The sequence below is a fragment of the Xylocopa sonorina genome, chromosome 8 (genome assembly GCF_050948175.1).
Source record: "Xylocopa sonorina isolate GNS202 chromosome 8, iyXylSono1_principal, whole genome shotgun sequence".
In the NCBI taxonomy this organism is placed as follows: domain Eukaryota; kingdom Metazoa; phylum Arthropoda; class Insecta; order Hymenoptera; family Apidae; genus Xylocopa; species Xylocopa sonorina.
In genome coordinates, this window is record NC_135200.1 from 10,750,936 (window position 1) to 11,030,038 (window position 279,103).

The window sequence follows — 279,103 nt, forward strand, 5'->3', positions numbered from 1 at the left end:
TATACGTGCCTTACGGAGACTTTCGCGCACGGTGAGTCGAGCGCGAGGGAGATTGGTTCCAGGCGTTGAGCTCTCTTAGAGTTCGCGCGTCGACCGACTCTACGTGGAGCGTCTACGTAGCTCTGGAGCCGCGGTGGGAGTGCGGAGCCGGAGCAGGTAAGAGCGATCGGTGGTACCCAGGTGAAAGACGGAAAGGAACGGAATAACGTGGAGGTGAGGACAGGGGGAGGGGCGAGGGAAAGGGTAAAAGAAGGAGGATGAAGGAGGTGCGAGAGAGGCGCGAGACGTGTTCGTAGAAGGAAAAGGAGAGTAGGGAGGCTCGTGAAAAGAGAGAGGCCAGCCGAGCAAAGAGAAGGACCGTCGGCCAATGAGACACCAGGCCGGCGATGACGTCGTCGTTGTCTCACGTCGAAGGCTCACCAAAAGTCTTCACCAGCCACCAGTTCGTCCGCGGTCTCCCGGCTGGACGAAGAGTTCGTCCATTTCACGAACTATATCACCGACAGGTGGTCGAATCTATTTATTTATTTATTTTTTTATTTTATTTTTTTTTTTATTTCGTATCGTGTGAATCGACCAGTGAAACCGAGCAACATTGGACTACGGATAGACGGAGGAATCGTGGCTGAAGGAGGCTGCTGTCAGCCATGGGGACGGGTAAGTTGCTGGACACACGGTGGTCCACCGGGCGGTACACCGTCTGCTTCGAGGATTCGAGGCCTCAGCCTGGCTGCCCACGATGCCGTTGCTCGATTTTAACGATTCCACCTGGATTACCTGGTCGTTCTTGTTTCCCCTCCACCATTAGCCAGCTACTACACTCACGGATCGCGATCGTTCTCTTGTTTTCCTTCTCTTTCTCGATCCGGTGAACGCAGACAGGCAACCAGGACATTATCGATATCCGGCCGATGGTTTCTCCTTTTCTCTCGCCGAGCCCTTTCGCGGTATCCTTCTCGCAGGATCATGCGAACTTACCGCGAAGCTAACGGAAGAAACTAATGTTAGTTGATAAAGTAGGGACCAGCTAAATAAAACAGCGCAAATAGATGCGGTCATTGGACACGACGCTAGACGGCTTTGGCCTCTTCTAGAGTCAAGGTCACCGCGACTGATCGCGATCGAATATTCGCGAGTGTCTATCCGGACAGTTCGGATTGCTCGAAAGTCGTGTATCGTTCAAGGATACCCCGAAACGCGAGATAATTGGTGCGATCGCAGTAGAAGGACCTTGCGGTTCTCCAAAATGGACGTCCTTTCCCCCTCGAAGCACTTCGCCGATCGTTTCAATTACGATATCACTTCACGAACACCATTTCTCGCTTACCTTTCCCCGTGCTGTTACTGCTTTCTTTATTTGCCCTTAAAATAATCGCGAGTCCTTGACGAGGACGTCGAAAGCGTGCTGCATCTTCCGCAAAGTACTAGCGCTCTTGCCGACGCTGCATCACTTTCATCTCGCGTTCCTTCGACCGAGAACTGGATACGTTTGCCCGGTGAAATCATCTGGACGATCACTTTTCGTTTTCGCTCGCTGTTATGCGCGCGCGTATTATTATATTAATATAAAGATCAAATACACCGATAAAGTTGGTCGGTGGAAACGCTTCTGTCCGTTCTATCGGACACACCGTGGCGCGGTCGTTACGTGCGCTGGAACTGACGATAGTTTCGACCTTTAGCACATCCTTTAGGCAGATGGTGTCAAGGATGTGGCGCGCGTACACCTCGCGCCGCTCGATCAGAAATTATGCGGCTACCTGGGCGTAACGCGAACACGGTTACTGTTTTTCCTCCGTTCGCTGAAACGGACCGCGTAGTTTTCGTTCGCCGGCCACGTTTTCGGGCCTCGTTCGTTGCACTTTCATCGATCGATCGCGGCCGCGCGTTCGCCGATCGCGTCTTCGCGATACTGTTTCGTACGTACCAGCGACCGCTTCCGGTTTCGTCAGTGGCCCGCGTTGTAACGGCTTTAGAAAGTGCGCGCGGGTAAAAGTCGGCGGAACGCGGTCGGAAAAAGAGGGCCCCCGAACTTTTGCGGTCGTCGCAAATTCTGGCCCCCGTTCTCCAATTATGTGGGCGCGATGCCCGCGCTCACGGCCCGCCCGGTTCCCCTTCGCCGAAAGGATCGAGCCGACGGTAGGCCGGATCGACTTGGGAATTGAATTCGTCCGAGTCGAATCGTCCCGTGGTTGCTATTATCTAAACCGCTGAAAGCGTCCGACTGTTAACCTTGAATCCCGCCGGTATTTCTCGAGGGGCCGGGCGAATGGCTAAATAAAGTATCCGGCGACGTGGATGAATTCAATGTCGATTTAGGTGCCTCCTTTTAAGTCACTCGCATGCAAATACCCAGGACGCTCCACGTTTGCGCAACGGAGAAGGTAAACAGGGGATAGAAACTGTTTACATTCCAAATATCCGTAGGGAGGCTCGAAATTATCGGGGGGACGTTTCGTATGGAGTAGGACTCCATTTGTTCGAACTTGTCGTTGGATAAGACGGTTTACGGTCTAACTAGATAACTGAATCGTTCGAACAATAGGAGTCCATTAATTCTCCTTTTCGCTAGTCGCTCGCTCGTGTAATAAGAACAGATCGTTTCGCATAAACTGCTCGTACGCATTCGCGTGCATCTTTCGCGTCGACGCTAGGGATGCTGGGCGAAGATACACGGTTGCTACATAAGTGGTTCGTACTCGAATAAAAAGGTCCCGACAGCAGTGAGAATATCAGTTCGGATGAAGGGAGTTTTACCGGAGTGGCGTACGAGACGTGTATCTTGGAGGTATCGGGATCGACGATCGATCGATCCGCGGCGGCTTCGAGTACGCTCGAGCGTGCGTGATATCCGAGGTGCAGTGAATTCGAGCGGACACTTTCTGTGACAAGTATATATAAGCGGCAGAGAAGTTCGCCGGCTCGGATCCGGTTCTGCGGCGCGAGTGCTTTCACGGAGGACTTCGAAACCGACGAGATGTGCAAAAAGGATCCTAGGATGACGATGATTAAGCGGCGAAAACGGGTCGCGAGTGCGGCGGGAAGATGTGAGTGAGTGAGCAGTTTCGAAAGATGCGTCGCGAGGAAAGAAATAAAGGGAGAAAAAAGTAAGGGAAAGAAAAAAAGAGACAGAGAAGGGGGGAAAAAAACGGACACGGCGGGACAGTGACGGACGAAGTGCGGATCCTTTGGTGGCGTTCCTCGTGGACCTCGGACGCGGCGTCATCGCCTCTGGATGTAACGCAACTACCTATTTTTACCAACCAAGTGATTACCTGCCTGCGACATTGCGTAAGTCCTAATGGGAATGTAAAAATACGCATGATTAAGGGGATCGAGATCGTTAAATCATCGGAGGCTAAGTACTGTTAAGCGTTAAGGTAGCGTCACCGTGATTCCAATTTGGTAGATAGTAAGACAAAAGGAGATACCTCGGTAGCTCTTGCTCGGTGGGTTTTTATTCTTGTTCGTCAAGTAGCGCGGACTTGCAGATTCTAGAAGCGCTTCTTTAGGAGCCGTACGAGATGTTTAAAAATAGACGTACCTTTTATGAGTTATTGTAGAAGAAACAGTGGAATAGGGAAAATCAGTGATCCTTCGTGCGGCGATAATCGTAGGTCGTGAAACGTGGTACCACTCCCTAAATCTGACTAGGATACGATATCTAATATCGTCACCCCGTTTTCTATAAAACACCATCGACAGGATTAGAAATGATGCAGCCTCGGAAACAGTAGATATATTTAGTTACACGATGTGACACATATTTGCATAGCTCGGCCAAATAAAATACCAGAGAGAATCAAGCGACTTCATTCCGCTACGTGGAAACAAAAATAAACTCGTATCACTTTTTCTTTCGTCGGACACGACGCGCAAAAACGGTCGAAACAACTTTCCCCGCGTCGCCTCGGAAAATTGTTAATTTAAGCGTTACCTGAAGCGTCACTCCGTACAAATAGAGGCGCGATGATGCGCGAGTTTGAATTCTGTCGCGGGGCGAACCGCTGTGCCGGCGATTGGCCAAGCTGTTCGCCCGCGAAATTCCGTGGAATCCACCGTTCCCGCGTCGCTTTATAGACACGTCCAGAACGCGGGAGCCCATTTTCACGAACGACGCCTACCGACCCCCGACGTCTGAGAACGCTGCTGGCAGGAGGAGGCGCCATTATCTTGCAAATGCATTCCGAATACATTACGCGATCGTTTGCTCCTGGCCCGTGCCTCTTCCAACACGCTCCGCGGCACCGCTTAAAATCGATTACACCCCGTGTTCGCTTTTCCTGGAATTCCTGGGACCGTTCCTGGCTCGATCAGCATTCGAAAAGGGAGACGCACAATGAAGCTATACCCGCCGTGGAGATACCGGTATTTTAGCGCTCCGCGAGTCGTATCGCGGCCATTAAAACCGTGACCGTGCAGGCGTTAGCAACGTTTTGCTCGTTCATCATATTATCTTGGTTAAGAAGAAGAAGAGAGAAAGAGGCGAAAAGAAAAGAGGAAAATGAAAAGAAGCGAGTCGGATAGAATTTTCGAAAGTGAGAGTTCGACTCGCGGGATGATTTACGCGGTTCTTTACTCTTATCGAGCCTGTGCGCAGATATTACGTGATTAGAATCCGTTATCGTGAAACTCTGTGCGTTACGACGCGATATTCGTTTGAATTTCCTGTTTGTTTCGAATGCTATCACAATTATTTCTGTTCCACCTGGATGGATTTCCGTAAGAGAATGAGGGAAAGAAAAATTCACTGCGGTTAGAAGGGTTATGACCAGTTTTTATCAAGTATCTTAGAGACAACTGTGTCGATAAAAAGCGACAGTGTCGTTTATCCTGTTTGTTAGTTGTTTGATTATGGTTGGTGGTCGCATATTGATCGAGGTCAATATAATATATTTGTTAGCTTTGACAAGTGGAAATTGAAAATGAAAGTGAACACGGAAACTGAATTAACACGGCTTTCTCTGCTTTCAATTTTGAACAGAAATCAATAGCGTACTTTCGCTCCGAGTGCCTCTTCAGGAACGTCGATGAGCGAGTCGCGCTCCGACTGCTCGGTTACCTTTCTACAGCGATGGCAGAGTTTCGGTAAGCGATCCCATCCAACAAGCGTTGCACAGTTAAGACGATATTACATGGTTCACATTGCTGTTGCTGCAACGCGGGTGATTCAACAAGATTGAAAGCAAATTAAACAGTGTAGAGGTAGAAGTTACACGGTACAGGTTGATTGAAGAACGCAGTTCATCCAACAAAACCGAAAGTAAATTGCACAGTGCAAATTGCCATTTAATCGAACATTGTTCCCTTTCTTTTCAATTCCATCGAATCAACCACGCTATTTATAAGAAGACTGAACCCTGTATAAATTCGCCTTGGTTTATAAATATTTAGGCAAATAATTTACAGTGCTCGCTTTGTCGATCCAAGTGAATCGTGTAGCCCTAACGAAGCACATTTTTCCCACGAAAGAACATATGGATAAGGGCCAACCGACAGAGAGTGCACGTTAAAAGTCATGCTCGTTACAGACACTCACACATTTACGCAATTACACTTTCCAACGCCGACCGTTTTCTTATGTCACCGATCGAAGTGGCGCGCCACGTCCGATCGACGGCGAAAGGCATTGTCGAGGTCACGGTGCACGGGTCCGTCATTTCCCCGGTCGAAACCATGGAAATCGACCCAAATGCGTAGGTACAGACGTAGGTTGATCGCGTTACCCAATCCTCGCGACGTTAACGACGGGTGCTCTAAATAAGAACGTACAAATAGGCGAGGATGTGCCATTTACATTGTTTGATCGAGCTATTAATTCGCTCCAGATGTTGCTTTCAAGGTGCACAACGGCGGTCCCGATTACGAGCGACTGCATCGCTCGAGATCTTTGACGAACAAGTTTAATTAAACGTCGTTGATCCGCGGAGATTGCGGACCGTAGGAAGAGCGAGCCGGGTGGCGTTCAACGTTTCCATTTCTAAGATTCTTACACTCGATAGGACTCGTTAAAAGAATCGTCGGAACTCGGAGATTCTCTCACTTGAAATTACAAGCTCGTATTGTTCGAAACGATGGGAATGGTTAAATGAATCCTTGGAATAGCGCGCGTCTTGCGCGTGATCTCGTTCCTGAGACGGGTGGAAGAATGATCAACTCGAGCATCTCGAGTCCGCGGATACGTGCTGCGAAACACGTGAATGAAATGTGCCGAGCGATGCGGTTCGCCGTATTTATCCGCGAAACTCTCTCATCTAACCGGAATTGAACTGAAAAGGTCAGTGAAACTTGCAGACGCGGACTTTCTTTCGAAATTACGTTCGCGCAAGAGTTAATCGCAACCGAAAATTATTCGGATTCACGTTCAGGTTACCGCGTGCGACAGGAAAATGGAGAAAAATACGCGGTATTCTTCGTCCATCGACTGTGACCTCGTTTGAACTCCGCGTTGACAGGTAGCCACAGTTGCGCAATCGAGAATGTGTATCGCACGCGAAACGCCGCGCTTCGGACGCAGCTATGCCTGTGCCGTATCCGCCCTGTGTCTCTGCTGGAAATAATAAGCTCCACGCTGGGGAGTCATCCTTGGCAGCGTTTAATTATTCGTCTGTCTGCACACTGGCTTGGGAATATTCGCTTCGCGGCGAGATAGCATCGTTTTCGTCGCGAGCAAATTCGTCTGGGACACGCCGCGAGTCGAAACATCGGCCTCGAACAACCGGATGGAACGACGAAACGAGCATTAAACGAAGCTGATGAACGATCAGTCCCGATTTATTTAGCGTCGTTAGCAGAGGCAATCGAGGACAGTGCGTTCGGTTCTCACGTTTAGGATTCTCGTTGGAAACAACAGACGGGAGGATAGGAAGTGCGCAGGCTATAGGGAAATCTAGATGTTCCACGTTCGTGTTGTAATACGTTCATGTGAAAATTTCTCGATAATTAAGGAAGTGCAATTAAGCCGTCTTCATTGGTACTCGGTCTTGCTTCAGCTGGTAATTTTCTGTCGCACGACAGCGCGTCGTTATTGTACCCGGAATCGTTTTAGCCTAATGTCTTTCTTCTTTTCGTTCGCCGTTGCGCGACTGCGTAACAAGAAATCTAAGCCTCGGCGACCACGAAAACAGCAGCAGTTCACTTGGTTCCCGCGACTATTTCTTTACAGTAGCTGCACACATTCTGTACCGGGGTTAATCCTTTGACGATCGTCTGAATTTCAGGGTCTTGGAACAACATCGCGGTTTGATTCAAGACTTAGACATTTAATTGATAGGCATTACCGAGTTTCAACTGTCTGACGCAGATCTGATTTTTATTATAATGGACACGCGTTCAACTGTAATCGTTTTGAAGGCATTACCGTGCAAAATCGTAAACCATCGTCATTTATTCGTCGTTTTCGCTAAGAATCGGTTAAGTCCATAGCGGGGATATTAAAGTTTCCACGGTTTCTTTTTTTGCAATTGGCACGGAAAATGAAATTGATTCGTACGGTCTCGTAGTCGCGCCAGTGGTACCAGAAAAAAATGAAGCTTCTCGCTGGCTGTAACGCGGCGAAGCTCGAACGCTAGCGATGCGTAACTAAAACGGGAGGTGGCTTTTTTGCCAGCGTGCCTTCGAAGATGAAAAGTCATGAAAACCGGCGGTGCACGGGGGCTCCTCTATAATCTCTCCATATTTATGAGTTTCGCAAGTAATATTTAACTTGGAGTTCATTCAATTATGCGGCCCCGCGGCGGTTTCCTCGGCCCAATTGCATCTTCGCCGCGCTTCTCTATTACGAATGCGAGGGCACGCCCGAGATCGCCGATCGCTACGATCGTCTGCGCCCAGCTTCTGGAAGTAAAGTCGATCTTTCTTGCGCAACAGTAAGATTCCATCCTTCTTAGAATTTTCTCGAACGCGGGGCCATTTATTTCACTTTTCTTCTTCATTGCATTACGGTAAAGCTGTCGCAATTAATAACCGGAATACTCATCCCCCTCGCGTCTAACAACGACGATGATTTATATCATCCGTCGTTACTTCCGGGCAGTTTAAAAGAAAGTTATCGAGAACCGACGAGCCGAATGTTTATGTTCCGTTGGAAGTATTTATTGGTTCAAAGACGGCCATTAGGTTAATTAAATTACGGCCGTTTAGGGGCCGGTACCTGGGCCCACACGAAATCACTGGCCGGCTACCGTATAATAAATACACGAGCATGCGTGCGAACGATAGAACGCCGTAGTGAAACGATGATTAACCGCCCGATTGGTTAGACCGGTATCCACGTCAAGCAACGCGAAAGTGGCGAGGCGCGGTCCCGTCCATTGCCGATTATAGGCATCCTCCGTTTCTGAGACGCCACTCGTTCCTTCTCCCTTTTTCTTCCTCTAAACTCGTCTACGAGAGAGAAAGGACTGGAGAGTGTCGTGTATCTGTTACACCAAGTGGCTGAACGGAGCGCAAGCTCGCGTGTTGGTATGCGAATTCGTATATAATAAGTTATACAAGACAAGAGTTGGTCGCGTCCTGATTTCTACTCGTCCCCTCCTGTCCCGTTTACGTTCCTTCTTTCGAGGATTTTACTGGCCACGAAGTGAGTACGCGTCGCGACCTTCTGCATAATACGCCCGCAGGTATCATTCCGTAACGCAAGGGGAAGGTGTAGAGATGGCGAGGAACGTCCGTGTACATTAGACCGCATACACCGGATCGAATCGTTAATTTTCAAAGGATTCACCTTGTAATTTATGGCGTCTTCTACGCCGGACCACTCGCGGATACTCTTGTGAGAAATTTATAAATGGCCCCTTCGGGCGAGCTCGCGAATGGAGGAGGGAAGATTAGGATCCTTTTCGGTACGACGTTCATCTTTTTCGCCGCAGACACCGGTATCGGCTCGTGTTTCGAATTCCGAATTAAGCTCAAAGGACTCTGAGGTTAGCCAAAGTTTGCACGAAATTCTAGGCCACCATAATTCCACGATAAAATGTACAATATAATTCTCCAAAATTGGGAACATCTAAAGTTGATCAGGCTTTGCACAAAATTAGGGGGCGTAGGATTCTTAAATTTCAAGAGAACCATGGAGTATTCCGATAAATATCTACGGTAAATTAAAGGAAACGCGAAGTACCGACAGTTATGCAGAAATACAGATAATTCCCTCAACCGCTTAATTAGTCATATTAGCAAAGAAAGCCGTGGAAGATGAAGAGAAACAACTCGTATATACCTCTTCAGCTGGATAAATTTTCCTCGCCGCTTTTCCTCTCTCTCTCTCGCTCCTTTCCTTGCTCGCTCTTTACCTCTTTACCTTTCTTTTTCTTTCCCCTGCCCTCGATGCAAGCCGCGCATTCTGCTGGTCCGTGTACCACGCTCCTCGGAAGCAGAATATTCTTCGACCTTTCGCGGCCACCGCGTGTAGGTGGCATTACTCGCCTGCGGATCCCCCTTCTCTCTTCCACTTGAATCTCTTCTTCTTCTTCTTCTTCTTCTTCCTCCCCCTTTCGTTCGTCCTCTACCTACCTCTACTTCTTCTTCTTCTTCGTCGTTTTCTTCTTCTACTACTACTACTTCTACAACTACTCGCGCCGCTTCTCCTTCTTCTTCTTCTTCTTATCTTGTCCGTCTCTACGAGTCAAGGACCGTTCTCAAGGAGGTCGCTCCTTTTAACCGGGCGTGTAGCTACACGTTTTCCTTTGTCTCCGGGAATCGCTTTCGTATCGCGGCTGGTTACGTCGCCAGACGTTTCCCTCGACTCGCTGCTTTCGCTCTAGGGGGCTTTTTCTTCGGGCCACGTACGCGCGTACGCTCCAGAGGAAGAAATATGGAACGGAAGAGGCCTCGAGTTGACTTTCGATGTGTTCCATCGACCTAACAAGGGAAAATGGCACCGTTAACTTGCATGCTTGAAGAGATGAAAAGAACGGTGAACAAGTACACATCCATTCTATGGTCTCGGATGTCATCTCTTAATGTATATTGAAATCGAATAAATTTCGAGGATCACGATAGGATTGATTATCCTCGGCGCTTCTATTATTTAACAAACTTTGTTGCATTGCTTCAAAAACGCTACTCGCGCAGAAAACTGTCGAAGTATGCGTGACACACACGAACGACTTCGTCTCTGTTTTCGAGTTTCACTCCCCCTTGTGTTCCGTACTCGTATACCAATTTTAGTAAATTATCGTAATATCCAGTTCATTCGGCCTTTTACCGGTCCGTCATTATTTCCCCAGAAAGGGAAGCAACAACGTCGGATAATATTTAACGATCGATTTTCGCTGGCTCGCGAAATTTTTTTTTTCTTGCCACCGACGGTAATCGATCCCCGCTGACAACGAGCAACCCCGCGGGTCAGGATGTCACGGTCATTCGTTTCGCAGGAGGGAGATATCATCGGGTCATACAATATATACCTTCGAGCAAAGTGGGCTCGTAATCGCGGAACACCTGTAAAAGGAACGATACATAAGGCCAAGTTAATAGCCCGGGTAAATTTAATCATATCGACTGGTCGAGCGTCCCTTCCTCGTTCCTGCCCACTCGAAAAGCCGGTGTGAATCGCGCGGTCACGGATCCCAATGGTTCCCCGGTAACGATTACGCGGAACGCACGCCTCGAAGTGTCACTTTTGCTTTTCTCAGTGGGCCTGGAAACTAGTTTTGCCGCATTTCTTTCGTACGTCGCGAAGCAACCCGTCGATCTGGATTACTGCAATCGCCTCTTTCCAGCAGGATCATTCCGACTCGATCTTTCCTCTTGCAGCTGCTCTTCTCGAAAACCGTAAATGTATTTATAGGTCCTCGCGTACGAATGGACCAGATAAGAGCTCCCGATTTATCGGTTCACTTAGAGATCGAACCAATCGATCGGAAATAACTTGCGGAAGCTACTTGCTTGATATTCGTAGAACTGGTTAATTAAGAAATTTGGTATTTCGTATAGCTATCGGTGCTCCGCGCAAGACGAACAAGATGAACGTGATGGATGAACATATATTAGGATGGGGAATACGGTTCTTTAATTACGTTTGCACTGCGTTAAAACGAAACCCCCGATGATGCCAGCGCGGTTTTAAATATATGCGGCTGATTTGCATACAAATAATAGGTTTCTGCAGACCGGGCACCTACCCGGCGCGCGACTAATTTCTAGCTTGTGGATGTTTGCTTAACTGTAAAACCGTGTCCGGTCTGTTTGCGAATTCGCGGACAACCTGTTATCCGTGGCCTCGTCCTGTCGGACTTGCAAATAAGACGGGGTCTAAGGTTTCGCGTAGGCCTTCCCTCTCCCTGCGGATGGAAATCGACGAGCGCCGCCCGAAGGACGGGATTACGCGAGCGATTAGGTATTACCGGTCTATGCAAATCGCGGATCGATCTGTACCGTTCGGACGATGACGTCGCGACGGTTCAGTGATAAAATTACGATGGATTACGTAAAGGACAGCCCGGGGGAGCGGACGGACGTGTTACGTAAATTATGTTGACGGTGTAAACGCGGAGGTACGTACGTGCATAAACGGGTACTAGGTTTCCCGTACGGTAAATAGAGTCCCTCTTTGACGGTGGCCAGGGAGAAAAAAATTTGTTGGCACGCAGGAGTATTGGCATGAAAACTAATGGGGCATGAGCACGGTCGAGCATTAATTGCTCTCGCGGAGTCTAGCCTTAATGAACTTGCGCGTGACTCGGCTGAGAATAAATCGAAGGACAAAAATTATGCATAGTTGGGAGGACTGTGCATTCGCGCAGAAAAAATCAAATTGAATAATAGGCGCACGGCTAAAGATAACTCTATAGCGGTCTCTAATAATCAGTCATCGCGCATCAGGATCATCGCTCAACGTCGTGGACAAGAAATTAACTGTGAAAGATTAAAGCTCGTACATCGTAGAAGCTGTTACCCGTTCGAAACGTAAAGTTTTAGGGTCGTCTCGGTCCCAAAGATATTAATGAGAGGCTCGTTTATCGCCACGGTAGGTATTAAAGCTTCTCGGTCTCTGAGAATGTCCATTTATTATTATAGCGACTGATTTGTTTGAGATAAACAGCGGCTGATGAATATCGTCGACGAAAGTCGACGCGTAGAGCTGTCCGGCCAGTCAGATCAGCCGCGATACTCGCTGATATTAATTCACGCACGTCATCTACGTGCCGTTCGCGATCGCGAACTATGTCGAATCGACCTTCCACCCCTTAACGGTTACGATGCAATTATTTGTGCTTCGAGATGGCGATGTCAGCGGGTCACGGTGCAAATTACTTTTCGTGCCTCTTTCGCGATTCCGTTACGCGAAGCGCACCGATGTACGCGTACGTACGCGCGCGCACGATCATCCAGCCAGGATGATTTTATTATTTTCATTGATCGCGCACGCGGTGACTCCGATAATGAGAGTCATTACGCGATGTTTCCTTTCGTCGTGCTCTCCCGCGCGCCACTTCAGGAAATCCCTGCCTCGTATTGATTTCTCGGTTGACCTTGCGGCTCCCTCGACGGCATCATTTTTCCGTCATCCGGATGGAATCCGAATAACGGGAATTTAAAATTGCGCGCAAGACGTAAACAGAAGAAGATTTTCTACGACATTGCGTTTCGATTCCGGTTTTGCGTTCGATTTCCCTAATAAATTGCTATTGTCGCAAACGCCGTTTCGTACCGGTTGCTTGAAACGAGTCGAAGGTGCGACCAAGGCCAGGTAGACGCATTGTAAAGTATCTGAAACTGTTATTAAAGGATATTTTCTATTGATTCCTGACTTGGAATTGAGAAAGGTTATGTTCGTAGAGATTGCTGCAGGCTTTTTCCAATTTAATTTCAACTCGGAGAACCAAGAACTGTGAAACAGAAGAGGGTGAAGTGGTGTTGAAATTTTTTGCAAAATCTACCGTGGGCAAACAATGCACAATGCACTAGAACCAGCGAACGTTCGAGCAAACGTTTCACGCGTTACGAGCTGATACATTCATTGAAAAATGTACCCCGATTGAATGCTAAAAGCTCGTTCTCCCAGAATACAGGTGGAAGGGAACCGATCGAAGATAGCCAGTGGATAATTGCCGTTTATCCGGTAATCCATTTCCCGTTTCGACGAGGCGCGATTTTACTACGAAAAAAATAGCCAGCGGCGCGAGAAACGTTAGAACGGTGAATTTTCGCAACGATCAATTTGTCCGGTTTAACAATCGGCAACACGTGTTAGACGGCGATCAGGAAAATTGCTGTAATTTTACCGTTTTGCAGTAGTCATCCAGGCGTGCGTACGCGGTACGTCCAAACCGATAATAACGCCGCCGTTTTCTGCGCGAGTCCCGCGCCTTAAGTGGTCCATCGTGCTACGATGCGAGTTATTATCCACCGCTTCGCGTTTCGTCTCCGTCGTTGCTCGCGCGTACCCCTCGCGAGTAAATTCCGATTCGCGATTCATTCTCGCCACGCTGTTCGCCTTTTTTTTCTACCAGGAACCGTTTACGAGCCACGCAGACGAAAGCTATTCCTAGAACGATAATCGCTGGTCGATATTTGCCCTTCGTTGAACGACTCTCTTCTTCGTTCATCGAAAAAGTACGAGTGAAATCGAGGAGCGACGAGCGAGGAATGGAAATGATACGAGAACAAAAAAAGTAACAGGATTGCGTTCGGGAATTCGCTTTCGAGGAAACGATTTTAGAAATTCGTCAAGTACAGGTGCACTAAATGTGCCGTAAAGGTGATGGAACGCGTGACGAAAATCCTTAAACGCGATTCTCGATTTTCGTTCTATTTCGCGTTCGAAGAATACTTCTTAAGATTCCTCCCGTGTCGAGCATCCTGTGTAACAGCCAGTAAAAGCAGCGGAGAGGATTTTATTCCACCGTGTCGCGAGCAGACACCACTATCGAATTACGCGGCAATGAAACGCGCCGCGTGTGTTATGCGAATAACCGGTGACGCGTTCGCGTAACGTGCGCCTTAAGTGGACGCGGCCACGGAGAGTTCAATGCTTGCAACAGACAGCTCGCGCCTAGTAAGTGAGTAGCGCGGCTACGCTCGATTACAATCGTGTCGCCAGTCTTCCCATATTTAGGGAAAGCATCCGTTAAGTTATTGCGTCGCGTGGAAATTATTGGCCAAGTGAAACGAAGGCTAAACGAGGCTTCTGTTACCGGGGTGCTATGGTATCCTCGTTCTCGTTAACGCGTGTCGGAGAAGCGCTCGAATCATCTTCCATGGAGATTAATCGACCATCGAACCTACATGTTTATCAGTTTTTACCCGGCGGATTCTCACGGGTCGAACAACCAGAACGACTTACCGTTACCGCGATACTCGCGCGTGGGAAAAAATCGCGAGGCTCACGCGAGAGGGTCGTGTTCTTCTAATACGGCGATGGCGTACGATTATCGTCGATCGTTTCGAGTAACGCGCTGATTAAAATAAGCGAGGGATTAGAGAGGGAGAGAGGGAAGGGTGGTTTTTTTTTACTGTATAACTCGACTGTCAGCTGCGATGTCTCCATCGTGGACGAGGACTTCTATCACGATGAAGCTTAAGATTGCTTACAATGTTCATAAGTGGCGTTTTACGCCACGTTGGTAATTAGCGTTCCTTTCGGCTAAGTGTCGTTAAACAGCTTTCATGGTTGATAAGTTCGAGGATTACGACCCCGATGGGTGCCGTCCAGTCCCTCTGGATTCTCGATGCGGTTGCGGTTGGGGACGAGCGTTCGAAATAGCTTCGCTTGCGCGCGTTATTATTCCCACCGTGTTACGAATCGCGTAAGGTGTGTACGATGAACGAATCAGCAGAGTAAGTTAGAAAATTGCTACTTCTCGCCATTACTAGCGGTTCGATACGCATCTAGCTGGTCTAAGAGGAATCAGAGTGTGAAGCTCTTCTATTTTCATGAATTAACATTCTATTTAAATGAAACAGAGACTGCAACGGTGTTATCCCGTAGAATCCTCCGCTACTACCAGATCATTATGCAATAAAAACACAAGCGCCCGATTCTTCAAGGATGCTTCAGCTATTTGGAGTTCAGTGGTTGCACCACAAGATCACTTATTCGCACCAAATTACAGGTTCAGAAATGATGATCTCGGTAGGAAATCTCGCAACAGAGTATTTCCATACCGATATGCTCTACTAAACAGCATTCATTTAAAAACGAATCGCTTGGGATATTACTTTAAACACGTGTCACATCTATATTTTATTAGAATTGAAATTTTAACTCTTCACATATGCAAATTAAAAGAATCTTCATTCTTAATTATATATTTGTACGTATAAAGATTGAAAATTACATCTATCGAAAGGGGTTAGCAATAATTTCCCACTGATTCGATTCGAACGAGACGATTTCTGATCTCGACCAGCTACCATTTACTCGAGACGATTCCGAAGAGGAATCGAGGCCAAAGAGGCGAACCTTGGCTCCCATACGCGCGCGTCTTCGCGCGACGGGCATACCGTCTGGGTTTCCCTCGCTTTCCTCACAACCTACGCGTCGCGTTCACCCGCGTTCCTTTTAATCGACGCACACTAATTCATCACGCGTCATCGCCTTGCCTCTTCCAAAGATGGTAACCCGCTCGACGCGAACGTGACGCGTTGCGTTATCCTCTCGTTCACTTCTGTTCTTTCCCTTTTTTTTTCTCTCGCTGCCTTCGTGACGCAATCGTAGCGATCGATTCGTAGAGAAGGCGGACCCCTCGGACAACGAGCTTTGCGGGTTCCCGCGTAATTGTTTGGCGCAGGTTGAACGCACCTGGGAGAATTTCGATCGCGCCGCGGGATACTCGGACGCGCGGGAGTTGCGCGCGGAACCGTTCGCCAAGACTGAAAGATGCCCGCGTTACGACGGACCTTTACTGTTAGACATCGGACTTTACGACGCCTTCGCGTCTCTTTCAGCGGATCCGCGGCACGAAATCCGCAGAAAACGTAACGGTATCGAAAGAAAGCATACGATTTGCCGCTCGACGCCTCTCTGCCAGGCCTTAACGCCATTTTATCGTTCTCCACCGAACTGTGGCGCGTTGATTACCATTTCATTTCGAATGGCACGCAATAACCGCCGTACGCTTGCGCGTGGTTTCCAATTATTCAGCTAAAAAATAAAGGATCAAGATTGTTTCGCGTAATTCAATGTCTAGGCATGTACAAAACGACGTGGGTAAGTTAGTATTATATTACCCGGAGGAAGGTACGGTTCACGCATTAGGGGAAATGATGAAAATTATTTCAAATGTAATTACGACACTTCGATTTCCATGCGTCAGTTGTATGATTGAGTAATTCGGATACTGAATGTGAAATGTAATTGAATTATTTTCAAAAAATTGATGGAACATTCGTTCCACTTTCAGGCTATAAATGTTCGATCACTTCAATACAATTCCACATGATCCCAGATACTTGATACTTTAGAAATAAAACGCAGTTCTTGCTTGACTAATTCTTTACTAGAAGAAAGAAAGAAACGCAAATACGTGCCACTAGTTTCAACGGTCATTGCGTCTCGAATGATTTCTTGGTAACTCCGTTCCTTGGCTTCGATCGGTGCGCGTTTCGAGCGTTAGAAATCCGTGGAAAAAGACGCGTGGAGTACACACGATTCCATTAGATCGCGATTTAAAGACAGCCGGTAGACGCGTGTAATTGCGCGGTTCTTGCGCGTTTTGGGTGAGAAAACACCGGACGGCGGGCGTCCTCCGCGTTCAAGGTTGCCCGTGGCGGATTAACTCGCTGGAAACAACAGTGAGATAAACGTTCAATTAGCATTCGAGCGATGACGCAAGCTCCGGTTAGACAATGGTCGCGCGAGTTTCAGTTCGCGGCCGCTTTCCACGTTCCGCTGGCGAGCTTTCGCGGATGGCGAAAACGGGCACGCGTTCCGGCGTTTCCTCCGCTCGCTTCGTCCCCCGGCTGCTGGACGGAATCGTTCGTTGCCGCTGCCACTTCCTGAGTCCTCCGTTCGCATACGAATGAGCGGTGTTCCGCAGCGGCTCTCGGCGGTGTAGACGAAACGAGAGAAAAAAAAGACGAGAAAAAAAAACGGTATGATTGATCGGTCGTTTCCTTTGTGCAACGTGCAATTTTCAGCGAGAGCTGCGCAAAATACAGTCACCGGGTAAATTTAGCGGCTGAAAGGCTCGTAAATGAAGGGCGGTTGTTTAAAAATCGACGACAGGAACGTAGTAAATTGCGGCAAGTATAACAGGACTTTCAGAAATAGAATCTGATATTACACCCGAGATCTGCTGTTATCGCCCGTTCATCTGCGGCGTTAACGTATCCGAGGATCGACTTGAGATATCGATCGTTAATAACAGATATATATTTTATGCCCGGTTTTTTAATATTTGCGAGAAATACGGGCTTAATGGTACAATCCTAGACGGATAATAATGAATTCGGAAACAGGTAATAAAGGAAACTATTAGTTACGACATATTACGCACGGCAGACGTATGTGCAGCGTGAAGAAACAGCCAAGGAGGTATGTAGGATATAGAAGCAGGATACAGAAACAAAAAGCAGATACGGCATGTACGTTCCAAATGAACGATGTCTCATTTCATTCCTCGAAAAAAAAGCTAAACGTGGCTGGGCATGATGTATGATAATGCACTCTTTAAAACGATCGCTTCGATTGAAACCTTTAATGAACTTCTTATCGTAATCGTATTTTCATGGTGATTTCCAACGAGATCTCCAAGTGTACGCCGCGTTGCGAAAGAATCATAAGAAGTGTCAGGTTAATTAGCAGCAATAATGAAGCGATCGAAGACGCGGACAGCGCGGTGGGATCTTCCTCGCGGGCCCCGCACCGGAGGTGGACAAAAACAAGCCGGAATTAATTCGGCGGGCAAGCATGGGCGACGCGGGGGCCCACGCGTTACACTCGTTTCGTTTGTACGTACACTGGCAGCAACACCGAGGAACTTTCACTTCGCAACGGAATAATTCTGTCTCGGCTGGTTCGGCCGCTCTCTCGCGGCTCGCTCGCCGCAGTGGGCGTAAGTTTTAGGCCCGAATCGCTCTTACGCCGTGTTGATTCACGCCGGATGTTGCCACAGGCGGGCACGATGGACGCACGGATCGTGTCCGGAATGGGAATTTCTTAACGCGCTGCAACCGATGCTGGCTCGACTCGGCTCGCACGCGCGTCGCGAGGGGCTGCTTCTTCCTTCTCCTCCTCTTAAAATAGCAATCTTGATCGACGTCCGTTTCGTTTGCAAAACGGCGTTTAAACGCGCCGTTACTGCCGAATACGGCAAACGACGCGGCGGGCGATTTAATCGATGTACGCTACGGGTAGTACGTCGCCGTGGGTAAACGCGCGAACACTTTGCCCTCGCTCGTGCCAAGTGAGTAATAGCGCTGTGAATCTTATTGAAATCCGTAAATTGAATGATAAATTGGTGAATCACCTCGATATTCGTCACCTTTCTATATATCCGTGAATCGCGAGTTTAATTAATATATATTGAGAGGCTCGTTAATGCATCTGATTCGCCAATACATCTGATAAATTGAAACATTATTAGTCATCAATTTGTCCGAGTAGTAACATAGAGAATGAACGACTTGAATCCGAGTATATCGCATACCGGTTTTTACAATAACAATCAATTTTATTGCATCACAGCATCCTGTTACAAGTAACTATGATAATAAAGAGTAGTGATGTTACAAAGCTGCTCTTATTCGCCATTCTATAGAGATATTACTTCCTCCCAAAAGTGATTAAATGAGCGCATGCTTTCGCTCAGCAGTCTGCCTATTTGAAACGTCTAAAGTAATGTCGGACACGTTTTTGTACGATCGTGTAGCGAAGCTTGATTAGGGAATGCTAATGAAGCCGTAGCTCCGGTTTTCAGATACAATCCGACGATATTTCAATAGCGCTAATCGATTGGGATGCTTGTTCGCGAGGAGGAAGCGCTAATGGCCGGTATGTAATTGATCATCGGGCACAAGGCGTTCGCCCAAAGCCAGGATGTTGACCTAAGCTTCCTCCCTGTTCGAGGGTCGTTACGAAACAGCATTAATTAGCGTACCGCTGGTAACGTACCACGGGGAATGGAAGTAATTCGCGACAAGATAGGCGCACGGCAAATTACGCGAATTATCACCGACGATTGTTTCAAAGGTAGAGGGAAGTCAGGGTCATTGCTTCGAGGCGATTATTACGCAGAGCGGTGCGTTCAAGTCGAGGAAATCGCAGGAAATTCGTATTCCAGCCGATCGACGGGCAAAAATGAAACGGCGTGCAACTTTCTTCCGCGTGTCGATGGAAAGGTTTCTCCTGATTTGCAAGATTTACCATTTCACGGGACAGGGTACTCTCGATTCGACGACTAGGATTCCAGGCTCGACGGGGACCGTTACTTCATATCGTTGCTCTCGAGATTCGTATCATCGAGGAGGCGACCGAAGGTTTCGATTTCGCTCGCATTTCTCCCGTTCTCCAGCGGACGCGTCGTCTAAGGATCGTGTCCGTTTTGCAACTGATACGCCTGGCCAAGGCGAGAGAGAGTCCCTCGGCGCGACACTTTTACCGTTAAATGGCACACGGTTAATAAATATTCATTTTCCCTCGTGCAGTTTTGCGCGTAGCTCATCGCTTAGGCAGCGAAAACGCGAACGGCGTAAAATAATTAAGGCCGCGTTTCAAGCTTGACGTCTCTCGTTAAGCATCTAACTGTACCCCCCTCGAGGCGTTCTTCGACAACTTATTGTTAAATGTAATGCCACCTAGAAAAAGTCGGTCGTCGAATAGACTCTGTTGCATTGAACGTGGCTTCTCGTGGAAGGACGAGGGGAGTTTTGAAGTTACGGTGGAATAATTTATTGAAATTTATTTCAGCTTGTACTTTTTATAAGTAGGTGCGTTATTTATTGGCAGCACACGCACAGATTGCTTGCTCGGCTCGGATTTTAATAAAACATTCGCGTTACATGTACGGAATAAGAAATCGAGAGGTTATTTCTTTTGGAATTTGCACCGGTATAACGCATCACTATGCAGAGGCTGGACAGTGATCTCGTTGCGAGATCATCTCGGTCGCTGTAATGTAGCACAAAAAGCTGATCTCACGATGATACTACCGTCCTCAAAAGGGATAATAAGGTATGAAACATGTATCAAGATTGAAATCTCCATCATTAGAAACATAGACTGAATAAATACACCATTTCGATTAGCCGCGATTCATGTCGAACAAGCATGAATACTTTAACAGATACTTGCGATATCCGTTCAAAGGGAGAAACTTTTTTTCTGCCACGTGTTAATCCCGATCCGTTCGCGAGTGGCATGATCTCTGACATAACATAAGAGTAAAAAAAAAAACTAGTACAGGTAAGCTGTTTGAATAATATGTGGCACATCGCTCTTAAACACTTTCACGGCGCCAAGGAAACAAGCTTCCATGAAAAGAGAACGAGACGTGGGCGACGGCGATTGAGAAAAAATTCACGACATTATACTAACTTTATTAAACAAGCAGAATTATTATCCTTGGGGGCGTCTGACGGGCGCGTGATAATTAAATCTATCGATTAAGTCGCCGATCAAAGTCTACGAACACGTACTACGATTGGAGTGTCGAAATCGCCGTCTGTTCGAATGGTTCCGCGATAAATATGGAGAGAAATTGAGGCTAGGAAAGATCGCGAGCCGTGAATTCGCGAGCTCTCGAGGTCCTCTCGACAAGATCGCGTTGTATTTAATACCTTAGATGGATCGAAGGGCGATTGGAAGTAGGCCACGGGGGAAAGGACGCCGATGGATTTTGCGTTAACTCGTTCTTTCTCGTGAACGGGTGTCGCAACGCACCTGTGCGTGGGAGTTTTGCGTTATTGGCACGAGAGATACATATGTGCACAGCCGCGCGTGTCTCACCGCGGGCCGGCGTGTGTGCGTAGCCGACTAATTGATAGGTTTTGTCATCGTTTCCTTCTGTCTGCCTACCGGATGATATCATTGACACGGTAACACATTTCACGGCGATACCCTTACCGAGCGCCGCGACAATATTGCGAGCCGTTATTTGCATAAAGTGAACGCCGGTGAGAGTGTTACATTTAGTATTCCTCTGCGCGTCGGCTTGCATTTTTCTTTTTTAAACAGAAGGATCGTCTCTTTGTGCTCGAATGAAAGCTTAAAGAGGCCTCAGTTTCTCGCTCCGCCTTCGACTTCCAATTGGGAAATAAATGTCATCCGTCAAAGTTTGAAAGTAGAGTCTGGGAACTTTCGAGAAACTGTTACGTGGACACCCCCAGTTGCAGTACAGTATTTGATGCTTCAACAAAAACCATACTCGATTAAGTTACAATGAACTCTCTGCGAATAATACCACAGGGATTGGATTCCACAGTATGCAAATGGCGAATTGCGAGGTGAATGGTGTCACAGTAATTGCAAACTACTTCCGCGAGAGTGGTAGTACTCGCACGGAATAACGGAAGCGGCCCAGTAATCGGCGCATTTGAAATTCGTGGCTGGTGCGAGGGGTGGCCAATTTCCGTGACGAAAATTGAGCAGGAGGGGCTGACTGGTCTAGCCGGCGGTTCGCCAGCTGTAGCCATTCGTTGTCGAGGAGTTAAGAGTACAAGAAGGCACCGACGCCCGGTGCAGGAGAGGCAGGATGGCCACAGGTGCATCGCACTCGCACGCCCTCCTTTATTACGTTCCTCCGCGTCGTTCCTTCTCTCTTCCGTCCCTCTTGCTCGCACTTGGAACCTCCAGCTCGTTAGTAACGGGTTCAAGATGCACCAGAGTACCTACCGCGACGCGTTATCCTAAATTCTCGATCGTGCAGGTACTTCCATGCGTGGCGTGAGAGCAAGCCTTCCTGAGCGCGAAACGCTTTGTCAATGATAGTACCCGCACGATGAGATCCTAGCTGGTATCGTCAGTTTTAAAAATAATCGACGTAAATTCCAACCGCGGAGGAAACCGGAAATAGGCGTCGCTCTTCGATAATGACGGAATTGCTTAGTTCATCGACTGAACGAAATTGAAAAGGAGATGAACGGCTACCGGAAACGGGTATGATTCTCCGATATTCGCGGAATTACCTGGCTATCGATGCAACGAAATTGGAAATAAGGTGAACAATGTGAAATACAATCTGATCGAACGGTTATTTTGGTTCCAACGGATGTTTATTTTGTCTTCGATTTGGTCGCATCGACCACGTCAAAGTGAATCGTATAAACTTCGTCTTAAACGTAGTTTCCTTTTTAAGACACTTTTTCATCCGATCCCTCTCAAGATCGGGAATAAATCTTTATGGCACAAAAGACGATTCCGAGGACGAAGAATCAAATGCCTATGCCTACATTGCTAGCTCTGCTCTTTCCTTCTCCCACCTGCTTCGTTCTGTCTCTTTTCACTAGTTTCTTGTCCCTTCGCGGACTCTCCGTTTCCCTCGCGGTCTTCCTCCTTTTTCCTGCCATCCTCTCCGCCGGCTCCCTCTTCCTGTTCGTTTTTCCCGACCACCTTTCCGCGTCTCTTCCCGCCCGCCCCCCTAATTGTCCCTCTCCTTTTGCCCGTCGACTCGTTCCGTCGAGCTGTTCCCTCGTGCGCGTTCCCGATCGTCCCTCTCCCAGCCTTCATCCCCTTTGCCACGTTCGTTCGGATCCGCCTCCCCGCGCGTATAGTCGTTAACATTTCGCCGCGCGGTTGATCGCCGGCTCCGACTTATTGCTCGAGCTACGTGCTCGCGCGCAATGCGTCCGCTACCGTGGCGTTCACCATAAGGCCGCGACGCGCGTAAAGGGCGGCTTCCGCGAATCGCGTGCGTCGCTGCGCCCCCTGAAAACTCCGCTTCCGGCGTGCCAGGCCAGGAAATCTTCGACGCCGTTCCACGGTCGTCAAGCGTCGCGAACGTTTTCAGAATTTCTGAGACGCCTATGAATGATTCAACGACGCTCGCGTCGATGAAAATTACGTTCCGAGGCAGGGCTTTCAATCGCGCCGTTTTCTGGATACGAAGACGTGAACCTCGTAGCGGTGTTTAACGTTTAAATTCGATGCCAATCGGAATTAAAGACGAGGGACCTATTTACAAGGAGTTCGGTTCTCTTCGCGTGTCTATAATTATACATGCAGCGAGACCTGACGATCTTCAGTCACGAAGAAAACCAATTAACCTACCATTATCTGCTCTGCCTGCTCTTGCCCTGCTCTCGATGCGCTGCTCGATTATGTTAGAAAAAATTAGTACAGGCTATTAGGCAATCTTTCTTACGATTCCTTCGCACACCATCCGCGTATTAAAATCTAGGAATGATTCTCGATACTTAAATAAAATGGACCAATGATGGTATCATTTAATTATCTTTATACTATATTTAAATATCTAATGCTCGTGTAATTGGCCAGTATACTACAGCTTTTAATTTTCTTTTCCAAAAACATCTCTAATCGCGCATTACTCGTTGCGTTATGTCATGTTTCACGATAGTATCGCGAGAAACCGGGCAGAAGAAGCTTCTTAAATTTCAAAACATGGTGTAACCAGGAAATTAGGTTTTCAGGGCCAGGGCTAACGTAAGCTGAGACAGTCAGGTTCGGGTTTATTCGTGAGGGGGCCCGCGAATGTCGGCACATGGCTCGAACAGGTGTTCTTGCGTCGGTTCACCCGTGTCACGGGCAAAAACGACCGGGTAGTTTCTTCCTGTCCCGCCTCGGGGCTGGATTTTTCGTCGGTTCGCCGTAAAAAAAGGTTGACATCTTCCGTCGTTCGATTTTTTTCCCAGCGGTCGTGCACGAGTGAGCCCGAAAATCTTCATCGCGCGCGTCGTCGTCGACGAAGGGCGATCGCTCGAGCGGAACCGATGTCGGTGGATGATGTAATTGAACGAGCGTAATCCAGGAAATCGGTCGAAAAAGCTCGCGGGTGTAGCTGAGCATCGAATGAACGCGGCAATGACGGTCGAGTTCCGGCGCGGAGTATTATTGCCCGGAGGAAATTAGTGTATCGGGTTTTTTGTTTGTTCCAGCCAAGATGAAACATCTTTGGCCGTTGGTGCCGTGGATACTTTTATTCCTATGTCCGGTGAGTGCTATAACATGAAATGATTCGTATTGTTCTGTTGATTTAACATTATCTGTGCAACGCAACATTAACTTTGCAGGTCGAATCACTGAAAGGGATTGGCCGAGGACTAAGGAGGGAAGTGTTCTTCCTGAACCTCGAAGATGGCTACTTCGGTTGTCAGATGAACGCGTCGAAGGACGTCTTGCAGCTTCTCGAGTTATCCAAGCTATGCGACAACCATGTCGACTGTTACGAGGGTACAGACGAGCATCGCGAGAGGCTAAAGTGCACAGGTAACCGTGCTTAAAACAGACTCTGCGCATCCCCCTGCGATCAGATACGCTTGGTCTCTTCTATATCCGTTTCGCGGCTTCCGTGTATGTATTTATTCATACGTGTTATCTTTGAAATGAAAAAAATCTCGCTAATAAGAAAAAAATACACGGTTGGTATCGAAGCAAGGTGCATTGAAGTTGTGCCAAGGCTTCAATTCAGCATTGAGCTAGGGAAAGATAAGTATCAGTATCTCGGAGTGTGTGAATTTTTCTGTTAATCGACGAGCGTACGCGTACCCACGATATTTTTTCACCTTCGAGAGTAGTTTTGATAAGAGAAGCAAGGCTTCTGTCGCGAGGCGATGTTTACATACTCGAGGAAAGCAACGCGGAAAAATAGACGGGCGCTCGTCTAACCAGACTCTGACAGGAAAAGGAGAGGGATCCGTCTGTTCCACGACACGGTCGCGCTACCGTTACAATCACCACCGCTCCTTTACGTCATTCTGTTGTTCTCGACGCCGATTACGGCAGCCAGGCGAGCGATTCGCGCGCGAAAACCGCGGGCACGCTCACGCGAACGCGCAACGCGTCGCCTCGTCACGGTAATTACTGGAAGTCGCGTACCTGTCGTCACGTTTCTCCTCGGCATCGAACCGCTCTTCCGCCGCCGTTTAATCGCTGGCATTGATTTTTTCTCATTATCCCGCAAACGCGTTCGCACGCGCGTAGAACGCTGTTTCGTCCCGACGAGCACGACGTTGATGAGCACGGTTTACGTAAGACGGCTCGAGGAACGAATTACTCACCGTAATCGTCATTTCCAACGCGGCGTTGTTGTTTTCTCAGCTGATGACTAAGGGATTGTGTTGCGCCGCTCGAGTCTTACCCAGGACGAATCGTTGATTAAGCTTTCCTCTCTTTGTTTTCGACAGATGATTGCACGAAAGAGGACGGGACCAGGTGTCTGAACGGCGTCTGCCTCGACTCCGTCTGCCACTGCAACGACGGTTTCGGTGGTTGCAATTGTCAGGTACCAGGTGAGTGAACTCGCCGCAGACTGGATGGTTTCTTAAACTTTCTTGCGTGGACCAGATCTGTTTGCAATTTTTAAACTTTCCTTCGTCAATCATTAATAGCAGAAATACTCCATTTACTTTATATAAAATTGGACCGATTAAACGAAACGTAGCCTCCTTGTACCACGAATAAAGGAGAAACATCACGCTCTAACTATCTGAAATAACTCTCAGCAAGTATATACGCGCCTGATTAGTTTTAATGAATTCAGGTATGCGCGCGTGTATCGAGTGCGAGGGTTACGTAAAAATGACATCGGACGGCAACGCACGTTGCTCGTGTTTCACGCGAACGTTTCACACATTTCAGACGAGAACGAGTGCAAGTATCGGCCCTGTGATATATTCGCGCATTGCACGAATACCCTCGGTAGCTTCCAATGTTCCTGTTTCCCCGGCTACCAAGGCGACGGCTTCCATTGCGAAGGTATGCGCGCGCGATCATTCTTATCCAACAGTCCATTTGTCGAGCGCGCCGTTCCGTTTTACCTCACACCGCGCGTCGCGCCTGTCTGCAGACATCAACGAGTGCGATAACCCGGTCCTCGCTGCGAGATGCGTCGAGAACGCGGAGTGCTGCAACTTGCCGTCGAACTTCCTATGCAAATGCAAGCCCGGCTACATCGGGGACGGCGAGGTGCGCTGCGAGGACGTGGACGAGTGCACGATCGAAGGCGCCTGCGGGGACAATACGGTCTGCCACAATGTGCCGGGTAATTACAGCTGCGCCTGTCAAGACGGATTCACGGGAGACCCATACGAAACTGTGAGAATTCTTACAAATACTTGAATACACGCGGTGACAATGGAATAACGTAATCATAAAATTGCATGCTCGCGATGAAATTATTATAGAGACGATGAAGAAGATTTGACACCCCTTCGTAAGGGGTTGTAGTTTTATAAGTTTTCCAATTAAGCGGTGATTTAAGGGGTTAAATTGAAATGATCGCGAAGGAATTTTGAATGTTGTTTAGTGTATCGACATCAACGAATGCGATTACGCGGGTGCTTGCGGAAGGGGTGCGCTCTGCGTAAATCTGCCGGGTAGCCACAGATGCGAGTGTCCCGAGGGCTATAACGGCAATCCTGAGGAGGAATGCGTGGACATCGACGAATGCTCGCGCAGCCCTTGCGGTCGTTCAGCTCAGTGCACAAACGTGCACGGCAGTTTCCGCTGCTCTTGCCCGGAAGGAATGAGCGGCGATCCTTGGATAGGCTGTCACGGTGGGTAGCTCGATTCTCTAATTATCCGAAACATTTATCCTCGACGAGTCACGATTCGTACTTTTACTATCCAAACTCGTTCGCTAGAATTTCGAGAATGGTAAGTGACGAGAGACACGATACAATTAGACGCCGGTAAAAGAGAACATCGTCGAAGGCAGTTTGCATTAGTAATTATGTACCGCATTAATTGAAGTAACAGTATCCAGGCTTCTCGTATGTTAATAGCCCCGTACTTAATAGCGTTAACAAGTAAAGACTTAACATTCGCTACGCGCGATAACGCGATTAATGTACCAGGAATTAATCGAGAACAGCGTAGTAAAGAGCACTAACCATCGCACTAACAGATATAAACGAGTGCGAGGAGGGCGCAACGTGCGGCACGGACGCCGATTGCGTGAACACAGAGGGTAGCTTCGAGTGCAGATGTCGGGCTGGCTATCAGATGGATCCAACGCACGGTTGCATCGACGTGAACGAGTGCAGTCGGTCGGATGCATGCGCGGAGAACGCAAGATGCATCAACGTGCCCGGATCGTACAAATGCATCTGCCCCCAGGGTTTCATCGGTCAAGGACTAACACTGTGCGAAAGTCAGTCACCTCCTAACTCTTCTTTATTCAGAGTCATTCCATAGTCTTTCTCTCTTTCTCTCTCTCTCTCTCTCTCTCTCTCTCTCTCTCTCTTCCTCTGCTCTTACAGACTCACTTCTTTAATTTCTTAATAGTCCGATCGCAAGTAACAAACGGTAGAAATTAATGCTCACCGTCCGATTAACCGTATTGATTAACAGACGTGAACGAATGCGAGGCAAACCCTTGCGGCGAGAACGCTGAATGCAGTGACACGATCGGCAGCTTCGTATGCAGTTGTAAGGCGGACTACACTGGAGACCCGTTTAAGGGATGCAGCGGTTAGCAACTGAGATTACAGTTCTTTGTTCTCCTTCATCGAGTCGGAAAGAATGTCTGAACGTTTTGGAATGTTTGCAGCTCGCTGTCTTAATGATCGTCCATACTCGATTACCCGAATTTAGACTGTAGATGTTTGCTCATTTGCAATTAAATTATAAGACAGCGAGATAATAATTTCCTTCTCTAATATTCTACGCGTTAGCATTGACTTCCTTGATTTTCGTTAGTTTCGAGCGTTTTCTTTTCCTGTTCCTTAGACATAGACGAGTGTACAGCATTGGAGAACCCTTGCGGAAAGTACGCGACATGCAAGAACACGGAGCCTGGTTACAATTGCGTTTGTCCACCAGGATACAGTGCCAATCCAAATCCGACAATCGCTTGTGAACAGGTAATTTTCTAATTTTCACTCGCTTTACCAATCCATTGTTCATCAAATAATAATCTGTGGGATATAAAACTGTTCAGACCGACGTAACAACCCTTTGCAAATCGAACTTCGACTGCGTGAACAACGCCGAGTGCATCGAGGGGCAGTGCTTCTGCAAGAACGGGTTCAAGGCCGTTGGAGCGGAGTGCGTGGACCTCGACGAGTGTCTCTCGAACCCCTGCGGACCTGCCTCGATCTGCAGCAACACCAGGGGTAGTTACCATTGCGAATGCGAGTCTGGTTTCGTTGGAACTCCGCCCCACATACCCTGCAAAGGTAACCACGTTAAGAATTGATTCCAATTGAGGAACGATATCGGTTTTGGAGAGATCGCCGTGAGTCTGGTCTTATTTTTTGCAGCACCCTGCGACGAAGTGACTTGCGGAGACCACGCGTATTGTAAAGCGGACGGTCACGAAGCTTATTGCATATGCGAAGACGGCTGGACTTTCAATCCGAACGATATCGCGGCTGGATGCGTGGGTAAGTGTTTCGCAATCAACTTTTTCAATTACGAAACACGGAATAAATGTTCGATTGATAAGTTGTGAGTAATGTATGCGTTGTTCGATTAGATATAAACGAATGCGACGCGGTAAACGGACCATCGGGACGCTGTGGGAAAAACGCGATCTGCACGAATACTTTAGGAGGTTTCAGTTGCCAATGTAAACCTGGATTTTCTGGGAACGCCTTTAAACAGTGCTTGGGTATATCAAAATTCAGTTCACCATAGTTGAACGATTACGAAACCATTTCTAAATTGAAAATATTAATATTTTCGATGTGCTATCTTCAAATACAGACGTAGATGAATGTACCAGATTGGACGCCTGTGGACACGGCGCCACATGCACAAATAACGAGGGTTCTTACTCGTGTGCTTGTCCAGAAGGCACCATACCGGATCCTGATCCTTACATCAAGTGTGTCGGTATAGTTACCTGCGAAGTCGACGGCGACTGTCCCGGAAATGCCATTTGCGATCCACAGAAACGCTGTCTGTGTCCTGAACCCAATGTTGGAAACGATTGTAGACGTACGTATTCGTTTAAACAAGATTAAAAATGCGAATTCAGGGAACTTTCATAATTATATCTCTATTTTGTGAAATCAGATCCTTGCGAAGATCTATCCTGCGGACCAAACGCCCACTGCATGTTATCCAACGACGTGGCGACGTGTCTTTGTCGCAGTGGTTACACAGGGAAGCCAGGAGTGAAGGGTGGTTGCAGAGACATCGACGAGTGCGCGATCAATCCTTGTCCTCAGGGTGCAATCTGTAATAACGAGCCAGGATCCTTTTCGTGTCAGTGTCCCAGTGGTACCACGGGAGATCCTTACAGCGGTGGTTGCCAGGAGTCGAAGGCTCCTCACGTTTGCGGACCAAGCACCCCATGTCCTGCTGGAGAACAGTGCATTAAGGATGAATTCGTGGGCAGCAGCGTCTGTATTTGTCAGAGGGGATACACCAGGGACCACGAGAGTGGTAAATGCAGGGATATCAATGAGTGCATGGAGCTTAGGGATAAACCTGCTTGCGGTGTTAACGCCATTTGTAAAAACTTGCCTGGAAGCTACGAGTGCCAGTGTCCGCCTGGATTCAATGGGAATCCTTTCTCCCTTTGCGAAGGTGAAACATTTTTATTAAACTTATGTTGCTGTTCAATTAGTTCCATAAGTTTTTAATTTTACATTTAACGTATGATAATTGCAGAATGTAATAGTATCGAGTGCCAATGCCAGCCTCCGTATAAGATCGTTAATGGAAAATGCATGTTAGCCGGATGTTCCAAGGGAGAAAAGTGTCCTAATGGTGCGGAGTGTATTACCATTGCTGGCGGAGTCAGCTACTGTGCTTGTCCCAAGGGATACACCACCAAGGTTGATGGTTCTTGCGAAGGTTTATATCAAAATTTTCTTCTTTCCTCAATTATCAATTTATAATTTCCTCATGGTATTCAATTGATATCGATTTACAGATATAAACGAGTGCATCGTTGGACACCAAGTGTGTGGCTACGGGGCAGAGTGCATAAACCTTCCAGGATCCCATCAATGTGTCTGTCCACACGGCTATGGCGGAGACCCTTACAATGGCCTCTGTTCTCCAGCTCAGAAACGGTGCACCAGCGACAGCGAGTGCAAAGCTAACGAAAAGTGCGTGCAACCCGGCGAATGCGTTTGCCCACCTCCATTCTACACAGACCCTCTCGATGGAAACCTTTGCAAGAGTAAGTATAAAACGTCAATTCTCTCGACTCAAGGATGTTTCTTGAAACGAGCCTGTTTCTCTTTCTTCCAGATCCTTGCGACCGGTTTCCATGTGGTATAAACGCGAAATGTACACCAAGCGATCCACCAAGATGCATGTGCGAGGCAGGCTACGAAGGAGACCCTCAACACGGCTGCATAGACGTGAACGAGTGCGCAAACAACCCCTGCGGACACGGCGCCTACTGTATCAACACCAAGGGCGACCACATCTGCGAGTGTCCAAAGGGAACAGTGGGCGATCCTTACGGGGCTGGTTGCACTGGAGTCGCAGTACCAAAGACTGAGTGCTCCTCTAACGACGATTGCGATAACATCTTCGCCTGTGTCAGTGGAAGATGTGTGAATCCTTGTGACAATATACCTTGCGGACCGAACGCTTACTGCGAGCCTGACAAGCATGCTGCCTGGTGCAGATGCGTGATTGGATTCGTTGAGGGCAAGAACAACGAATGCGTCTCACGTGAGTACTGTTACGTAACTCTTACACGGCTTCGAAATTGTTTATGCAAATGTTTGGGCATCTTGTTTAGCGGTCACCAGTTAATTGGTTGGTCCGCGGTTCATTATCCGGGTAAAATAAGGTTAAAAAAGAGGATGAGTAGTCTAAACATAGCACCTGTAGTATTCATACTTGGTAAAAATTTTTCCACTAATTTGCGATATTTCCTTTCCGTAAGATACCCTAAAAAAGATATTTTCAATAAACGCCAAAAGTTCATAGCGTGCGAATACTTTTTTGGATGTAATACGTTTCGTTTCACGTCAGCGCTAAGTAATCCTAATATTTCACACGGTCGTTCCAACGTAATGAAAGAGAAATCTGTCGTAATTGCGCAGAGTGCGATGGCTTCGTCTGTGGATCCGGAGCACAGTGCATCGTGAGTTACGATGGACCAACCTGCAAGTGTATCGAAGGTTTCATGGGCAACCCATTCCCTGGCGGTCAGTGCCAACCGGATGTCTGTTCTCCGGAAGTCCCCTGCGTAGAGCCAAGCGTGTGTATAAGCGGAAGATGCAAGCGACGTTGCGAAGGCATCGTTTGTGGGGTTGGTGCCTCTTGTGACCCAGCAACCAACAAGTGTGTGTGCAATCCGTATTTCATTGGAAATCCAGATCTTCTTTGCATGCCACGTAAGTATCAGACTGGACGTATGTGAAGAATTCGTGGACTTGTCACTCAATCGATGCTACCTTATTTCACAGCCATTCATCCAGCTGTTTGCGATCCTGGTTGTGGATCCAACGCTCACTGCGAGTATACTCTACAGGAATCGAAGTGTGTCTGCAATCCTGGTACCACCGGAAACCCGTACCACGGCTGTGGTGTACAACAGAAGTCTGATTGTTCTACTGCGCTCTGTGGCAAGGATGCACATTGCAACGCTGGACCAAACGCTGTCGAGTGTCTGTGTCCACCTGGATATGCTGGGAACCCTTACATTCAGTGTCATGGTTCGTACGAAAAGTTGTTTAATCTGTGAATAAGTATCGATAATTGTGTGTGAGTCACGAAAGCTCATAATCTTTCACGAAAACTTTATTTCTTTTCCAGACATCAACGAGTGCAATGGAAACGCTTGTGGAAATAACGCTGTATGCATCAACACAATTGGCAGCTACGACTGCCGCTGCATAGAAGGCTTCTTTGGTAATCCCTTCATTGGCTGCCAACAAGTTCAAGTCGGTCCCTGCACCGATCCTTCCACCTGCATCTGCAGCGACTCGGTTCCCTGTCCGTTGGACTACAGTTGCGTGTCCGGCAAGTGCATAAATCGTTGCAGCGACGTGAAATGCGGTCCCAGATCAGTCTGCCAGGACGGAGCTTGCGTCTGTCCACCTGGATACAGCGGCAATCCCAATGATTTGGCTAAAGGATGTTATCTACACGGTCATTGCTCCAACGATCTCGATTGCGAGCCTCAGCAGATCTGTTTCCAAGTTGGAAAAGGTGTTCGCAAGTGCGTGGATGCGTGCAGCAAGCTACAGTGCGGCCCAAACGCGTTGTGCGTCACTCAGAACCACGTGTCTTCGTGTTTGTGTATTGACGGATACCAGGGCAATCCTAGCAATCTGATAGAGGGCTGTCAACCGTCGAAATCGGTGGTAAAACCTGGATGCACCCGCGATTCGGACTGTGCGGATGGAGCTTTCTGTATCCTTCTGGACGGTGGTGTTCGCGATTGCGTTAACCCTTGCAGCAAAGTCGTTTGTGGCGCCCATCAGAAGTGCGAGCCAGATATAATCCCTGGCCACGCTACCTGCAAGTGTCAAGACGGTTACGAATGGAATCCTATATTATCATCCTGCGAGAAGCCATCGGTTCCTGATTGCATCTCCGACGATGATTGTCACACCGTGGAAGCTTGCAGACCCGACGCCCTTGGTGTGCTAAAGTGCGTCCCTGTATGTCGAAGCTTCACCTGCGCGGTCAACTCTCAGTGCGTGGCGGAGAGGCATCGTGGTCGTTGCGAGTGTCTACCCGGTTTCGTTGGAAATCCAAACGATCGTCAGGGATGCCAAACTCCTAGGAAGGATCAGTGTTCCACCGACAGTGAGTGTCCTGAGGATCAGACCTGTAGAAGTACCAAGGATGGTCTTCTGACTTGTCAACCAGTCTGTAACTTTGTCTCCTGCGGTCCAAACGCTCTGTGCGTGGTCCATAATCACGTTGCCAACTGTGAATGTCCACCTGGCCTCTACGCTGGCGATCCTAACGACGTCGTCAAGGGATGTAAGGCTGTTCCTTGCGTCTACAACATCGATTGCCCACCTACTCAGCTTTGTAACAGACTGACGCACACTTGTTACGACGCTTGCGACGAGAATGCTTGCGGCGTGAACGCAGTCTGCATCGCGGATGACCACAGAGCGATCTGCCAATGTCCTCCGGGGCTGAGGCCTAATCCTGTCGCAGACGTGGAGTGCGTTGCCATCGAAGCTTGCCATCCGAATCCTTGCCACGAGACGGCCCTCTGCGTCCCGGGACCATCGAATAATCCTGTCTGCCAATGTCCATCTAACACGGTCGGGGATCCTTACGTGAAAGGCTGCCAACTGGAGGGTTATTGCGCCAGCGCTAAGGACTGTCCAGTGCACTCCATCTGCCACAATCATCGTTGCGCGAATCCCTGCGAAAATGCCTGTGGATCGAACTCGATCTGCGAAATTATTAATGGACAGCCTGTCTGCAAGTGTATTCACAAGTTTATCCCGTCCTCGAAGGGACCACAGGATGGATGCGTTCGTGCCATGAATTATTGCAGCGTCGATGCTGATTGCGAGGAGAGCGTCTGCCTCGAAGGACAGTGCATTGCTGTTTGTCGAGCAGCTACTGATTGTTCTTCCGATGAAAAGTGTGTGAATAACAAGTGCATGGTGCCTTGCGTCACCCACACGCAGTGTCAAAACGATCAGGCTTGCGTGAATGGACTTTGCGTCCTCGGATGTCGAAGCAATAAGAACTGTCCTTCCTCAGAGTCCTGTATCCAGAACAAGTGTCAAGGTATTTCTTCAGAATACTTTTACCAAGTATTTCAGGGTAGTTCATTCTACAGTCGTGTATAAACGAAATGTATTTTAATTCTTCTTCCAGATCCATGCAAGAGAACAGACGTCTGTGGTCCAAACGCAGTTTGCAGCTCCACCAATCATGCGACAACCTGCACCTGTCCCCTAGGCTTTCACGGGAATCCTACGCCTCAGCAAGGCTGCGTTAGAGTGCCAAGCATTTGCGAGGGTCCCCAGGACTGTCCTAGTCAGCACATGTGCGTTTCTGGGTTCTGCCAATGTCAGTGCAGCGAGCAGAACAACTGTGCGGCAGGAGAGCGCTGCAAGAATGGAATATGCGTGAAAGTGTGTTACAGCGATAGCAATTGCTTGCCTGGCGAGTTGTGCATCGATGGAACGTGCGAAGTGGGTTGTACGTCTGACGCCGGCTGTAACGATAACGAAGTGTGCATCAACAACAAGTGCAAGTACGTACCACGATCGAGGCATCGGATAATTTTTGTCTCGAACACTTTATAACCATTTTTTGTTCCTCAGATGTAGTTACGGGTTCATCGCTGGACCGGAGCATTGCTTAGACATAAACGAATGCGACGATCATCCATGCCATCCCAGTGCAGAGTGCGTCAATCTTCGTGGATCCTATCGCTGCGTTTGTCCTCAAGGCACAGCTGGCGATCCTTTGGGAGCAGGCTGTGTTATTCCTCACCAGTGCACCCTACACACGGATTGTCCCGATTCACAGGCTTGCATCCAGCACAACTGCACCGACCCTTGCTCTTTGGTCGACTGCGGATTGAATACCGTTTGCTCCGTTTTGGATCACACAGCTGCGTGCCAATGCCAGCCTGGTTACATTGGTGACTCCTCAGGATGTTTCAAAGTGGAATGTCTCTCTAACAACGACTGCCCCACGGACAAGTATTGTAATCAGGATACCAACAAATGCAGCAGTGAGTGGAGAATTATGTTCAGAATTATATATCTCTCTCCAAATTACTGATTAGATGCAATATGATATGAATTAATTTTGTTAATAATTCAGGTCCTTGTAATCAAGTCAATTGCGGATACGGCAACTGCATAGCTTCCGATCATACTGGAATATGCAAATGTTACCCTGGTTTCGAATTAGTCGGTGACATTTGCGTGGATGTGAACGAGTGTTTGAGAAATCCTTGTCACTCTACTGCAAAGTAAGTGATTATAATATTTCCACGTGCTGTCACATCAAATTCGAATTGATTTCGCAGTAATACAATATTTATTACAGCTGCCAGAACACAGAAGGCTCCTACGCTTGCGTGTGTCCTCACGGTCTGGTCGGAGATCCCTTCAAATCCGGTTGCAAACAGCCAGGAGATTGTTTCACGGACTTCGATTGTCCAAATTCTGCCGCTTGCATCGACAACAAATGCACGAACCCCTGCGACGTCTCAGCTGTCTGCGGGAGGAACGCGGAATGCTTCGTTCGGGACCACGTTCCACTTTGCAAGTGTCCTGGTCAGACCACTGGCAATCCAGCAGTAAGTGTGAAATTAATCCAAGACTAACTAATCTAATTTTTTTTTATAATTATTACTATTTCCTTTCTTTCAATTTCAGTCTGAGTGTGTTCATCTGGAATGCAACTACCACAGCGACTGCAGTCCTTCTGACGCATGTTTCAATCACAAATGCGTCGATCCTTGCTCCCTGTCGAACGTCTGTGGTCAAGGGGCGGACTGTTCTGCTCTAAATCATAGTGCAGTCTGTACGTGTCAACCTGGTGGCACAGGTGATCCTAATTTAGGGTGTACACCTGTTCAATACTGTAAATCGGACTCTCAGTGCGCCACAGGATCAGCTTGCAATGGAGGAATATGTACAGGTATAAAAATACATCAAAAATTTACTTAAATTTTTAGTTGAAATCTTGTTATTATGAATCTTTTACATTTGCACGATTGTTACAGCACTCTGTGGCAGCACGAGAGATTGCATAGGCGATCAGCTTTGTATTAACGGCCTCTGCCAGCCCACCTGCAAGAGTAACTCCAGCTGTCCCGAATATCAGTACTGCCACAACAACATCTGTGTGCAAGAATTGCGTTGTACATCGAACGACGATTGTTCCTACGACGAGAGATGCATCAAGAATAATATTGGACAAGCGGAATGTCAGAAGGCCTGCGATTTGGTCCTCTGCGGACGAAACGCGGAGTGCAAGGCGGATAAGCACAAGGCAGTCTGTTCTTGCAAGTCTGGATTCTACGGGAATCCAAAGGACGATAAGATTGGCTGTCAACCTATCGAGTGTGAAACCCACGACGATTGCACTGGAGAAAAGATCTGTGATATGCACAAATGTAGAATCGCTTGTTTGGCCCACAATCCTTGTGGTGTTAATGCTATTTGTACAGCGGAGAGACACGTGCAGGTAGGTTTTTATTTAGAGAATTATTTGAAGATTGAATTTCTCGTCGAGGAGTAACGACTCCTAACGACTCGTAATTGGTATTAATTCGAATAGGTTTGCACTTGTCAACCGGGTTACACTGGAGAACCAACTCACGGATGCCAACTGATCGATTACTGTCTGAACGAACCCTGCGCTCCAGGCGCTGTTTGCGAAAACTCCAGAGGCTCCTTCAAATGCCACTGTCAACAGGGTATGGTTGGGGATCCTTACAATAGCGGCTGTCAACCACCAGTGGAATGTTTGCAAGACGAAGATTGCCCGTTGACTGCCAAGTGCATAGACGTTAACAACATACCTAAATGCTTTGGTACGTAACAAACTTTTAACTTAGTCTATCTTAATGCAAATGAACATTTTGCATTCGATTGTATTTCTTGTTTCTGTTTAATGTTGCGTAAAATATGTTGCAAAATGTATATATTGAAAATTGATCTGTCTTGACGACTCTGATTCGTATATTTCAGATGTTTGCTCACGTACACAGTGCGGACCTAACTCAGACTGCGTTGCCATTAATCACGCGGCAGCCTGTCAGTGTCGATCCGATTACGAGGGTGATCCGAACAATCTAAGTATAGGCTGTAGACCTAAACCGGTTATTTGTTCGTCAGCGGTCGACTGCTCGCCCAATACCTACTGTTACGAGGGTATCTGTCGACGTAAGTATTGTCTAACGTACCGCAGGGATCGTCCGTCGTGATCGCGATCGCGGTTCGATAGCTACGTAATTTGAAATTCTTCCAGCGTCCTGTCAATCGGACGAGGAATGCAACCTGTCGGACGTGTGCCTGAATGGACAATGCCTGGATCCTTGCAACGTGAGAGCCGCGTGCGGAATAAACGCGGATTGCGACGTGAGGAGTCACATTAAGCAGTGTAGCTGTCCACCTGGCTTCACTGGCAACTCGGAAGTAGAATGCGTTAGACGTGAGTTCCACGTTTCTTTAAATTTCCGCTCCGATACTTCCACAGACATTTCCATAGACAGTCGAAACGATTTGAATGCTATAAAATATTTTTATTTCCCAATATTGAATGTTTCCAGTGCCAGTATCCTGCAGAGACACGAACGACTGCAGCGTTGGCAACACCTGTCGCGACAACGTCTGCCTGCCGATCTGTATCACCGACAACGAATGCGCGTTCAACGAGAAATGCATCCGTGGCAACTGTCTGCTCACCTGCAGACTCGACAACGATTGCTTCCTGGGCCATATCTGTCTGCACAACATGTGCACGTTTGGTTGTCGCGCGGACGAGGACTGTAACGCAAATGAAGCGTGCATCACAAACAAATGCACTAACCCGTGCGAGGCAACACCCTGCGGACCAAACGCCAAGTGCACCGTTTTCAATCAACGAGCCACTTGTTCGTGCCCCGCGGGTTTCATACCGAATCCAACCGCGAAAGTGGCCTGCTTGAGATCACCAGGATCAGCCTGTCAAGCGAACAGAGATTGCGGAACAGGAACAGCCTGCATAGGAGGCGTCTGCACGCCTGTGTGCTCCACGGACTCGAACTGTCTGAGTAACGAACGCTGCGATCCTTCTGGTATCTGCAAATCACTGTGCAGAAGGGACGAGGACTGCAGGAGCGGAGAGATCTGCGAGGGACTGGTTTGCGTGATTGGATGTCGAGCTGACGTCGAGTGCCAGGAGAATTTCGCGTGCATAAATAACCAGTGTCAAGGTAGGAAATTTTACAGCCGTAGTAATTATCGTTAATATGTTTGATTTATTTGTTACATATTTCGAGTGCACTCCCTCTTTATCTCTGCGGTTCGCAGATCCTTGTTCGTTGCGCGATGCCTGCGGTGTGAACGCCAAGTGCACGGTCGTGAATCATCAGAAATCGTGCGCCTGTCCCGCGCCATTAGTCGGGGAGCCTCTAATTGGCTGCAAACAGGCGTTCCTGCCTTGCACCGCGGAACTGGAATGCGCGACCGGTCAGACTTGTTACGGGAGATCCTGTTATGCCACGTGTAGGAGGTGAGGCGATTAAGCATTCGCGGTACGCGACGCGAACTTCTTGTTGCTCCTCGCGAGTCGATCTCTCGGTACGTAAATCATTTTGCAGCGACGCTAATTGCCTGGGCGACGAGCGCTGCGACGGTGGTATTTGCAAGGCCATCTGCAACAGCGACGATCACTGCGCGGCTAATCAGATTTGCCAGAACAGATTATGCGACATCGGATGTCGCAGCGATAACACCTGCCCCAACGACGAGTCTTGCGTGAATAACGAGTGCAGAAGTGGGTAGACATGATAATAGCGACGTTAAACGTTGTCGGAGATGTTGCGTTTCTTGTTCAACTTCCGCCTCTCGTTTTTATTTCGCAGACCCGTGCGAGGGTGGAAAAGCTTGCGGAGAATGCGCCGGATGTCGCGTGGCAAATCACGTGGCTCAATGCAGTTGTCCAGCGAATTACTACGGAAACGCGTTGGTCAGTTGCGCGAAGTCCATGATCCCTTGTGACAGCACCTGCGAATGCGACGAGATTGGTTTCTGCACGAAGAGCTGTTCTGGTCAGGATCAGTGTTCCTGTGGCGAGGTCTGTCATTCGGGAAAATGTCGCATCAAGTGTGACGTGAACAATTACTGTCCAAAGGTACTAATAAAACCCTACAAAATCCTTAATATGAAAATCTACAACTTCTTTTTCATCGCAAATATATTTTCTCACTCGCGACAGGGTTACGTTTGCGACGGAGGGCTGTGCCTGATAGGTTGCCGCACTCACTCGGACTGTCCTTCATCTTTATCCTGCGTGAGCGGTCAATGCGAGGATCCATGCTCTGCCAACGGGTCACCCTGCGGGATCAACGCTCTGTGTCGCGTCTCGAACCACAGAGCTGTGTGTCTTTGTCCAGAGGGATTCCAGGGAGAGCCTAGTCAAGAATGCTACCAACTGGAGTGCCATCGGGACGACGATTGCGAGGCGAACAAACGCTGCAGCGAGGATGGCGTCTGCACGAATCCTTGCCTGCAACACGGTGTCTGTGGCTTCAACGCGCAGTGCAGAGTGGTCAACAGAAAGGCGCAGTGCTCTTGTCCACCTGGACATTACGGAAATCCCAAGATCAATTGCAAGAAAGGTAACGAAAGTTCCATTCTTCTTGAAGTTCAAATATAGTCTTGTTATAGCCGGATGATTGATAATAATGTTTGAAATTGCTGTTCCAGGAGGAGACGAGTGCTTAAGGAGACCTTGCGGAGTGAACGCGAAGTGCAGAGAGACTTTGAACGGATTCGAGTGCACCTGCGATCCTGGATGCCACGGAGATCCTCACCAGGTTTGCATCTGCGACGGTGGAGAGCTGTGCAGGGACATACGTTGCGGAGTGAATGCTGTCTGCAGGATCTACAAGAACCAACCGCAGTGCTACTGTCCACCGAACTATCCATCCGGTGATCCAATGCAAGCCTGTGAGTACACGCGTTTAACCAAACCTACATATCATAATACTGATTTTCAACCCTCAAGTACAGAGCTTCCTTCTTACGTTTCATTTACAAAAGTGTTTCAATTACAATGAAATCTATCTCCTTTTGAGTCGAGAAGGAAAAGAGAAGAAATCCAGCCACTCGAATTTCTTTTTATCTTCGATGCGAATGTTCACGCCTATTTAAATTTTTGATTGTGAGGACAGGTACCGTGGAGAAGAGCTTGAGCGACTGTCGCACGATCGGTTGCGGCAAGGGTGCTGAATGCATACGGGACGGTGCGATATTCGTGTGCAGGTGTCCACCCGGTACCAGTGGATCGCCGGATATCGAGTGCACCACAGGTAAGAGACGGCCTACTAACTGTTTAACCAGGCGGATCGATTAATTCCATGTACAGCATTTGTGACTAGCGAGCAATACTGACGAAACAGAGGAACATGGTCCGTAGAATAACCATGTATTGATCGTCTTTAGTAGGACTTGAAGTAATACCATTAGAATGTATTAATCCAGTGAATCGTTTAACAATCGAGAGAGACAGATGTGATTGGACCAGTTTTGTTTGTTTGTTTCTTTTTTTTTTTAGACGATTCTATATATATACATATTGTACAAAATACGGTACAGAATTACGACACTGGATTTTACCCACAATTGGTCGCGGAGATACATATATATCTGTACATACTATATCTATACAGTTAGGCAATACTGTACATAATGTGTCCAGGAAAGGAGGAACACGTTTCACACATGTCTCACACATAACTACTCATATGTAGAATGTTTATTTCAGTATCCAATCTGTCTTGTGGAAATCGTCTTGTATCGAGAAAAAAAAGCAAAAAAAAAAAGCGTAACGAAACCGAAAAAAGAATGATAAAAGTAACTGAAATAGTAGAGACAGAGAGAGAAAGAGAGAGACGGCAAATGCATTTCGATTACAACGGCGTAGAAAGAAAGAGGTACACGTTTTACAGAGAATGAACACCGATGATCCGTTTTCTTTTTCTAGACATAGGACTAATATGATACAGATTGGGAACTGCGAAAGGGACATTCTCATATACCCATGCTTGTTATTTTTTTGCTGGATTTGTCCACTGTTTTACATTATTTTTCCCTCTTATTTTCTTTTGAATTCTGTGGGGGCTTGTGTTGTAAATATCGCTGCTTGCCAATTTATACGTATTAAGTACATGTATACATACACCAGTATGTATCGATTCGTTTCTCTGGACAACGAGAGGGGATCCTGTCTCCCATTGTCCCGGAAAATAGTTGTAAAAGTTCGGTTCTCTATTTTTACTTCTTCACAAAAGCTACCCTACTTATTTCCGTATTACGAATACAAAGCATGTGGTTTATGTTATTTGTGAGAAAGTTTCTTTTCACAGTTCTTATAAATGCTTTTTTCTTTTTTTTTCCTGTCGTCCCACCGCCACCACCGCCACCACCACCCGTTCTCCACCGACTCTACACCGTAACACTACAATTCTAAAAAAAAAAAAAAAAAAAAAAAAATACGACATATATATTACAACAAAAAAAAAAAAAAAAATTCGTGGGTTTCTCGGTGATTTAGAGCGCGAATGCACCAGCGATCTAGAGTGCCCCAATGAAAAAGCCTGCATAAACCTGCAATGCGTGGACCCGTGCGGTCTCCGCGGTGCCTGTGGGATCAACGCCCTGTGCCGTGTGGTTCTGCACAAGCCGCGCTGCTCCTGTCCGCAGTGTTATATCGGTATGCCCCACACGGCCTGTCATCCAGATCCCAAATGCGACGCGTTGAATCCCAGACCTACGCCTAACATCGGTTGCTCGTCCGATCGCGACTGTCCGGAGAGCCTCTCCTGTAACACCCGAAACGGGGAGTGCCGCGACCCGTGTTTGACACCCCAGTACACGTGCGAGGTGAACAAGAGATGCCAGGTGCGGAACCACAGGCCCATGTGCGTCTGCAAGTACGGTTTCGTCGTGAACGAGGTCGGGGAGCTGACGTGCGCCCCCGACACGTTGACGTGCGCCAGGGACTTCGACTGTCCGTCGAACGCAGCGTGCGTCAACGGGAAATGCCAGAATCCGTGTAACGTCAGAAAGAAAAAGCCCTGCCCGGCTGATAAAACCTGCGACGTCCTGGACCACCGTCCCGTCTGCATATGCACACAAAACTGCAATCCCTCCCTCTCCATTTGCCTGCGAGACAGTGGCTGCTCTCCAGACTTGGCGTGCCGCAACTATCGCTGCGTGGACCCATGCAGAAACTCCACCTGTCCGGCTGATGCCCCCTGTTACGTGGAGGAGCACAAGCCTATCTGCAAGTTCTGTCCCCCCGGCTTTGTGCCAGATACTAAATACGGATGCATGAAAGGTAAACACCATTTCTCACCACCTATCTCTCTCATCTATTACTCGCTCACGCTCTCTTTACGACTCTTACTTTATTTCTATATTCTCTACAATACTCGTAGAACTCTTCTCACGCTCTCCAACTTTGATATATTATATAGAGATATCTATACTTATATATATATATATACAGATTTTTCCCGACACCAAATAATGTTCACCAGAATATCTATCTCGTTCACTATTCTGTATACTACTACGCCTCACACCGAACAATACCAGTTGCTACTTTTCAGGTTTCAAAACCATTCAGACAGCGGAACCCCCTCGACGCGTAATTCGTGTTAAACAGCGAACGCTTTCAGCGGCTTGTGCACCGCGACCAATCGTAACACGTACACACAGAGTGTATTCCCTTGTCTGGATGGGAGGAAAAAAATGAACGTTTCAGGTTCCAAAATGCCACAGATACAACTGTTCACTCCAAGATACCTATACTCTCCCGCCTCTACTCTGTCGACGTCCTCACTGTTCAACGATATTTTTTTTTTTTTCTCCGTTACATCTGTCTCTGTAAAGACCTAATCGATTATACATACTTCTGACCGTTAGCTTGTCTATTTATCGCGCGAGCATGCTTAACTTAATCTGAATTAATTCGTAGAGCTCTTACTTGGAGTAAGCGAGTACGATGACCGGTAGTGTTAGTCTAATCGAGAAAGAGTGACGCTTGAAACGTTTCAGCTGCCTTCTTCACTTCAGCTACCCGACTTCTATCGGCTCGTTCGGCGTGTTCATTGTTCTATTGTATCCGCAGCAGTCCTCGACCACACGACCGAACATATCTGCGTGTCCGATGACGAGTGCAGCGACACAGAAGCCTGTGTCGATGGGTCCTGCGTTGATCCTTGCGTCGACCAGTGTCGATCGGCAGTTCGATGTCGGGTTAAAGCACACAGGCCAGTTTGCGGCTGCGACGAGCACGATCATACTTGCACAGACACCACCACCATGCAAACGACCACTACTGCGTTCAATTATTCGACACAAGAGACTTATGAAACGACTGCAATTCCGACCAGTACGCAATTTAACGCTGGTACTACAGAGTATCCTTCTTCTACGATCTACGAGAAAAGTACCGAATTCTCGACTGAAATGGTCACTGAGGCTACTAACTTTCCTATTGTCGAAGAAACTACTTTCGTGTCCGAGAGAAACGAATCGACTATACCTACGACGATAGCAGTTGAGGTTTTTAATACTACTACGATGTTAACGACAAGTACTGAGATTGTAGAGAGTAGTACGATAGGTGAGAGAGGTACTACTATCGGTATTATAGAGGTTCCCACTGTTAAAGATATTTCTCATGAAATTACGGAAGCTGTTCCTACCGAAGGATTGTTCGAGACAACCACTGTGTCTTATATTAATCAAACACAAGTTCCCACTACTACTGAAGTAACGTATCCTACAGGATGGTCAACTACACAGGAAACAACTATGAGTAGCAAAGCAACTGAATCGAGTAAAGTTCAAATAGTTACGCCAATATATGTGCATCCCTCAGAAAAGCCTGCAACTTCTGGAGAAGTCGTCACGGTAACTGCGGTATCTGTGGGCGAATATACTACAGAAGTATCGGAAGTTACCGAGATTACAGAAATATCTAGCGAAAGAAGTTTTGTGGAAACTGTTACGCACGAAGAAGGTTCTAGTAAAATGCCATTGACTACGGAAAATTTAAATTTAGGAACGACGGAGAGTGTGACATTGGTTACTGTGACGGCACAATATCCTTTGGAAGAAAATAGAACCGAACAGTTTGCGGAGACGACTCAAACAACAGAGCAGTATTCCACAGAACCATTTTCTACGACTGAACAATACTCACCTGAGACATCGAAAACGACCACAAAGTATTTTACAGAACAGTCAGTCACAACTGCAGAATACTCAACAGAAAGGCCTTCGACGACTGAACAATATTTTACGGAAGAACCAGCAACGGAAGAAGGTTTGACAACTGAACAATATTCTACGGAACAACCATTAGAGTCTACACAGTACTCAACAGAGAAATTTCCAACAACTTTGTACTCCACAGAACAACCTTCCACAACTCAACAATATTCTACGGTACAACCATTAGCGACTACACAGTACTCAACAGAAAAAATTCCAAAAACTTTATATTCCACAGAAAAACCTCCCACAACTGAACAATATTCTACTGAACAACCACCAGCAACTACAAAATACTCAATAGAGCAATCTTCGACAACTATATTTTCAACAGAACAAACTCCATCAACCGAGGAACATTTTACGGAAGAACCATTAAAAACTACACAGTACTCAACAGAGCAATCTCCAACATCTGTATATCATACAGAACAAACGTCAAAAACTGAAGAATATTCTACGGAAGAGATTGCAACGACACAATACTCAGTCCCTGCATATTCCACAGAAAAAAGTCTAACAACCGAGGAATATTTTACGGAAGAACCATTAACAACTACCCAATACTCAACAGAGCAATCATCAACAACATTATATTACACAGAACAACCTTCCGCTACTGAACAATATTCTACTGAGCAACCGTTGGCAACTACACAATACTTAATAGAGCAACCTTCGACAACTATATTTTCGACAGAAAGAGCTCCAACAACTAAGCAATATTCTACGGAACAACCATTAGAAACTACACAGTACTCAACACAACAATCACCAATAACTGTATATCCTACAGAAAAAACTTCCAGAACTGAACAATATTCTACTGAGCAACCGTTGGCAACTACACAATACTTAACAGAGCAACCTTCGACAACTACACAATACTTAACAGAGCAACCTTCGACAACTATATTTTCCACAGAAAGAGCTCCAACAACTAAGCAATATTCTACGGAACAACCATTAGAAACTACACAGTACTCAACACAACAATCACCAATAACTGTATATCCTACAGAAAAAACTTCCAGAACTGAACAATATTCTACTGAGCAACCGTTGGCAACTACACAATACTTAACAGAGCAACCTTCGACAACTATATTTACCACAGAAAGAACTCCAACAACTAAGCAATATTCTACGGAACAACCATTAGAAACTACACAGTACTCAACCGAGAAATTTCCAACAACTTTATATTCCATAGAACAATCTTCCACAACTAAACAATATCCTACGGAAAAATCATTAATAACTACGCAGTACTCAATAGAGCAATCACCATCAACCGTACATTCTACAGAACAAACTTCGACCATTGAACAATATTCTACGGAAGAGGTTCCAATTACGACACAATACTCAGCTCCTGTATATTCCACAGAACAAAGTCCAACAACCGAGGAATATTTTACGGAACGACCATTAACAACTACAAAGTACTCAACAGAGCAATTACCAACAACTGTACATGCTACAGAACAAACTTCGACAATTGAACAATATTCCACGGAAAAGGCTCCAACAACGACACAATACTCAGCTCCTACCAATTCCACAGAACAAACTCCAACAACTGAGCAATATTCTACGGAACAATCACTAGAAACTACACAGTACCCAACAGAGCAATCTTCGACAACTATATTTTTCACAGAAAAGACTCCAACAATTAAGCAATATTCTACGAAGCAACCACTAGCAACTACACAGTACTCAACAGAGCAATCACCAACAACTGTACATCCTACAGAGCAAACTTCGACAATTGAACAGTATTCTACGGAACAGCCACTAGCAACTACACAGTACTCAACAGAGCAATCTCCGACAACTATATTTTCTACAGAAAAAACTCCAACAACTAAGCAATATTCTACGGAACAACCACTAGCAACTACACAGTACTCAACAGAGCAATCTTCGACAACTATATTTTCCACAGAAAAGACTCCAACAACTAAGCAATATTCTACGGAGCAACCACTAGCAACTACACAGTACTCAACAGAGCAATCACCAACAACTGTACATCCTACAGAGCAAACTTCGACAATTGAACAGTATTCTACGGAACAGCCTATAGTATCTACACAGTACTCAACAGAACAATCCCCAGTAACTGAATACTTCACAGAACAACCATTCTCAACAACCGAACAATACTTCACTGGTCAACCATCAACCACTATGCAATATACCACGGAACAATATTCAACAACCGAATGGTACTCAACAGAGCTAACATCCGAACAAACTTCCACCGAATTACACACAACTTTAACAACCCCTACTACTACTGCAGGATACACGACATGCGATACGACCACCAATGGTTCCGATTGTAATATCTGTTTTAACGGTACATGTCGGCCCGTGTGCTTCAACCTAACAGTGAACCAGAGTACACCTAATTGTAGCATACTCCCAGGTAAAAGATTTCTCTTGTCGGGAGTTTTTTAAATGTGTTGTTCTCGTGTTCATCAGTCTATATATGTTTCGGTAAATATTCTCCAGTGTGACACATCATACGGTATCCAGATGAAAATTGGAGGCAACCAATTCTGGAGGGTTACCTTATGCTCCATGATCGGCAGATCATGCTTAACTTGATGATCACGATACGTGGTGATTGAACGAATGTCCTTGGGAAAATTACGATAAATCGGACATGTGACAAATATACATAGATATAGTTACAGTACACTGCTGCAAATCTGTGCAGCTATGGACCTGCTGCATTAGCGCTCTTTTGCATGCTGTACATTATTGTGTTGCGTCTCTGCACGTCCTCTTCTCGCTTATTTATATGTAGTGATTAATTGTAATTCCTTTGTGGAGTCCACTCGTAAAAGAAATTCTCTAGCAATCGCTTTTTCAGTTAATACAAAAGCGATCATTTGAATGAGTCGAGCGAAACGTTTCTTTTATGAGTGGTAAAACTAACTAACGACCGTTTCTGGGCGCGCTTCACACATGTAACACAAGAACCATTATGTGTCTTAGATATTAGATGATTGTGCATACCATTTTCTATGTTTATCATTGTGCATTGTTTGATTAGTTTTCTTTGTTTAGATATATGTGTATATTATTTTACGTACATTTGTTCAGAGAATTTTTTATTTATACAAACTGTTGAATGAATCATAGTCATTAAATAGAGTGTGATAGCTTCTTTTTTAATAATTTTTCGAATATTCAGTTTCAATTTGAAAAACACTCATGGTCGTGTTATTTTGAGCTTCTAATACCGATTCGTTTCGTCAGATATCAAATGCAAAACGCACGACGACTGTCTCTCTCAATTGGCCTGCATAAACCAACAGTGCTTGAACCCGTGCACCCTCAACAATCCGTGCGACTTCGTGGAAATTTGTCACGTCCAAGATCACAGACCGGTCTGCGTGAAAGGTAGAACATTCAAGTCAAAATTTTAACGTTTACGCAAGGGATCACGTTGAGTACTTTGTGTAATAACAAATCTTTATTTTCTCAGACGTAACCGATGAGCCTGGCTGTCCCTACTGTCCAGCTGGTACAGAGTGCGACCCCGCGACGCATACATGCGTGAAAGGTTTGTACAAGAGCGACCATCTCACTTCGATCTTCCATTCGTTTACCTCTTTTTACAGTGTACATTCGACTCGTTCTGTAAATATGTATGTATTGTACATATACATGTTGTACGTATCAAGGCGTGCAATTCAAACTCTACTTTCGATCTCACGTTCCACGATTCTCAATTCTGGAACTCTGTCTGTACATTTTCGTCGTCTTCGATATACACACTCTGAGATTCTCGATCTTGAAATAAGATCGTTCAACGTCACGATTGTTTAAGTACCAGTCTCGATCTACAAGCACTCATACACAGACACAGCGTACACAGGATGTTTTATACATATACGAGCTGATCGCCTGAGCAGTACACTTTTACACGAGCCTACCACCTTCATTTTTTACTCGTGCACTCTCTGTCTCGGGGCTATACGGGCTTTTTCTCACTCTTTCCGTAGCGGGTTGCACTAGCCACAAAGATTGCCCGCTGACAGAGGCGTGCATTGCCGGCAATTGCCAGGAACCGTGCCTGGTGCGGAATCCCTGCGTTAGCAACGCGATTTGCGTTAACACCAATCACAAGGCGGACTGCAGCTGCGACGACGGTTTCCACGGGAATGGATTCTCTTACTGCGAGCCAGGTAATTGTCCTTTATCCAATAGAAATCTAACAAACGTGATAATAACTGAATTACTTTTCTAATTTTTTTTTTGAAAGAATGTGATAATATATTAGGTAGTTTTTATTGCATTAATAAATGTAAGCGTTTGCGGGTGGTTCGTGACGTTTGTTCCAGAAGAAGAAGGCAGGAACGTGTGTCAATACAACGAAGACTGTTCGCCATCTAAGTACTGCGACCGCCTGAACCGGAAGTGCATCGACCCTTGCCTGGAGACTGACTGCGGCGCGAACGCGAACTGTTATCCGGAGAACCATCAAGCGCGATGCAAGTGTTTCCCTGGATTCGAAGGGAATCCTCTTATTGGTTGCACGCAGACCACCACGGATCCGTGCGTGCCGAATCCTTGCGGTTTGGACGCGATGTGCGAGAACGACAACGGCAATCCCGTCTGCTTCTGTCCCAAAGGACTAACTGGAAACCCGTTCGAGCAATGCAGTAAGCGACGATTACAATTTTTACAAAATTAAAACAAATTCAATCTTCCTTTTCTGATCGAGAATGAATTTTTCTAACGCAGTACCAGAGGGCGATCAATGCCTAGGTAATCCTTGTGGCGTGAATTCTGGCTGTCGAGTGCTGTCGGGACAAGTGAAATGCTTCTGTCTGCCCGGATATGAAGGGGACCCACCTTATACTCCTTGTTCGCTGCCTAGCAACCCTTGCGATCCTTCTCCTTGTGGACCAAACACCCAGTGCACTGTGCTGAGCAACGGTCTCTCCAAGTGTACTTGTCTACCAGGCTATATCGAAAGTCCCAACACAATCAGGGGATGCGTGCCCAAGTCTGACCAGTGCGTGCCTAATCCCTGTGGACTTGGAGCCACTTGTGACGCGGATAGAGTACCTCCTTGTTACTGTCCAGAGCATACCTTTGGCAATCCTTATCAGAGCTGTGCAGGTAAATATAATTAAAATTAAAGAAATAAGGTAGTATAATAGAGTTTGTGAATAAAGAAGATTTATTCCAATTATTTTGTCCTCAGCGCCTCCATCCGACATGCACGATCATTGCCTGATGGTTCCTTGTGGAAAGAATGCAGTCTGCATTGTGGAGGATGGATCACCAAGATGCAAGTGTGTCCCGCCATTCATTGGAAATCCGTACATAGACGGTTGCGAGGCAGAGTGTATCATGAACCGAGATTGCGACAGTCACTTAGCGTGCTTCAATCAGCACTGTAGAGATCCTTGTCCTGGTGTTTGCGGCGCTAACGCGAAATGTGAGGTGGCTGATCATATCCCGGTTTGTTCTTGCCTGCCTGGCTACACTGGGGATCCGTTCAGCTCTTGCAAAGTCGAGAAACCTCGTGAGTTGTCGCGATTATCACATCAAAGTTTGTTATTGACACTTTTCCAGAGATTAATTATCGAGTCTCGATTGATTTCTTTCAGCCCTTCCACCACAGAATCCTTGCATGCCGTCACCCTGCGGGCCACACAGCATCTGTCGCGTGATGAATGACCGTGCAGTTTGCTCGTGCAGCCCAGGGTATCATGGAACACCGCCATCTTGCCGTCCAGAATGTCTAGTCAGCTCAGAATGCCCCGCACACTTAGCCTGTGTAGGACAAAAGTGCGGAGACCCTTGTCCCGGTCTTTGTGGACAGAATGCTCTCTGTCAGGTGAACAATCATAATCCGATTTGCAGTTGCCCTCCGGAATATGTTGGTGATCCCTTCACACAATGCGTCAAAGAAGGTAATCCTCTTATCTGTTTGAATAGAAACGAGTAAATTGATTTCAATCTAATGCTCTTCCTATGTTTTTTTTATTTATTAGATATACCACTGCCACGGCCAAAGAATCCCTGTTTGCCATCACCCTGCGGTCCTAACGCGGAGTGCCGCGTGCAGGAGGACCATCCCGTATGCACGTGCATCAGCGGAATGTTTGGTGCCCCGCCAAATTGTAGACCAGAGTGTCTGATTCATCAAGACTGTCCGAATTACCTTTCTTGTGTTCAGAAGAAATGCGTGGATCCTTGCGCGGGATCTTGCGGGTTCAATACCAATTGTACCGTGCAGAATCATCGTCCTATGTGCCAATGTTACGATGGCTACGAGGGGGATCCTTTCTCAGGATGTAGCAAAGGTAGAAATTGTTCCATTCTTGGGTACATGTAAAACAATTTTCCATAAGAGATGTGGAATGTTAATTACTTCTGTGGTTACGTTTATGATTATTATTGTTCTTCTTTTCAGCTACTTTCCCAGTGACACTGCCATGCGACCCATCTCCGTGTGGCGCGAACGCGATCTGCAAAGAGCGGAACGGAGCTGGTTCGTGTACTTGCTTGCCAGATTACACTGGGGACCCCTACGAAGGGTGTAGACCAGAATGTGTTCAGAATTCCGACTGTGTTCATACGAAGGCTTGCATAAACAATAAGTGCAAGGATCCATGCGTGGGTGCTTGTGGCATAAACGCTCAGTGTCAAGTGATCAATCATCAACCCTCGTGCAGCTGCTTGTCCGGCTACACTGGGGATCCTTTGAAATCCTGCCACATATCACCTGGTAAATTCATGGCTCACAGAAGCAAACAGTTCAGATCTTTATTCTGCCGTTTGTTTATACAAATTTTCTTTATTCTTTTATCGTTTCAGTAACGCCACTGCCAGGAGATCCATGTCAACCATCGCCTTGCGGCCCATACAGTAATTGCAGAGTGATCGACAACCACGCAGTTTGTTCCTGTCAAACAAACTATATTGGCAGTCCTCCACAGTGTCGACCAGAGTGTGTTGTCAGTACAGATTGCACGCAGAACACGGCTTGCATCGATCAGAAATGCAGAGATCCATGTCCAGGCACTTGCGGCCAGAACGCTGATTGCCAGGTCATCAATCACAATCCAGTATGCAGTTGCACGTCTGGATACACTGGTGATCCATTCTTTGGATGCGTTAAAGAATGTAAGACTATCAATTCCTTTCATTTAATACATGTACGTATATTCTGTGGGGAGAGATGAAGATGTTTCAATGGTTTTTAAAGTCACTGGGAAGCTACCGGGACCAGAGCCAAGTGGAAATCCATGCATTCCATCGCCTTGCGGACCAAACTCTCAGTGTCGCGTGATAGACGGTTTCCCAGCGTGTTCTTGCCTACCGAATTACGTGGGCAGAGCTCCAAACTGTCGTCCAGAGTGCGTCATCAATGAAGGATGTCCTGGAAATCTCGCCTGCCAGAATGAACAGTGCGTGGATCCTTGTCCAGGATCCTGCGGAGTGAACACCTATTGTAACGTCGTGAAACATAATCCAGTTTGTATTTGCAATGCTGGATTCACTGGAGATCCATTCACTGAATGCGTGCCCATATTAGAAGGTACATTGAAAATATTTCTATCGTCGAGTTCCTCAAGTTTCGAAATTCCAAAGTTTTATACTTTCAAATTTCCTAATCTATCGAATTAAAAACGACAAATTTTCAGAGCCTACAACAACAGAGCAGCCTCGCACTCCATGCAACCCGTCCCCATGCGGAGCGAACGCGATTTGCAACGAACGAAACGGTGTCGGATCCTGCACTTGTCTGCCAGAGTACATCGGCGATCCTTACACAGGCTGCAGACCAGAATGTGTCACGAATACCGACTGTGACCGCAGCAAAGCCTGTCTGAACAACAAATGCGTGAATCCTTGTCCTGACACTTGCGGACAGGGAGCGACTTGTCGCGTGATCAACCACGCTCCATCCTGCTCCTGCTTACCCGGTTATACAGGCGATCCGTTCAACGCCTGTACAGGAATCGAAGTGACACCAGAACCGCTACCGATCAACCCTTGCGAGCCATCGCCGTGCGGACCCAACAGCAACTGTCGCGTTCATAATGGACACGCGGTGTGTCTCTGCCAAGCAGGATTCGTGGGAGTCCCTCCAACCTGTCGTCCAGAGTGTCTAGTCAGCTCCGAGTGTCCTCAGAACAAGGCTTGCATCGAGAACAAATGCGCGGATCCTTGTCCAGGTTCTTGCGGAGTGAACACGAAATGTCTGACGGTGAACCACAATCCCATTTGCACCTGCACGACTGGATACGTCGGTGATCCTCTGGTGCAGTGCACGAGACAGAACATGACTGGACCACCGTTCAAAGATGTTGGAAATCCGTGCTCTCCCAATCCATGCGGACCCAATTCTCAGTGCAGAGTGATCGGCTCTCAGCCTGCCTGTTCCTGTCTGTTGAATTTCATTGGACGCCCTCCGAATTGCAGACCAGAATGCGTTGGTAATTCCGATTGCTTCCATTCGGCGGCTTGTATAAATCAACGATGCAAGAATCCTTGCGTTGGAACCTGCGGAGAGTTAGCCAGGTGTTCGGTTCAGAATCACATTCCTATTTGCACTTGTCCTGAGGGATACGAGGGTGACGCCACTGTTCGTTGCGTCTTGGCACCTCCTCCGAGTAAGACTCGTTCTACTCTTAATATTATATTATTCGTTCTTATTTTGTGTATAATATGTATTTAATTTTCTTTATTCTTTTTTCGTTTAGCAACGGATGTAAGTGTCACGAATCCTTGTTCACCGAATCCTTGCGGTCCAAACGCACAGTGCCGCGAAAGAAACGGGGCAGGAGCCTGTGCATGCCCTCCAGACCTTATCGGGGATCCTTACGACAACGAGAAAGGGTGTCACAGAGAGTGCGAAGCGAACAACGACTGTGCTCCACAGCTTGCCTGCGTTGGTTTCAAGTGTTCCGATCCTTGTCCAAGCACCTGTGGTACTTTATCTATATGCAACGTTCAGCAACACGTTCCAGTGTGTACCTGTCCGCCAGGCTACACTGGGGACCCGTACTTCGCTTGCGAAATTAAAGAAATGACGAGTGAGTTTTCCATTAATTTTGTGAGATACAATTTGAAGACGCGGATGGTCATTGCTACAAATTCGGTGTTCAGGAGTGCCACCGTTGGATCCATGCTCACCATCGCCCTGTGGACCCAACAGCAAGTGTCGCCAGGCGAACGGTCAGGCAGTCTGCACGTGTCTTCCGGAATACAGAGGAATTCCACCTAACTGTAGACCAGAGTGCGTCGTAAACGCTGAATGCCCGCCCCATTTGGCTTGTGTGAACAAGAAATGCGCGGATCCTTGTCCAAACACTTGCGGACTAAGAGCTCAGTGTACCACTAAGAACCATAATCCTATTTGCACTTGTCCCGTAGGGTTTACGGGAGATCCATTCACTCAGTGTTCTCTTGGTAAATATAATTTTATTTAATTTTATAATGCGCTCTGTGAGAGCTTGAATAGTTGAATACGTTATTTCATTCGACAGTTATGGATATTCCATCGACAACGGAACGGCCACCGTCGTGCACACCATCACCATGCGGTCCAAACTCTCTATGTCAGATCATATCCGGAAACCCAGCGTGCTCCTGTCTGCCAAATTACATTGGCGTTCCTCCAGAGTGCAGGCCAGAGTGTATTCTGAGCTCAGAATGCAAGAGTCACTTTGCATGCGTGAACCAGAAGTGTCAAGATCCTTGCCCAGGATCCTGCGGCGTTAACGCTCAGTGTCACGTGTTGAACCACATCCCTGTCTGCACCTGTATGGATGGATTCACTGGCGATCCGTTCACGCAATGCACAGTGATTCCACCGAGTAAGAAAATACTTGATTCTTATTTTATTTAAACAGTCAACGATCTGGGATTTTAATATTTTTTTTATATTATGTTTTTTCCAGCTACCGTACCACCTGTCAGCGACCCATGCAGTCCATCGCCTTGCGGACCAAACGCTATATGCAAGAATGGCGACTGCGAATGCCCACCAGAGTATATTGGCAACCCTTACGAAGCCTGTCGACCAGAGTGTATTCTAAATTCAGAGTGTCCACGCGATAAGACCTGTCTGAAGAACAAATGCAAGGATCCTTGCCCTGGAACTTGTGGACAGAACGCAGTCTGTGACATAGTGAATCATATTCCTGTTTGCTCTTGCCTACCTGGATACGTTGGAGATCCTTTCGTCAGCTGTCGTATTCAGCCTCAAAGTAAATACCTTTCACAGAAAACAGTTGAATATTCTCTTGCGATGTATTCTATAATATTACACTTATGAATTACATCTGTGCTGTAGTTCCACAAGCTTCGAAGGACCCGTGTTCTCCTGTTTCACCCTGTGGACCAAACAGCCAATGCCGCAATGTCGAGGACCACGCTGTGTGCTCTTGTCTCCAAGGATACCTCGGTTCGCCACCATCCTGCAGACCAGAGTGCGTGGTCAGTTCAGAGTGTCCACCGACTCGTGCCTGCGTGAACAAGAAGTGCACGGATCCTTGCTTGGGCTCGTGTGGTTTGAACGCCAGATGCGAGGTCATCAATCACTCGCCTATCTGCAGTTGCCTTTCTGGACAAACTGGAGATCCGTTCAAGAGCTGCTACGACATCCCAGGTATGAAACTTTCGATTTATAAAATAGAGAATTCTCTGGTGAAAGCGAAGATAGAAGAATTTTTCATTCTTATCGTGTGTTGCTTTTTCTAGTTAAACCTGAAGTCAAAGACACGGGAGATCCTTGCAACCCATCACCCTGCGGACCGAACGCGCAATGCCAAAACGCGAACGGCTATCCATCCTGTTCTTGTCTGCCAAATTACATTGGTACTCCACCGTCCTGTCGCCCAGAGTGTCTGATAAATCCTGATTGCCCGACAGACAAGGCTTGCATAAACTCAAAGTGCACCGACCCTTGTCCAGGATCCTGTGCGGAGAACGCCAAGTGCCTCGTTGTCAACCACGCAGTTACTTGCTCGTGTTCATCCGGTTACACAGGAAATCCATTCGTCCAGTGCATCGTATTAGACGGTTCGTTCATATAAATATCACAATTGTTCACGGTTTGAAATGTAAAATTACATTTTCACATTTAAAATCGCAGAGGAAGCCATCAATCCGTGCGAGCCATCGCCGTGCGGTCCAAACGCTATCTGCCAACAACGTGACAACGTTGGTGCTTGTATATGCATAGAAGACTATCACGGAAATCCCTACGAAGGCTGTCAACCAGAGTGCATCCTCAGCTCGGACTGTCCAACCAACAAAGCCTGTGTGCGCAACAAGTGCGAGGATCCTTGTCCAGGAATATGCGGCATCCAAGCTCAGTGCTCGGTCATCAATCACATTCCAACATGTACCTGTCAACCAGGTTACATTGGCGATCCCTTCACCAGTTGCACTCTACCGATCTACCAGGAAACGGAACCCACAGTGGTCGATCCTTGCAGCCCGTCCCCTTGTGGGCCCAACAGTTTGTGCAGGGCAGTGAACAACCAAGCAGTGTGCACTTGTCAGGAATCCTTCGTCGGTTCGCCACCTAACTGCAAGCCTGAGTGCGTCGTCAATTCGGAGTGTCCTCAGAATAGGGCTTGTTATAAGTACAAGTGCAGCGATCCTTGTCCTGGAACGTGTGGAGTGGGAGCCAATTGTCGGGTGATTAATCACAATCCACTGTGCAGCTGTCCACAGGGCACTACGGGAGATCCTTTCTCCAGGTGCTTCCCACAGATGAGTGAGTATTTCAAATACATACGTAGTATTCTCGTGATGCCAGTAATTTTGTGAGAACAGTAAATGTAATATTGAGAATTGTGTTTCTTTTGTGTACAGTTACACCAGTGCCACCAGTGGGCGATCCTTGCAGTCCAAGTCCATGCGGTCTGTACGCAGAATGCAGAACAATTGGCGATCAAGCCGCTTGCTCTTGCCTGAAGAATTACATAGGGCTACCACCTAACTGTCGTCCAGAATGTGTCGTGAACACGGATTGTCCATCTAATCAAGCTTGCATTTCCGAGAAATGTCGAGACCCTTGCGTGGGATCTTGTGGACAAAACGCAGACTGCAGGGTGCAGAATCACATTCCAGTTTGCTTGTGCCAAGCTGGATACACTGGTGATGCCTTCAGCTTGTGCTCGCAGATAATAGGTATTTATTCGATTCTGTTCGTTGAGTTTTCATTTCATTTTTAGATGGATTAACTTCACATGGTGTATATACTGTTTCTTTCGCAGAACCACAACCAAAACCTTCAGAGGACCCCTGCAACCCATCACCTTGCGGGCCAAACGCAGTATGCAACGAAGGTATTTGCGCGTGTCTTCCAAACTACTTCGGCGATCCTTACGCGTACTGCCGTCCAGAGTGCACTATGAACTCGGACTGCTCTCGAACGAAGGCGTGCGTCAATAGTAACTGCGTGGATCCTTGCGTGGGAACGTGTGGAACCAGCGCGAAGTGCGACGTGGTCAACCACATTCCCATGTGCAGTTGCTCTGCTGGTACTACTGGAGATCCGTTCACATTGTGTCGGCCACAATTACCTGAAGGTGAGTCCAGTTTCTTTATTTTCGCTCATTGTATCTCATAAAAATGTATTTCATATGGCTACGATTTTGTTCAATGTTAATTTTCCAGAACCAAGGAAACAGCCATGCACGCCGTCTCCTTGTGGACCAAACAGCATCTGCAAGGAGATCAACGACCACGCGGTTTGTACTTGTCAGGCAGGATTCATTGGCAGTCCTCCTGGCTGCAGACCAGAGTGCGTCGTTAGTGCAGAGTGTCCTTTGACTCAGGCGTGTCTCAATAATAAGTGCCAGGATCCTTGTCCTGGTACTTGCGGTCAAAATTCTAAGTGCCAAGTTGTCAATCACAATCCGATATGCAGCTGCTACGAGGGTCACACTGGAGATCCGTTCACCAGATGCTACCTGCTGCCCAGTAAGTTTTCATCTGACTGTTTTTTTTTTTTTTTTTTTACTTTGAAATATTAAAGATAACACGAATTTTTTTGCAAGACTGCACGAATATAATTGAATTTTCAGAGACACCACCAACGCCAACCAACCCGTGCCAACCATCCCCGTGCGGACCGAACGCAGAGTGTCAAGTGCGCGGTGACAGTCCAGCGTGTTCGTGTATCGAGAATTACATCGGTGTTCCGCCGAATTGTAGACCCGAGTGTACGATCAATCCGGAGTGTCCGCCACATCTCGCTTGTATGCAACAAAAGTGTCGCGATCCGTGTGTCGGTTTGTGCGGTTCGAATGCTCAGTGCTCGGTGGTGAATCACCACGCCGCGTGTGCTTGTGTCGAAGGTTACACCGGGAATCCGTTCAGCGTGTGTGAGCCTATCGCCAAGGGTAAGTACACCGAGAGCAAAAAATATTTCATCTTTTACCTTTCTCTCTTTCCGCTGCAAATCTCGCCGTTTGCACGCAGGCGAGCCACAGGTAAGTGCTTCTTCTCACCTTTCATAACGCGATCGTCGCGTTCTCTAACAAGTATCGCGCGATTTCGTCGACGATAGGCGACGAACTAATGGTAGGCCCTAACGAACTCGGTGACGAAGCGTCACGATCGTTGCCAGAATCACGAGAATCATCATCCGCACTCATCTTAGAACGGGAATCGATAATTGCGTAGATATCCCTGCGATTAACGAGTCCATCGTGATGAGCACGCCTACGAAATCCTCATGCGTACGATCTAAGAATGTAATCACGAATGAAATAACCGTGTTATGAGATCGAATGGTGGCGGGGCCTATGGAGTATATAGGCTCTAATCGCACTCACCCCTGAATTGTACCCGATAACCAGTTCACCCCCAAGAATAGAAACAACATTGCACGCATTGACCCTATCCAAATGTATCGCTTAAATACTGATAACTAGAAGAATAGCCTGATGTGTAATGCCCTGCATCGATGTTACGAAAATGGTTGGAACACTTGATCCCCTGAATGAGGCACCCCCGTTACCCTGGACACGTGACAATTAACCCGTAAAAAAAAAACGGTGCGAGCTTCTATCCCTGACTAAAGATCGAAACTGACCCTGGAGACACGCTTTTATTAGAAAAACTACAATATATAATAGTAACGAAGATTTCGTACCCATATTAATAAAACTCACTGTTAATAAGTGTTTAGAAGAGAGTAGCCCCAGAAAACACGCATTTCACAAGCCATAAACACCTTAACACCCCATGCCAAAGCGAAAACACCGACCATTGAAACCAGCCGCTAAAGGATCAACCATGCGCAAGCCTTCGATCGCTTGCTGTTCAACGAAGCTTCCGCTTGTCCCTCGATCATTCATTCGCAAATTCGTCGTAGCATTCGAACGAGGAAACTTCCACGCCGTCGCACAAGCTTTGACCGACCCACAAGTTGCATGCCCCATGAAATATAAGCGAAAAACTATTGTTCTCTTTCCGACCAGATGTACCCATAGACGTTAGGAGACCATGCGAGCCTTCCCCGTGCGGCACCAACGCCGTTTGTCGCGAGAACAATGGCGTTGGCTCTTGTTCCTGTCTGACAGACTACATAGGTGACCCGTACCAAGGATGCAGGCCCGAATGCACCCAAAATTCCGATTGCTCCAAGACAATGACCTGCGTGAGGCTCAAGTGCAAGGACCCCTGTCCAGGAACCTGCGGATTGCAGGCCCGATGCGAAACGATCAATCACGTGCCAGTCTGTTCTTGTAACCCCGGATACACTGGCAACCCGTTCACCTATTGCTCCCCAGTTCCGATTGCTCGTAAGATCTCACTTCGTACGATGTACTTTTGCATTATCCAGAGGTTTTATTATTGTTAGATCGAGTTAGGCACGTCGCGCGAGTAGTTGAACGAGCACCTAGCTTGACGTAGATGGAAATTTGCATATCTAGGCACTGTTTGATTCTGCAGTCCTGACATGGATGAAATAGTAGGAAAGTTAATCCGATTTTCCCCCATACAGCGAACCTTCTACAAACAGACCCCTGTATTCCAACCCCATGTGGACCGAATAGTCAATGTCGAAACGTGAACGACCACGCTGTGTGCACCTGTCTGCCGAGTTTCATCGGAACCCCGCCAAGCTGTCGACCCGAGTGCGTGGTGAACGGCGAGTGCACGCGGGAACTCGCGTGCATCAATCAAAAGTGCGCGTCCCCGTGCGTGAACTCGTGCGGTATCAACACGCAATGCAAGGTGATCAACCACAGCCCCATATGCATCTGCAATATCGGATACACCGGTGACCCGTTCACCAAATGTTTCCCCGCTCCACGTAAGGATACTTCTCTATTGGCAGTTCGATCATCCATCATCGATCACTTGATACTTTAACCCCTCATTTCGATTAAACTTCAGGATTAACCGACGAGTCCTCTCTCGCGAGGCTCACACGCCATCATCAGAAATCGCTCACGAGCTAGATTTCAATAATTAGCAGCTTCCACGATTTGCTTTGATTCTCATCAAACTCGTTGCTCTCACAAGATACGCTTCATAAAACAATTTCATCATCGAAGCAGCCCATCTCAGCTTATATTATGTTATACAATGCGCTTGCTAGGCTTCATGAAGTTCTCACAGAGTGGGAAATCAGTTCGCTCCGTATGAATGGCTTCGCTCAAACTTCGTTAGTCGTAATATTAAAACTGAATTGTAGAACCACCCCAGAACGACTTTGCCCTGGTCCCCAAAGACCCGTGCGTGCCAACCCCTTGCGGCATGTACGCGGAATGCAGGAACATCGGTGGCACACCCTCTTGTTCCTGTCTGCCAAGGTACATCGGATCCCCGCCGACCTGTCGACCAGAATGTCGCGTAAACTCCGACTGCCCCATGAACTTCGCCTGCTCCAACGAGAAGTGCAGAGATCCTTGTCAAGGATCCTGCGGTGTCACGTCCCTCTGCACAGTTTACAATCACGTGCCCGTGTGCACGTGTCCCGAAGGATACACCGGAGACCCTTTCAGCAATTGTTACCCTGCCCCTGTCGCATCAAGTAAGAAAAACCTATCGAATCGAAAGCGGGAAGTCGCAGAGGATTTAATTAAACTGGAGCACCAACGTCACGTTTATTCCTTCCATAGCCGAGCCAACAGTTACCGACCCGTGTGCGTCTTCACCCTGTGGCTCCAACGCACGATGCGATAATGGGATTTGCATGTGTTTACCCGAGTATCTGGGTGATCCCTATGTGGGTTGTCGACCAGAGTGCGTCTTGAATACAGATTGCCCGCAGAACAGAGCCTGCGTGGGGAACAAGTGCGTTGATCCTTGTCCTGGTACCTGTGGTCGAAACGCGCAGTGTCTCGTGTATAACCATGTACCCATGTGCAGTTGTCCTGTTGGAATGGTTGGGAACGCGTTCGTTCAATGCTCTGTCGCACAAGGTAGAATTCGAGGAATTTGTTCCCCATATATTAACAAAAAGAATTTTGTTTCGGGATTTATTTTAAATTGCCGACGACGTTATGACGATCATAGATACTACGAAGAGGAATCCCTGTTCGCCGTCACCTTGCGGACCAAATAGCGTCTGTCGAGAGGTGAATGATCAACCTGTCTGCTCCTGCGTCGCAGGATTCTTGGGTATACCGCCTGCTTGTAGACCAGAGTGCACAGTCAGCTCTGATTGTTCTCTGACAGAAGCTTGTAGCAATCAGAAGTGTATAAACCCTTGTCCTGGTACTTGTGGATTCAGAGCTGTTTGCAACGTTGTCAATCATAATCCGATATGCAGCTGTTTGCCTGAACATACTGGCGATCCATTCGTTCAGTGTATTCCACGACGTAAGATCTGTTCCTTCCAGATTCCATAATTCTTCGAAGAGTTGTAGTTGATACGCGGAAGTAATCGATGGGATATACTTTTAGCGCCTCAGCCTGTGTTGATACATAACCCATGCGAACTCTCGCCGTGTGGACCAAACGCTCAATGTAGAGTCATCAACGATGCGCCCTCTTGCTCCTGTTCACCGGAATTTATAGGAACCCCTCCGAATTGTAGGCCAGAATGCGTCAGTAATAGCGAATGTCCCAGTCAGTTTGCTTGTATCAATCAGAAGTGCAGAGATCCTTGTCCTGGGTCCTGTGGAGCTAACGCCGAGTGTCGCGTGGTCAGTCATACTCCCATGTGCGTCTGTCCTAGCGAGTACACCGGGGATCCTTTCACTCAATGTACCCTTCGACCACGTAAGAATCAAGAGACACTTTTCACAGTATTTTCTAGTCGTCGTCAAAGATTTTGCTACCTTGACTGTATTAAGAACACCATAATATCCATTTGCTACTATCGTTACTTTACAACGAAGCGATCCTGAGCAGTCGAAACCTTTGACTCTGACAATGAGTACCCGAAAAGTTCTTCGTTTCGACGATTTCTTTAATTACCCCAAAACTTTTTAGCCGTCCCGATCAATCTTTCTCCATGCACTCCATCACCGTGCGGTTTCAACGCCATATGCAAAGAACAGAATGGCGTAGGCTCTTGTTCCTGTTTACCGGATTACATTGGCAACCCCTACGAAGGGTGCCGACCCGAGTGTGTCGTCGACACGGACTGTTCGTCCATGTTGAGCTGCATGCGCTCGAAATGTCAAGACCCCTGTCCGGGCACTTGTGGCACGAATGCTGAGTGCAAGGTCATCAATCATCGTCCTGCCTGCACGTGCATTGAAGGTTACAGTGGGAATCCGTTCCAATACTGCACCTTGATGCGTGAGATAGGTACAACCGGAATATTCTTTGTTTCCTCTCCAATCGATATATTAAAATTTTCGAGGATGATCATTATGGAGTTAAAATCTTGTAGAGGATGAAACGAAGTACAAGGATCCGTGCAACCCATCGCCCTGCGGACCAAACAGTCAGTGTCGCGTGATAAACGGTCAAGGAGTCTGCTCCTGTCTCCCAGAATACACAGGCACACCTCCAATGTGTCGTCCCGAGTGTGTTCTGAACTCGGAGTGTCCTCAGGACCGCGCGTGTGTTAACCAGAAGTGCGTGAACCCCTGTCCAGCCTCCTGTGGCACGTTCGCCACCTGCGTGGTCAGGAACCACAGTCCAATCTGCGCTTGCAGAGAGTCTTACACCGGAGATCCTTTCACTAGATGCTTCCCAGTTCAACGTAAGACGTTTGAAGTCACTTCACAGCAATTCAAACTGTTTCAATATCGAACAGAAACGTCATTTAGCTGATCACTCTTTTAGAATCTGTACCACCTGGAGCAATCGAGCCTTCGCGACCCTGTTTACCTTCCCCCTGTGGCCCATACTCCGAATGTCGAGTGGTTAACGGCGGTCCATCCTGTCAATGTCTGTCTGCCTACATTGGCAGTCCTCCAAACTGCAGACCAGAGTGCACAGTCAACTCTGACTGTCCTAGTAACAGAGCTTGCATTAGGCAGAAGTGCGTGGACCCCTGTCCAGGATCTTGTGGAGTGGGAACTCAATGTAGCGTGATCAATCATGTGCCTATGTGCACGTGTATGCAGGGATACACAGGAGATCCATTCAGTAATTGCTACCCAACACCACCGCAATGTAAGGCTTAATCTTCCTTCGATTATTCCCTCGATTTTGAAATCGATCGGGTACTGTGATTCCTATGTTTAAAACATTCTTGCAGTACCACCCCCCGAATCAGACCCTTGCAATCCATCGCCATGCGGACCAAACGCTCAATGTAACGCAGGAGTATGCACTTGTTTGCCGGATTATCAAGGCGATCCTTACACCAGCTGTCGCCCAGAGTGTGTTCTCAATAACGACTGCCCTCAAAACAGAGCTTGCGTACGCAACAAGTGCGTGGACCCTTGTCCAGGCACCTGTGGCAGAAACGCGATCTGCAACGTTCTGAATCACGTACCCATGTGCAGCTGTCCACCAGAAATGGCTGGCAATGCGTTTATATCTTGCGATAGGATCGAAGGTACGACGATCGATAAGTAATCAAAGATCATTTTGCGGGAGGAATCAGAGATCGAAGAATGACGTTGACACATTTCAATTTAGAACCACTTCAGACGAATCCCTGCAACCCGTCACCTTGCGGACCCAATAGTCAGTGCAGAGCCATAAATGGGCAGGCAGTGTGCTCCTGCGTGCCAGGATACCTTGGCAGTCCACCCAGCTGTAGACCAGAGTGCGTTGTCAGTTCCGACTGTCCCAGAAATCAAGCTTGCAACAACCAGAAGTGCATCAATCCTTGCTCTGGCACTTGCGGATTGAGGGCACTGTGCCAGGTTGTCAATCACAACCCTGTGTGCAGTTGTCCTTCCGGTTTCACGGGAGATCCCTTCACTAGATGCGAATTTATCAGTAAGAATCTACCTCTTTGCTTTTGTACACCTTATTCCTGAAGAATCGTTTGGAGAAAGATGCACCGTGACTGGTTTGTGCTCGTAGCTGTGAGCCCACCTCAGGAAGATACTTGCGCGTCCTGCCAGTGCGGCCCCAATTCCGTGTTCCAAACGATCAACGACAAACCATCGTGCGCCTGTTTGCCCGATTTCATCGGTTCTCCGCCGAACTGTAGGCCAGAGTGCGTGAGCAATAGCGAGTGCTCGAGCAATTTGGCCTGCGTCAATCGAAAATGTCGAGACCCATGTCCAGGCTCGTGTGGTTCGAACGCGGAGTGCAGAGTGGTCAGTCATACCCCGATGTGCGCCTGTCTGGCCGGATTCACAGGCGATCCCTTCACGCAGTGCTCTCCGAGACGACGTAAGATTTGTGTTTTACAAAAGAACAGCAATATTTGTAAGTGCCCATGGTCAAAGCTTCTAAAGAAAAGTCTATATTCGGAGGAGAATTAAATTATGCAAATTACACAGAAATTTACACGAACACAAGAACAAAAGGAAACAGAAACACTCCCTAACGACTAAACCCTTTGGATTGTTTTAACACCCCTTTGGAGTTAGTATTTATATTTGTGTGTTAATCTTATTAACAAAAGGAATAACTCACGGATTTAACGCCTCATAGAAAGATACGTAACAAACGTTAAGCTTGCCCTGTGGCCCATTTTTAGCCGAGATCGTATCCACGCCGCAGTCTCCCTGCACCCCGTCGCCCTGCGGCCCTAACGCCGTTTGCAAAGAGCAAAACGGTGCAGGCTCGTGCACCTGCGCCCCGGATTACATAGGGAACCCGTACGAAGGATGTCGACCCGAGTGCACCCTGAATTCCGACTGCCCCTCGAACCTGGCCTGCATCAGGTCCAAGTGCCAGGACCCGTGCCCCGGCACGTGCGGCCAGAACGCCGATTGCGCGGTGATCAATCACCTGCCCAGCTGCACTTGCCGTGCTGGCTTCACGGGGGATCCCTTCGTGAACTGTAACCTCCAGCCAACGACTACCCGTAAGTCTAAACGTGACGCCACTGATCATCCTCACCGCCATCGTCACGCTTAGAGAAACAAACGTCTAACGTTAGAAACGCTTCCTCATTCGTTCATCAACGACGTGCGATTCGTCTGCAATTAACCGACTAATCCGGAAAGAATGACATGGCATCGAGAGTGGGTTGAGAGTCCTCGAAAGTGATTGGGACGAGCGATTCTGAGAGAATTCTTCACCAATTGCAGCCCTCCCAGAAGGAAACCCCTGTAGCCCCTCGCCATGCGGACCCAACAGCTTGTGCCGTGTGAACAACGGTCAAGCTGTTTGTTCTTGCCTCCCTGACTACGTTGGCAGTCCCCCTGGATGTCGACCGGAGTGCGTAGTCAGCTCGGAGTGTCCCTTGAACAAAGCTTGCGTTAATCAGAAGTGCACAGAGCCCTGCGCTGGTCGCTGCGGCGCTAATACGGATTGCAGAGTCGTGAATCATAGTCCGATCTGTGCTTGCAAGCTGGACTTCACCGGAGACCCCTTCGTCAGATGCTTCCCAACGCCAAGTAAGAATTCGAACGTTCCCTGGAGAAAAGGGTTTCTTTAAAACGAAGAATAGTTTAGAAAATAATCCACTAAATGGAAAGATTAGTATGTTTATGAATCACTCTAATAGTAAATTATCGCTTGAACGATTAATCTTACCCTATCCCCGACGAAAATGATGTAACCTTATTAAAACCACCCCAAATTAATCGCTCATATAGAAAGATCTAATACCCCTAACCTGGAATGAGAGAACTACCACGTTAAGAGCTTTTTAAGGAAACATAAGAAAACTTCTTTTCAGAACCACTGCCAACCCCCGTCGAAAACACCTGTATACCATCCCCTTGTGGGCCAAACGCGGAGTGCCGTGAAATCGGAGGCTCCCCGTCCTGTTCCTGTTTACCAAATTACATGGGAAGCCCACCCAACTGTAGGCCAGAGTGCACCATAAACCCAGACTGTCCCAGTAATCGAGCCTGTATGAACCAAAAGTGCAGAGACCCGTGTCCTGGTTCTTGCGGAGTCGGCGCCATTTGCAACGTGATCCATCACACCCCCGCGTGTTCTTGCCCCGAGGGTCTCACGGGAGATCCATTCACTAGTTGCCAACCAGTACCACCTCGGCGTAAGACCTCTCATTCACAATCTGTGATTCTTGATAGTTCGAGTAGTATATCGTTTAATTACATTTTCCTTTCTAATGATGAGTTCGAAGATTTAGTAAGCACAGATATTGGAGTATATACCAACCAGTCATATATAATAATTTTACAGCACCGGAAATTCCGATAGACCTCTGCAACCCCTCACCCTGCGGCCCAAATGCAGAATGCAATAACGGCGTTTGCACTTGTCTCCCCGAATACCGTGGAAACCCGTACGAAATCTGTCGACCTGAATGCGTTCTCAACGATGATTGCTCCCAGAATACAGCTTGCGTTCGCAACAAATGCGTAGATCCTTGCATAGGAACTTGTGGTCAGAACGCCATTTGCAACGTGTACAATCACGTGCCTATGTGCAGCTGTCCGGCTGGGATGTCTGGAAACGCGTTCGTCCTTTGCACCGTCCTGAGAGGTGCATATCTTACAACCAATTCTATTTCAGTCTCGCACAGTTACTTTTCTCTGGCTTGTGCAATATAAAGCTTCTCTTTAGAACCGATACCAGTTGGACCAGCAGACCCCTGCAGACCATCCCCGTGTGGCCCCAACAGCCAGTGTCGAGTAACGAACGAGCAAGCGGTCTGCTCTTGCGTTCAAGGATACCTAGGAACCCCGCCTTCCTGCAGACCGGAGTGCGTGGTTAGCTCAGACTGTCCACGAAATCTGGCCTGCAGCAATCAGAAATGCATAGATCCTTGCTTGGGTACCTGTGGTTTGAGGACACAGTGCCAAGTGGTGAATCATAATCCTATTTGCAGCTGCCTTCCAAGGCACTCTGGGGACCCCTTTACCAGATGCGATCCTATAAGTAAGAAATATTGCGAATTTACCGAATCAACCCTTGAATTGCGTGTTTTTAATCACGAATCTGATCTCTTAGTGGATACACCAGTTGCACCTGTGAACCCTTGCCAACCGTCCCCCTGCGGACCAAACTCCCAGTGTCGCGTGGTGAACGACTCGCCCTCTTGCTCGTGTCTGACCGAATTTATCGGAACACCGCCTAATTGTAGGCCAGAGTGTGTCAGTAATAGCGAGTGTGCTTCTCATCTCGCCTGCGTGAACCAGAAATGTCGAGATCCTTGTCCAGGCGCCTGTGGATCGAACACAGAGTGTCGCGTGGTCAGTCACACGCCTATGTGTGTCTGCTTGGGCGGGTACACCGGGGATCCTTTCACCCAGTGTGTTGTCCAATCACGTAAGACAGTTGAATACTTTGGTTAATATCGTTTGATTAAATTAGAGTCGATTGCAACTCGGTGCATCTTATTGTAGCAACGATAGTTGAGAACGTGTCACCCTGTACGCCGTCACCCTGTGGAGCGAACGCAGTGTGCAAAGAGCAAAACGGAGCCGGATCTTGCACCTGTTCACAAGATTACATCGGAAATCCTTATGAAGGCTGTCGTCCAGAGTGTACACTGAACTCTGATTGCGTGTCGAATATGGCTTGCATACGTTCCAAGTGTCAGGATCCTTGTCCGGGAATCTGCGGTCTGAACGCGATTTGCCAAGTGATCAACCACTCGCCAGCTTGCACTTGCATGCCTGGACTCACTGGCGATCCTTTCAGATACTGCAATCCCATTGTACAAGCCGGTAATTACAAATTTTCTTTCAGAAACTCATTAACTATAATATACGGAAAATTGGAAATTAAATCGGACACTCGTCCTGACGTAAATTATTTCAAAATTAGAACCGCTTCCAAGCGAGCCCTGCAACCCGTCTCCCTGCGGACCAAACAGTCAATGTCGAGCAGTGAACAATCAACCAGTCTGCACGTGTCTCCCAGAATACATCGGAAGTCCCCCTGGATGTCGACCAGAGTGCGTAATAAGCTCTGAGTGCCCACCAAACAGAGCTTGCGTGAGGAACAAGTGCGTCAATCCTTGCCCTCAGCCTTGCGGCTCGAATACCAACTGCATGGTCCTCAATCACAGCCCCATTTGTAGTTGCAAACAGGGATTCACCGGAGATCCTTTCAGTAGATGCTTTTCCACGCCAAGTAAGATCGACCAGACCCTGAAACTGTTACCAAAACGCGTTTCAATTTCTATAAAAGGATTCTTTTAGCACCCACACCCGGCCCAGTTGTTCAGAATCCTTGCGTACCATCGCCATGTGGACCGTACGCGGAATGTCGCGATATTGGCGGCGCGCCCTCTTGCTCTTGCCTCAGATCATATATCGGTAGCCCACCGAACTGTAGACCCGAGTGTACCATCAATTCTGACTGTCCCAGTAGTCAAGCTTGCATAAACGAAAGGTGCAGAGACCCATGTCCGGGTTCCTGTGGGTTATCAGCTACCTGTAACGTAATAAATCATACACCCTCTTGCACCTGTCCGGATGGTTTCACGGGAGATCCTTTCACCAACTGTTACTTCAAGCGTAAGCAATCTTCTCAAGAGAATTCAGAGAGTTCTAATCAATACTTCTTGCTAATTCGATTTATTTAAATTCTATGGAATTGCTTTCTTTTAAACTAATCCAGCGGTAGAAGAACCAGTAAGACCTGCAGACCCTTGCAACCCGTCTCCTTGCGGTCCAAACGCAATCTGCACGGAAGGTAGCTGCTCTTGTCTTTCAGAGTATCAGGGAGATCCCTACACAGGTTGTCGTCCGGAGTGCGTTCTGAACAACGATTGTCCGCTGACGCAAGCTTGCATTCGCAACAAATGCGTGGACCCATGCCCTGGAACTTGCGGTCAGAACGCTCAATGCAACGTCTACAATCACGTACCCATGTGCAGTTGTCTGCCTGGCATGACAGGAAACGCTTTCATTTCCTGTCGTCCCAGTAGAGGTACGTGTCACTCAAACCGTGTATCACCTGTCAAAATATTCATTACGAGCGATAGCGTAGGTCGCGAGAAACAGGAACGAGTTTTACAGAGTTCCTAAAATAGCCAACTCAATTAAAACGTCACAGCATCTTTAACCTCGCCCATTCTAGGCCCCGAAGACCCCTGCAACCCGTCGCCTTGCGGGCCCAACAGCGTCTGTCGCGTGATAAACGAGCAACCAGTCTGCTCCTGCGTGTCCAGTTTCATAGGAACGCCTCCGTCGTGCAGGCCCGAGTGCACCGTCAGCTCGGACTGTCCGCGGGACCAAGCGTGCAGCAATCAGAAGTGCGTGAACCCCTGCGCGGGCTCCTGCGGCGTGAGGGCGCAGTGTCAAGTGATCAATCACAATCCCGTGTGCAGCTGTCCAGCTGGCTTCACGGGCGATCCGTTCGTGCGATGCGAGCCTAAACGTGAGCCACGATTTATTAACCGATCACTCGACCGGATAATAGGTGTTGAACGGTGCTGTTAACGGGACCGTGGTTCGTCTTTTCAGTCGAGGAGCCGGTCACGCCTATCAATCCCTGTCAGCCGTCGCCGTGCGGGCCCAACGCGGTCTGCCAGGTGGCGAACGACTCGCCCTCTTGCTCCTGCATGCCCGAATTCGTTGGAGCGCCGCCCAATTGTAGACCAGAGTGTATCAGTAACAGCGAGTGCGCTGGTAACCTTGCGTGCATCAATAACAAATGCAGAGACCCTTGTCCTGGATCGTGTGGAGCTAACGCTGAGTGTCGCGTGGTCAGCCATACCGCTATGTGCGTGTGTCTGGCTGGTTACCAGGGTGATCCGTTCACCCAGTGCACCTTAACGCAAAGTAAGATAGTCTGTGAACCTGTCGAAATTGAAAATGACCTTAGTTTTGGATGATGGAGATCATTCGTGGATTTCGTATTTTAGCGCAAATGCAACCACTTCCTTCGAGCCCGTGCACACCATCACCCTGCGGTTCGAACGCTGTTTGCAAAGAGCAAGCTAACGTGGGTTCTTGTTCCTGTCTACCCGACTACATAGGCAATCCTTACGAAGGCTGTCGTCCAGAGTGTATCATAAATTCCGATTGCCCTTCCACTCGCGCTTGCATTCGTTCCAAATGCCAGGATCCTTGTCCTGGCGCTTGTGGCACGAACGCCGAGTGCCAGGTGGTCAATCATTTGCCAAACTGTAACTGCTTCCCTGGTTACACTGGCCAACCCTACCAGTTCTGTCAGTTGATCACAACGCCACTTGGTAAAAAGAATCTTCAATTCAAACGTCCGCTTAATTTATACGTCGCCACGAAAGATTTACGATCCCACTTTTCCTGACCATAGTCGAGGATAAGAGAGACCCATGCTCACCGTCACCTTGTGGACCAAACAGTAGATGCCAAGTCGTTAACGACCAGGCTGTTTGCACCTGTCTACCAGAGTTCACTGGCTCACCCCCAGGATGTCGACCAGAGTGCGTGGTCAGCGCAGAGTGTCCCACGAATTTAGCTTGCGTCAATCAGAAGTGCAAGAATCCTTGCCCAGGACATTGTGGCCTAAACGCTGAGTGCAACGTTATCCACCATAGTCCCATTTGTGCTTGTAGACAAAAGTATACCGGTGATCCATTTACTCGTTGCTTTTCTATGCCAGGTGAGAAACGCTTCCTACATCTAAATTCTTTAAGAAACTGCAAGCTATAATTCTAGTTCCTGTGTGACAATTTCGTGAACCATTTGTAGAACCTCCGACAGCACTGGTGCCATTCAATCCATGCGTTCCGTCGCCCTGCGGTGCAAACGCAGAGTGTCGCAACGCCAATGGTATACCTTCCTGTTCCTGTTTGCAAAACTACATAGGCAGTCCACCGAACTGTCGTCCAGAGTGCACCATCAACTCTGACTGTTCTCCTAGTCAAGCTTGCATGAGAGAAAAATGCAGAGACCCTTGTCCTGGCTCCTGCGGCGTTTCTGCTCAGTGTACCGTCATGAATCACGTGCCAATTTGTAGCTGTCTCGAGGGCTACACTGGCGACCCCTTCAGCAATTGTTATCCAAAACCACCGCGTAAGACATCCACCCTTGTCTCCTAACTTCTACCTATGTTTAGTTCGAAAATCGTCATTATTATTGTATCGATTTTTAGAGCCAATAGTTCCCGACGATCCTTGCAATCCGTCACCCTGCGGACCGAACGCAGAATGCAACAACGGAATCTGTACTTGTTTACCCGAGTACAGAGGAGACCCCAATGTAGGATGTCGACCAGAGTGCGTTCTCAATACCGATTGCCCTCAAAACAGAGCTTGCGTACGCAACAAGTGCAACGATCCTTGTGTCGGCACCTGCGGACAGAATGCAGTTTGCGATGTTTTCAATCACATCCCCATGTGCAGTTGTCCGTTTGGCATGAATGGCAATGCATTTGTTCTCTGTTCCCCTGTTCAAGGTACTCCTATTTTTCTCTTTCTCTCTATACTAAATGATAGAAGATCAATACATAATCGGATATATGCAAAATCCGCGGTCTAATCATTATTTTGACCGCCAACGATGCTCATATCTTGACGTCCCCTTAGAAGTGACCCCGGAAACGCCATGCAACCCATCCCCATGCGGTCAGAACAGTCAGTGTCGACCAGTTAATGGCCAAGCAGTTTGTTCCTGCGTGCCTGGCTACGTAGGTAGTCCTCCGTCTTGTAGACCAGAGTGTGTAGTCAGCTCGGAGTGTGCCAGGAGCGAGGCGTGCAGCAACTTGAAGTGTGTGAATCCTTGCGTGGGAAGCTGCGGCATCCGCGCGCAGTGTCAGGTCATCAATCACAACCCCGTGTGCAGTTGCCCCGCGGGATTATCGGGAGACCCGTTCGTCAGATGCGATGCCATCAGTAAGAGAACCTCCAACTCCCAAGAAAATACTTTTTCGATTATCCGATATTAATTTGATCGATCGAACGACACAATTTATTTAAGAGAAAATTTTTTTAACCAGTGGAAGTCAAGCCAGAGATCATAAACGTATGCAAGCCGTCGCCGTGTGGTCCTAACGCGTTGTGTCAAGTGGTGAACGATACTCCATCGTGCACCTGCATGCCAGGATTCGTCAACTCCCCGCCCAACTGTCGCCCCGAGTGCGTCAGCAATAGCGAATGCTTGGCTCATCAAGCTTGCATAAACCAAAAATGTAGGGATCCTTGTCCTGGATCCTGTGGCGCGAACGCTGAGTGTCGCGTGGTCAGCCATACGCCCATGTGCGCTTGCTCCAATGGGTACACGGGTGACCCGTTCACGCAATGCGTTCGATTCGAAGAATGTAAGGAATTTGAATATCTACGTAAATTAATTAACGCGTCGCGATAAACATCGGTTCATTTGAAGACTGTATCCTGTTTTATCGTTTAGCGAGACCAACTTCTCCCTGCACGCCATCACCCTGCGGTTCGAATGCTATTTGCAAAGAGCAAAATGGGGTGGGATCGTGCGCTTGTTTGCCTGAGTATATCGGTAATCCGTACGAGGGATGTCGACCAGAGTGTACGGTTAGCTCCGACTGTCCATCGAACCTGGCTTGTATGAGGAACAAATGTCAGAACCCTTGCCCCGGAACTTGCGGACAGAACGCCGTTTGTCAAGTTATTAACCACTCGCCCACGTGCTCTTGTGTTCCTGGTTTCACGGGTGATCCGTTCAGATATTGCCAACTTACGAGAGTGCCCGGTAAAGTATATGAAATTAGAAAATGAGAACACTTTATAGAGAGCGCACAATTTTATAACACCACTGAAGTTAATAACAGCAGAGTTCATCAGTCGCACATTTACAATTCTTCAGACAAAGTCGAGGATCAGACAGACCCGTGCATTCCATCGCCCTGCGGACCAAACAGTCAATGCCGCGTGGTTTCCGGTAACGCGGTGTGCTCTTGCCTGCCAGAGTACACCGGAAGCCCTCCCTCGTGCCGACCAGAGTGCGTCGTGAGCTCAGACTGCCCCTCGAACCGTGCTTGCGTTAATCAGAAGTGCGTGAACCCTTGTCCACGACCCTGTGGACAGAACACTAACTGTCTGGTAGTGAACCACAGTCCTATTTGTACCTGCAAAGAAGGAAACACTGGGAATCCGTTCACCAGGTGTTTCCCTCAACAAAGTGAGTCTCTCTTCTCGACTTGCAAAAAGGAAACATTCCGTTCGTGTTGAAATTAATCGTTTAATAATCGTACGAATCCTTTCTTTTAATAGCTCAACTTGCAATACCTGATCTACCTCCAAACCCCTGTGTACCATCCCCTTGCGGTCCTTATTCAGAGTGTCGAGACATTGGAGGTGCCCCGTCTTGTTCCTGTTTAACCAATTACTTTGGCAGCCCGCCAAACTGCCGGCCAGAATGCACGGTAAATTCGGATTGTCCTAGTAACACAGCATGCATCAGACAAAGATGCACCGATCCTTGTCCTGGATCTTGTGGCTTATCTGCGCGATGCACGGTTTTCAATCACGTCCCGGTTTGTACTTGTATGGAGGGATTCACTGGTGATCCTTTCACCAATTGTTCTCCAGCTCCACGTAAGATCGATGTTTGAAAATAGACGATACAGCCAGCCCTCTTGTAATGCGCTTAAAAAGGTTGTTTAATCGTCGCAATTCTTGCTGTTAGTTTTACATTGAAACTGAGTATTTTCAGAGCACTGCGTTACAGGAGGGTTGACTGTATTTCATTCAGAATATTCCTTATTCTATTGGATAATTGATAATTATAAAATTATAGCCATTCCTACGGTTCCGGAAGACCCATGTAACCCCTCGCCCTGTGGTCCAAACGCGCAGTGTAACGACGGTGTTTGCACCTGTCTGACGGAGTATCAGGGCGATCCTTACGTGGGTTGTCGACCAGAGTGCGTTCTGAACACAGATTGTCCCCAGAACAGAGCTTGTCTGCGCAACAAATGCGTGGATCCCTGCGTTGGCACCTGCGGCCAGAGCGCAGTGTGCAATGTGTACAATCACGTGCCAATGTGCAGTTGCCCTGCTGGAACGTCGGGCAACGCGTTCATATCTTGCAGTCCATTCAGAGGTACAATAGTTGAAAGTTAATTGAGAGTTCAAAAGATAGAATTTTCGGGGAATTAATTAATTTTTGTGATAATTAGACCCTGTCGTGAGCAATCCGTGCAACCCATCACCCTGCGGACCGAACAGTCAATGTAGAGAAGTGAACGAGCAAGCCGTGTGCACTTGCATTCCTGGTTTTATCGGTATACCGCCGACTTGTAGACCGGAATGCGTGGTGAGCACGGACTGCGGACCTACCGAGGCCTGTATCAATCAGAAATGTAGTAATCCTTGCATTGGTTCTTGTGGAATCAGAGCAACGTGCCAAGTGGTCAATCATAATCCGATCTGTAGCTGCTCTGCCAGTATGACTGGTGATCCGTTCGTCAGATGTACCGAGAAACGTAAGGATATTAAAAAAAGAACACCGAAATCAGATCATCCGAGTCGCGTTTCGACAATCTATTGTTTGAGCTGGATTTTATTTTAGCATTGGAAGCACCACCGCAACAAAACCCTTGCGAGCCATCACCCTGTGGTCCAAACGCGCAATGCCAAGTGGTCAATGACTCTCCGTCTTGCTCTTGCTTACCAGAATTCACTGGTTCACCCCCTAACTGTAGACCAGAGTGCATCAGCAACAGCGAATGTCCCAGCAACTTCGCGTGTATCAATCAAAAGTGTAGAGATCCTTGTCCAGGTTCCTGCGGCACGAACGCTATTTGCAATACCGTGTCGCACACACCAATGTGCACTTGTTCCACCGGGTACACTGGAGATCCGTTCACTCAGTGTGTTCAACAACAACGTAAGATTATCCTAGACCATCTCCTGTCTACGGTTTCGGTTACATTTGGATAAAAAAGAATTTATCAATCTTTTAGTTATACCGATGTACGTCCCAGAACCCTGCGTACCGTCTCCCTGCGGAGCGAACGCGCTCTGCAAAGAACGAAACGGTGCAGGCTCGTGTTCTTGCTTGCCAGGCTACATAGGCAACCCCTACGAAGGCTGTCGACCAGAATGCGTCATAAATTCCGACTGTGTACCAAGCAAAAGCTGCGTTCGATTCAAGTGCGAGGACCCTTGTCCTGGTACATGCGGTCAGAACGCAATTTGCCAGGTGATCAATCATCTAGCCACCTGTAATTGCTTGCCTAGGTACACCGGAGATCCCTTCAGATATTGTAGAGAGGAAGAGATAGGTACGTGAAAGGCAGTTGCCTCTGGTGGATCATAAACAATCCTCTTTTCTACGTCGATTGCTTTATTTGAAACAGTCACTACGCCAAGCGTGAGAGATCCCTGTCAACCATCACCCTGCGGGCCAAATAGCATTTGTAGGGAGAACAACGGACAAGCAGTGTGCTCCTGTCTACCAGAATTCCGCGGCTCTCCCCCGGGATGCAGGCCAGAGTGCGTTTCAAGCGCGGAATGCGCCTCAGATCGCGTCTGCGTTAATCAGAAGTGCACTGACCCTTGTCCTGACCCATGCGGAAGAAACGCAGTCTGCAGGATCATCAATCATAGTCCCATTTGCTCTTGCCAGCAAGGCTTCACCGGAGACGCTTTCACGATCTGTTTCCCCGCGCCACGTTCGTACTTTTTGCACGATTATTTAAACAGCGAAACAGAGAACTCTTTGCAAATAGGATACCTTATGTTGATTCTTTAAATCGCATTCTACAGGTCCACCACCGGAGCCCCTACCACCTGTTCAACGAGATCCTTGCTCGCCATCTCCTTGCGGACCGTATTCTGAGTGTAGGAATATAGGTGGAAATCCTTCTTGCTCGTGTTCATTCTCTTATATCGGCGTTCCGCCGAATTGTAGACCAGAGTGCACGATTAATTCAGAATGCTCGAGCGCACTCGCTTGCGTTCGCGAGAAATGCTCGGATCCTTGTCCAGGATCCTGCGGTTTTGGAGCACGTTGCACCGTGTTGAATCATGTCCCGATATGCTCTTGCCCCGAGGGATACACCGGAGATCCGTTCAGCAACTGTGTACCCAAACCAATTATATGTAAGAATCTTTTCCTTTTTATTTGGAATGTTCGATTTAAAAAGTTTAGTTTCCGTGGTTCCACTTTGGGATCGCTCAGAATTATTTTTATCGTTCGAAATGAACTTCTCTTCGAGAAACGTAGTTATTAACGATCCAAAATTTGTACATAGCGGAGGAACCAGTGTCAGATCCTTGCAACCCTTCACCGTGCGGTGCAAACACAGTTTGCCGCGACGGAACTTGCACTTGTCTCCCAGAATTCCAAGGCGATCCATACAGTGGATGTCGTCCTGAATGCGTCATGAACAACGACTGCTCCCGCGACAGAGCGTGTTTGAGAAACAAATGCGTGGATCCATGTGTGGGAACTTGCGGGCAGAACGCAGAGTGTCAGACGATTAATCATATTCCAATGTGCAGTTGTCCTGCTGGCATGTCCGGGAATGCTTTCGTTTCGTGTTCTCCAGTTCAGGGTATAATATCAAAAATTTTATTCTATTTATTTTAAAGAATCTGATGGTATTCATTGCAAGTGTTTCGATCGTTTCTCGATCAGATGTCGTAGTACGGAATCCTTGCTCCCCATCGCCTTGTGGACCCAATAGTCATTGCCAGGAAGTGAACGGAATCGCGGTTTGCAAATGTGTAGAGGGTTTCATGGGCAATCCTCCCACTTGTCGACCGGAGTGTGTAATTAGCACGGATTGCGACTTGTCGAAGGCTTGTATCAATCAGAAATGCAGAGATCCTTGTCCTGGGACTTGTGGTTTGAGGGCAGAGTGCTCTGTGGTCAACCACAACCCCATTTGCAGGTGTCCTCAGAGTTTGACTGGTGATCCTTTCACTAGTTGCACTTTCATTGGTGAGATATTACCGTGAGATACATTCTTCAAACCAGTAACACTAATTTATACAAGGTTTTTAATTATCTTTATCAAATTTGCATCCTATACAGTCGAAACTGATGTAGAACCGATTAATCCATGCAATCCATCACCCTGTGGGCCGAACGCTCAATGTCGAGTCGTGAATCAAGCACCGTCTTGCTCGTGTTTGCCAGAATTCACGGGTTCTCCACCGAATTGTAGACCAGAATGCGTCAGTAACAGCGAGTGTACGATTCGTCAAGCTTGCGTGACTCAGAAATGCACCGATCCTTGTCCAGGTTTATGCGGTAATAACGCAGAGTGCAGTGTGTTCAGTCACACCCCAATTTGCTCTTGTCGTACAGGATTTACCGGGGATCCTTTCCTTCAGTGTACTCCCGTTCAAAGTAAGTTCGTCCCCTGTATTCTAATTATCGTCTGTAATTTGCTTTTTCGATTCGATTAATCTTCATTCCACATAATCCTTTATAGTTGCCGAAGAAAGACCTTCGCCCTGCACCCCGACACCCTGTGGCGCTAACGCTGTGTGCAAGGTGTCAGGGAACGCAGGCGCTTGCTCCTGTTTGTCTGATTACATTGGCAATCCCTACGAGGGTTGCAGACCGGAATGCGTCCTGAATTCGGACTGTCCAGCGAATCTCGCGTGCGTCAGATCGAAATGTCAGGATCCTTGTCCGGGTGCCTGTGGTCAGAATGCCTTGTGCAACGCCGTGAACCATCTGCCAATGTGCAGTTGCATACAAGGATACACGGGAGATCCATTTGTATACTGTGACTTAAGCCCAATGATCCGTAAGGGTTGATTTTATTCTTTCAAAGCAAAGTCCAAGTGTCGTAGATCTTAGAAAAGTGTTTTTAAACACTTCTCTCCATGTTTTTAAAATTTAAAGGAAACGTGACAATAATTAGACTTAGAAATCACCTAAGGATCTATGGCATTTGGCACTACTTCAGCCAAGAATCGTCTCAAAACTATCATTTCCCATCGAATTTTAGCGGAAGATGTGGTAAAAGATCCTTGCAACCCTTCACCCTGCGGGCCAAACAGCGAATGCCGCGTGAACAACAACCAAGCAGTCTGCTCCTGCCTCACGAACTATCTTGGCAGTCCACCAAATTGCAGACCGGAATGCGTAACCAGCGTTGAGTGTCCCTTAACTCGAGCTTGCGTGGTTCGACAATGCGTGGATCCCTGCCCCAACGTGTGTGGCGTGAACGCCAATTGCAGGGTCATAAATCACAGTCCGATTTGCTTCTGTAACAGCGACTACACGGGTGATCCGTTCACCAGCTGTTTCCGTCTTCCTGGTAGGATATAAAGAACATTTTCAGGAACCCAATGGATAGAGACATCCTTCGTTATATTCATTAGCAACTTTCTACGAAAGCTCCTCCAGATACGACATCACTGGTGCCAAGAGACCCGTGTTCGCCATCGCCGTGTGGTCCCAATGCGATTTGCCAGAGCGTGGGTCAGACTCCAGCTTGCACTTGCGTACCAAACTATCGTGGCAGTCCGCCAAACTGCAGACCAGAGTGTACGATTAATTCCGAGTGTCCTGGTAACCAAGCGTGTATTCGAGAAAGGTGCAAGGACCCTTGTCCAGGCTCTTGCGGCTTCAATGCTCAATGTTCCGTGTACAATCACGTCCCCGTTTGTTCGTGTATCGAAGGATACACCGGAGATCCTTTCAGTCAATGTAATCAACAGATGAAACCTCGTGAGTAACATTCTCTCAGAGATATTTTTAGTTCAGGTATTATTAATTGGATTTTTGAGGCTGATTTAAAATTCTTGATGTATTAGCTGAACCGACGGAAACATTCTTGTGTGGTTCATCGCCCTGTGAATCGAACGCTGTTTATCCTAGCGGTACCACCGGTTTCGAACCAGAGTGTGTACTTAACAATGATTGCCCTCGAGACAGAGCTTGCGTTAGGAACAAGTGCGAGGATCCTTGCATTGGCACGTGTGCAAGTAACGCAGTGTGCAACGTGATTAATCACGTGCCAATGTGCAGTTGCCCGCCTGGTTTCGAAGGAAACGCATTCGCGTTCTGTCGACCTGCGATAGGTATTGTTATAAATTTTTACTCTTCAGCCTTCAATTTCATTAGAGAAGTCAATTCAACCGAGTAAATAATGTTTCGACAGCCGAGCTTCCGTCTAATCCGTGCAGTCCATCACCTTGCGGACCCAACAGCCAATGTCGATCAAATAACGGTCAAGCAATCTGTAGTTGCGTGCCAGGTTACTTAGGAAATCCACCAAACTGTCGTCCAGAGTGCATAGTCAGCTCTGAATGTTCTCCCAACGAAAGTTGCACGAACCAGAAGTGCAGGAATCCTTGTATCGGCACGTGTGGCTTAGGTGCTCGTTGCACAGTCGTTAATCGTAATCCCATTTGTCACTGCCCTCAAGGATTTACGGGAGATCCTTTCGTCAGATGCCTTCCTCTTCGTAAGTTCCTCCTTTCAATTACCATATACACTCAAATACCCTCTCGAACAGTGTAGCTTCAAGGTTCAAATTAAATTTTTAGCACCAGTCCCGGTAGAACCTATAAATGTTTGCCAGCCGTCGCCCTGCGGGCCCAATGCTCAGTGTCAAATATCAGGAACTTCACCCTCCTGCACGTGTCTACCCGATTTTATTGGTTCACCACCGAATTGCAGACCGGAATGCGTCAGCAACAGCGAGTGTCTCAGCCATCAGGCGTGTGTGAACCAAAAGTGTAGAGATCCTTGCGTCGGTTCCTGTGGGGCGAACGCACAGTGTCGCACTGTCAGCCACACGCCTATGTGTTACTGCGAGAATGGCTACACTGGTGATCCGTTCACGCAGTGCTTCGTCAGACCCAGTAAGATTTCAAAACACCTAAAAAATTAATTATCACAAATTATTTAAGAACGTCATTGAAAGTATTACTGGCGGAGGATAGTAAGTACATTTCTGAAATATCTAGAGTTTCAGTAATACTTTCAAAGATTGAAATGCAATAATGACTCTTGATCTTTCGATTCCTTCGAATCAATCGCTAACACCTCGTGCAATTTTAGTCGAAAACATCCCAATGCAAGTGAATCCTTGCTTACCCTCCCCTTGCGGGCCCAACGCAAGGTGCACCGAAAGAAACAACGCGGGCTCCTGCGCGTGTCTCCCCGGTTACATAGGAAACCCTTACGAAGGATGCAGACCAGAATGCATCCTAGACTCAGACTGTTCGCCCATCCGTGCTTGCATCAATTCCAAATGCGTCGATCCGTGTCCAGGAACGTGTGGTACCAACGCGGAGTGTCGCGTTATCAATCACAGAGCCTCTTGCTCTTGTTTCACCGGGTACACCGGCGATCCTTATCAGTATTGTTCCATCCAACCGATTGGTAAGTCAATGTTAGCCTCGACCATTGATCCTTTAGCAATTACATCACGCAGAGGAATTATTTAACAAAATATCCTCCAGTTTCCGACGTCCCTGCGAAAGACCCCTGCGGAAATGCCCAATGCGGTCCAAACAGTCAGTGCAGAGTGATCAATGAGGTGGCTGTGTGCTCTTGCATGCCAAATTACATGGGTACACCACCTGGTTGTAGACCAGAGTGCGTTACCAGCTCGGAATGCGCCGTTGATAAGGCGTGCGTGGGACAGAAGTGCGTGAACCCCTGTCCCACATCTTGCGGACAGAACACTGACTGTAGAGTGATCAATCACGCTCCGCTTTGCAATTGTATGAGAGGGTACACTGGTGATCCGTTCACCGTGTGCTTCCCTGTTCCGTGTAAGTACCGCTGACCCTTTTCAATTTCTTTTTATTTGAGATAGGAGACAATGAGGATTCCAAGGAGTATAAATTATTCTATTTCGCGATCATCTACTTATAATTCCAATTTTAGGAAGAGATTGATTTAATGTGTATGTATTATGGTACTTTTAGTGACACCACCTATTGAGAATCTCCTTCCAAAAGACCCCTGCATTCCCTCCCCCTGTGGAGCTAATTCGGAGTGTCGAGATATTGGCGGAGTACCATCCTGTTCATGTCTAGCTACGTACACCGGAAGCCCTCCGAATTGTCGTCCAGAGTGCACGATTAATTCAGACTGCCCTCCAAATCAGGCTTGCACGCAGCAAAGGTGCAGAGACCCTTGTCCTGGATCCTGCGCCTCTCAAGCTCAGTGCACCGTTATCAATCATATCCCTACTTGTTCTTGTCTACCGGGTTTCACGGGAGATCCGTTCACCAACTGTTTCGTCGAGCCACGTAAGAACCCCACGAACGAATACCAAATTTTATACACACCTTCGAAAATGCATTGCACCCTCCGTGTTAACGGCACGATATTACAGCGCGACCTGTAGAAACCGACCCGTGCACGCCTTCCCCCTGTGGATCGAACGCCTTGTGTGAAAATGGCGCGTGCAGTTGTCTACCAGAATACTCTGGAGACCCGTACACCGGTTGCAGACCAGAGTGCGTTCTGAGCAACGAATGTCCAACCAACAGAGCGTGCGTTCGAAACAAATGCGTGGATCCTTGCGTTGGTATCTGCGGACAGAACGCAATGTGCAATGTGTTCAACCACATTCCTATGTGCAGCTGTCCTGCAGGCATGGCTGGAAATGCGTTTGTACTTTGCTCACCTGTTCAAGGTATGCTAGACGTTTCAACAGATTTTATTTAGATCGTTAATTCGATAAGAAAGTAATTACGATGGAAATCTTGAAACAATTTTAGTAACCACGGTCAGTGACCCTTGCAATCCATCACCATGCGGTCCCAACAGTCAGTGTAGGCAAAATAACATGCAAGCGGTGTGCTCTTGTATAAGTGGATACATGGGCGCGCCACCCACTTGTAGGCCAGAGTGTATAGTTAGCTCTGATTGTCCGTTGAACGAGGCTTGCTCCAATCAGAGATGCAGAGATCCTTGCCCTGGTAGCTGTGGCCTCAACGCAGTCTGCAACGTTGTCAATCATAATCCCGTGTGCATCTGTAGGGACAGAATGACTGGCGATCCCTTCGTCAGATGTTATCCAATGCGTAAGGATCTTTTAGAAAGCAATTCGAGCCTTCTGCTCTCAATAATATTCGAGAGATCGAAGCTGACGAAGTCTGTCTATCTATCTTGAAGCTGAGAAGCCTCCAGTTCCAACCAACCCCTGTCAACCGTCTCCCTGTGGACCGAACGCGGAATGCCAAGTAGTGAACGACCAACCATCCTGCTCCTGCGCCAGGGAATTCATAGGCTCACCCCCTAATTGTCGTCCAGAGTGCGTCAGCAACAGCGAGTGTCCCAATCAGTTCGCGTGCATCAATCAAAAGTGCAGAGATCCTTGTCCAGGTTCTTGTGGCGTTAATGCGATCTGTAACGTGGTCAGCCACACCCCAATGTGCGCTTGCACTGACGGTTACACCGGGGATCCGTTCACACAGTGCGCACCGCAACAATGTAAGAATAGAATACCAATTCGAACGCGATCTCTACGGGTAAATTAATTTCGAAGTCCCATAAACGAGACCACTGTTTAATCTTTTAGTCGACGTGGAAGTTAGCAGACCAGACCCTTGCACGCCATCGCCTTGCGGTGCGAACGCAGTCTGTAGGATACAACAAAATTCAGCGTCCTGTTCCTGCCAGAACGATTACATTGGAAACCCTTACGAGGGATGCAGACCAGAGTGTACCCTCAGCTCAGACTGTCCCTCTAATCAGGCTTGTATCAGATCCAAGTGCAGGGATCCTTGTCCTGGTACTTGTGGTCAGAATGCACAGTGCTACGCTGTCAATCACGCGGCCACTTGTAGCTGCTTCGAACGGTACACTGGTGATCCATTCGTTTACTGTAGCCCAGTCACGGAACGTAAGACAGCTTTAAAAAATCTAATCCGTATGAGAAAGTGTTTTCAATGCCAGAGATAGATGACAGATGATTCTCCTCTTGCAGAACCTGAACCTAATCTCGTTAACCCTTGCGAACCATCACCCTGCGGACCGTACAGCCAATGCAGAGAGAGCAATGGCCAAGCTACGTGCTCTTGTTTGCCAAGTTACATGGGAACGCCTCCTAATTGTCGTCCAGAGTGCACAGTCAGTTCCGATTGCCCGTTAAACCTCGCTTGCAGGAATAATAAATGCGTCGATCCGTGTCCCGACTCGTGCGGACAACAGAGCACTTGTAGAGTCGTGAACCACAGCCCCATTTGCAGTTGCAAGCCTGGTTTTACTGGCGATCCGTTCACGTACTGTTTCTTCAGTCCACGTAAGCGTATTGATGATTTACGATGTATCTATTTAGCGTTCCTACACTCAGAGCTTTGAGGTAATCGAAGTGAACGTGAAATTTTAGCCCAACCTGTCATCACAACACCGGTAGATCCTTGTATGAACTCACCCTGCGGACCCAACTCTCAGTGTCGCAATATTAACGGCTCTCCTTCGTGCTCCTGTTCGATCAATTACATCGGTGCTCCTCCTAACTGCCGTCCAGAGTGCGTGATCAACGCCGATTGTCCTAGAAATCAGGCCTGTATTCGCGAGAAGTGCCAGGATCCTTGTCCAGGATCCTGCGGAATTAATAGCGCCTGCGCTGTTCATAATCACGTCCCCGTTTGCACCTGTTTGGAGGGATACATGGGTGATCCTTTCACCAGTTGTCAACCAAAGCCAATGAGTAAGTTATTTGGGATGTAATACTGATAAAAACTAAGTAATAACGAGAGACAATCTCATTGATGAATCTGGGGTATTGAAACAGAAGCAGAAGAGCCCGTAACAGACCCCTGCAGAATGTCTCCCTGTGGTCCTAATGCCCAATGCGACAATGGCGAGTGTACCTGTCTCCCAGAGTACTCTGGAAACCCATACATCGGTTGTCGACCAGAGTGCGTGCTGAGTACAGACTGTCCAAATAACAGAGCTTGCATTCGCAACAAATGCGTGGATCCTTGTCCTGGAGCGTGTGGTCAGGGCGCTCAGTGCAACGTCATCAATCATATACCCATGTGCAGTTGTCCCCCTAGAACTAGTGGGAACGCTTTGATCGTGTGTTCACCTGTGCAAGGTACACATTGTTTTCTCTTTTCCCGTTTGTCCGTTATCCATCAATGAAACGTTCTAACTGGTATCAATTATCGAACCGTAGTTCCGACGACGACGAGACCTTGCAACCCGTCCCCGTGCGGTCCAAACAGTATATGTAGAGAAGTGAACGATCAAGCGGTGTGCACCTGCGCCCCAGATTACCTTGGAACCCCGCCTCTGTGTAGACCTGAATGCGTGATTAGTTCAGACTGTCGCAAGGATCAGGCTTGCGTGAACCAGAAGTGTAGAAACCCGTGTCCAGGGACGTGTGGCGTTCAAGCGACCTGTCTAGTCGTGAACCACAACCCCGTCTGCTCTTGTCCGGAGCGGTTCACGGGAGATCCGTTCATCAGATGCGAGATGATCAGTAAGGAGACCTTTAAATACCCTGCAATTCTATGTACAGTCTAACTCTTGCCCAGTGATCCTGAGGGATCCTCGATTATACCAAACTGTACATAAAATTTTTAAAGTAATTGCATATCAGTACAGTATTTAAGCGATACGAGTTAATGATACATGATCATTGACAAATTGTAGAAGATGTAATAGTGCCCACGAACCCCTGTCAACCGACACCCTGCGGCCCGTACTCCCAGTGCCAAGTGACCAACGACACCCCGTCCTGTAGCTGCCTGCCTGAATACACAGGCGCCCCGCCCAACTGCAAACCCGAGTGCATATCGAACTCCGAGTGCCCCAGCCACCAAACGTGCGTGCGACAAAAGTGCAGGGACCCTTGTCCAGGTCTCTGCGGAGAAAGTGCAGACTGCCACGTGACCTATCACGTGCCCAACTGCGTTTGCCCGACCGGGTTCACCGGAGACCCATATACTCGTTGCGCGTTCATAAGTAAGACACAGAAACGATAATCAGAAGAAATCTGTGCGCGTACCATCGTGTGGACCATTTAATCATGCCTTTTCACTGTTCTAGCTCGCGAACCGGAAACCTCGCCCTGCGCGGAGGGCACTTGCGGGACGAACGCGTTGTGTCGAGAACGAGACGGCACTGGCGTTTGCTATTGCCCCCCTGAATACGTTGGCAACCCCTACGTAGGCTGTAGACCCGAGTGCGTGATTAACCCCGATTGCCCGTCGAACAAAATGTGCGTGCGAAACAAGTGCCAAGATCCCTGCCCCGGAACCTGCGGTCAGAACGCTGAGTGCTCGGTCGTTAATCATCAACCATTCTGCAATTGCCGGGCAGGCTTCACTGGCAACCCGTTTGTCGTGTGCACCATGGATAGTAAGTAGAACGACCCTTCCATTAACTCCTGTCGCGGTTTTGTTCAAAGTTCTGTGCATGTTTTATTCTTTGTTAGAAGTGTAAAGAAATTTGATGACGATCGAATTAATGAAATGCAACTTGTTTTCCCAGTAATAGTCCCGAAAGAGAACGCGTGTAGCCCATCACCCTGCGGACCCAACAGTCAGTGCAAAGAGGTATCCGGCCAGGCCGTGTGCTCGTGTCTGTCGACCTATGTGGGCACACCTCCTGGATGTAGACCCGAGTGCGTAGCTAGTTCCGAGTGTCCCACTCAGCTCGCGTGCAAGGATTACAAGTGCGTGAACCCCTGTCCGAGTCCTTGCGGCCTGAACACGAAATGTGTGGTCGTGAACCACAGTCCCATCTGTAGTTGTATGCCTGGATACAGCGGAGACCCGTTCACCACTTGCACGCCAATTCCACGTAAGAGTAACGCCCTACGGTTTTCCATTTCAGTGGCTCGAATCGCGATCGTGTTCGTCTTCCTTGAATCCTACCAACACGAAGAATGATCAAGACATTAATTGCCACTTTTAGCCGCCATGATCCCTGGCCCAACGGAAAGAGACCCCTGCGTACCATCCCCGTGCGGTACTTTCGCGCAGTGCAGAAACGTTCGCGGTTCTGCTGCCTGTAGCTGTCTAGAAGGCTACACTGGCCAACCACCAAACTGCAGACCCGAGTGCACGATCAATTCCGAGTGCCAGAGCAACATGGCCTGCATCAACATGAAGTGCAGGGACCCCTGTCCCGGTTCCTGCGGCTCTGCCGCGACCTGCGCAGTGGTTAACCACATTCCCATCTGCAATTGCCCCGAAGGTTTCACCGGAAATCCATTCACTATGTGTCAATTACTGCCAGCCACTCGTAAGATATTTATCCTTGCTCAGCCTCGAATTGTTTGCATCCGTTTGGTATCTTTTAGTCTGTTATTTCAACTCCTTCAACTTTACAGCTGTCCCACAGACACCAGTGGAAGACGAATGTGCCCTGTCACCGTGTGGCCCCAACGCAGAGTGCGCGAATGGCGTTTGCACGTGCTTGCCCGAATTCCAAGGAAACCCATATTTAGGATGTCGACCCGAGTGTGTACTAAACACAGACTGCCCTCGAGAGAGAGCCTGTTTGCGTAACAAATGCACGGACCCCTGTCCTGGAACTTGTGGCGTGAACGCTGTTTGCATGGTCATCAATCACGTGCCCATGTGCAGCTGTCCTGGAAACATGACCGGCAATGCGTTCAGTCAGTGCACCCCTATGCAAGGTAGTCAGACTCCCAAAAGAAAACCTATGATATTTTATGAAATTTTCCGTTCCTTCGACAAACAAGAATTTTTTGAGTAATTGTTTGTGTTTGCGTTAGACGTGATACCCATCAACCCCTGTAGCCCGGCACCCTGCGGACCCAATAGCGAATGCAGAGTCGTGAATGGTCAGGCGGTTTGCTCCTGCGTCAGAGGATACTTGGGAAGCCCACCCACCTGTAGACCCGAGTGCATAGTGAGCACGGATTGTCCTCAGAACGAAGCCTGCAGCAACCAAAAGTGCATGAACCCCTGTTTAGGAACCTGTGGTATCGGAGCCAAGTGTAGCGTTGTCAACCATAACCCAATATGCAGCTGTCCGTTGCGTTACACGGGCGATCCGTTTGTGCAATGCGTGCCTTTCTGTAAGAATCCCTTCCACCTATGATTCATCAATTCTTAGACGCGATTATGTAGCACGAACCTGTTCCACGGAAATCTAAATTTTCTATTTTAGCGGAGGAACCGGTAGTACCGGTAGATCCTTGCCAGCCATCACCCTGCGGTCCCAACTCTCAGTGCCAGGTGGTCAACGACTCACCCTCGTGTTCCTGTTTGCCAGAATTCTCTGGCAGTCCACCCAACTGTCGCCCAGAATGCGTCAGCAATAGCGAGTGTCCTGGTCAGCTAGCTTGCATCAATCAGAAGTGCAAAGATCCTTGCGTTGGGTCTTGCGGAGCCAGTGCCAACTGCCACGTAGTCAGTCACACCCCCATGTGCACTTGTTTGCCCGATCACACTGGCGATCCCTTCACTCAATGCGTTTTCAAAGAACGTAAGGCTCGTTTCTCGAAGCAAAGATTTCGGTTCCAACCATCTATTGTCGCGGTGTATTCGTTAAGATACTTGGTCCCGTTTTACAGCGGCAGTTGTACCCGTGCCTGTCAACCCCTGCAATCCATCCCCTTGCGGTTCGAACGCCGTTTGCAAAGAACTGAACGGCGCAGGCTCGTGCGCTTGCATCGCTAATTACATTGGTAATCCGTATGAAGGATGTCGACCAGAGTGCCTTTTGAATTCCGATTGTCCTGCCAATCAAGCTTGCATGAACAACAGGTGCAGAGATCCCTGTCCAGGAACCTGTGGTCGCAACGCAGAATGTTACGTTCTCAATCATTTACCAGTGTGCGAGTGCTATCCTAGACACACTGGCAATGCCTTTGTTCTTTGCACACCTATGCAACTAGGTACGTTTTGTAGAAATATAACCCTGTACTCTCTATCGTGTATTTAGTTGGTTCTGTGCAATGTAAGGGTTGTGTGCCTATTGATTGTTCCCTCGCAGAAGTCGATCAAACGACCAGCCACCCCTGCAACCCATCACCCTGCGGACCCAACAGTCAGTGCAGACCAATCAACGGGCAGTCAGTCTGTTCGTGTTTACCTGAATTCATAGGCAGCCCACCAACTTGTAGACCAGAGTGCACGCTTAGTACTGAGTGCGCCTCGAATCTGGACTGTATCAACCAAAAGTGTAGGGACCCCTGTCCTGGATCCTGCGGATCGAACAGCAGATGCGAGACCATCAATCACAGACCGATTTGCTCCTGTCAACTTGGCTTCACTGGCGATCCATTCGTCGCCTGTTTCGATTTGTCAAGTAAGTCCCTCGTTATCTCCAACGGAGGTACATCTCATTAGAAACTACCCTTGTAAATTGTTTGATATCTAAATATCTATCGTAGCTGAAAAACCTGCACCAAGTCCACCATCAATAAACCCATGCGTACCATCACCGTGTGGGCCCTACTCTGAATGTCGCAACGTGAATGGCCAGGCTTCGTGTGCCTGTTTGGCAGAGTACATGGGAACACCACCAAATTGTAGACCAGAGTGTATAAGAAATTCAGAGTGTCCCAATAATCAGGCTTGTATTCAGAGAAAGTGTCGTTACCCGTGCGATGGAGTTTGTGGTTTAGGCGCTCAGTGTTCCGTGGTTAACCATATACCTATGTGCACGTGTCCTGAAGGATTCTCTGGGGATCCTTTCGATAGATGCTTAGTTGTTACAGGTATAGAACACTCGTTTCACATATGCAAACGATTCGACCTATAATTCTCTTGTACTGTGTCAATTTTAATATCAATTTTATCCAAACAGTGGAAATGGCTAAACCCGAAGACGCCTGCGCAAATTGTGGTTCAAACACACAGTGCGTTGGCGGAGTTTGCACTTGTTTGCCAGAATATCAGGGAGACCCTTACTTGGGCTGTCGCCCAGAGTGCGTCCTGAACTCAGATTGTCCTAGAGACAGAGCCTGTATTAAGAGCAAGTGCAACGATCCTTGCGCTGGCACCTGCGGCCAGAATGCCTTGTGTTCCGTAGTAAATCATATCCCAGTTTGCACTTGCCCATCAGGAACTTCAGGAAACGCGTTCGTAGTCTGCTCCACCATTCAAGGTACAATGGCAGAACTAACCTTTACTGTTCTATCCTTTTCAAACGATAGACTGTTTAATTCACGATCATTTCGATTGACAAATAGTTCAAACACCGAAAGACCCGTGCAACCCGTCACCCTGCGGACCCAACAGCCAGTGCAGAAAGATAAACGACCAAGCAGTCTGCTCTTGCATCCCTGGTTACCTGGACGCGCCACCCAATTGTAGACCCGAATGTATCCTTAGCTCAGACTGTCCATCAAACATGGCTTGTAATAATCAGAAATGCGTAGATCCTTGTCCAGGAACTTGCGGAATAAGCGCTGAGTGCGTGATCGTAAATCATAATCCGATCTGTAGCTGCCCATCCGACCTGGTAGGCGATCCTTTCTCGATGTGCATTAGGAAACGTGAGTACTGAAACATGGTCATAAAAATCATTTACATATTTTTTTACCAGTAAACAGACAAGTCATTGTTTTCTATCTTCTTTGATAGCCGAAGAACCACCCATTCAGAACCCATGCGTGCCATCACCCTGCGGTCCCAACAGTAGGTGCCAAGTCGTAAACGATTCGCCTTCCTGTTCCTGTCTACCCGAATTCCTCGGATCCCCACCGAATTGCAAACCAGAGTGCATAAGCAACAGCGAGTGCTCCACCCATTTGGCCTGCATCAATCAAAAGTGTCGCGATCCTTGTCCCGGTTCCTGTGGCTCCAACGCAGAGTGCAGAGTGATCAGTCACACGCCCATGTGCGTCTGCTCTTATGGTTTCGTTGGTGATCCGTTTGTGCAATGTGTTCCAAAACAAGGTAATTGAATTTTCACGCCATCGATCATATTATGTATCAAAATCGATCGCTCTTGAAGCAAGGAGTATAAAAACGATGGTTTTGTAGAAGTCCAGTACACCCCAGACAGACTTACCCCTTGCGTACCATCCCCTTGTGGCTCAAACGCGATCTGCAATGAACTGAACGGCGCAGCTTCCTGTAAATGCTTCCCTGATTACATTGGCAACCCCTACGAAGGCTGTCGACCAGAGTGTATCATCAATTCCGACTGCACAGCCGATCAGGCTTGCGTTCGATCGAAATGTCAGAACCCTTGTCCAGGATTCTGTGGATACAACGCTGTCTGTCAAGTTGTCAATCACGCGCCGCTATGCACCTGTCAAAATGGATACACTGGCGATCCATTCGTTCAGTGTAACGTTATTCTAGCACCACGTGAGTGATCAGCACGAATTACGAATACGATACAAACGATAGGATGGACGACGATCAAAATGGTCTTTAAACGAGAATATTTTTATAGCAAAACCAGCTGATCCTTGCAATCCATCTCCCTGCGGTCTGAACAGTCAGTGCCGCGTGTCCAATGGACAAGCGATTTGCTCTTGCTCGGCTACGTTTATGGGAGCTCCACCGATGTGCAGACCAGAGTGCACAGTCAGCTCTGACTGCGCCACGAATCGCGCCTGCAAGAACCGCAAATGCGTGGACCCCTGTCCTGGTATCTGCGGTATCAACGCTAGATGCGAGGCGATCAATCACAGTCCTATTTGCAGCTGCAACATGGAATACACTGGCGATCCGTTCGTCAGATGTTTCAAGGTTCCAAGTGAGTAACTTGGTCACAGAACAAAACATCTTCCAAGAACTCTTCTGATCGAATCGATAACGTCTTCCTGCAGCCGTTCCCGAGCCAGTGAACCCCTGCGTTCCCTCGCCCTGCGGTCCGTTCTCCGTGTGTCGCGTCCTGGGTAACGCAGAGCTGCCAAGCTGCTCCTGCATGGACAATTACATGGGCACCCCACCAAATTGTCGACCAGAGTGCACCATCGATTCAGAATGCGCCAGTAACAAAGCTTGTCTCAGACAGAAATGCACGGATCCTTGTCCAGGTTCCTGTGGCACGGGAGCACAGTGTTTGGTGGTGAACCATATGGCCGTGTGTACTTGCCCCAAGGGCTACACCGGCGATCCATTCGTCAGATGCTTCCTAGAATCTCCTCGTAAGCATCCACGATCAATTCCTCGTTTTATAAAGAAGAGAAGAATGTTGAAATTTAATGGAACTCTTTTTGATAGCCCCAGCGCCAGTACCCCAAGACGCTTGCAATCCTTCGCCATGCGGATCGAACGCGGTGTGTCGCGACGGTGCCTGTACTTGTCTGCAAGAATATCGTGGCGATCCTTACTATGGATGTCGTCCAGAGTGCGTTCAAAACCCAGACTGTCCCCTGGACAAAGCTTGCAACCGCAACAAGTGTTTCGATCCTTGCGTCGGTGTCTGCGGTCAGAACGCTGAATGCGTGGTCATAAATCACACTCCAATGTGCAGTTGTCCCGACGGCATGTCAGGAAACGCGTTCACCAATTGTTACCCGGTGAAAGGTGAATCATCGTTTCATCTTTAAAGGGACCATCTTTTAGATTTGATTTAAAGTATCCTTTACGCCATCGTTGCAGACCCAGTGGTAGTAGAACCGTGCAACCCGTCACCTTGCGGTCCCAATAGTAGATGCCAAGACTTCAGTGGACAGGCAGTCTGCTCTTGCGCCCCTGGTTACATCGGGAACCCTCCAGCCTGTCGACCAGAGTGTATCGTTAACAGCGATTGTCCATTGAACGAGGCCTGCGTGAACCTGAAGTGTAGCGACCCTTGTCCTGGCTCCTGTGGAGTGTCAGCTCGCTGCCAAGTGATCAATCATAATCCTATTTGCAGTTGCCCTCCAGTTTTCACCGGGGATCCTTTCGTTCGTTGTATATCCAGACGTAGGTGTTTCCCATTTTTGTTCAATCGAAAAATCTTGACGGAAATTGAAACGGAAATTGAATTATCTTAAAGCTGAAGAACCAGTTCAACCGACGAATCCTTGCCAACCATCACCGTGCGGCCCTAACGCAGTCTGTCAAGTGACAAACAATTCTCCATCGTGCTCGTGTATGCCAGAGTTCACGGGAACACCTCCAAACTGTAGACCAGAGTGTATAAGCAACAGCGAATGCGGCAGTCACCTGGCGTGCATCAATCGCAAGTGCAGGGATCCTTGTCCAGGCTCCTGCGGCTCCAACGCGGAGTGCCACGTGGTGAATCATGTTCCCGCGTGCACTTGCGCGAAGGACTACACGGGAGATCCTTTCGTTCAGTGCGTTGTCAAGCAACGTGAGTGTCTTGGCGATTTTTCGATCAAAATTCGATTTAGGTTTGCAAATGTTGGTTCCTTGAATTCATCGCGTTGTTCCTTTTAGCGGAGCCGACGGTTCCGACTCGACCCTGTCAACCATCTCCGTGCGGAGCTAACGCAATTTGCAGGGAACAGAATGGCCTCAGCTCTTGCAGCTGTTTAGCAGAGTACATTGGCAATCCTTACGAGGGTTGTCGTCCAGAATGCACGCGTTCGTCGGATTGTCCTTCTCACTTAGCTTGCATCAGATCCAAATGTCAGAATCCTTGCCCCGGTTCTTGCGGTGCGAATACCAACTGCCAAGTAGTGAACAACTTACCGGTGTGCACTTGTATCCAACAGTACACTGGCGATCCGTATGTGAACTGCGTGTACAAGATTCCCACAAGTGAGTAGTCTGCACGTGTTGGATACGTCATTTTTATTCCAGTCTGGAGAGATAGATCAACTAGAATACTTTACAGCGGAAGGAGAAGAAGAGGAAGACGCGTGTCAGCCGTCTCCTTGCGGTCCTAACAGTCGATGTCAGAAAGTGAATGGACAAGCAGTGTGCTCTTGTCTTCCCCAATACGTAGGAACCCCGCCAAACTGTAGGCCAGAATGCGTAGTAAACTCAGAATGCAATTCGAACCTTGCTTGCGTCAATCAGAAGTGCAAGGATCCTTGTCCCGGCATCTGTGGTCAGAACGCCCAGTGTAAGGTCGTCCATCACAGTCCCATTTGCAGTTGTGGAAGCGGTTTAACCGGAGATCCGTTCGTTTATTGCTTCCCCATGACGAGTAAGCTAGTAGAAGGATTTCTTTGACCAATTTCATTGAGAAGCCTTCGTGCGATCACCTCGCGATTTAATTATCTTCTCACAGCATCAAAACCAGAAGACCAGTACCCGAAGGACCCGTGCATCCCATCTCCATGCGGTCCAAACGCGATGTGTAAGCCTCTTGGTGATACACCAGCCTGCACTTGCGTGAACAACTACATCGGAGTGCCGCCCAACTGTCGACCAGAGTGTTCCATCAATTCCGATTGCACAGCTGACAAGGCTTGCATTCAGGATAAATGTAGGGACCCTTGTCCAGGATCCTGCGGTGTGAACGCGCGTTGTACGGTCGTGAACCATACTCCAGCGTGCACTTGTCCCGAAAGCTACACTGGCGATCCGTTCACCAGCTGTTCGCCAGTCTCTGTGCCGCCTAGTAAGAATTCGAATGATTTCACCAAAAATCTCGTGACGCTCGAGAAAATGTGTACATTGACCCGCTTGTTCCAGTCACGGAAGCCCCGACAGACCTGTGCAATCCGTCACCGTGCGGACCAAACGCGCGATGCGACAATGGCGTGTGCACTTGTATGCCTGGTTACCTGGGCGACCCGTACACGATCTGCCGCCCCGAGTGCGTTATCAATTCGGACTGTTCGCGAAATGAAGCTTGCTTGTTGCACAAATGCAGAAACCCGTGCGCAGGCACTTGTGGAACAAATGCGGAGTGCAACGTAGTTAATCATTTGCCTATGTGCAGTTGCCCCAGAAATACCACGGGCAATGCTTTCGTTTCGTGTAACCCTATTCAAGGTTTGTCTAGTAGTTCTGGTCGTCTTCTTGAAATTTAAAGAAAGAAGATTAATCAGTAACTGGGTTAACAGGAGATAGTATATTGATTACTTTTGCGATAGAAACTACCATCGTTGACCCGTGCAATCCATCCCCTTGCGGCCCGAACAGCCACTGTCGCGCCTCCAATGGTCAAGCCGTGTGCAGCTGTGTCACTGGATTTAGAGGAACGCCGCCATCATGTAGACCAGAATGCGTTGTTAGCACCGACTGTCCACGTAACAGAGCTTGTAGTAATCAGAAGTGTATCGATCCTTGTCTCGGTGCTTGTGGACTGTCTGCACAGTGTTCTGTCATCAATCACAATCCAGTGTGCAGCTGCTTCGAGCAGTACACTGGGGATCCGTTCGTTCAATGTATCCCGCACAGTAAGATTCATCTGTGTTTCATTCATTTTTCGTATTCCTTCCATGGTGTTTTCAAGGTTTTGTAAAAACTGAAATTTCCTTTTAGCCAAAGAGCCAGAAGTCCCAATAGATCCTTGCCAGCCGTCACCCTGCGGTCCAAACGCTCAATGTCAAGTGACGAACAACGCGCCCTCTTGCTCTTGCCTCCCTGAATTCTTAGGAACTCCACCCAACTGTAAACCTGAGTGCGTGAGCAACGCGGAGTGTCCAACGCAGCAGGCTTGCATCAATCAGAAGTGCAGAGACCCTTGTCCCGGTTCCTGCGGCAGAAACACCGAGTGTAGAACCATCAGTCACACGCCCATGTGCACTTGTGCCAACAATTTCACCGGAAACCCGTTCGTGCAATGCTTACCCAGACCACGTAAGATTTTTCCCCTTCTGATCATCAATGATTAGCGCGATGTACCGTTTGTTTAAAGAAAATTGCGTGATTTCAATTTTGTTTCGCTTGTAGCTGAAAATATTCCTCAAAAAACGAACCCCTGTCAACCGTCACCCTGCGGTCCGAACGCCATTTGCCGCGAATCTTATGGCTCTGCTCAGTGTACCTGTTTACCCGACTTCTACGGCAACCCATACGAAAATTGTCGACCAGAGTGTCTTATCAGCTCCGATTGTCCGTTTAACCGTGCCTGTATAAGGAACAGGTGCCACGATCCCTGTCCAGGAACCTGTGGCTTCAACGCCGAGTGCCAAGTGGTCAATCATATCCCAGCTTGCAGTTGTAGAACAGGATACACTGGTGATCCGTTTAGATCTTGCAGCGTGTCCAAACTGCCTCGTAAGTCCTCCCTGGAATCATATAGAATATTCAGTCACGCAAATTTGGATAGTCAATGGTTTAAACGTAAACGTGTCCCAATAGTTTTACCAAGCTCTTCGAATCCGTGCGAACCATCGCCCTGCGGACCAAACAGTCAGTGTCGCAACGTGAATGGTCAGGCCTCGTGCTCCTGCCTCCCTAGTTTCAAGGGCACCCCTCCAAGATGCAGGCCAGACTGTGTCGTCAGCTCGGAGTGTCCCAGTAATAGAGCTTGCGTGAATCAGAAGTGCGTCGATCCTTGTCCTGGAGTATGTGGAATTGGTGCACGATGCGAGACCTTCCATCACAGCCCCATTTGTACCTGTGCCACTCATCAAACGGGAGATCCGTTCGTTAAATGCTTCGACATCTCTAGTAAGTGTACGACCCAAACGAAGAGAGATACTCGTTTGGTATCACGTTTCTTGGATCGATTCCTGACTTGACGCCGTTTCTAGCACCTCTGCCACCTGTACCTGAGAACCCATGCGTACCATCGCCCTGCGGCCCGTTCTCGCAATGCCAAGACATAGGAGGCGTTCCATCCTGTTCCTGTTTGCCAAATTACGTTGGCTCGGCCCCGAATTGTCGCCCAGAGTGTTCCATCAACACGGATTGCACCAGCGATAAGGCTTGCATCAGGGAGAAGTGTAGGGACCCGTGTCCTGGATCCTGCGGAACGAACGCGTTCTGCAATGTCATTAATCATACACCTGTTTGCACTTGTCCAAGGGATTACACAGGAGATCCCTTCACCAGCTGTCGCGTTATGCCACCGCCACGTAAGATCGTCTACGATTCAATTGAAGTGATTGGATCCCCACAGAGTGACGGTGTTTAATCGGTTCCTTTTTGTCGATATTAAAATACAGCTGTCATCCCACCACCCTCAGACCCGTGCAACCCGTCACCTTGCGGACCCAACGCTCTGTGCCAAAACGGAGTGTGCAGCTGCGTAAACGAGTACCGCGGCGATCCCTATCAGGGTTGTCGACCAGAGTGCGTTCAGAACTCAGACTGCACCTACGACAGAGCTTGCTCCAACAACAAATGCGTGGACCCATGCACTGGAATCTGTGGCCAGAATGCTGAGTGCGTCGTGGTCAATCATATCCCCACTTGTAGCTGCGCGCAGAACCACGAAGGTGATCCGTTCACCCTCTGTAAACCTGTTCGAAGTGAGTTCTATTGTTCTTGGATAATTTTGAAGAAGAGTTGAAAGTTCAAAGCGATCACGATATTAATTAATGTGCAATAGAACGCGTGAAACCCTGCGAACCCTCGCCCTGCGGACCCAACAGTATTTGCCGCGAGTTCGGCGAGCAAGCCTCCTGTTCCTGTCTCCCTGGATACTTCGGAACTCCGCCCAGCTGTAGACCCGAGTGTCTGGTGAACTCTGACTGCGAGCAGAGCAGGGCCTGCGTGAACGAACGCTGCCAGAACCCCTGCGAGAACGCTTGTGGTCAGGGAGCGTTGTGCACCGTGCGCAATCACAACCCTATTTGCAGTTGCCCCGTTCAATATTCCGGTGACCCGTTCGTCAGCTGTTTCCCTATCCGTAAGTAGCCCAGAAATGTCGATTATCATCGGTGCTGTCTGTAATGTTCTTCGTCACCATCTTTTCCCTCGCATGTACCGCAACCATCTGCCCCAACCCTTCCACGAAACACCCTTCGAAGAACAGCCATGCCCCAGAATTTACCTCGAACAGCACCGATTCACGTGTTTGCATATCCAGCCAGTGTTAACCAACGAAAAACCTTTGTCAACAAGCAGAAATACCGCACGAACAGCCCAGCGAGGACCCCTGCAAACCCTCGCCGTGTGGACCGAACTCCCAATGCACTGTGTCGCCAGATAATAAAGCCTCCTGCGGCTGTCTACCCGAGTTCACAGGCTCTCCTCCCAACTGTAGACCAGAATGCCTCGCGAACAGCGAATGTCCTGGCAATCAGGCCTGCGTTAAGCAGAAGTGCGTCGACCCGTGCGCAGGACTGTGCGGCCCCAACGCGCTCTGCCAAGTTACCCAGCACTACATCCGTTGCGTGTGTCCCGAGGGATACACCGGGGACCCGTTCACCCTCTGTTCCGTCGCCAAGAGTAAGGAATAAATCCCGCGCGAATAACTCGAGCCAACAGTCAGACGAATTTCTGTTTCAGATCTGTCGTTCGTTCATTTTTCCTTTTTTGAGATGTGTCATTTTCAGAGTTTCTTTAAGCGTTTGTATATAATGTATATAGAGATTGTATGATATAGAAAGAGTCGCATGATGATCATAGTTCTTCTATCTATCACAGTTCTATCTCAATGTCTCGATGTTGATGTTCATACACGTTCTCTCTTGTACCTTTCACCGTCTCCGTCGATTCGTTCGCGTATCTGCTCGCGTTCTTGTGCAATATCGCATTTTCTTTGTTCTTGTAAATTAACTCTTTTCATGGCCATGCCGTTCCTTTTTGTAAACTAATCACTGTTATAGTTTTCGATGTTGCGAGTGAGAGGTGTTAACTTGTTGGACTTGAATTTTATTGTAGCTCCCGAAGAACCACCAACGCCGCCAAGACCTTGCAGCCCTTCGCCCTGCGGAGTCAACGCCTACTGTCGAGAGAGATATAACAACGCGTATTGCGAGTGTCTGCCGGATTTCAGAGGAAATCCGTACGAAGGTTGCCAGCCGGAGTGTTTGGTGAACAGCGACTGTCCCAAGTCGCAAGCCTGCATCAAAACCAAGTGTCAGGATCCTTGTCCTGGCACTTGTGGAATTGGCGCGATCTGCACCGTGTCCAATCACATTCCTATCTGCTCTTGCCCTCTGCCAACCGTTGGCGACGCGTTCAGAATTTGTCATGCTGCTCCTGAAGGTATTTCACACGGTTTCTATTCACAAAGCGTTAGATTGCGAAAGTTTCCTCATTTTCTGGCATCACTCAAAATCGTTTTGCACTCGCGTCTTGAAGTTTAATGTTTATTTAATTCTTTGGATAATAATTTATGCTTTTCTTGTTTGTATTAGTACCCAAAGAAAGGGACCCCTGTTCACCGTCTCCATGCGGACCCAACACCATCTGCGAGAAAGTCGGCGACACAGCCGTCTGCAAGTGTCTCCCAGATCTCCAAGGAATCCCTTCGAGCGTCACAGGCTGTCATCCCGAATGCGTCATCAGTTCAGACTGTCCTGGAGACAAGGCCTGCATCAACAACAAGTGCATTAACCCTTGCACGCAAAACGTGTGCGGTATCAAGGCTACTTGTCAAGTGATCAATCACAGTCCTCTCTGCACTTGTCCATCTCCACTAATTGGCAATCCGTTCGAAGAATGTTATACGAAAATTGGTAATTACAAGATGCTCTATATATATAGTTGAACTTAATTTCTTGCGAAGTTTTGTAGTGGAAGAATTAAATGTGTATTTATTTATTGCTTTCTCTTCAGAAACCGACCCCTGTAACCCGTCTCCGTGCAGCTACAATGGCGAATGCAGAATCAAAAACGGCATCGCAGTGTGCATCTACCCAGAGTGCGTTATCAACTCCGATTGTCCTCGAGATAAAGCCTGCTTCGGTCAAAAGTGCAGAGATCCTTGCATCGGTGCTTGTGGTGTCAATTCACTCTGTCAGACGGTGAACCATAAGCCTGTCTGCTCGTGTCCAGCTGGATTCACCGGGAACGCTCGAATACAGTGCACCGTGTCAGCAGTCGAAGGTAATTTTCAACTCCAAGACGCTCGTTTCTCAGAAATAATATTTCTTATTGATTCTTGAAATTATAATACTAACTCTTTGCACTCCCATAGTACCAGTTCCAGAATGCACTCAGAACTCCGAATGCCCGAACGACAAGTCCTGTTACAACCGAAAATGCGTCGATCCTTGCACGCTCGACTCCTGCGGTTTCAACAGCCGCTGCCACGTGCAAATGCATCGCGCTGTGTGCGTCTGCAACGAAGGTTTCACTGGCCACCCTCAACAATACTGTCGTGCGAGTACGTTCTCCGCGATTTATTTCTTTTTCGCAAAAATACCAGCACTAGATAATCGGATGATTTCTTGCAGTTGGTTGTCGAGGCGACAGTGACTGTCCATTGACTCAATCCTGCGTGAACAACGAATGCGTGGACGCGTGTTCTGTGACACAGTGCGGCGTGAACGCGTTCTGCAGGTCCGACGGTTATCACAGACCGAGGTGTTACTGTCCAGATGGCTATTCAGGAAATCCGTATCAAGCCTGCGAGAGAACGGAATGCACCACTGATAACGACTGTCCAACTTCTTTAATGTGTCGCGACTCGAAGTGCGTGAATCCTTGTCCAAACGACTGTCCACTTTCCGCTCAGTGTCTCGCGATTAACCATCGTGCAGTTTGTCGGTGTCCTCCTGGTTACGTGGGCGATCCCTACACCTCCTGCGCGATAGGTAATTACGTTTTTCTTCTTCTACCTTTCGTTTCTTTAAACCAACTCGAGAGACCAATCTCAGAGACGAATGAAAACCGATTTCTCGGATTTTCCAGAACCGTACGAGCCACAATCGCAGTGTCAAGTAGACGGAGACTGTGCGAGCAAACTGGGCTGTTTCAATGGCGTTTGCAAGGATCCGTGCGTAGAAACGAAACCTTGCATCACTGGGGCGAAGTGCTCTGTTGTCGACACGCTGCCAATGAGAACCATGGTCTGCGAGTGCTTGCCAAACTTCGCTGGGGATGCAACCGTTGCTTGTATCCCAGGTAAGTGTCAATTAAGTGAGACAATTTTTAATCAAAGAGAATCGCGATTACGAAGTACGAATTTGATTGTTTCCAGTGGACAAACAGATCGAGGCTGTCTGTAAATCCGACTCTCAGTGCTCTCCGAACATGGCTTGCTTGAACGAACGGTGCATCAATCCGTGCACCATCAATCCTTGCGTGTCGAACGCAGAGTGCTCTGTTCAGAATCATTATCGTCAGTGTCACTGCTCTCGCGGAACAGCTGGAGATCCATTCGTCAATTGTTACAGAGGTATCTTTTGTGGGAACTTTTTTCATTTGCAGGATGAGTAATAAAAGTGCTGAACGTGGTACGTTTGTTGTAGACACTGACAGTTTCCCAGAGTGCACGTCGAACGTCGACTGCGCTACCAATCAGGCTTGCATCAATCAACTGTGTCAGAATCCGTGTGTGAGCACCCAGTGCGGTTTGAACGCTGAGTGTATCACTGTCAATCATCATCCGACGTGTCACTGTCTGCAGAACTTCGCTGGTGATCCTCAAATGCAATGTTTCAAACGTAAGTCTTCAATAATAATCGATTTCTCAATTTATTTTTGAACATCTCAGAAGATGTGTACGTTCTGTAGAAGGAACTGTTTAAAAAGTCGAAATATTGATTCTGTTTAGCCGAGTGTAAAACAGACAACGACTGTCCTTACGACAAGACCTGTCACAACAACAACTGCATCACTCCCTGTCTGGTTGGAGACATTGCCTGTGGTCGTGGCGCAGAGTGCATCGCAGCCTCGCACAGAGCGCAATGCATCTGTCCACGAGGCACTCAAGGTGATCCACGAATCGCGTGTATCTCCACGGTATGCCATTACAACGAAGACTGCGCCGATCACGAAGCTTGCGACAGGTTGAACAGAGTCTGTCGACCTGTTTGCGAGGAGGACACTTGCGCGGAGACTGCCCACTGCATCGCCAGAGACCATCAGCCGAAATGCTCTTGTCCTTCGGGAACCACTGGAAATCCTTACATCGAGTGCACTGGTAAGGGCGACAATTCATTTGTTTTTCATACTTTTTCTTTTCACACTTTCCCTATGTATATTTTGTTAAGTGTTGGGATTATTATAAAAATAATTATTCATGTTTTTCTGTTTCCCAAGGGGTAGCTATCGAGGCAGAATGTAAAGCAGACAGCGAATGTCCACCTTATTTCGCTTGCATCAACGCGAGATGTCAAGATCCTTGTCTCTCCTCGAATATGTGCTCCGGAGATCAAGAGTGCAAAGTATTGAACACAGTGCCTCTGCGAACTATGATTTGCATCTGTCCGCCGAACACCATTACGGATGTAAACGGATTGTGCAAGAAGATTGGTAAATATTCTTTCTAAAAATCTCTACCAATGTGGAATTCTATTTTTTAAAGGCACTGTAAATGTATTAAATTTTTTGCTACAGTATTCGAAGAGGTGCAGTGTCGCCAGGACCAAGATTGCAGGGATTCCGACAAATGCGTGGATGGAACTTGCATCGAGGCTTGTCTCACCACCCAGTGCGGACTGAATGCTCAATGCAAGGCGAAGTCTCACACAGGAATCTGTCAGTGTGCACCAGACTTTACTGGCAACGCCTACATCGAATGTATCAGAAGTAAGCTTCCAATATTTCAGCATAAGATATTTTCTACTTACTATTTCGCAGCTAAACAAGTATAATCTGAACAAATTTTCTCTCCCATCGAATATGCAAACGATACGACTAAAAGAATGGTACAAATTAAAGTTTAGCTTAAAAATACATACAGAAATACTGCAAATGATTCTGACAAAACCAGTTCAGAAGATAGCGGCAAGTGTCTACTTTAAAACGCGCTTCGTTTCATTTCGACACGACGATTAGTTCCCGAGATATAACGCTTTGAAGCTCGTCAGGCGCGGGACGCGTAAAGTTATGAATGGGCGGGTCGATTCCAGGAAATTCCGTGACCCAGTTTAGTTCTTGGAAATGCGTACGCACGTAGTAAAAGTAGTAAAACGACGGGGCCATTGACCTGCGCGCACGTGGCACGGTTGAGGTAGGTCGCGGCACGAGAGACAGAGCGAGAGTTCCGAGCGTGCGAGCGGGACAGACATAGTTAAAGGACCAAAAATTAAGGTTCGCTTTGAACGGCGATATCTTGGGAACGGATGGTCGGATTTGAATGAAACAAAAACCATTTTAAAGGGGAAGATTTTATGCTTACGATAGCCTTGGTTTTAATACCGCGCGATCATTTGCTGCTGAATTATAGGACAGAGAAGAAACGGTATTTTAATAGTGTTTTATACGATATGAAATAATTGTATAAATTTTGATATTCCAGCTCCTCTGACACCGCTACCACCAATTCGACCAGAATGCTACGCTAGTAACGAGTGCTCTAACGACAAGCAGTGCATTAATTCTCTATGCGTGAATCCTTGCGTGGTCGATGATCCATGCGGCAGAAATGCACTGTGCTATGTGAACGATCATAATCCGTTCTGCAGGTGTCCTGTCAATTACGTCGGTGATCCAAGAGTTAATTGTATACCACGTAAGTGTTCGATGCAAAAAAGTGATGCCTTTAAATATCGACATTACGATGCGCTTTATCTTTTACAAATAGTTTACATTGCAATGTTTCTTTTTCTAGCGGAAATCGTGGCTGGATGTACGTCCAACAGCGATTGCGCGGGTAACGCTGCATGTGTGAACAATGTATGCATCAATCCGTGCAATTGCGGTCCGAATGCTAAGTGCAACGTCGTGGACCACTATCCATCTTGCGTCTGTCCAGCTGGGTACTCTGGCAATCCTCAACTTGGTTGCATCAAAGGTAAGTCGCTCTTTCTCCCATTTTTCTCAATTTCACTCAAAAGCAAAGGGACTAGCGTCATCTTCGACGATTCTATTCGAATTAATTTTGCAAAAAAAAAAACCACCTATTTCAGTGGACTGCGAATCGGACAGCGAGTGCAACGAGGCAGCCACCTGCTACAACGGACAATGCGTGAATCCTTGCATCCTCGAGAATAAATGCGCGATAAACGCGGAGTGCTACGGGCAGAATCATCGTGCCAGTTGTCGTTGCGGTCCAGGTTACCTGGGCAATCCGGAAGTGCACTGCGAGAGAGTGGAGTGCAGCGCTGACCACGATTGTCCGCGAAATCTAGCCTGCAACAGCGGACGGTGCGTGAATCCTTGCGTGGAGGATCCACCGTGCGCCCAGAACGCCATTTGCTACGTCCAAGATCACGTGGCCAACTGTCGTTGCCCGGAGAACATTCCTGCTGGAAATCCATATTCCTATTGCACGCAAGTTTTGGGGACTGAATTAGACACACCAGAGTGCAGAATCGACGTCGACTGTGCTGATAAATTGGTGTGCATCAAGAACAAATGCATCGATCCTTGTCCCGTTATCAGACCATGCTTGGAGAACGCGCGGTGCAACGTTTTGAACACCGTTCCGGTGAGGACCATGACGTGTACTTGCCCAGAAGGATGGACCACTGACGTCGACGACGTCTGTAGACCTAGTAAGTAATCTTGGAAATTTAGATTTAGATAGAATGACACGTTCGGTTGTGTGAAACCGTCTTCTCTTTCAGTCCAAATAGCAGCGATCGGCACCTGCGCGACAAACGACGAGTGCAGCGACACAGAGGCCTGCATCAACAGACAATGCAGGAACCCGTGCAACTGCGGCACCAACACCGCTTGCTACGTACGAAACCACAAACCGATCTGCTCCTGCGAAGCTGGCTACCAAGGCAATCCAGACATCGCCTGCTACTCCGTAGAGTGCACGCGAGACAGCGAATGCTCCCTGGACAAGAGTTGCGTGAACAACAACTGCGTGAATCCTTGCCTGGTATCCGACAGCTGTGGCGTAAACGCTGAATGCCATCCCAAGAACCATGAGGTTGATTGCAGATGTCGAAAGGGCTACCACGGAAACGCTTTGGACCGTTGCAAAGTGATCGGCTGCTACAGCAACGGAGACTGTCCAGGGGATCACTCTTGCATCAACATGCAGTGCATCAATCCGTGCGTTCACAGCAATCCTTGCTCGCCTCTAGCCGAGTGCAGAGTCTTCAACCATCTGGCCATCTGTCGCTGTCCAGCGCGGCACACGGGCAATCCTTACATCAATTGCAAACCAGAGGAGAGGCCAGAGTGCAAGGAAGACAGCGACTGTCCGAATTTGTTGGCCTGCTTCGACAACAAGTGCCAGAATCCTTGCACGGTGGTGCATCCTTGCAGCGAACCGTCGGAGTGCAGGGTTCTTCCGACCTCCCCGGTTCGTTCGATGGTCTGCGTGTGTCCTAGCGGCTACGTGAGCAGCGGCAGCGGAACTTGTCGGCCCACGAAACCCATTTTGGAGATCGAGTGCACCAGGGATAGCGATTGTCCGTCGGATAGGTCCTGCGTGAATGCCATCTGCAAGAATCCTTGCGCGTGCGGTCCAAACGCGGATTGCAGCGTCGCGAACCATAAACCGATCTGCTCCTGCGTTCTTGGATACGATGGGAATCCTGACGTACTGTGTACTAAAGGTGAGTGAGAAAATTATTCTTGCTGGAAGTTTCTTTTTCATAATCTCCTGTCTTCTTTTCGTATTCCTTTTAAATGATCGCTGAGTTTTTATTTTGAATTTTCAGTTGCCGGATGCCGCACAGATGGTGACTGCAGCGGATCGCACGCTTGTGTACAGCACAACTGCGTCCCAGTTTGTTCGCCGTCGTTGTCCACCTGCGGAAAGGATGCTGAGTGTCATGGTATCAATCACAAAGCCATCTGCGAGTGCCCGCCAGGGTACGGTGGTAATCCTAGAGTCTCCTGCGTCCTCCTGGGTTGCAAGAGTAACTCTGACTGCCCCACGAACAAGGCTTGCGTGAACAACCGCTGTGAGAACCCATGTACGGAGAATCCTTGCACCGGGAATATGGATTGCAACGTCTACAATCACGTAGTGGAGTGCGCTTGTCCTCCTGGTTACGTTGGGGACACCAAAGAGGGATGCACTAAACGTACGAACGATTCATTTTTCTTATACTTGACGTGGCGCTCGTGCTTGTACGCATTACTTTAAATTGTCACAATTTTTCTTCAGTGGTAGAGAAATGCAAGGCAGACAACGAGTGTCCGTCGCAGACCGCTTGTTTCAACGGCGAGTGCTTGAGTCCTTGCGTGAAGATCGAGCCGTGCGGAGTGAACGCCGACTGCAAGGTACTCGACACGTCTCCAGTGAGGACTATGATCTGCGAGTGTATCCCTGGGTATAGAGGAAACGCTGTCGTCCGTTGTGAGAAAAGTAATTACTGCTATTCCATCGAATATGGTGATTTATATTTATTTATAAAAGAGATGATTCTATGAACGTATTTCCTCTTGTTTTCAGCGAACGTCTGTCCAGTAGAAAAGGGTGAAGTCCTCGACGAATACGGAAACTGCGTCTGTCCACCTGGATGGGCCAGAGACGAGACGGAAATATGCGTGCCATGTCGCAAACAGTCTGGAATGATCATCAACAACGAGGGTTACTGTGTGTGCGCTTTGGAGAACGGTATGATCATCGACGAGTACGGACGCTGCGTGTGTCCCACTCAGCATGGATACAGACTGGATGCGAACGGATATTGTAAATTACGTAAGTGAAGATGATTATTCTATTCGTTTCTCTTCGCTGGTGTGAATGCTTCCGAATTTAATGGCACGTGTACTTTACAGTCGACATAATCGAGTGCAAACACGACGACGACTGCGCTGACAACAGATATTGCGACAAGACCAGCCAGACTTGCGAGGATCCTTGCTTGACACAATCGTGTGGCCTCTATGCACTTTGCAACGCTACTCGTCATCAAGCTATCTGCATATGCATTAATGGTTACGTTGGAAATGCTTATACCCAATGTTGTAAGTTGTTGTCGCGCGATGGAAGGGCTTTTATCGCTGTTTAAACGTGTGGCAAATCGGTTTATGGGTTTCTTTTCTGATAGACGACAAGAACAGGTGGCGTACTGATTTCCCGAGGCCAGAGATGGTTGTTAGTTGTCTGTCCGATGGAGTTCAGGTCGAAATACATCTTCACGACCAGGAATTCGACGGTGTCCTTTACGTCAAGGGCCACAGCAAGGACGAGCAGTGTAGAAGGGTTGTTTCTATACCTGCAGAAACTATGCAGAAGACGGAGATATTCAAGGTGGCTTTCGGAAACTGCGGACTAATACACGTGAACGTAAGTCTTTCTTTCTTGTGACACGAATTTCGTCATTTTCGAGCGCCATATTGAAGCAAAATGTACGCCACTTTCAGGGACAAGCCAGCTTCGTGTTGGTCATACAAAAGCACCCGAAACTGATGACATACAAGACCCAAGCTTATCACATAAAATGTATATATCAAACCGGAGAACAGAACGTCACACTTGGTTTCAATGTCTCGATGTTAACTACTGCCGGAACCATCGCCAATACCGGTCCACCGCCAGTCTGTCTGATGAAGATCGTCGCGCAGAACGGAAACGAGATCAATTCCGCTGAAATTGGAGACAACCTGATGTTGCAAGTTGAAGTTCAGCCCTCCAGTGAGTACAAAACTTTTGGTCTCGTGAGTCATCGTTTTTGTAATCGTATTTACCATGTATTAATGGGTTACTGTCGTTCTTCCAGCTATCTATGGTGGATTCGCTCGCAACTGCGTGGCCAAAACGTACGAAGATAACATGGAGAACGAGTATATCGTTACAGATGAGAACGGCTGCGCGACAGATCCGACGATATTTGGAGAATGGGAACAGAATCCCGAGACTCAGACTCTGATGGCCAGCTTTAACGCGTTCAAATTCCCCAGCAGCGACAATATTCGATTCCAGTGCAATATCCGTGTGTGCTTCGGACGATGTCAACCCGTGAGTATATATTATTATTGTGCGGCTCTAGAAACATTAGTTTCGACGTCTGATAAAGCTGGCCCTAGTGCTTTCGTTGAAGTAAGTCTTCCATGAGGAGAATATCGATGCATAATTCTGATGCGCTTCAGGTGAATTGCCGAGGATACAATGCGTTCGGCCGTCGCCGTCGAGACGTGGGTTCCGAGGTAAATGACACGTCCTTAAGTGTCACGGACGGCTACGAAGGACAGTTAAGAGAAGAAATCACGATCCAGTCGAATCTACTAATCGCTCTGGAGAGGAGAGAAGAGAGGCTCACAGCAGATCCAGCTGAAAGTAAGAAGAGCTTCTTCTATTTCTCTTCTTCCTCGTTGCAATGATAGTTTCGATCATCGTGCAATTGTTTCCCTGTTTCAGTCGCTTCAGCTCAAAGAGTGGAAGACATTTGCGTCTCAATGGTCGGCTTTGTGATAGCACTAGTAATTACAGCACTCCTGGCACTGGTCGCTGTAGCTATTGCTGTATCGTGCTGGCTAATGGCGTATCGTCGCCAGCCAAAGACTGCTGGACCACTGCCACACCCACCAGAGTTCCCAAATCCGTTGTTCACTACCGAGTCAGTAGCTGAACCGTCTCCTGACTATCACCAATCATAAGTGCTCTAGGATAATTATTACTTTTTAACGTAATTTTATGATTCTCGATGGAATGCAGCACAGACCACGCAGTCTCTTTGCTTGGCCGGTCTTGTATTTCTATGCGGCGACTCCTCCAGCGACTTCAGTCTTCCGTACTTTTCTCTCTCTCTCTCTCTCTCGAGGGTTCCACGACGAACGTGTCGTACGTTCAATTGTTACATACGAGTACACTGGATCACGATATATATAGATAAATAGAGAGCGCGAGAGAACGAAACGTTTACTATTTATGGTGATGGTTTGCTTCCATTATCTACACTCGAGAGAATTCCGTCTTCCGGCTGTTTACCTTCCCTTGTACCTTTACTTTCTCCCCTACCCTTTAGTCACTGGAGGATTTGTTAAGCGTAACACAGCGAATTTAATTCCCGTGTAAAGTCGAACGAATTAGTCTAATATAGCTTTCTTACTTCGAGCGTAGGTAACTGTACATTTTATCTAATAAAACGCTAATGTAATATTTTTAAGACAGCCTCGATCAGTCTCAATTATTTTATTATATATATATCGGTATTTATTCCTTGTAAGGAAGAAAAATATTTCGTACACGTATCATGGGTAATCGTAACTCGTAAATATATCGAGTCGTTTGCAAGTATCGTTGCGTACATGCATATTATAAATTAATTATCCGTTCCTCCTACATTTACAAAATTTACAAAAGATAAACGATACCTAATACTTTTTATACAAAATCTGATCATATGTTCTTTCATAAATACACGAGATTATACAATTCTGATGCTTAAATAATCTTCGTAACTGCAAAAAATAATAATTCATTCGTAATGTAATTAAGATTCAAAAATAAATCCTGGCTATATTTAAATAATTATCCTTTAATAACCGCGATCGGCCTTAATTTTATACACTTCCGCGAAATGCCCGCAGCGTGACACGTATTTACAACGTCTGTCACGTTTTTATAGGATTCTGGCGCTTCCTCCATTACTAATTTTGGCGAAGCAACTCTGATAGATATCCCCTGTCGCTCTAGTTTTTCTAATACATCCGTGTAATCGAGATTTCTACGCGACTTCGCTCTAGACAAAGCTCGACCCTGAAAAGAACGTATGGTAAATTTGGAGGTCATTTTATATATACTTCTGATAATTAAAAAATCTTGGAGAACTTACTGCCCCGTGACACGTAGACCCAAACGTTTCCTTCATACCCTGTTCCGTTCCAGTAAGAACGTAGCTGCAAGTTCCCATTGTACCACCGATTAAAACTGGTTGGCCCGTTAATTGATAGTCTACGGGAATCAAGGGATGATGAGGCGGGAACGCTCTTGTGGATCCCTAAAACAGAGATATTAGCTATATTGTGATTACCGTCGTAATCAATCATTATCTGTTCTTCATTACTTTTCATCTACCTTTCTGTGAACTAAAAGAGTTTTCTGCTTTCCTTCGACCATATGTTCCTCTATCTTTGCAATATTGTGAGAGACGTCATATATAACATGCATATCCAAATCATCCGGAGATAATCGGAACTGTTTCGCAAATGCCTGTCGACTGAGGAATGTCATAGAACTCCTGTTAACCCATGCGAAGTTTGCGGCCGCTGCCATTGCCTTCAAGTAATCTTGTCCTTCCTGAGATTTGATGTGAGCACAAGCTAATTGCCTATCGTTGGTTTCGATATTGTCACGCTTCATGGCTTTCTCCATTTGTACTAATGCATCTATAAAGCACGATAAGTTTTACAGAATCTATTTTCTGAGAAATAAGTTTATCATGTATCTACTACCTGTTGCAACTTGATGTCCGAATCCTCTGCTACCAGAATGAATCATCACGCATATTTGACCTTTCTCTTCGATACCCATTTTACTCGCAGCCCACTTATCGTAAATTTCGTCCACCACTTGGATCTCAGCATAGTGATTTCCTGCACCTAAAGTTCCTAACTACAAAACAGCTGTTTTAATGAGCTAGAAGTTTTTAGCATTTATATTTGCAATAGAAATAAATTTCTGAGATTTTACCTGCGGAAGACCACGTTTTTTAGCTCTCATGGATACCTTTGAAGAATCTGCATTAAGCATTCTACCATATTCTTCGCAATGTTCTTTATCCTCTGCCCAGATATATCCTGAAACATGAAAGTAAACTTGTTATCAATAGAAAACAATGAAATCTATTTAATATGTGCGTACCTTCTCTAAGTGACCAGTCTATTCCCATTTCTAAGGCTTCTTCTAAATCTCGTGCATTCATAGGTATGATTCCTTTCGAACCAACACCGACAGGAATGTGGTCGAACATGCTCTGAGCAAGTTGCTCCTGAATATAGTTAAAAAAATATTTATTGCTGTAAAAAATATCACTGTATTCCAAAAGGTTTGACAACAAAATGAATTGCAAGATACTACCTTTACAGGAGAAACGTCCTCTTCGAACAAGTTAGTTCTTAACAGGCGTACACCACAGTTTATATCAAACCCTACTCCACCAGGCGACACTATGGATTTTGGATCATCCATATCGAATGCTGCCATGTTACCAATGGCAAAACCATATCCAGAATGCACATCAGGCAATCCAACGGATCTCCATACAATTCCAGGAAGAGCAGCCACATTGGCTATTTGTTTCATGCCTGGAAGAAAACCTCCAATCGCTCCAGGTCTACACGAGTTTCTTAGCTCTTCGAACATTAAACGTTCCAATGCATTATTTACATAAAAGACACCTTCAACCTAAAAGCAAAGAACCGTTAACTGAACGTGAAAAGATATAATGCAATAACGAGCAACATACCTTCATGTTAGGTTGAAACCCCTTTTTTATTTTCCAACATGTTTCATTCATTTTCTCCAAATATTTTAACTCTTCCTGATACTGCCTGACTACCATTTTTGATTTTAATAAATCCCCTTATTCTTTTAAATATATGTTAACATACACTGCGACTGCAGAGAAGACGTAGTACTTGGATTATATTCTAATTGAATATATAGTTCTTCTTGCACAAATTGCTTTTAATCAATGCAACAAAGAATGAAAACTGAAATTCGATACAATTACGTTTTTACATCTATTACTGAAATAATAATATAAACAATGAAGCTTAATACTGACAGAATGATGCTACCGGCTAGAATAGTTACACCATACGTTCAGATTCTAATTATACGATATCAGTGTTGCAAACATATGAAACTACGATTGTCATAGTACCTTTTGGAGAACGATTCTGTTACTAAACCTCTTTATTTTCGACGAGACAGCCCAGACAACACAGCAAATCACATAACACTTCAAAGAGCACCAACGTATCACAGTCGCGACTCCAAATTCTATAACGCCACAACAGTATCACCAGGATTACAGAGGTAAGAGAGAGAAAGATATATAATAAAGCTATAAGAAAGAGTGAGACAGATGCTACAGACCATACTGAAGAACCCCTGGCGCCATCTCTGTGAAAAGTGCTCAAACTGGTCGCTCAGCGTTATCGACAGCGAAGTGAACTACTGAAACACTAGCGCCATCTCTTGGAGGAGTGCTGAAACTGCTCGGACATTAGTTCCAGTATTCTCCGCAGAGATGGCGCTAGTGTTTTAGTAGTTCACTTCGCTGTCGATAACGCTGTGCGACCAGTTTGAGCACTTTTCACAGAGATGGCGCCACGGGTTCTCGAGTAGGGTGGGTAGCATCTCTCTCACTCTTTCTTATAGCTTTCTTATACATCTTTCTCTCTCTGACCCCTAAAGCGGGCAATACAAGTGGCTATGGAAGGGATGTCACGCGGCGCTAGTAACATCAGTGCTTTTACTGTGAAAAAATTGTGTTACGGGGAAGTTTAATGCATACGTAATTAAACTTTTATCTTCTTACTTCTATACGTAACGTGTACAGTTTCCAATACAGTTACGTAATAGAAAATAATAATATGAAGTGAGAATCGAGTATACGAAGAAGTATTGTTATTGGTAAGTGGAAGGTACTACTTTGGCATTCTTATCGTATCTTATCTCTTTTCGTAATTGTAGAATAATTTAGTGATTTTTTTTTCTTTACATACAGAATTTAGTGTTACAGTGGTGTGCAGTCCGAGTGAAAAATATAGTATCCAGTGCGCAAAGCAGAAATGGCTTCTCCTGTAAAGAAAGGTCTGGTACAAGCGAAACCAATTTTATCAGTAACTCATGGAGAAGCTCGCAGGAGAGTGATTAAATTGTACAAATCGTGGTATCGACAAATTCCATTCATCCGTAGGTATTTTAAATCATCTTATATCTGTTATTTATAGACATTCACTAGGACATATTTAGGTTACTTAACCTAACAGTGTCAAAAATAATTTATTCGCATGTGTGTGTTGAGGATCTACCAACTTATCTAAGTTGAAATATCTATGTATAATTATTGTGTAGTTATGAATTATGCTCTTCCAAAAAATGAGCAGGATTGTAAGGCAAAGTTGAGGCAAGAATTTATGAAGAATGCTCACGTACGTGATGTGAGAGTTATCGATGCACTACTTATTAAGGTAAGGTTAATATACATCTTGTCAATTTTGTATATAACGTAGTAGATATGAAACTTTTTAATTAACATGCGTTATACTAGGGTCAAATGGAACTTCAAGAAGTTCTTAATCAATGGAAACCAGCTGCAACACTGTTGAATTATTGGAATGATACTCGTCCACCAAAACCAACTGATTTTATGTCCAAATTCCTTAGGGGACACGAATAAAATATGCAACTGTAGAATAGTAAAGTCATAATTTGTAGAATTCATTATTTATAAGCTATGTAAGAAGGAATCCGTGTGTATACTGTTCACCTGAAAGATAAATTTGTAAAGGGAAAAAGCCTCTGTCTATTTATTAAAGAAAAAAAAAAACAAAAAATCATGTTATACAACATTTCAAAAGACGAATCTTTAATCGGCTCTTACAGAAGATAATATTTCTTTTTAATTTACATTTCCATCTTTACATCTATATATTATTATTCACTTATATACATTTGACAAGATGATATATTACTAAGCACCTTAGGTACAATCTAGTTCACTTTTCACAGCCATACGGATAATTTGCTTTCCTTCAGTGAACAAGTATCGAAATTATATATACATACATGTATATATACATACATACATACTAATATTCTAAAACGGGTGTATTCGAATTTGCGTGAATGTACATTTGCAACTCTATATGCACGTCCCTGTTCCTTTTTTTTCTTCATATTACAACGGGAATCATTTGTGCTACGCATCTTGAGATAAACATCTTTACATGATTTCTGTGTACTTGTGTATATATATATATACTTTGGTTAGAATCATTTTTATAAAAGTCATTCTAGCTTTATTACAACTCTCGGATTAAAAAATTTTAACAAATAGATCTCGCGCTATGTAAAAAAAAAATCATGTCTGCCGCCAATATAAAGCGTACTTCAATACAAGTCATAAAATATCTAGGTATTAAAAATATACACGATCGGTAACTTTCTCATACCCATCCATTCCACATATCTATACGCTAAAAAATGGCAACAATACATCATGCTTATGACTCGTAAATGTAACAATGTCTTTGTGCACTAATACGTTTCATAGCAGATTTCGTTTGAACTCCTTTTCCCTTTTTTTTTTTTCTCTTCTCGGCTAAAGAAGAGAACCCTTGCGTCAAACTATGCTCTCGCGTTCCGATTGTACGTCGTAACCTGCTATCACACCCCTTCTCAAGGAAACGTCGCTGTTGCGCAACCCGTTGCCGCTGAATAGATTTACCAGCCAGCTTTTAATAGAATTTCTCGCGGAAGACTTTTTGTCCGGCACGCTGTCTGTACTAGGAACGGATACCACTTGATCGAGGGAACGCCAACGCTTGACAGGCACGATTTCCCCCATACAGCCGCTCTCGTCGCCCAGCAACGGCGTCTCCGCCTCGTTCGGCGACTCATCGGTGTGAGGCACTATTATCACATTACCATTCGGATAGTTGTTATTCAACACTTTCTCGGAGAGGTTCGTCTTCGATTTAGTCCGCGTGCACTTGTCACAATTCTCCAACGATCGGAAACTCTTCTTCGGCTCCTTCCAAGAGAAATTGGGCGACTCGAACCTCTTGCTGTACAACTCTATCGGGAACGGATCCAACGAGCGGGACTCGCGTATTATGGTTTGGAACGGGTAGTCGCTCGTCGAGGATGACGAGGCGATAGTCGACAGAACCCTCGCGTTTTTTCGAAATTTCGGCCCCGCGTCTAGGAAGAAATCGTCGAGCGCCCTTTTGATATTAGCCACGCGATTCTCGACGTCCTCTTGCAGCACGATGTTCTCCAGCGTCGTTTTCGACACGCTATCGGTCAGGCATAACGGTGACCGTTCGAATTTTCGAGAGTTCAGAGATTTTGGCACTGGACTGGATCCTCCGCATTGGGACGAAGAATCGTCCGGCGTTGGCCTTGGGACGCTCGACTGCCTGCGACTGCCTGCACCTAAACCACCTAACAACGAAGCCTGTCGGGAATCCGAATTCAATTTTGGACTTCTCCTCGGTCTACAAAAGAGTGGCGCAAGATCACCAACGTCGACCTGATAACATAATAATGAAAATAAAATAAAAGAAATGTTTGTACAGCGTCGTAGCAACTTCTTCGTATACACACGTCTCTTTTCTGAATGGCTTTCTCGGTTGCTCCCGTGAGCCAGTAAGTTTTAACTTCGCCCTTTCCCTTCATGTGAACCAATCCACGTTCCTCGATAATGTAGCCGCCAATTTTATCCAAGGCATCCTTGCACTGTTCGCTTATGTGAATACGCAATGGTTCCCCGTTCGATTCCATGCGCGATGCTGTGTTCACGGTGTCTCCGAACAGACAGTATCTGGGCATCGTTAGGCCAACAACACCTGCTACCACAGGCCCTGCAATATTTGTTACAGTTACGTTTATTAAATGAGAAACTCTCGTTTACTTCATTTTTTATTTCTTCTCCGTGTGCGATGGATTCACCTGTATGGATTCCAATGCGCAGCTTAAGAGTATCTTGAGGCCTGTGAGCTATGGTGTGGTGTTTCACAGCGTTAAGCAGGTCTAGGGACATCGACGCTATCTCCCCAGCGTGTCTGTTCCCATTTTTTATTGGCAAACCAGAGACCTGGAAGAGGTGTTGTGTACATCGTCGTGAAATTGTTACGTTCGTAGAGTAAGACGCGCAGGAAATAAGAAAAATTTACTCACCACCATGTACGCGTCGCCTATCGTTTCCACCTTATATACATCGTATCCTTTGATTATGCGGTCGAACAAAGTGTACAAGTCGTTCAAGAAGTTCACCACCTTCAAAATAAACGGAATCACGTTGATTTCATTCGACGCGGGGTCACGTTTTTTGTTTACTCGATTATTAACTCGGCAAGAATGTACCTGGAAAGGTGTGCTTTCTGCTGACATCGCAGTGAAGCCAACGATATCGCTGAAGTATATAGTAACCAAGTCGAAAGCTTCGGGTTCCACGCCGATTCCATTTGTCAGGCAATTAGCAACGGGTCTATTGGAAATAACAGATACGCGTAATAACATTTTCTTGAAATACTTCTTTCCTCAATCGTTCGCGAGAATAATATGAGTGCAGTAATAATGTTAGTAACAAGTAGTTAATCGACTTACTCAGGCAACATCCTATGAAGTAAGTCCTCGGTTTTTTGCTTTTCCTCGAAAAGGAGGCGTGTGCGTTCACTGACTAGATCCTCGAGGTTGTTCGCATACTTCTCCATCATGTCCATCATTTGGTCCATGATATTACGGTGCCTTCCCGCTTTCATTTTCTTTAATCGCGTCCTGATCATTTTGAAGTCAGGCCTAAGCTCAGGACTTTCCGCCCAACAGTCGGTAATCGTACTAACTATATACTCGGCACAGTCCGCTTCAGACTCAGACAGTATCTCTATGTTAGGTCTAAACGGCGGTTCACCATCTTCTGGGAACCTTTTCACTCGGTCTATGATTTCTGTCAATTTGTTAACGTTCATATTTATATTTGTCTGCCGGCTATACCTTTTGGCAAATGCCGATTAACGAATGACAATCGCCTAACGGTTAAACGTGGATAATCGTACCGCCAAACGTAGAACGGATATTTACCTTTGGGTTCTAAATTCACGCCACCGTACGGCCCCTTCCGTCCTATTATCTCGAACAATATAATCGCGAACGAGTAAATATCTCCCTCTTGGGTCCCTCTGATCGGCGCATTGGGATTCCTTAATAATTCAGGTGCCTTCCAGAATAAGTCTACACGTGAAAAGACAACGCGACGTGATCATTATCAATTACCGATTACGAGAAGATAAAAAAGAAAAAAGAATAAACGTTTATAAGACTCTTCCGTTCCCCGTACTTCGATAATACTGATGTTCACCAATGCTGTCGGATTCGGCGCAGTGTCGCATATCGTGCAGCCCAAAATCAGAGACTTGGAGTACCCATCGCGAGGTAACCACGCAATTGGAAGACTTCAGATTACCATGACAGACTAGCACAGATGACTCATGAATGTACAGCATACCCTACGTACGGGAGCGAATGTATTTTTATCGATTTCATAAACCGATACACCTTTGCTGTCTCGCTTTCGAAACGTGGACGTATCAACTACACGCTTACCTTAATGAGATCGTGAACTAATGACGCGATGAACATATCATCCAACTTGATATCTTCGTTCTCGATGATATCCTGAAACACGCACGCAATAGACGGTCATTCGATGAAAAGGCCAGAGCAGACCGGATTATACACGGTCATCGCGGTGTGTATTAAGGTGACGTACATAAAGACTTCCTTTGGCGCAATAGTCCGTAATTAACAATATCCTCATTGGCTCGACGCACGCCCCGATGAAAGAGTTCAGGTTGCCGTGTCTGATCTCGCGAAGGATACGCATCTCCTTCATCACGTCCCTCGAGATGTCCTTCTTCTTCGAGAACTTCAACTCCTTTATCCTGACCACTACACCGTGGTAATGCCCGGTTTGCGCGAACACCTGGCCCCCGCATCTTGACTCGTAGGACATTGCACTAACTAAACTTAACTGTAACGAGAATTATTGCACGACTTTAAAATAAAAATCTTATCTTGATCGGAACGATGTTTGTTAACTTGAACATCGTACCAATGCGAATGACGCGGACGTACACGTCATGGGTACGTCCAGTTCTATGGTGGGATGACGTGTACTTAGACTCGTGGATCCCGTTAAAAAAAATGCGATAGATGAAAAAGGATCCTTCGCGTGCAACTACACATACGTATACGACTCCAATAAAAGTTTTATTACCAGTACGTAGAAACGACGCGGGATTTCCCATGTCTTAAACATTCCTGCACAGCTGCCTCTCATTTTGTAGAAAAGTATACGTACCTACCTGCGTTGTCTTGTTTCTCTCATTGATACTCGGCCTCGCATTGAACTTGTTAAAAGACAAGGTACCTTGTACCGGAAGCGCGTGTACCTACGTAGATCTAGCAAATGAACCAGGAAATGGCGAACGTTGTTGCTCACCTTACTAGGGGAGGACATCATGTTGTCAAGATGAGGATAGCCGTGTATCTCGCTCGGATTGATCTTCCACAGCAACCCCTCGATCTCCTGCTCTATCTTCCACCTCCTGTATATGCTCATAGTGATAACCGCGGCGCAGAACAGCAAAACAGCGAGGACACCGGCGGCGACGATGCTCCGCAGGTGTGTGTCGTCTTTGGGACAGTGCTCGTTGCGGAAGCCGCAGCCTGGTTCCGCTTCCGGTTTATTCTTAGCCGGCCAGTCCATTGCCTCCGACGGCCTGTATACCTGGAGGCGATCGACAGAATCGTCCTTTAACGCTTCTCCTCCACTCTCTGTACACGCGGTTCTCGTTTAATACGACGATCGCAACGAGCAGTCGATGGAACCGTGAATGGAAATGAGCTGCACGAATGCTGTAAACAACTCACTCACTAGAGTTTCACCCTGCTGAAATTGGCCCACGGGCTTCATCTGATAGTCGCAGGAGAAGTTGTTGCGACGAAACGGGTCCTTCTTCAGGGCCAGCACCGAGAAGTTACCTTCCGAGTCACCGTACTTGTCGAACTTGATCGTCGCACCGCTAACGCCTGTTCTCAGAAACGTAATCGTTATTATTTCTTTCAGAGCTGTCCGCGATTGTACGATATCAATCCATCGAGTTTTATTTAGAAAAAAAAATCAGCCGTTTATCTTTTCGCTCGATTGATTTTATTATATCGTGTTTTAAAAAATTTACACGATAAAGGAATCCCATCCAATCGTTCGATGGACGAAATGCCTTCGTTTACGAATGATCATTCCTCCCGCTGGTATATTACTAGAATCGAACGTGACTTTAATAACACAGTTTATCGCCGATTTATAATCTTCAAGTGTCTCTAAAGTCCCATAATTGTGCGAGGTGAATCTATGTAAACAATTCGCGGCCGATTTCACCCACTCGCGCAATCAGATCTGGCCTTATCGACGGATCGACGGGACGCCACTTAAGGCTCGATCGAGCAATCCGCACCGCGCAAGCCTACTCACTCTGATACGTGTGATTCCTGATAATCGTCTCGATGATCTGTGTGCCATTGCTCGCGATTTCCACGAGCGAGTGCTCCGGCTGGTCCTTCAGGAGCTGGTCCAGGGCCCTCGCGTACAACTTCACGGAGTCATAAAGATACGCGGCGTGGATCGACACGTACTGAAACGAGAGGATCACCAAAATTGTACGACTAATAATCCCTTTCGGAAGAACGATCTCGTTCCAGAAGAAAGGCTACCTTTTCGTACTTCTTCAGCAAATCGGGTATTATGAAGTTGAACGGCTCCTTGCTGCTGTAGTCCCTGACCTTCTTCGTGAACTCCTCGTAATTCTGCGTGGGTGGCGTCGACACCACCACCATCAACGACCGCGCTCTCTTCAGGAAGTCCTTCGGTTCCATGCAGTTCCTCAGGTTGTCGAAGTGTTCCGGTTCTGGAAGCGATCGATCGCGTGCCAGGCGAAATCAGAATGGAGCCCGTTGCCGGTTTCGCGCGCGTTGGGAAAACGGAAATGTCTGTCTCGCGTGCGGTGCGAGAACGCGGACCGAGCGTCCATTAAAATCGGCTCACGTGCTGGAAACCGGGTCACGAGCGAGCCAAGCGTGACCCCGTGTGGCGTTCGGTTAATCTCGGATTAGATGCGGGACGACGATGAGGTAATCGTCGAGGAAGGAGGAGCGCGGTTTCGCAAAGGAACGCGAGGATCGGCTACTTACTCCATAAGTACTTTTGCGCCTCGCGCGGCGAGTACGTCATCATGTCCACGTGGATCACCATGTACTCTCCGTTGTCCAGCAGCCGTTGGTTCTGCATCGAGTTCATCATGTCGATCAGCGACATAGGCGTTCCCAGGAATATGTAAACTGCCGACAGATTTACGGCTTCCGTTAGACGCCACCAGCATCCGACTCCGGTGGAACACGTCACCGATTCAGACGACGGCCGACCGATTTCCGCGACGGAACCGCGACTTTCACGCTTCGTGGTTCGAGAACGGGACGGAAACGCGTCGACAATGCCCGACGGGTCGTGACGCGCGAAATTCGTCCATCTGTCTAATCGACATCGCCTAAATTTTTTTTCCATTTTACCTCAAACCGTGGCGACAAAAACCGCCAGCTAACCATGAACGCGTAAAGATAGAACCGCGATACTTGCACACCGCACGCAGGTGGTCGTGTAATGGAAATGTCGTGTGAACGATACATTGACAACTACACATAATCGTTCTTTTATCTTAATCTTTAGCTACACGTGTCGTGGACGGTAACGTAGGTATAACGCTGTAAACTGTTCCGGAATAAATGCTCGTGCCTGTCGCGGTAATGTTCGTCAGACGAAGGCTAAAGCAGAGGGAATTATTTTTCCAGAAAATTATGGAAAACGATACTTTGTTCAGCGCAAAAGTAATTCTTTGCTTAAAACAAATGGCGCGTTCACTCCGATATATCTTTAACGTGTGCAGTCGAAGGTTGTTAGCGTTAACGGTTTCGCTCGTCGAACTCGTAGATCCTATGGACACGTCGAGAGGTATCAAAAATTCGTTTCGAAATGTAATCAATTTTTTTCAGCTTTACGCGCCGCGGAAGGAAGCACGAGAAATAAGGATTTTTATCGCGGTATAGCGCGTTCTGAAGCAACAGCGAAAGGACTCGAGAAGCATTGTCAGGTTTATTTCTGATGCTGCTCGGTTCCATTCGAACGCGTTAAAGATCAATTTGTATGCTTTCGTTGACGGGGTCAATTCCAGTATCTGGGACACTAAAATCCCGATTCATCCGATGGAGTCGTTCCGGCGAACCGGGAGCGTATCTCTCACTCTATTTCCATCGGCGGGGGGGAAGGCGAGTCCCGCGCGTTACAACCCGCTAAAATCGTAACATCGTATCCAAAACGACGAGAGTGGCCCGTTCAAAGAGAAACATAAACGGAAACGAGGCTCCCGAAAGGCAATAAACAGATCCGAAAGGGACAGAAGCATCGTTTCGGCCGTCTCGATGACGCGTCCCGTGAGGTGTAGTACTGGAAATATTTATAGCATCACTCGTTTACATGTTACGCATTTTTATAGCGGTACGATTGATAAAACGATCGCTGTTACACTTATCTCGGCATCGAGAACACCGATTCCTTCGAAATCGGAACAAAAATTGGCGGACAGTATTTATTGTTATTACAGGTAATCCTGGGTGCAACACGGGTGATTATACGCAATTTGGAAAGACTTTACAGAAAACCTTTAGTTTCATAACTATCGAAAATACTTCTACTTGTTAACGATCTCGATAAGTGATTAATCGTGTAACGCGTTGATGGTTAAGGCCAAACGCAATCCATCTCGGGTACGAGTGGATTTTTATCGAATAGCCGAATAGACACCTAATAGAATTTCTTCAATTCTCTTATCATCTTGGCGTGAATACGTGTTGTAACGATGCCACGATAGGATCGCCTGTGCCAATAACGAGAGAGACGGACATACGTTGAGACCGCGACTCTTAGCGTTCGAGTGATGCGATAAATGCATGCTTTCAGTACTGCGCGATACGTGATAGAAAAGTTTGGACTGACTCCTAGTCATATTTTTGGTGTCCTGTATAAGTTGGAACCATACGCCTTGACAGCACGGCAGCCGGTCCACGCAGCACGTGTGCCGATCCTCGAGCGTGATGTGATGGTTCACGGTGAGATTGTTCTTGGTGGCCTGCTCCTCCAGCGAGCGTGCCACCGTCGACCAGGCGCTCTCCGCGACGATCGTGAATTTGTTCCAACTGTAATGGAGCAGCAACGCGATCACGGACTTGGTCACCTGCGTGTCCGGCGGCTCTGTCCTCGCGAACGTTGTCACCTTCGACGCTTTGTAGTCCGAGCATTTCTGTAACACACAAACGATACGTACCCCGTTCGTCTTTAGTATTTCGATACTTCGTTACGAATCGTCCCTGTGAACGATAAGTACAGGTGAACATGGAATCGAGCGCCTATCGAGGCGCCACGTGTCTGCGCCGCCCAGATATCTTCGATAACCTGGATCGCGAACGTGAGGAAACAGCTTTCGAAATTTCGACAAAGCGATCGATCAAAAGGCATCGAAAACGGAAAATCGATCTCCAAAAAGAATTGAAATGAAGGGGAGTGGAAATGATGGGAATCGTCGAAATCGATGTCAGACGGAGACCCAGAATGTCGAAGGACCGACGAAGGTGATAGACGCGAAAGCGGAACGAAGAGGAGGGATCGCGTCTCCGATAGAGATCGGAAAGCGCGAGGAAACGAAGGAAAGGAGAAGAAGTAGGTGGAAGAGGCGAGCGGAGAGAGTAGAGGAGATCGAAAGAGAGTAGAAGGTAGGAGGAATAACGCGGCAAAGTGGGCTGCGCCGGGTGCCATGGTGTGTGGCGCGCGGTTAAATATAAACCTGTGGCAGACGGCACGAAGGAGGGCAGGAGGAGAGTGGAATGAACGGGGCAGCCGCTCTTCTCTTCTCTTCTCTTCTCTTCTCTTGAGCGGGCTCGCGCGGCGGAGAAGTGCACGGGGCGGTTGCTCCGTACCGTTGAAATGTGACATGCGCTCATTAACATATAAATTAAACGTGACAACTGGGGGTCAGTTCTACTTTAACCGTGGCGACCACCGCCAGGCCACGATCCACTTTCCGTTGTTTTTTCCACCACTACCACCTCCTCCTCCTCCTACTCCTCCTCCTTCGACTCTGCCTTCTTTTTCTTCTTCCTTTTCCTCTCTTTCCCTCGACGCTTTTTGCTGCGGCGATCGACTCCTTCCCTTTTTACACCGCGAGATCGAACGACCAGTCCTCTCTGCCCGACAACCGGAGACCACGAAATTCATGCACCGAACGAGCCGCGATCGAACCACCGCCGTGTGGCTCGATCGCCACTTTTCCCTCGTTACCCTCGCCTCGTCCGTGGGATTTGCGGTTACGGGGAGCATTGCTCCGCGAGCTTCGTTGCACACCGTCACGTGTGGGTTTTAAGGAACGAACAAAAGGGAAGTCTCCTTTCGGATTACCAATGCCTCTTTCCCTTTTACGCTGATTAAAACTTGATCGACGATTAATTGATTCCATTGCAACGATATCGCGTGCTGAGACAGAATATTCTACCCGCAAAAAAAGGTACGCGATTCAGGTGCGAAATTTCCCCGGGAAACATTGAGTTGAACAGCGTCGATGGAAACGCGAAGCGCAGAAGGAACGTTCCCCGTTCGAGGGCCGGAAGTCGGGCGTCTCGCACGATAGACGGTTGCAAATTCACCGGAGGGAAGTTCGCTGCGCGTCGCGTATGATAGCGACATTTGTTGTAATCATCGCGTAAAAGAAAACGAAATTGATCCGGCCAAGGCGGGAGGAAGTCGCCCGGGCCGCATCGGAATGACAAGATTATGATTGTCCGACGTGCGTGCCTCCGTGTTTGATTAAAAGGAAGCTGTCTCGCCGCGAGTCGACTTCATCGGCTGCTCTGTCGGCTGGTAACCTTGGAGGAATTAGGGGATCTCAATCGGCGATGATACGGTCCGTCAGACCGATCCGTAATTACTTGGACGCGCGACAGTGAGTAATCTGTCATTCATCTACGAAAGTATACCTCTAATCGTCTAATACATTTAGTTTCTCTCGCATAATTTGCTTGACACGTATACCTTGTAATTTATAAACTCATTGATCCACGCTATTACCGAGGGAAACGATTAATCCCGCGACAAAAGGCGTATATGAATAGATTGGAAAACAGCGAGCAGGGAAGACGAACGCGCGTAGATAAAAGTGGCACAGCTGACGCGTCGATTTCCGAGAACCGTCCACTTGGTGATTTCAAAGCCTTCCACGGGTTAATAATAGACGGTAATACACCGTATCCGATCGAAAAATACAGCTACTTAAATCCACGTAATCCCTCGCGTAATCTCGATTGCGACGATTGAAGAAGAAGAAGAGCCACGGCGGATATGCAATCGTACGTAACTAAGACGCGACCGACCACGCAACCCTGTCTACCCGGGTTTTGCATAAAACGAGCCCGGTGATCGATGATCCGGTAGACGAAACTGGTTCGTTCGGCTTAGAAGAACCAGTCCCCTATTCCTGGGGGGAAAGAAGGGAACGGGGCCAACGAGGAGCAAAAAGGTAGCGTAACCCGGGCGCGGTGGGACGCGGAGGAATCGTGGAAGCGTATTGCTTTAAAGCTGGCCAGAGGGTCGGCCCTCTCGTTCCTCGCGGACGGGGGTACGGTGGACGAGAAGGCCTGGAGAACCCGGCCGGGTCCCGGTGGCTCTCGCTGCGAGCACGGTTGGCGAACGAGCCGGGCTTTGGTCATTGCCGGCTCGCGACGGTGCTGTTATTCTGGGCTCCACTCGGCTATATTTAGACGAGACCACCTTGAGGGAGCTCGAGAGAGCTCGAGTGCCCTCCGCGGACTGCAACCGCAGAGAGGCTTTCCTCTATTGGCCGATCGTGCGCGCGTTACTGTTGTGCAACTCGCGTTCCCGCGATCCTTTGGAAACGCGACCGAGGAATTCCTGCCCACGCTCCTGTCCCGCCTCGCTACCTTTTTCCGTCGTCCCCGTTTTCACGGCCCGATCCCACGATTTATTAAGGTCCCGACGGGCCTTCGCCCCGAGGATCCGAATAATATCGACGGTTCGGTTAAGTGTTGCTGGTTTACGTGGGTAAACCTGTACGCGCCGGGTTCGTTAACCCTTGTTTACTTGCGTCAGGTCATAGCGATTCGATACGAGTTCCACATATATATCTGCTTCTTATTATATCTCTATGTATCATTGTTATTATTTTCGGATAACAGGTGCTACTCTGCTAACTCTTCAAGCGTAAAGAATACGCGCAAGGAAGACGCGTCGATGATCCAAAATTGTACTTAAAGGAGCGGAATTTTCTTCGTACCCTCGGCGTACAGAATTTGCCTCCAAACCACTGGGTCTTTGCTCTTCAATATGTAGACAGCGGCTAAACATTCTTTTCTGTATCGTTTGAATAAAAACAAAAAAAAGAGGATCGCTGTCAGTGGGTATCGATTTATCTTCGACAGTCGTCAGCGTAGCGAGGGTGTGCGTTTCAATCCTGCCTCATCGCGAATTCTCCGCGGCACTTTTTTAAATTTATACCCTACTGTTTTATAATTGTTCGAGGCATCCATAAAACATGAACCCTCCGCGGATATTTCATCTCTTCCGCCGCGGTGGCGGCGGCGGCGGCGATCCACGTCGTTCCTCAAAATTATGCCTCTAAACTCGTCTTTACGTCGGGGTCGCGGGGCGAGGAAACGCGAGGCACGCTGCGTCCCGGGTGCATCGACGGGCATCGCGTCCATTGAATAACAATCGAGGCAATCGTCGATCCCGGGTGTATCCCCGCGAGCCAGTTCGATCGCGTGAATCTCGGCTTCGTAACCGCGATACGATCGGCCCCCGTCCTCTTCAAATAACTCAGGCCCGCTAACCAGTCGCCCGAGCGTCGTCGATCCTCTCTCTTCCTGTTCGCGCGAGACGGAAGTCACACCTGAGGAGGAAGACTCGAAAGGAAGTTAAGGACGTGTCGGAATATTAATTTCGTGTTTAATCTGTCCAGGACGCCGGCCAGTGTCAACAACACCGAGCCCGAGGACTGCTGCTCCAGAAGCTAAACCGCGTCGTACGTTCGAACCGGTGGGATGAGTCACTCTGAATCGGCTGTCGCGGATACGGGGATAAAACAGGTGGAACGAAGGGGGATATTTCCTTTTTGCTTTGTCCCCATTTTTTAACCACGCGATTTTGCACGCCGGATAAACGAAGACGGTGAACCATTTTTTGCTCTCGAAATTACCTACCCGTTGCTCGCTGGCTAGGTGTAGTGGATCGTGCTACTAATTCGAGGAACCTTTCAACTTTTTCGTTAAAACTTCTCTTGGAAGTAGGGAAATTTTTGAAGAAACGAGAGGACATTAAGATCGAGGAAACTTCAAGGACCGTGCGAGTATTTAAGAGTAACCAAGTGACTACAAAACATTGGAACGTGAAAAAGCTACGTAGAACCCGAGCGAGAAGCCTCTAATTAGAAAATATGAGTGTGCATAAATATTTCCTGCAGTGACGATAACCATTACTGCTGGGAAAAATGATCGTCGTGAATATCGATTCCACGAATTCACCGAACCGTGCATTTCAGTTTTCCCTCCGCGGCATCCAATTCGTACCATCTAAACTTAGCTTCGACAAGATAAACAGCCTCGAATTTAACAAATTGGAGGATCCATCACGGCCAATGTCTGTACAAGGTCGGTTTCCACGGGGAGCAACGAGGCGACGTGTTTCTCCCGGCGAAGGTGACAAGCGACAACGGTTGCGTTGCGCCAGAAATATCTCCCGTTCCCGATAAAACACCGGCGAACCCACCGCGGGTTGCAGAACGGAAAGATCGCTTCCCGGAATTCGCGAGCGTGTGAACGGATCACGTCCTGGCCCGTTAATGGTGGCTATTAGTGTTCTCGAGGGAGACCGTTTACGTGCACCAAGATCTTGCCAAACGACACGCTCCGTGTCGCAGATAAATTCGTTGCTCCCGACCGAAACGTACCGAGAAATGTATCGGGGGCCTCTTTATCTTGAATATCAATCGATAATCCCCTCGCTTGTCAACCCTTCCCATCTCCTTCGATTGCTCCTCTGCCCTTTTCCACGCATACTTACGAATGCGAGCTTGGTTACGAATGAGAGCTAGTGGAATAATCATCTAGAGGAGTACCATTTTCTTCGAACGCCACCCTGGGGAGGACCAAAGAGGAGCCAAGAAGAAACTGCTCGTCGAACGAACAAACTTTTTCCAGGAAATTAAAAAGCTGCAGCTGGGGACGAGAATCAATGGGCGAGAGGGAGGAGAGGGTACCATTAGAAAAACTGAACTTGAAGCTGCGAGGTGAAGGGTCAACTGGTCGATCTAGAGGATCTTTGAAATTCTGATTCCAACGACGCGTTTCTTGTTACGCTTGTTCGATGTGACGATTCGAGAGATTATTTCTTCGCCACTGGATGGATAACAACGCGTACGATCTCCCACAGGTCCACGCTTCCGGCTTCAGTTCTTATGTAAGAAAATTCAGACCTCTCGCTACTACCATCCTCGCGTCTAAGGCACGGCTCTGTCAAGTAGCTTTTACCGACGAGTCCACTGGCAGATCCAGGACGAAACGCTATTGTTCTCGTCTACGAGAGATAGCTTCGTTGCAACATCGAATCCGAAATGGAGCGACACGGTGAGTCACTACGAAAGAAGCGACACGCTAATTAAACGGGTCTTCTCGCCGATAGTTTACCATTTATCTCACAGTTTACTCGTCGGGGGAAGAAGAAACCAGAAAATTGATCCCCCCTCCGAAATGGGAACAGAAATTGTACGTCTAATAAAATAAAAAGCGATAAAGTTATGCAGATTCCTTCGAGATTATTTCCTTCCTCGAACCGGCGATTCAATTAAGCCCCGTTCTCCGCTGGTCCCAGGGAAACGTTCGCCAGGCTTCTCGGCCCGCGTGGCGCAAGATGTCCCCTTGGACGCGAGGCGTCCCTCGCCTCTCGTTCCTCAACGGCATAACTTCCTAAATTATGCCGTTAATGCGCGCTATTCTGGATTCCACGGTGATCGTTGATGGCCCCGGCCGAAGATCAGCCCGCTCGATAAAGGCGGTCGTTAAACGGGGCACGGACGCGGCCCGTTTCGTACCACGGGGATGTCCTCCTCGTCTCTCGCGCCGCCGCGATCGTTACGAGTTTTATTAAGTGGCAGGGCTTTCGCGCGACACCATTCGCCGACGTCTTCCGCCAATTAAACCCTGCCGGCTGACGAATAATCGAGGGGAACCAGGTGAACAAGATGGCAGGGGAAACGTAACGAGGTAATCGCGCCGTTTCCTCGCTCTTACGCAATCGTTTACGGCCGAGGAGGACGCTCGTAATGAATGGCGGCCGAACGGAAAGTAAATATGAAAGCGACGGATCGATTAACCTGCCGATATCGACGGTAACGTTTTTTGCGGCTATCCGATGCGTACCAACTAACTATTTGTTTTCGTTTCGACGCACGCCGATTTAGAGCCTTGAATGGTCGTTGATTATGGTACCGCTACGTATGGCTGTATTACGATCGCTCTAGTACTTAATGAGACTATTTATATACACCAGAAGGCCCAAATCGACGGTAAATTTGCCATTGACTGGTAACATTTCGTAACAATTTCTAGAAATATTTCGTTGCACGTGAACGAGGATATTACTATTTTTAGAAGCCTCTATCGGTTTTAATTGAATTTTCGTTCCTCGTAACATTTTAAATGCGCGACGTGTTTTTGGTATTATTTCTTGGTCATTTTCTTCGCACAACCGGATTCTATATGTTTATTCGTGGCTATCGACTCGGTCGTAAAAATAACGTGCACAACATTCAAGTTATTTGCATCAGAAATTGGTAATTCAGGCATTAAGCGGTTAACGTGTTGCGTAATAGACTGCCGGAATTGTTTTCATTCCCGGTTAATAATTCGTGTTAACAAACGGCACGGTTGCCACCGCGTGTTTCCACTTTAGCCGAATTTAACGATCCGCTCTCCATACTCGTAAATCCGTGGATATCGTCGTTCCCTTTTGTCGCGTACGGTAAAGTTTGTTTCCTCTTCAAACATCGGTTTTATATTCGCGACGCGAAAACAGCTCGGCGGTAACCGGTGCTTATCGATTCACGAAATATCGGCGCGCCCTCCGCGCTCGTTCGCCGTTCCACTGAAGGAAGCCGTCAACGATCGATCGAGCGACTCGATCGGATTTTATTCAACGGGGATCAGAGGTGACGCGCGATATTTAGATCTCGCGTATTTATATTTAGCCTCGCGCGTACAACTACGTTCCGATATAAACATAATGGAGCGTATTTATTAACTCGCGCGCGATTATACATTCTAATTCGGAGAATGAGACGCGGAATGTTGTAAGCAGCGGTTGTATAACAGGCTAACAGGTAAACCAAGGGCATACTTGTTTCCAGTTCTAACTTGTACACGTGGACGTGGAAGATTTCCGAACCGTTTACCCCCGTTGACGAAAATTCAAATCGCGCCACGAACCGGCCTCTACGGTTAGCGCGGACCAGTCGTAACGAAGATTGCCATCGAAGGTCCAGGCCGGGTTGTCCAAAATACTACATGCGGTACGCGCAGCGGTTTCGAAATCCGCGTGGTACACGGCGAAGGTGTTCAAATTGTGTCCAAGGAACGGTACCCGGGTCTAAAAATACATTTCTAAACCGGAGAATCATCGCGACGGCCCTGTTCCACGAGGAACGCGTGTAGCCGCGGCGCTCGCTGGTGGGGGATACACAACTGTTTACGCACGGGCGCATGCGTACGAGCGAGAGGCACCGTGGCGCAGGCGCGGACGCGATGCGGCCGGCCAGTGGGGGTAGCGCGCACACAGAAACAGGGCGGTGCTTTCATTTATTCATAAATCAACAGCGTCTATTTATAGTCCCGACGGACAAATAGCGATAGTTGCGCGCTCGCGCACGCGCGCCAGCGGCGTCGTATCCTTGAATGGCGAAACAATCGAATGGAAATTAAATGCAGCCCGATGGAAAATAAAACGGGCCCGGACACCCGGCTCCTCCCGGACCGCGCGCGATCACCACCTCGAGCACGTGGACAACTTTTAGCGTGGCTGCGGCTGCGTCCGCGTCCGCTCCGGTCAGGGTCAGAAAACTTTATCCGTCACTGTTATCCGTCTACTCTCGTGGAAAGTTTCTTTCATTCCATTGATACCGAGAAACCGCTTCGTTTAGCCTGCGGGGCCCTACGAGATCTGGCAAGCCTCGCGAACGCTCGCGCGAACACCAGTCGCTCTCTTAACGTGGATTCCCGATACGATTTTCCAAGAAATAAAAGATACGCGCTCTCGATGCGCGACAACGCGACAAAAAAGCAGATAGCGTCGGTCGTCGCAGTAAATAAAAGGCTGTTATCACACCCACTTGCCAGCACCAGTGTCCTATAATTTACTGTCGAACGGTATTCTCCAACGACCGCTTCGATTCGCCTCGTACTCATCCATTTGCGGCGCGGTGCCATCGATATTCACGCGGACGAATAAACGTGCCACCGAGAGCACGCAGAAAAACGCGTGGACCGCGCGCGGTTGGGAAATGTACCTTGGGAGGAATGGCGCAACGGGCCGAGGCGAAACTCAACCGATCCACGCGAATGGGCGCTCCAGTGGGTGTCGATGGCCGACACGATGCAACTCCACTTGGAAGTCTCAAGAAGAGCATGCATACGGACGCGGTGTAGGCTAAATAGTATATAGGATATACGGGACGCGAAGGAGAGAAAGAGAGGAAAGAGCGTCGAGATGGGAAGCTCGGTCGTAACGCCTGATGCTGATGCCGGTGGTGGCTGCTGGCTTGTCGGTCGGTTGTAGTTGGTTCGTTCAGACTCTGTCGCTTGGCAAAGCAATAGCCCAGGCTAAATATAGCCTGGCGATAAACATAGGCAGTTAGTGGAGCCACGGTGTATAGCGGCGTCTGTATCCTTGGTTATACTCGAATGACGCCGGGATACACGAGTGTTTCTCGTAGCGCCGTAGGATTTCGGGCCCTACCTGCCGAGCCATTCAAAAATCCCCGCCTGACCGGGTGTACAACACCGAACGTTGATGCCGTATAGTGGAACGAGGCACCGTGTAGATACCAGTTCCCGACTATCGACGGGTTCGAGTAAACGAGATTCTTATATTGTCGCAAATGCCATACTGTTTAACGAATCGATCCTTTTATCGTCTCTAATGTAACTTTCAAGTTACGCGTATCGTACGTCTTTAACGAGTGAAATTCTCGTGTAAAAATCGTCACGAGAAATCACGACATTCTCATCTGAGATCAGAAGCTGACGAGCAAAGTCCTGTCCGCCCAATTCGCGTTGCAATTCCCATCCGCTCTTGTTTCACCCGGCTGACCAAATAAGGCAAACAGTTTTATTAGTTTTGATCGCGAAACATCGATGACTCAAGGATGTTCCGAGTCGAAAACAATGTGTCATCGTTTATGTTCGAGTTGCACAGGAATGTTTCCGTTGTTTTGATCGGTGGGAATCGGCGTGCAGGGTGATACCGTGGAAACTGGAACTCGACGCGATGTATCCCGATGTAATTAGCGTTTTCGATCGCGGCGCTACTAGCTGCCCGACCGCCGCGTTCACGCTTGCTTTATGGTAATGGGTAATTAATATTGCATGACGCGTGTCTGGAGCTGTTGAACTTTCCGCGAGGAATTCGTCCACGCGATTTCGTATCTGTTCCGTTCTGGAATGCGACCCAGGATTGGTTCTATACCTACATTAGTTTCCACGGCGAAGTTTGCCTTTTCTTTTCCGCTCGTTTTTTTCCTCGCCGTGGTATGCGTCGAGTGCGTCGCAAACACTCTCGATCGTAAACTCGCCGCGTTCAAAACACTACAGAGACTCTACGAAACTTCAAGAAACAGATATTCTAGCGACAGGGGAGGACAGCGACGATTTTTTCTTGCCCGTGGCACGTAGCCATCGCGAATATTCTAGCCGCACGAGAGGATCGTCGCGGCGTTTCACGCGTCCTGGCGAGTGGAATTATAAAGTCGTCCAATTTCACGGTTTTTCTTCGCACCGACGAAAGTCGACGCGGAGAGAACAGTATTCTTCCCTCCATCCCTGATTCGATCCGCGTTTCTCGACAAAGCAACACTCGTTCTAAATATAGTATATAATAACTGATAAACACAGACACTTGGACACACGCTCGATTGATAACGAAATAGTCGTTGTAATGCGGTTGCTGTAATATCGTTCGCATCGCCGTAATACTATATGATTTACGTTGTTTTCGCGTCGCGATTAGCGGCAAATATTGACAGACGCTGATACGGACCGCCGGGGCCCGTTAAAATCCGTACGAATTTCGAGAAACCTTCCAGCCAGTCGTATGGACAGAGAGAGGAGAGATAACGGCACATTTGTGTAAAGTATATAACATTCCTTTTTATTTTTTTTTCTTTTAGCTACCAATAAGAGAGACCGCGGAGAGAGAACGAGGGACAGAGAAGAAGAAGACGGTTTAACGCCAGATAACGTGTTTCGTCGTGTTCCTCGCCGGAGTGAATCGCTACGGATCCACAAACAATTATAAAACAGAAATAAACGGCCGAGCGAATTCCTGTACGATCACGTAAACGCGCGACGCACACAGAGGCGACTTAAAAATACATTTGCAACAATAAATTGCGACATCCGCTCAACAAAGCCGCTCCACCTTTTCCCGTCGAATGCCAGCGAAGAATTGCTTTCGAAGTCACGTCAAAACAAGACAAAAAATACGGGGAGGCAGAAATAAAGCAAGGAATCGAGTTAAAACGCTTCAAAGTTCGTCGTTTTCCGAATCGTTGTTCGACTCTAACTTGTATAACAAGTTGAAACGAAAAATGTAGTGAGATAAGATAGAACGTTGAGTCCAAGAAACATCCCACTTTTTAAACGAAACAATAACAGAAAAAAAGAAGCGCGATCGAAGAAGCGCTGCGGGACGTTATCCACGTAGAAGAAATTCCAGCGACGATATCGAACAAACGCGAGTTGTTCCGTGAATAATTATCGGGCCGGCGCACGGGAATTATATTTAGAATCGCGACATTAGGCTTAACGCGGCGATAGAACGAGCTTAGCCGACGACAAATTAAGGCGATTGCGACGGAGCCGTCGCGGCTCGTTAAATCGTACGCACTTCGCGTATCGCGCGGTGCCCACTTGAAAGCGGCGCGTTGTGCGCGCTCGCCGCGGCGCGCAACATTTCGCCAAGATTTCCGCGCGCCACCCGTAATTCGAACGGTTCCGCCTCGTCTCGAGCTTAGAACGCGGCTCGTCCCGCATTTTTCACGGGGCTGCTTTTTACCACCGCGCGTCAAACTCGTTGCCAGCGAGTTAAACGGCGAGATCTATCGCGGGTTTACGTAAATACAGTCGTTTTCAGCGTCGTTGCGAACCCTGAACGGTCCTTTTCAGGCGACGATACACGGCCCGCCTCTGGCTGAACAGTGGCGTCGTTGATTCGACGAGATCGGAAGCAAAGCGAGACGATCCGCGCGGTACACGTTCGGCCAAAGTGTGTGTGTGTGTGTGTGTGCGTGTGTGTGTGCACTTTGATTGCAAGTTGCATCGTCGAATCGGAGCGAACGCATGCAGTTTCGCTTGACGTGTCTCACTGGGATCGAGAGACGGAATGGAAACGTGCCCTGTCGCCGGGAGCAGAATTGGCGGATGGCACGGATCACTCGAAAGAACGTCGACACAGAGACAGTTGGCAGAGACGTTGGCAAGGGAACGAGGAAGAGCTCGACGGTCTCGTTATCGCGGAAAACGACGACGCGCGGGCAATAAAACTTGACCTTAACGCTAATTCCTGCGTACACCGTGGCTGGTGCACTTCCTGTTAACAGCTTGATACGTTTCACTGATCACGTTGCTTCCGTCGCGAACGTTATCTCCGACGATCGTTCTTACGAGCAGTTTAACCAACCGTTTAACTATCCGACGTTCTATTCACACAGACGACGCGTGTCTTCTCTCGTCTCGCGCGTCCCACTATTATTTCCGTCGTTATAATATTATTCAAAAGGCTAGCCAATGGAAAGAACGTAACGGCGACGTTGGAGCACGTGCGTGTACATCTGGAAGCTCGCGGCTCGTCGGACAAACGGAGCGCGGTCCTCGGAGAGGCGCGAACTTTCCGCGCGACAAGATGGCCAAACGTGGCGAACGCGTGCACGTGTACCACGGATGAGCGTTCCTCTCTCGCGGGCACCACGGCGACGGCGAAGAAATTCGTTTATCCGCGCGCACGGCGCGTAGAGAGGCGGCCGTGTCGTAAAACGAGGGAAGAACAACGCCGTCCGACCATACATTCTTGTTGACCGAATGAATACGCGTCGGTACGCCGGGCCCATAATTGGTGCCGGCCAATTAAGGGTTAATTGAGTGTATTTTAGCCTGAAACCAGCCGCGTCGTCGTTACTTAAGGCGGCACCCACATTAAACTCGAGAGAGAAAGAGGGAGAGGGAGAGACGCTCCGTTGCAGCGGTCGAAATAACGCCTCCTTCTCCTCCTCCTCCTCCTCCTCCTCCTCCTTCTTCTTCGTCTTCTCATAATACGAAGGCTACTTTGTTGCCTGAAACATACCCCTTTCGTTCCTCGTGCCGCGACCGACGCGATTATCCGGCCATCGATTTATTCGCTGTACGTTAACCTTTTCATGGGTGTCAACCAGTCGCCGCGTGTGTACGCGCACGGGGTAAAGGTGGAGAATGGCTGGTTTACGGCGCGATGACACGTGCTTCGAGGGGTATTTTATTTTTTCCTCGCCGGTGGAGCCGGTGGAGCGTGCTCGTTAAAAGCAAATTCTCCACTTCGAATGGCTGTCCACCAAGGGTTGCTCCGACAGAGGGAACCGTTTCGTATCGCGACACGCGCTAATTGCGATTCTCGTATTAAATTAAGCAACTTATTCCAAGTATGCGCGCCGTCCGCGGAAACTATTTCCTAACGAGTCGCCGTTTTTTGTCCTCTCAATTTTCCACCTTATTATGCGACCGCCAACATAATACTTCTTCTCCTCGTGGCGCGGCTCGTGTTAAGAGACTTGTTAGCCAGGCCGTCGATAGATTTGAGTTTCTAAAAAAAAAACACGCGCAATCGACTCGAATGTATTTTAACCGACAAACCCGTTCGGACACTCCCCTTATCTTTGGAGTAAAATTACGTACTTATGGTAATGCGGATGGTTATCTAGAAAAAACAATCGTAATTCCTGACGAGTGTAGTTTTTTGAAATTCGAATGTCGTTAACGGGCGGAGATAGCCAATGTAAATACGGGAGCCTGCGTATCGGGCCGGAATGGTTCCCGCGGCGCGTCGCCGCGGCGGCTAATTCGAACACGGCGATCCTTGAACGCCGGCAGCAAGTCGGAGCCAAGGTCAAAAAACACGTTAGTCACGTTCGATCGAAGCGTGCACCGTGAATCACCCGGTACACGATCGGGGAAACTAGAATGCCCGGGTACACGCAATGTGCCATTCGACGGACGTCGAACGAAGATCATCGGGAGCCGATATCATCAGCGACAGGCCGCGCGCATATTATTGCCAACCGATCGAGCGTTTCTCGGAACCGCGACGCAAGGAGGAAATAAATACTAACTAGATCGGTAAACGATGATTCACCGCGGATCGATAATTAAATTCCTACGCCTTCCGCCGTCGCAGTCCCACCGATACGTAACGACACGTATACATATATATACATACACGTAATATAGAACGATTTGAATTTCAAAACAGTACACCGGCTCGGAGATAAAAAGATCCGTGGATCGAAATATCGGATTGGAAATCGAACCAGTTTCCAGAGCCGGGCTCGATTGGAAAAAACCGTGGCGGACACCTATTGCGGATTTCTGCGTAAATATTAATTAATCCAGTTCGCGCGATATTACGTTACGGTTAGCCGGGGCCTCGCGTATCTCGCGCTCTTTCTTCCCGCGTGGATCGCGCGAGAGGCGGACACGAGCCGCCGCCGCCGCCGCCGCCGAGTGTGGCGGAGGAAAACGAGCGAGCGAGCGAGCGAGCGAGCCAGCCAGCCACCGGCCGTCTGTGCCTGCGAAACCAGTATTCTCACACTCTATTCACTCTTTTATTCCCGCCCGCTAAAAATAGAGCCCACTCCAATAAAAACGTCCGCGGTTCTGTTTCTCCTCCGGCCGTGATGAATGGGATCGCTCGTCGATGCCTTCCTCTCTTTAGAACTCGTTCTCTCCTGCGACTCGAAACGATCTCGAGCGTCCGTTTATTAACGCCGCGTTATCGTCGCTCGTATTTAGGCCTGACTAGGCGCCTCTCGGCACGGATCGCCGTTATGTAAAAAACCAATCGACCCAGTTATCGGGAAACTGCACACTCGTCGACGAGTCGTTGCCTCGTTTAACGAAGCTCCGACACTCGTTGGAGAGAGAAACTTTTACAGAGGTTCTCTCGTTTTCGGGCATTCCTCGTTGTTACGTGTAACGTCGCGAGAAAAACTCGTGAACACGGTTACGTTTTCACTGGTACGTTTTCATTGGACTCACTTGAACGCTGTTAGCGCGAGCCTTTTACACTTTTCTCTCATCTCGGGCGCGTCGAAAGCGTTCAAGCGAGTTGATTTCTCGGAGAGTCCCGCGAGGGGTAAATTATCCATTAGTCTTTCTTAAAAGCTCGACAGGGCACCGTGAACTTGACACCGCAAATTGGAGCCCGTCTCCTCCGATGAGCGTGAGCGTGCATACGCGCGTAAGCCCGCACTCTGTACTATAATTAAAGGCTGCTCTCCTACATCCTCGGAAGTATGCATCAGCGATTTATAACATCAACTTTTCTTACGCAAAACGAGAACCGAGCGCAATCTCCTAATCCGATAAATTGCGCAGGAAAGGAAAATAAAGGAGGACACGCGAGAGGATACACGAAAACTCGTAAACCGATCCCGTCCAATTACAACGTGCAGATAAAATCCAGTCGCGACTCGAGTCGCCTGGCTAGCCATCGTCGTACGCCGATAGATTATAAGCATTATCGATAAATTTCTCAACGTTATGTCATCCGTATTAGCGTTGCGTAATGAACGCGTTGCGGTCGCGCGGGCGGCTTAATCGAGGCGCGTGCACGTACGTTTTTCCCCGATAAAAAGGGATAACCGGTGCAGAGAGCCGCGTGTACGCGTGCATCGATTTTATGTAACTGTCTATCGCGAGCGTCGTTTATAGTTCGATGGAGATTCGCGGACAGATCGACGGGGCCTCCTCTCTCTCTCTCTCTCTCCGTCCGTCCGTGGGCTCGTAAATTCCTCACGCTATCGCGATATATTTAACCCGGCGATAATGTAGCAAACAAATCGTATCGTTTCGCGCGGAAACCGGTATTCTCACGGTCCGCTCGGCTCGTCCGAGTTCACCCTGGCTAAAGATAGCGCGTGTTTAGATGCTCGCCGCGCGGATCGGATTGGACTCTGCGCCGCGCGAAAACCAGGGAACCGATCGAATCGTAACCGCCGCCGCCGCCACCACCGCTGCCGCTCAAACCTACCTAAGGCGCGTTCTCTCGCCTCGATGGTTTGATACACGAGCGATACAACGATACGACGGGACGGTCGGCAGGCACACGGAGCGGCGATACGGAGGAGGCGAGGAATCGTCGATCATCGTTGCTCGTCGAGCGTACGGTCTAAAGATAGACCGGCGATTACTTCATCGTGGAAATCACGTAACGTCACTACGAAACAGAGATATAATGTGGGTCGGTGTCGAGGAGACGAGGAAACAACCGGGTGAGCACGGAGCAACGCGATCGTTACTCGCCGCCGCGGTGTAACACACGCGTCGTTACCGCTCTCTGCTCGGTTGCGAAACGGCTATTTTACCGAATCCGAATGAACCAACTGTTTCACGTACAGATCTCTGTACTCTTTATTACAGACGTGCCGAAATTTACATTCTTGCAAAGCCAGCGTGATTAACTCACAAAAACTGTAAAACAGTAGAGGGTAGAGTGAAAATAGTTATTCTGGAAATTGTCAATTGTCTTCTTACGAACGAGAGAAAAAGGACAAAAGAGCTTTTTACAGATCCGCTAGTTTACGAGAGAAGGGACGACGTATCGCGTCACGTAACGACGTTTCGGTTCGCCTCCCCGGTGCTTCTTGCACGGCTACTTCAACTTCTGCTTCCAACTTCTCTGAAGTGACTCGTCACGATCAAGTTTTTACCGGTGGCCACGTGTACGCGACTCGCGCACTGTATACATAATGCATACGCGACGTCAAAGTAGCGTACCGTCTCAGCTATTACCGGACGGATAGCTACCGCAGAAGCGCTATTATTACGCCGTTATAGCGCAAGATGAACGTATCGCGATGCTATTTTACGCCTACGCGCGGGTAGGGATCCTCTGAAAGGCGTGACGATTCCGCGAGCGCCGTTTCAGAGCCGGACTCGTGTCCGCGAGACCGCGTGGCCCAAAATCGTTTCCCGTGTACGCGAGAGCACGTGCGAGCGCGTGTCCTCTTCCGCGCCGCGTGCAAACGCGCCATTAAAATTGCTGGGATTAAACGAGGAACGCTCGAGGGCACGAACGCCGAGTGATCGGAGTTTAAAAATTGTAAATGAAACGCGTACCATTTCAGGTATCATTATAAAATTCTTCTGGTTACCGACTACGATTAAAAACCAGTTAAGTACCCCTCGTTTACGCTGGCAGTTTCTTGGAACGCTCCGGCAATTAATTTCACGAGGAATTCCGAATATATGGATCGTTCAATGAAGTCGCATGTCCCCGCGGCTGAGTCGTTGCCAAATTTTACCGTTCCCCGGCGTTCTTACCTACGCGATACATCTTCAGCGAGCAACGCCCGCGACGACTGTATCCGCTGCAGACGTTTATGAGATTGTGATATATCGAAACCAGTCAAACATCTTACGTGTTTCTTCCCATCTATCTAAACGCTTCATATTCCGTTTACCATCGAACAATAAAAACTTCACCAAAAACGGGACATTTCTCAGAAACAGTAACACTCCCAAAATACCACGCTATCACGGATCCTAGAAAACGGTGAGTACAGTATCAAGTACTCTTAGTAAGTAACGAGCTCGCAAAGTCGAAGCACGCCTGAGGAGAATCGCGTGGAAGAAAAGGGGAACGCGTGTCAGCCGCGGCGAGAGGCAGGACACGGAACGACGGGACCAGGTAAGCGTCCGTTCGAGTGCGTGGGGCATCTCGACAGGCTCTCGGCTATAAATAGACCGCGAAGGTCAGGGGAATCAGCAGTTTTCATGCAAATGCCGCATCGAGGGAGCGATATTGGCCCTTTCCCGCGGCGAGGGCCGTCCGCGCGGCCGCTGCGGGTTTTCACCGCGGCGGCGACCCGCGACGGTAACCCGTTCGCCGGATTAACGCCGCTCCCCAACGGCGAGGCGCGCCTCGGGACCGTTTCTAGCGGCGACGGGCGACGATGGAACGTGGAACGATGGAATTTATATTCGTAATTCACGTTGTTTACTCCGTGGCCCTCGCACGACACTTTATCATCGCGGCGAACACGCGATTTGAATTGGAGATTTCGCGGCGAGGCGAGCGCAGGCCGCGGGACGGAGCGGATGACACGATGGACGGTTCGACGAGATCGGTGTACTTCGCCACGAGCGAAGACACACTGGGTGTTCGACGAACTCTTCTATTGAACTCTTCTCAAAAGCGAAATTGAGAGTCGTTAGGGAGAGAATCGCGTCATCGATGAGAGGAATGTATCGGATGTTTGACGCGGGTGTCGATTGCACAGCCAGGCAATATTTTCGTGCGTGTGTATCGATGCAGGTGCGCTCGGCGGATTTTAAGAATCGTATTGCAATTTCGTTCTTCTCGACTACTCTCGCTTTTGAGAAGCGAGAATAGTAAAGTCGCGTTTAAGTTCGCGGTGGCGAGAAAAATCGTGGTAACGGCGGTAGTCCATTATCATCGCGATGCGGGTGCCCATTGCGCAGCCACGTACAATTTTCCTCACGCGTTCCGTCGCTAACAGGTTCTCACTATCAATGACTCGCGTTTCGCGTGTATTTTCAAATCGTTTTCCGCGAAAAACGACGCGCGGAATGCGACTTTCATTTTATTTCGCTTCGCGGAATCGGGCTTTAAATTTTCAGCGGACAATCGTCGAACACCCGGTACGTGCACACGTGGTGGGTAATGGAGTTTGCGGCGGTTTCCCGAGCCGCTGAGAGGAACATTGTCACCAATAGCGAGCCTCTCGGGTTTCAACGCCTCGCATGCCGAGCGAACGCTTCAAATCGAGTTACGCAAGGTCTCAAAGGGTAATTCGACGTGGACGCCGTTTACGCGGACCCTCGGAGAATATTGGACGCGAAAATTGCGGGCAATCTTGGCCACAGATTCTACGACGCCGCGGTGATAACTCGCGCGACTCGCTTCGAGCAGCTCGACGCGATTCTAGTTCACGGCTCGAACGTTCCCTACACTCTTCGCCTGAATAACCTCCCGATTTCCATACCATTATCGCTGTTTCCCTCGAATTATTCCATCCGCTCGATTCCTTCGATTTTTCCGCTATTAATTATCATCGCGTTACGCACGGTCCTCGTCAGCGAAAATCCTCCTATCCGAGAGCCTGAATCCGGCTGTTGCATTGATTCCACATTCGCAATCCGTACGATACGTTCGAGAAAAACTTATTTTAACCTATTACGAGACTAACGATTAAACGCTTTAACCCCTTGACATACAACGACCACTGAGATACGTCGGCTCGACTAATTACCGCCGTACGAGCGTTCGGTTACACGCGGGAAATTGCATAACCAGAGATAAAAGTGCGATAAAATAGTATTTTGCGCCGGTCGAAGGGAATCAGATTCCTGCGGATTCGCCAGCGCCAGCCGGAGAAGGTAACGACGGGAGCGGCGAGTCCTCCGCGCGCAGGACAGTTTTCTAATCCGCGGAGAACGTCATCGGCTCGGCGGCCGGTGCAATCAACAGGTGGTTGCACCAACCGCGATGCAGTGACCCGCGTGGTGTTGCACGCGTGTGCGTTCGACGGAGGCGCGCGCTCGCCCGTTCCCCGCGCTTATCGAATGTTCCCACTGCGCACACCGGCGGATACCCGCATATACGCGGCCGCTCGTTGCCACTGCCCCCTGAGAAAGCCTCTGCAACCACCTACGGCTCTACCGCCTAAACGGGCCCAGCTAGAACGCGATGATCGACGAGACGACGAGCAGAGGCGATTTCCACCACTTTCGATCCTCCCTTGTCCGGCGATACTTCGAGTTATCCGATTAGACGCGACCAATCGGAGAGTCGAGACAGAGGGCAGGTGAATTCTTTTCGAACGAACGATTATGGAAGTTTTAAACGTAGATGTAAATGCCTTTGGTTACTAATGTCTATGCTCCGATAAAGGATGCGCATTCCTGCTTCGCGCAGCGGTACCATACGATGGACCATCGTAGCTGGACCCGCCGAACGTACCGTTTCGTCGAATCGACGTGCAGGATTTTCAGCGTTTCGCGCATTTCCCCGGCGCATGCAGCCGCCGGCTGCTTTGTATGCAGGAATGCGCTCGACGAGAGTTCAGGTCTGAAATTCTTGGATTACCCGCGGTGGAGATCGGTTTCTCTCTGTTCGATTGTCGAGAGAGCTCGCAACTATGCCGGGTATGATCTTTAAAATTCCTGCCGTGGCCGCGGGAATGCGCCGCTGGACGGGTTCACCAGGGTGATGTGCCGGTGATAAGTCGGCTGGCTTTGATACGAACTCGCGTTGCTTTCGCCTGGCCGATATCAGCGGACGGAGGAAAGCGGATAATGGATCGATCGGTTTCCCATGTATCTTTAATCGACAGATTCCTCGTGTAACTAACGAGTCTGGCCGAAAGAATGCCGGTTTCTAATTATGTCCGTTCGGATACACAGTGTTTCGACTTGTAGTCATTAGGACTTTCTATCGATTGCCGCGTAGCTCCATTAATTCTGTCCAAATACACGTTCGCTTAAACAAATTCCAATCTGTCTGATCTGTAGATCGCTAATTTAATTATTGCTTAACCACTCGCTATCTGTGGCGTAGAATGTTCGCCGGTATTAGGGTAATGAATTGGAAATCGCCGTTTTCAATTCGACTCAATTAAGACAATTTCCATTAGCTTGCGAAGGAGGGAATAAATCGTTCGCCTCTTTACCACGGAAGTACGCGAGTCGACGATCGCGGATGGACAATTTATTCCCGTAATCGTTCTCGAGCGGTTCGAATTCCTAATAAATTGTAGAAAACCACGAGCGGTAAGGGACAATTAAATCGAACGGGGGCACGAAACAATTCCCCTCTCTCTCTTCTCCTCCTCGAGGAACGTCGTCGCGTTGCATCTGCGGGCGGTAGCGCGCCGCGGAAGGCTCTCCAAAGAAACGACGACGAAAGAGGTTCTAGGTGCGAGATCTGGCGAGTCGCAGATGTCTGGGCCGCAGAAGCAGCCAGCCACCATGCCCTCGTCGACTCGATTATAAAAGCGACGCGTGGGAGCGGCACGTTTTTCGGGCGAGTGTCGACGGCCAGAAATAGACTCGCGGGACGCGTCCGATGCAGGCACGGCGGGTAGAAAATAAGCCGACGGAAGCGGGAACGCGCGGGCAACGGGGCTGTAAACATCCGGCGGAAGGAAAATGCGCGAGCATCGACGAAATTCAACGACGAACAGCGGTGGCGAGGAGCGCGAGAGGAGTCCCGCTCCCCCTCTTGGCTCGCCACCGCGACCTGTTCCGTTGCGTTCGCTAACGAGTGAAACTAGGTGAAAGTAAAGAGAAGCACGCGTTCGTATGCACCCGAGTGAGTCCCCTCGCTGCGCCGCTGCCCGCCGGAGAAGGGCCCAGTTATGGTCTATTTACACTTGTAGTCGCGCAGGAAAAAGTGCTCGAGCGTTCCAGCCTTCTCGCATCTGTGTTCTCGAGATCTTTCGCAATTTCTGATACGAGCCTTCGGACGGCACTGGGTGTCTCCAGTTATTTGAACGATTCTCATTTTTCCATGCCATCTCTCCAAGTCACCTCGCGAACATATCCCACTTCCTTCAAAACGCCCAGTATAGAATGAAACGTAGGCTCCAAGAGATTATTATGACACGAAACAGGTGTTCGATCGACTACGTCGCTACGAGAACGATATTTTCAATCAATGTCCCGAGTTCGCGGTGCGTAGGAATACTTTAATCCGCCACGGTATCAACGACGTATCCGTCGAGCAGCGGCTGCCCCAGGATTAGTTCGCAACACGGCATCGATACCCGCGAATAGACGTTTACTCGTGAATCGCGAACGAAACGGCGGCTGTCTTCCACCGCAATCCTTTTCTTCGTTCCGCGGGGAAACCAGCCGGCGTCCACGCGTGCCCGTTTCATTTTCTTACGGCCTCCAATTAACATAAATTAGTCTGGAGGCCTTTTTACGCTCGCGTACCACTTTCTCATATTCGAATCGTCGGTATCCACCGAGAGAGTCCTCGAACGCGTCCTTACAACACCCGTCGTGGAAACGTCGTCCTCCTTTACCATTTTTCTCCTTCTTTTTCTTATTTTATTAATCGTCTCGTCGTCCTCTTCTCTCCTTCCGGCTTTTCTCTATCCTCGTCCCAGCCGTCGTGTCTTTAATTAGCTGCTTTTAATTGACTCGTAATGGAGCGCGTAATGGAGCGAATTGAATCGCGATTCGGCTGCGATATACATAACCGAATTTATGGACTCCTTCGAGGAAAGTTCCCTCTCCTCTCGTGGATTATTTCGATCCACCAGCGGAGGGGAAGAACAAACTTTCACGAAGATTCACGGGCCTCGACGACTTCACCTGCCGCTTGTAAAAACGCAATCTTTGCGAATAACTGGGGGAGATAAGACACCATATATATAACGTCGGAGAGATCTTTTAGAAATTCGGTGTAAACCGAAAGATAGACCCTCTACTCGCGAGGCGTGCGTATCGTTAACGAAAAGACAAGGTAAATAAAATTTTTTGCTCGATAAAAAATGTCGAATACTCGCATCTTAGCTGAGCGTATCCTCCCGAGCGCGATAGGATTTAAAGACGAAGCGTTAATTTCGAAAGTAGGTAGAAATAAAACGTAGGAGCTCGTAAAACTGGCGAATAATCGAAATGGACAGGTTTCAAGTGTTTCGATACAGGAATTAACTGGCAGAAATGCGGGAAGACGAGGACGCGAACGAGTGTCCTCAGCCGGTTAAACGATGCACTTGTCGCGTCCAATGTCCGTGGCGAGCAGGAGGCATCGAGGCAGCATCGCGACACTAGTCGTCAAGGCACCCGGAGAGGACTTTCTTTTTGCTTCGACCACCAAACTTGTTTGAAACGGGAAGGGGATCGGAGGAATATTACTCGAGAGTCGGGACCCAGAAATGACCCGCCTGGCGAACTCGAGTCGCTCGGACGCGCTATTTTTCCAGCACCGAGTTTCTACGGAAACGGGTCGGCCCCAGGACGATCCCAGACGATTAACGAGGCGTGCGGCCAGACGGCCGTTCCGATCGGTCGTTTAAAAATAGGCACGGATCCGCGTGACACGTGTTTTTATCATTCCCTGCAGGCACCGCGGTTCATTTCCAGCCGCTTGCTTCCTCGTCATTTCTTCCATAAATAACCTTCGAATCCGAGTTTCTCGACCAACCCTCGAGCTAAAAGTATCCCTGTGACGCTATGGCGTCATCGTGACATCATCGCGTAAGCGATTTTCCCCTTTTTCCGGAGCTTGCGGGTCAAGATTCTCTTCTAGGCACCGCGAGCTGGATTTATCAAGGAACATCTCGGCGTTTTCAACAAAATTGAAAGAGAAAACCAATTGCCATATCCTGCGTTAACCTCGAGTTGCGCAAAAATATCGCGTTACGCAACGCAACGCTCCACGCGCGTCCCATAGCGCGGATCCTTGATCGCGGATTAATAAACCAGAAGCCGGACAGAAAGGCTGATCGAAACGGGAGAAAGCGCGAGGAGGATCCAACCAGACGGAGTCTCTGCGTGCATCTGGCGCGTCATCATCATCACCGCGACATCGTCGAGTAGCCGGGGATTCGTGACTCCGCGGCAACCGGTGCACGCAACGATCGCGACTCCTCTTCGAAGTTGCGTGTGCGAAACTAGGCCGACTGGTAACGATACGAAAGAGCCATTCCATCGCTCGTGGAAAGAGGTTCCGTCAGTGGGACGATTTTACGACGCGAGACCGCGCGCGAGCTGTTCGTCATCCTCGTCGAGGTATTCTAATTGGGATCAGAGGTCCGATCCCACGAGCGTTCCACTCTGGAATCGATTCGAAGCCAATCGCGAGGCTCTGTGACGAAGCTGGTGTACCGAGCAGGAAAAGACGATCGGGGAACGTAATCGCGAATGGCGCGTGATTCGCGTCCACCCCCGACGTATCGAGCGGAACCGGTTCCTTTTCGATTTGCCTCGTGATCGATGCGTTTTCTAGATCCTGTTCAGGCGACTGCGTCACGGGCCTCGGACCCAGGTTAATCTATGGTTCGAGATATCGACGGTCTGCCGGACTGATAACTCGGTCCCAAGATAGCTACGATAGCCGTGGTTCAAGGCTTAGCCTAAGATCGATGGAGATCGATCTTGAGCGGACTTGCGAGGGTTCGTTTGGATGTAAGGCGGAACTGGATAAGGTAGAACAGGCTAACATTGTTGTTGGTAACAAGAGGAATATAAGATACTTTAAAGAGTGCACTTAAATTAGATATTAACAAAATGATAGTCGTTCAACGTTCAAGAAGATCAAAAGTTTCAGCGTATCGATCGAAGTGTGTAAACAATAAAAAAGAATTGGAATCATTGGCGTTGTGGAGCAGAACCTCCCCCAAGAGCGAAGATCTTAGAGAGCAATCGGGTCCGACATCCGCTTATCCATGGGTTCTGTTACTCCAAAACGAAACGAAGGACTGCGGGACGGCGGGAAAGGGTTGAACGGACTGGGGGTTAGGCAGGATGCTAATTTTTCAGGCGATCGATCGAAGCCCCGAAGCGCAGGCATCGCGTGTTCCTAACGTCGCACGGACGAAACCACCGAAACGCACATAGCCGCGCGCGGAAGCAGCCCGTAATTATATTGTCACGCCGCGGGTGTTCAATTTGTCGGCACACATCCGCCTCCACCGCGTGTTCGTTAAACACCGCCGCCTCCGCCTCTTCGACAACTTCGACCGCTACCTTCCTCGTCACTCGACCGAGCGGCCGCGCTTCGCTCTTACTCTGTTCTCACGCTGGACCTCGAGGAACCTCTCGCACGCCATCAGGAAAAGAGCCGACTCGCCTCGCGTTTCACTGACGCGAGCAAGTCCCGCGAAATCGCAGGATATATCTGGGAAAAGTATCGAATGGAGATGGTCTCGAATGGTCTCTTTAAATTTTTGTACAGCGGAATCTTCGAAGCGTAATCGCTGTGAAAATTGCGGCGACAGTTATTCCGTGATATGTATTCTATATTTAGATAAAAAGGTACCGATATTAACTGGAAGATGAGAATGGAGCAATCCGGAAGTGACTGGTGGAATAACCTATTAATATCCCATTTATGTAGATGGGTCATTTGCGGCTAACAATAAGTCTCCGGAGTGAAAACGAATGAATGATGAATACCTTTGCACGTATACATATGCATATCTACTTATATGGCGCTGTGTGATTGAAGATCAAGGAATGACTGTGCTTATTCTAAGTATCGTAGGATTATTTTGATTTTGTTGGAGTATTTCAGAGATGAGTCGATAAGAGTCATATGCAAGACGACGGAACAGGTATTTATTGACTCGTTCGGTGAAGAGAGTTTCAAATAAAGATATAAAGATAATGGTAATAGCGAATGCTCGACGGTTTGAAACCTCTCGTGCATCCACCTTGTTTGACTAACCAATCATTTACATCGAAATTATCTATACGAGGCATTAGGATGCTAAAACTTGTAAAATGGTTTCAACGAACCCTTCGAAAGCAATCGAACCTCGCCTCGTATCTACAGGCAGTTCTCGCAGAGCGTTAAGGAAGTGTGAAAAGTACTCACGTAACTAATCATGGGTATGTTGCGGGACTGAGCGACTATAGCTTCAACGTAGCAGGAGCCTTCTGGTCCAAAGAAGGCAGCAACCCCGTCGCAGATCATATCGATCATTGCCTTGGTGGCTTCCACGGTCTCTCCCCTCGTGTCGCTCCATCGCATCACCAGTCTTACGTTCGGCAATATATTTGGATCGTTGTTGATCTGAAAACGACAGAACAGCGGAACGTTAAAGAAAAACATTCTATCGTGGACGATCGTGTCGTTACGCGAGGCTTACTATCGCGAGATCTCCAATCTCGTGGTTGTACGATATCGAGTTATAATTAATTGAACGATGTCACGAGATAGCGGCGATCACACTGCATCGGTGGCCGCGGGTTAGCCTACTTAGCCGACATAATTGTTTCCAGCAATGCCATCGGTCACCCGGTTTAATGGAGCTAATCGCGTTACCATAACTACTGTCATGAATATTCATTCTGCTCCTAACAATGACGGATGACAATAATGACTGTTGACGATCATTGTACAATCGCGACGCGTAACTCACGCGAATTCAGAATTGAATCACGTAGAGCGATAGACCGGTATGGTAACAATTGCTCGCCAATTAGAGCACCGTTTCAGCGTGCTTGACAGTTGATTCGCGTTACCGTATCGATCTCTGGTATTCTTTAACCACGCGTCGCTTTTGGATTTTCGCTTATTAGCATAGCTTCGATCTGAGTGAAGCATCGGGTGCGAAGACCAGGGAAAACTCTCTTAGTTTTCCCAAGAGAAAATCTCAACAGCTACAAAGAACAAACTAGAACTCAGGATCGAATGACGTAGCATCACGATGTATCGATGGAAGTCTACTAATTGCACCGATTAAAACCCTATTTATAACCGCGCTGCGACAGTTGAATCGCATCACCGTACCAAACGTGACGTTCCATTATAATTAGCAACGAATGTGTTTCTAAAAAAACGAGAAAAGAAGAACGAGTTCACGATACCCTTGCACTATAGTCGACACGCGTCGACTTTCGATGGCATTTCTTTGAATATCTGCCCGGCAGGGACGTCGATTAAAGTTCAATTCGTAATGTTACTCGATGCGTCCCGGTTCTTCGCGAGGCATTCCACCCGACACTCTCACGGCGTATCCGGCTCGCGTCTATACATCATACGACGCGGCGCGTACTGCTCGGTTATTATGCAAATCTCCGCGAGCAACGAACAATACTTTTCCAAGTAGTCCGTCGTTTAGAGCGCGCGAGCCGCGATTAGCCGAAATCGTGGAATTTCGCGCGACCGATAAATCCATTTAGGGGCTGGTTGGTCCCGTTTCCAGGCTGATAGCTATTTTCGCGAAAAGGTCGAGCCGAGTGGCGAACGCTCGATAAGAAAATTAGGTAGAGGCGAACGAGTGGTTTGGCTCGGTTTTGAACCTGCTTCTTGTTTTAAATCGCATCGAGCGGGCGCGCGTTCAGAGCCGGTGGTATTCTGGAATTGAAACGGTCCGTTGGCTTTTTAAACGGAGATACCCGCGCGTGAAGCTGGCTGGTCGATTCCTTTAGAATTCTACGAAGCGGATTCGAAAAAGCGGTCGTCATCCGTGTGAGTTACGTTCATCGATGCTATCAGTTTATCTCTGCAAAGCTTCTATTTGCATTTCTGCCGCGACTTTCATAAATCATGCCTTCGCGCTCGCGACTTTCCGTGGCTACGTTTGCGCGCGTCGGCTGGGAAAAATATCCGCATCGCGAGAATGATTCTGTGGTAGTTTTCTTTTTTTTTTTTTTTCTCGAGCGTTCTATAGAAATCCAGTCTTGATTGAGAATCGCGCGGGAAATGCACGTTTCGTCGTTACTATCGTTTTATTCGAGATGGTATCTGGAGCACTGATAAATTCCAGCCGTGGAATGTCACAATTTCTTGAAACGTTCCGCGCGTACTCGATCCACCGCCGGGGCGCGACGCGCGCGATGGAAAACGAGAAAATTCGTGGAGCCGCGAGGAGTGATTTACGCGCGCGGGACCAACCGATTTTTGCGTTGCTTCGCTTCTGACCGCAGGAGGAACCGTTAAAGCGGTTCCGAAGCGGCGCTATAAAAAATCATTGCTCTTCCCGTTGGACGGTTCGCATTCCTGATTTTGCACCTGTTCGAACCGACGATCGCCGGATTTGTCCGCCGAAACGGCGATCGCGCCGCGCGGGTCTCCGCTAATCGCTTTTAATTATTACGAGCGTCCGAAAGTTCGCGTTTGCCCTCGCGATTAAATCGCATCTGAGAACGGTGAGGCGACTGCGTAACGGAGAAATGTGCGAAAAGTAAAAAAAAGCAGCTGGGATATATCGGTTCGAGGATATCCCCTGTTAACGCGTGAACGGAATTAGTCGCGGTTCGAGGCAATTAGCCGCGTCGGGTGGAATTCGCAGGAGCAGCAGTCGGTCGGGCGTAAATGAAATCTGAAAATCGGCGGGCGGGTAATTCCGTAGAAAAATGTCGGAGCGAGGCGGCCGGGTGATTTCTCCGGGGAGCTGTCCGAGCGTGAAACAATGTTCGCAGCCGGGTGTCCACTTGCGCGCTGTTGCCGCTGGCAGGGTTTCACCAATCAGCTTATTTTCGAGTAATTGAAGGGCGTCCGGTCGTGGAAGGCTGTGCGCGACCGAATGCCAATCTTCAGGGACGATGGGAACGACTTCGCCGCGATTCGTTACGGCCAGGAGAGAAAGGAGGCGAGGAGGAGGAGGAGGGCGCAGAGGGGAATAGGAAAAGGAGAAAAGAAACGGGAAGAGTCGGTCGCACGCGGTTCCCGCCTAATGACGATAATGCACGCGGTTGCAAATGGCTGGGCATTAATTTGAATACTCGTAAAACCCGGGGAACCGCGGCTGAGGGCGTCGCGTCGCCGAGATCTCGCGTATCGTTTTCACACTCGGCGTATAATTTCAATTAGCTCGAATTAGAAGTGCGAGGATAGCGAGAGCGGGAATGCAGGACGCGATACGTGAAATCGTTCCGGATGATTCACGGGCGTCGTCGAGCAGCTGCCGCGAGGCGATCGCCATAAGCGCGAGAGAACGAACCGGGCGCAGCGCGCCACGGGTGGACGCACGATCGAATCGCGAATCCAACGATCGGACTGCTCCCGTTCCCTTATTTACAAATATCGCGCACGCGCGCCAAGCGAAACTAGTTTACATCGTGGGAGTGCGTCATAGCGAATTCCAGCATTTTTTCACTCGTTTTTTCTCTCCTTTTTGCCTCCGCGAGTATCGCCGCCAGCGAGCCGGACAAGGTGCACCTGCGCTATTCAGGCGAGCGGACAGGTAAGCGTTAAGCTCGATTCACGTGCACCGACGGACTTTCCTTCTGCGATATCGGCCACGCTCCGCGACGGATGAAAGCGACAACGTCGGACGAACGCCTATTCTTAGCCGCGAACCTCTGTCCACGAACGACTCCTCTTCTGGATACCAGAGCGAACGTTTCTCCCGCGTTTAGAAGGGAATTTGAAATTTCGATTCGAGAAATTGCGAAAGCTTCGAGGTACCTGCTACACCGAGGCGAGATTATTCGATCCGTTCGAGGAACAACCGAACGCATTAGCATCGAACGGGGCCGGTGCGTCGCGTCGGATCCGATCGTGGAAAAACTTTCACCGTGCCGCGGCTAAAAATACAACGGGTCGCGTTATTTCCTCGTTACGAGACGGTCGGTGGAAACGGTCGCGAGATAAAACTGTTTCGCGACGAGCCGCGGGCGAAAATAGCCGGCCACGGCGCCACGGGATCGTCGGTTTTCTTATTTCACGCGAAAATACGGATTCGACGTGGTCCCGCGTGTGAGCCAAGCTTTAGGCATCGCGCAGACCCGGCACAGAGGCCGACGTTGCGATCGCGATGCTTACTCTTGCGTGGCAATGTATATCGGAGTACATAAATAAACGGGTGCAAAGCTCGTTTCCTGCACCTTTCGTCGTGCGTCGACCACACCGCTCGTTTACGTGTTTCGCGACCTGTTCCCTTCGACCGCTTCGAACCGCGTGCCTCGAGTCACCCGCGATATTTCATTCGATTTCGTACGCGGAAGTGGAATCGAAACTCCAGCTGACCCTACCATTGGAGACTCGTAATTTTCAGATCGTTCTGTAGCCAACAACCGAATCAGAAGCAGGCTTCAGAGAAGTTTCACCATCAGCCATCAGCCATTCCTAAATCGGTTATCATCCGTGATTTTGTCTCCTCGCGAGTTCGAGCAAACGGAGTTCCGTCGCACCACGCGATGGGCGCAACGAAAGGCGATCTAAACGGCTGGGTTCCCCAGCAGGAAGTACCGAACGGAAGGGGTCCACGGGATCTCGGAACGGGATTCGTGGCGATCACCGCGATGAGATACCGATACCGGCGAATAATTATCGCCGTAACCGCAATCCATCTTTGACGTAACTTGTTATTTCCAAGTAGAACCGGATACGTAGGCAGGCGCGATACGATCGTCCGGTTATTTCGACGATTCCCAGAGGTCTCTCAGCCCTTTCCCTTCGCGCGTTTATGGTCGCAGGTTGCGAAAGAGCGCGCGGCGCAGGGCTGGTCCGGGAGAAAAAGGCAGGAGGAACGTACACGCTCGCGATCGCGGCCAGAAGAAAGGGCGACGAAGAAGAGGAGGAGGTGGAAGAAGCGGAGGAAAGAGGACGCGAACGATGAGGAAGGTGTACGTACCCGGTAAAGGAGAGGGCGAGAGGGGCATGGGGGAAGGAAGATCGAGGGAGGAGAAGGTTTCTCGATCGCGAGCGAATTCTTCTCACGGTTGCGAGAGCGCAGTTTCGTCGGCGGACGCGTGGGCGGACCGGCGAATAATGCCGGTCTTGTATTTTTAAACCCTCGCACGAATCGGCATCTCTGCGTGTAGCGCGCGCGAGAGGGAGAGAGAGAGAGAGAGAGAGAGATATGCCGGGTCACTCTCTGCGCGTTGCTGCAGCTCCCGCTGCAGCCGGGGCACCTTTCTCTTTTTCTTCTCTTATTCGCGGAGAGCCCCGTGGAAAGAAGGCGAAGCCGACCGGCGAAAACGATCTCACGGTCCTCCCGTGCGCTCGCGACCAACCAACCGACCGACCACCGATCCACCAATGAATTATCGAGCCTTCCAGACCGTGGAACGCCGCGCCGGTCCACGCCAGGCCGCGCTGACCGCCCGCAGGAGAAAAAACCTGGGACCAGGGGGCCCCCGCGATATTGCCCGGGCCTTACTTTTCGGCCGGGACCAGGATTCGCCGCGGCTTCACGTGGGAACCACGGGCCCCGCTACCGTAATTAGGGCCCGCCGCCCTCTCTCGATTTCCACGTGCACCGTGACACACACGCGAGGAGAACACGTGGAAACTAACGAGGAGCCGCACCGCGGTGCACGGGGAATTCGGCCAACTTTTATTTCGTCGATGCCATCTCGTCGGCCGTTATCTCGTCGCCGTTGTACCGCGGGACACCCGGTTAATGACGCACGTTAGAGGGATATTTGTCCGCGTGCTACGACGAATATTTGCATTCCGATATCGCGGGGATTTCCGAGGACAGCTGCGGTGGGTATAAATTAACCCCTTCGCTCTGAGTGATGTATAGTCGAGATCCGAACGATCACGCGCGCCTCGCATTTCGCATTTAAAGTATCGTTATCAATCGAGTACAGTGGAACTCCATTTGTACGAGGCTCGTCGGGGGCCGGAGGACGCACGAGCGATTCCTGCAATTGGGTCACTCGTCGCCTCGAACCCCGTCGTTCCAAGCTTCGTTCCTCAAATCGAGCGAAAATTGAATTAAAAAGGAAAACTCACCTCGTCGAGGGCCATGGAGAACGCCCCCGAGATGGCGAGGCCCTGACGGTCTTTCAGGCCGCCCTTGAGGGCCGTGAGGTATCCGATGGTAAGATTCTGCGGTTTCCTGAGTTGCGTGGATCTGGTGTAAGCGGACTTCGGGTAGGTGTGCCTGGAGAGCGCCTGCTGCCACTCTGCCCCGGGCAACCCTGGCGGCTCGGCCAGGCCCAGAACCAGAGGGCTGCTGGCCAGCAGCAGCAGCAACACCAGCAGGGCCCGCGAGCTGCTCCCGTACGAGCGCGGCCGCACCGGTCGCAACTGATCTTGCCGTCGATTGCGTTCCTGAGGGACTTCCTGGCGACGGGGAGGCCTGCGGCGGCTCGGCTGTACTGGCGGGCCGGGGCGCATGGCCGCCGCCGCCACCGGTCAGCACCGCCTCCCTCCCGCTCACCTGCAAGACCAACCAATTTCTTTCTTTCTCTCTCTCTCTCTCTTCTTTTCCTTCTAAACCCCTTCCCACAGTTTCTGTACAATTAGCAAGAAATTCGAATAAATATATCGTTCACATATATCGCATATATATATATATGGTCGAGAGTGTTGGTTCTTCGCTCTCTAACGATTCACGGTCAAGAAGCATTGAAATCCGTATAAATTACACGGGGAAACTTCCACGGATATCTTTACGCCTCTAGATTCTATCGTTATCGCGTTACTCCTCGACGAGTGGATCGATGCTTGAGCCACCAGAGAAACACAGGTCCGTCAATCGCGTACTTTTTCAACCACTTATCTTTCCAGCGTTTCGAAAAATCCGAGGTGTGCCGTGTAATCAAGCACGAGTGGCCAGCTTAGAAGTGTCGTTTCGACGCTATCATCCCGGCTAAACTAGCACTTATCATCAGACGGCACTTATTCGCCTGAGTCATCGGTTGTGCCATCTGCGCGAGGCTAATAATAACCGATATTCCTAAAACAACTGAAACGTAGCTCGACAGCGAACGCTGACGCCTTCCTGTCCTGTCGATTCCGATTCCGCGGATCGTCCTACGCAGCGGGGGAATTTTCAAAATCACCCGATTAATCATCGTCCGCCATTACCGGTTGTCCTGATGTAACCACCGCGGCGCAACCTCGCTCCTAGATTCCAGGTTAAAAAATGAGTCAAGCCTGCACATCAAAGAATCCGCGCGCGCATTAAGCTATTATTATCTCTACAATCGGATATCAATGATCTCCGGGAAATCTGACGTCAGAAACGCGACGATCCGCGATCAAGACTCACGAGTATCCATGAATGGTCCCGCTCTTCCCTCGAATTTCAATTCGAACGATTCAGGAAGCTTGTAATTCCGTAGTCGAAGATTGCGTTAGCAGACGTTGGTAATCGCGAGTGGAGATTCGCGGCGAGAACCGCGGGTAAAAGAGAAATTAACGATTCATCTCGAAGGAGGATGGGGCACAATACGCGAGAACCGCTGCGCCACGGGACGTAACGAGACCCGTCGCGCCATTTAACGGCCGTAAAGACGCTCGCGAACGTTCCCCGCGATAGGAACGAAGGTGGACGCGATTTCGCAACGCGATCAATCGCCGGGTGGAGGAAAAAATGACGGCTTCGTCTCGCGGCGGGATTCCGCGTTCTAAACGCGGAGGAGAGTAGGGGAGGCCGTAACACGTGGCCGGGCACGAAGAGAGAGGACACACCTGTTGCGATTACGTAACGAGCCGCGCGGACTCCGTAGGCGAGAGAGCTATAACGAAGCCCGCGAACGCCGCGACAACAATAAAGACGTCCTCTCCCGCGTGATGCATGGTGTCATTCGCCGAGCGAACCGCGTGCAACTTTCGACCCGTCGCTCGTTTCTAACGCGGATTTAATTATGACCGTCGGTGAAAGTCGCCGGATTTATTTGACGGCTGGCGAGACGTCGCGTCAAAGGGGACGCCTTCGCGACCTGTCGTCGCTCGGCTACCTTGACGGAGCCGCGCACAGGTGAGGGACCTGCGGATGCTGTAAGCTTCGCAGAGTCGAGCAGCTGCTTCCGATGCGTATATACGTGTATACTTGCTGGTGTAATGAGAGCGCTCTGTAACGCGATTAACTCCTATCGATTTATATGAAAACCGTGGTTGAAGAGACTCACAAGTGAGTACATGAAAAATCAAAAGTGCGTGGAGATTGCTACGGGAAAAGATAAGCCGAGCTATAACGAATATCAGCGCGCCACTGTATTTACTTTAGTATTTCTGTACCGGTTAATCAGCTCCGGGTATATCTAATTTCCTATCGCTTAATAGTATTTTTATAATCGGCTACAAAGGTGGCGATAAGATAAAAGAGGACGCAGAACTGGATCAGAGGACGCTTTATCGAGCAGAAATTTTTATTCCAGAGTCGATTGCGTCAACGTGTACCACGGCGGCTCTCCAATTCGAAATGATCCACTTATTTAAGTAGATAGAGCCGCTTCCCACCAGACACGACCGCGCGACTCGCTCACTGACGCTGGAATCAAAGTTCCTGTTTGTGCGAATACTTTTCGCAGTTAGACCACTTTTCTCCTTGTTCCCCCTTGTTGACCTAGTTGCCCGCGGTCGTACGAACGCGGCAACTCTTCTTCGATAGGATACAACGGGGGTGTACGTAAGTACATAAGTCTCACTTAGGCCGGGTCGCGGGCTCTTAAGAAATTGATCTTGTCAGCTGATTTCAATGGAGGGTTAAATCAATATCACCTCTTTACTTTAACAATTTACTTAGTCTTAAATCGATATTATGATACAGCTCTCGACGCGCTCGTGACTTCGTGGCATACATATATCACTGTTATCGTTCTGTTTTACTTATGTGGATACCCTTGGTAAACTATGGAACGTCTACGATTAATAATCCAAGTTGCAAACGGTGGACGTAGTAACTTCCGATCGGTGCTCGCGCTACGATTCTCTCTATCTCCCTAACTTCCTCCACAAACTACACTTTTGCTGCTCCAAAGTCGTACCATTAGGTGCCGCGACTGTCGTCGAGGTCCCATCTCGTCCCGACAAATCTCGTTTCGCGCCAACAGCTAGAAGAGGGTAGTAACGCTTAACGACCGACTCGTGCCGCGGTTCTGCTGGAAATTCTCGTCTTCGCCTTCTCCCTTTGAATAAACTCTATAAACGCGTCTCGCGAGGTACCATCGTCCTCTAACCAGACTCTACTCGACGGACACACGCGCAACTTTCTCCACGGCGATTTTTATCGCGTTTAACGATAGAAAAGCGAGGATAGGATCGTGAACCCTCCACACGGGTTTTTCAATTAACGATTTACGGCGGATACCCGCGTAAAAACCGGGACGACGATTGACCAGGCGCTTACGATACGTTCGACTTCTGCGTGGACAGTTTTCACGAACGGCGCGTCAGCTCGGTGCTATTTATTCCCCAGCCACTGTTGGAGGATCTGGTTAACGCGATTAACACCTGCGGATGGTATTCGTGGTAACGTGCATTCACGATCTGTCTAGCGAAATTTTCCAAATTTCCAATAACAAGTTTAATCGACCGTTAATTACGAGTTTGTTGTGTCTTTGACATTCTTTCCTCGAAATGCATCCTTTCCTGGTGGCATTGAAAAATAAACTCGGCGGATTTTCCTCGTCCGTTCGCGAAATCGTGTCAGCGCAGCGTTACATCGAAAATGATTCAAAGCTACCGCGTCGTTTGTAACGAGGAAACACGGTTTCGTACAGGATGCGTCGCGCCCATGTTTGCCAGCGAAGATCATATTTTTCGCGAGACAGGATGTCCCGCCGACTCGTCCATCGAAACGCCTCGATACCAGCGGTGACGAATAGCTTCGACCAACCCATCGAACGTTTCTTAGTGTAAACTTCCTCGTTAAACGTTGAAATTACCGACAATTAGACGAAGGTGTCTAAAAGTAGACCAAAAGCGACCGGTTATGTAAGCGGCTGCGACTGCTTCGGCTGAATTTAGCTTTTTCGAGACTGTCGCGTTCCCACGAGCGTATGGAAGGCCAAACGGTATCTTTTTAAAAGGCAGGCTCAACGCGTAAAGCAAATTCGGATAAAAGCAAGCTCTAAGAAGATCGACGCCGCTCGAGCCATTACGCTTGCGTTATTTGTCGATGACGCTGCCTTCGGTTACCTGAGATAAATCGTCCCATCGTCGTGTAGATAAATCGACCAGTTTTGGAAACTTTAAGCGACGCTGTCCAGAGACCCACTCAAAATCCACTCGTATGCGTAACGTTGGAATTACAAAGTTCGACGTGCTCGCGTACCTACGTGTCTAGATGTGTACAGGCGTAACGAATGGATTGCATAATAATTCTCGACTCAAACGGAAAGATTTCGAGAATTTATGTATAATTGATTGAAATATAACGCTATTAGCTGGCGCTTAAACCGATACCCGACATTTGGAATTGAAATTTATTGCTAATGGGAAACGTTGGCAATGCGAAACGATTTAATAGTGAATGTAAATACGCCGGTTTTTAGGTAATCTTGTCGAAAGAGGTCGTGATAAATAACGATGGTTGTAGAACGGGCGATAAGCAACGAGCACGCGCGTTTAGATGACCGTAGCATCCTAAAGAAAGCAACTTTTACCACCATTTACAAAAAATTCCCCAAAATAAATATCTAATCTAAAAAAATATCCAAGATAACATCCACATCTCTACGATCGTTCGTACTCCAAAACGAAAACTAGCCACGCGTTAGCGTACAAATTGCAACGACCGCCGCGACGAGATAGAGTTGACACCTTTCTTCGATCGACACGGTTCCACAGGCAAACCGGTAGACGGAAAACCGACTGAGACTCGCTGGCTATTTCCTTCGTGACACTTCTCGGTCCCGGGTGGCGCGTGTCTTTAATGGAATATCTCGGAATCGACAGACTGGTCCTCTTTCTAACGCGTTTCCACTACCTTTACCGCAAACTCGACCAGGTTGAATCGGTGACGAGCGGCCGGAAGTCGAATCGCGCGGCGGCGGTCGCTGGTATGCGTCACAACCGTGCGTTTACGCAACCCAGGGTCAACACTCGCGGTGCATACCGTCTAGATAAACGTTGCTAACTCTCGCTCCTCTGCTCATCGAGCTATCGATCTTTCATCATCGTCCGCTAACCCCGTCGATTTCTTGTTTCAAGCGTTACGAGCGTCTTAAACAGCTGAGAGGGTTTCTGTATCTTTGCTGCATCGGGACGAGTCCACGAGGATGTTTAATCGAACAAGGATCGAGAAGATTCACCAGCCGGATGAGTGGTGGCGTTCGCCAGCAGGACGATCCGTTCTCCGCGCGTGATACGTGTAATACGGGTTCTAACGCGCCTCGTCTCTACGGTATATCGCGTTACAAGGGGTAATTGAAGAACGATATGCGTATACGCCGCGCGAGATGTGCTACGCGTGGGCATTGTCATTATCGCAGCTACACAGTACATTAGAGTGTTTCGTGTCGATATAATATATCGCGTTACTACTGTAAACGGTCAGGGGTGTGGCTCCGTCGGTCACCACAGGATACCTCGATACGCACGTGCCTCGTATCGTTTACTGCGATTCATGGTACCTTTGTGGCGTTTCTTTTTCTCCATTTTTTCGCCCCTCCCCCCCTCCTTCCACCACCTCCTTGTTTCAACGCGCCTATCGCCGTCGTGACTACTGGACTTGGATCGAACCATGACTCACGTAGTCTTATTATTAAACCTAATTCCCAACGGAAATATGGGCTGCGACGGTTTAAACGAGCAAATCGCTCTATTAATCACGAGCGCGTTACTTGGATCCTGATTTCGCTGCTCTTAGAGCTAAATGCACTGCGCTCCACAAGTGCTGGCACACCGACGAGAAGAAACTACCTTTGACGAGACTCTGTTTGATCGCAAAAATCGTCTGGTTCTCGAGCCGATCTCGAGGATCCTCCTGGTCGCGTTCGCTCTATCTAAGAAATAAAGGGTATGGGGTCGAGATCGCCCCTGTGACGTGTTCGCCGCGCGATAATCCGCTCGATAAACGAGGGGCATGTCCGTTCGATTAAATACGATCATTAATAGCCGGCCGTTTACGCGGGGCTCGCCTCTGTAAATCAGGAACGAGGATCGGACGCGGGTAGAAAAAGGGTAGATCCGGTGGAAATAAGAAGAGCCCTAATTGCTAGGTCTGCCGAACGGTTTGTTAATTCGCTCGCCGGTTCCATTAATTATGCAACCGTGATCAGCGATGAAAAACACCGGGCACGCCGGGTAGGATGCGATGAATTACACGCGAATCGTGAAACGAATTTATCGAGGGTGTGCGCGCATTATATATGGATTTAAAATTGCGAACCTCGAGTATGTTTCGGATTAAAACTGGAGCCCATCGATGGGCGGGTAACATTGTGGCCGATCGGGGGAGCAACTTTTCTACGTCGCGCGGTCGGCGCGCGATACGAGCACGAGGCTCGTAGGAAAAGACGCGTTATTATCAATTTATAAGCTCGCCGTGAGAAATCGCGAACCGGTCGTTTTAAATAGGGTTCGCCGGTGTCGATCGTTAGCCGCGCGTAAGCGGTTATTAGCGACGATCGCCACCGACCGCGGTGTACGGAATTTAATTGTGCCGCGTCGCGGGTCTGTCTAAGAAAGAGGAAACGCTTCGACTCCTCCGTGTGTATTTGAACGCGAAATGGATATTAACCGAGTAATATTATGCAAATTGACAGATGATAGTAACTGCACGATTTCCCGTTCGTATATCAGCGATTAGCCGCAAACCGATAAAACGAGCGCCCGATTCCGGGCGAGCACCGTTTAAGTATTCTTCGACGCGCTCGTTCTCGGCACCGGCGAGCGTGGCCGCGAGTAAATTGCCCGGAAAATCCACGAGCGAGCCGATAACGACGGAAACGTTACGCGAACGTAACGAACGTTAAAAATAGTCGGTTTATTTTTAAACGCAAGGCGATCGAGTCGATCGCGGAGAGGCAGCTGTATCATCTCCGGTGGTACGATCGGAATCGCAATAACCGGTGTCCATGTCCGGACGTTCGTTCCGTGGCGCGCATAGGTGAAGGCTCCGCGATTATAACGTTACACGGACGACGAACGAGTTGCTCGTATTTACGTTACGCGTTTTATAGACGCGAGGACGCAGGATGCGCGGATAACAGAAACGCGATTTCTGTTCCGCCGCGATAGCCGTTCGCTGGTCTATTAAACCGGCTCCCGACGAGCCTGTTAACGAACGACCGAGTCGATATCGCGCTTCTTAATTGGTCGAGCAATTTTTCTAACCGCGTAATCGGGTTCGTCTCCGCGCGGCGATCCCGCGCCCGGAAAAATCGTCAGGTGTGAAGCGTCACGGAAATCGCCTCGATGCTATCTACGCGGTGTTGTTTACGCTCCAACGGGGATTAACGATAATCGCGATCCCCATTCGCTTCGCGAGCTGAGCTCCGTGGAAACCGAGGAGGCCCCAACGCGAGTATATTCGCGTGGTAATCGCGCGTGGACCGAAGCGTTCTTGCGGAAGGGTGTAGCTACCACTCGTTTTCTTTATGGACGCACCGCGAACTTGAAGAGGAACAGGTGTGTCTGTTGATTTAGCTATTATATAGTAATTTTTTATAGAAAAAAAGGAATATTGCACCATTCGCGACAAGTACACCTGTCGAACCTCCAAACTGGAGTTTCTCCAAATCGAAGTTTCAAATGATGAAATTGAATAGAGTGAAATATGCGTTAAAGTAAATGTTCCTTCGAGATTGTTTGAGCATTCGGATTCAGAGACAAAGGAAACGGTCTCGTTCGGTTAACGCGCGAGTATTGGTGCATCGAGGTACTGGCCTCGCGCCAAAATGTTGGAGATGAACAGTGTCGAAGCCTGTCTAAAATCGTACTACAGCTGCGCTCGCGGAACGATTTCTATTTATCTTCCGTGAAGACATCGGATAAGAAGTGTCTTCGGCTCGTCCGCGAGACTAAACAGCGAGACCTCGCGCGCAAAGAAACCGCGGCTACGAATAGCCCCATCTACGAGCAGTAGTAGTTGCTCTCTGTTTATCGGTGGCTCGATAGTTTTTATTAAACGACTTCCTCCTCGTCCGTCTTCCGTTCTGTGTTTTTCCAACGCTCGTAAATCGCCGAGCTTATAGAGATCGGTCGACTACGAAGTAGTTGACTCAGGGTGCCGTTCGATAATGGATTTCGAATCCGGAGCCTCGCGAGGAGTTACAACCAGAAATCGTAAATTAACAAACCGTATAAACGGGACGAACGGCGTATAAATACGTCCGTGTAACACGTGCTCCAGCTCGAGCTGGTGTTCGAGCCAAATGGAACGGATCTATCATCCGCTACGCTTAGATATTCCGCGCGTCCATGAAACTTCCCCAACGTCAATACCATAACTCGTCTTACTTGATCGAATATTAACAAATCCATACCTCCCCGACCATAAATCGCCTCGCGTTCTCTTTATCGAACGTAAACGTTGTAAAATTGACTATGACTCATGGGTAAAGTTGAATTTTTCGCAGAGAGAGAGAGAGAGAGAGGGAGAAGTCCGGATGGGAATCGAATGGAGGCGAGGGTAAACATTTGGTGCTCCAGCGAAATACTTGGCCGATCGCCACTCGCGAGCTACCCGTGTGCCTCTGTTTTCTTAATTTCAATCGGATCGGCTGTAACGACCCACTTGCGCGGATGTTGCGCGGATGGAGTCGCACGCACGAGGGACGACGTTTTCGTTCTCGACCGCGAACACCCTGGCGCGGCTCCAAAATGGCGCGCGGCAATTTCCTCGGTTCGACTCCGAATCGCTCGTCACGTCCACCGACTCGATCGTGTTTTCGCCAACGTAACGCGACTTTATCGTTGTCAATTGTTAACTGAAGGACAACATCGTATTCTCAGCGATAGAGTTTCGTTGAGCTCTTTTCTACTCCGACAAAGGACTCGAATCGGTTTTCAGAGGTTCGAGCTGGATGAAACCAACCTTGGCTGGGGGTTATGCTGTTTAATTCCGTGTAATGAATCGTGAGTCATCAATGGTTTTATGCATCGAATGATAACGAGACATTGTGTCGAGCTATTAATAGAATTCCTGGAAGAATATATAATAAATTTCTTTTTTAAACTGCTTAGCTTTTGGACACATTTCCGATCGAATTTGCAGAATACTCGTGTCTTTAAAAAATTACCTAAATATCAAAGTTTATAAAATCGAACTGATTGGTGATATCGATACTTTATTTTTTCGAGGATCGTACCAAGGCTGTCTTATTTTACGTTAAGTCTACAAAGGAGGAGACAGAACGCGTCGATTTGTAAGATGAACAGAAATAGTACCAAGTAATATTTTTAAAAATTGCGCGTAAAAATAACGATTCATCGAGGCTGTTATGCTCGAACGCGTAAATAGACAGAGGCGAAGCGCACGGGATAATAAAAATTCCGGACCTTGAACTTTCAAATCATCTTCGTGGGACGAGAGTAAGCATCGAGATTCGTGGACGCAGCGATTCAGAGGCTTTTGCACCGAGCAACGCGCGTACAGGAAGCAACGGCGATCGTGGATTTCGTACACGAAGGAAATTGGAATGCAAACGTATCGCTTTCTCGCGCGGCTCTCAGATAAGAACGGAAGCGAGTACGTAAACGCAGCAGATATCGTGTAATTGGATTAAAACACGTGTAAGCGTAAGTCATCGGGAGTCAGCTCGAGGAATATGATTAAAAAGGGACAGCGGTCGTGAGCGAAGTGACGTGGCAGCCGCTCCGAATATTTTTTCACTGATTAATTACTGGCTGATTTCATCGCGCGTTCGCCAGACGGCCGGAGAGAAAAGATAGTCGAGTCGCTAGTTGTAACGTCGAGATGATCGACAGCTCGGCTGATAGCGGTGGTACTTGGAATCGGCTTCGTCGATAACGCGAAAAATCAGCACGAGATCTATTAATAGAGCTCGATAATCGTTTTCCCGACGATCCTTGAATCTTTTGTGTAACGAATGCACAGCAAGTTGTTTATTCGATCTACGCGTTCGCAGCAACTCGTGGAAACGGTTCCGCGTGAAATTCTTCCGCAAAAATCTCTGACGCGCGAACAAGTACCTATAATATCTGTAATACGATACGATTCTCGTCCTCTCGTAGGCGGAATCTGAATTTTTTCATGCTATTGTTCGTGCAACAAACAGAATCGTTTAACGCAGTTGGCATCCGAGTCGCGGTAGAAATGAAAATAGGATGGTGTAGCCGTACGCGCGTAGAAGTAGCCAGAACGAAAGTATTTTGATACCGCGGGAGTAAAAAGAAAAGCGCGACCGGTCGGAAAATGGAAAAGTATGAATAGAAGTAACGGAGGAATGTGGTTAACTCTTTTCTTCTTTTTCCTCCTCGCTCTCCGGTTAACTGTTCTACGCGGCAAGAGTGTACGCGAACGGTTTAAAGGGTAAGTGAAAGTGGATATTTCGCGAAAAGTCCAGCCGGAGTGAAATTAATGCTCGAACCGCGGCCGTGCGTACTCCCAACTGGAGAGATTTCGATTTATCCGATTGTTCGTTGCTCCGAGACGTGGAACACAGACGTGGTCTTGTTCCGCGGCACGATTTATGGAGATTTACAAGGATTTTCCCGACAACAGTGCTAAGAATAAACACATGTGTTCGGAAATATGATATAGCCACCGCAAGCGTCGTATCTCAATCTTATCGAGCCACCAGCAGGATGAATTTCACTGTGAGAAATTAGAGAACCAAACTCTCCGTGGAAAAAAAGAAAAAATACGAAAAATTCACGTGCAATTTTTCATCGAGAACGACGGTCCCGCGATCCTTTTATCGTTCGCGCATTCTGCGCAACTATGTTAAAAAGATCATGCGTCGCGATAGACCGTAAAAGGCATATAAATGAACCGATTCCAAGTTATCAGCGGAATGTAAACGCGAGCGAGGCGAATTCACGAAAAGCACGACGTACGCGCGTGTAAATATATAATTCGACGTATCGGGAATCCAGCCGGATCCAAGAATCGAGGAAAAGAGAGGCGCATCGATGGCTCGCGGTTAAGAAACTCCGTTTCTCTCGCTCGCTTGGTCGTCAAATATAAACGATACTTCGATTATCGCGTCTCGCGCGTATCCGAATACTCCTCGTGCTCCGCGTAATGCGAGAATCGCGATCGAATCGTTAAATCGGTAGGTTTTTTCGCGAATGCCGAAAGTGGACGCGCTTTAATACGCATTCGCGCGGAGTAAATTAACGGTAACGATGCGAGCCTCAGATGAAAAATCCAGCAAGGCGGTAGCCGATCGTTTAGCGGGGAACGATCGAGCTCCGGCACGGTGCAATTTTATCATCGACGGTGGTGGCGTATCGCGGCGATCCAATGCCGTTTTCACCGTCGCCACGGTCTTTTTTCCTTTTTTTTTTCTAGTATTTTTCTCTTCTTTTTCTTCCCCCGCCACCCGCCTACCTCGGTTAATAAGATCTCTCTAACTACTGTTCCTCGTACGTTCGCGCAGTGTATCGCGTTACCGCGATCGGCGCGCGTAACTTTATAACACGGCCCGCGAGACTATTTCCCTCTTCCAGTCATAGACCGCAATGTTATTACTACCGAGCCGAGCAAACACACGATTTCGCAGTTCCCTCGCGGTCCTACAAAACACGATATTTCATCGTGGGATAGATACGTGCGTGTTGTAATAGGAAATCGCCGGCCAATGTGACTCAGCTCTCGACACGGGCTAATTACCATAAACATTGCCAGACCGTAATTACGTAACTACCAACGGTTATTCCCTTCGCGATTCAAGTTTACCAAATTCAGAGTGCCCTCGTTACGTTCTCGCTGGTTGTCTCGCGTTGCTCCACCGAGATGCGACCGGGATTGTCACAGCTACACCGTTCGCTCGAGCGACAATTAAATAGAACGGAAACTGCCCGCTGGTGTTACAACAAAATAATCGTGGCGAACGTAAACACGTTTATCGTTGCTCGCAAGACCGTTCTGAAAATCTGCCAAGGTTTACCGCGCGTTGCAGGCACGCTGAGGACGTTTCGCGAAATAATTATTCAACGACGGTGTAGATCAGCCCCAGCCCGGACGCGCATCTTCCTGAGGTAGCGCGGAGCGCGCGTGCCGGCCGGTATAAATTGCTATAATTCTGTAAATTCCGCGCGAAGAAGCCTCTCTCTTTCTCTCTCTATCTCTCTCACTTCGCAACCGTCTTTCTGTTTCGCCGCTCGGCCGTAATTACAAAGCTGACGTTTCTATAAATTCGCATTCGCGCGGTATCGTTACGATTCCATCGGGTTAACGCCTTTCTCCACGGCTGCAATTATGTGCCTGGAAACCTACTAATCTTCCGACTAGCGGATAGCGTCCGTGATACCTCCTCGGACGGGATCGGGACGAATGAGAATTTATCGAACGCCGCGGCAACGAGGGTATCGCGCGACTCCCGATTTATTTCAACCAATTTATGCGTACACGTGTAACTCTGCATGCAGTAATCGCTCGGGTAATCTATATTAGAATACTGTACGCGTCGATACATATTTATACGCACGAATAGCGTAGTCAGTCGGTCTAGCTAGATATACATTTGCAAATGCGCGCGAGTGCACTGGGAAATATACGAATAGCATTTTTTCTCGTCGATCAGAGCGAGGAGAATGTTTGCAACTATGCGCGCAATAGTCGTTCCGACAGTTCAGTCGGATATACGCTATCACGATTAATTGTTTAACGAATATCGCGCTAATAAAATACCGCGCGCGTAACGCGGAACAGCGTGCAACACACGGAATACCACGAAATTCCTACGGGCGAGTAACGAATTGCACCAGCAGCTATGCAAATTGCTTCCTATCTGCCTGGCTGGCTACTATTTTCTCCGTGTGTACGGTCGTTCTGCCCGAAATTCACAGCCAAGTGGCCCCTGATTTGAATAGCCCTGTAGAATCCGAGCGGGCGGGTGATTCAACCACTTCTTCTTTTACCATGAATGGCGGTGCATTGTTCCGCGCTTCCGTGTAACACACGCAGAGAGACGCGAGCGCTCGCGCGCCCCTCTCGACGACCACGGAGAGCCCCACGGGGCCACGCCAGAATTCTGCGCGAGTAGCTATCGTATGTTTTATCCCCCGCGTACAATGTTCGTGACTGGTTTTATCGCCGGCAGGCCCTTGGTGGTACCTCTGGCCGCGCGAACCTACACGCGAAACCCCGACGACCGCGCGAAAACGCAAGGTTACTCTCCCCCGCGCGCGATTTCGCGAGCCCTCCACGGCTGCTCTTCGATTCGTCCAAACTCGTGGAGAATCGTGCGCTCGCGATTCTAACGATCGCCGTAACGAAAAAACGAGGCCAACGATCTATTTTCTGTCTTTTTTTGCCTTTTTTTTCCTTTCGTCACGTTCTTAGCCACGCGAGACCCGCCTGGTGACCCACGATATTTATAACCACGGAATAACTAGAAAATGAGTAGTAGTTTCTGCAGGTATTCTGAACGCAAACGAGTATGCATTTTTTAGTATCGTCTGATGCAAAAATAACACGGGCAAGAATGAAGAATCGAATGAGAAACGACAGGTAAAAAGAGTATGATGGTTGAAGAAATGAGTGTTGGTAATAAATACCATGGCAGAGTTGAATATCAACCGCGATCGTTCGCTGCGGAACGCGCGAGCATACCGAAAGAACGCGTCCCTAGAGCGTTGAAAGAGCGACCAGCGTCAACGCAGCTCGGGGAGGCGAACGGGCGTGTTTGCTGTTCCATGGCGGACGTGGACCGAGATAACGCGTTAAAATAGTACGCCAACAAACGATAACACGCATTTAGAATATCTGCCGCAGCGTCGTCCCTTGCTGCGATATTAAATCGCGCGCCTCTCTATAATTGCTACGATTTAAACACCCTTCTTCTTTTTCGTCTTCTTCGTCGTTGTCGTCGTCGTCGTCGTCGTGGTCAGCGTTCGTCGCCGTTCAGATACGGGACGAAAAGGAGGAACGCAGAAATAGAAAAAGAGAGAGAGCAGCCCGATGTCATGTGTTTCACGCGTGTCTGTAGAAACGTGCGACTGTCTGCGGTGCCATGATAATGATAAACCGCGACTTTTAATCGCCGAGGTCGTTTACACGTGTTGCTCAACCCCCGGGAAAAATGACTCTGTTTAATCTTACCTAAGCAACATGGCAGAGTAACTTCAGGGAGAAGATCGTCGATGCTCGAACGCTATATTGAGAGCATGCTGCTGCCAATCGGTACTCTTCGCGGTTTCAGCCTGAACTTCTGACAGCCACCTGGAAGACAATGTTTTATTCAATTCTTTGCCGATGCAATCGCTTTAACTAGCGGTTAATCGGTACGTGCTCTGAAAGGGATAGAACGTTCTACATGGACATTCCCGAATGGACTATTAGGTTTTTCACAAAATTCCTTCTTAAATTCCCGCCAACGGTGAACAGATTGCCGAAGGATATATTTGAAAGTGTTGAAGAAAAACGGGGACTGAATAGTTGCGTTGTATGCACGGAATAATTTACGGGAAGAGGAAGATCGAGTATACGATTGGTGAACTCGTCGCAGTCGAAACGTCATAAAAGCGTGTAGTCGATTAAAACACGGTACAGACGACGACGACATCGCTGAACGCGATACCAGGACAACTGATATGGTAATTTCTCAATTATCTCCGAACAGTGGTCTTAAAATTATGTCGACGGTTCTCCGGCGATCGGTCTCGAGCCGCTCCGTACGATAAACAAATGCGCATAAGGTAGACGCTCTTCGAGGAAAAAAAGGGAATTCCTACGGAATTCCACGTCAACCGTTTATACCGAGCCGAGCTATAAAAAGACAGCTGCGCGAGAGGCATTAGCTATTCATCCATAACTCTGGCCTACAATTTCCCCTAACGATTCCGCGAATCGTTGATCAACAAAGCGCAAAAAGCGCGTCTCGTTGTTCGCCGCGGAATTCTTCGCCGCTCCGGCGAGGGAGCGCGCGATTCCGCCTGCGTCCTAGGCGAAAAACAGACACCTGTCCGCGCGTGTTACGTTCATTTAACAGCGAACGTGTCGACGTGGTGGCTCGTAAATGTAATTAGCGTCAATTAAGGCGACACTCACGGATTTCTAATCGACCGATCCACGCAAGCCGGATTATGTCACTCGTTGGCACGCAGACGATTTTAATCGATCGATTAATGCGAGCTCGCACAGCGTCTCGTTCGTGCGTCGGTTTCGTTCCATTTTTCATCGCACCGTAGCCCCTTCCCACCCCTTTCTCGCCGCCTATCTTTTCGATTTGTCGTGTTCGAACCGCGGGTATCGTAACACCTCGAATGGGGCTCGCGTATTAATTAATTAGAACGGGAGCGAGCAACCGCGTTGCCACGCAGCCCCGAGAAAAACTTGCACTCGATTGGCATCGTCGATCATCGATTTACACGCGGATCAATGAGACTACCTCGGCCCGCGGGACGGGAAACCGTGTCGACCGACCGTGTCCACCGGTGATTCGCGATCGCCGGTAAAAAGTTCCATTTTTGTTTGCGACAAAGTTGAAACAGGTTGAGACCAGCGACAGAATTAGCCTAGCCTTTTAGTCCCAGCCTATGAGTCGACAAAAACTGGACTCGGACTTGCAACTAATAGATCAAGGTCCGGTTGGACTATTTTCACCGCGGACCGTTCTTTGTTCCCAGACAGGAAATCCTCTCCTTCGCGTCTGTCCTTAAACTGAAACGCGTTCGATCCCCGTCGAAACGCGTGCTCCAAAATTCTCGTCCCGTGATAGCTTTCAATGGTACCACTCTCTACCGGTGACTAACGATCACCATTTTCCGCGAGAAGGCGAACGGTGAGCGGTAGTTTGATCGCGAGATGATAGCTGTTGAAGCTGCGACGCGATCGAAACCACGGTGCTTCGAAGGGGTAATTCAACGAGGCGGACGGTGGAACGCAAACATCCCGCAGGAAACGGGGGACGAGGGTCCCACGTAGTCCCCGTGGTCGATCCCGAAGTGAATCTCGTTTCGAGCCGCGGCTGGCCAGGGAACACCCACATAGCCACGTGGAAGGTATAGAAGGTAAGGTGATTTCACTATTCCGGGCGCGCGATGCGGTGCATCGGATAAGAGAGACGAGGCAGTGTCCAGATATAGACCTGCTGCGGGTAATAGTTCGGTAGGTGGTAGTGGTAGCGCGAGCGGTAGGACCGGTAGGTTTGGTTTACTTCAAGTTCGTTGCGGCCAGCCGGTTCGCCACTTTTCTTCTTCGTCCCTTCCTCCTCCTTTTTTCTTCCCGGCCATTTTTCTCCCTTTTTTCCCCCGTCCCCTCTCCTTCCGCTCTTCTGGCTATTTCCTCCTCGTTCATGATCTCCCACCTCTCGAGCTCGCGACCGTCCACCCTCTTCCTTCTCGTTTTGCTTTCCCGGGGCGTCCATGTCCTTCTCTTCGCTCCAGTTCTTCGGAGGATGTTTATTTTAATGCCGGGACCGACGTGTAATATAAAAAAAAAAGAAAGAAAAAAAGAAAGGGAGCGGGAAAAGAAAAGAAATCGATTGAAATCGGTTCCCTCGGCACCGCGGATGCGATAACATCGACGAACCGCGGTAACTGGCTTCCGTGAAATATTAGAGGTACCCGGTCGTTGCTGCTGGGCAGCCTGTTCTCTTCGTTTCACGAACGCAGAAAGGATCGGGCGGGAGGCAGAACAGGGGGAGCAACAGAATTGCTCGTCAGCCGCAGAATGGTGGGAACGGAAAGAAAATCTCGAAGGATCCTCTTTGTAGATACCGACGACTTTGATAGAGGCGTGTCCATGTCGACAACCTACCATTAGGATGAATAAGCATATCTTTATGAGATCTGGACAAACCGCAAGCCTCCTCGAATCGCCTTACGTTTTTACTTTTTAAATAACTCACGAATGTTAAGTAGAGTGTAGTCTGACAAGGCGCACACCACGCTTCGCTCCAAGATGGGACGTCGAATTTACACGGTGATTTTTTCAAATACCATCGTAACGACGAGAAAACGATAAGGGATCCCTTAAACGTCTCGAATTAAAGTAAACGAGTAAACGAAAAGAGGCGAGGTGACACAATTTCGAAATCCCCGATAATATTCAAGACAACCCTCCGGCTATAATTAACCAGAAACATATGTTGCATAATGCGCATTTAAAATACCCGCTACCATTTAGTTACCGCATTACCATACTATCTTGTAACACCGATTTCCATTTTTACTACGCTCACTTTTGTTACCCGGTTATTACTAAACACCATCACCATCAGCGTTTCATTATCCCGAATGTAAAAAGCGAATTCGTTCCAGCGGCTGTATCTCCCACGAGTAAGAAGTGTGCGTGTGTGCGTGTTTGTGTGTGCGCGCCCGCGCGGCAGAGTGGCCAGAAAAAAGAGCGCAGAAATCAAAGAGCACGCAGCATGACCGACGTATATTTATGTGTGTACATACGTCTTTCTGGCCGGGTATCAATTGTGAGCGTGTTTCACCAAAGTAATAAGAAACAGTATCTGTCAGAATCTCCATTCCCGGGACAATATTCGTTATTATATTACATCATTGCGTAATCGACGTTTACGGTTTTATGGGACTGGGCTGGCGCGCGAGCGCGCTCCCGCGTCCAGTAAACTCGAGGAATCGGAGCCGCTCGGACAGTTCCGCGAACCCTCGGATTCCGCCAGATCGCACTGGCAGACATGCTGGCAGCACCAGGATTTCCCGGTATTCGTGCAACTTTTAAATGGCGTGTACGTGAAAGGGAAGCAATGAGTGTTCTGCCGATCATCCGAGCCCCGTCCGTCCTCGCGCACCGCGTTCCGCGTCCCCATCGTCCGAGCCAGATGCCAGGCATCGCTCGAAAATCGATTCGCGTGCCAGTTCGAACCTTTCGAAATTCGCGGCCGATCCAGCGACTGCCGAGTATAACAGATTTTTGAATTTCCCTGTTCACCTGCCGCGCGAATAGAGACTTAATCACCTTTCACCGGGTATACCATTCGAGAATGCATCCGATCGAGTGATTTTTCATTCGTTTTCAAGTAAAATCACTCGAGGAGGAAAATTTCAGCTGAAAACCGGCGAAATGATGGAACGTTTACGGATCGTCGAAGGAAAACCCCCTTCGGCGAGGGAAGCTCGGACATGGGGTTAAGCCCGTTTCGCATGGAACTGGTTCTAACGGAGTTTTATGCGGCTCGCGGTGGACCAGTTTTGCGGCCGTCAATGAAGTGCACTGTACACGAGCCGCGAGCGCACTTGAGAGCGGCGAGGAGGGGCCGGTGGCTGCTGCTGCTGCTGCAGCACTCGGTGCACATTGCCCGGTGCAGAGAGAACCAGTCATTGGCCGATCGGGCAATCGCGTCACGCACCAAAAGAAGACGACCGCCGGTCGCTCGTTTCGCCATGAGTCGATTCGTGCGACGCGATCACCCCTTCTCTCCTCTCTAATCCTCCTCGCTCATCCTCCTCTCTTTCCTTATCGTTCCCTATGCAACCATACACGCTCGCGTACGTACGTACACCGACACGTGCGCGTACTCCCCGTTCTGTCTCTCTCTCTCTCTCTCTCTCAACTCCTCCCCTGCCCCTCTCGCCATCTTTCACTTCTTTTTCTCCGACCGATACGTCCCTCTCTTTCCACTTTCTGTTTCCGTCCCCGTCCAACTTCCACGGTTCTTTGTCTTTCCCGGTCGCACCGCGGCCGTTCTTCTCTTTTCATCGGTCTCTCCTCATTGCAAAGTGCCGTAATATTCTCCTGCCGGAGTTATTTTCGTCGCGCTCACCCAACCAGCTCTCCCGAGGCGGCATTGCACGGGTTGCTCTCTGCGCATTGTCTCGAGGCCCCTGCCGGAGTAACTGGATTTCCAGGCTAGCAAGGCGATCGCCGCCGATACGCTCGATCTTCCCACTTCGCCTTTGTCCAGCCCCACCATTCCTCCCTTCGCGTAGCCCCAACTACGTCCGTCCCCGTGGACAGTTTTTCTTTTCTAACTGGGTAAACGGGAACGTTCGTCGATCTGCTTTTCGGGTACCGGTTGATTTACCGGGAGACTGCGAGAATCGACGAATAAAATTCCAAATGATTGCAGACTTTGCGTTGCATCGTAGATTCTATCGAGAATCTATTTCGTAGATCATTTGGTGAGCGTGTAGCGTGCGCGCAAGTGTCTAAATAGGAGCAGTAAAAAGTCGCGGAACGAATGCACCTGCGAAGAGTACTTTCGAAAAAGCATATTGGATCGATGAAGAAGAGGAGAGGCTCTCGAGAAGGCAGAGCGGTCGAAGAGCGGCTCGGTAAACCACAGTGCCGCTTTTAGACTCGTTAAATACATCTGCAGATCGTTAATCGGTGTCTGAATGAAAGGAACATCATGATCAACCGAGACACAACCGTGCACTCGTATAATCTCTCTCGTGCGCGCGCTCCGGGATCGTAACACACCGTTTCGTACGGCGATACGTGTTGCGCTCGGTGCACGCGCGAGCACGTGTGAGTGGCATTCGTTACTTAATGCTTACTTATGTCGGCGCATTACTCGTTAGTCATTACTCAACCACCCTTACGTCGTTCAGCATGGCACAGCAGCGGTTTTGATATTCACCGGGATCACGCGAGCCGCCGAACCGAAAATTAAAGACAACGCGCGTCGTTATAACATTGAAAAGTAACCGGTGCCCGCGGAACCGAGGATATTTATTAACCACCGCCCCGCGCCTGCGGATTTTCAGCGTTACGTTTCAAACAGTATCTCTCCCGCGTTCTTTCGGCTGTTTCGCGTTACGACTTAATTACAGGGGAACGACGCCCGTGGAATTCTCACTCGCGCGAAATTATCGAACCAGCCGAATATTTCCGTAATAGCAGTTTGTTTTCCTTTTTTTTTTTTCTCATTGCTTTTTCCTCTTCTTTTTCACCACGATGTTCCGCGTGCACTTTGCATAAATCTTGTCGGTGGAGAGAGAATTTTCTTTTAGGCTCGAGGGAGAGTTTCAGCTTGCCCGGTTGGAAACGGAAGCAACGTCGAAATTACGCAGCGGTTTACATACCTGCGCTTATGCATAAACAGCGCAAACGAAACGTGCGAATATTAAGTGACTATACCGTTGCATAACAGGCAGCGACGTCGACTTTGATAACGATAAAATTCTGGTATCGCGCCGCGTTCGGTCCACAAATGGCGTTCGCTGCAACGATAAACCCTCGAAGCGCGGACAATAATTAATCCTTAATAAGCGCGGTATTGTATTACCGTCAATTTTCCATAGCTATAGAGATTTCCAATTTATTTCACTGGATACAGGCGAACGATCTCCAATCCAGGCACCGTAAATCGGTCCTTTCGCTAGTTAATATCGGCAGGAACGTATTATTAAGGATTAAGCGCGTAATTAAGGATTAAGCGGTAGGACGAGACAATTATTAACCGTGTAACTGGCATGGAGCATAAATCCTTCTTATCTCGTTCAATCAGCCGAGGATGAAAAGAATTAGAGGAGCAACGTTCTATAGATACGGGCAAGAAACTGGCCGCTACGGAGGATTCGTAAAAACCGCGCAATCATGATTGCTTAGGTCATCCTATCCTTGCGTTTTATTAATTTCCCTCGAACAGACTGGCCACGGGTCAATCGCGCAATTTCAGTGCTCGCGCGAAGCATGTAGGGCTAATTACGGCCATTAAGCACGGCGAATAGTTAACTTAACTGATTAATTAGAAAGCACGTGCTTTTTTTATTCTTCCCCCTTCGCTCGAATCGCGCCCGAGTCACGTTCAACAAGATTTCACAGCCGAAGAAGAGACGCCGGATCGATTTCTTTCGATTCGCGATCGAGATACGCCCGTGATTGGGATTATCTATCCCGATCTGACAGGCTAATCGATATCTCGCTGTCGCGAATTCGCCTTTTCACTGTTCCCTTTACGCGAAACTCATTTTGGTACGTGCCATTAATAGGACAAAATAATTAACTCCATTTGTCAGGATTTTTGTAATTTCATTACCAAAGCGTTTGACTTTGCCGCTTCGCTTATATCGTACGTTCTGCTTTACGAAATTAATCACTTCGAATATATTAGTAATTAATATGTAAGGGATAATTATGTAGGATAAATAATTTTTTAATGGTATGAGTAATGGGAGGACATTTACAGGTTAATTCCCGAAGTGGTGCCATATATCTTCGTAGCCATTATACGACAGCGGTGTCGCACTGGCGATAAATTATTTCGTTTTCTGGAAAATTGCAGAATCGCGGGGATCTAAAAAAATACTCGATCGATCCTGCGTCTAATTCGAATCGACGAACCTCGCGATCTCGCATACATCTTTTATCAGAACATTTCATCGATATCTTTAGCTCACCGTGTATGAAACCGTGTCGAATGAAAAAAGTACGCGTACACGTATCCCTCGATGCGCGAGACATTCCAACGAAAGTACACAAAGTTGCAGCCGCGATGTCCGTCGCGATGGAATAAATGTAGCGTGATGATATTAAACTGCTCGCATTAATTGCCATTAGATGTGTATCGTAGATAATGTATCTATAACTACTATCTCGTCTATCAAGATATAGAATGTAAGACGAGAGCAAGAGAGAGATAGACAGACCATGTGAGACGTGTGAGTGTATATGAGAGATGAAGAGAGGGAGAGAGAGAGAGAGAAAGAGAGAGAGAGAGTGAAGTACGGGAGCGAAGTGTAGCGGTTTCCCTCGAGATTTATTGCCCGTGCGCGCAATTTACGCGCGTGTACCCTGAACTGAAATTATGCAAAACAGTCGCGGCCTGACAAGTGGCATTTTTATCGAGAGACCCATTATAAAATATATCAGGTAAATGTGCAGCGCACACCACCGCGCGAACGCAACGCGCCACATATTATTCGAGGTTTTCGCGTAAAGCCGTGTCGTTTCTTCCTATAGATATACGACGGACTCGTGCGAGCAAACCGAACGAGGGGCCTCGAGTCGCTTTAATAAAGTTGTAAATAGCCTTTTTTACAGGTGTCCCCTCGGCTTTAATCCTCCTTCGTTAAGCGCCACTGTTTTTCTTCTGGATTCATTCCAGTCCGGTCTCTAGCGACACGCGTGTCCTATTTTTCTTTCGTTCGTTTCTTTTTTCATTCGCTCGGAACAAGATCCACCGGCAGGTACGCGCCGCGGGAAAAGTATTTTCGCAGCGAGAAAAAAGAGAGGAATAAAAAAACGGGGAAAGGCGCTTATAAATGAAATGTAAATAGGCGGGCATTAATCAACCGTAACAACGCGGGGACACGAGCGCGGAAAACGCTGACCACTTTTCAAGGTCCGGTTTCTTTTCGCCTCTGCCGCGTAATTTTGTTTGAAAAAGAACAGAAAAACGAAAGAAAGAAACACTCGATTCTGTCGATGTGGAAACGCGCGTGTATTACCGATACAAATGGACGCGTTGCGCTATGCCAGGGCCACCTGTTTCAGCATTCTAACAATGTTGCAGCATTAACAGTGGTATAGCGGTCAACAAAGAGGTTAAGCATCGACGTTCGGAATAATTAAGTTCATTAAAACGTCTCTGCTGGTACGATCGTTCCACCGAGTCGCTTTTGAACGGCGCACGATGAAAAGCTATTGTTTGGCTGCCGACAACGGCGAGCATCTCTCCTGGACAATATTTATCGTGGCAACCTTTGCTCCGGAGTGAATTTTATTTTCTCGAATTACGAGCGTCTCACGACGCCAGCGAGAGAACGCGAGAGAGAAGAGACGACGCGGCATCGCGTACACTTACGCGTGTCTGTCTCGTGTACGTAGATCCGTGGAATTTTGTAGGAAATCGTTACCACGGAAAATCCTTTTTTTTTACGCTCGCCTCCGTACGTACTCTAAACAAACGATCGAACGGAAAAAAGGAGAGTACGGTTATCGACGGGGCAGACGATAATCGAGCTGTAATATTTTTCGATCCACACGCGGTTCCGCCGCGCGAACGAGATCGCGTTGAAATGTATTCATCGTACGTGCAAGAATTTATCAGAGCAGAGACGTGTGTATACGCCTCTTGGAGCGGTCTCGATATCGTTCAGTGTCGTGTAACGTGCACTGTTTACATTTACGTTAACTCCTCTAGAATTGTCGCTCGGGACCGTACACAAAAAGTGATAACGAAGCAGAACGAAATTTTCGGACGTACATACGAAAGTGTCGACAGTGACTCAGCTAAAGGTCATCGCGCAACATACCATCATCACCGCGCCACGTGCGAATTCGGAAAGAAATTCATTATTCCTAGAATCCTCCTCGACGGGCAAGGAATCGGTCGGCCCGAGAGCTCGAAAGCGTGAACCGAGAATATAATACACGTTGTGCGCGGTGACGAGGCAAGGGTGTTGAAACGAGGAAAGCAGCGATGGAAATTTTCCTCTACGTTCTCTCTTATCTGCTCGTTAAGTAAACTGTTAACGGTTAGAATACGGTGGACCGCGAGATACATCAGCGGCGTTGTCGCTCTAGTAATTTCTCGGGATTTGCGGCATCGCCGCTGCCGCAGCTCGACTCCGTTTGCTTTTATACGTCAGAGATTCGTGTATCAGAGAGCCAGGCGACGAAAATACGTCGCTTTGATACGTCGATTACCGAGTGCAAAAACACGAGACCTTTTCGCCTACCAATCGAGCGACACGCGTGTATTTCCAAAACATTTTTCCAGGCCAACGTTTTACCGCTAGTTATTGCGATTAATCACCAGCAGCACGCGTAAATATCACGGCTAACACACGAGTAGGCCGACCACAGTCCCCGTCTAACGTGGTCACGGGATTTAATTCGTTATCTCGTTTCCTAAATGCAAGACGCAGAAGTGGCGCGTCAACGCGATGTATACACGTTGTTCCGGAAATACATGGCGGGGCTCCGCGAGTACAAAGAAATCAGAGATTTCCATCACAAGGCGCGTGTGTCACGCGACACGAAAATTCGTTGTCGCGGTTACGCGTCCTCGTCGCGTTGCTGTCGCGATGCACTTTACCCGCGGCGGCACTTTATCATGTGGAGCTTTCACGCGGCGGTCCATCTTTGTCTCTCTCTCTCTCTCTCTCTCTACCGCGAGAACGTTCTTCCTGCGTATACGTAACAGATTTGACACACGCCCTTCTTATCGCGAAGGAATCGACCTTACCGCCCGACTAACAGATCCATCATATCGTACACGCGTATACGCGTATCACAAGTATGTACAATCTTCGATCAGGCATCGGTCCGTTGCACGCGCGCGTCTATAGATCGAGTGACACTCGGGAATTTTTGTCAGTGGAATTTCCTCTGGGCAGCTGGCGCTCATCCAATCGTTTACTCTAGCGAATGCCTGCTAGAAAACGTCCTATTCGCTCGCGTGTACACACCGCACCACTATTCCCGCCGGTTCGCTCTTTCTCTCTTCCTCTGCTCGCAGGGTGAGAGAAAGAACGAGTACGCGGCGTGTACGTGTGTACGTGTCGATCGACGACGCTTGGTGCAATGGAGGGAAAGGGAGAGAACGAATCGCGAAGAAGGAAGAGGGAGAGGAGAGAAGAAAGTGAGGAGAGAAAGAGAAAGAGAGAGAGAGAGAGAGAGAGAGAGAGAGAGAGAGAGAGAGAAGGATGAAAGAAAGAAGAGGCGGATGGGGAGTCTTTACACGGGGCGCACACGGTTCTCTGTTACCTGCGACTCGTGGCCGTGTCCAGCATGGTAATCCAATCCCTCGGATGGGGGGCTACCTCGTCATCCCTGCGGGTCTCTCGTTGACCAATCGCGAAAAGTCGAGGAACTTCACTTAACAGCTATTTCCGTCCTTTATCGGGCACTGCTCGTTGGAAATAAAATCACTCCACTCGCGCGGCTGGCCGCGGGCTCGTCTACGTATATCGAGGGAACGCGGAAGGACGCCCTTACTGGCGCGAACACGACGCACTGCTATCCGCCAAGTTTCTTTTCTTTCTCGTCCTTATCCTCCTCTTCTGGCGGAGGATGAACGCGCGAATACGTGCACTGTCCGCGGGAAAGGACACGCGCGAGCACCACCGCGGTCTATCGTATACTATGCGCGATGCACGATCGGTTCGGCCCGAGTCGTGGGTTCAGTTTGCCGAAGACGAAACACCGTACCGCCGAGAACGACCGATCGTCGTACCCTTGCTAACAACCGTACGCAAGCAGAGGCCGCAATATACTGAACGAACACATGATTCCGTGGAGGGCTAGTGCTGGTGCGCGACGGCCAGGTGGCGGCACTCGAGCGGCGCTCCGATCGAGATCGGCCACACACGGGAATCTTCGAAAAGGTCGAGAACAATTTTCGCTCCTCTCCGTGGAAATTGCCGTGAAATCGGCGTGAATAAGAGCCGCGCGAGTCAGTGCAAGTGCGCGCCCGATACGTGTCCCGGAATTTCGTAGCCTTCGGAACCGGGAGTCAATGGAACGAGCTCGACCGGCCGGTCTCGAACAACCGCCAAGGACGCGCGCCACCAACGAATCTGGATTAATGTAAGTTTTTACCTATTACACTCGATTATTTATACGCGTCTCGATGTTACTCTCTAGCGAATTCGTGGAATTCCAATCTGTTTACGTTCGATGTTGACTCGCTTTCTGAAACGAGTTCAATGGTAACTCCAGCTATTTACTTGTGGCGGGAAAAGATGTGTACCGTTAAATAGATGTCTCTTGCGTTAACAAAGACTCCATCTTTTTTTTTTGCGTATAGGAAGAAAACATTTTTGAAGTTTTACACATTTCTTTCCGTTTATTCGCGAGACGATGACGACGTGTCATTCTACAGAAATTTTATGTCGATTCTAAGAAAGAGAATGTTTCTCTTCCAAAAAGTAGCAGAGTATAGAAGAAATCTCACGTGCTCGCGTAAAAATGGAGGCGGCATGTTTCATTGGCGATATCTAGTTAGCGACTAAAATGCCAGGTCAAAAGAATTGTATCGCAAACAAGTTTGAGTGACGACACGAGGTACAGAGAGTAGAATTTCGTCATGTTTTCGACAGCGGGGACAAGTTCAGGATATTTTTAGAAAGTCAAAAGTTTGCTTTTATCACCGCCACGCGGTTATCGCTCCTTTTTGCCATTCTGCATTTTTACGCACTTGCGAGTCTTTCTTTTTTACTCGTAAAACGTTTTCGAATGAAATAAAACCGATTAATCAAAGGCCAGAAGGAAGAATTATAATATACGCGTTTAGATTCCCATTCAGCTTTACGAGTCGTCGTTTAACCGTCTTAAAATAACTCGTTCGTCCGAGCGAACGTCGCGTTATCGCTCGATTACGGTTTTTCTAATTTCGACTAGAATTTTTACGACAAAATTACCGACTTATCGTCCGACAGCTAATTCCACTCGAAACTTGGGGCGCGAGAGCACGTGGCGGGCGACAGGTTGCGACAAATAACGCGTCGGAGATGTCGTTTACCCCGTAATTGTTTGCAAATCCGGTTGATGTAATCTTGTTTAGAAATCAGGCAGCTAAGAGGCCTAACGGTATTCGCTTATTTCCAACGATACGTTGCTTTCTGGTTATGTATGCGCAGTAATCGCGATTGATAGTGAAAGCCGCGCGTTTTATCAGCGAGGAATGCATACCTGAACGAGCGATCGAGGTGGAAGCAATCGTTCGCGCGGCTATACTAATTTGCCCGCTTTTTTTTTCGTTCCGATTTTTAGAAACGCGGAGACGTTAACGTTGTATCGCTCGCCGGCTAGTTGGCCGGCGTAATTTTCCGCGAATTATACACTGCTACACATAGGCACGCGAAATTTCAATGAGCAAGTGCAGACCGGGACCACGCAAACGTACGATTATTCGCGGCTAATGTAGGATGTAATAGCGCGCGGCACGGCGTAACAGACGAACGCGAATGCCTTTATTATGCGCGTGTGCACTGTTTAATGCACGTGTTCCACGGTGTGCGCACGTAAAATAGGAACGGATAATGCGAGGCGATTACGTTCCGGAGAAAGTAGCGAGTCCCGATAAAGGCGGAATCAAAACACGAAGGATACCATCGGCTAGCACGTCGTCACCGTATAAAGTCGAATCGAATTTCTATAAATCGGATGTCATCCCGACTCGGCGAGAGCCACGGTTCTGTTCAATTTTTCTTCTCGAAACGATCTCGAGGCGAGCTCGAAGAGCGAAAGACGGCCGCGCTTCCTTTCACGGAGCGCCTGTACCGTCCCCCTATCTCGTTCAATTAATTTCTCGATCGTGTTCGTTTGTACCTCTCTTCCTCCCGCTATCTTCCTATAAATTTTCCAACGTCCCGCCGTCACACTTTCCGCCACTCGCGATAAAATTCCTGCGGCTCGATTTTCGGCGGCGCGTCCGCCGGTGCGCTCGAAACGCCCTCCTCCCAGGCCCGAGATTCCTTCGCGGCGGCCGTTCTTGGCTTGACAGGCCGGGGATCGAACTATTCGGAAAGCAGAAACATCAATTCACCGCGGGCGTGTGTACATAACCACAGTTAGCAACAGTGACGTAGGGACGACAGTGCAGAAGCGGCGATTGGCTGCTAAAACAGTTGCTATCTTATCATTTTCCCCGTGAGTGTCAACACTTGGCCTGTTCATCGCTTACTATATTGGCCTGCACCGAGAGTGTACGTACGCGAACGTAAGCGCGCGCGTTACTCTTGCTGCCCGTGTCGCTCGCGATATTTTCTTCTTCTTTTTCTTTCCTTTTCTTTGCGATCCGAATCCGATTGTAAACGCGAGTCCGTCTCGAGGTTTACCCTCCTCGACGCCTTATCGAAAATAGCATGTCGATCGACGATAGGCATCGGCCGTATGGAAACACCGGCCACTTAATTACGAGCACATTATCGAAGTAGGCATCTGCTCGGTGCTCGTAACCACGGTCTCTTTCTTCTTCGATCGGCTCCGATCGTCTTCGATTCCGTTGACCGTCGAGCGTGTTTCCTTATTCGAGTTAATCCGACGGCGGTTGTAAAAATTTATTATATTATGGATGAACGATCTCGTACGTTTTACTTAATTATACTCGCGGACGTACTTTGATTAACGACTCGTTACATACCCCGAGCGCTCGTTAAAGCGCGCAATTATTGCGAATTATTTTTATTTCCATTCGAGTAGTCCACGGGTGGTTAATTGAAATGATGTATTCGTTAGAATTGAAATGGTAACGTCTGGGATCGCTGGAAATGTGATTTAACGGGTTTTAATTGGAGATACGCGTTACGAATCAGTGCGCAACAAATCGGACGTTTTCCACGCGAACGTTCCTCGTTGGTGGTACAATGCAGCCCGTTCGAACCTCGTTGTACCAGTTTCGTTGATATCTCGGATAATTTCGCGATCATAGGGAAGAGATTTATCGGGGAAAAGGCACGCGAGGCATTCGAGCCGCGGCTGCGCGGCTCGCCGCGAATCGTGTCGATGGAAATCAGGCTAAATGACAACGAGCGTAGCGTCACGATCGAACGTGTCGAACCGCGACGAGTTTATTTTCAGCTCGGTCTAAGCTCGCGCATATCTTATGTAAAGTAACCGCGTGTGTGCGCGGACAACAGGTCGTTTGTGCCGCAGGTGCGGAGCGTTATGGAAAGATGCAGCTCGCGACCGCTTACGAGCCTACGCGTGCAATGGGACCAACTAAATCGTTTCGTGTCACAAATTTTCTATTTTTCGAGGACCATGGACCGTCCCTGTTCTTTAAGTCAACTGTGAAAAAAAGGCAATCACTAAGCGGTGATTTTGCTTGGAAATAATTTCTTTTCCAGCCGGTTGTCGCGAACCACCACTTCTCCTCTCCCAACCTTTTCATCTTTCGCACGCGTATACGCGTGCAACAACAACTACGATCTAATTGCCGGCAATCGCGCCGCTCCTTTTCATTCGAGGCTGACGACGACGACGACGATGAACCGCGTAGATTAGCATTCTCCTATCGAAATTTTTCCAGCTACGTACGTATTGTTCTACGGCGGATGAAGATAATTCCGAGTCTATAAATAGAGACGCGGCTGGCAGAAGGAGAACCTAATAAAAGTAGTGGCTCTCCGTAGAGATCGTTCGCGTTCGAGCGTGAAGTCGAAATAATACAGTGTCGCCTGGCCCGATTAATATTAAACGAAAGTACGGCCGGGTGGAACGCGCGGAATTATTGAGAGAATTAGGCGCGAGATTTGCATATCTTAATAAGAAGACGGACAAGGTCTATCGCGGGGCGAAGGAGGGGAGGGGGATCCTTTTTCTCTTCAGTTTACTCGGCCATTAGCAGTAACTGGTTGAAGAGTAATTGTACTCGTCACTTGTGGCCCGCCGCTAACGACGGATCATTTGCAACATCGCTCGGTCCCCGACGCCAACGTTCAACAACAACTCTCGTTCTCAGGAGGCAGATACACCATTTGAAAATTGCGGCGCCGCTTGCAACCTGTATAAACAATCGGCCATTACGCACCGTTATACGATAATCGTGGTTGACGTCAAATATTAAATGATTTCGCTGCGTGAATCAGGCTGTTTAAATTGTCCGGCTTGATTGAATGATGGCCGCTCCTCTAAGTTGGCCGACAACCACTTCACCGTAAATAAGATGGTACCCCATTCTGTGTAGAAGAGTCGCCTCGTTATACAGGGTGTTCGGTTCTTAACCGCGCGCAGTTTTCCACGCCTCGATCTCTTTTATCGACACACGCGACAGCCACCGGTGCACCCGTCTCATCGAATCGTGGACGACGAGTTTCGTTCGCTCGACGGGTCAATTCCTGCGCGGGCTTCGAAATCGTCGCCGTTGTTTCGTGTCCGCGTCGAGTTTGCGCGCCGGCCAGATACCGGATAGTAAATTGCGCAATAAATTCAGGAGTCATTCTAGTATTTGCACGAGCGTTTCGCACTTAAGCCGCGGAGTCTGAACCACGGCGTACACGGGATCACGTGCTCCCACGGAGACGCGCGTAACGAGACGTGCAAATTAAAGTAACGAAGAGTTTAGTTAGCCGTCGTGCCGTCGACGGGGTTTAGTTATAGTTTTCGTGATCGACCGGCACGACCTAGCCGGCGATCGGCTCGATATAAATAAACGTAACAGTAGATCGGCCATTAGACGTCCGAGGAAGGAACGCGTATCGAAATGCCGTTCCCCGTAATCGAAATCGCGGCTTTCCAATGCCGCTGACCCCTTAACTGTACGCGCATCAAAACAAACTTCTTCGGGAGAGATCCGCGGCGCGTTATCAGAGATATCCCCGACGCGAAACGCGAACGACGTGCCATTACGAGGCGGTTAACATTATCCCTGAGAGGCTGCAACTGGACTTTCATCGACGCGATCGTTACGAGCGTGCGGCGTGCACCACTTCTCTCGGCCGCCGCCGGCGTACCATCGGCCGACATTGTACGATTAATTGGAAACGCAACGTACAATTAATTGGCGATTTTATAATCGCGAGTGCGCGGGTTTTCTTCGTTCCCAGTTCAGACGTGATCGACGTTGATCGATTTTTGCCAATTTTTCACGACCATCCCAAGCGTGCGGCGGCAGATAACAGGGACGTGGCCAGAACGCGTTCAATTAATTCCTTCCATATTAATAATTTAATGGATCTCTGTGTGTGCGTTATCGCCACCGTTCCATCACGCGTCGTGCTCGTGTGCTCGGTGGACGCTCCCGATGCCATTGCACTTGCGTGCAACAACGAGAATTCCGTCTGATGCGGTTCCATTTTTTTTTTTTTTTTTTTTTTTTTTTGTTTCGTTTCTTTTCCTCCGATCTCCGCTCCTCCGCGATATCTTTTCGTTTTATCGAGAAATTCGCGTATCCTCCCAAGGCCCGGTAACGATTCGGTTTCGATGCGGATTGTTCGTCAAGCAAACGATCGTAATTCATTAATGATCTGTTTATTTCAAGGAGTATAATAAATTTATACACATGTTTTCCGTATCACGCTTGCGATAAATCAGTTCCTTAATTAGACGATACGCATTATCGAAAGTGTTCCGTAACGACGTTCTCGTAAGTACGTTCCAAGCTATGTTTTTAATCGTTCACGGTGTATGTATATATATCTATGTATATATATACTCTATAAATAAGTAGCTTAAGTAACTACGGTTTCTGTCGGCAGTAAATAACATCGTTAATACTAGGATTCGTTAGGATTTCTCGGAGATCGAAGATTCGCTCGAACGCCTCCGCCGCGGTTTGCGGATCGATCCGACACTGGGGGAATCCCCGACTCGTCGCGTTAGAAGGACTGAACGTTGCGTAAATTAAAGGTAAATTGACTAGAGACACTTCTAATAGAATAAAAAGCACGAGCCTTCATGATTGTCTAAGCTAATGCGTGGAATATACCGTTACGGCGCGTTGACTTCCGTACCGGTGTTACATATGCTATAAATAACGTGTAGATACATCGGCTAGGTATCTCGTTTGTACGTACGGTGTGCTTTGGTACAACGTGTACTGCGAGAGCGAGAGAAACGATCCGTTTCGTTAAAATTGACCAACCGCAGCTCCCCTCCCCCCCTGCATAATCGGTTTCGGCCGAGTATCGATTGGATACGGTAATGAAACGTGATTGTCGTGTCGATCGGCCGGTTTGAAAAGTAAAACGGCAGCGGTTTTGTCGCGATCGAAAGTGTAGAAAACTTGACCCAGTTAATCGAACGGTACGGTTAATCGAGGAAAATTTCAATCAATCTAATTCGTTCCTACCTCCTCGTCCTTCGTATCCTTCGAGGTTCCGCAATTTATCGAAGCGTCCCTCTGTTCAGCCATTCGAACGGTAGGTTCACACGAGTGGTATCGCGCGCGCGTCCCGCCGTTAACGACAACCACAACTTCCGATTACATCGATCGCACCGATCAAACTTGGTTCACACTTGTGTCGCACACTGAATCCATACTATTTCTCTGCTCGATCCGTCTCGTTCCTCTGGTCTCGCCGATCCTCGAAACGAGCCGCGAAATCACGAGCTACCCACGGCAGCAGCCAGGCCACTGCAGCAGCTCCTTAATCCAATCGTCCACCCGGATAATAAATCAGTGGCGTGGTCGCGTCCCATCCGTCTATCTCCTCGCTCGACTGCGCCGTTCGCCTCTGACAATTTAAGATCAGAGTGCTGTGCCTCGGGCTGCTGGGCGCCGATCTGCAGGTCGCCTGAACGATCCCCGGCGAGCCCAGCCGGATGTTCTTCGAGGTGGCGCAGGGGAAATAGGGCTCGCTGCCTATCGTCCAGTTCGGCCTGAACGTCGCGTCCCTCGCCTCCGGTTCCAGCTGATCCCGCGACAAATCCTTCACCTCGATCCGCGTCTCCTGCTCGCACAGTTTCTCCACGCACGGGCACGAGTTGCTCGACGATCTCCAGCTATCCATGCACGACGGTCGGCTCGCGCAGGACATTTTCGGTTTGCACGGGCTATTGTCGATTATCGACTCCAACTGGCTGTTCGTACGCGAACACTTCTGGTTCAGCTGGTCGCTGCTGGCGAAACGCAGACGTTTCGGCGACTCGCTGGAACACCTCATGAACGTCGATCTTACCAGAGACTTGTTCTTCAGGGAGCTACGAGGTATTAGAGGGTTCGCGGTGCTGTTCTTCTTACCGCAACCGTTTCGACGGTTCTCCCGTTCTCTGTTTCGCTCCTCTCGCAGGATGGGATCCTCGCCGATTAGCCAATAGGTTAAACGCTCGCCTTTGCCTTTCATCGAGACGAGGCCTCTCTCCACTATACCGAATCCGCCCAGTCGGTCGAGCAGCTCTTTCGTCTCTTTGCTGCAGTGAATTTTCAGCGCTGGAAAATAATCGGGGATATCGTTACAGTCGGACGATAATGGTGCCGTGTTCTCTTCTAACGAGAATGATGCCGCGTAATTGCTTACGTGATCCGGTAGATTCCATGCGACTAGCGGTGTTCACGGTATCGCCAAATAAGCAGTAACGGGGCATTTTTAGGCCTACCACGCCAGCGCACACGGGACCTGGGTGAAAGGTAAAAGTGTGTCAGCTATAATTGGCGCAGTCTCAAATTGTATTGGCGTTTGTTTCTTTACTTTTTCTCCGTCTCTCTCTCTCTCTCTCCCTCGATCGAGCTTACCGGAGTGTATGCCGATCCGTAGTTGCAGCTTATCGAGCGGCCTATGCCGAATGGTAAATTGTTTAACGGCCTCTAGCAGGCACAAGGACATGCTGGCAATTTCTCCCGCGTGCTGAATACCGTTTCGAATCGGTAAACCGCTTACCTGTCAAAAACCACCGCGTGATTCATGAGCCCATGTCGCGATTCACGCTCGATACCATCATGGATACTCACCACCATATAAGCGTCACCGATCGTCTCCACTTTGTACACGTCATAATTTTCAATCGTCGAGTCGAAACAGGTGTACAGATCGTTCAGAAAATTCACCACCTAGAAACGAACAGTTTTCACGATTAAATGTATGTCCTTTGTTCAGTTTTCTAAGCTTTAAGTGAGCAGAATGCACGGTTGTTACCTGCAACGGTGTGCTCTCGGCAGACATCGCGGTGAACCCGACGATGTCGCTAAAGTATATCGTGACAGAGTCGAAACTTTCCGCTTCTACTTTGTGGCCGCGTTTCAATTGCTCCGCCACGTAACGCGGCAGCATTTCGTACAGCAAGGCGTCTGAAACACACGATTACGTCTACATGTGTGCACTGATTCGTATATGTACGTCGAACATCTCCAAACTTCCCTAATCTTCTACGATACGCATGAGAAATTACGCGTGAGACAGTCGTGCGGTGTCAGTAGTACTCGGTTTGTGTTTACAATCGGATTTGTTTTTAAAACGGCGTATTAGCACATGTTCCACAGCACCGCGCACATTAATATGCGTCTCAATGTGCACACCGCGTGAACCGATCGCTGTCTCTCGTAATCGAACGAGAACGTAGCAATGTTTTATTCGAGTAACGCTTCTAGAACTGTTAGCAACCTGTTTTCTTCTTCTCCTCCGTTAATTGATCCGTTCGCTCGTCGACTAGTGCCTCCAGATTATTGGCGTACTTCTCCATCATAGCCATCATGTTGTCAAATATGTTTGGCTTCCTGAAGTAACATTAAAAACATTTTTTTTACATCGAACGATCGCTTTAAGTATCGTTTATCGAGTGAAACTTTCGTTTTACGTACATGCCCTTCCTCAGAGGTCTCAGCTTGTTCCTCACGATCTTGAAGTCCGGTCGAGCCTCGGGGTCCTCCGCCCAGCACTCGATCAGACATTCGCGCACGAAATGGAAACAGTTCTCCAATTGGTCCAACGGTGGTCTGAGATAATTCAAGGAAAACAGAGTAGCTGACAGGGTGGAAACAAAAGCAACGTAAAATTTAAGTAACTTCTGCCGTCGACGGGTCGCGACTTAACCGTAATACCTGAACGGGTCTGTTCCGGGCTCTCGAGCGATCACCCTCTTCAATATCTCCGAGTTGGATAGCTCCGTGATCCCAAAAGGACCGTGTCGTCCATGGAGCTCGTATAAAACTATCGCGAACGAATAAACGTCTCCCCTTTGGTAGTCTCGCACAGTTGGCTCCTTGCTCTTCGTCGATCGCAATAACTCTGGCGCTCGATACAATAAACCTGTCGAATTTTCATCCCAATTTTACTAGCGAAGATAAATAACACCTGGCTCGTTCCGTAGGAAAGAATCGATCTACTCGAGGACGAATGGAAGATTGATGATATCAAATCTTTAATTTGTACAAGTTCCTTCCTACGAAACGTGGCTCGTGTGAGAGGTTCACGTTGAATCGAGTACCGTGATACTTCTTCATAACGTCGCACGGTTCGCACTCGGCGTCCTTCTTGAATTCGTGCAGTCCAAAGTCAGCCAGCTTTACGACCCATCGCGAGTCCACCAGACAGTTCGACGTACTCAGCGAGCCATGATATTTGATGACGGACTCGTGTAGGTAGATCATGCCCTGGAAAATCGCGGCAAGTTCAAGGAAACTGGCGGCCCCTTCGACGTTTCGTCGACCGTCGATTCGGTAAAAGGCGACGATTCCGAGATCAATTCCCCCTCGTCTTATCGGGTGGGCAAAATTCCAAAAGATATCGAGAAGAAGCATCGAAACCGTCGACAATTTCGAACGAGTGATAAGTTTGAACGAGTTCAGTGGGATCACCAGCGAGCACACCCGCGTACGGATTTCGATTCGAAAAATTTTATTCAACTTTCCCGCACCACTTTACGCGAGCCCTCGTAAAACGAGCAATTCTCCTCCAAGTTTTTCTCTCGCGGCTGGTACGAACGCACCAGGGGTCAACGTATTTTCCTCTGCCACTGACGAGAGGCGCCACCGAACAATACGTACCCTGATTATATCGCCGACCAAGGAAGCCATGAACATGTTATCCAGCTTCATGTCGTCGTTCTCCAAGATGTCCTGCGAGAGGGAAAGAAAAAAGAGAAGAGAAAAAGAGACGAACGCCGGAGAAAATTGCACTGGGTAGTCCCGAACGATTCGCGTTTCGTCTACTTAATTATACAATACCTTCAGACTGCCGCGAGCACAATACTCCACGACGATGCATATGTTCGGCGAGTCGGTACACGCTCCGATGAAGGCGTTCAAATTATCGTGTCGCAAGTCCCGCATCTAAGAAAAAGGAGAAACGATCCGTTTAATTTCCCATCGATCGTATCTCGATGCTACTCGAGGAGATCGCGTCGATGTTTCGCGCTCACCATTTTCAGCTCCTTCTTCATCTCCCGCGTGATCTCGATCGATTTTTTCCTGACCTTCTTCACGGCGAATATCCGTCCCTTGTAGACGCCGATCTGAGTGTAGATCATCGAATAGCGGAAATCGGCGTCAGGGTTCGAGCTAAGGGAGACTTGGCTGGTTCTCACGATGGGCTGCTGCGACATTATTCGGTTCGTTACGCGGACGACCCGAGATAATTGAAATTTTAACGAACGAAATTTCTCTCGCCCATAATTCGACGATATAGTTCGTTCTCGGGATCACGAGATCGAATTTCGTCGCAGAGAAATCGTGGGGGAGAGTATCGTTTAGGATTCGACAACGAAATCCGCTGAGCTTCGAAAGTCCCGGGTTCAATTGGGTCGGGGGAAATGACGAAAATAAAAGGAGACTCGGTCTTGGGGGGGCAGGAGAGAAAATGTAGGAAAGAATAGAGGACGAAGGCGAGCGTTTACCTTGGAATTGCATTTGGCAGGCGCCTCGTTGGCTACCGACGACTCGTCTTTCTGCGCTTTGATCTGGATGTCTTTGTAGTTCACCTTCCACAGCAGAGAATCCAGCTCCTGCTCGTACTTCCAATTCCTGTACACCACCAGGGCCACGGCTAGCACGATTAAGAGGATCCCACCGGCTATTCCACCCACGATCTCTCCCGTGTGAGCTAAGTGATTCGATCGAAATCCTTGTATCGCATCTCCTTTATTTTTGTTCAAAATTAAACGCGTTCAACCACCACCTCTTATAACACGTTTCATACGCAGTCTGACGTAATAAAGTTGGGCAACCCCTCGTTAACAAGATTCAGTTAGTGTCGTAGGGGAATTGAGTGCGTTCGCAATAAATCGCGGATCAATTGGACCGCTTCGGGAACCGTTGTCGGGCGACCACGTATGTGGGTCAAAGATGTTCGCTTCGCTCGACTCTTTTTTAATTGCACCCTCCCCGGTTTCTATATAATGTTTCGTTTTTTGTTCAGGACATTTAAATCGGTCACGGACCGTGGCGGCTGACGTTCGTTGCGCAATGGGTAATCGCGGCTACGTGGCCGGGATACGCATTCGATCTCAATTAAAGGAAAGGAAAAGGTACCCGCGGGTAGGAAGGGTAGCAAGCCGTTCCCCTTTAACACATTTCCATATGTAAATTTTTAAGGTCGGACCGGCGAACTGTATGATGTATTTCTCGTGCGATCGGTTTCTGGCCTTAAAGGTATCGGAGAAAGCTGACGAATGGTAATTCGATGGGAGGAAACGGCGCTCGTATTTTCTGAAATTCAATAATTCCGGTGTCGCTGGAACAGTCTGTTCCACGTCGGCGAATCTAACACGTTTTATCGCTTTTTCCTCGCAACTGACTCTTTCTCTTTTGTTGCAAAACGACGCACGCTGAACTGATTTATTATAAATGCAAACCAGAAGATTGACTCGCAAGAAAACAATGGAAAGATATCTATAGTTAGAGGAATGGTGCGCGGACGCAAAGGGGCAGAAAAATGATTGTACTTACAGTTACACTTTTCGCCATGGTAGCCACATTCCGGCTCCGCAATGGGCGGCCCGTCACCGATCCACGAGATGTCCCTTGTCAGTCGAAGTTTCTGCAAGAGAGAGACGGGGATCGATAAACTGGAAAGGTCCTTGCCAGTAAAAAGGGGTTGTTGAAAAAGCAGTCGATGTCTTACTGGCAGATTTGTGCTGCTCTCTTTTCCCACGAAGTACGCGATGGGGTATAAACCGTGTCCCTTTGGCGGTCGATTGTCCAGAGCGATCAGAGTATAATTGCCTTCAGCATCGCCATTTTTGTCCATGTAGACCATGTATCTGCGCAGACGATATATCATGCAACAGGCGGGCGTCGTAACGCGCGGTTTATGCGCGTGTAAAAATCCTCGTAAATCGCGCGAGGGGACTCGAAATACATTATTTTCCATCAATTTCAATCCCGCCGTCTCTTTTTCTTTTATCAATATTTCTGCAGTTCACGGTTTTTGCTCGACGGTGCAATAAAATGTTACGCAAGGTGAAAAGAGTTACGCACTGTAGCGACGAGGCGTATCAATAATCCCGAGGGAGGGAGAATTGAAAGAATCCAAGGGCACGGATAGCCGCGCGAAAGCTTTAATTATTTCGTAGGGTCAATTATCATCCTAGACGCTTGCGTCATCGTAATAATAGCCGCTTCTGCTTTATTGGCCTCGCGTACTTTAAACTCTCTAACGCGAAGATAAATATTTCCACAGTGATTCAGGTGATTCCCCATTATCTCCTCGAATTGCGTAGTTAATACCAGCCCCTGCGATCGTTAGGATAAACTTCGCGTAGAAATTACGGGCAAATTAACTCTTGAGCGCCCCAATTAATTGTTACCGCTCCAAACATCACCTCCACTCTCAGGTATAGATTTTTGCAAACTCTCTACCGTATTTGCATCTCGCAACGATTACCATCTACTGCTACGCGAGTGTACAGCTCGCATAATTAAAGTATCGAAGAGAAAAAAAGCGTAGAACTTTTTTAATAATCTTCCGCGCAGCGCGCAGCTCATCAATCAAAATCAGTCGCTCCGAAAAATTTCTTTTTCCTCCTTAGAGAAAGCACGCGTCAATCTAATCCCCATTTTTACCCTCGAGTGCGGGTCCATAATTCTTCGCTTAATCACTGGGTCGCGAGGCCTCCGCGCGAAGATACCGGGAATGACGGATCGCCTCGCTTCCGTCTTCGTCGACCCGGTTACGGTATGCAAACGATAATCACTTGGTCGAAAATACACCAGCGAGGTGCGCTGTCGTCGAGGTGTTGTTCCTCGCTCTCGACGCGCGTTTCCTACCGATCGAGACTGAAGCGAACCTACCCCATGGCGCTCCTGTAGGGGTAGCCGTAGAGACTCGCGATCATTTCTCTGCCGTTCCTCGGGTCCCTGTTCTCGTCCAGAGCCTTCAGCAACGATCTCTTGTAGAGATGGACCGCGTCGTACAGGTACGCCGTCTCTGGCACGATCTGCCTTATAACACAAATCAGAGGAATTACGTTTAAGTGTCTAAGCTTGAGGCTGCGCGAATTGTTAAACTTGCAGTGGTACCACTTTCATTTCGTACAAGTCGCAAGAGTATTTCGTATACAAGTGGTTGAAATAGTCACCCGAATAATTCCACCGATGTGCGCGAGTGGATTGGTGAAATTGAACGGTGGCTTCTGTCTGTACTCGTTCACTTGTCTGGTGAAGTTCTTAGAGTAAATTGGCGCGGAAGCCACCACGCTGAAGTAGCTACGATACGCCGTCAATATCGACGAGTTCGTCTTCGTCTGCCATAAACCGCGGAAGTACTTGTCCGGATGTTTCTCGTCGTACTGCTCGATGTCGACGCCGACCACCCAGTACATCCCTGCGGCACCAATTTCCGCGATATGCTTTTCTCTCCGTGAACAAGAATTTCGCGTGATATCTATTTATACATGTACGTAGCATATGCGTATATATATATATCGTTTAAGGGTGGCTCGCGAGATCCCATGCGCTCTCGAGGATCGTACCGTTAAAACTAAGCGGGGGGCTGTTTTTAGTGAAGCTTGCCAGGACAAACGACGATTAGACTACGACTAGTGACACTGCTCTCTAGTATATGTACCTGATTATGCTACAGCGGATTTATACCTGTTTCCAAGAGCTTCCTTTCGTTCAGAGCCATCAGCAGTCCCATGTGCTCATAGTAATTCCCTAGAATCACGTAAACTGCAACAGAATCGCGTCACGTACGAACGTTCAATTTCTCGGTACGTCCATTCTCGCCCGTTTCTTAATTGCTGAAACGGGTCGGCCGTCTGTTATTTTTAGCCGTTAGATTCAAGCGCGTATGGAAGCGCGTAGCTAGCCAGAGCGGATTGTTACCAGTAACCTATTCAATTGAACGGGCGAAATTCCCGCGATGGGGACATGCGGGTTATCCGTTCGTGTTTTACAACCGCTCGCGGCGTGCCGAATTGAAATGCGGGCAGCCTATTTCGAGTCGCGTATCGCGCGCGATTTCGAAAAGACCGACCGTTTAAACACCGTTCCACGGTTAGACCGTTATCGCGATCGCCGTAAATCGAGGGAACGGGTTTATCGTGCTTAGAGGGGAGAAACGAGCCGCGTACATCCCCGTGTAAAAGTATTAGGACTGTAAAAGGAAGATGACAGTTACTTCGCCGGGAGCAAAGGAAAGAGCAAATCGTCCATCTTCCGCTAAATCATGACTTCCTGGAATCTTCAAAAATATTCCAGTAGAATTTTTTGTGATGCCATGAAACCACTGGCGCTTCGAAAAGTCGGAAGCGCCAAGTTCCGAAGGGCTTTAAATTCCCTCGCGTTTTTCACCGATTACCTCGTTCCCCCGAACTGGAGCAGGATAAACACCGCCACCGTCCTAAAACTTTTCACCGGGTTTGCACAGTGTCTCCGACGAATTTCTTCCCGTCGATACGAGTCGGTAAACTGTTCGATCCCTTACTCACTTCGCGTTTCCTCGTACGTCTCTCTGACGTGCTTGTGGAACGGATTCGTCATGTGCGTCACATGGTAGGGCTCGTCCCAGCAGCGGATGAAGTTCACGATGACGCCTGCCGCCTCGAACGACGACAGTATGGTGTCGGCGATCGTCGACATCTTGTTGAACTCGAACAGGGTCGAGTTCATGTACATGAACGTCACCTGAACATGCCAGAAGCGTGATAAGCGGGGACAAGCTGCGTCTCGAGACACGTTCTGCTTACCTTGGTCCAGTTGAAGGCCATCAGGACGGAAACGACCGATTTCGAGATCTGCGTATCGGGCGGCCTGGTTCTGGCGAACGTTGGGAATTCCTTCTTGTTGGAGGTCTCCTGATGCGTGCAAAACTAGAAGCAAAAGGGGGCAAGGTCCACGAATTGTCAAACGCATTCCTTCTTCTCTCCCACGGTAATGTTTCAAGCGAACTTAGACGGTGGCTGGTCGGATAAACGTGCCGCGATCCACGTGCAACGAGCCAGGCACGGATTTGCATTCGGTTTCTAGGTTGGTCTATTACTAGGCTGGAAAGCGAGGGGCACGTGACGCGAGCGATTAGTGTGTCAGCTGGACTGACGATAGGCATATAACGGGGCTCCGGTGAAAATCGAAGAAAAGAGCGAACGCGTGCACGCGGGTTGATTCGCGATTGATTCGCTCGAGATACGAGCAGCCGGATTAATTAATCCCAGCCGGTCGTTAAATTTAATAATAACGATCGTAATCGGTTAAATTGGAATACGTATCGCGGGGACACGATAGTCGAGCTGAACGGGAGATTTATCCGGCCGGATAAAATTGAGCGGTTTCTTTCGTTGGACAACGTGATAAATTATTACACGTATTTTTAGAGACAAGTCGATTAGTTTCGCGCGAGCCGAACCGAAAGCTGTAGCTCCCGTTAAATGGATCGCGAAACGCCGTCTCCTATATTTTCCGTCCATGCGCCCTGGCCAGCGATAGGAAACTGTTCGACGATCTAGATGATTTGCTGGGAAAACGAACGTTGTTGTTGGCCAATCCGCGAGGCAGCTCGTGGAATTATAAAGAATTTATATGAACCACAGCAAAGAACAGCTTCATCTTTCCTATCGTTCGCAAACTCTGTCTGTTATTTATTCGTCTTCATCACGGAATTCCATTCTTTCGAGTTTGATCTTCGCCGTACGCGCCATTAAGTGCCATTAATATTTCCCGTTAAATATAATTATTGCACGTTTGATAATTGGTCGGGTTGCGAGTGAAACGCGCCGATTAATCGGCTGTAACGCGCATCCCCAGTTAATTTCAAAATTGCCCCGTTCATTCCATCGATATTTCATATATTCCATCCTCGTCCTACCGCTGGCCAATATTATTCCTCCGCTTTATTGCCATCCGGCGATCGATTTATAATACGTACTAGTCTCTATAGTCCTCTCGTTATATTAAATTCCATTCTTAAATATTTCACAGAAATTCTATCCCGCTCCCATCGGTGTGTATAATTTATTCGGTCATTATATCGCCACCGAGAAAGCTACCTGATACGTGTAACGGGCATTAGTCTCTATTTCTCTCGTTGGAACGAATAAGAGGCGACGATCAATTACTTTCTCGCGAGCAACAGGCTCGGCTCGCTTTGCGAGCGAACCGGCCTAAAGTAGCATCCCCGAACCCCCGCGAAAGCGACGCCGTGTGAAACGTGGACGGATCGTAGTCGGTGGCGGTGAACGGGTTAAACGTGTCGTAACCTCAGCCGGCGCGCATTCGTATTCCTGGGTGGCTGGCGAATAATTTATTTCCCCGGCTCGCCCTCAGCTGCCGTCGTGCTCGCGTCCGCGCCGGGGAAAAAACGAGCCGCACGAAAAACCGATTTGGTAATCGGTTCCTGGCTCGAGTCTGCTCGCGTTCTACACGCGTCAGGCGACCGATTTAAACGGCAAAAGTTTTACTTTTCCAGCTCGCGAACGAGACGCGTGTCACCGTCGCGTGCCGCGTACCACGCGATCGTATCTTTCCGCGCGCGTAATTTACGACGGCCATCGCTAGAAACGCCGGAGGGTCCGCGAACTCGGAAGCGCGAGGAGCTTGCAACGGGGAAGTAAAGATGGGCGAAACGATCCACTCGAGCGTATCGATACGCTCGTGCTCAGGGTCGACCGCAATAAAAGTAGCTCGCCGTTGAAAGCTATCGTCGACTTGTTACTTGACCAAAGTGCCCAGGGAAGATTAGGCCACGCGTTCTACTGGAAGAGGGAAACTCTAGCTAGGGTCCCATGAATCTCGTCCGGCTGCATTAGTCTGCATCGTCGAGCTACCCAGGACGTTGCGTCCGCGATTACGTAACCGAGAAAGCTTTTCGTACTAAAGAGGAGAACGAGCTCCGTATGTGCTTTTCTTCGATCGTCCTGTTGTTTCTCGAGGTGGAATTTTGGCAGGAATAGGGGGTATCAAACGGAGAATTCATTAGCAGGGGTTGAAAGTGAGGTAAACGAAGGGCTTAAGGGATGAAGGGGGTGTGTTGGACTGTGATTATGCACACGTCGCATGAATCGAAGCCTCTTTCTAGCTCAGTCGTTGTTTAATCTTCTAGCTAAAGCGATTTATCGCTCAGTAACGCAAGGCTGTCGAGTTAAAAATATACCATCCGTACGACAAACGGAAGTAAACTCTGACTGGTCGACGCTGAAACACTTTCGAGGCCAGAATAACGAGAATCGATTCCGTTCGCGTGGATAGAATTTTTCTCCGCTCCTCTGTCATTGAACGAGTGGAATCCTATGCCGTTTTTGTTCGCAGCGCGCGTATAAACGAACAATTCCGCAGCCGTTCGTAAAATGGAGAAAGAAATCGACTTACGTAAGAAATCATTGGAAGATTGAACGCAGCGGCCATTCTGCCCTCGTGGACGCAGGTTTCCTGCGGGCCGATGTAGGCGCTGATGTTCTTCGTCCAGAGATCCGCGGTCATCAGGATGCTCGTCTCCTCCTCGCCATAAGTTTCCGCGACCAGGAAATCAAGCTTGTGCCCGCGCCGACCGAGCTCACCTGCGTTCACCTACCGAGTACGAGAGATCCTACATTCGTCTCGTGGAATTAATTAAATTCAATCCCCTTCCCGCCATCGTCGGAGGATAAACTCCGCTCTGTTACGAAACTCTTCCGTGGAATTTCATTTCGGCGAGAACCGAAAAGATTGCGCTCGTTTCCTGGCAAGATGTTCGAATATTCGCGAGAAAATTTTTCTACGGAGAAACCCAGAGATTGTTTTATCGTTTTTACAAGGAATTCCATTACGCGATCGGCTCGTAACTTTACCAGGAACCACAGAGGATAAGTGGAACGAGGGGATTTCTAAAATTTCTCTCTATCTTAATTAGTCATTTCCGCGCGGTGATTATGGTCGGACGGTTCGTATTAGTGAAAAATAAGCGGTTCAATTACCTCTTCCACGGCGAGCGATATGGCGCCGGATATCCGGTAACCAGGACGCTGATACTCAAAGTCCCCTGGACGTCTCTTCGAGCCGGTGATGTATCCGAGGGTGAACGTCTCGGCGTCGGCGTCCTTGCACAGTAAAACGTGGATCGCTGTTAGTAGCAGACAGGCCCTCTCCACGTTTGCCAGTAGCATGCCCAGTCGCGAAACCTTTGCACAGTAATTGCCTTTATGATACCCGAACCGCGTTGTCATATCATTATCTGCGCGTACCTAATTGCGATCTTTATCCCAACTCTTTTTTATTCGTTTTTTTTTTACCAGGTATCGTACGTACAACAGCGAAAAGCACTCGGACTTTCGAAAGCTTTATTTATCGTTCCATACCGCGCGAAAGTTCGCTATTTCGCTGTTGCATCAGCGGTCCACTGCAGAGGGTTTTATTTGCAAGCGGCGAGAGCAACGAGAGCACCGACTCGCGGTCGAATGATATAGGGGAAGGTAATGGATGAAACCAGTAAGCTCGACGGGGTCGCAATAAACACCATCAATCTCCCATGGTCCGCTCGCCACTTCCTCTTCCTACTGTGTCGCCTTCGTTCACCGTCGACCAGCAATATCCTCTTTCCTTCAAAACTATAGCGTTATCGAGGCACGGACCGCGCGTCCTCGGACAGCTTGCAAACGAGAAACCACTCTTCTTTCGTTGGCCTCGATCGATCGGGCCGCAATTCACCGCTGTGCAACCCACGGGGACAATTTCTGAAACGGATTCGGCCCGATCCGTCTTCTTCTCGGTACACGCCTTTATCGTGTCCCAGGCGCGACCATTTTTCTCCGTTTCATCCCCCTCTGCACGGTGATCGCGAACGCGTCGAACCGCGTCCTCCATTCAGCGTATGCGCGTTTTTCATACCGACGGAATTCCCGCTGAATCGGCATTCCCACGAGCACGTGTCGCAAGAGGACGGTGGTTTCCTTGTGATTCAGATCGGTCGAGGCGATGCCAACGATTATTAATCAACGCCTCTGACTCAACGCCGCGATCCTTTCTTCTCTCCCGACATTGTCGCAATCTACCACGCTCCTATATTTAATGCTGCGGTTTTCATCGAAACACTGCCAACCTTTGTCGGCTCTGCTCGACGGGAGCCAGGAGGACTGAGCGGACCATCCGCGGATGGTCCCTCTATCCCACGCGTATAAACGGTAACTGATCGTCCGCTCGTTCCTCGCCTCGCCGACTTGGCTTCTCGAACGAGTTATAACTTATTCCGGTTACGTAATTCCCTGCGTATTTAGACTTTTGCCCGACGGCACTGTCATTTGTCACGAATTATTAAAATAGAGCGCAGTTAATAATAGGTTCGAGACGAAAGCTGCGGGCGTTCGTCGTTGGCCATTGAAACTCGACTGACAACGCTCACCTTGATGCGTTGATCGCTAATTTTAATGAAACTTTGCGGATACGCGGACTCTTCGATGCATTCTGTAACGGAATCGTATGAATAATCGCGCGACGAGCTCGTCCTCGAGAGAACAATTAAATAGGTATACTAAAATTGGTGAACAAAAGAATGGGAATAAAATTAGATCGTGACGCGTGCACGTCAGCCGTTATCCGCTGCGCGGTTTCTTTTAATCTTCGCCGGCGGCAGTTTAAAAAAAATGGCGACGCAGTTCCGCGGCGCAGCGCTCGAAACGTTCGTTCGTATCCGAACGAAAGTAAGAGCGGGAACGGCGAACGGTTTTTTGCGATCGTTCAGGCTCGATTTCGACAGAGCGACGTATGCACCGTGACTTTCGATTCCCGCCGCAGTAATTAACGAGGTGTCCAGAATTATCGAGCCGCTAAGAAATTCATTTTACGTGGATTAATTGTTACGACCCGATCGATGACTTCATATACGTAACTGTCGATTCAATCAGTAGCCGAAACACGCGTTCTCATTAGCCGAGCGTATCGCGGCTGGCAACGCGTCCGCCGGTAATTAAGCGGATAAAAATCTTGACAAATCGTCCCGCTCGAGCGCCAGCTATAAAGATATTATTCTCTTAACGAGCGATCTATTTCGCGATCCGATAACATTGTTCGTGATTCTCGTTGGCCGCGCAAAAAGTGATCGTCGCGGAGAATCGATCGTTCTTCCTCATCTGATATCTCTTGTTCTTCATTTGCATATTAATTGCGACTCAATTAATCACCCGGTTATTCCCCGTCCCACTCGCAAGCGCAACGTTTTATTAAACCATCGTCGCGTCGTTTCTTTTCGTGGTATATATACAACCGTAGAAAATCGAGTCGATGGCCCACGGTGAAAATTTCTCCCAAAGTATCGCTCCGCGTCGACGACCCGTTCGCGCGACCAGGAAGAAACGAGCGGCGAACCTTACGCCGTGACATTTTGACAGGACGTTCGCTCGCGCCGGTCTTTAATTAGCTCCGAACTGATTCGCGCAAAATTTCCGCGCGCCTCGCCGCAAGACGCGTGGCTCAATTAAATCGGATGCGTGACGTCTTATTAGGAATATCTCAGGGCTCGTTTACCGCTACCCACGTTCACTTATGCGCCGCGATGCGCCGCCGTTACGTGTCCTTAATTAGTAAAGAATTATCGCCGGTTGCGCTATCGAATCGGCTGCCCGCGGACGATCGTAATCCCTGGCGTTATATTCCCGCGGGAGCTCCGATCTGAACGTTTAAATACGAGCGAGGGAGCCGCGTATCGGGCACAGGACGCGCGTACATAACGCGAGAGGCAACCGTGAATCTTCTTCGTAAGCTGTGGCCGATCTCGCGCCTCCTTTCTTCGACTCCCGATGCATTATGCCCGCGTACACGCTTTATTTGCTCGGTTCTCGCGACGCCGATTAAAATACAGATGTTCCCTCTCTCACGTGGCGACGCCGCGCGAAACGAATGGTCGCCGAGAGGCGTATCGCAACGGCGCTCGTAAACTCTGCCGATATTAAAAGCCCGGTGAAAAGAGATTTACGGCGACGCGAACAATCGTCGATACGGTTGCCATTGTACGCAGCAAGCTGCGCTAAGAGCCGGCACCTTAACGCGTCCTTAATGAATCCTGCGTTTTATTCGCCTTGCAGCCAGGTTAACCGTTCTTTTAATGCCTCTCTCGCGTTCACCGAACGAGGGTGCGGAAAGAAGCTCTTTACGCGCGAGCAAACAATTTCTCCTCTTCTCCCCGTCTCCGTCTTCGTCCTCCGTCGTTTCTTCCCCGTCTTTTCGTTAACGGGAAATATGAAGAAACACACTAAGCGCGTCTTCGTCATCCTTTCATTTAGAGCGAGATGCAAAGTGATGCAAATCCGAAGACTAGGTTTAACCTCCTAGGGTCTAGTGGTCTCACTGGGAAGCCACCATTTGATATTATCTTCCCCAGCGGTTTTCTCCCTCTAAGTTTCGGACGAAATTACTTGTAGTTCTGCTCGTAGAACTTTCTAATGACGTCTGCATCAGCTATCTCGATCGTCGTTTCTAAGTAATATACTCGCACGAGAACGATAAACGTTTGTTTATATAAAAAAGAAACGAGAAGGTTGAATATAACAAGACAATCTGCATCGCGATTTGTTTAGATATTACGGTAACCGTCGCGAAAATTTCGACGACGATATACCTGCACCAGTTAACAAAGTTTGGACACTCCAGAATCGGAATTCTATTAATTCGCCGCATCGAACGTGTTGAATTCTCTGGTGACGGATTAACAAGCGACAGGTGTCATGTCGGTTCGAACGCGGAAGCGTGTTCGTCGGTGACGGGAAGCTTGCGGCGCCGGTATTCACCGTGCGTATTTCCGTTTGTCCCGAATAAATTTCCCGCCCTTATCACGCGCCACGTTAAACAAATACACCCACTAACGTCTGTTTTATCGCGGATAATCGCGAACCACGGCTGTACGTGCCGCGCGATATCCGTGGAATTATGCCTCCTTTGCTCCCTTGCCCCGTTTTCATTATCCGATCCGGATGGCGGACAAATTTCCTCCGAAACATCGTTCGAGAAACTTCCCGATAAGCCTCTCGAGAATCCTTATCTCGTGGATGGCGACAAGTTGTACGATCGTGCAGGAAGTATCGGAAGTTCTATCGTTCGTCTTCCCTCCCGAGGATTCGTCATTCCGATCGGTGAAAATCCGATGGAAAGGCGTTTTCGAAGTCCGCGAGCGAATCGTCCGGCTGTGTGGAAGGTCGCAGGAGAAAGTAAAACGTAGCTGGCCGCGCGTTTTTATCGCTATTTCCTTGGAGGAGCAGCCTCTGGTATTCGTCCAACGCGTTACAATTCGCCGTTTGGCGCGGCGATGTGCCTTCTACGCGTACGCGCGCCTCTTGCGCGCCGCTCTTGCTATTACATATGTGGAACACGTTTGGTGACTATATTTAGAAGTTTCTCGAAAGCGAACGTTACACGGCGAACGAAGTGCAGAGGGAAAAGTCCGCGACGGGGGCCCTCGCGAAATCTGGAGTAACGCCGCTGTCCGCGTGCACGCGTTAAGCGCCGATCGTGTCCGCGTTTTACGATCGCTCGCGCGATCGATAGAAGAGGAGCGACACCCTGCTCGAGAATGGATATCGTTCCGATTTCCATGCGTAGCTATTTCTCGTCGCGATGTCCAGCGGCTAGGTAAACCCGTTTTTTCCAACGATCTCAGATCGTAAGAGTAAACACGCGTTACTCAAGGAAGAGAGAGAGAGAGAGGTTGAGAACAGACGGAGAATACGAGGAAGATTGAATCGTAAGGTTCGCGAGACACGTCGCACTTCTGGCAGTGGCCTCGTCACGCTGCAACCCGATGGAATCTGATAAACTCCATCGAGCTGGATAGGGCACGATCTCCTTTGTCGGTTCCTCGTTCGCGACGATCTTTTACGACAGCCAACGAGCGAGCTTCTGCGCGTGCTATTGGACAACGACGCATACGTACACCTCGAGTGGGCATATTTCGCGGGGACAGCCGTATCGGTGCAAAAATACAGCCGACCGTCCCATATCTTTCCACTCCAATTTGCAACGAACGTTACCACGGATTTTCGTGGCCCGATCTCCGGCAACGCCGTGAAAGCGTTCGCGGAATAAGTCACTGGTTGCTCGCTCGCGCGTATACGTTGCGCTGTAAATTGTCGAAATCGCGTCCCCCTCCCTCTCCCCCCTCCCCCCTCTGATTTCGAAGGTAAAAGTGATCCTGGCGTTTGAATGATTTGCGATGGGGTATATCTCGCGCTGTGTAGAGCGGCTGAAAGTGACTCAACGCGATCATGGGGGCCGACTTTCGAAAAAGGTGATCTCGGTGTAGGTATCTGTGTCACATGGTGTTGTTACATAGAGAATTTTAGGCACGCCTCGATTCGGTTGCGTCAACGGGCACGCACGAGCACACGGACCTCGGGGCTATGCGTTCAATTTCTATTCGACGACCATTTTCTAATTAACAGCGACTCGACACGCAGCGGCGAAGGTACGAATCGAACGATCACGATTTCTGCTACACGATCGTCGGACGAGCTTGCCGCGTTGCACGCGAATCACTTTATTACAAGCGTCCATCGTTGACGAGTCACTTCGCGGGAGATCGCGAGACGATGGATCGAGCGTCGCGATCGTCTCGATCCGGAGCGAATAGAGCGAGGGCGTCGCCGTATTGTGTGCAAATCGACGTAGCGGTCCCCCGATACGTGAGATACGCGCTCTATTTTCGTACTATTGGGCGTCCCGTTTATTTTCGTAGACAGAGGCTAGAGAAAAGTGTCGGTGGACACCGCCGCCGCGGTGTTTGTTTTAATTCCGAGATCGAGGAATCGCGTCCACAGGCGGTGCCTGTGTATTTTCAAAACTTCTTCGTCGTGCGCGCACGCTGGATGCTGGAACTCACGAAAAACTGCAATCTCTTTTCGTCGCCCGAGCTGAGTGTATTTCTCTGTACGCGAAATTATTTTTTTTTTTTTGTGTCCCGCACCGCCTGTCCTCGCGCATCCCACTTAGAGCTGGTCCAGCGTCCGGTGGTTTCGTTGACACGCGTTCACGTAGCCCGGTTCCATCGTCCGTATCGGTAACTAGGCTGAAACTACAGAAACTTCCAGGTTCTACTTTATATTTACTCATCGCGCGTACGGTATTACCGCGCACCCACGCGGTCAGCGAGTTCGACGATCCCCGTTAGCGGTTTCCCCATCTCGAACTGGAAACGCGATCCATTACACTGTCAAAGATAGGAATTCTGTACTGTCGGACACTTAATTCGCCCCGGTTCTTAAATTTACGCACGCTGGACCTCGGCCGGGAATCTCGAATAATAATAAAACGTGAAATACGCCGTATACTCGCGTGTCGATGCGTTTCGACGGCGAATCGGGCCAGGTACCGGTACGCATCCCATTAACCGCCAGCGGATTTCGCTCATTAACGCGATAAGGATAAACGCGTCTCAATTAAAGCCAGAAACGTCGTCGAATCGAGACGCTCGGACTTTTTCCTCGAAACGCGGCCGTCTCCGCGGTGCCCTCCTCCGTTCTCCAGCTCGATTTTTATCCGCGTAAACATCGAGCTCGGCGAACGCCACGCTTCCCGTGGCAGTCCGCGGTCGGTGACGGTGAACGGCTTCCACCGAATTCTGACACGTTCCACGATAACGATTTGGACCGCGTCGCGGAACGTCGACCGGGGATTTTACAGAATTTCGACCCTAGCCCAGGACCGTGATTTATGGCGTCGAGTTTTCGTCGGCACGTGGCAACACTTGCCCGCCGCCATTCATTCACAACCGGCTAGAGCAGCTTGCCCAACCACCAGCCGCGCGGCCCCTTCGATTCGCACCATTTTTATTATCCGTTCACCGACCCACGCTCTGCTCTCCGAGCCTCGCGGCGGACCTTGCCTCTCTATTTTCTGTACCTCTGGCTATTTAACCCGCTCCCTGCCGTTCGTTCCGTTGTTTCTGCCCTACTTTTCCTCTTCCTTGTTTTCGCGCGGAACTTTTCGTTGTCGCGATAGAAGCGTTCGCGTGCTGTTCGCTGTTCGACTTGTATTTTTTACGCGGTCAGCGTATGACGGTTCGAAACTTACCTCTGTCGTCTGTAGTCCCGTTTAATTATCGATCGGCAACAGCTCCGCGATCTTCAAGCACCGTGGTACACCAGCGGCAGTGCCGACACATGGAAACTCATTCCTAGAAGAAAAATATCGCGCGGCGAATAAGATTCTGCCGATGCGACGATCGCGATAACGACGCCGTGGAACGAATTAAAGCGGTAACGCGTGCCGGCTAGAATTCTTGCGATTTAAATTCGCGGTCGTCGACGTGGTCCACGGGACGTGCGAGAATGTGCTGGTCGTAATCACGACGGTGGATCGAAGCGACGAAAAAACACCGATTACGATTCTTTCTCTTTTTATTCGCACAGATTCGTTCGCGTTCGTTCGCGCGCGGAACTTCGTAAACGAGATTAATAAGAAAAAAAAAGGACGAGTAATTTCTCGAGAAGTTACCTATAAGGAAAACTGACGCGAGTAGTCTCGCGACGCGATGTATTTCTCGCCTCCTGTGGGAAACACTGAGTGGAGATAATCGAAAGCGGTGGTCGGGAATTGGCGTACGATTCGAATCGAAACGACCGTCCCGCCGGTGCGATGAGAACGACACGTGAGACCGGCGGTCGACAGTGATCGTAGGCGCGCGCGGCCAGACTGACTTCTCTCTGCTCGTCCTCTTTCCCTCGTAGCTCGTACGTCGAGCGTCGTCGCCGTCGGCGTCGTCGTTCCATTCACAGTGCCCGACGCTACTCCGACGCGGCGATGTGCTGCCCAGGCGCATGAGCACTAGCCGCGAAAACGATTCGCAAAAAGGGGGAGGGCGCGCTGGTGCGCTCTGGTCACTTCCTCTCGATCGTTCCGAGCCGTCGTCCTTTTCTTTTCTTTTTTTTTTCTCTTTACCATTTTCTAATTAAGCACCGTTTCCCATTTTTCTTGCACGCTCGTGTCGCAATCCTCCTTTCCGACGGCTCGTTTTCTAGAGAGACGATTTTGACAATCTGCCAGGCACTTGCGCGTGCTTCGACTGTCAAGTTCGCGTTGCCAGATCATCTGTTTCTAATGGTATTTGTACTGGTAATCGTGGACCGTGTCGGTGTGCGCCGCTTGTCTCGTGTACTGCCAATTTGTACCGCACTCCGGTTATAATTATTGTAGTAGCTAAGTGAGATAGCAGCGACGGGAAACTGATTTGTTTCTCGTGTTCGATTTGGCTAAAGCGGAGAACCGCCATTTTCCTTCCCGGTTACATCACGGTTCCGGAAACACTCTGTATTATTAACACCGGCTTCGTAGATGGCGATGTTTTTTTTTGGAATCTCGAGTCAGAGTGTCCGTGAAGAGGAGCGTGTGAGAATGAATTGCGTAGGACAGGGACAGTCACATCTGGTGGCCATTGGTTGCGTTTTACGCACGGACGTTACGTTTATTTCTCTTAAGCCCACCGCTGGTCCACGATCAACGAATATACAGCCTGAAATTGAATGAAACTCGTTTGTTTCTCTACACGCGACAGCGAATGGCGACAGTTGCACAAGTCGCACGCTCGCCTCTTCGAAAATCACAATCTACGGTTTCCCATTCGTACCGATTCTCTCGAGAGCCGGCAGTCAGCGGCAGCCAGGTTGCTCCTGACTCGTGTGCAAATAGAAATTCATGTTTTATTGCGGAAACGGCACACGAGCCGGTTCTTCCGCAAGTTCTTCGAGCTGTCGCCAACGCGGAGTGCCGTGATTCTGTCAGCTGCGGATGAAACCATCCATTATTTGGTGGTAAGAGGTTGTGGGGCGAAAGTCGGTTCGTTCTTGGTCCGTTGCTAGACGTTTACGAGGACCAGAGAGCATGGAGCGGAAGAGATGCTCCATGGAGAACCAGAGGAACGTATCCTGCCCCCTTCGAGTCTCCCAAGTCTGCGTGGATGAAGATTCATTCCTTCGCTTGCATCCACTAGTCGCGATTGCTAATTTCCGTTTCGTAACGCGTCAGCAAAAGCGTATTGAATCCATTCTTTGAATGTTTTATCTGAAAATTATAAAGAATTTTTCCATCGATCATGGTTTCTGTATATAACGGTGCTATGGATTCTTAACAGTATTGGTAATGCAATATTTTGTATACTAACTTTATCGTCAATATCAGCAGCCATTTGTCAGCATTAAGGCTCGTATTCTGAAAGTGTATACCCAAGTATTTGTCACTCTTCGACGTTGATACCAACACTTTCTGATGCATCAACCAGCTATATCTAATACCGTCTCCGGTGACAAATATTGATCGCGCGCGTGCTTCCTCGTAGGGAAATTTATAACTTGGAACGTCTTCCACGCATATGTCCCTTTAAATATATGGGTTCTAACGTGGCACAGAAAATGCGGGACACCGTGCATCACGCGTTTACTTTGGATAAACAAATCTTCGCACGCGGAGATTGCAGGTGAAATATTCGTCTCCCCTCGGTCGCATATTTTATAACTGCAAGAAATCCGGAGCGCCAAAGGGAACGCTAATACGAAAGCGTGATCTATGGAACTTCCATTCCTCGCCGCCTCGTTCAACATTCTTGACTGCCGTTGAATAAGAGGAAAAAAGTTGGAAATGTTCGAATTTAATCGGTGAGACAATAAATCTCCGTTTCTTAAGCGAAGTTCGGTCGCGATCGAGCAAGAACGCGAATGGTTCGGCAAATTTTCGTCAGAGAGAAAAACACGACGGAGGAACCGAGAAGAAACGATCGACACGGCTGTCGATGGTCTCACGCGTGTTTTCACGATAGATCGAGGAGCGGCGGGGGTGAAAGGCGGCGATGTACGGTACCGGAGGCGGATAACCCTCTTTTTTTCGCGTCGCCCGCCGATTACGCGTTACGCAAGTGCGTAAGAACGCGCGGAACTCGCGCGTGACTTGCGTTGGAGAAAGGTGTGCTTCTACCACACCGTCCTGTCCCTTGTCGCGGACGGACTTCTTCGAATTGTCCCCGTACGCGCGCGTCCTCTATTCCATCCGTTGCCAAGGTCTTGGAGCCGCCAGAAAACGAGGCAGCTGTGTACCTTCTGACCTGATATCTGCTCCCACATCGCGAGCTCAAATGATATCACTGACATAAGATTGCATAGATAAGGAATGGAGCCCAAAAAATTCGCGAACGCTGTAAAACATACTGGCACTTGGCCAGATTCAATTTAAATAATTGTACTTTCCGCAAAAAGTACTACCAGCGACTTCTGGCAAAATATATAAGGGAACGCGGAAGAATATAATACACTGGAACAAATGATCAGCGGTATAAATGAAAGTGACCACTGGTAGAAAATTCAGCAGAATTTCGCGCAACCGCCTCCGGGGACGTAACCATTGTCCTCGCAATGGTCACAGCAGATGATTCTTGTTTCGCTCGAGCGTCTCTGCTTCTAATTCCCCAATCATAACGCAGCCGAGCGTAAAAGAAAAAGTAACGGGAGAGGAGAGGAGAGGAAGGATTTCGTATTCAGCTCGATGACGTATCGTGCGAGGTGTATGTACGTATATGTATATCTAGAGCAGACCACGAGCGAAAGGAAGGGAAAAAGAGAAAAAAAGAATCGATCATCCGGCGGGCGTGAAAGTTTCCTCGAGAGATTAGGCTACGGCGCCCTTTCACACTCGATCGAGGTAAATCGCGCAGTTAGCATGGTAATCGCGTCTCCACCGTTGTCGGGCGACGCTTAACAATGGCCGCGGCACGGTCCTCCGCGATTTTCCATCGACTCTCGAGGCGGAGAGGAGCGGCTCGTCCTCGTGTTCGTGGATCATCGTCGCGCGACCCAGTTTTTTCGCCTGCCCGGTTAATTAAATCTTTTTTTGCGTGCACGGACGATCGACGTTCGGTACCAGCCGTTAAACGCTCGTTACGCCTCGTCCTCGCGTTGATAGCGTCATCGAAAATGCGTAAAAAAGAGAAAATTCCGGCCGCGTAATTGCCGGTCCTCGGCTCTTGGTCAATGATCTTAATCTCGTCACGTTGGCGACAACGCGACACGTGACCATCCCACGACTGCTTGCTCGTTTGTTTGCTTTTCCGCGCGATTAAAACTGTCTTTATCTTAATTTATATCTTGCCCGCTTTTTGCCCCTCTGCCAATTTGTAATTGTAACCGGGACAATTAGCGTCTCGTTTTGGGCATGTCGAAAAACTCGCTGAAGATCCGTTCGCTCGATAACGGCTGTTTTTTTTTTATTAAAGCAATAATTTTTTCGTTTCATGTCCGCTATCGCCCGATACTTTCGAGCGTTTGTTTTTGTTTATGCGCTACGAGAAATTGAACACGGGAAAATGATAAAGCGCGTCGACTAATATAGGTCAGGACAGTTTCATAAATTCCTATACGCGCTTTTTCTATTTTACGTTATACAGTGAAAAGGTGCGCGGTGGGGAGGATGCATTAATCGTTTGTACACTCTGTACCATCTCACTCTTATCGTTGAAAAAAAAGGTAGAAGCATGGAGGAAATGGATTTATCGCGAACTTTTCTCGTTTAATACCGCAGGAAACGGGTCATCGAAAGGAGAGCCACCGCGCGAAGCAACCACCGGGACGTTTAACGTTTCGTACGAGAAGATACACCTTCGGGTAGGTGGTCCGAGATCGGCAGCTGTCCCGAGCGCTTGTAAATTAAAAAACAGGTTAGCCTCGGGAGAAAATTCAACTTTGTGACCAGCGTAATCGCACAAAGGGCTATCAATCACTGTACGTGACCGGTTTACTAAAACAATCCCCCGTGTCGTATAGATCGATTCGGTACCATCCTCGATGGCGGAATGAAGTTATCGTCGATCGAACGAGGAGGTGGGTGGCGAAGAGAGGAACAGGTCGAAGAGAGACGAACGGTAAAGTTCAGGGGCGGGTCTGGGGAGCGGACTCACGTAAGAATACGTACGTTAATTCCGTTGCGCGCGTTAATACACACGCCGAATTGCTCCTCGCTTTCTGTTCGCTCGTAATTGCGCCAATTATCCGTGGCAAGCGTGCATGTACGGGCATTTTGAACATAAATTACGGCCGATCGCCGATACGTCCCCGGCGCATCGGCAGAGAAATAAAAGAAACCGAGTCGAATACGTGACCACCGAAAGGTTCTGCCCTTTTTACCGGTACTTTCTCGACAACCGTCGTTCGCAACCGCGCCTCCTCCTCTCTCCGTTGGCTACCGGCCAACTACGATTGTATTATCAGAGATCGCGGGTGCAGTTGCTCGGCTAGTTGTCCCAACTTGCTCGTTAGTTGTATCGCGCGTGGATGTACATGTATAATATTGCACGGAAGTTGAATCGCGCGGAGGAAGTTAAAATTGACGATACCGCATTGTCTTAATGGCCCGAAAAAATGGAGCGACGCGATTCGAACGAGCGCCTGCGCCCGCTCGTGTATCTCGGTGCCCGTTGGCTGTAATTTAAACCGCGCTTTAGGCGGGGCGTCGTTTTAATTCCCGAGGAATACTTTGTGGTCCGCGGTATCAATTTATTGCCGCATTAAGCCCGATAAGAGATTTCCAGCGAAGTGCAATTCTTACAGCGGCAGTTTTACGACCGCGGGACCAACCGGGCCGTTCCAGGAAGCCTGGGATCACGGCCTAACCGCAACGCGTTCGCGCATGTACGCCACCGTTCATTTCTCGAAAATAGAATTATCGAGGAGAGCCGCAGCTCTGCTCTTCGAGCGTGGCTCAGGGGCGAAACTTCCGTTTCAGCCTTCGGGGGGGCGAACGAGAAATTATCGATCCGCTCGAACATCGAAAAAGACTATTGAAGGTCCTCGAACGACACCTGTTGCTCCTCGATCGCGGCGCTCGCCTGGCAAACTCCGTTTCGGCAGTTTTAAGTGCCGGCCAGCTTTTCGACGGATCTCCTCGCGTCGCTGCCGATATATCACTCGGATAATTGTAACCTGCCCGCGGCCTCCGTAAACGCCGTCCCGCGAGAATTACGGCCGTGTATTGATAATAACTTTTCCCGACCGCATAATAACCTGGCAATGGGTTCGATTTTGCGGTACCTGTATCCTCCTGTGTTTATCCTTTCTTTTTTTTTTTTCATTTAATTCCTCCAGTCTGGTAGTGTTTCGTCAAAGAGGAAAAAAAAAAGTGGAAAGAGAAATACAATGCCGGGGGCGTTTTCACGATTCGACGATGCTTGTAGCTGCGGCGCACGTAGTTTCGAAAGTTATTTAATAAGGACCGTTCGATGGCTGATGTCTAGTCGGTCAGTCTGGTTCACGGTTCGTCACGGAAACGTGTATCGCGAGAGGGGACGATAGACGAAAAAATTGGGAAAATCGCTTTTTCAGGATTCCATGTTCCTTGTAGCTGCGCCTCACGTAGTTACGAAAGTTATTTAATAAAGACGGTTCGACAACCGATGTCTAGGCGAAAGTTTCGCCCACATACCGTCGATCTTCGACTTCGAGCGTCGCCTCTTTACGTTCCCCGGAAACGGAAGTCACGGACGCGGCTTGATTAAAACTCCTTCCTTCGCCTCTGCTTTTTTATCTCGCCAAGGAACAGGACCCTCTTTCGTTGGATCGGAGCGCGCGATAAACGATACAAAATTGGGCTCGAACTGCCTTCGAAACATCGTGGTGATAATCGTTCGTTCTTTATTATTATTTGATAACAATTAACGCGAAAAACGACGAAGAGGAAGCCAGGAATCGTCGAGCAGCTCTCGTAGCAGCGGAGCAAGGCTGGCGGCAATATTTAATTTCCTGTTCGACGGGAACGCGGGAAAACAAAGGACGATGGTTCGGAGCCTGTTGAACGTGCTCTCGAATTCAGGCCAAGTCAAAGGGAGGGATCTGTGTATCGTCTACAAAGGATAGATTGCCGCAGGATCGATGAGCTGTAATTTAGGGATAACCCTACCGACCACTGGTAATGTTATTTGGAAACGATTTGTAATTAGCGACGGATAAGGATTAATTCGCTCGCGACGAGCAAACTGATCGGACGTTGCGTCAAAGGACCCACCGGCCATTTAATTGGCTCGTCTCCACATTTCGTTCGAAATGGGAAATCGCGTGAAATTAATAGCTTACCGGTAATTGCGGATGATTAGATAATTGCTGCGAGATAATGAAAAGAGAATACTGTAAGAGATTTGGAAGAATTCGATTCCAGTGATATGCGAAATATTTTAAAGGTTCCTGATAATAGAAAATTTGTCAGAAATGTCGTTCCATTGTCGTACTATGATTTGTCTGCTAGATCGGTACGAATAGTAAACGTTCCGCGAGAAACTTGCGAACAAAATGGTATCCGACGATTGATATTTAAAAAATGCTGAAATATCGGATGCTAGTCGAAGAAAAAGGCGAGAAACCAGATATCGATGCACGACGAAGTGTTTGATAAATTGATCATAGAAGAACGTTTAAGAGACGAGGGAAAGATGGCGCCAGTGGTTCCGCGTCGAGCCATCGGCTTTGGTACTTTTCTTACTTTCCTTCGTCTATCCTTCGAACTTCAAAAGACCGACACGGGGTTGACAAACTCTGTTACCGTCACTGAAAAGTCTGCCCTCAAAATATACTTAAAAAATCGAAGCGTTCATTGCTCGCGCATAATTTCTTCTCGCGAATGAGAGTCTGTTCTCGGTCGAAGCGCTCACGCGATTCCACAGATTATTCCATGGAACACGAATAATTAGTCGAACAGCTCGGGTTCGGTCGCGCAGCGAAAATCGCGTAACGCACGGGAACTTGATTTCCACCGAACTGTGTAACTTCATTAGCGGCGCGATCCCGAAAGGATAAACAATCGTCGTATCGGCGTGGAAACGCGAGGTACCCGCCCTCTCCTCCTTGTTCCGCGCGCAATTCCCGCTTATCGTTTAATGCACGAACGGAATCGAAACGAGCGCGACTGGTTAAAAAAGAGGAGCCGACGAACGGTGCCCGCCAACGGCTACGTGATAAGCGTTAATTTGCATAACGCGCGGCGCGCGTTGTTAGGTTGCTCGCTGGTATCAACGCTTGGAGGACCGAGAGGGGGAATCGATCGGGCCCAGTTTTCGTGAATGCACCGGGTAATCCAAGAAATTACCGCTCGAAACGGGCACCATTTGTTCCACGTCCGTTATTGCGACACGCGAAACATGCGAATGCGCGGGCTAGATAAGGGAGAACGAAAGGCAAACGTGTCTCCTACGATGAATAGCGTTTTCTGGGGATTAGTATTACAACGGCGGTCACTCGGTTCCGTCCACCGGAATGAAAAATCATTATTGTCCACGGCCCTGTTTCAACGCGATGCAATTTCCGTCCGGTTTCACTTTACCCTTTCGACCCCGATCCTCCATCTACCCTGGAAACCTCTCCACACGCGCGGGCATACCAAAATTTACTTCGTTCTTGAGGTTCGTTTGCTCGCAAGTCTGCAAATTTTCCACGAAAACTGAGATTTCTCTTGTTTGTATAAAGTATCAGCGATGTAGATATACCTGTGGCTGGTACAGAGGGTTAACTCTTTCTTCTTCGCGATAAGAAAAAGTGGAAATATTATTTTTACATTATTTTAACTTGGAACAATGCGATAGCATAGCGTTCGTAGTATTAACGTCGTACTAAGGGGTTGGAAGTTGTCGTTAGACTCGTATTTACTTAACATCGTCGACAGAAAAACCTCAAGTTAGAGCCAGTGTTTCGAAATCTCGTGGGTCGTTGAAGGGTTAATCCGAGAGCAGGATTAAGAGCGGACGGGTCGGCGGTCGCGAGGAATTAGCAGGGCCGAGGCGAGACTCGTTAATTAATTATGCATACCTTCTTTCCCTTTTCGATTCGCCTCTCGTAGCCCGTGGCTTCTCGTGCGCGACCTCATCCCGCGCCCGCCGTGCCGCGCGTTGAAACAGAGCGGTGCGGCGGGTAATTGGAAATCAATACTTAGTATCCAGCCCTCGAAACATTCTTGCCTTGACGAAAAAGCGGTCGTGACCCCTCTTCAGCCGCGAAGAAGCCGCCACTTGCTCGAGTAGCTGAGCCTCGCCTTACGTACGAGCCCTCGTTATCCCTTTTTGCGCGACGCGATCCGATTCGCACCCCGTTCAGCGTCTCCAACCTACCCCTTTCCACCGAAGCTTTCCAGCTGGCGATCAGTTTTTTTCCAACGATTCCGAGAGGATGGAGGGGGTACGTCGAATTCTTTTTTCTCCTCTCCACAGCGACCTACTTTTAGGGTACACGGCGGTCTCTCGAAGGTTAGCCTCGAAATAGGAAGCCAGCGCGGTGCTACCCGGAAGTGGTGGACTGCCGCGAAGCTGTTGCGATACACCACCGCTCGCTCGTGCGAATATCCGAGCGCCTCGGTTTTGTTTAACGGAGGTCGAGGTTTTTCCAGCGGGGTTTTACGCGCGATTTTTACGCGACTCGATTTCCTGGATCGGCCAGCGTATAGTCCGTTTATTGGCCGTTTTCCGTCCCGGTGGAAAGTTTAATCGAGCCGCGGGGGAACTTGACCCCGCCGGGGGATCGCGTGTTCCCTTTTCTTTTACGGGCTCCCGCTCTTATTGGCGTCCGAACGGAATTTATCTCGTAAAATATTAATATGGATAAGTTCCACAGATTTTTAAAAGCTCTCCGCTTTATGGACCATTACTTTCCTAGTTTTACGAGCCACCTACGTCCTTTAACTTGAACGGCGTAACCTTTATCGGCCGGGACTGCGAGGCTATTGTACGCGAAACACTCGATACGCTTTCCGGAGTAAAAAATTCTCCTGTCCGTCAATTGAATTCGTAATTGAAGTTCGAGGAACTTGTAGCTTCCTCCCTCAGCCCCTTCTGATCATCGATCTTACTTTAAAATCGTCAATTTCCATCAACGAAAGACAATATGTGTTCAGACAGCGGAAGGTTGAAAGCTTTTCGTTCGAGATCGGTTTAGCACGACAGGAGGCGAGGAAGATTGCGATTCGAAGTCGCGACGTTAAGAAGCCTCGAGGCTCCATCGATACGTCGCGTCGCCTCGAAGAGAAATTCGACGTCGTTCGAATGCGCGCCGCGTCGCGACGTTCTCGATCGAAAGTCGATCCGGCTGACTGTCGGGCCGCTTCTCTTTCTCTCTTTCTCTCTCTCTCTCTTGGTTAATAGAATAAAAATCGCTGCTCGAAGAATGTCGTCACGTCTAGGCGAATCTCCGTCGCCTAACGACGGCGGAGTACGCAGCGATATGCGTGCACGGGGATGCATTGTTGCCGATAGAAACCGTTCGATGCGTTAATCCGTACGTGATTCGCATTCACCCCGTCCGCTGTATTCGACGCGTATCAATTTGCGCAGTTGCATTGCATTACGAACGATGCAGTTCCATATGATCGCGATAAACGGTATACTGAATGTTTTAATACCTCAATTACTGAAATATTCACCGTCCGTAATGCACAGTTTCGGTACGCGAAACGATCGATGAATAGTTTATGCGCGATTCGATTAGTTCGTTATTTGAAAATTCCATTGTATTACGAACCGGGTAATTATACATGGTCCCGATGAAAAAGCGAACGCGTCGAACCTCTTGAATTACTAAAATATTTAAGGCTCGCAGTGCAGGTATTCGCGTGGAATAGTTCACGCACGGCTCGATGAAAGCATTATTTTGGAATTCCATTGTATTTTAAACGAAATAATTACACGCAGCCACAACGAAACGGAAAATACATAGAGCTTGACCGCTGGAATTACCAAAATATCTGAAACTTGCTGCGCGTTCGAAATTCGAACGATCGATGACCAGTCCTCTGTGTTGGTGATTCGCAAAAATTACGTATTCGATCAATTCGCTTATCTAACGAGGAAATTGTTATCGATTATTGCACGGTAACTCCCACAGGCATGGGACTTGGTTGGCTTTTAAAAAGAGCGAGGCAACAATGCGGTCGGTACTTTGATTAGAAGGTGCGATAGTCTCGCGCGCGTTCCCTCGTTACTCGGTTAACACTGGTCCCCCGATACCGTCCCACCCCGAATTATGCATACACATGCCTGAAACTTACCAGTTTCGGTCAATTTCAGCCCCACTCCCGTGGTTTAATTCGATGCATTTCGCAGCAGCTGGATTCCTGTTATATTCCGGCAACGAATTCGATTCGAAACGCGCATGTTCGCCTCGCGACCGGACATATACCTACCCCTTTCCAGTAATAACTCTGTCTCGACGATAATTGGACGGATAACGTTGTTAGCGGGGTTACTTAGTGCTAATAGCGTTTTTCTTGCTGCCACTAAGAAGGCGCCATTAGCCAGTAATTAGAAAATTGCTCGGACGGTCGAAGTTGAGATGGTCCTCCTGGGAGAGGAACCGGTCGATCATGCATCGAACGGTGATTTCAGACTCTGCGTCAATCGAACGTTAAACCGTATCGAAACTTTTAATCAGCCATAAATCTGCCATAGGCGCCTTCGATTCTCTTATTTATAATCGACGATCGGCAATTCACGACGCGAGATCACGAACACGGGTAAAAATAAATATACCCACCGGCGCTCGCAATTCGGGCTCAATTCGAGCTCTGATTATACTTCGCCTCTTTTTTACGCTCGTAGCCTTCGAAGAAAGCGATTCGAATCGACGATCGAGGCTGAGATTCCCGCCTGCGAATGGATAAACCGATATTACGTGTAATACAAGGTTTAAACGGCTCCGAATCTGGCACAATGTCGAATACTTAACGCTTCGCGAGCGCGGTCGTTACGAGAAGGCGACAGGGCGCCTCTTCTCGTTCGTGGAAGGCAGAATGTCGCGATTTAATAACAGGCCGCGCGAGCTTTCCAGGGCGTTCGTGACGAAATTCGGCGGGCGCCAGTTAGGTGGGTTCGTAATTAAAGTTATTAAAGAGTGGAAGCGCGCCGGGCGGCGGAAGTAGGGGGCGTGTGCCTCGTCGGCAGACGGATTTGGAAAAACGTAATGAGAAACGCCGCTGTCGAAACCCGTCCCCCTCCTACCGCGGTGGCGAATTTAATTATCGTCCGGGAAAATATTTTAATTCGCCCTTTCCACCGGCCGCCGTGACATATTCGAAAGAGTTACGCGTTTTTCGCACGAGAAACGCCGGGAAAAGAGTGGATTAAAGTCCTCTTTGTACGCGACGCCGTTCCACCGTGCGCACGCATTTAATTACGTTTAAAGGCGTGCGCTTTTGTCGAGCAATATTTTCGCGTCGCCTTTGGAATGCCTCCCGCGTACCACTGCCGAGTAATTAATTCTAAACGCCGAAAATCCGGCGTGTTTTCAATCGTTTCGCGTGCACGTGTTCGCGCCTGCAGGAATTTCGTGCGATTTCGATTAACTTTTTTTAATGGAAATCCGGGAGTTCGGCTTGCTATGATTTCAGTTCAGATTCGATGTTTTTGTTTTTGTTTTTTCTTTTAGAAACGCGTTACATTCTCTGTTTTACGGTCAATGCGATGTTCTCGATATTCCGTCTCGCGCAAGTCACCCTTCTCATCTCGAAGAGTACGCTGTCCTCCTTCTCGTCTCCTCCCATTGTTCGCAACCCCAGGAATTTTCTCGTCCGCTCGGCTGACTGGCAAGTGGACCAGTAAATGGACATAAAAATGGCCGGACCGGGCGAGAACGGACGAGCGTCGAAGCAGAAGTCAAGCAAACGTAAATTCCTGAGTCGAGTCAGATACTCGTCGCATGCGTCGAGGAATGTTTAGCTTCTGCCTCGCTTCTTGTTCTTCGGCAAAAGGAAAAAAAAAAAGAAAGAAAAAGGGAGAACACCGCTGCTGGTTTAGCGGCCGCAATCGAATAAAACGGAAATCGATGGAGCGGTGGTCTCGGATGAGAAAGTTGCGGGTAGTCTCGAATTTAATTATGTTCCGGGGGGGAAAAGAAAGAAAACCGTTACATCCGTTCTCGACCACTAATTGACATTAATTCTACGAGAGGAATTCCCATTCGACTGGTAACAGGCGCGAGGGGTTGCTCCTTCCTCGTATCGACTTCCCGGCTGTAACGTCATCTGAATATCGATGGAGCAAAACAATTGCGTTCGCTCGCTAGGAGAGCCGAGGATCCCATTGCACGAAACCGGTCAACTGTATTGCCTTTTACATAAGTTTTTATATAAGTTGCAAGGGGAAACTGTTCGAGGGATATTGTACGGCCGCGGGAGTTCTGCGTCAGATTTTATTGCGCCCGAGGAAAAAAAAAGATTGCGAGGCCAAGGAAATAAAAGGTAAGGGTAGGGCAGAGAAATTGAAGGGAAGTGATCGATATTTCTCGCCCGATGTTTCTTTCATCCTCGACGGCACGCTCCCATTGACTCTTCGTCTATGTTCCGTGCGATCTGATTCTCCTTTGTATCCTTAGATCCATTCGGATATAAACTTACCTAATTCTGATGTGATTTCGTCGAAAATGCATCGCTGTTGCGCGAAGGCGAGGACATGAATGATAAACGTGGGGACAAGAGGTAAAAAAGTAAAACGGGTCAGGATAAACTTTTGTAATTACGTATGACACATCTCGATTAGTCGTAATTTACACATGGAATTAAGATTGATCTCACACAGGGAACATCGATATATATTTACAATCGCTTACACAGAATCGTTTCTCTCGCAATTCTACACTCGCGCTTTCTTCTTCCTCCTGCTGGAAGTATCGAGAGTTCTACGTGATTCGCCTCTGTTTCTCCCATCCGTCGACACGATTAAACACGCGCGATCCATTTCCTAAGTGTTGTACAAGGTATAATTAAAATGACGATTAAACGCGCGACGCGTTCGCTTGTTACAATTATACAATTGATTTATCTGTTACTTATGTTGTAGCGCGACTTACGATACGTGTACCTGCCGTCCTATTCGTTTTGCAAACACGAGATCGTATCGAAGAGATGAAGACGGCGGTAAATGTTAGACGACAGAGATTGAACGACAGCTACGTTTCGTTCCAACGAGTTCGGTGAGTCATTCGATTTAAGTCAAACGTCCAAGTCATACGCTCCTCCTAGAATAATATTTTACATCGTTGTCACGTTCATTCGATACATGGTAAAGCTTGCACGATCTCCGATACGAACGGTGGTCGATATACAATTCTTAGCATTCTCAACGCACACTCTGAACAGAATTGTATAAAAATAATACGCTCGAACTCAATCGAAAAATGGAAGGTACATCTTCGTGTTAATCGAATCGCTTATGTATAGTACTGAGAATATTTATTCAACTTACACGTGGTGCGCACGTTTTCCCTAAGCACGGCAAAGTAACAAAATGATTCATACTTAATTTATGCTGACCTTGCGCGTGTCGCGAGAACGGCGAAGCCACGTGTACGATTAAGACGAAAATCACGCGAGATGGGAAATATCGAGAACTTCTCGTTGCTTTTACTAGCGCGGGACGAACAAGTCTGGCGAAATCTGGAGTCGTTGAACGTTCTTGGTTAACCGCCAATGCCTACGGACGTGAACCCAAGTTGACGGAAACGTGTGCGATGGAATTTCGGGAATTCGTGGCGCAGCTTTGCCCCGGTGCATTCGCATTCCCCTTGGGGTGGATTCCGGGGGTTGGTCGGGGCCAGAAACGTGGCCAGCATCCGCAGCGTCGCGTAAACAGGGAAATACCGTCTACGTCTCTGTTTCCGGTGCTGGCAGCCCGCGATTCTTTCGCCCCGTTTAATTCGACTATTCGTACGTTCGACCGCGAATTAATTATCGTCTTCGCTCGCTTTAGGGTCACGTGTTTAATTGCGATGCGCTCAAGGCGATCGAGGTAGTCGAGGTTCGAGTCGTTCGCGCGGAACCGTTGCGTTTCGACGCTGCATCGTCGATGCTTCGAAGAAACAAGGAAGTTCATAACAATTCCCGCAACGTTTAGTTTTGCTTAATAATATTCAACGGAGCCGCGCTGTGACATGGTAACAGTCTGTTGATCCTCCGAGTTGACGTTCAGTTCCCTGAACAGGAGATATCTCCGTAAACCGCACGCAGCACGTTGAATCTGCGTACTCTGTCGCAGCAATGTAACCGTCCAAGTGGAACTTTACGATTTTCCTCTCTCATTCTACGCCGCTTCCTCGAAGAGCGTGCAAACGCTCAGCCGAAGAGGAACTTATCCATCCGCCGCGTTACGAACGAGGATCCTTATCGTCGAATGTAATATTTATTTCGCATCGATCGCCAGAACCGTCAACGCCTTCCCCTTCTAACCTCATTCAGTCCAGCCACTCCGAATGCGAAACGTATTTTCGCGGTCGTCGAATAGACTGTATCCGACTTTGAAGAATACGATGTCATAATAGGAGGTAGCTGCGGTTTTGTAGGCGACCTATGAAAATCGCTGGAAAAAGAAGATGCAAGGGGAAGAGCGAGAAAGGCTACGCGCTCTTTGCCTCTCGTAAATCCCCGGCTTTTTGTCTGAAACCCGCAGTCGAACCTTCAGGTGAAACTTTCCGACGTATTCCACGGAAAAGTCTCATTTGCAAGGCGAAGATGCGCGGCGACGAGCACGGGATCGCGAAGGAAACAGCCCGCCGGAAGCGAATAACGCTCGCGAGTTCACCGCCGACCCACGCCGCTGGATAAATTATTTTCAACTTCCTACGGAACTTCCGAGTAACTAGTCGCGGAAGTCGCTTAATCTCTCAGCCGGCGCCGTGAAATCGCTTCGCTTAATAGTATTCTTTGGATGGATCCTTCGATTTGGGCCAATTATTCGCACAAGAAGGGCTAATCATTTCATTCACCAGAAGAGCCAATTATTTCGCTCACGAGATACGCTAATTGTTGTTCGACGCTTAGCCGTGCTGTTTTTCTTTAAATGAAAGCGTTGCTTCCTGCAAAGTGGCAAACTCTTGCACGCGGTGTATAATCGAGCTCTATTCCCATCCTCTCTGACCAAAGTGGGCAAAGCAATTAGAAGGAGCAATTGTAAGGGACGCAGGTTTCCCGTCGAAGAATCTAACGACACTTTTCCTCCCTCGCGTCAATCAAACCCAATTTCCTCCGTGCAATCTTCGCCGAAGTTTCATCAAGATTACCCGCTTGGCAGACGTTCATCGGAAATCGATCGTTCGCCGAGGGCAACCAAGTTCTCGATCGAACATTGTTCACAACCCGTTGTTCTGTAATTCATTAAAACAGTCGCCGACTGACGGTTTCCCGTGGCCATTAACAATCAAGCCCGCGTCCATCGACACGGACGAAACGAACTCCCTGCAGCCAGGTATATCCGTTGCACGCAGATCGTTACTTCCGAGTGGTACTCGATGTTCCGTGGCGATCGTTCGAGTTTCTCTGAGATTTGTTTTCCTTCGATCTGCTCGTGGAGAAGAGTTTTCGAAACGAGTCATCAACGAGACGAAGACGTTGTTCCGCGATAAAGGAAGTGGTTATGGTAGCAACATTAATAGGAGCGGAGAACGGAGCCATTTAAGACCAGGCTATTGGCAGCGATCACCAACATTTTAATCGCGACGGATAAAGGGGAAAGGTCGATCGTAAACTCGAAGCTAGCAGGACAGTACACGATATTGATGGAACGCGATCTCGTTACGCGTTACATTGTCGAACTCGACGGGATTGACTGCATCGACGTCGATGTCCATCGCTGAATACGCGACGAGCCTGGTCGACGGTAATTAACGCGTGTCCGACGAGTTGGTCAGTTTGTAATTCGGGATTAAACTGCCGTGAATTTGTTTCAATCCGTCGCTGGTAACATCGAGCGAATCGCAGGATATTTTCGTATCATTGTTTTTCAAATATTAATCACGCGTGTCATTTTTGATCGTTCTCCTCTCGATCGATAAAATGGCACACGCGCGAGACGAATTTCGGTTCGCGTTACTTTCGAAAGTCATCGACGATGCTAAATCATCGCGGTACCACCTTCGCGGACTAATTATCGCTGGAAACTGTTGACCAGTGGGAAACGGCAGGAAAAGGGTGGCTCGCCGGATGAAGTCGGATAGGGCGGTAACCGCTCAATTAGCGAGCTTCGAATGCAGTTCGTGCTAAACAGTTCCCGAACAAGGAAACCACCGACAGAGAAACTAAAGCGCAACGATTACGTTAATCTCGAAACGGGTAGCCAATTAAATGTAGCCGTGGCGCTCTTAGCTGGCCGTAAGTTTCTAATCTTCAAATTTTGCTAATTATTCAGCTGCGGTTTGAGGTTATCTCCGTGCCTTGAAACAAAACCGATCCAAGTGAAAGTAAAAATTGCAATGTCCACTGTATGAAAACTAATTTGTAGCGGTTATTTTTGTATAGGCGGTAAATAGAAATTGCCACGTTGTTCGTCGTTGGTCCGAGTACCATCGATTACCCGAGGGCTCCCTCGGGAATTTCGCTGGGGACGCGAGATCGATCATCCCGGACGTTTAAGCGTCACGCGGCATTCGTTACCTAAACATCCCCGTTTCCGTCGCGCGGTGGGCGACGTGACGCGTCATTCCATTTCGAAAGTTCTCGGAAAGCGTAATAACAAGTGGCATCGAAGGTGGGGGCGCGCGACAGTCAGAAAGCGAGCTTGATTATCTCAATCAGCATATGCATGACCAATTTCATTTGCTTGGTAATCGAGTTTCAAAAAAGGATCTATAACGTCTCCCGGATTAACCGAACGCATCACATCTCCTCGTATTATTCAATCGTTCTCATCCTCATTTCGGAAACACACTCTCCGCTTTGATTTCGAATCGTTTCGCACGCGAAACTCTGGAATCAAACACTCTGTTTTTCTCCTACGATACCATATCCATCTATCGAAAGTCTTTGAGACATGAATTTTTCCAATCTCACATCGAGAATGTATTCTGAAATGATAATTTTCACGAGATTAAGCGGTTCCGTTTACACAGTACACGATAATCCGAGTCGTGGGCTAGCAAAAGTTGGTCGTGGCCACGCGGTTTGCCCAGCAATGGAACGCCAGACGGTCACACGACCCGGTCTCGTAACACTGTCACAGGCTTTACGTTTTCCTGCGTGTCAACCGTTGTTAACCAGCACACATCCCGCCTGTTCTCTCGCAGGATGTCCGTGTTAGTTCTGGGAAACTCCGAGCGGACTGTTGCGTGCGGGAGGAAGTCGAACCGCACAGCTCTCGCAAATCGCTCGCGGAGGAAACTCCGATCCTCCGGAGGATCGATATCGCGTGGACTTTATTTGTCCTCCGGCGCGACGCGTACGGTGGAGTTTCTCTCGGTCCGTGGCGAGAACCGTAAATTCCAGCAGCGAAAGGGAGGGTTCTTTCGAGGCGCGAATAATTCCATCGTATCGCCGGCTTTTATCGACGTTTCTTCGGCGACGTTACTCGCGCGACCAGCCGACGGTATGAATGGAGCCGAGCAGAAAAGGAGAACGCGTGCCGCTCGCTCTCGCTATTATTATCACGTGCTGCGCGTTCCGACGCGATAAGTCTCCAGACATTTCGTGAATACGAACACGAATCGACGCAGCTTGAAAGCTCGGACACGGAACCTTTCGACGTTACAAAAATTTAGATTTCGACGTGTACATCTACTTTTAAGACGGGGTGATACCGTTCTCAGATTTAACCACGGATGGCTCGATTTCGTGTTTGCCTCGAGCGGAATATACGCTTCGAGCTTGAAATAATTGAACGAGTCGAATGGTATCGAATAAGTATTTATTGCGTCACTATCCGTTTATATAGTACGCGTATTTTCAGCATTGCTACATAAACGCTGGTTTTGTCGTTGAATTCTATTTTTACGCTAGAAGAATAGACGTTCCTCGATCGACTTCTGGCCCCGTTTCTTTCCACGTTTCGCATCGGGCTTCGTCTTCCGGGCGGAATTTCAGGCGATCGCCGGTGAAAGAAGCTGAAACGCGCGGCGAACCATATGTAAAATAGAGTCGGTCACGAGTTAATCGCCGGTGAACCGTACGCTTCTCCGCTCCTCCATTTGCTTCTCCTTGGGTTGTGCAAATCGTGACGTGCCACGTGCTGAATGCAAATTCTCCACGAGTAATGAAGAAACTACGGGCTAAAATAAAACACGTGCTCCCGTTTCTCTTGCCCGTGCTCCCTTTTTGTATTCACCGAGATTTCTCCCCGCTGACCTCCGAACGTTTCTCCTATCGCGTGGTTTTAGGTTCAAAACCTGTCGACGGTGGAAAAATGTTATTTTTCAAACCGCAAGGGTTAAAGAAAATAGAAACCGTCCCTACGTTTGAGATAAAAACGCGTTCGTTATAAACTATTAGGAATTGAGCACCCAGCGTGAATAATACGGTCATCCCTGATCTTCGATTTTCTCACCTCGACCTACGCGCGATTAACTCTCAAACGATTAAATCCTCGAGCGCAAGGAAGCACCCCTCCGCGAGGGTGGGTGTCGGTAAAAATCAACGGCGGCGCGTACGCCTCCGCGATAACCATTTCGCGGGCCATTAATCTCGCTTTTCTCTTCCAAAACTCTTGTTCCGTACCGATTTTCGATGCGCAGCGACATCGCATTTCCGAGGTGTTACTTCGTATCGGCGGGATATTTAGTCGCACCACTGACTATTCGCTACGATTGAGTTGTAAGCGAGGAGGGAAAAATCTGTTCTTCGTCCGGATGCACGCGAGATTGCGCGAAAATTGCGCGAAAAAGTTCCGCGTATTTATTTCCCGTCGCCAACGAACTTATGAAAATTCGATGCGCCCAGATCGAAGGAGCAACCCCGTGTCTCAGCGGAGGATCCTCGAGATTTACGCCCCGATGCCAGCCGGGTCGCCGATAGGGGATGCCGCGGTCATAAGTTCCGCGATATCTCGCGCTCGAATTTTATTTCATCGAGCACCGTTTCAGAATCTCCCATTCGTTTCAAAGTTTCGAGTGGAACGAGCGTCGGTTATGGGTGTCCTTGAATTCCGCGGGGATGCTCGCGGTCGCGATCGTAACGCGGCGTTTCATTGACGAGGTCGTAAAGCAGGCGGATTTTAATTATCGTCGGGACGGGGTGGAGCTGTCTACGCCCACGTTCATCTACGATTCCATAACTCCTCTTTCGATATAAATGAATTCCAATCTCGCTGCGAGTATCGCGATGGAAAATAGACACTTTCGATAGGGTTCTTCTATTTTCTTTTCAATTATCGGACGATGGATGCTTGTGCAATTTCATCAACGTCCCTAGTTCATTAATGAATAATTAAATTATACATACAATAAACATTCAATCTTAGATACGAAAAGTTTGCGCGAGACGGGGTGAACGTAAGGGCGCGAATGGAACGTAGAAACGATTCTTTTCGCTCGTTCGTCACATCAAGCATAAACGAGGCTTTGTTTTAATCTCGAGTACCGTTCGGTACAGCGAATCGCGTTCCCCGTCTCGCTTTCAGTCGTATAAAGACCTCGCGATTAAATGGCCCGCCCTCGCAGTCTGCTCCGTAACGCCCGCATCCGACCCGCATTAAAATTTAAATGTGATTGCAGTTTCGTTTAACGAAATTAAATAAGAATTCCGTGGCTCGGCTGCCGTCTAACGACCGTAACGACGGTCTTCGAGCAAAGCGCGTGCCGGCTCCTTTCGCGTTATTTTACCATTTCTAACGCGATAGCGTCGCGAAGAGGGTGAAACTCATCGCCCACGTCTCGCATCTCCGTCCTGTAAGTGGGTTGCTCTCGATGCAATTACTCCTGACCGCCAATTACCTTCGACACGTGTCATCTACGCCGTCGCTCAAAGGTATTCGAATATTCGCTCATCTTAGGAGCACGTCATTTTTTCTCGAATTATTGTTAATTAATCGCGAGCAATATTGCTTAGTTATATATTGGATTGTGGAAGTTAGAGAAAGAAGATTCTGCAAACGATTAAAAATATATTACCTCGCTCGTATTGTAAGACGGCTACGAATCGCAGAGCTATTAATTAACACATTTCGGTAGCGTTCGTGTTCCGTTACTATAAATCGACCAAAGTGCCCGGATATTTACGAGCGGCGGTGTAAATGGCGCGATTCACAGCACTTCGCGTGGGAAACTCACGTGAAAATCCGGAAATATCCGTTCCGTGGAACCGTGGACATTTATCGAACAAAATATACCAGCAGCGCGTCCGTCATCGTTTCGAAAACATTCGACACTGCTCTCGAATAAAAAAACCGGACCAGTCTCTCTGTTCTTTTTCTAGTGGCCCTCTGTTACGATGGATTTCGCTCGCGAGAGCCACGCCCGTGTTCGATTAAAAGTCCCTGTTCGGCAGCCAAAGGACCACGAAAACGCTTCGTCCGATGATCGATTCCACGGTTTAAATTTCGCAGCTGTCTGAAACCCTCTCCAACATTCGCGCGCGTGAAGTTTCGTCCAAGAAGATGTTTGAAAAATTCAGTAAAAAGAACAGTGCTGGGAGGTACGCGCGGTCATAAATCTGAACAGTGGTCTTTGCAGTGTCGCGAAATCGCTCGCGAGTCCAACTCGCGCTATTTGCCAAGAAGGTGTCCAGGAAAAATGAACATCCCAGCCTGTTCTGGCAGAGAACGCCGTACTTACACGCGTCAGAGAGTGGCGTGAACTTTTCGAAGGTGTCAAATATTTGCTCGACCGTTTACGCGAACTGCTCTGGAAGGTCGATCGTAAACATCGCTCCTCTTTGCGTCGTTGTGTTTCCAAACGGTGAAAAATTGGCGAAAATGGTACTCGTTCCCGTTTGTACCGTTCCGGCGAAGTCTTGTGACGGAATTACGCGACGCGAAAGAGAGAATTCAGGGTGGCTGGGGAAAGGTGCGAGCACGTTCAGAGGTACGATTACGCGTTTCGATTCGAAGTCAGTCGGATTACGGCGGTGCTTCGTGGCGCGCGCTGGTAGAATCAACACACAGAGGCGAGCACGTGCTGGAGGAAAATGGTTTAGAGCGATATTAGAAACATTATCGGGGTTGATATATCGCGGGGCTTATCGAGGAACGTTACGAGAGCTGGCTACGGTTTTACCCTGAACCCGCGCGAAAAAGAATTCCGTCGAAGCCGTTGCCTCCGCGGTAGATAAACAACGTGAAAGAAATAGGAAACTTCAGAGTGGGTTCGATCGTGGGTGCTTCTGACGGGTGGTTAAATGAATTCTCCCAAGCATTTCGTTATCTCTTTTATCCGCTTTCTGTAAGTCTGACGAACATTGGGGAAATTTATTTTTCAACTTACCACTCGCGCTGGAAGCGTCTCGCAAAAAATGCTACCGATCGATATCGAAGCGATCGAAGTTCGACTAGATAATTAAATAGTCCTGCGAAGAATAAAATCTGAATGTTTACAGTGGCGTAAAAAAGAAAGGACGTGTTTCTACGTCACGGGAGTAATTCGTAAAATATTTAGTCGAACATTTTCAAAGGATACCATTCCGTTCAACTCGGTTACCAGGCACAAAAGAAATACGCGGTGAATGGATTCGATTTGTAATTGTTACCACAATCAACAAAGCCCGGTGTAACGACATTTTCGTCTCGACGGAATTACGATCGCGAAATGAATTGAAACGAGAAAGAATGGGAAAGGGTCGGCTGGAACGATACGCGTGCCGTTATCGCCGCGAGATAAGTTTCCCAGCGCGATGAAATTTCCCCGCTCGTTTGATTGCTCGATTCACGTCCATCTCGCGAGCGCACGCTAATTGCTTATGCGCAATTAACGTTAATTCGTCAGTCAGCTGTGCGTTTCCCATCCCATGTTCGATCACTTTTCACGTCGAATTGTTATTCATTCGCTTCTCCGCTCCGAAATTGTAAAATTCCGCTCTGGGACGCGGCACGGAGTACCTTTTATCTTATTAGCAGAGAGGAAAGAGGTGAGAATATGATTGAATTACCATCACGGTGTAAAACGATCCTTTTCTCGTCAATTTCAAGCGATGGATCGCGTAAAATCCATGAAACGCGCGGCTCCGCTCGAACTTTCAGGTGTACCTATGGAAATCGCCGCTAAGAATTTCATTATCGATGGTTAATGGTGAATGTTCCGGGTAGTTTAGCGGCCTCATCCGATAATCACTGTTGCATCTATCCAAATTCTCCACCGCGAGCTGCTTCGCGTTTGCGTTCGGCTATCGGCGGTTCTGAATCCAACGATCGATCTGGAATACAGAAAGCGAGTAAGAGGAGATTATCTTCTGAGGTGTATCGCATCCTCTTCGATGCAAATCGCGTCGAGCGCTCAGCGTTTACCTTGGCGGTATCATCTCCGTTCTGCACCAATATTCAATGGACTCAAATTTTGCGGTTGTTGGTGAGAATGTACACACCCGTACAAATGGATCGATAATTTTGTAGCTGCGTTCAATTATTTCTAGGCGATCCATATATTTTCTTTAGCATAAATCAAAACGAGAGGTTTTCACGGATATGTTCGGATATCTTCGATGAGCGTCTCGAATGCATTCGATATTAAACGCGCACAGTTTGCGTTATCGGAGGTGTCTAATTCGTAGCAAGCACGAGTGGTTGCGTGTACGGTTATCGACGCTCGTAACGCTCTGCGAGCTTAAATTGTCAAATAAAGACCGTTCTGCGCAGATAACGCTGCGAATGGTAGCTGAAACGAAGGGATTAGTTCTATCTTGAGACGTGATAAGAATCGATTCGGAACTCTTCGAGAAATTTTTCGCAACGTTTGCTTCAATCCATTCGTATCGGCGATCCTATACACTCGCAATCAAGCTCCACCTAAAATTTAATTAAAAACGAAACACACGCGAATTCTCGTTCGAAAATCGTTCGCTCAGCCTGTGAAAATGTCTCGCAAGAATGTTTTTCTCCGTTTTTTTTTTATTTTGAACTTCAAATAAGCATTTTTACAACGACGATTACGTCGTTTCTCTCTCTCTCTCTCTCTCTCTCTCGCTGGTTTTTCATTTTTTGCACGCTCTCGAACGGCAATTACGAATAAGCAACGTAACGACGAAACTCGTGCGCGTCTCGCGGTTCGTACGAGCACGTGCGTAGACTGAAATTAGCGAGCCGAAACGAACTGCACCCGCACGTGACAGGGGCGAAGCCCGTTTTACGAGCGACCTCGTTCGAGTACGTGTAAACAGCCCTAAGCCGACTACTTTCGACGTGGCTGCTGTAACAACCGAGCTTCCGAAACGAAACGATGCCTCGACGGTACCCGCGAATCTCTGGCTCGTTCGTCATTGTCGATATAAGCCCGCCTCGAAGGGAAATCGATTCCGTTTCGCCGGTTCGCTGCTACCACCGTTTAGAGAATTTATCGAGGATCCACTGGACATAACGAGTGTTCGATTGGAGCTCGAAATTTTGCTTGGAAACAGAAGGAATTTCAAGAGTTTCGAGAAGCTATATTGTACGAATTCCAATGATCATTCGTGCGGTTTTCACACGTTTTCTGGGAGATATGTAAATAATGTTCGATTGGAAAATGCGAGAATTTCTGGGAAGCGTGCGAATTCGTTTTTCGTTGAAACAGTGAACGAATAGTTTCGACGACAAATTCTCTGTTCAGCGAAGCAATCTGACTGGCGAGCTTTCAAATTTGCGACAGAGAGGTACACCTTGTGCCGTACAATAACGATTGGTAACGAGACGCGAATACCTTGAGGACAATCAGAGGGATATTTCCAATTCGTTGGGTGTAAACTTCGCTTGTCGAAGGCCGACACGTAACGAATCCCTTTAAACGCGATCGATCACTCGTTTCCAGATTTATTGTTCGTTGTCACTTCGATTCGTCACCTGCGAAGGCAGCTCGGTCCGTTTGCGATACTTTATACTGTTTTACGTGCTAGCTTACTTTACTTTACTTTACACAGCTTATTGGCTAGGGAAATTTGGTTCAGATGACAATATTCTTTCACATTTTCTGTTTCTTTAAACGACAATTGACGGTCATAACGTTGATTCGTTTGTTGCTCGACTCGATCGAATCCTCGCGAAATTGCTGGTACAGATTCCATATCTATCGATAGATTGGGTACACGTTCTAATCTCGACGAGAAACGGTTCGATCGAGCCAACCAGGAATCACGATTCTTAAATGTAATAGATAAAACGTTGGTTATCAAACCGTGAAACAGGGTTCTGATCATTTGGACGCAGTCCGTTGGTTCGTCGTGTGCGTATACAGGATTCTTTAGGCGAGAATTCAAACCGTGAAACTGTTCTCGAGACATCGATCGCTGCGACTATCGTATAATACAGTAATGGCAAACACTCAGCGGTCCTCGAACGTTCGCGATTAGATTCCGTCTCGCGATTCGAGGCTGAATCGTACTCGCGAGTGTTTTAAAGCTTTCACCAAGTCAGTTTCCATCCGAATGATCGTAATTAAACATCGAACGCTACGCAAGGAGTAGCAGTGGTTTGCAAAGTGGTTTCCAAAGTGTTTTCGAACTAATACGATCCTGACGGCCACTGCGATTACTCCCACGCGCAGAGTGCGCTTTGTTAGAAACGCGAAGGGAAGTCAGAGTGCGTCGAAACAATAAAAGAGAGCATCGAGAAAGCGAAGTTCGTCCCGTTAATCTCGAGAGAAACTCGTACGTTTACTCTTCGAGGTTGGATCGATCTCCTTAGCCACGATCGAATAGATTCATGCTCGAGAACGTGGAAGGACTATCGTTGATGAGACGCGCTCCTCTCAAAGGTAACTTCGCCTCTAATGGCGACACTTATCGCTGGAATAGTTCGTCTTTGGCACTTCCTTCGTCGAATCAATCTACATCGATGGATAACACCATCGACTCGATACACTGAAATATATACACGCACTATTTCCCTTCACTCTGTTTAAATTAGAAATCGGTAACGTATTTAAGCGACGCGCGATCCATCGAACAATTTTCTCAAATCAGAGAGGCACCCATCTGTCGTACATTTGTCGAAAATTCATTTATTCGTGACCGCCTCAGGCGACGAACAGAGCTAACTAAGCGGAAAGGAGACACAGTTTTGATCCGTTCTCCTCGTGCAATGATAACACGGGTCGCAGAGCGTTCAATCTCGTTCCACGATCGATTGCCAGCCTTACTTCCACACGATGCTTCAAATCAGCGGCTACTGTCTCATCGAGGATAGAGTCGAAGACTCGCGACTGCAACGTTGGTACCGCGATGGTGCAGAGACGTAGCAAAAATTGTGTAATCCATCCTAAAAGATTCATCCTGGAACCTCGAAACCACCTCTGTTCGTTACTATAAAAAATATTCCCTCGTCGCGCGACGATCACTAGGCTCGTCAGTTGTCGCGACGAGGAAGAGAAAATCAAGAGGCCATTCTTAGCCCGTCGTTTCTGTTTCGTTGGACCATCTCCTCCGTTCCACCCCCGTTTAAACCTGCGTCAGAAGCGTCAGTTGCGTCCCGTTCTTCATCGCGTCCTTCTCCCTCTGCGCCTGGTCCTTGGAGTCGTTGCCTATGGTGATGTTCGATCGCGACGTCATGGTCACGGTGGTCGTGGACGTCTTACTGATCAGCAGCCCCCTCTCGGCGTCCTCGTCCTCCAGTTCGAGCCTCGAGTGGCCGGAAGTGGCCAGCCGGTTCGATTGGAGTTTCTCGGCGTTCGCTTTGTGCCTGCGCGGGAACACGCTGTTCTCGATGTGCAGCGTCGCGTTCACGTCCTTCCCGGCGGCGCAGGTGCACGCCTTCATGAAGCTCTTCTTGAAATTGTCGCTGAGAAACGCGTACAGTATGGGGTTCATGGCGCTGTTGCTGTAGCTGAGGAACCCGGCTAGCAGGAAGCTGGTGATGGTGATCTTGCTCTGGCATTGTTTGGGCGGGGTGTAGATCAGGGCGACTTGCATCAGCCAGTATGGCAGCCAGCAGAGAACGTAGACTGTGATCACAGTTAGCACCAGTTTGGTCACCTTGCGATGGGATCGTTTCTTCTCTTTGGACTTGTTCTTAGGCCCGACCGTCTGAAGCTTTCTGATCACCAGGAAGTAGAAGACTAGGATCAGGACCAGGGGTATGGCGAAGCCTGTGATGAAGGTGTACAAGGTGAACGCGGTGTGGCCTCCGCGATCGGTTGGCCAGTAGATGTTGCAGTTGATTCCTTTCTCGGACTCCATCGCGTTCGCGTAGAGGAATATCGGGATCATGAAACCGACGCTGGCCGTCCACGCTGCCATCGAGACCAGTTTCGAGATGCACGGCGTACGAATCTTCGGTGAGGAGATCGGATGGCACACCGCGATGTAACGATCGGCGCTCATGATCAACAGAAAGATGCTGCTGGTGAACTGGTTGATGCTGGTCGTGGTCATGTAGGCCTTGCACATGATCTTCCCGAATATCCAGCTGCGCAGGCTCATAGTCGTCACCAGGAACGGTATACCGATCAGAAAGCACTCGTCGGCTATCGCCAGGTTCACGATGTACATATTCGTGACCGTCTGCATCTTCGAGAATCGTAGCACCACGTAGATGACCAGAGTGTTCCCAAGGAGGCCAACGATGCAGACGATGGAGTAGAGGATCTGATTGACCAACGAGACGATCGGCAGATCCGCCTCGCAGTTCTGTATCATGGATTCCTCCTGGTTCACCTTCATCGCGTAATCGACGACGCTCGTGGTGGTCATTATCGTCGTGTTCATTTTGCCTGCGCGCCCTTCGCCCTCTCGTGGAAAGAACACTCTTACCCTTCGTTGGTGATTCTCGTAAATCACCCCTCTCGCCGCACCAAAGCGTACCGCGGAACCGTCTCGCGCTTACAGCGAACCACGTCGAGCGATTTCTGGAATCTCGCAGCGATCACTCACCGCGGAGAAAAATCACCGCGAAGCCGGCGATTTATCCACGTCCGCGAATCCTCTTCGCCCTTCCGGCAAGCTACGACCGGTTTGCTCGACTTCCAGCGAGTTAGACCCGCGTTCTTCGTGTTTCTCCGTCGCTAGCCAGTGGGCGGACGACGAGTCGCTGCGTCGACGAGGACGATACGATGGTCGGAGCGGACGTCATTCCGTCAGCCGTGGAACGATCGCGCTTCCGGACACGCGATTCACCCGGAAGTCGTCGATGCTCGCCACTGTTTCACCCCCTCTCGCGTGGAGCGATCAGACTGGAACAAAAAGCAGAGAGCATTTTTCAAGTTCGATCTCGAAAGATTGGGAGTTTTTACGAGATCGTCGAAGGAACCGGGATCACACGTTCCTCCAGAGTCGATTAAACGCTCGCGTTGGCCTACTTCCGCGAGCGTAGATCTTCGATAGGGAGCTACGGTGCCGCGATTCTCGATTGGACCGCGGGATCCCGTGGAATTTTCTGATTTACTGCACCCTCGTGCGGGGGGACGTTAAATCGTAACAGTCTCCCCGCTGGGTAAAGTTTCAGGTCGAAACGATTCCGTCGGCTCTGGGACCCGGGGATCCGTTTCAACTCGATTATCGATAACAATGAAATCAATTTGTGTGGAGTACACTGACCGATTTTATCACCGTCGATCGTCGAGATGTATTTTCGAGGAGATAGCGGTAGTCCAGTTTCAATCGCGTCGATTTCTCTGATTCGTTTTTGTGTACATACTCGATCGTTTTGTGTACCCGCCATATGCTCTCAAATGCTTTCAGTTATTGGATTTATCTGTTGGGATTTTCTTTCGCGTTCCTTTTTGCCTTTCTCCTATTTGTGTTTAACTAATCTTTGTGTTAACACGCGATGTACTTATTTATATATTTACATTGAATCCCGGATAAATAGATCGCGCGATGTATAAGGATCGTCGGAGCGAAACGTAGATGATAACATTGCAGAAATATCTGGGAATATTAGGGGCGCCTAGTTCTAGCGCCATCGTCAGCAGTATGTAATGCACGTATATTTATCTGGGCATATAATTCTGGCGCTTTCATGCGGTACAATTTTCATTCGCACGACCCGTCTAATTATTATTCTAGAACCGTGCGTTTATGGCTGCAAACATTAGTCATTCTAATATCCTACGTAATTAATTAACCGTGTATCTAAATCTAAATAATAATGCGGTTAAACATGTCTGTATGAATGACTGTTCAGCTGTCGGTGTTCGGTATACGCGTATCCGCTCTCATTGGGAGAATTTCGAGCCAGTTTCATTCATACTAACTAGCTCGCGTTAAATAAGCCATTTTTATCTCTACGCGTCGTTGTATTTCAAAGAAATTACGTTTTCATACAAAAAAACTCGTAATAACATTGTAAATATTTGACAATACAATGGTCGCGAGATATAAAATTAACATCAGCTCAATCAAACTCTAACATCGCGCTATCCCGCTATCCCTCATTCGTCGCATCCCTTCGATCATTTTCTTGTTAAATGTCCCAGACAACTCGACGCTGCTCAGCGAATAGGGTCGAAATCTCAGAGATAGGTCGCGTAGTTGGATCGAGAGCCGGGAATCTCGTTCGCAACTAGAGGTTAGAGGGCAGAGAGTAAACTGGGCGAACAGGTTGCCAGGGATTCATCTCGGTTCCAGTGATCCATCCGTCTTGACCAGTGACTCGAGAGTTGCAGCGTTCGGGGCAACCGCATGTCTCCCTCGGCGCTGGTAAGCCGGGCGAACCAGTCGAGAAACTCGGGGTACTGGCCGCGAAATCGCGGCAGGAACTCCGTACTCTACGAATGTACACGCGAAAAGACGCAAACGGCTCCCCGTGGCGCGGAGGTACAATGGTTAACCCGCCTTGTCCCGTTTCATGCTCGATTACTTGCTGGCTCGCGAGTCTTTAGAGAGAGCTTTCAACGCGGACGGGGAAACGAGAGGGTAATCAACTTTGCCTGAAACTCGCGAACGATCGCACTCGATTCGAACAGCATTAGCATCGCGTTTGATTCTTCGCTAATTCGATTCTTCGCTGACGTTTTAACGGATGATACGCGTTGGTCAGCGTTTCCAATTAATTACGGGTACGTTGAAGAAGAAACGAAAGCTTGTCGCGGGCAATTACAGTGGAATCGGACGGGACAGAGATGAATTGCCTTTAGTTTCAAACGGTCGAAATTACGTTAAAACACGTTAGAGGATATTACTCTAATCACTTAAATAAAGCTTGGTACCATTCCATTTACGAGCTCGAGAGCTTTTTCGAGGTTATCAAATAAATCCTCCGCTTTTCCATTTAATCTTTCTTCTTAATAAATTGTTCAACCGCGCTCCAGTTCTCCAACATTTGAGATTAATAAAACGACGAGACTTCTTTGGCAATTGTTATAGAGGAGACTTTTCATTAAATTGCCTTCTCTGTTCGAAGGTCTACTTTTTCCCTCGTCCTGATGAAGCTAGGTTGATCTCACAAAAGCAACACGTTCCGCGCGACTCGCTGTGCTACTTTGCATAATCTCGTGTCCGTAGTCATAATGAACGAAGACAATAGGAGACTCGATTCCTAACTGAGGAACAGATTCGACTCAATCGCCGAGCTCCGTCGCTTCGAAATCGAGCAGTTGTTTTTCGTTCAGACGCGAGTGGAACACGCGTAGGTGCCACTATAAAATGTAATCGACAGACTTTAAGTCTGCTTATTAAAAAAAAGGGGATACGAGTTTGCCTCGTAAATCTTCGTTTATTCAGCCAGCAAGTTCTTAGCGTGAAAGACTTTAAAGAAACGTGTTTCTAATTAAGTTCACAGGATATTTTCAGAGAGCCACCCAACGAACTCCTTAATTATTCAACAATCATTTAACGCGTTTCGAGTTATTTAACGAACTACGTAACGGCGATTGCGGAAATTTATTCGTACCAATAACACGAAGCCCTTGTTTCCGTTCCTCTCGCAGATTAAATCCGACTCTCCCAGTTAAACCTCGAAATGGTTCCCCGAAGATCGCCATTATCGTTTCGAGCGCGGGTGTGATTATCAGAAAAGCTCGGCTGTGCTCCAGGCAAAAGAGAGAGAAAGAGAGAAGAAAAGAAAGGAAACGGGCAGAAAGAAAAAAAGAACGATTCTACCTCGTCTTCGTTTAACTCGCTCCAGTTGTTTTCCAGTTTCATTAAACGCGAGTAATTATCGGTATCCAATGCGAAAGATTATTCGCGCTTTCGTCGCATCGACGAGCCTGCACGCATTATTCGTGGGCTGAATTCTCATCTAGAAAAGGGCATCGAAACGCGCATTAACGCGTCCGTCGAAGGGCAGAGTGATTGAAACGCGTCGAGATCGATCGACGAGTCGCTATTAAAATTCGTCGTGTAGGTGGCTTTGGTCTGGATCGCGAACGTTTCTTAGCCAACCGTACGAGTGCGAACAGAAAGTAAACGAGGCGGAGTGACGAATGCTGGTGTCGCGAGAATATTTTTCGAAGCGTCTACTGAAAGCTGACTAATGAACGTCGATCGATCGACCTTATTGGAAAACCCTTTCTTCCCTTACCCAAGAAATTACCCGTGGAACGATCGTCTTAACGTTCGAGCAATTTGCTTACCCGCTTGTCCGTTCGCTCACTGGTTTGCTCTCGCGTTGTTTCAACGAGCAGAGCTTACGGTGGACGAAGGTGTAATAAAACTGATTAAAAAATGTTTGCAATTGAGAAGTACTACGTCTCTGCTATATCGGTGTTAGGTGCGTTGAACGAACGTGGATTCTATTCGAAATTATTGAAATAATAAGCAGCAAGTAATTCTCTACGTGTCACCTTCAATGAAAAGTTTTGTTTTACGGTTCCAAAGTTAAGTTTTAGTTTTATCACGTGCCATTATCTTCCATTTACGTGGAAAGATTAGTCGTTTCTACGATATATATTAGGCTCTTCGAGGGCAGTTATCAGGGACGATGGTAAGCGAAATTTCGACGAGACTGCCACGTTCGTTCCAGGCAGGATATGAACAAACGATGAATATGGCAGGATATTATTAACAGATTTCTCAGCGAGATCCTGAGTCAGCTCACGCCGTTTGGCTGAGATCCAAGTCCACCAAAGTGCTTCGACAACTGCACCGAGCCCTTCATTAAATCTCGATTTCGAACACGAGAGCCACCTTTCGCGCCGCGTCTCTATCCTTATTGCAATCTTTTCCTGTTCCACCGCGTAGATCTCCCTTGGTAGAGGAAAAATAGCTTCCCCTTGAGAATTGGACGAAACGTCTCATTACTTGTACATCGTTCTCGTATTATTACATCGTTCCCCTCCGCGCCGCCCGGTAATATCCCATAAAAGATGAATAGCTTCGGGCAGCAAAGAAAAAGCTAATACCACGCTCCGTTCTTTATCAATTCGCTTTATTTTTGCCGCGAAAAGAGACTCGCGACTTCATTCCATCTTCAATTACCCGCTCTGTACACGTGTCGCGGACAAGAACTATCATCGTGGTAACAGCGTTTCGTCGTGCTACTTTCCGTGTATTTCTTTTAATTACACGCGGCTGTGTTAAGAGCGCAGATACTCGACGATGGTAATTTAATGCCTGTTCTCGACGGAGAATCGATCGAACGCGAATAATTAAAACCAGCTTCTCCGACAAACTGATTTATAGGTGGACGACTGATGAATCGAACAGGATACCGCTGACTGGTCTGACTTATGAGGCACCGCTACCACTGATACCGAGTACGCGCGCTGGCACTCGAAACTACTAACGAACATTAATTTGTTCCACCAACGGAAACAAAGGTTTCGTTTCGATATCGAACTTTCAAGACGCGCGCGTTATTTGCTCAGATTTTTGGCTCGAACGCAGTCTTCGTCTCCATGATAACAAGAAAGTTCTAGCGAACTTCCATATTTCACTGCAGATGAACGGAAGGAAGATTCACGGCTACGACTGCGACCTTTCGAAGAATACGCTCGATCTACCGTTTAAAGTTTTCCTCGTATCAGAGAGTTTTTCATCGCAACGCTCACTCGCGAGGGAGGGAACGAAACGCAAGGCAATAACGCGAAACACGGGGCGCGCGGGTAAAAGAGACGCGGGGATGGTTGGGGGCTGACGGATCGAGTGTACAAGGAAATTAATTATCCCCCGACCAGCCGCGAGTGAAAGTGGAAACTCGATCGGGCGGCTGTGTGCACAGGCTGGCCCAGTGTCGCCACTTCGGCACACAGTCCTTGAACGGGTTCGAGCGGACGGAATCGTCCTTTTCGCCGCCTTGAAACTTTGTGAAACGACTGTAAATCTGTCATCGATCAACTCGAGGAGTCGAAGGACGAAACGAATGCCGCTGTTTGGTTACCGATCGCGGATATCCGCCGGAAACGCCACGACGTTGCTTACTCTCAAAGTTCTTCAATCAAGTCCTTCGCAGATCCTTGGATTCTGTTCGATAAAGACCTGGTGAATTTCCAGATAACGTAAATGGAGATAGAATCTCGATTGTTCTTCGAATCACAATTTGAATACTTTGAACCATAACTATCGTATTTGATAAATGATTCACGATACGAAAGTATAAAAGTATAGTAATGGAGATATCAGCGTTGGTACGTAAAAGAAGCGAAAGAGAACCCATATTTAGCTATTCAAAGGAGACGTAATGGCAGGGTCGATATCTCTTGGTAAAACGAAAAAAATCGCGTATTCAGCGGCGCAGCCCATCTATATCAATATCGCGATTGTAGGTACAACAAAGTCCCTCGTGCGGGATGTTTCGAGTTTGGTCATTCTCGTGCATCACTGGTTATGCTATCATAAAGCGTGGCAGGCTTTCGGGAGCAATTTCCTGGACGAAAAAAATGAACATTCGGGTCGGTTAGTCGATGTGCCGTTAATAAATTCGGCCGCGATTCGCCGGATAAACTATCGATTAGAGGCGGGACAGGTTCCGAGCGGAAACGGGCACCCGCTCGATACGAGGCGTCCGACAAGCGGGATACTAATTGTAACCGGAACCTCCATTCGTGAAGCCTGTAATTCGTTTTGCGACCGACTACTGAGATCGCGCGAACTATCGCTGGAAATAGGTTTACGAGACCGCTGGTTCGGATTGATTTACGTAATTTACGCGGTACCTTTTGCAAAATCACGGATACACGCCCTTTTCCCTCGTTTTATCGAGAAACGAGCGGTCGATGGTTCGTTTGACGCGTGCCGCGATTTAATCCAGTGATGTTTGTCGTGCTAATCACGTGTTAGAGACGTAATGCGATTCGAACAATTAATTGATAGACAAAAATATCTCACCGTTCGAACGTATATATTTATCAGCAAAGATTCAGACGCGAGAGCCGTCGAGACGCGTAAAAATTTCGAGTGGTAATGAGACGAGAAATACGAAAGGGGATGTAAAGTCAAAGTGAAAGCGTCAACGAGAAAGAGTCGTAGCAACAGCCAACTGTCAAAGGATCCCGAAGAATGATTCTCACGGACCGCGTTGCAATCCATTAGAGTTATAATCGGCAGATTAATCGCACTTTCCTGCCTCGCCGCAGGACTCCGCCGCGCAATGCGTTTTAGATTCATTCCACCAGCAACGATTGAAAATTGTCAACGCAGCATAGGCGAGCCGTGTCACTCGTATTCACCGTGATTAATGCACATCCTTAATTCTTCCCGTTCTACCAATCCTATCGTCTGGCGTGACATACAGTCGTGACCCAACAAAGACGTATTTATCGCGGCGTTATAACGGCAAGGCCACGAGGTGCACAGTTGCTACCGTCGCTCGTTTTCGAAGAAACAATGCTCGCATTTCCGTGCATCTATATGCGCGTACAGATGTGGAGAAGGGAACTCGTGAATAACGAGCGACTCGGTGACTACCCGTAAACAACACCGCCGCCGCGAGACCGGATCCTCCGAGTCGTCGTTTGAAACGGAAGTAATGGCCTATCCGCCGCGACGCGCGTCTCGAAGATCCCCGTAACCGATACAAATGAATCGATTACTGCGAGCATCCATTCGCACGCCTCGCAAACAAATCGCCGAGTCGAATGAAGATCTATGCTGATTCGAAAGACCTGTTTCCAGGCCGACGCTTGCGTCCTCGGATCGTATCTTCACAGGGTACGCGCTCGTCCTTTCTACCTTCATCTTCGCGACCTGATTTTCATTCTCTTCCGGATCTTTCTCCTCGGACGAGGAGAACGCGTTTCATTCGGTTCAGTTCGAATTTATTCATCGCGTATGGGAACGAGAAAGATAATGCGAAACGTGGTACTTCCGCTAATGCGTGAGGGAAGCGAAGGACGCGTAATATCGGCGAGGAAGAGCATTCGAAACGTTATCGAGAGATATAGAAAAGCCAAAGTGAGCGGACACTTTGTACAAATGAAATTCATCCGATGCTTCCGTCGGATCTTGTTAACGAGATCGAGAGAGGAATGCAATGTTACATCAATTTCAATTTATGTAATATGCGTGTAAATAGTTTCGCGTTTCGTTGGAAATTTCCAATAGCAACACTTCGCGATCGAACGTAGCCGCACACGTGGCGACAAACTTCGTTATCTGTCACCATAACTTAACGTTTTATAAATATTTAACACTCGGCTACGCAATCTCGGTTCATGCAATGGGTATATTCGACCCAGCGAGAAGTGGGTATCGTTCAGACGGATCTCGACCGCAAAGGGTTAAATACTGCCTGCGATCTTGAAAGTCGACAACGACGCACGAGCGAGCGTTACCACAGGGTTCCTGGAAGCACAGTGTTCCACGAAAATTCGTAGGATAGCGAAGAGAGAACCAAGAAAAGAGAGGAAAAGGAAAAAAAGCGTTCGGTCCAATTTATCGCAACTCGATGCTGGCCATTTCGCGTGGAAACACAGCGGAGGGCTCGCACCCACTGGTACACCGCGTTGAATCGATAACTGGGCAAGATGGGCGAGCGTATTAAATCGGATACACGCAAGAGAAGCAGAACCGTAACGTCGCGACGCTGCGTGAGTCGTACTTGTAGCGGTGCGTAAACAGGCCTCGGTGAAATTAGTTTTTCGTAATTATTTGCCAGCAAAATTGAATTCCACGACGAATACGCCGCAGCCGTGTTCCTCCATCGACGCCACGGGTCGACGTTGTAAATCGGCTGCATCCTAGACGGACAGAATTAAACGACCTCGACATTGCTCGCTCGATGGAACAGCGTAAGACGTGTCTCGATCGCGACGACGTAATTGACGCTGATACTTCCTTGATTTTTAATTACCCGTCGAATCGAACGAGTCGAGTGGTTTTGTTCATCTCGCACGTGCAACGCGTCCGTTTTTACTCGACGATATCCTCGTCGTCGACGGTGGCAACGCGGAACAAGAAATTTCGGGAGTTTAACTAATCTCGGGGCCGTAAATCTCGCCTAGCCAGACACGGATTCCCACAGGATCGAGAACAGCGGTCGGCGACACCGATAATCGCGTCGATCCTGTGGTTACGCTCTCGTGCTCGCCTAACGCTTCCATTTCAGCGGCAGTGCTCCAAAATGGGAGACGTTGTTTTCGATTCCCGACTGATACTCGGCCAAGAATGAAATCTAACGATCTCCGTTACCCAATTGTTGTGTCCCTGCTATGACCGCTTTCAGCGTTATATGCACATATGTGTGTTCCTGGAAAAAGGGATATCTTTTGGAGAATGACGTTTATCTCGATATCGATGATCAGAGTAAGCAGTTAAGGGGTTTCGTGGATCGACTGATCGATCTGATTATACCAGGGGATCCAGAGTCTTCCGACAATTACGTCAAAGTCAATTTCGTTGGTGTCAGGCTGGTCTCCTCGAGCTTATTAAATTTATCTTCCAGAGGAGGTGCGTCTGCGTTGGTGTCACCGGTGAGAGACCTCGAGTCGACCGAAAGAAAGAGCACGGAACGGCTTAATTAATTTCTCTGAAAGGGTTTCGTCGTAAGGGATGAAAAAAGAATGGCTGACGTTCTCCGGAAACGAGCGGTCTTTGCGTTATTGAAAGGAGGTATACCGTGGTGGTCCAGCCGAGAAAATGGCGAACGAAACCGGAAATGGAGGACTCCCCGGGGTCTGGCTTTACCATAAGCTGGCCATTTCGAATGATAAGCAGAGCGTAGTTCCGTTCCTTTATAAAATTGCACGCGCCGTTCCATCGAGGACTTTGTCGTTGTTTCCATGGGCGAGTCGATGCATTGCATGCTTCGTCCTCGTGTAAATGATAAAGTTGCTCGTATGTAATACGAGAGTACACGAGCGATCGTTAATGCACGTAGAGAGTTGGCTCTTTGACACTGAGCGGATCGAGAAGTTCGCGAACTTAAATGATTAATGGAACGATGGACATCGAAACGGGTTCCGCTTCCGGCGACACCCATTCGAGGCTCGCCAAAGTTTTATTAGTTTATTCGAACTCTTCGAGTTCGCCTCGCTGATGATACTTTTATCGATGATATTCGAACGAGTTATTTATCCGGTATCTCCTCGTGGAACGACATAATTGTATAGCTCGGCTGAGTTTCGTCGGCGAATGCAAAGTTTTTAAACCGGACCATCGAACTTCCTCGTGAAAACCAGGCTCGCTGCATTTTACGGCTTCAACTCGACCAGTTACTCGAGCACTCAGCTAGGCACCCGCCGTTTTTTCCCCACTCTCTTCGGAATTGAAGCATTCGCGGGCAGGTTTCCATGAACCGTCGCTGAACTAAAATTAAAGTTTGCCGAGTACTTTAAGGCGCGATACAATTAAGGACTCTTTAATTTTAGCGCTCGAAGGAACGCTGTATTTTTCCACCGTCGGCTTTCCTGTGTTTCCGTACTCCTTTCCACGGGTATTTTTAAAGCGCTAAGCACCAGTGTCGAGCTAATCTCCCGACTTGCTAAAATTCGTTACCAGTTTAAACCGGTGCGAATTAACTCGAGTATTATTTTTCCACTGCGCGAGTGGAACTTTAATTTAGCCGTCGAAAAACGTGCGTGTTATCGATAAAAAATATAAAATCCTCACTTTGATGATTTAAGCAATTCCAGCGTTAATTATCTCAGACCCGCGTCCCTTTGATTTAACGAATTTCGACAGTAGTCGGGTTCGCGATATCGGAAACGGACGGGACGACGAAAGCACGAGTTCCCACCTTAATCACAAGGAATCCCCGAGGAAACTCCCTTCGAGCAATCGTCGTTGATGAACAAAATCGCCTAACTAAGCCACCGCCTCGCGACCCGAAATTAGGCTCGATGAGACGCGGAGCTGATCCCTCGGAGGTGATCGTCGCGAGGAGCTGCCGTCTCTGGAAATTGATCACTCCCACAGGACGTTCCCGCCCCCTCGACAGGGAACTTTTATACCGATTGCAAAATATTACTCGCGGAATTACAACGCTGTCGCGTGGATACCCGTCGGGGGTTGATTCTCCATGCGAGGCACGCGTCGCTGCGACTCGAAACTTTCGCTGTAACCGGATCGATTCGAAATAGTGCGTGACGCTGGAACTCTCGAACTTGCTCCGTAAATCGAGAGCAAGAGGATCGTGGCTGACCGGCGGAGAACACGCGCGGGAGACGAGATAAGGGTGGACGACGCGGGGGTTGAAGTTAGTGTTATTGACTCCGCTTGGGTAACTGAGATGTACGGAGGAATTTTAGACCACGGACCAGCTCGCTCCAAGTTGTGCAATTTACCTGGAAAAGACGAAGGGTGGTTCGTTACGCAACTAATTCATCCCCTGTCGTAAATGAAATTTCTTGACTTTTAATTGGTCGCTCGCTTTGGGTATAATTTCATCGTTATGTACGTAGAAGGAATAGCATTATCGTTCGGTAATACTTGGTGCGAGCGACATCAATTAATTCGTTAACCTGGGATTAAAGAATTCCCTGCTTAATGGGTTAGTAATACCAATGAAAAGGAGTACGTATACAATCAACTCTTTCTTTATTCTCGTAATTAGTAATTCCTGTATGCAATTTATTCTATCGTACGTTCGTTCTTTTCTTGTATTCCACTCACTTTTTTTCAAAGCCAGTCAGTGCACACACATTCACGATATACAACTTCATCTTGCGGCATTGTGCGTTTAAATCTCGACCTTTACTTTACATAAAACCACCCCAGCGCAAAGTATTCTCTTCGATGAATAGGCTGAATTCGCGTGCTACATAATTAACCCATTTACGTTCCATTTAAATACCATCGGTATGATTATCGAGTTATGGTACGTCTTGAATAATTCCTCCGAGCGAAGAGCGACAGCGCACTTTTCATACCTCGTGACGCGAATGTACAATTACCAAGTATTTTCGATTTCGATCGACCAATGCTTCCAACGCAGAACCGAACCGTCGTTCACCACGACGCGGATGAATAACAGGGGTGCTCGAAAAACAGGTGGCTTGCTCGGGAAACTTGTTTAGCGCCGCGCGAAGCACGCGACTACACAACATTGGCCATCAACACCGCCAGTCGAAGTTGCGAGGCGATCAGGCCCTCCTGAAAATTTCATCGACACCGTCGGAAAGTTTTCGGCGATGCGGTGCCGTCCGCGAGACAGCCCCCGTTGCTTTTACGAGCGCGCTCGTAAACGCTTGCCCGGGGGTAATTTTCGAAGGGGCGCGCGCGCGCGCGCCTTCTCCAGGTTTTTTGAACCCTGCGGGAACTTGCTCGATTTCGCGGCGGGCATCTTTACGGCTGGAGTATTTCCTTCGAGCTCCATAAAAACGTCGAGAGTGTGCGCGCTCGCGAAGGGGTCCTCGTGGATAATTTGCTGCGCAAGAAAGGGACGCAGGGACGTTGTACAAAAAAGAAATGAAACCAACGACGCGGTTTTTTTTTTGTTCGAGAGCGTTCTCGATACAGCTTCCTAGTTCTTCTTGTAAGAGTTCGATGCACGCGGTCGGATAAATTCAGTGTCCAAATTTGCTGGCCGCACCAACGAAAGCTGACTTTATATTGTAGCCTGGGTTATGCGTCGGTATCAAAGCACCCCTTTATGAAAGTATTCTGTTGGAAGGGTTCGCGTGAACGGTCGGATTGGTTAGAATTCTCCACACGTGAATTTCGGGACAATGCAGGAACATTTGAACTCCGCGTTCGGTGGAGAGTTAAACGGAGAGCAGTGGAAAAACGCGGCGCGCGATTTCAGAGAGAAATGAGAGTGCACCGGCGGGGCCAATAAAAAAAATTCACTTTATATATCTTTAGAACCACGGGCAATAATGGTAGAATTTTTCCAGAACTGACATCGATGTAAAAAAAGTTGCCAGGTTTACGTAATAACCCCTTTCGTGCGCAGCAACTTCCATTCGAACAATTTCTTCCCTCCCCTTAGGTTCCACGTTCCGAAGATTATATTCAGCGGGTAGTAATTCTCTCCCCTGTGATATCAAACGAAGTATTTCTATAAAAAAGAGGAACCTCCCTTCGTACATATAAAAGTTGAAAGAAAACTCGTAGAGAACCGAGACTCGCACCTGAATTTGTATTTCTAATAACGTTTCGCGCGTTCGCGGCTACCTGCAGTTTCTGCGAACGTTTACCTCGATCTTCGTAAAAGTCCAGCGAGATCCGTTGGTGTTTTTATCGCTCAGCTTCGAATCTTCCACAGGGAATCTCCTCTGGGCATCGATGCGTCGACCCTCCTAGGGCGTATCGTCGCCCTGGCCCGATCGATTTGAAATTTCTCATCGCCGCGGCGGGTGTCGAGAGCTCTCCTCTTCGCCCCTCGGAACGAAATTTATGCGCGACAGCTTAGAGTCGTCGTAAACGCGCGGCGAAACAACGAATCTCGGTCGAGGGACGATTTGTCGGCGCTCGACGAGGCTGGTATGGAATAACTTCTGGAAAAGCGACACGATTCGCCCGCACGACGCCGAGAGGACGATAGAAAACGCGGTGAAAGGGTTTACCGGGGAATTATGCGAGAATAATCCGTGTATCGATGGCGATTCTGGTCTAATGATGACGCTGGGTGTATCGCGATTCGAGGAAAAATGGAAGAATCCGGGTTGAAACGGAAAATATCGAATAGTACCATCGATATCTCGTATCCGATGTGAAAATTTAATTTATTGTTATAACTGAGGTTTATCGCGTATTTATGTCACTTTGTCATCTTATTCATTTCAATCTATTATTATACAAAATCAGCACTCTATGAAAATTAAAGTGAATATAAAAGGTATTGCTTTCTCACGTGTCACACTTGTAATCACTTCGCGGTTTTTAAGAAGAATAGCGAGGAGAAAAGAGGTGTTCAAGGTCCCTCTGGACAGAGGTGTCGGTGTACAGGCTTCACTCGAAGAATCGTTATTGAAATAAAGCAGTCGCTCGAAGCAGACTGTTTAAAAGCTTGCATCGCGTGCCCGCGTGGCATTCTCGTTGCAACTTCGCGTTGTTTCGTTGATTTCACGTCCAGGGAACCCGGCGACATTACCAACTGCCATTAAAGTACCGTTTCGCGATGCTGGCTGCGAGATAAGGCTACGAATCAAAACACGGGCAGGATTTCCGGCTGGAAAATCGAAATCCATTCGCGAGCGCGTTTGGATACGCATATTTCCCGGGTCTCTCGATTCCACTTGTAATGTTTTCCACGAACGAATTGTAATTTATATCAAGATTGTACCGTTTCTTGCAACTCCATTGAATCGCTAACTATGCATACATATTCGCAGCGTGTATTCCGGGAACGTTCATTAAATTTACCATTCTGATATTATACGGCTAACGAACAAAAAACTGAGAGAGTGAGAGAGAGAATGCTCGCAACTTTTTCCTGGTTCGTTCCATTTTATTCGCTTCAATTTTTTTCATTATTAACCTGCACGCGTGTGTGCACGCGTTTACGAGGAATTTCAATGCAGAAGCCGCGCAGCTGTACAAAACATATTTCTATTCAGATTCCAACTTCCGTGCTCGCGTTTCTAAGAGCTTAGAGATCGTGCAAACGTTTGAAGTCGCGTTCGCGTTTTAAACACAGTTAACGCCATCGTGGCAACGTTAACGCGAGAAGTGTCGAATGGTGGGTGCTCGTTCTGGTCCAGGGTGAGAAAAAAGCCGCGATCAGAAGCGCGGGAACAACGCGGCGAAACGCGACGCCGTTCGTTCGAGCATCGAAACGGAGAGCGAATTGGAAATTCGCGGACGAGCACGGGTCGCAGATAAGCTCGATCGCTGGAAAATACCCGCTCGCCGCGTCGATTGTTCAGCTCGATGGTGAACGGATTCTTTATGCCCGCGAGTGGAAGCATCAGAGGCTGGAACGCGGTCGGACAAAAGAGCAACAGGCGCTGGCGTATCGTAGCCGAAAAATTGCCAACGAGAGGATCCGACCGATTGTTCAAGTGGATTTCTAGCTCGGATTTCAGCGCTGCTCTACGCGTCGCTTCGCTGATAAACCAGCTACGTTTTGTTGTTCCGTGATTTCATCCCCTCGTATTTGCTCGCACGTTCGCCCGTCCTAGCCTCTAATAGAAATCGAAGCGCGATTCACGAGTCTCACCTACGGTTCTTGTGTGTTCCATCCGTGTGTCTTTTTTATTGTGTCACGATAATTAAGTGGAAAAGATTTGGAACGCGCGTCGAATTTGAAATAGAAGACATTGGCTGATATTGCCGCAGGAGGTAATAATGGTGTGCAGACCAACGCTTCCTTCGATCGCCATGGATCTTCGCCCAGGGTTAGCTGAATGTCGCGTGCCGTTCGAGGGCTATACGATTTAATTTATGGCACTGTTGTCTAATAAAGGGATTCCTCGGCAAGGTAATCGTCGTTTCGTTACGGTTAATGGTCCCCATACGACGCTTGGACGAATACGACGTAATTCTACGACGACAGATTGGATTAATAGCGAGCGTGAACTTTTCAAAGCGGCAGGATTATTGCGAAACTTAAATAGAAACGCAGCGATCAGTTGTAAGCAACGAAGGAGACTGGTCGATCGCTGTTGGCGAAGGATATTCCGTTATTCGAGGTTGATTGAAAATCGAGGGATTAAAGAAGCGGTATTCGAGAAGCGGTTTCCGCTGGGCCAGAGCTGAACTTTCCTTGCCATTGTCTCGTGCGTCACGGACTTGTTCAAAGGTTCCTCGAGTACTCGGAATCGTTCCGCGAAACTCTTCCGGCTCGACGACGCGTCTTTGATAAATGAGTACAATGGGCAGATTTTATTGTCAGACCCGTTCAAATCTTCCCTTCGTTCTTTGACATCGTTAAAATATAACGTCCCAGAAATCCAACGCCTAGCTCGTTCCAAGTGGCGACTATAGCGGCTACAGCTAGATAAATAGCTCGATAAAAGTGACCTCTCGTCTGTTCAGTTTCGCTCGAATTCAGTCTCACCGAGTTCCTTCTCCGAACGCCCGAAAACAACGTTCCAATTTACTCTGTATAATCGCGCGCTTCTATTGAACGTTAAATTTCAGTATTCCGCGAATCCACGGACTCTCGACCGTGTCGGGTCAATTAAATCGATGAATTCTTGTACGTACTGAAACTACGCGGTCCCAGCCGAGCCGGTACCCGCGAAACGGCCGATTATTTTCGTTAGAACTCGCGCGCTGGCCACGTTATTGTTTAACCGGGAATGCGGCGGGTTCCAGCGTGTACGCGCGGACCCGATTGTTTATCGAAACGAGGTAGTTAACGGGCGTTGGGCAAATAATTATCCGCACGCGCCGGCCCGTGTCACCCGGAGATTTTTCCCGGTATTTTTTCGTCGCGAGGCTTTCGCGTGCAAACATTTGCATCGGCGCGCGTGATCGACGCGGATAAAAGTTTCCACGGGGCGCACGTACCAGCCAAGGCAATACGCGCCTTGAACGGAACGGAAAATAGACGCTGACGAGGGGTTGATTGGAGGACACGTTCCGCGAGACCCGTTAATTTCCGTCGAGCCCCGGGTACGCGCCGTTTCACCGTTCTGATTAAGCGTCGTATTTAAAAATCGCCAACGCGGCCAAACGGTGCGCTAATCATACCGGACAATGGGAACGAATCTCGTTGCGAGTCGACATTTTCACGGTGATGGGGAATAAATTCGCCTTTATTAGCCGCGATACGCTTTTATCCTTGATGAGTTTTAATTGTTCAGCTTTTGACCGAGGCTGGTGAAATGAAATATTGTATGAAATTTTGTACAAGTTGGTAGCGAGTGGTATAGTGTTTCTAGTATCGTTGAAGAAACGCATTCCACTCGAACGGATCTCAAGAATCGTGACAAACTGCCCGTGAATGCCCTCCATTTGCGATTTTCGACAATTTTTCTCGCGAATGGTCCCGTAACTCACGTCGCTCGTCTTCCGGAGATCGACAACCATAATCGTACAGTGGAAATGCATTTGAACGATGCTGCCATTCGAATGGTCCGGAAAAAGCGATTGGTCGAAACGGCCACTCTTGATGTTGACCCAAATGACCGAAAGTTCCACCATCCACCATAGTTTTCGTCACGACTCGATTAAATGAGATACCGAAATCCAATTTAATCAGAGTTTGTTACGGAAGAACGAGTTCACTTTCGAAGGTATAAAATTTAATGGATCATCCCACCATCCGATGCGAAAGTTTGAGGACGCGACGGTCAGTGATTGATGTTTGTTTAACGCCGTTTCATTGCGCCCAGTTTGCTAAGCGATAATCATTTTCGAGCTTAATTCACGAGGATGGCGAACGTCACGCGAATTTCAGAGCTCGCGAAATCCGTGCTAAAGTCAAGACGAACTTGACTTGTCGCGGTCCGACGCAACTGATCGTGTTACGGTAGACTTCAGCGCGCAACGATTGGATCGTTTCAAGCTGAGAACAGGCTGAAGTACCTTCTATCATTTTCTACTTGGTCTCGTAGTGACAAAACTCGCAAAAAGTTGCACAACTTTCTTACATCACTCGCTGAAACGTATAAAAAAAAAATCTGTATCCGTTCGCTCTGCGAGCTCGACGGCCGCGAAAATGGTACTTAACGACAATTCCACTATTGTCCTTTAGAAATCCTATAATGCGCACCGTGTACCATAAACACTGAATAATGCGAATTGTGTACCATGAAATATTTAGGATTCCTTCTCTTCTTTCTGCGTTTTTCTATCCCATCGTGACGAGCTGTTCCATAAAAAGATTTATACCTTTTCCGGGCAAGCCACTCGAGGTACCACTTCCGCGTCGCAAGAATCACGTTTCCCTGGAACGACTCGTCTCTGACAAAGAGCCAAGCTTTTTATCAACTTGGTAATTATCCGGGTCGCGGGGACTGGCAGGTTGACGCGTCGGTATATAATGAGATGATTAATCGGCGAAGATGACTGGGCTACTCTGACGCCGGAAACGACGGGCAGCGATACGGGCGTAGAATTGACGTTGATACCGCGCACTGTTACCCAACAAAGCATCCCTCTAACCGAGTCGCTTGTCCGGGAAGCTTCGCGGTCGTTCGAATCCTTTGTGCTTTACGCTGGTCCACGATGGTCGAATGCGTGGACCGCGTAAAAGCGACGTAAATCTAATTAGAAACACGAAAAAGTTCAAGAATTCCTCTCGATCGATCCATCTAATTTAATCTCGACGAGACGAGACTGTTACGACGCGTTACTTCGTTCAATTAATTCGAGCGTATCGATTCGTGGCATTTTTCAGTTTCAGCTTCTGCTCGATTAACCGTACGCCCGGCGGGGACTAATTAACGAACAATCTCCGCTGCTGTCGCGAGCCGGCGGGGCTCATAAACTTGACGCGAGATCCATCATCGTGCATTTAGTCGCGCTTTTAGCGAGCCGCGATTTTATATTAATCAATCTCCGACCAGCTCTTATCGCGTCGATATCGCTCGTCCGCGCCAGGGATAAGTTCGAACGAAATTTTTTCGAAACGTATTAACTTTAATAAAGATTCGAACTGTCGCGAATTTTTCGAGCTTCTCATTTTTCCCTGCCCTTAAAGGTCGCGAATTTAAATAGTAAACCAAGTGGAGCTTGTGCTCTTAGCGTGGCGAGTTCGTAGGATTTTTATTTTGCTTCCGGTGTTTGCAATTTTAAATTTCGAAGCTGCGTTCCAAGTTGCGCCTGCGGGAACTCGACTAGGTTTAAGTTTCAGCAGGGAACTTTTTATTAATTTCCGCATTTCCCATGGCCGTGTATTAAAATTCTCTTAGTTGTTAGAATCGGAGATTGCCGGATTAAATTATTTCGGAAATCTGCTCCCGGGTATCAACGACATTCTCGATCCCACGTGAGGCTATATCCCCGGAAAACATTTTCATATATTTTTCCCCATCCCCATCGCCTGCTTTTCGTGAAATTCTATGAATGCACGAATGGATTTCATGATTTGGTTCCCGTCTGAATGGAATATACACATATCTTGTACCCTCGGATCCAATACCTTCTAAAAGGAATAAAAGGACCACTGGTATCCATTATATGAAATTCTTGCTCGAAGCAGATAGCGAACGGTTAGTGGAAACTCGTGAAAATACGTCTCGTTCGATCGAATTTCAAAAAATTACGTCCTCGTGGCGAGCGAAATTCGAGGGACTCTAAACGGTCTGAATCGAGCCGCTCGAACTTTCGAAACTCGATTACGCGATCGCCTCACCCGGTCCACGTCGACGCGTTACTCAAAAACGGCTATTTAAATGAAATCGATTACGAAAAACTCCTGTCGCGCTTCTGATCGAACATAATCGTTGAACTAGTAAAAATTTCGTCTATTTCCATGCCATTCAGAGCAGTCGAATTAGGCAAATCGACGCGCAAGGTGGCTGACTCGCAGATTCCCGATGCTGAAGAGGAAACGCGATCTCCCTCGTCTCGCGAGCAAATTTCTATTGCGTTCTGAAAGTCGGATACCCAAGTGGAGACATTACGAAACCTTCATAGAACGGCAGGGATCGAACGATCCGCGCGTATCCCCGTGAAAATGGAATACAGACTCGCTCGATCACGAGGTTGGTACTTTCGCGAAACTAGTTCGCAGAAGTCGTTAAGCGCAACTTCGAGGGCCATCGATGTATCATCAGAAGCGACGAAGCGCTTGTTTTCCCCGGCGCAACTTGTTCCAGGCTGTCCGAATGTTTTTCGAGCAGGTACGACGGTCGAGAATCGCTGAATCGCGGGTCGTATCCGCGTTTCCGACTGGAAAACCGGGTCCAGCTGTGCGTAATCGCGTTTAGAGCCCCGCGGAGCTTTCGTTCGCCCCGGGAAATTCCGCTGTCCTCTCTAATCGCGTCAACGGTGACGAATTAATCGTACCCTCGACGAGGATTTTTCGACCAGCAGCTGGTCCACGGATCGACCCGTTCCCAGGATCGCTCCAATTTGCAAATGGGATCGTTAGCGTTCCTACGGAAGTTCGGAGCTTGGGAAGAATTAGAAAGTTCCGCAGATTTCTTTCTATCCTCGGAGACGCGGAGAGTTAAGTGCGTTTGAGAAATTTCAGACGGCAACTTCTCGCCTGGAACGAGGCGGAAGATCGTCCAACTTTCGACGTTCGCGCTTCGCCCTATGGAGACATTAGCGGGGACCATGGTCGTTGAAACTTTGCCTACCTCTCGGTTGTTATCCGCGGCGAAATTCGGGCCACGAAATTCCGCAGCATCCTCTCCAACGATCGCCTGGTAGGTCTATTGAAAAAAAGAGAAGCGAGACGAGAGAGCGTTCGTGGACGATCCTCGCGGTGGTAAGAGGTGGGCGCTTGATTGTCGTTGATTGCGATAATGATGCGACGTTTCCGGCTGAGCCGTTGCTAGAAGCTCGATCGCAGGATATCCGTTCTCGAGACGCTTGTTCCGTGATGGACGCCAACCGTTCTAGGTACGCTCGTACCGTGAAATCTTCCAGTTCCGTCAAAGCAGACAAGTGGAAGACGATTCGCACGATATCCGTTGCAGCAGGCTCGTACGTTTCCGGACAGCTTTAATTGCGGCGTTCCTTGCTCCACGTTCTCTCTGCTCCACGTTTGGAAATTGATTTCGAGTGATCGCCATCGAGTCGTTTAGAATACGACTCAGAAGAAAGGAGTGCCGAAGGTTCCGTTCTCTGACCTAATCAGATCGAGGTACCCTTCGTTCTGTAGGGATTATTCTACTTTGGTAGTGGATGGGTCGAAAAATGCGAGCCCTGAAAATATAGGTCAACCTTGGCAAACATGAGAGTCAGTCTTGCCAAATATGCGGTCGGTTAACAATCGCAACGAGTCCTAACGTTGTCCACTTTTTAAGTGAACGAAACGCAAAGTGGAAATATGAAAATTTCAACTGGAAGCTTGTCTACGACTGAACGTTCCCACGCGTGCCCACGCGTTCCCACGAGCTTTACTTTCGGAGCTGCTTAAAAAAATGATCCCCCAAAGCAACGCGGAAGAGAAGAAAGCATCCGCGAGGTTTACCTAGCTATTTTTACCCCGAATCGCGGTTAAATATTTGCGAACGTTTCGCCCACTCGCCTCTGGACTCTCGGATCCGGCGAGCAGCACCCCTTGGTACATATCGACCCGCGCGAGCGGTTAATCTTTCAAGGCGGATGAAGTTCAGCGAGGCGAAGCTACGATGATAAAAAGACGTGAACCTTATTACGCGATACACACACAGCACTTCGCTATTTTTCTTCCCTTATCGAGGGACGTATTTCTCGACGCGAGGCGACGTCTGTTCGCGCAAACGGCTCTACGAGACTTCCCGTTCGGGGCGTTCGACGCGATCGATCGACGATTCCGACGGTGGTGTCGCGAGCACGGGAAGCAGCTGGAATTTCCGTGGCGCCGTCCTCGGTTGGACGCGATAGAGGCGACGACATACGACCTCATTAGAACCACATCCGAGAGCATTATCTTCGCCAAGGTATAGATGAAGTGTACATTAGGGTGCACGGGGCGGCATCGAGCACGTGTTCGAGATCGCCTCCACGGCTTGACCTTTCACGAGGGCCTCGATAGATACGCCGGGTAAGCGATGCATCGATCCTGCGCGTGCAACTGGTACACGCTCGCTTGCGTGCACCGTCTCGTTCTTAGCCCTGCGCGACGTATTTAATTAGCAGAGGAAATTTGCACGAGTCACGTGGATTTTCTTCGCGGGAAGCAATACTGCGAAATTGGTGAAAGGGAGCGGAGGAAAATGCAAATTTCGCGGGAGGCGAATTCGACAGAAAACGACGCTGGTAGCTCGTGGGTAACTTGATTTTCCTCGCGCGACGTTCCTCTCGTCTCTTGGGTAGTTCTTTTTCACGAAAAACGCATCCTACCGTGGCTGTCACGTGCAAGAAGCGTTGCATTTTCTGATAAGGTTCCGGAGGAACTGGTTTAAATCTGATTGAAACAACAGCGGTTTAACTTAACCTTATTTTACGTCGTACCGTAAAACAGGAATTACGGGTATCGGGATACTCCACATACTTTCGACTTGCGAGAGTTTTACATTTGCAAAAAAGATATTACGCGCGACGCGGAAAGTAGGCATTATAATATTTGAAAAGTAAAGGGTATTTCTGTTTCGGTTTCAGTTGGAAAATATTTAAACTTGTGTAACTTTAATTTCCCAACAGAGCCTTTACTATAAAACGTCCCGTTTCCTCGAGCGATCATTCCATCCTCCTGTGCATTTTCTAAGAATTTATTCCAAAGATTGATATTCCTCCAAGAATCCATGAGATGCAGAGTATCTCTGTTCGTTCACGGAGAATTGTTCAGCGGGAGAATTTCTTTCCGTAGCTGCACGTGACAGCGTCTTCCGGCTCTCTCGAAGACGGTCCCGCGAAATAAAATGGTCGTCGGTCTTGGACGTATATTCCCGACGCAACACGGTGGTTGTTCGCTAAAACTCGATCCTCCATTCATTTGTTCGAAACTTTTCGTTCGTAAAAGTTAGCAACGAACGAGAGTTCTCTCTTGGGATTCATCGATTGGCTGTTCGTTAATGATTCGTAACTCGCAATTGGTTGTTAATAAAGCTCGTTAACGCGTGTCCGTGTTTCAATCCCCTCCCCCGATATTATCAAAATTAATTGAAAATTTAATTAATTCGCGAGAACAGAATCGCTGGGCGGGTCTTATCGTATCGGTCTTCCGACGAAACGTAATTCCCTTGTTGGCTGCCTTGCTGGTTCGCCGTTTGTCTACCCGTTTGCCAGAAGTAAGATCGAAGTTACCTCGAAGACATCTTTGATTACGCCCGACCATACTTAAACGAGTTGCGCGACTAGTCAAACAACGAAATTCATTCTCAGCACGAAACTGGATTAATCATCAGCGAACAATCGAGGCCAATTTACTGGCTGACTACTTCGCGAGAACTATAGACATCGATTTAATCATTGCATCGTCTGCTGTTCTACTGGACCGCATTTTCTCGTCCAAAACTTCGCTGCAACATCAATCGGAATTGATTTCTGAAAAAAATGTTCCAATAAAGCATTAACAAATTCTTTTCCACGCGAATTGTCGAAAGCAAATTCTTCCTTTGACGTACCTGTTAGAAAACAAACAAACGTACACCAGCGTGCACAATCATTCCCCGCAAACAACATCAGCACTTTACCCGAATGTTAAAAAACTCACTGCGCGACGTCGAACGCGGCGTATCTCGTCGGAGGAGCAGAAAAAAAAAAAATTAAAAATTCGCCGAACTGCATTTAACGAACCTGAAAACTTCACGCACGTACACACCTCCCTACATTGTCCCCACAGCCGAGCAACGAGCAGTCGAGGGAATCCTTTCAGCATCGAACGTGACAGTGGACGCTTTCCCCGAGTTTTCATCCAGTATCGCGTACCGCATTCAAACAGCGTCGCCGCTGTTGAACAAGCCGCTGTTAAGGGGTGTATGTGGGAGAGAGAGAGAGAGAGAGGGATGAAAAAAATTGGTGGTCTGGACGTGGACAGGGAAGAAAGGGGTAGATGCAAGGGGCGTGACAACGCTAACGGCGACAACAATGGAGTGACAGACGTGACGCGGAGGATTCTCGGCCATGTTATCGGTCATCCGTATCGATAAGATCTTATTGGCGTCGCGGCGCGTCGTTTCCCGGATCGTTCCGCGTCGATGCAACCCCGACGTCGGTGTAGCCACGTTATCGATCCCGATTTCCTGACGAAATACAATGGACATTGAGATGCGACGTCGAGCAGTAATTAGCGTATCATCCGGATTGCTGGGAAATTCCCGGAATCGCGTGCTAGTAGAGCTTTAATGGGGTTCGATGGGTTCGAAGGAAAGGAATGTTACTTCGATCTCGTCGATGTTCTCTGATTTTTAACAGAGGCGATTCTCTCTGTGAAACGTGACGTATCAGTGACAAGATTTGTGAGGAACGTAACAACAGTAGACTGACAACAGTTAGCTAAGAATAACCCTCCAATTAAAGTTTCTGCGCTGGACATCTCGATTGCATTTCATCCTGGCGATTTTCTCTTTTTTCTTCCCTTTTCGCTCACGGTTGATCGGATGATTCCCAAGTCCGATTCTTTGACGTTAATTGCTTATGGAAGCGTGAACTAGAATGACAGGCCGTGGACGCACACGGAATATTACCTGCGAAGTGAACCACACCCTCGCAGTGATCTGCACTGCGCAGAGAATCATTGCGTACATCGCATCGTCCACGTATACGCGTGCATACGGGGTATTTCCATTTCTACCGTTAAATATATATATATGCGAATAGTATTATTCGAACCTTGAACATTTAAATAGCGGTTTATTACGGTCCATATAATCGTGACTGCCGTTTTTATGCCCGTTCGACGGAGCAAATAAAATGGCCCAGCCTCGATTCACCCGTGGTACGATTTCAATTTTTTGTTCGATTAATTATTAATAAAACAAGCTTTCTACGGTAGTCGTCGCGGCGTATGTTCTACGTGCACGGTGGATCAAACCAATAACTACCGCAGAACCGTCCGGAAAGTTGATCAGGACGGCTTAACGTGATGAAAAACGTCGATGAGTTTTCCATTTCGCCTCGATCGAGCGTATCTCCCGGCGATGAAGAATTTTTAATTCAATATCTGTGTCCCGGTCGGATATTTCCGTGCAATTTCCGCTCGCAACATATTTCTCCTCCCGTCTTCCGCTGTTGAAATCAGCCGCGCGTGTCCCGGCCGAATCGAGCGATGAATTTTCGATGCCTCCCGTTTCCAAGATTGATCGCGCGTTACGGAGACGCCGCGAAATACGTCCCCTCGACGGGCGTTCGAGTGTCGCGCGTCGCGATCGAAACGAATGGGAATGGCGTCGGGATTCATCGTCGCGTTTGAATTTCGCATAACCGCGACGAAAATTTATTCGACCGATAAAACTGTGGACGCGCCGTAAAAGAAAGGAAAAAGAAAAATGGTAACTTAGCGTCCTCTCGTAAACTCTTGACCTTAGCATTTTTTGTTTTTCTTTTTTTATTATTTTAATATCTTTGCTTTTCTCACGAAAGGATCGTCGTCACGATCGTTTGCTCGCGAGCAAACAGCTGAACGTGAAATTCGAAAAGATTCCATCGCGTTCAACCGCGACGTCACGTCCCGATTTTTCTTCGAGGATAATCCGACGGTTCGCTTGAATATTCCTTGCGTGAAATGTTGCACGTTGTGGAAGCCTTGTCGAAGCAGAAGAACGAGGTTCGATTCGACGGAATTTTCGGTCGAGACGAGTCCCTCGTTAACGCGGAGCAACGGCACGTCGAGGGTTTTACGATGGATCGCGGCCGGCCGGGTAATTCGGGGAAAAGTTTCAATTTAATGAATGCAATCGCCGGTTGTATTCGAATGGGGATCGAAAGGAGAACGCAACAACAGCTGGACCGTGGTCTATTTCCCAGCAGAAATGAACGAGCACGGTTCTACCGACGAGAACCACGCGTTACGGATCGCGATTGTTTCGAGTACGTTTATTACTGCAACGCAAAAAATGGCCCGCGATAATCGATAGATTTCATTTGGGCGGGTATGCAAAACTGATGGTATTTTCAGTTTGTCTAAAAATTATGCGTATAACTTGGTGTTGCTCTTTATAGAGTTGGATCGTGTAACGTTTGAGGAACAGAAATTTGCAAATGTATTTTCAAGGTAATGTAGAAAATTTGTTTCGCATTAATTATTATAAATTAATTGATAAAAATAAGGTATACAGTAGAACAGTAGCTATAATAGTTGTAAACTTCTATGTTAGTGTAGAAACATAGTTCATACCGTATCTGATTAAAACGGAAACTCCATTCGCGCCTTGATGCTCCGCTATGCATCCATCGCGCGAAATGTAATCCAAACCATCCGTCTCGACAATTCTCACGTGTCAGATTTCACTTAACGTTCCCTCCGCGTCGTATCCGGGAGTTTTTCTCCTAAAACTGAATCGACACTGCCACTCCAAACTTTTCTCATCTTCCCGCTTACGAGCCACGCCTCGACAGCGACGGCAAACGAAGGTCCGATATAAATCGGAGATTGATTTGTAGCGATATGTATTCAAGAGTTCAACGATGAAGCTGTCCGATCGACGGCGGATATATTTTAGGAATGAAATACAGCCGCCCCGATTCTACAAAGCCTCGAAGTCGTTACTCGCGTCGTAAAACACGACGCAACCCTTTAGCTCCCTGTTATCTTTCTGCAACGATTGTTCTCGCTTCCAGCTTCGTGGAAATTGGAGCAATTGTGACTTTGTAATTATTTCGACAGAAGCAGACAGAAGTGCATCAAATTGCGTATAGCATTCGAATTGCTGTGTCTAAACGAAGAACCGTATTTCGCGTACATTCGACTACTTAGTTGCTAACGAATAAAAGCGTAGATCGTTTTCGATGTTTTGCAAAGTGGAAAGTGTTGGAAAAACTTTGGAGAAGGTGTTGAACAGAGGATCGTAGAGAGGGTGCTGGCAGCAGAAATTTTCTGTCTTTGTGAAAAGTGAACCAAAGGAGGGTGGTGCGCGCAGCTGCGCACCTCGGATAGTCCTCGTCAAATTCGCGTTTCATCGTGAAAATTCGATGAGAGCGGCTTCCGAGAAGTTTCGCGGGCGGAAAGTTCGTTGTAGTTCGTAACGCGAACATTTTTCGAAGCAGAAATGGTTGGGCTCGGGTGCACTTAAAGCGCAGGAATCGCCAGAAGGTGCTCGGCAGCCAGTCTGGCGGGGCCTCCGTTTTAAGTACCCCTTCGCGAGCTAGAGAGTCGAATGCCTCTGAAAGCACGCGAATCTCGACGAGATCCCCATTAACGTCCTTTAGGATCCTCCGTAATTCTCAGTCTTCCTCTGTAGGAGTCGCGTAATCTGCGGAATTACATCGCAATCGCGGGATGAACAAAGGGGGGAAAAAAGAGGTGGATCGCGTTGAAAATGGAACAGTCGCGAAGTCGCGGAATCTCCGGCTTGTGTGCCTGCTTTGAAATTCAATTACTCTGCTTACGCAACGCCCCGCGATCGTCGAAAGAGTCGAGCGGGTGTAGCGTTTAATCGTCCCGATTGTTCCAATTCGATCTCTGCCAAACGAGTTGTTCGTTTCGTTTTGTAGATTCCCAACTCGAAGGGCGCAATGATCCCCTCCGCGTCGAATCTCGCGGTATTATTGCTTACGAATTAGCTGAAGGGCCGTGCGATGTTTTTACGACGGATGATAAAGGCAATGTATACCAACCGATTTTTCAAATACGCCGATCCGTCGCTCCCTCCCGAATAATTGCCAATAAACCCACTTTTACAGAGATGAAACATCTTGCGAGTTCGATATCTCCCCGTTGATAACCGGTCATAATCAGCCACGCGCTCCTTTGACAATCTTTTACGACTATTTTCCCTGCCCATTCGACTTTCGGTTGGCGAGAAGTTTTATACCGCGTGTTCCGTGTTTTTATTTCATTCGGGGATAATAAAAGTGTCGCAATAAGGATCAGTGTCGATATTAAATTTATCTGACGCGTCCCCGTATGACGTCAACAGACCAAGTTCTTAATTGTACAGAACCGTACGAGTCGGTGAGCGCACCAGATTTCCTCGAAACGATTCCACCATGCTTGTTACCCAGCTAATCCATCACGCATCCCGTGTCGCCTCTCCATTAGCGATCCTTTTTACACGGCTGTTTGTCAACCCTCGTTAAGGAAGACGTCTTTTAACGAAGTGCAGGGAACTTTGGGAATTCTTGCTGCTGGAACTTCCGCGAGAATAGGATAATTCTAGATACGAGAAGCATCCACCTTACGTATCCTAACAGAGTTCGCAGTTCGAGAGAAATGAAGATACCAAAAATACCGAGGTGATAAAAGTTTCAGCGGACGATCGATCACACGCGTCCCCAGAATCTATTTCGATCGCAATCGGACTAATTAAAACCGGAAGACCCGTGAGGAAATATCGTGCAAGGGAACCCTGAGATAATTACCAAAGTGGATCCATGTTGGCAGAAGGAAAACCGAGTGGAAGACAGCCATAAATCACTCGTCGCGTATCGGCGAGAACTCCTCAAGGTCCTCCCTCGATTGATCGGTACGCGTCGTACGTGTCTCGTCGGTTCGCTCGTGGAAATTCGAGCTTTCCTCTTTTTTTCTTTTCCCAGCCGGGGTCGCCCACGCGGTACACGCGGACAATCGGGAGATCAATGGAAACGTCAAACGCGGGGCGCCGTGACGGATGTATCTGTAATTATTCGCGGCCTCGTACATCATCCGGTCGATCCGTCAGCTTTTTCTCGGGCCAACGTTCTTTCGACACGGCCGACCGTCGCGATCCCCTCCTCGCGATATGCAAATAGCGCGGAGGATTAATGATCGGCACGACGTCGCGAAATGCGAGATAACGACGCGTGCTCGAGCTGTTTCCTTGCCGCTGAACAAAACCCAGGGATTTTATACCGCGAAACTGCTCCGATCGGATGTGCGGAAGCTTCTGGATACTTTTGCCCGGAAACGATGGCTTTTTCCGTGCTTCTCCTCGCGTAATGACGACATTTCTCTCACAGATATTCCAAGATATATTCGTTTCGATGATCAACGACCAGTGCCGACTAGTCGCTACAATTAGCGAGGCTGTTGCACCCTCTGTTTTATACGAAGATTTTTGTATCCTTTTTAATAAACCGAGGAATGGCTACTGATATTAAACTTAAGGATTATATATTGTGCAAGTATAGAGGAAGGTTACCAGTAAATTCCAAGGCTGAGTGGCAGCGAAATATGGCTCGTTAAAAAGTAGTCGAATGAAAGACAGCCCCGAACTGACTTCTAAAGGAGCTGTCAGTTATTTACGATTCTCCAAAATTACCCGCGATAAATCACGGACTTAATAACTCCGTTTAAGACGCCTCTGCCTTGCGAAGGGTTTACTGCGGCCATCCCGCGCCGCGCAACAGCTTCATATTCCTCGGCTGGGTGAAATCGACGGGGTTTTTAATCCGTCGCTCACCGACCGGGTGTATCGCGGTAACGAATAAAACGTGGCGAAATTTTATACGAATCGTTGGGGAGCGACGTGGGAAACCCGACGTCATCCCGCGGATTTGAAACGCGGCGGCGTGCGAAGCGGGTAATAAAATTGTCGGACGCGGAACGCGAGTGATTCTCCACCCTCTCTTTTTTTTTTTCACCACCGCCCCGTTGTCCACGGCGCCGCTCAATTATTTCGAGCTAAATGTTTGCGTGACGCGCGAATATCGTTACGGGTCTTCTAATAATATTTTATTTATTTATCGCGCGACAGATGCGAAACGCGGGAACGAAGCGCGAGGAGGACGACGGTGCCGTGGAATTCGATGATTTATTTAAAACGTTATGATATGCGGAAACGGGACGGAGTTATCGATGAATCCTACTGAACGCCGAGAAATATTTTATTTGGTTAACAAATGTATCACCATGGACGTATGATACATTTTTTTTCATTTATACAATATGCAATCTTCTCTCCGGTAAACGCGTGCTCGCGATGTTTGCGATAAAAACAGAATAATTCTAAAAGCGTTAAACTACCCTCTCGACCAATGAATAACACGCTTGTTCGACCTTTTCCTATCATCGTTCCATTTTTCCTTCCACCGTTTGCGCGCTTGGCTGTTACATTTTCAACGTCACGTCTTCCTTTTCGATCGCGGCGTTATCGCTATCACAAAAAATTGCCAACCGAACAGTACAAACGCCGCTGTTGCGCTTCTGTTTTTCAGATCTCGCTCGACGCACGGACCAGGTGACCCGGTCAGAGGTCGCGTAATTGCCAAAAGCGAAAACCGATTTTTGCAAGTGCCACGGCGAACCAATTAAACCTGTTCCGCGCCGTTGAACGAGCCGTACAGAGGGATCAACGAATCGGCAAAAACCGGTGGCAGAGAGAGAGAGAGTGGAAGCTCGTAATCGAATCGAGCCCCGGCGGTGATAGGCCGATAACGGTAAGGCGATTAGGGTCGGGATGAAATTTCGCCAATATCTTATTCGCGTATCGATGCTCGTTACCGGATTTAATGCGCGTCAATTACGCGACAAGCTTGTTAAGCGGCAACGCTTTTGTCGCGACCCTCTCGGCTGGCTCTATTAAACGCGTCGGGGCTTGGTAAAATTCGGAAAACAGCCGCGAAGGGGTAATCGGCCCGAATTTAGCATCGTTGACCCGAATGCTCGTCGAACGGGATAATGATCGACTATTCGCGCGTTACACCGTCGACATCGTTTTACGATCGAGCCCGCGAATTGCCGGTGCTCCTCCGTTTGGAAAAATGGATCGGCTTTATACCGGGGATTCGATTAGCGAATGGCGAAGCGGCCAGTTTCGGGGCAGGGGCTTGGAGAGCGCATTCGAGAGCGTCGTGAAAGATTTACGCTCGTGATAATGTATCAGGATATCGACGGGATTTTATTCCCCGCGAGTTTCTACCATTTTCCCGTAAACGATCGCTCTGAATGTCTGTTGGACGTGAGTAATTTTTGTAATATTTTGTTGATACGTGGAGGTAATTTCAAAAAAAATACTCGATTTTCATGCGTTGAAATACCCTATTTGAGATCAATAAAGGTTCATATTTCTCTTCGAAGTCTATTATACTCTACCGAATGACTCACTCAGCTCGAACGTCACAAACGTTCGTACAAACGGAAAGAGCAAAGGGGCAACCGATAACGCCGTTCGATCGCGATTAATCACAGGTTCGCTTTCCGTGACAAATGATAAGCAGACGTTTTCTATGTGGACACGTTCGTTGGAACGTCGATAGAAGTACCATGTGGCGCGTTTACGCGTAACAAGTCTAATAATTTAACGCGGCTGAACGTGGCGACGAGTGGCTGTTGGTCATCGTTCACTGAGAAACGAGCGAAACTCAGCAATCGTTCAGTACTGTCGTTACAGCAATCATGTCACGCTAACGCGTCTATCGAACGTTTATTCACGACAGACATTTTACACGCGTTTTCTTTTATCGTTGCTACTATCGATCCTTTTTTTAGCAATGAGTAACCATGACCAAATTTTCAGCGAGCTTCTGCTACCTCGAATCCCGTTCTTTCACAGTCCGTGGTGTTTAGGCTCGACAAGTTTGACTCTGTGCGGTTCAACCGCCCTTCAACTTATCGTTGCCAGGGCACAGAATCGCATCGACGTCTCTGTCCGAGCGAACGACCGAAAGTTCCACGTTGCGCCTCGAAAGTTCTCACCTCGGCCATTTCCACCCTCGCGAACGACCACTCGATTCGCTTTCCATCATCGAACAAACACACGTCCGACAAAGCGCTTTGAACGTTCCAACCGCGACCCTTCCATTCAAAAATCCACACGCTAGACATCGATTCTATCGAACGAAAATATAACAGAGAAAGAATGGCTGTGAACCATTTGCCAGAGGTAAGACTTTTCAAAGTATACCAAGGTAGCACAAAGTTGTGCAGTAAAACTGTAATTACCCGAGAACGCAATATTCCCTCGATAGGGCGCGACGTCCCGAGAAGCATTCAGGACGCAGAACTTTATAGAAATTAATACGATTTATTGAAAAGAAGCTCGAACTTTTGCGATTCAACGATCTTTCGCAGAATCCCTTGAAGTTCGTCCCATCGCTTTTATTCGCGAATACGATTCCAACTTACAGTGCGCTCCTCGTTAGTTATGAAAATCAACCCCTTCTACAGTAAATTCGCGATTCTTGTTTCTGTCTTCTTTGGAGTTAGTGAAAAATTGCATCTCGCGAATCCTCTGGCTGCGCTTTGAGTTCACCGCGGTTGAAAATTGCACGCATTCGCAACTTTTAATTGTCAGCCTCGAGCGAACAAGTTCAAAGTTGGGGTTAGGAAAGGAAACGTTGCTGGGTAGAAGAGGGACGAAGGTGAAGGTGGAGGAGGGAGTGAACATTTCCCAGTGGCAGTGAGCAAGGTTAAATTGGATGTCGGAAGATAGATCGGGGCTGAGGAAATGATAAGTAGGGGTACGACGATAAGGGTGTGAAAGGAGCGCGAAATAAATATGGCCAGAAGAGACATCGAAGACAAACAAGGTAGGCGCTGGGCTCGTAGTCGTCGTCGCGTCGGTTGGTACTCGATTCGGTGGTGTATGCGTCGGTGCGCACGCTAATATTCGATGTATTTGCGGCTGCCACGGGTGGTGGGCGTGCTCAGCCAGGGATTTAACCTTCTCGGCGTGACGCGAATCGCAAGGGGTGACCGCGCGAAAAAGTGTGCCTCGCAGCTGGCAAGCGGTCGTCTGCCATTCGCGCTCCGTCGAATGCAAATATCGAACGATCTGAGAAGAGCTCGTTTCACCCTTTCTCGCCTCGCATTCTCATTTTCCCTCGTTGTCCCTTTCTTTTTTCCCAATTGCTACGGAAGCGAAAAGCGGTCTCGCTCCTGTGTTTCAACCAATTAACGGGACCTCTAATTAATCGACGCGCGGCGAATGCATGCACGCAAACGTATAGAGAGAGAGAGGGAGAGAAAGAGAAATAATCGAATGTACAGTACCTTTCTTTTTTTCCCTTTCTCGCTTTTCTTTTGACATTTTTCCTTTATTTTTCAACGTCTCTGTTGCCCATCAAGCTCGTCGCGAAGCCGTAGGGCGGGGTAAGTGAATATACCTACGCGAGAGCAAAACGAGAATAAACATCACGCCCCGGGTGGACGGATACAAAGGGTGATCGAGGTTTCCCTTAGCCAGGATCGCGCGTCCCCGGGAAATTCGAGTGAAACGCAGTAATGAAACTAATAGACGAGAGCCAGCGCAGCCCTCCTCTTCCACCCTACGCGGCCTCTGTCGGGTCGTGCCACGGTGAAACGTGGCGTAAACTCGGTCACCGGCCGCTTCAAAGTGCGAACACGCCTCGCTTTATCGGCCTGCGGACGGCTAATTCGACCTACGACTTTGCCCTTCGGCCTTGCCTTTCGATTGGCCACACCCAGAAAGGACCTGTTGATGTCGATATGCCAGCTACGTCGACACCAAAGCTACCCGCCCTGCTCCTGCGACTGTCATCCGGAAAATCATCCGTTTGCCTCGCGGCGATTTGACACCTCGATCCTCGATGGATTTCACGTTTCGCGGAACGTTAAACGGGGCCTCTCCTTGCTCCACTTTACTTTTCGTCACCTTCGAGACGAATCGAAGGACCTCCCGCGTTTCTTTGTACGGGCGAACTTTTTAGGAAAAGAATGATGGAGTGGAAGATGAGCGTCGTAAACGATTCTCGTTAAGAATTCGACCTCGAAAAGTCTGCTGTTCTCGAGCGTTCGGAAACTTCCCTCGATCTCTGCCGCGAGCTCGTCGATGGCCGCGTAAATCGTCCAAGGTACTCCACTCTGTGCCTGTCAGGAGTGTCGAGAAAACGAAACACGCCCGACCAACTGCTACCTCGAAATCGAAGGTGACGCGTTCGAGGTGGACGGATCGATATCGTCCCGCCCCCGTTCTCGCATTATGTCTTTAATTGGGTATCGAGCTTTAATTGGATATCTTCGCTATCTCAAAGGTTCGAACCTCGTGACTCTGCGAGGTATTTGCACGAAATGAACGTCGATATTTCGCGTACAGCTTTTCGAGTAGATTAAGTGGATTAATACCTTGGGCACTTTTTGGTGGAGGAAAGATTGCGGCGGTGGAAAATGGAAGTCGGATGATTCTCGATTCATGGCGCATTAGTGACTGGAAGCGTTAATTTGGTCGCGAGTTACTTCGCGCTACCTGGAGACCTTTTAATTGCGTTAGCAGGGGCACTATGGAGACGCAGACGGTACGAAAATGAAGACCGCGCGCGAGAAGTGAGAGACGCGTTTAACTGCGAGCTCCAGTTTCAAAGCGGCGGGACGTTGAATCTTTTTAGAATTGTCCGAATATTCTATGGCTTACTTTTCTACTTATACCGCTCCCTTTGATCGCGCAATCTTTCTCGTGTAATTTTCTTACCCGTTTAATGGAAGTACAGCGAGCAGTTTGCGAACTTTGTTAATGAACACGGTGAATTTCCAATTAAACGACGTTACATAAATTCGTAATTCTGAACTATTGCATTTTTTCAAAATCGTCTACTACATCTGCGAGTTCTCTACTTGGCGTGTCTAGCGAAATCGAAAAACGAAAACGACACATACATAGATTCGAAAGTCTGAGACGTTGTATCGTCTGCCAAATCCACGACTTTTCTACTTAAATCGTTCTCTAGAACCACCAAATATTTCCTCGCAGACGGATTATTTAACAATAAGCGAATAAAACGTTCGTTTCGACGCATTTCCACGCGATGTCCACGTATAAATCGAAAGCTGCGATTGCCTACGAATTGTTTTGGGAATCGACAGTAGTATAGGTCGCCGTTAGTCGAGACAGAGCGTGGCACGGTCAATAGGAATATCCGGCTGCCCCTGTCCCGTCTAATAGTTTCCGCCACAGCACTCCTCGCGCTCATTCTTACCACCATATTTGTCTCCCGTCGGACATAAAGGAACGAGAAATGAAACGGGAGGGCTGGATAAAGGGTCGTGCAGGGAACACGTCGAGAAACCGAATATGGGCCGCAAACAACGTCCGACCATCATTTCGTTCGCGTCTACCCGATGTCGAGCTCTTCGTTTCCTTCCTGTATTACCCGTAATGGTTCGAGTTGCACCTCCGAAGCGATTTATGCGACCCAATATCCGTTATTTCCTACGCGTTCCTTAGGCGCGCTATTGCGTCGCAAACAATTTTACGCTTTCATTTGAGAAAAGTATTCTTTTAGAAACTGTAAGCACCGCGCTCGTGTTTCTCGTCTGCAGCGTGTACGCGACTCTTCGAGAGAAAGAGTCTTACAGTCGCCTTTGGAATAATTTTCGCGCGACGTCGACGACGCGAACCGGTTGGCGATACCGCGAAACGCGTTTCCAACGCGTTTAATCGACCCGACTCGTTTCGATCCGACGAGCCCACGGCACCGGCCGCGTAATTTTCACAGGATCCACGAGCAACCCGGTCTGGGTCAGCATTGTCTCGCGTATCCGGCACGGACGGCGTTACTTTCGTACATGGACGAGCAAAGTACTTTCTTACAATGCTGGATGGGTACGTGAGGCTGGCGGGAACGACCTCCTGGAAACTCTGTTATCTGAAAGTACCGGTGTACCCGGGCACACGCGGACAATAAAGCCACCGTGCGCATTTCCTACCGCGGTATAATGGCCCCTGGCTCCGGGGAGGAATGGAACGGAGGGATCGTGCAGGGAGATAATAAACGACAGCGACGGCAAATTACCTCGATTACACTTTTTTTTTTCGGGGGTCCTGATGGCCAGGTGGAAAAATTTGTTGGTGTTCGCACTGTTCAATTCCAAGCTTCTATGCGATCGTTTCGATCCGGGGAAACTTGTTCCCTGGAACGTGGATGTTAGTTATTTTCAGTCTAATATATACGAAATAACGCAACATTAATTTGTCGATCGAATAAACGTACGCACGGGAAGGTTTCCTCGAATTCAGCGGTTTACGTTCGGATCGTCGTTTATGTCGTATATCGTGTTTCCGCCCGGTTAGACCGTGTACACAGACGCTGTTTCCTCGAGCAAGAGAAATAGCCACGCGCACCAGATACGGTTGGAAAAATTGCCGAACAAGAGGAGGGTGCTCGACGGGGGTTAACGCGCTCATCTCTGACGAAGTGGGGCTTGGGATCCTGAGAAGCACAGGCCTAAGCGTCCTCTCCTCTTCCGTGGATCCTACAAATTTCGGGAGCTCTCTCGACAGCAGGAGAAACAAAAGTCGGTGCGATAAGGAAGGCGTCTCGAGGATACGGAGACGAAGCGTCGCGAGCAAATCCTCGCGAGCGTTTCTTTTCTCGCGCGATTAGACGTCACGGGAGAACAAATCCCTGGAGCAACCTCGTTACCCGAGAGAGAACAGCGTGCACGAGGGATGTGCAATTTCATTCGCAGAATGCACTGTCACGTTTTTAATCGGCGTAAACCGGTCGCGTCCCCAGCCTTTCGCGACGGCGCGATCGCTCACGTTGCCGCTTGAAAGGCGTTCCGTGAGGATTACACGGCGGCGTCTCGTAATTAAAACAAACTAGTATTCTTCGCGAGCTACGACCGGTTAGAGGTTGGGCCAGCTCGCAATGGGAGAAGTAAATTGAAATCTCCTCGCGGAACTTCTCCCTGGCGGGCTCGCGGCGCGTTCAGGCTGCTGAAAGCATTCGTTCCGCCGAGGTGACCACTGACATACGCGTCGTAGCACGGATTCAAAGCTTTGACGCCGTTTATTCCCACAAATTATTCTTCTCTAACCATCGCTTCCCTCTGCTTCGATCTCTCTTTGACAACGCGCTCTTGGAACACGTCCAATTACGTGTTTCTAGTAAAAACAAATGCGTCGAGCGCGGAAAAAATACGGAAAAAATTTATTCGCAATTTCTAACAGAGACACTTCAGTATTTTTCATCAATCACCATTTTTTAACGTTCTTAGCTATCGAGATAGTACAAACATAAATCATTCGAGATATAATACGTTCTAAAGAGCATTACAAGAGTTCGCGGTAACATTTATCAATTTCAGAGATAACAATATCAAAGAAAGATAAATTATTTCATGAATTAATCCATCGCTCAGACTTATCCAAGTAATTATACGAGTTGATCCAAGTATTCGTACAAACGATACATACAAAATTCTCTCCCCGCAAGTTTGCTCGAGCCAATTTCTACGAGGCTGTGCTTAGGTTGCATCTTCGAAGCGTATCTGCTCGCGGAGAAGAACGAGGGGGGTGGCTCGCTCCGCAGACAGGAGTGGGTTTCGACGGAGAGGTTCGCCCTGATAAAGAACCAGGGTCGGTGGGTGTGTTCGTGAGCGGTCGGCGTCATCAATCAAGGAAAAGTCCAAGCGCGATCGGCTCATCCCGCTCGCATCGCAATTTCCTCGTCCTTTATTTCCCCCCGTTCAATCGTATCAGCCCGCTCGGTAACCGTAACAGGAATAATACCAGATACCGTTATTGCGTTCCCCACTCGCGGAGGAAGCACGAAATTTTTTAATAACTGCCGCGCAACATCGAGATTTTCGCCCAGGCTATTTTCCTTCCCCCCGCCTACTTTTTATTGGACCTTTTATTTCCTCTTTTCCGCGGCGTCCCATTGTGCCCCGACGGTTTCCTCCTCGTTGCTCTCGTTTTTTCGGATCGACCACCCCGATTTCCCGTTGACATCGATTCTCCATTCTTCTCTTTCGTTTTTTTTTTTTGTGCAGTCGAATAGAGGACACGAGTGTAACAAATTGACTCGCTGAAAATGGAAACTTTTCATCTGGTCTCTTGCGCGTTAATGCGTACGGCGAAGACGTAGCTTTGGGACGATGAGTCGCGGTCGTTCGTTTTATTAGGTCTTCGGGAGTTTAGTGAATTTTCAAGGGCGATGTAATTGGGAATTTGGCGGGAAGAGGAAGGGATCTTTTAAATGGACTTCTGTGTTAAATAGTTTGTTTAAATTCTAGAACTGTGCCCGGGGATCGCGTCGACGTGACTGAACGATGCCAGTTTCCGAGCGAGTGTGCCTTTATTTGTATGGGGGTGAGCTTCTCTGCAGGCGGACGGCGAAGTGCCTCCAGAAACCGGGGAGAAAACGAAGCGGGGTGAAAAATTGTTACGAGAACTCGAGTGAAATGAGCCTGAAAAGTAAATTAAATCGCGATTAACAGGAAATATTTGTTGAAGCTGGTACCTCTCAAGGAAGATCCAGAATTTTTCTGTTTTTTTTTTTCTATACCTAATTGTTTAACAAGCGTTTGACAATATTAGCACTCGTAGCCCACGATTCAACTCGTTTCGCGAAAACGAGGGAGGATCGATCTTAATCATCCTTTCATTATTCACCCCGTATCTCCACCTTCTTACCCTTCACCCTGCAGCTGATATTTATTCGAAAAATATCGTTGCCACGGCCCTGTCGGTGCCCGCCATTCTATCCCCATCGTTTACCCGTTTGCGTCATTAATAAATCATCGCGAGACTCGGAGGATCACCCTCCCGCTTTCGTATTCTCCTTGTCGAGCTGTCCTGCCGTCCAGGACCTCGCAATTTGCCTGGAAAAATGGTGCCGCGGCAACTCTTTGAACGGATCGCAACGTTGCACAAGGAAGGGTACGGATCGGATAAAGGGCACGGTAGCGGCGATTTATTATGCCAGGGTGCTAGTTCCTTGAATACATCGCGCAAATCAGGCGCTTCGAGTGTAACGGGGCGGGAGAAATAAAAAAATTGCGAGGTCGGACGGAAGGTGATGTTGACGTATCGCTTGTAATCCCGGTGATGTAGAAGGATGTAGCGGGATTAGCAGAAGGTTGTAGCAGTAAGTTAATAAAAGGGATTGGAACGGAGGGAAACGTCCGACACGAGGCACGGGTGTAACTGTAGCCGTCGTCTGTGTCTCGTTTGACAGTGCGCTTTGTCGTGTCTCCCGAGTTCGTTGAATTTTTTACGCGTACGCGTCATATAACGAGCAGCATTCGTGGAACTTTCTCGTGGCATTAGACCAAGAGCGATGTCGCCCTCTGTACGGATGAATGTTTCGAGGAAAGCCAATTACCGCAACCTCGCGTATTTATGCAAAGAAAATAGCAAACAGTGTCGCGATAAATATTAATGAAATGCAAACTATCGTGCCATAATTTACAGGATGCGCTGAGTACGCTTCATAGAGGCAGAGACGACCTCTACGAGCCGCTAAAAAATTCAAACGCTCCACGCTACACACGTCACGTCTACGCTGTGGCTTTCGAAGTTCGAGTCCCTAATTTTCCAGGCCCGTGGGACGAGATCCCGGGGATTCGTCGGCGAGGATCGCAGACTGGAAACAGCCGCGATCCGCTGGAATCTCTTCTAAGTTGTTCCCCGTCACGTAGACCCACGGACGGCTCGTATAAACAACGCGAGGGCGATAGGGCGGCCGCCGTCCAGGGTAGTAGACAGAAGGGATCGGGGCCGACGGCGTATAGGAACTAAGCTGATACGATTTAATTTCCGAAGCGAAATTTACGAGGCGACCTTACGGTTATCACCGTCACCCTTAACCGTGGACGCGTCAACTCGCGGAAACGGCCGCAGAGGCGATTATCGCGAATGGCGCTTAACATCCGACGACGTTATTACCATTTTGATGCACGTTGCTGCGCGTTTCCCAGCCCACGCCGAACGAGAACACCGTTTCATCGCGAGATCGTCGAAGAATCAAAGTTCGTGTCCCTCCAAGGCAATGGAATGCTGATTGAGAGAAATGGTGATGAATGGGGGCATAACTTTCGATGAAGTAATAATGCGATGGAAACTTTTTGATTGGTGGACGATTCTCTCTGCTTTTTAGTAATCGTGATGGACAAGAAAAAATGTTATCGCATCAGAAGATATATCGTCTCGTTCAGGCGAATGGAACATCGCGAAAGAGGCGTGCAAAGTTTCGTAACGGAATAAGGGAACATGGCGAGGCAGACAAGGGGAGATATCACTTATCTTCCTCCCCAAAGACAGAAAAAAAAAGAAAATAGTATCTCTTATTGGACGTCCGAAGAATCCCATCTAGTGAAGATGCGGCCTTTCGATTCCTGAATTCTCGTTAACATCTCACAGGCGTATCTGTCGATTTGTACAAAAAACAGCGCACCAAACATCCGTTCGACTACAAGAAAAAGAAATATCCGAAATAGCAGCGTCGTTAAAAATAATTACTCAAGATGTCGGGTAAGTTTTTACGCGTCGAGGATCCTCGAGGGGGTCGGTCCAAGAAAAACTAGCCACCCTTTCTTTATCGCCCGGCACGGTTTCTCAGGCGAGTGGTGGGGCGGATTTATGGAGGAGAGACGTAAGAAAATATAAAAATAAACAGCGGATCGTTGAGGCTAAACGTGTCCTATTTGGAAGTAGAGTGCACAGCAGGGCAGATACAATTATAGGTCAACAGGGATGATAACGATCGACCCACCGTTGACAATAAGAACGCGTGCATCCACGATTCGACCACGATTCGAAGCTTAAACGAGCGTGGGCGAACTGGCAGGGCGTTCGTAGTTCCGCGACAACTTTTATCATTAATGCCGCGGCCATGGAAACGTACTAACTCTCCCTTCCGCGTGTACAATCAACGCGCAGCTGTTCGATGCTTTTCAGCTGGCCGCCATTTAAATAAAGCTCCTTCGAGTTCAGGTTCACAGCGAATTCTGCTGGACGTAGATTAGCTGTACGATCGCATGGCCTGGTTTGTAGGTCGTCCACGTCGAACCATTTCGCCTGGCCTTCTTGAAATTTCAAACGCAGGAGAGCCTCGATTATTCGACCGTCGATTCGCTGATATGAAGATCGCTAACTTCGTATTCGCAAGCTTTTACTTCTATTTAATATCATCGATTTTATTTGATATCGACGAGTAAATGCTCTTTCCCGCGAGAATAGAACCGTTCTGTCTATCTGAAATACTAGATTATCCAGTCTGAAATGGTGTATACGAGTCTCTTGTGCCATTAAAGTGCCATTTGATATCCCGTTTTGCTAAAGCTTCCAGAGTTTCGCGATACGTTCTTTTACTTCCTTGCACACAGTGTTCGTTGTCTTTCGCAAAAGCAGAAAGAGACAAGAGCAGAAACCAGCGAATTAAGATGAAAGCTGTCGAACCGCATTATACTAGAGAAGCAACATTACGAGATTGTAACCGAGTTGTGTAATGAATTTTTCCTCAAACGTCTCTCCAGCGCAGATCGTTTCCACGCGAAGTTCGTTTTCAACTTCGTCACCGGGAAACCCGAGTTAGTTTTCCCTTATCGCGAGCCAACAACGAACGGGCAAGTTTTTACGTCTTTTCCCAACGGAAATCCTATAGGGACGCCGGAAGCTGCGCGGAACTTGTCCCCGGAAACACGTAGGGATGCGGCGGTATAATGCTTGAAGAGGAATTTACGTCACTTTTCATTGGCTTCCGAAGATGCCCACGGTAAAATTGAACGACGATATTTTTCTTTGAACAACTCGCGCCGAGAAGGTCTTCGAGTAGTTACCGCGAGACTCAAAGAGATATGTAACTTCATCGATCTTCGTGGGATACAAAGGTACGAGAGCTGACGTGCAATTTCTGAGGGCAAATATTCCGCTCTAATGTATGAAATATGTGACCACGGATAACTATTCCGTGTTTCTATATTCGGAAATCGTGTTTCAGACTTTCGACTGAGAAGATTATTTATAAATCGCGAATGTTGCCTCGATTGTCGGGTACAGAATACACAGAAGCATCGAACGTTGACGGGAAAGAAGGAAGGGGGATGATGCGTTGACACCTTTATCAGAAATACAATGGATAAAAAATAGTTGTCGACGTGTAAAGTTCCGTATGAATCGGTATTCGCGTCAATCACGCGTCGAAAAGCTGTTTCTGTAAATGGGAAGGTTCGGAAAAATTCCATCGGTTCGACGGACGGGAGAAATGAGAATATCCGGTGTACGCAGTCGCGAGGGAGGATGACATTCATTCGACCAATTTTCCGCGCGTGCATTCTACGCGGCCCACTAAAACTGACGTAAACCGAACCCCGCCTCGATGTTCGCGTTGTGATTCTTTACGAGTTCCTTCCCGTCGACGTTATCGACACAGTTCGTGCATTCATATCCCGGAAATTAGGCCAGTACGTCGCGTTCTACGATCAGAAAATCGCGTGGCGTCTTCGGAAGACTTTCTAATACGGAGATACATTTCCGTTTCGAAACTCCGATATAACATTCTGACACAATTGCTTAAACAGTGTTGCATCCTCGACTAAAACCACGATAATCCAAGATCGATCGAAACATTCATCTTCCAGACTTTCTTACATTTCTCCAAACTAAATGTTTTCACTTACGCGACCGTCACCCGTTGATCCAGCCATTCGCCATCAATTCGAAACATTCGATCGCACTCGCAATATCCAATGACACGAATTGACTCTCATTTGAAGGGGCAGCTAGAAGTCAATAGTTCGGTATAGTCGTAACCATCGAAACATGGTCGCTCCCGGGCAATTTGATCCCGTAATCCATCTTGTATCGGCCGTTCCGCCATACTGTTTACACCGGCTATTTTATTATACGATTGCGTAACGGGAACGACAAGACGAGCGAGCAACGAACACGGACAGTGCCCAGGAGGCGTCGAGTGTATGCCCCGTATTCGCATAGCTCGTAAAGTACACGGTCGAAATAATGATTTGATTGTCGAAACGGCCGGATGACGGCTCGTTTCGCTTTATACCTGTCGCAGCAACGACGCGTTACTCTCGTACGGGCGCGTAAAACCCGCTCGAATCGTCCCATCCGTACAGATCGCCTAATGCAGCTTTTATTGTACGCCAGACGAGTTTCGGCGTTATTCAGTCGCGTAACTCGTTACGATCTTCCAGTATGCGAGTTTACGAGCGTCATCGCGCTGCCGCGAATTTTCTACCAGCACCGAACGAGGCGTTGCGAGATCCTCGTGAAAACGCAGTGCACGCAGAGCGAGTCACTATTTTCCAGCTGGTTGTTCTCGATTTCGTGACGTCAGAATTTCTCTGGACGACGAACGTAATCGAGATCGACCTCGACGGATCGTGGAGCACCTCAGATATCCCGAGTGGTTCCGAGTGGCCGAATAATAGAGAGAAACGGCTGTACGAGCTATTCTGGTTGTTGTTCGGGAGGATCGAACTGCAACGAGAGGCCAGCTGCAACCACGCCGTTAGGAATCGTGCTCGATGAACTGCTGCTGCTGAAATCACAGCGGTTACTCATTGCTGAACTTTGGATCGCCGCGAGGCTCGCCAGTCGTCGAGATGCACTACTTTCGACTCTTCGCCACTCGATTGAAGGGCCTGTCTGACTAATGCCCGACTGTCGCTCGATTGTAGGTCATTCGTAAGCGTCCTACGTAAGCGTTTTATGTCCCTCGATGAGCGGACTGCGAGAAGTGTTTCGTGGTGAAGGGGATTTTCTAATTGAGGATAGAAAAACCTGCGTGGAAGTGCGTTTAATTTTCCTTTTAATGGAAGAATGGGAGATATGAATGTAAAGTATCTTTCAGAATATTTCGTTGTTGCATTACTTATTTCTTGAAGAACGAGAAACATGTGGTGTAGGATACGGTAAGACGAGTAATCTCTTGTACGCGCGGTTGCGAAACCTTTTAGCAAACTTTCCATCAACTTTCACGAGTTCAATTTTTAATCTCTCGTTGCGATACTTTGCTACGTTAACCGAGCAATTAATAACCGAAGAGAAATGAAATTCTATTACAAAGTTACGGGCAAAATTTCGCCAGGTCCCGTCGGATTTGGGAGGTGTCTGACCAGAAACCAGCACCATCCACTCCACGCGACCGCAACTAATCTCCGTTTGACTTTACACGCGATAAATTTATTTTACGTAGAACTTGGTCGTCCACGCGGGGATTAAATTCACTCTCAGGCAAATTCGCGCAGCGAAACTAAAACTACTTGAAACGACCGTCCAAGTCACCGACCGAAACTGCTTCAGACTGCGCTCGAACGTGCTCGTGGCTGCCCAGCGAGTAATTTCGATTATTCCACCGAAATTAAATCGCGATACCCGACGCCTAACTGATTAATACGCATCGAATTTGAACAGGCACGTTTATCAAACGGTCGCAGATGGTGCGAATTTAAATGAGATCACGGCGCGGCGTTCTACGCGTCGACCGAAACTACTCGCTATCGAAGCTGGGACAGCTGTTCGCCAGGCATTAATTCGCGGCGAATTTCCACGCGATCTTTCGACCGAACGCTCCCACGTGAAACACCTCGAGGTCTCTTCAGCGCCGAACTCGAGTTTAGTTACAACTACTTGAACTTGGAGTTACGAGGCTCGACGTTGGGTCGCGTGCACGCAAATTTCGCCCCGCTTAAACGACGGTTACGCCGTTTCCCGCGGTGTTGCTTCCATTCCGAGCTGAAACGCGGAACAGAGAGGAGTAACGATAAAATCTTACGTGCACTTTGCCCGAGTATTTCCGCGGGAAATCGCGGGAGATTCACGGCGTGCACGCAATCAGGTGAAATCCCTGCACCGGGGATTCCTGGAGGGATAACCGTATCGAATACCCTATCAGAGATTTCGCATGCACCGCTGGATAAGAATGGGAAAGGAATCGAAGATAGCGTGTAACCGTCGTTATATCTTCCAAGGAGACTCTCAGCCACCGCGCCAACGGGCTGACTTCAAAGTCCACAGAGATTACGCGGAACATCCCAGACCTCGAAACAAAATCGAATCAACGCGTTCACGGGAAATGTTTCGCGTTTATTCGACTTTTAACTAATTGACCGTGTTGTCCCGTTGTCCCTTCCGTTGGACAAGAACGGAGAAATGTGTCGAAAGCGCGACGGTCGACATCGCGTGTCGATTATCCTTCCACTTTTTGTCCGCGTCCCCTTTTTTGCCACGCTCCGGGGAAACCAGCCGACCTTTGTGCCGCGCGCGATCGTATTTTTTTTCTTCTCCCCCTTATCCTGTCGCGAAATAGACGGACACGTGTCGCGTCCCACGCGATGAAAAGAAAGGACCTGTCCCGGCGGGGAGCAAGATCGATCTCTACCCTCGCGCACCTAAAACACTAGAGCGTCGTCGAACGCGTCGCATGTCTCGATTTTTTCGTGGAACTCGGTGGCTTCGTTGCTTCGACCATCCACAATCCGGTGGCTCCGGTTTTTTTTGCGAAGAAGCGCATAGAAGGCGCGCGATGGAGAACGCGATGGACGTGAAGAACGCTCGGGACGCCGCGAAACGATGTTTTTCAACGTGGTTACAGGCGACTATTCATCAGAATTCCCACGGATCTTTATTCTCATTTTCTCTCTCGCTGGATATTTGTTTCATCCCTTTGAATTTCCCGGCGATGTTGTATAACGAGTAGCGATGGCGGCGGTCAGACCGTAATTTTTCCACATTTTCCTTCATTAAAGGCCGCGCAGATTGAGCCGGCCCGTGCAATTCGTTCGCCGCGTCGCGCGGCGATGAGAACAGATAGGAACCGGGACATCATCGGCCTCGTCGTGGGAGGAAAATTCGAAATTATTATTGTACCCATCTCGTCTGTAATCCTCTTATTGCGCGCAACCTCTGCGCGGCAATTACAGGAGCGAGTCGCGTCGGATGAAAGGGGTGAAATGGAGGAATCGAACTCGGCTCCAGTATGGGGGATGTTTTCACTGTAACGTCGAGCGGTTTCGTTCGATATCGCCGCGCATAGAAAGTGGTGGAAAATATTTGTACGGACTCTTTGTCGTTTAACCAGCCAGAATTATTAGACGCTTGGAGCGTATACATTAGTGTATGCTAATAAAGCGTAACTGTAGATACGAAATGTCTGTCCGTGCGAATGAATTAAGGAATCGTAAAAAAGCTACCATGCTAAGAAGTAATCAGCGTAAAGAAGCGAAATTGCGCGATTTGCGCCAGCCATCGTCGTTCCTCTCGCTACGGGGGAAAGAAATCCTATTTGCAGTGAAATAATTAATCGCCGCGCTTTATCATCGTGCAAACTCTAGTCCGTCTTTTTTGCTACCGGCTAATCGCCGCGAGACCCGTGCTTTCAGTTGTCGGGCATAATTAATGCGGCAATTTGCGCGAGTTTAACGCCCGCCATCGGGCGACAAATGAATTCCGGAGAGTCGAGTAACATTTTTTCGCGAATGCAAATCGATGTCCAGTTCCGCTATGATATCTTAGATCGTTTCAATAGAGTCGCTGGCAACCGCTGGAAATTCCAGTCGCTAGACGAGGCAATCGCGTCTTCTCATAATTACAGCTGCTGCAAGTAATTGCGATAACGAGGATGAAACAGTCGCGAGGCTGACGATTCGAGTTGCCGCCATTGTGCCTCGAAATTTCGCGATTAGGATCGGACTTTTACCTGCGAGAAATTAGAGGCTTTGAATGGATAGCAGCGGAATTAAAGATGTCCACTTTGCGTTAGTGTTACTTCGAGCATGTACAGAATTCTACGACACTGTTCAAGTGCCCTAGGCACGTTCCAGCGTATCATTATACTTGAACGAAATTCACCAGACATTCATTTAGATGTCACGTCGCTGCAATTGAAGAAGTTCAAACAAACTTTCCGGGTATGTTCAAACGAACGAGCTTGTTGTGAACTAACCTGATGAGTTATAAATATCAAGCGAGTTGTTATAAGGCGGCAATTTATTCTGCTTGCCGTCCGCTGAGAATAATGCGACTCGTAGGAGAGAGAGAAGTTCCATATCCCCAGGTATAAATCTAAAAGCAAAACCGCAGGATTGCATTCAGACGCTGAAACTAATTTTCAACAATAATAATCGAACGAACCTGCTATAATGCGACTGCTGAATAACAAGTGTTACGCAACTTCCATTAGAAGATAGCGATTTATCCCGCTCGCCATCTTTCGGCGATAACCTGATCCGTAGCGAAAAGGAGACGCTGTTTTTCCAGATACGAATCCAAAGGCTAAACCGTTGGGTTATACCGAGGCACTCGCGTTACGGTGCCTGGCTGGCATTACTATTGCCATTACACACTAGTTTCAAACTACCTCCTCCAGTGACGCCCTTAATTCGATAACTGAACATCCGCGGCAATTCTCGCGAAAGAGACTCGTTCCAGAGTCGAGAGAAAAGCCCAACAGATTTGAAAGCGTGTCCCCACGGCGAGGTTGCAGACGGAAAATAACCCGGTAATATTCCATCGCTGTACCACGGCCTTCCTACGCTCTCCTTTTCCTGCCTGCTCCATTCTTTCTCTCTCTCTCGCCCTATTTCCGTCCCTCCTCTTTTTCACCACTATTTTCCATGGCGATGGGCATCATACGACGCGCGTTATGCATATATGACCGAAATCCGTCGATCCATCCGACAGAACGTAAGGGTGAACCACTGGCTAAGGAGGCGAGAGATGGTATCAGCCAGTCGGACGCGTTAACCCTTTCATCGATCAGGCGGCCAGCGTCTGGTAACAATGTTTGTTCGATGCCAATTCACCACGAGCGCAGTTCTTTGAGAGCCCTTTGTCTACCTCGAACCGTGCGGTGGAACGACTCGTGAATACATCATCTAGCCGCGTATAGCTATATACTCTCCATTCGACGGCCAGAGCTGCAAATGCACTTTACCGGTCCGTCTGCCTTTGGCCCTTTTACGGTCTCGCGGTAACGTTGCGCCGCCGCTGCTGCTGCTTTCAGCGTACGCGTTCGTGACAGGCCACCGGAAACGATGCTGTTTTAAATGCAACGTTTCGTTGGCCAGCGCGTTGGCTGTATCCGCGAAAGAGACGGAGCGCGAAACGCGATCGCGTCGATCGATCGAATCGGACGACGAGTCCACTGGCTGCGAACTCATCGCTGAAGCAACATTCATTAGCATGCCAATTACCAGCTGGCCACGGGAGTCATTTTTACGGGATTTCCCGCGACCACGCGCGAGGCCTTGTCCCTGTTCCGTATTCGGCTCGATCGCGTCGTTTGATTTAATCGAACGCGCTTCCATCCGCGATTGTTTCAGGAGACAACGTGCCGCGAGACGCGGCCAGTGCGCAACAAGTTCCCACGGTTCGTTTACCGCCAGCCGTCGTCTCTAGAACGATCCCTTTTCGGACACTCGTTCGGCGGTTTGGTAAACAGAGACGTTTTGTTTCTTCGCGTTTGTCGGAATTCAATTTCTAGCCTGACGTTAATTTGTCACGGGACGAGCAACAAGTTCGCGTAACGCCGCGAATTACGGTGACGCCGCGAACCGAACGGAACGGATAAATTGGGTCAGCCATTTCGTTTCGTTTCACGCGGGTACCTGCTACACTTTTATTGCGTTCTCTCGGCGGTTACCTTCATCTGAATAGCGATAAATTAGCCCGGTGATCCTCGCGAAAATTTACGACGATAATCGTGGAATGTATCTCGCTTTAACATTTTTTTCTTTCGCAGGAATCGTCGGATAAAGGCGCTCGTGAGGGAGCGGTTAATTTGTACCCCGGGGACCTTGGGCTTCGAGGGCGTATTCGGTGACGCCCCTGGGAAGGCTACCCATAACCTGGATAAACGGTGGATCGTTCTGTTGCGTCAACCGGGAGGAAAGCAAATTTCCCTCCGCTTTTCAGTAATTCTCTGAACGCGACGAGATTCGCGAATTAAGCGGAACGATATTAAGTAACGAAGGACGAGGTTTCTGTGAAGCTATCGCATCCGCTGGCTGCGGATTCGTTAGTCGAGCGAGTTCGTCGATGAATTCGCCGGGAGTTTTCCTCCTGTTTGTTAATATGTTTTACGAGCGCGTTACGCGCGGCCTGACCGCGAAACAAATTTCGCCCTTGGGGGTGATGGCGCGTCGCCGCGGCGAATCCACGCGAGACCACGGGAATATCCCGTTTCCCATTGCCGTTGGCAATTTCGCGATCGCGAAAAGACTTGAACGTTGCAGGCGCTTTTGCGGTAAGGTAGTTCCATTCAATTTGCCGGTCGCGCTCGCGCTAATCCCGGACAGTTTGTAAATTGCAGGGCGAATGCTGTTATTAGACGCGTTGATACCGCGGGACGTCTTGTTTCAGCCAGCAGGCGTTAAGAGGATCTGATTGTACGGCTGGGAGGCGGGCAAATGGAGCTACGAAATGTAAAATGATTGCATCGTGGAATAAAGCGAGGGGTGAGATAAGGAGAATGGAAAGCACTTCCCGTATATTAATATTTAACGACTCATTTCTGCGATGATATCTTTGATCAACCCTCACTAAGGAATTCCAGAAGTTCGTTGTTTCCACCTTTTTTTATTGAAACTAGTGAAAAAAAAAAATACTACCAAATATCCTGTATGTCTCGAAGTGAGCCCACTTCAAGGGTTGAACAGCGATTCAGTCCAACTTCAATTAAGAGAAAAGAAAAGCTGAACTTTTAATTCGAAAAGTCAAGCCTTTGTCTGGTTCATCCCCTATCGGGGGAGTGTATTTCTCAACAGGTTGTTCTATTGTGCAGCGATCTCTGATTTTTTAAAATTATCATAGCGCGCGTTGAAAGAGAACGAGCCACTAGACGAACTCGTAAGACCCGCTCGAGTTACGGAATGATGTACCGAGTGTGTTTGATACGTGTCCGATGATCCCCTTTGTTGGACGATTCCTGTACAATGCCATCGTGGCAAGTGCGTAAGTGAGATAATTTCGATTGTCCGCGTCAGCCGGTAGGACGCGTTGTAAAACAAGCTGGACGGCTCGACTGCCTCTCTATCCTCCTCCACTCTAGCTATTTTCTGGTGTGACTTCGTTCCGTTCGCCAACACTACACTTCCTCTTCTCTTTGTCTCTCCCTCTCACTCTCTGCTCCATCTTGAACGTTCCCTTTTTCGCTTCGCTCTGATCCTTTCGCGTCCTCCCATCTATTCGTGCTCGAACCATTCGATACCGTTTCACCTGGTTTCCCTTTGCGCGTGAAATTTGCATATTCGGTTCCAACTTCCTCGCCCGCAGCGAAATCCAGTTCCGTTCAAAGAACGAAACCGGGAGCGAGAACGGATGCGGTTCCACGCGCTGATTCGGCCGCGAATGGCGAGCCAAGCCTCGCTAAACTCGATAAGTCCCACCCTCGGATCCGCGTAAATATTTCCACGGTTGTGTTCTGACAAGCGGCGCGAGGCGAAAAATCGATCCGACCCCGTTCGATTTACATCACAAAAGGGTGCGCCCTCCGGCTTCCAGGAGATAGATACCGTGCGTGTCACGTTGCGTAATCCCCCGCCGCGAAATTTAACGGGAAAACGGGTCCGCGTTTTTCAATCCCTATAAATATCCGCTCTATAAAAATCCACGTGTTCCCCGTTCAATTTCCATTAGTAGGGCGCCGGTGAAAGATTGAACGTGTCACCTGTTGTTCGTTCGACTTAAATAAATGCCACACTCTGCCGGGGGATCAATTTTCCAGCGCGTTTTATCGCTGCAAAAAGTCATTAAGCAGCATTCTATCTCTCAACGATCATTTTTTATCGGCGTCGGAACAACGGCGACCAGCCTAACTCGATTCTTTCTTCGAGTTCCAACGAAGTTACGTTGTCTTCCGGATTAATTTAAGCGTACGCTCCTTATCCCTGCGAGATAATTAAATCTTGCCCCATCCTTTGGCGATACTTTTCGACCCGTGTCGGATCGATAAAAATCAGCGAAGACGCGCGCAGTCGTTCCTCCGAAATTTAACCGGAGGGCGTATTCTTCTCGGATTAATTAAAACACCAGCAGTCGCGAGGGAATGATGAAAACCGTTCGGTAATTTTCAGCCATATCGAGTAAACGAACGCAATCATAATTGCGGCCCTGTTACGAACGTATCGCGGAAAGCGACGCTTAACAGCCGCTTGGGAGGCAACGTAATCGCGGTGGTGCAATTACGCGTGG

General features: G+C 48.4%; 6 protein-coding genes across 10 annotated transcripts; 3 read left to right on the top strand and 3 right to left on the bottom strand.

Moving 5' to 3' along the window:
• Positions 1–456: 456 nt before the first annotated feature.
• Positions 457–107,169, top strand: Dpy (fibrillin-like protein dumpy). The gene is given in 176 exon segments (XM_076899974.1): positions 457–657; positions 24,001–24,056; positions 24,136–24,331; positions 25,249–25,353; positions 25,703–25,819; positions 25,911–26,158; positions 26,370–26,619; positions 26,970–27,215; positions 27,416–27,535; positions 27,794–27,927; positions 28,005–28,242; positions 28,327–28,449; positions 28,542–28,676; positions 28,772–29,005; positions 29,084–29,599; positions 29,684–29,869; positions 29,949–30,200; positions 30,272–30,703; positions 31,081–31,374; positions 31,447–31,695; positions 31,796–33,745; positions 33,836–34,217; positions 34,288–34,703; positions 34,796–34,946; positions 35,024–35,276; positions 35,356–35,620; positions 35,706–36,169; positions 36,263–36,518; positions 36,676–36,870; positions 36,956–37,138; positions 37,257–37,901; positions 37,999–38,200; positions 38,289–38,464; positions 38,553–38,821; positions 38,906–39,308; positions 39,397–39,639; positions 39,864–40,001; positions 41,246–42,031; positions 47,254–47,397; positions 47,483–47,560; positions 48,003–48,185; positions 48,342–48,662; positions 48,745–49,125; positions 49,211–49,534; positions 49,620–49,925; positions 50,007–50,318; positions 50,429–50,743; positions 50,833–51,141; positions 51,224–51,556; positions 51,663–52,634; positions 52,725–53,057; positions 53,131–53,433; positions 53,511–53,840; positions 53,925–54,233; positions 54,320–54,634; positions 54,727–55,047; positions 55,121–55,750; positions 55,849–56,166; positions 56,253–56,567; positions 56,656–56,961; positions 57,066–57,383; positions 58,467–58,790; positions 58,994–59,305; positions 59,690–60,028; positions 60,117–60,419; positions 60,514–60,819; positions 60,904–61,221; positions 61,435–61,755; positions 61,841–62,148; positions 62,223–62,571; positions 62,657–62,959; positions 63,043–63,348; positions 63,436–63,750; positions 64,061–64,390; positions 64,617–64,925; positions 65,210–65,533; positions 65,683–65,985; positions 66,067–66,381; positions 66,454–66,771; positions 66,849–67,172; positions 67,273–67,581; positions 67,650–67,967; positions 68,071–68,382; positions 68,533–68,832; positions 68,919–69,236; positions 69,320–69,649; positions 69,733–70,041; positions 70,131–70,454; positions 70,534–70,836; positions 70,967–71,272; positions 71,377–71,697; positions 71,787–72,101; positions 72,184–72,192; positions 72,237–72,530; positions 72,623–72,946; positions 73,149–73,454; positions 73,531–73,836; positions 73,923–74,240; positions 74,317–74,637; positions 74,713–75,027; positions 75,122–75,457; positions 75,610–75,912; positions 75,996–76,301; positions 76,395–76,712; positions 76,798–77,118; positions 77,323–77,634; positions 77,715–78,047; positions 78,134–78,405; positions 78,486–78,786; positions 78,869–79,186; positions 79,386–79,709; positions 79,790–80,104; positions 80,261–80,587; positions 80,674–80,976; positions 81,062–81,367; positions 81,459–81,776; positions 81,865–82,188; positions 82,273–82,587; positions 82,675–82,998; positions 83,083–83,388; positions 83,470–83,775; positions 83,949–84,260; positions 84,345–84,656; positions 84,789–85,100; positions 85,215–85,544; positions 85,633–85,941; positions 86,041–86,346; positions 86,439–86,756; positions 86,845–87,168; positions 87,267–87,581; positions 87,667–87,993; positions 88,083–88,382; positions 88,468–88,773; positions 88,862–89,176; positions 89,264–89,593; positions 89,682–89,987; positions 90,061–90,381; positions 90,458–90,763; positions 90,839–91,144; positions 91,218–91,535; positions 91,622–91,960; positions 92,034–92,336; positions 92,421–92,753; positions 92,828–93,130; positions 93,232–93,537; positions 93,623–93,940; positions 94,034–94,360; positions 94,445–94,756; positions 94,840–95,163; positions 95,254–95,559; positions 95,640–95,939; positions 96,158–96,481; positions 96,917–97,243; positions 97,396–97,716; positions 97,817–98,086; positions 98,178–98,366; positions 98,437–98,796; positions 98,894–99,106; positions 99,183–99,380; positions 99,454–99,648; positions 99,759–100,127; positions 100,247–100,459; positions 100,544–100,735; positions 101,448–101,660; positions 101,760–101,942; positions 102,058–102,645; positions 102,718–103,665; positions 103,771–104,139; positions 104,223–104,423; positions 104,511–104,759; positions 104,840–105,028; positions 105,112–105,350; positions 105,428–105,698; positions 105,784–106,022; positions 106,154–106,340; positions 106,422–107,169. Coding segments are annotated over 176 exon segments (54,597 nt in total). The 5' UTR covers positions 457–647; the 3' UTR covers positions 106,661–107,169.
• LOC143425996 (uncharacterized) lies at positions 42,701–46,619 on the top strand. Its single transcript, XM_076899097.1, has 3 exons — positions 42,701–42,707; positions 42,827–46,414; positions 46,525–46,619. The coding sequence occupies exons 1-3, from the start codon at positions 42,701–42,703 to the stop codon at positions 46,617–46,619; spliced, it is 3,690 nt and encodes a 1,229-aa protein (XP_076755212.1).
• Positions 107,168–109,696, bottom strand: Rtcb (RtcB RNA ligase). Of its 2 annotated transcripts, none has more exons than XM_076899964.1 (8): positions 109,471–109,696; positions 109,083–109,409; positions 108,867–108,993; positions 108,696–108,802; positions 108,458–108,617; positions 108,081–108,391; positions 107,839–108,003; positions 107,168–107,762 (listed from the first exon to the last, which is right to left on the bottom strand). In XM_076899964.1, the coding sequence occupies exons 1-8, from the start codon at positions 109,564–109,566 to the stop codon at positions 107,535–107,537; spliced, it is 1,521 nt and encodes a 506-aa protein (XP_076756079.1). In that variant the 5' UTR covers positions 109,567–109,696; the 3' UTR covers positions 107,168–107,534. The 2 variants fall into 2 exon arrangements, with proteins under 2 accessions (XP_076756079.1, XP_076756078.1); XM_076899963.1 differs by having other exon boundaries at positions 108,867–108,990; positions 109,080–109,409; positions 109,471–109,695.
• A 1,090-nt stretch (positions 109,697–110,786) lies between these two features.
• Nd-b14 (NADH dehydrogenase (ubiquinone) B14 subunit) lies at positions 110,787–112,230 on the top strand. The gene is made up of 3 exons (XM_076899972.1): positions 110,787–110,927; positions 111,090–111,205; positions 111,286–112,230. Exons 1-3 carry the CDS (start codon positions 110,804–110,806, stop codon positions 111,412–111,414), a joined length of 369 nt encoding a protein of 122 aa, XP_076756087.1. The 5' UTR covers positions 110,787–110,803; the 3' UTR covers positions 111,415–112,230.
• Positions 111,572–201,683, bottom strand: LOC143426469 (receptor-type guanylate cyclase Gyc76C). 4 transcript variants are annotated; one of them, XR_013102148.1, is made up of 25 exons: positions 201,588–201,683; positions 194,513–194,716; positions 193,929–194,126; positions 191,315–191,437; positions 191,057–191,252; positions 190,218–190,295; positions 189,704–189,948; positions 189,417–189,562; positions 188,248–188,386; positions 188,073–188,163; positions 187,022–187,227; positions 186,548–186,718; positions 186,354–186,458; positions 186,174–186,245; positions 185,615–185,780; positions 185,229–185,436; positions 184,989–185,123; positions 184,792–184,904; positions 184,327–184,478; positions 184,143–184,241; positions 183,927–184,071; positions 183,712–183,810; positions 182,544–183,623; positions 164,990–165,109; positions 151,215–151,243 (listed from the first exon to the last, which is right to left on the bottom strand). XR_013102148.1 is itself a non-coding variant. In XM_076899945.1 (20 exons), exons 3-20 carry the CDS (start codon positions 151,198–151,200, stop codon positions 112,360–112,362), a joined length of 4,362 nt encoding a protein of 1,453 aa, XP_076756060.1. In that variant the 5' UTR covers positions 151,201–151,243; positions 164,990–165,109; positions 175,517–175,782; the 3' UTR covers positions 111,572–112,359. The 4 variants fall into 4 exon arrangements, 1 of the variants encoding a protein (XP_076756060.1); XR_013102147.1 differs by lacking the exon at positions 201,588–201,683 and having other exon boundaries at positions 194,513–194,753; XR_013102149.1 differs by lacking the exons at positions 151,215–151,243; positions 164,990–165,109; positions 201,588–201,683 and adding an exon at positions 179,683–180,257 and having other exon boundaries at positions 194,513–194,753.
• A 26,131-nt stretch (positions 201,684–227,814) lies between these two features.
• Positions 227,815–229,091, bottom strand: LOC143425842 (somatostatin receptor type 2). The gene has a single exon (XM_076898884.1). It carries the CDS (start codon positions 229,089–229,091, stop codon positions 227,826–227,828), a length of 1,266 nt encoding a protein of 421 aa, XP_076754999.1. The 3' UTR covers positions 227,815–227,825.
• Between the last annotated feature and the right edge of the window lie 50,012 nt (positions 229,092–279,103).

What these genes read in the sequence shown, in the direction of transcription:
- LOC143426469 (XM_076899945.1), bottom strand. Translation starts at nt 151,200, where the DNA reads ATGCGCCCCGGCCCGCCAGTACAGCCGAGCCGCCGCAGGCCTCCCCGT. An exon ending in TGATGTCCTCCCCTAGTAAG is followed by an intron (nt 115,771 to 116,241) that starts GTGAGCAACAAC and finishes TTCTCGTTACAG; the next exon opens with TTAAGTTTAGTTAGTGCAAT. An exon ending in CTTCATAGGATGTTGCCTGA is followed by an intron (nt 114,229 to 114,347) that starts GTAAGTCGATTA and finishes TATTTCCAATAG; the next exon opens with ACCCGTTGCTAATTGCCTGA.
- Nd-b14 (XM_076899972.1), top strand. Translation starts at nt 110,804, where the DNA reads ATGGCTTCTCCTGTAAAGAAAGGTCTGGTACAAGCGAAACCAATTTTA. An exon ending in TCGACAAATTCCATTCATCC is followed by an intron (nt 110,928 to 111,089) that starts GTAGGTATTTTA and finishes ATTATTGTGTAG; the next exon opens with TTATGAATTATGCTCTTCCA. An exon ending in TCGATGCACTACTTATTAAG is followed by an intron (nt 111,206 to 111,285) that starts GTAAGGTTAATA and finishes GCGTTATACTAG; the next exon opens with GGTCAAATGGAACTTCAAGA.
- Rtcb (XM_076899964.1), bottom strand. Translation starts at nt 109,566, where the DNA reads ATGGTAGTCAGGCAGTATCAGGAAGAGTTAAAATATTTGGAGAAAATG. An exon ending in AGACTGGTCACTTAGAGAAG is followed by an intron (nt 108,803 to 108,866) that starts GTACGCACATAT and finishes TTCATGTTTCAG; the next exon opens with GATATATCTGGGCAGAGGAT. An exon ending in CGGACATCAAGTTGCAACAG is followed by an intron (nt 108,392 to 108,457) that starts GTAGTAGATACA and finishes CGTGCTTTATAG; the next exon opens with ATGCATTAGTACAAATGGAG.
- LOC143425842 (XM_076898884.1), bottom strand. Translation starts at nt 229,091, where the DNA reads ATGAACACGACGATAATGACCACCACGAGCGTCGTCGATTACGCGATG.
- LOC143425996 (XM_076899097.1), top strand. An exon ending in TAATTGTAGCATACTCCCAG is followed by an intron (nt 46,415 to 46,524) that starts GTAAAAGATTTC and finishes TACGGTATCCAG; the next exon opens with ATGAAAATTGGAGGCAACCA.